Source organism: Agelaius phoeniceus, chromosome 10, assembly GCF_051311805.1.
Source record: "Agelaius phoeniceus isolate bAgePho1 chromosome 10, bAgePho1.hap1, whole genome shotgun sequence".
Lineage (NCBI taxonomy): Eukaryota > Metazoa > Chordata > Aves > Passeriformes > Icteridae > Agelaius > Agelaius phoeniceus.
The window spans coordinates 21144176-21374243 of record NC_135274.1 but is presented as its reverse complement, the minus strand read 5'-3'; the positions used below and the strand labels follow the sequence as shown (position 1 = coordinate 21374243).

The following is a 230068-nucleotide window of genomic DNA, read 5'->3' as shown; positions in this document are numbered from 1 at the left end:
TAATGTATGATGTACTGGTAGTTTGTTGTACTTTTGTCTTTTTTTTTCTTAGGTAGGTCTTTAATAGTTAACATCTAAGTATTCACAGCATGGTAATGGGGTTCAAGACAGATACAGAGAAATACAAGAAAAATGTGTATGTTGGTATGTGCTTTAAGAAATGAGCTGAAAAATCTCTTTATCATCGTGATATCCCTTCTATCATCCTGTGAATGTGCTGGCAAACCATGCAGATGGGCCTCAAAAATTTAATTTTTGTATCACAGAAGAATTTGATTTTAGAATGAGCAAAAGCCTACACAGATATGTAAATTCTTTGCTGTTACAGTGGGGAGATCCAGCCAGATTTATTTCTTCCCCAAACCTTCACCTTTAAGGAGATTTTTTGAGCCACAAGTGGGAGGGAGATGAGGAGATCAGCAGTCCTCCATGAGGAACATTGCTTTTCCTTCTGAAAATCTTTACACTGACGTTCACACATGACCAAGTGGAACCATTCCCTGCCTGGGTGCCAGACTGATTGCAAAATGAGCTGATGATAAACTCTTCATTAATTTACTGCAAGGTGAACTTCCTCCCATGCCAGAGTGGTGGGAATGTTTCAGTTCCTTTAATGCATGCTCCAAGCTGCATCTTAAATGAACATAAAAACTATCCATTTCCTTCCCACCTGTATACAAGCACATAAAGGAAAACAGTATTAAGCAGTTCATTAATGGCTTTTGCTCTTTGCTGTGTGCTGTGATAACCAACTGCTCCAGTGGCACAGGAGGAGGGACTTTGGGACATTTTCTACAGGGATATATAGAGGGGTTGAGAATTTTTGTAACAATTTTCAACAGAAATGCAATACTTTTTCATAAATATTGCACTGAAAATATTCTAGAAATAGCCTTGCATGACTACATTATTTTTTTTTAACTCAGGAAGGTGTTTAGGGCATAGGATGGGAAGAATTTTAATTTTTATTTGATATGTGTGATCCAAAGAGATTTCAATATCCTATTTGATCTGAGAACATTTTTCTTTCTTTTCAGTTGGTCACTACCAATGTCATAGTTGATTAATAAAACTGGAGCTGCAAAAATGGAAACAATTAGCACCAATAGTGCTGTGCACCTCAGCACATGGCAAACATACATTTTATCTTGCCTTTTACCCATTAAATGGTTCCTCTCTCAGATAAGCCCTGCTAATCTAATGACCTGCTAGATCACACAGTGAATCAGAGGGAGAGCTGTGGAAACAAGTTTAAGGGCATGGAGCTACAAATACTCTTGACTATGAGTAACTTTACTCTTGGGAGTATTTCAATTAACTGGAGGAGGGATTGTGTAGGGTAATAAGCTCTGAACTTCATGGAAAGTGTTCTCAGGACTGGTCCCCAAGCATATTCAATTGCAGTCTTCACATAAAATCACATAAATCTGTAGTCAGGGACTTTTAATAAACATATTTTATACCATAAATTACTTTCTGAGGAGGATTTTTAGAGGTATAATTTTACAGCATTGACCTCCAATAGACTCATAAAATTCTATCATGTTAAATGTATATTTAATGGCTTTAAACATTTTATATTAGTGAGCCAGTGGGCCTGGAGGACTCCAGTACTGCAACAACCTATTGCATCAGTGGATATTTAGAGAGATTTAAAAAATGCAGATTATTGACTTTATTATTGATGCAGAGGAGCCACTATATCTTATCAGGCAATTAAATGCCCTTTCATAAAGTGCTCATTGCATGGAGACTGAATTTATGGAAATGATGAAACTTAATGGCTCCAAAGGAGTCATTACATCCGGTCTGAAACCCTTTTTGGGATATTCATATTTATTTTAATATTCATGCTTGTAGTAATGAGAAATTAAGGAATTTTGTAGTAAATTACACATATAAGTAGGTAGATATAGAGGTTGCTGTATTAATTTGAGTAAATCCTAAAGAGAAATGTACTTGCAGCATTTCATCCTGCCATTAAAGGTACAGAGTTAAACCAGCCCAGTGAAAAGAGATGGCTGTATTTTGATAGCTTTTGTAAATCCAGGATGTGCCAGGTCAAAATTTACAATTTTAATTTTCATTTCTACATTTGATTTATGAACACTCACCCACACTTCATTCCTTTCTGCTAGGGCTGTAATTTTGCACAGATTATTCTGACATGTATTTTATAGCTAATGAAGGATTTTGGATGTATCCACATACAATATGGCATTGAACCTGGAAATTGCTCTGCTGTCTTCACTTGAGTCCCTTTATAAATTCAATCCTAAATTCAGCCTTCCAGTGAGGTCCCTCTGGCTGGCAGATTTTCAGTTCTAAGTGTGTGTATTATCCAGACATGTTCTCAGAGATTAAGTTTATTTTTTTCAAAGACCTGGATATTCAAAGTTATTTGATATTGAACACAAAGGAGTAGAAAATATGAGAAGTACACCACAGGAATGCAAGATTTTGTTTCCTACTTGGGGTAACACATCCCCCTTCTGGAAACAAACCTGTCCCTGTGTTGAAAATTGCCACATCATAAAAACCCTGTATTGGCACTCTCATGTGCTGAATCCACCCAGGGAGGGGTCTGTAGGTCATCTATTCTGAATTTTACTGTAGCTCCATTCAGGCTTGGCTCTCCCATCTCTTCCTACTAGGCAAGAGAGGAGAATTCAGGGAATATCATTTTACAATAGCCTGTGTAGCCCCGGGGGAGAGAAAATGTTCAAATTGACTACATAGATGTAGAATTTAAATAAAGACATTTCCTGATTTTCTTGGACTTCAAAACTGGCTTTTTCCTTTGTCTGAGACTGGCAAAATGCAAGCACAGGATTTCACTGTGCTTCCAACAGCACAGTTTTGCCCCTGTTTTCAGTAATTTTTTTCTTAAATATCCTCACTTTAGTAAAGCCTATGTTACAGGTTTACCTGTGTTACCAAGCTGCCCTGAGATTTTTGTGACCTTTTAGAATGTCCCAAGTCTGTTATGCCTAATGCTGAAGCATAGGTGCCTGTGTACATCCTGTTAGATTTGGAGAAAAGCCAGAAAAAAGTCACTAAATAGGGACAATGCTTCATTAGCCACTAATTTAAGGCAGTGCTTAAGATCAGAGTTAAATTTAGGAATCTCTTTAGTTTCTGTTCAAGTCAAAGATGAGACTTATTCTTAAACTGAAGAATCTTTTCTACTTACAGGCTTCTTTGAAGAAGGTCCTTTGTAGAATAATAACTAAACCACAAATTTTTAAGAAGTCTTTTTTCATCCTTGACTCACTTTCTTACTGCAGGGCTATTTATAAGATAATACTATCATTTAAAAGAGGTAGTTTCCCTGTTGTTGCTGTGAAGAAGCTTTACAGAGTAGTAAAATTATTTCAGGTCCTTGAAAGTTTGATTTTGACTCCTTCATTTTCATGTTTTTCATGGGTTTTTTTTTATTGTTGTTGTTGTTGGCTTTTTTGGTGGGTTATTTTTGTTTGTTTGGTTTGGTTTGTTTGGTTTTTTTTAATAGAAATTATTCCAATGCTATAAAATAAATTCTTTTGTAGAAGGAGATTATAGCAAAGCCCCTGAAGTGCTTCACTTTGAGGAGCTTTGTTCATCAAGGTAGAGGGCTTTCCAAGCCACAAGCATCATAATTACCTGCCTTTGCTCTCTTTGAAATCAGTGGCAAAGCTCTTGTAGGCTGCAGAGGCAGCAAGAGTGAAAGGAGCTGCTTCCCTTTGGTTTATTGTTCCATTTTCTGATTAACATCTTAAACTGCATTTTGATCATGCAGCTCCCACTGTCAGGGAATGCATGATGGTCTTTTGTTGATCTTCTGAGGGAACAACAGCTCATCCTGATGCTCAGCCAAGGCATCTTTCCTTTAGCTGTCCCTCTCAGTTACTGTGTGAGAGCACAGCCCTGGCTCAGAGTGTCCCCACTCCATCTGCTGACCTGTCAGAAGAGCTTTTAGACCTCTTTCCTTTCACCACCCAGCAATGAATTTTTTTCTGCACAAAATGGGTTTTTAACATTTCGTGCTGAATAAGTTTAACAGGTCAGATTCAAAGTAAGATTGCTATCACTGAAAAAGTTACTCTGCACCAGTTTGGCCACAGTGACTGTCCAGAAGAGGTATTAACCTGCAGAAAATGTTGTGTCATTTAACTGTCCCAGAGGTCAATGTCACAAAATAAAGCCTACATCATGTTACCTAGCATTTGTTGCAATGAGAACTATGAACAAGTTAACATATATCCATTTGACTATGGAACTGAGCCATTTTGGCATTTATTTCTTTTCATTTTCCTAAACAGATGGTTTTATTCCCACCATGCAATTTTTTCCACTGTTTTCTTCTCATCTAGCTTTCATTAGCTTTTGTTCTCCACGCATTATTCAGGCAAGTGTGCTGCACATAATCCAGGAATGAAATTAAACAGGAGTGGGAGCTGGGTAAGTGAATGGCAGATCTGTACTTAAGCTTCTGCCAGAGATAATGGTGGATAGGTGCAGGGGTCCACTCCTTCTGCTACATTCTGTGACTCTGTTATGTGTGGGTATTAAGCAGAGAGGACCAATATTTCTCTCTCTTTCCTTCCCCTCTCACTCCTGCCTAGTACCTGTGTCACACGACATCCATCAGTCTCACAGAGGCAGTGTCACATGCTTAGCTATTGCTGCCAGAAGTAATACAAAATCAGGCCTGGCTGACATGTAAAAAACAGAGCCTTCTTTATGGCAGGTCAATAAAAGTCAACAACAAAAAAATCTGTGGACTTTTAATGGAGAAAAAACACTGATGAATAGGCATTAATTGATAATTAGGGCATGAAAAACAGAAAAGAGGCAAGAGAAATCAATTGCTATACCTATAAGCCTGAGTTGACAATAAACCAACAGCACTAGCAGCAAGATGCACTGGACCAAAATAATCACAGGTGAAAACAGAGGGAAGTTCAGTGTGAATAAATTAGTTTAACAAAGGCCTACAAACACCAAACAATTCCACAACTGAACATGGGTGGAGTAACTGTACAAAAGAATTGGAAATACTATACAAAAGCAATTTAAGATTTATGTCCTGCCTCTGGTAGGAGATATGATGATTGACTGTGGGAGCATAAAGAAACAAAAACCATGGTGGCTCTTTCCTTGGGCATCATAGGGTCTGTGCCTGTGTTAATTTTATAATCTTCTGTAAAACCTGGGAGTCTCAGTTCCCTCTTGTGCTGAGCACAGATGGTGCACACTGCAGCCCCACGTTTAGCAGATGGACCCGTGGGCATGAAAGGTGATGCAGAGGAGAAAGGTTGATCCCAGTAACCTTGCTGTCAGGTGATTTCATTTGTGATGTGAGTGGGGAGGATTTACTGGGTAACTCTGTGCTTCAATTCTCCTCTTTGCAATGATAAATTATTTTCCCTTTGTGTTGAAAACCATATTCAGGAACTGTACTTCTGCATTCTCTTAAGTTCCTGAAAAACCCTAAATATTTTGTTGGCTCTTTCTGACAAATTAGAGGCAGGCACGGGGCAGCTCATGGCTGACCATGAAAGAGGATATTTAGGAAAGAGTTACAAGGTCATTTACAAAACCTATTCTGTTGTTCCATTTTCTGACATATTAAAACTGGTTATTATTACCCAGATAATGAACAACTTGTGCCATTTTTGCTCTAATCACTGCTGCTTTTTAAACCTGCACTGTCTGTGCCCAAGTGTGCATGCACCAGGACACCTTGGAGGGGAGGATGCTGTGCCTTTGTGATTGCTGCAGAGCAGCCAGAATTCCTTTCAGTTTGAAATTTTTCAACATGAAATTACAATCATATTCCTGCTCTCCACTGGCATCAAAAAAACCCATTAACTGTAATAACAGGCCTGATTTTGCTCTTATTAGGCATTTATTAAGAGCTAAGTATCTTGATAAAGCAGAATATGCTGCAACTTGACAGCAGAACTGAAGCATTCTGGAGAGGGCTCTTACCATCCATCCTCCTTCCCTGGTGGTGATGGATGTGCACCATGAAGAGATTAAATCATGTGCTTCACTCAAGTAATAAAATGCTCTGTGCACTTTCTCAGTAGTCAGATTGTTGATTCTGATCAAGTGGAGGACTTGGCTGATCTTGGGATTCAGCTGATAAGAAAGTGGAAATATTTGAAACTCAGAATTGACTGCCAACTACATCATTTCATACATTCATCTATAATGGTTAAAATATTGTGTGTTCTTAAATTTATTGCTGCTCTTTGCAATAAAGAGCAGTCCCTGAATTTAAATAGTTGGATTGATTTTATTTTTTTTTTTTTTTGCACTGCTGTGAAACCTCCAGATTCCAGCTGATGTATCAGGGCAGAATTAACAAATGGAAAAATCACAGATTCATAGTTCAGGTGCATATAAGCAAATATTTTTCTAGAATAGTTAATATGGTTTTTGTCTGATCTGAAGCTGTTTGATAATTCATGTTGAATCCTGTTTAATGAAAATCTATCTAATTATGCTGCTTGTTTTGTGGGATGAAATTTACACTCCCATTTCCCAGAATTCCCAAATTGCTAAATGAAGCTGCAATATCATATTCTAGGTACAGCTTTTTCTCTTTCAGAAGAACCTGTCCAACTTATTGTAATGGAGTGTGCTGGTGAATCAGAAACTAGGAATCTCATTTTCTACCTTGGTAGCAAGGAGTCTTTATAGCTATTCAGTCTTGCCTCCTCTTTGTGACTGTCATACTTAGTGGAATTTCTCTATAGGAAGAATTGAGCCTGACCCCAGTGTGTCTGCAGCAACTGAGATATGTAACAGCATAATGGTCAGGGGCATGCACCTACAGAAGAGGCCTTGTGAGTTTATGTCCTCTCAGGAAAAGGAATGCTCTCAACCACTGTTCTGGAATTTATTGTGCAGTTTAGCAAAAAAAAAAAAGAAAAAAAAAAGTAGCCCTAAAAGCCTCAGATATTATCAGGTAAAATACAGATATAAGCATTAACTGCTGCAATTATTACCTATTGTAATGCCCAGGTTTCAGGTTTCTCTTCCGTTTATTCTGGTTTTTTTGGTCTCAAGAATGTAGAAAGCAGCTGATTGCTGAAAGTAGAAGGGAATTAGACTTTGATTCAGTGTAATTTGCACACATGTGCTTCCATATAGAGCTGTTATTTTAGCATTTTACTCTTTTAGGTACTTGCTGTATTCTAAAATAAGCAAAGTCCAAAACTATATGGCATTGCACAGAAGGACTCAGATTAATCAATGTATGGATTAAACAACACTGTCAATTAATCTTTAAGTTTGGAATGACTTGGCAAAGGTTTTCAGTATCATTCAAGAAAGAATATGGGGCCCTGCAGTTTTCGTAAGGGAATTCTATACATTTCTAAATATACATGTAGCAGTTTGCTAATCCATGTCCTTGCTTTGCTGTAAATACCTAAAAACTGCATTTCTGGGATATGTTCAGGAGACCTGGGTATGATCAGACAGTGCCAAAGGTGCCAGGTCTGCAATCATTGGGGGTTAGGTAATTCAAGAGCATGCTTGACTCAATACATTTTAATTAGCTCTGGGAAACCAGTATACAGTATAGTGCACTGGTAGATGATAATGTAATACAAGTGCATTTTTCTATGATGAACAGAATGTTCTGCTTTATTCTGAGATCTATTCCATAGGGCAGTTGGTATGAACTTGGTTTAAAATGGCTATAAAAGCTCTGGAGGCTCCATTCTCCTTAAACCAGAGGAACTGGAGAGGAGGAATAGAACCTAATATGTCAGGAAAATAGCAGGCAGCACTTGTCTGCCTTAGCAAGGAGACAAGTTGCTGAGATTTACATGTGAGGATGAGAAACTCCTTTCAAAACTTTTCTTTAAAATACTGCAGTTTGGGAAATACATAACAATGAAAGCATGTTTACTTTGTGTGGAATTCATGTCATGATGAGGATAATAAGACCCTCCAAGGCAATAATTGCTTCACTGTAGGGTGCTTCTGCATCTAAAATTGCTCAGCATCTGGGTTTTAAATCATTTGTGTTCCTGGTGGGTAAAGCTGCCAGGCAGACAAGTAGCATTTTTAAACTTACACAGCACGACCATGGCATGTGTGCATTTAAGGCTGAGCTTATTATCATCAGGAACTGTTACTTACACCATAGAGACAGTCACCAAATAGATTCTGTATGATACAATCTTAATAAATTCTTTTCATTCACAAGGAAAGCATTCAGCTTATGTTAGAGATGTGGTTTGGGTATTTCAGCAGACTGTCCAGCAGGAAGGCTTTGTCTGCTGAGCTCAGAAAATGTGCAGTAAATTCCACAACTTATCTGTGCTGTGCTGAGCAGGCCACTAAATGCCATGCTGAAGATCATGTTATAAGCAGGAAGAGGCTTTGCTGTATTCCTGGAGAATTATGATATTAACATGTAAAGTAGACCTCAGCTTGGTTAGAGCCATTCTGCCTGCAGGAATCGCTGAAACTGAACCTGTGCTTCATTTTTACTGGGGGAGGGTTAGACTGGTGACAAATATTCTGCCTTTGATGTGTCCTTCTCCACTGCAGCTTCTAAATAATTGCATGCAGAGCATTCTTCCAATCCTAACCTAACTGGGTATGTCATGGTGCATATGGGGATCAGTGGTTGTGGTGCTGATTTTTGAAAATCCTGATTCTAAAAAGAGCACCCTGAGGTGGCTGTTTGGTGGTGGCTGCAAGTCCAACTTGAAACAGCTCATCTGCACCTCAGCTCTCTGAGTTTCTGAGGTGTGGGCAGCAGTGAGACTTGCACTGTCCATGCTCTGTCCATCTCAAGTTAAGGCTTACACCTTGTCTTCATGTGTTTATATCCCCAACTCCCAGTGTTGGTGTTTTGGGAAGGTTTTCAAATCCTGCTCTTGCCTACATCCATCATGGCCCTGGGACAGGCCAGCCTCGTGTGCTGCTGTCTGTGCAGGCTGTGGGTCTCAAATGCAATGCCAATCTACCTCTCCTGAAACTGTGGCTCTGGAGAGACCCTGGCAAAGCTGTGATGTGCCTGACATTTCTTTTTGGCTCCAGTGGCAGCTGTTTTGAGGGGTTTTTTGGGGATTTTTTTTAGGGGGGGAGGTTTTTTGGGTTTTGTTTGTTTGCCTTTTCTTCATTTTTTCTTTTCCCCCACCCCCAGGTTATTTTAAACTTGGATCAATTCCCTGATCAGATTCACTTCACAGTCACACAAATAGTTGTACTAGCACAACAGAGGGAGCAGCAAGAATTAGCAGAAGGAGCAGTGGCTGCATACAGCAGCTCTTGTACAGGAAGAAAAACACCTTAAAGTCCTTTCTACTGTGTCCATTTGAAGTGCCTTCATTCAGCGTCTGTTACAGGAGCTTTTTTTTGTTGTGGATTTTCTTCTCTTTGTTGCTACACAGGTTTTTTCCCCAGTACAAGGAGCTGTTTCAACTCTGCCAGTACCTATCTGCCACCTTGTTAGTTGTCTGCTGACTACTGAAGCTCTTAGGAGAGAAGCAAAAATCTCTGTAGACTTCTAAGCCACGTTAGCAGGCAACTGGAAATTAGCAGGAAGATAAACCTTGCTTGATCTTCAAAAGGCAAAAAGAGTAATCATTTTCTTGTTAACCACAAGATTCTTGCTTGATAACTTCTGGTGGCCACACATGCAGAGTGATTAGGGATACCCACTCCACGAGGGGATTTTCCCCTCTGCACTCAAAAGGGGTTTGCCAAGCCAGCCTATGCCAGTGCTTGGTGCTTTCATGCTTTTCTGCTTTCTACAAGGTGGTGAGAATTACTTGATGATCTTGAAGGTGTTAATTATGATTTTGGTCTGTGGTTTGGTTCTTTGCTCATGAGCTTCTTTTTTTTTTTTTTTTCCATGAAGGGAGATTGAATCACTTGGAAGGTGATTCTGCTCTCTAATGTCATACTTCTCCATGTCAGTAGTCAGTCATGGCAAAAACTTATTAATGTACCTGAAATCATCCTTTTATAATTCTTTTCCTCAGTTTTGGGAAAAGAGAGAAGTTAGTCATAAGAAATGAAAATTTTTTTACATTTATGTTTGCTTGATTTCAGAAAAAGGTTCACAGTTAGGTCCTGACCCTTCTTGAGCCAGTGGCACCTTCAGTCATCTCTTATACCACTACAAAGTGAACATCATCCTGCCTTTCTTCTTCTTTCATTTGAGAGTGATACAATGAAGTGGAAGATGTTCATGCACCTGAACTTATGACAAAATGGTCTCGTAAAATACAGATCTGCTGGAAACTTCAGCATTTCTATTGTTTTTTGTTGCCTTCTGCTTTGTAATATTTGGATTCTGGGCAGGGTGGGGGTTACCTGGTAGCTGTGAGATGAAAAAATAATAATTGTGCTAATGCTAATAGTAATGATATAATTTTAATGAAAAGAAAAGAGAGAAATAATACCTGACAGTTGCTCACCTCTCCCTGACCAACACCCAGCCAGTCCCAAGCAGCGGTCGATGGCTTCTGGCCATGAGCCCCTTGTTTATACACTTGTTGATGTTGGTGGTTTGGACTATCCCTTTGGCCAGTTCCAGCCAGCTGGCCTGGCCATGCTCCCTAAAGCCCTCTTGTCCCCCTGCTCACTGTCAGAACATGGGAAACTGGAAAGTCCATGACTTGGGGTAAGCGTGGCTCAGCAATAACTCCAACGTCAGTGCGTTATCAGCATCGTCCTCACCCTAAATTCAAAACATAGCCTGTACTTGCTGCTAAGAAGAGAATTTACTTTATTCCAGGCCAAACCAGGACACATCTGAACTGTGCTTAGAACTGCAATTGAATTGGGCTCTTGGAAATAGCTGTAAGGGTGAGGAAAGTGCTCAGATCCTTGCTCTGTGGCAGCCTAGAGCAGGGAAGCTTTTGTTTGTTTCAGGAGCATGGAGATGCCTTTCTGTTACTTCATGTCCATTAATATCTTCACCAGGAAACCTGAAATCAGAGCTGTAGGAAGTATTTTACTTACCCTTTGGCACAAAATGATAACTTTCAACAAAGGGGACTTTCATTCAGCCACATCCAGGAGATTACAGACGTGTACCTGAAGGCAGAAGAGATTGAGTTCTGTAAGGTATGTACTGCACAAAAGAGTGCTACAGTCTCCACCAGTTTAGGAAAGTGTCTAGAGACTTTATTCTGCTTTTACCCATATAGGTCTAAGGAAATTAATCAATAAGCAAGGACACAGGGTGAACACATATGGTCTTTGATATTTAATAAATGGATTAACAGAGTCCACCGCTTAATATTCAGCCTCTGCCTTAGGAGTATAAATTAATAAGCATTAGGTTCTCTTTAATGAGGAATTTTTCCTTTTAAAACCTGAATGAATTATCAAAAAGAGCTCTGGCAGAATTTCAAAGACATTTTCTGACCTTCTAGTATTCTGGCCTGCATGAATTTTTAACAAGATGCTATATATCTGGAAGGCCTATTAGAATTTGTCTGCAGGAAATCTATCTGCCCTGCAGCCCCTCACCCCCTTTTTTCCTTTTCTTTTCTTCTTTCTTTCATTCTTTTTTTCGGATAATCAGACAACTAAAGCAGAAAAAGGAAATATATCTGTAATAGCAAGGGAATGTTTAATTTATGGAAATAAAGTTATAAAAAAGAGTCCTTATTCAAGTTAATAAAATTCCACACATGGTTTTTAAATATTAATCATGGCTGGCAAAAATCCTTTATTTATAGTGCAACTTTCATTTATATTCGTTTTTGTATAGTATCAACAATATAAAGTGTTCCAAGATCTGTTTGAAAGTGCATATTCTAAAGTGCATAACATGCATAACTTGCAATTGAATGCATATGGCCATGCTTTTCTTTTTTGCTGGTTTCTATCCCAGAAAACCTTTAAGAACTCTTCCTGGCATCTGAGACTGTTCAGAAAATAAATATAACAGACCAAAGCAGATGTTTTAAGTATTTGTAGATCAATTTTCAGCATAATGAAGAAAGTTTATTGTCATTACTTTCTTTATTTTTTTAATATTTTAACGGGTTGCTCTGTGACATTTTGAAGAGGCAGAACAGTGTGTTTCATAAAAGGTTTTAGTTATCTATGCAATTTTTTACTGATGATGTTTTGAATTCTAAATACCACTTCAGAGAAAAAAAACTCTATCTGTTAGTGTAAATGGAACTGTTTCACTTCTTGGCATCACAGCATCAGCTGGTCCTACAGACAGGGCAGGCTGTGGGTGGGGGATTGCTCTGAGTTCCTGGAGCAGATTCCATGTAGCTCACTTCTGCTCAGTGCCACGAATTAGACCCTTCCTCCTGGAACCACCTGGAAGCTGAAGAATAGAAACCACCTGGGAGCAGCCCTTGCTCCCAGACATGGGTGATGTGCTCCATGATCCCCACGTGGATCAGTGCCCGTGTGAACCAGGGGAGAAACAACCACTAGGTTTTAGTAAACAGATTATTAGATATTGGTTCCCTTTATCTTGTAAATAATGGCAGGAACCACTAATAGGATTTCCATGTCACTATTTCTTTTATTCCACTAATTTCAGGGGAAAGTTCCAGTCTGAGTTAATCCTTTTGTGCAAAATACCTCCCCTGGATAAACCCACAGGAACTATTGCAGTTGGTGGAATTGTGCATCAGTTGGACCTGAGCCACTGACTGAACATAAAACTGGGAAATTCAGAGGCTGGTTCACACATTCAAATGCTAACCGGTCCCTTGGGTCTGGAGTTCACTGACATTCCCTGCCCTGGCTCTTGATTAGGGCCACACAAGAGTAGAAAATGATGCTGAAACACATGGCTTAATAAGAGCTGGTTAATTATTTGCCCATATTACTTTGTCAGGACAGCTTAGCCCTGGAACAACTCCACTGTGGCTGATTTTCAATAAGGCAGCATCGAGCTGACACAGAATTTTCTTTCTTTGATAGGACAAGGAGTAATGGTTTAAACTGAAGGTGGGTCCATTTAGGTTAAAGATAAGAAAGTTTTTTACAGTGAGGGTGGTGAAGCAATACCACAGGTTGCCCAAAGAGGTGGTAGATGCCCCATTCCTGGGAATGTTCAAGGTCAGGTTGGACAGGGCTCTGAGAAGTCCCTACTCCTTGCAGGGAGTTTGGATAAGAAAGCCTTTAAAAGGTCCCTTCCAGCTTGAACCATTCTGTCATTCCAGAATTTCTTTGCAGGGGGGGAAAGTTTTAGGGATGTGTTGATTTAATAAGGCCTGCAACAGCTCGTGGCAGTACTTTTCTGCCCATGTCAGACATCTGCAAGGACACAAGCAAAGCTGGATGTATCAGTGTTATTATCAGAGGGCAGTCAGGGACTGTATCCCTGTTGTACCTTTCACGCTGTTGCCATTGGTTCTCTGTCTCTTATTCATGTCCAATTCTGCACATGCAACAGGCAGCCTTTCTGAGCTCATGGCTCACAGGCAGGCAGCCTGACAGGTCCCTCCCAATTCCCTGGTGGAGGGATGACAGGGAAGTGGGATGTCACTCTCTTCAAAATGTTTTCCACTACAGTGACAGGTGATTCCTGGCATGCAAAAGTGACTCTCATGGGGGACATTTATGGTTTGGTTTTTTTTGTTGGGAACTCATGGGTCCAAAAAGAAAAAGGCAATTGGACTGACAGGTGAGAGCTGCACAATAACAGGGTAGGGAAACCAGAGAGGATAAGAAAAAAGTCTCAGGCAGGTGGGTGGCAGAAGCCCCAAGGGTGAGTAATGCAAAGGGAAGATCTCTGTCTTAGACTTCTTTAGCTAAACCTGTGGTTGTGTTTTTTAAAGATGTATCAGTTGCTGTTTCTTTGCTAAGAAGAAAAATAAGAAGGAAAATAAGTCGGAGACCTTATGAGAAAATAAGACAGAAGTGCTTTGGTGCAGCCTCCACATTCAACACCTAAAGGGTCCAGCAAGTTGAATAATGCTTGTACCCCAGTGTTTGTGTGCAGAGCTGTTGTACAGCCTAACACTGCCCAGAGAGACTGGCCAGCAAACCTTTGCAGAACTCATGCCAGAACTGGGGTAGGCTGTGGTCTGGAGGGGTCCTGTGTTCAGTGCAGACAAACAAGGGAACAGAGTTTGTTTGGACATCAAATCCCCCAAAACAGCACACCTTGGAGTGATGTTGTGCAATCAACGTGAACAATCAGTTCTAGTAATAAAGGTTCCCACAGGCCAACTTTTTTTGACCTTTTTATTTCATTTTCAAATGTCCTCATGCTGCAGAGTTAAAGGATGAGTGTGCATGAGGAGATGGACATGGTGACAGTAGAACTGAAGGCAGGATCAGCGTGTCCTGGTTTCATCTCAGTGAAGTCTGTTAGGGAAAATAATGATGAGATTTTGAAAGACACCTGGAGATGTTAATCACCCAAATGCCATCAACAGTGCTTGAAAATTACTTCTACATGCCTCAATTTAAATAAAGGGATTGTCAATATCTACTCAATTAAGCTGGGTCTCCCTGGTGGTGCTATTGACCACAAGGGAGGGGATTGTGCTATACTGATGATAAATGGTGAAATAATTAACAAACTGTTGTTCTTCAGACAAACTATTGTATTTCCCCAGAGAGAAAGAAGTATGGGACCTTTTTTAATGGAAGTACTTTCTGAGCATGGTATCAGTGGGTTAGAAATTGGAAACAAGAATAATTCTGTGAACCATCGTGCTTATCTTTAAGGACATTAAAATAAAAATATACTGTGCCTTACATCTGCAAGCTGCATAGGACTATATTTTCTTTTTTTTTTTTTTTCTGAATAAGCCACTGTACTTGCAAGGACTAATTTGCATTTAATGATTTAAATGAACAGGTATCTGCTCAGATGGCAGAGCATACACAAAAAGGAATTGGGGAGTAGAGAGCACTGACATTTGTATACAACATTTCTCAGAGGAAGCCAAGTCTATAGCTGAGCAGAAACAAAATCATGTTTTCAGGTGGCCAGTGCAGCTGGTACCCTTGAATTTGCCTCTGCCTTTGCCCTCTCTGCTGATTTCCTAGCATTTCTTTATATGGCACGACTTCTGATTTATGCCATGTGACCGAGAGCCCAAATGGTTTTTCTGAAGCTTAATGTGACTATTTGGTGGCACGTTTGAAAGAGTAAATAAGGCCAGGTGGAACAAAGAAAGCTGCCCTGCATCTCTTGTCTCAGCTGCTCTTTCTGCAGGGCTGTGGGAAGGAACTTTTCCTGAGAGCAACTTGAGGAGTCCAAGGTGGGGCAGCTTGGGCCGGGCCAAGGTGGGCAGCAGCACCCACCAGGGACTGGAGCTTCCTGGGAAAGCGAGACTTCAGTGAGCCTGGGTGCAAGAGAAGGAGTCAGTGCTGCATGGAAAAGACAGAGGAGGTTTGTTTAACCATAATTTTACTTGTCAGTGGTCTGAATCTCCTGTACTGAGAGCTGTCCTCTTGGGAGATAAAGGCGTAGCTTCAGCTGCTCCCTTGGGGGGTCACACAGCACTGCCCCAGAGCCACCTGAGGGAAGGAAGGGTCTGCCAGGTGCTCTGGGCAGTGCTCAGTGGCTCAACCTCCACCTCTGTGCCTCAAGTCACAGTTTGATCATCTGTGGTGAGAGGCTGATTGTCACATCCACCCCAGTGCTTTCCCACACACTTTCCTCAGGAGTTTGATAGTGGCAGAATGCAACTGGCATAGCTTGATCTTGTCCAGAACAGTGAGCCGATGGCCACAGGGGTAAATGCTGCTCTCTGAAACTCCCCAGACACTGAATTTCTAGAGTTCATCTGGGCTGTCAGATGAGTGCAGCCATCAGTTGATTTAGATTTCTAGACTAGGAAAATGAGATATTTCTGGAGGTCATATCAATGAGTATATATTAGAAGAATAAATAGTGACCAGAGGAAATGTTTTAGGTTTTAAATGCAGGCATTGAGTCCAGATGTGCTGTTCAGCCCTCCTGTTTCTCAATTTGTTCTGAAAATGCTGCAGGAGAACAGTGCAGAGAGGTTCTGCCTCCTGTACACAGAGCAGAAGGGTTCAGTAGGTTTTGTACCATGAAGAGCTCACTAAAGTGCATTCAAACACCTGTAATTACCAAAAAAGCCCTTATGGCACAAAGACTTGGATGTGTGTTCATGTAAAACATCCTAGGGAGTACAAGACAGATTTCTCTGTGTCCTAGTTTATTTCTGTGGCACGTCCTAGGCCATACCACAGTATCTGGAGATGTTTAAGGAAAGATTGGATGTAGCATTTGGTACCATGGTCTGGCTGACAAGGTGGTGTTTGGTCATAGTTGGACTCAAAGATCTCAGAGGTCTTTTCCAACCTCACTGATTTTTCTGTGATCTCTGCTCATTTATTGCTGCCTGGTGTGTTTCTCTGATGGGTTTTGTCTGATGCATCTGTCCAGGCAATCCTAAGCATCTGTAATGGAGTTATCTTGGTGGAAAAGAGAAAATGCCTATTTAAACGGTCACTGAGACATAATATTTGGGGGAAGGGTTAATTTTGTCTGGTAGGATGACTCTTATATCATCTGAGGATGCAATGCATTTTATAGATTTAAAATTAACCATGTATTCTATGAATGCTACAGGAAAATAGGTATACCTGAAGGGAGTTGGTTGCCCTGTATAAATAAGGTTGCATTAACTATGCATGAAAAACCAAAACAAATTAGCAATAATTGGATATCTGTGTTCTTCGTGCATGTAGTAAGAAGAAACAGCAATTTTGTGGTTGGAGAGAGACTGGGAATGAAAACTTACTTCTAATTGTGACTCAATATGTGTTAACTGTGAAGCCATTGAATGTCCCTCAGACAGTGCAAGTCACCATCCTCCCTGCTTTTTCCACCTCTCCATCTATAATTGAGTACTGTGATTTTTTGTTTGTTTTTTTTTTTTTAATCTCTCCACAAATAATGATTTGAATTTCAAAAGGTTTTGCTTTGAAACTGCTATCACCCTCTTTGTTTTTGCTTTTTTTGCATATGTTTCATGATTTTGCTGGCAGGGAAAGTCATAAGCAGCAAGTTTTAACTAATTCAAGACTATTAATAGAGGATGAATTTCAAATTCATATATATGGCATTTCACACTATCTATTCTAAGTCATATGCTCTCCTCTCATGAGCTAATAATGTACTGTGTAATTTATGAGGTATGTCAAATGGGCTACTTCACAGATTTTAAATATCAGCTCATAAATTGTGAATAATCATATTCACAAATATTATTTCTAGAAATTAATTAAAATTAATAATAGATCTGTATACTAATTGTTGACCTCTGGTGGCAAAGACTCTGTATATGGAAAAGGAAACCATTTTTCTCAATGATTTTCTGCACAATTGCTCTAATAGACAATCTGACTACAGACTAGAAGAGCAAGGCTTAAATTAGGTATTGAATATCAAGCACTGGCAAGGTAGGTAGGAAATGGAATTGTTTGTTATCCACTGTGATGACGAGAATCTCACTTCTGTAAATTTAGTTCCAGCAGTCAACTGCATTGAAGAAACACTAAATTTTCCATGGAAACATAACTGCTTCCTGGAGCACAGCAGCACAACAGCTCCATGCTACTTAGACAAATGCAGAAATTCACATATAAATAACTGCACATGGTCTTTCACCTAAGTAAATCAATATATGACTGTGTAAGTCCTTGAGATTTTTGAAAATTCTGGCCTTGACCAAAAAAACCACCCCAAGATTAAAAGTATGCTTGTATATGTTTTCCATCTGAAAACTTAGATATAATTTGAAGATTGGTCTTCTATATCAGAAAACAGCTTTCTTCAGGAAATTGGTTTGCCACTTTACTAAAAGAGTTTAGGCTGCCTTGCCAGGAGGAGCTCTGTTTTTCAGTTTTGTGCAAGGAGTGCCATTTGCATCAAGAGAAAGTATTCCCTTGGCTAAGAATTACCTTTGTGATATGAATCAATGGAGCAGGGCTTTATAGCTTTGTTTATATCAAGCACAGATGGGATTGAAAAACAGAACTAGACTCTTCTTGCCTAAGACTTTTTATCATCAAAGAGGTTAAATGTGTGGGTGACAGAAAGCATGTTTGCAGGCTCTTGGAGCTGACTTCAGTCTGTCCATGCTTTATTTCCCTTATCTCTAAAATGGGAGCAAAACAGATATTGTGCTGTTTCAAAAGAGTGGGAGCAATGGCTCTGAATTTGTGAGTTATGTGCAGATGCTTTGGTGACTGGAGGTTGAAAGTACAAAGTTCTGCAGAGTTGGTTTCTTGTTCCCTTCATGCCCAGGGGAAGGTGTCCAGGCTTGGGTCTGCTTCTCTGTTCATTTCTCTATTTCTCTTCCTTTGAGCTATCTTTGATAGCTTCCCCCCACTGTCTGTTCATTTTCTGACCCTAAAATATGTCTAGGCAGGTGGTTTTTGCACTCTGTGTGGTCTGTAAGCTTCACCTATGCTTGAACATCTTTCCTTATGAATTCTCTTTTGTCCAGTGTAAATCCACCCCTGATTGCCCTTGTGTCAGGGGTGGTTTTCCACTGGCTTAAGAATGTGTGTAAGTTTCCCTAACAATTTGCAGGGCAGCTTTCAGGAGACAGCAGTGGTTGATATAATCCTCAGAAAGAGATGAAAAAGGGTGAAAAAGGGTTCCTGTGTGCCTCCTGACACTCAGGCCCTGCTCCCCTGCAGCCCCTCTGCTAAATGGTGGCATGGGAAGATTAAAGGAGCTAAAACATTCCCATGAAACAGAACCAGATCCTGGTCTGAGCAGGAGGATTTTTGCATGGGGGAACTGGGATTGTGAGGAGGAAAAGATGGAATCTGAAGGCACACCATAGATGTTGTTATAACCTGGATACAGAGTTCCAAACAGAGAAAAAATATTAACCTGCACTGCTGTTTTAGTGTCTCTGAGCTGTAAGGAGAATTCATTGCTCCCCTGGAGCTCAAAGGAGTTCTGAGCACCCCAATTGAGTTGAATTGGTCTCTAATAATATTTATTGATCACAGATTTCCTTGGCAGTGGCCATTAACATCCTCCAGTGATAGAAAAAAATCTTTGGTATTTTTCAGAATTAACCAGAGGATGCACCTTGCCTATTATTATGGATATATGGATTGGCTACCCAGCTATTTGGCTTTAGGGTTTTTTTAAGGATTGTATAGGTCAGCTGGTAAATGCACTTTGTTAATTTTTGAAAATGAACACGTCGCTCAATATTTTTTCCTTTATGTGGTTGCAAAACAAACAGGGCTTTTTTTATTGTTTATTTTGTCTTTTGCCTTTATTTTCCTTCTTTTTTTTAACAGAAAAGCCCTGGGGACCCAGTGAACAAATAAATTATATATTTTTTCTAGTACTGCATGGTTTTATTATGTTTATAATTTGTTAGTCATTCTGTTTCTTACCAGAAGTAGCTGTTGTTTCAGGATTACACAAAATCTATTGGGGATAGAGAAATGAGATATTTACAGAAGCAGACATATTTCTTCAGTTTCTTTACTGGATTAAAGACGAAAAATGGTGGAATGCACAGGAAAATGAAAAGAAATGTTTATTTTTTCTTGAGATAATATGTTAACACTATTCAGTTATGTGTATTTATCTCCAATCTTTATGACTCAAAAGATTTGAATATAATAAAACTCTGGTGCACCAAAACCACGAGGTAATAAAAACCCCCATTGTTCTAATTTAATGTATTTGACAAATTACCTCAAAACCAAAAAGTTGCTTCTTTTATTGTTTTTTTCCTTTTTTCCAATGCAGAAAGAGCTCATAACCTTATCAGATTACAATTCCTCAGCATTGCATACTTTATGATTAAAATAGTCTGTGAATCACTTGGGTTTTTAGGTTCAGAGTACAATTCAGCCTGATTTCTGTTACACCAGGGCTAAACAGGGACAAAGGCTTCATTTTTCAAGACTTTCTAACTGAATTCAAATGAGACTTCATCTGATGTCCTGCCCATTTCTGTGGGTGCACTTAAGTGATTTTACTCTTTGGTGTAGGTTGTTCTGCAATATCTTAATTGGAAAATATCAGTGAAAACATTAGTCCCCTCATATCTAGTAAGAGTTTATTCACTCCCTAACAAATGATTCCTCAAGGTTAAGTTTAAAGAAATTAACATGGGCAGACTAAGAGAAAAGAGAAAAAAAAATAAAATCCCATAATAGTAATTGAAACTCTTTTTAGTTGGCTTTTAATGTGAAACCTACATTACCTGTAAAGAATCTGCATCAAGTTTGTCCTTGTCCTCCATTATTTGTTTGATTAAAAAGAAAAAAAACCAAACCAACAAACAAAGGAGAAGTTAACTTTTAAAACTGACACTCAAGCTTATAAATTATTTTTAAAATAGTTCAATTAAATTAAAAAACACTTGGGATAGAAAAAGACACACATAAGGTGTAATAAAAAATCTGCAGAACTTACATGGAACTGTGACAATGACACCAGTGTAGAAAATGCAGTCACCACTGAAATGGCTGAAATTTGGTGACTGCAGTTTGTGCACAGAGGATTAAAAAACAGCTGGAAAATTTCAGTATTCCAGATAGGCTTCTGCATTCTGACATGGGTTTGCAACAAACTTTGGCCTATATTAAATCTGACATATCAGATGCCTCAATGAATTAAGAAAACGGGTTTCTAACCTAAATAGAGATGTAAGAGCATCTAAAAATGTCCCTATTGAGTGAACTGTCGAACTTAAAATCAAGACCAGATGAAGTCAATCAGCAGGTTAGCTTTTTAATTAAAAAGCTTTCTTTAGTGGTTTCACATGTATCTTGCTAATTTGTAAGTTTTGATGTTTTTCTCCTGTGTGCTGGCTATTAGGCTGCACAAATTGAAAGACTCTTCTGCCTATGCAGGTCACATGCAGGGTTGTGGTCAAAATACATCTTTTGTCTGGTCCACTCTTTTGGGATGTTCAAAGTAACTATTCACACCAAGGTAATTGGCAGAACTATGTTTCTGCCCAGCCCTTAGATTTGTGCATGGCTTATCAATAAAAAGTAACTGGGTGAAAAAAATAATTCAAAATAACTACTTTGAACCAGGTTGAATAAAGTATCAGTTGCCTAAAATAGACATCTTCCTAGTGTGACCAGGGAAAAAACATAGTAATAATGAAAACCTCTGAAAATAGCTCTTATCTGAGCTGTTTAGACGTGGGCAGCACTCATGACATTGTTCACAGAGGATTTTGTGTGACTGCAGTCACTCCACATCTTAATATAATAGTCCTTGATCCTCTGTTTCTCCTGAAGTGTGTGACAGTCTACCTGGCAGTGCACTTGGTAGAGAGGAGGAAAGAAAAAGATAAACCAGGCACACCAGTGGATGCTTCCCATCTTTCTGGTGTGGTTGTAGCTGAACCTGTGACTCCAGAAGAAAGAGGATGAGAGGGGCAGTGTAGATGAGGAGTTCTGCAATGTACAATCATTTGACTTCATGTTTTTGTTCCCTGGGGTTGCCAAACGTCTCTTGAAGAGTTAGGTTTGAAGAAAATTGAAAGAACTGTCGTTTCTTTGTCCTACCCTGTTGCCTGTTGGATGACTTCTTAGTTTGGTTGAGTTCCTGAAAGCTAAAAGTCACTTAGAGAGACAATTTCTGTCAAGGACATGCTTAATCAGCTGCACTCAGGTAGGAGGTAACAGCAGCTCTCTCTTGGGCTTTGTAGTAACTCTTCGTGTAGGTAAGCAACATGGTCCACTGGCTGCTTAAAAGTGTCTCTTGTGTTTGAAGCAAACTCCATGGGCTGTGTTCAGAGTTACTTTGATAAATGCATATCTTAAATTTTCTCAGCCAGAGAAAAGTTTTTAAAACTGGCAGACCACCTTCCCCAAGCCAGTGAAAGTTTTGTGTCATTTGCCTCTCCTATTTCCATTTTTTTCCACATCCAAGGTAAAAGAATAAAGCCTATTATACTTCAAGAAATGTATTTTGATTCCTTTTATGTTGTCTTCTTTAAATATGATGTTCTATGACAGTATTACTGTAAATCTGAGAGTGATTCTCTTCCCTTTGAAGCTCAGACCTATTCTTCATTTTAATGTGTCTACCAGCTTCACGTGGCCCACTCTGCCAGGTTCCTGTGAAGATGCAGGGCATCTGCTTTTGTGAACTCTGTCATCTTCTTCTCAAATGTAGAGCTGAATACTTCCTGTTCTTGGACTCTTTAGAGTTCAGTTCACAAATTTGTGCTATTTTTTTTTCTTTTCATTTTGTTTCTTTTTTTTTTTTCTTTTTTTTTTTCTATGCTATGGGTGTCTAGAATTCCATAGTTATAACAAGTGTTAGAGAGTAAGTTTCACATGCAAATAATGGCCTTTTCAGTGGTAAGTGGTTCAATTGCCAGTGTAAAAATAGACACTTCCTCATACCTTTGTGCTGTTTATTGTTCTATATTAGCATCTGTGAAGTGCTGTTTAATGCTCTTCAGCGGTGTGCGTGGCTCAGGAGCACAATGAGCCAGCTCAGGCTGACAGACCTCGCTGTCCTTTCAGCTGAGAAGCCAAAGCTTGGTGCAATATCCCTGAAAGAAGCAATCAGTGGATTTACAGAACAACACAGCACGCTGACTTTTACTGCCTGTCCCCAAAACATAATATTAAATTATGTGTTAAAAAGGATATTAGGGGCATGGCTTTGGAAGAATCCAGCTTGTGTCCCGTCCGAATTAGCATATAGATGAGCTGGAGTCTCAGATGAAGCACAACCTAGATGAGTTTTCTAGCACTTTGCTTCTTTGCACATTATCTCTGTCGAAATAGAGCTTTGTGAGTACAGCCTTACACACACACACACATTTTCGGAGATGTTGCATAGGCAGCAAGGAAAGCAGCAGCAGCCACAAGGGACAGCATTCACCTCTGCTCCCGTGCCTCCTCTGCCTTGTCAAAACAGACCTGACACACGTGTATGCAGCCCTGCATCATCCAAAATGCTTTCCCACTAAGACAAATCTGTAAGGCTAAGTTCCTCCTGTTGTCCCCTGGAACAGCATTTAACCATTCCTAGCATAGAAACTGTGAAGTGCAAAATTTTGAAAACTTTGGTAGAATTTCAAGTGTCCCCAGTCACTTCTACACTTCTACTTCCCCACGACTTCTACAAGTTCAGCTAGGGCATTATTCTGTATACCAGTAACCTAGAGCCTGGGTATGACCTGGAAAATATTGGATAAACTCCTTCCAGTTAAACATGAGTAAAACCTAAAGAATTATTTATGAAAACAGTAATTTTGTGTTTGCAGAATAAAAATAAATAGCATGGTTCGGAATTAGGTCTTGCGTTACTGACAGAACCTAGAAATGGGGGTTTTGGGCAAAACAACAATTGTCCTTTAGAGAGCTTAAACCTGAACTGTACCTGGCAAAGCCTGTAAATAATGGCACATGGCCCCTCTTCTTTGTGGCAAGTTGCTGCCAGCCTTGATTGTGCATTTTAAGGAGTAAAGGAGAAATGTGTCCCCCTCTGTGAATTTTGGACATAATGCTAACACCAGTGGGGCAAAGATGGCTCTTCAGTGCAACTGGCATCCATAGAAAGAGCTCCTCCTTTAATGAAGCATTTGTTCCCCAATTTATTTTGTAGCTGAAAGAACAGAACATTTTGGACTCCAGTGGGATCATTATTCAATGGAAATTGAAAATAGGAAAGGGGCTTTTGCAGAAAGGCCTTCTCTTACCTGGCTGTTGAGTGTTCTCTTGCAGGCCAGGTAAAAGCAAAAATTCCTCCCCACATGGAACATTGAAGCCTGGGTGCTACCCAGAAAAGAGATATCAGAGAGGAGTAATTATTTTTCTGAGCACTGTTGGCAGGAAGGAAGCTTTTATTACTAGCTTCACATCGTCACAATAAGAGTTTAAAAAGAATTATTAAGTTACTGATGGCAGTGTAATGAATTATTAATACAAGCAGATTACAAAAATGAATGTTTACTTATATTTGAAGTTCTCCTCTTTGAGAACGTGGGTAAATAAAATACCTGTGTAGATTCAAGACTCAACCTGAGGGATCTGCTAAGATATTAGTGCAGACCACTAGGATTGTTTGCAAGAGTCTTACTGGAGTTGGAACTCAGACTGTGTTGGTAGAGGAAAATCTATTTTATTGCAATTACTTTACTTTGTTTACACCAGGGAGGTAAATTTAACTTTGTAGCCATCACTTGCCTGATAATATATATTGTCAGGTAAAGAAAGACCAGTGCTTTCTGCCTTTCTCTTTTAATTAAAAGTTACAAAAACAAAACAAAACAAAAACATAACACCAAGGAATGTAAAGATCCAGGTTGGGAGTTTTTTTGGGTTTTGTTTTGTTTTGTTTTGTTTGTTTGTTTTTGGGGTTTTTTTTGTTGGTTTTTTTTTTGCATTAAAAAAAATTATTTATGACATCTCTCATCAAGGATTTAAAAAGCAGCTGTGAGCAGATTCATGTCAATGAAGCTGTATTTTGCTGCCATGTATTTCTCCACAGAGATTCCAGTTGGCTCAAAAAAATGACTATGCCTCTTAACAGTTGTAGCAGCATAATATTCAAAATAGAATTAAAATCCTAAGACTTTTCTTATATCATACTGCAAGGCTTGTAAGGTGTGAAGTACCAGGGAGGTTCTCAAGAAAGTCTGTTTGAGATTCCTTATTGCTAATCACTTATTGCTAATTTTGACTGAGCAGGACTTGTCACCTTCCTGGCAGATATTTGAACATCCACCCAAGAAAGGCTGGGATATCTGTGTGGGAATTAGCACTGGATAGGAGTTACCATTTGCCTGAGAAACACATCAAATTCTCTAAATCACTGAGAATGTTGGTGGAATGAGAATAATGGACATTCTTACCCTGTGAGTTTTTGATTTTTTTTTTAATAGGCAGTTCAGTCCGTGATCCTTGAAGGTATTTAAGTGACTAACAAGTAGTTCAGAGCAATATATTTCACTCATTTGTAAACTTACTTTGATATGGTGAGGGGCAAGTAAAAGCAGACTGAAGGTGACAGAACAGGTGTTACCCATACAAATGTGGACAAGGAGCAAACCTGTCTTTTATGGCTCTCTAAAAAGATAAAATCTTGAAAGGATTTGAGTTATTGCTATTTTCAGCTGTCTTTTTTTTTTTTTCCAGAAGCACATAGCTGAATTCTGAGTATGTAGAAAATATGTCTCTGATTAGGTAAATGCTCTTAAAATATTGTGTGGTATGAGGACAAAAATAGGAGAAATTAGCAGAAATTTGTTTAAATTGAATTGAGGGTGAATTAGTGAGGTGCTGCTCTGACCAGTGTCTGCTACACTGACATGTTTTCTCTGAGTTTTATCAGGGAGCTTTTTGTGCACTTTTCCATATATAGTTTGCCCTGTAGGTATAAGAAGGTGTTTGTTCCACAAGAAACAATAACAACCAGAAGTGGAAATTACTGCCAGCTCATCAGATGCAATTGAATAATAATGAAAGCTAATGCAAGACAACATTCAAGGTTATTTTTAAATCTTTGTAAAGGTCAATGTATTCAATGGTATTCAATTCCAACTGCTGAAAGAGTTGCTGTGTTTAAATATGATGCCCTTGTTTAGGAAATAAAAGATCCTTACTAGGAAGGGTAAACAGGACAAAGCTCTATCTGTGTCTTATCACATAATTTAGGGAAACAATTTCAGAAGTATTATTTTGATGATTACTTTCAGTCTCAGAACCTGTGTACTTTTTCCTCCATCTCAAGTTGCAAAGTTCATTACTAAATAAAGAGCAAGGTGCCTCCTTTGTGGACCTTCTCTACTGAAAAAAGCAAAACCAGTCTCATGCCCCTGACTGGTGGAACCTCGGGAAGCTCTGGAGATGTCATTAGGCAGTCATTTGGCCACTGTAAAAATACCACCATGTAAATGTTGTAATGTTTACTGGTTTTTGGAGTCATGACTTCTGCCCTCCTTTTGCTATTGTGCTTATAGCAGGAGAAAAAGACCCCAGAGCTCAGAACTGGAGAACTAAGGAATAAAAGGAGAGGAAAAACAGAGAAACCAAAATACCACAGTGGTGGCATTGACTTTAGACAGCTAAAGGTGTCTGCAGCACCCCCTTGATGTTGCTAATTGTTGAAGAATATTAAAAGTTTGCTTCACAATATCACATCAAAATGCTGCCAGGGCAGTTTAGAGAGTGGAAATGCCAGCATGGAGCCTTGGGCAAATGCAGAGTCCCTTCCCTGTGTGCAGGAGCCCTGTGGCACTCAGCATCTGTATCGATGGCAGGAACTGTGGGACAGTAAAAAAATGAGATGTTTGCTGATCATACAGCCAAAACCCAGAGAGGGAGAAGGAAGGCACAGGAGTAGAGATATGGGAATCCATAGACTTTAATTTTAGAAATATTTATTCCCGAGTTAATGACATATTTTTATTTTTTTAATTAAGGTAATATTGGAGCTATGATGCCTATGATTTATGAGATAGAAGAATTATCCTGGAGGGAATATCAAACTTTTCTCCTATTCTGATGTTCATATTCTCTGTCAATACATGTTGGGCTACTCATGCAGCATTTCATGTTGTTTACTTGCAATTCCATTTGTTAAAGGCCAAGAAAAATCATGGCAAAGGTAACTTAAAAATGTTAAACTCAGGCCAGATAATTCACAAGTACTATAAGTTTAACAAAGCTCCTTTTCTATAGGAAAAATGTTTTTACATAAAGATTTAATATGTCTTTGCAAAGTAACACAGGCAAAGAAATGTAATAAATAATTCCTAGAGAAAGCTTTGCATAAATATTTGCCAGACCCTTTTTTTTCCCAATGATTGATAAGTACTGAAATGCTTTTGGAGTTGTGGACCTTAAGACTATCTAAGAAGCTCAATTCATACAAATGCTGCTCTCTAACATTCAAATAAACCATCTGGATAAAGGTTAAGGGCAAAGAGACACAATTCAAGGACAGGTAACAGCTGGATGGTGATGGCCATATCAGGACTGCCATTTTTTCCCCAGCCCTGTCAGGGGAATCGTTCAGAGCTCAGACTGAAGGAAAAGAGGAGCTAAAGGAAGAAGGTTCAGAAACTATCAGCAGAAACAAAAAGCATCCCAGAGGAGACCACTCAGGGGAGAGTTTCACTTCAGTGATGTTCTGCTAATGTGTGCGTTGGACTGTGCTGTGCTTTCCTTTAATTGTGTGGGTGTGGCAAAGAAAGCCTTTTTTGTTGTTTTTTAAAATTTACCACTGACAGCTGTTAGATTAATGTGGAGGTGTGCATTTTCAGCAGCAATGCACAGACACCCGAGCTGCATTTGCTTTAGGAGATTTAGAGTCACATTAGTGGCTGTCTCTGGGAACTCCTGCTGGAAGGGATGCTGAGTGTGCCACCTTCTGCCACGCAGAGCTGCAGTGGAGAGGAGAGTGCTAGAGACTGTTTGAAAGCTGATGTGATTTCATTGGTTTTAGTAATATTACTATCACCAATTAACTCAGGTCCAAAGAGAATTTGTACAGCATTTTTTATGTATTCCTCTGCAGGTTTCTTCCCATATCAAGTACAGCAGTTTGAAAGAACAGCATCATGTCCTTAGAACTTACCAGTAAAGAGAAAATGTTTACAACTTGTCTCTGAACAGCACTGCATGGATGATGGAACACTTCTGAAAGAATATCTGTGAAGGAAATAAACCCATTAATTGAACAGAATTACTGCTCGCCAAAGCTACATGTTTGAGAGGTCTCTACAGTATTCAAATAACTATTGAACCATTTGGCACATCCCTAATAAAAACCTTTATCCATTAGCCCCATTGGTGCATGCTTAGGCAAATTAACTCTTTTATATGTAGATCTAAAGAAAATGGTGTGTTATAATTAAATGATTCTTCTGGGGGCAGTAAACCTCTCTTCAAACAGCTTGAATATTAGTGCAGTCGTTTTTCTTTCAGCCCTACTAATCACAGCAAATTTAGCTTGCACAGCCAGAGTCAGGGTGCATGTTACAGGACATTCTGGCAATGGTGATGAACAGATCCCACAAGAGCTGGTGTTTGCCTTATAAGAGGATTCTATCTGAAGTTAATGTAAATGTATCTGGATCCTTGCTGTTCATGAAATCATGTGGCTGTTTAAGATGCCTGGAACTTGAGATATGTGTAGGTCACAGCCCACCCCATAACAGCCCATTGTATGTGACTTTGGGTTTGAATGGAAGATCTAGAGGACAAATGGCAACTGGAGCCATCACATTTAAAAACAGAATCCTCCCTCCTCCAAGTCACTCAAGCTGTTCACCCCAGTTTCTAAATGGTTTGAAACTTATTTGACTTAGGTGACATTTTGAACATTCCTTCTGATGGGTGGAAAGGGCACCAGATACTGAATCATAATGGAGCAGACCCATAGTTACCTTGATGAATATTTAGGCCAGGATTTCCTGCCATGGCTACCAATGGCTGGGCCCTGATATTTTGAACTGTACTTCATTTACTGCAAGTGCTGAATATCCGTTTTTCTGAAAACTGGGCTCCATGGACATGCCCTGTTCTGGTTTTTAGTTGTAAAGCTAAACACTCCATGTTTAAATGCTGTAATCTCCTGAGACAACACAAAGCTGCTTTCAAAAATACAAGTGTATGTGTTAGACTTTAGATTTTTGTCTAGGATATAGAAGGCAGTTTTTATATTATTACCAAATTTATTCTTGGATTTCCACATATCTACTGGATATCTACTGGAATTACCAGGATGAAAGATTTATTCATACCTCTTTTTATTTGCTGTTTTCTATATTTTCTACTGTCAGGCTTGTGAGTGTGCTCCTGCTGAGGGGGACAGGTGATTGCTTTCAAACAGTTTCAGTGCAGTTGGTTGGTGGCTGCCTCTAGCACAAGCCTCTGTTGTCAACTAGATCATTTTATTGGCAATGAGGATGTATTATTGGTTTGTGTTGTTTGTTGTCTTTTGGTTTCTTGGTTTGTTTTTGTTTTTTTGGGGGGGGTGTTTTGGTTTTTTGTTTGTTTGTTTGTTTAGGAAAAGAACTTACAGGGACTGCAAATTTTCTGGTTTACTTTAAGGTCCAGCTCTGCCTGCATCTTTCTGTTCTTCTGGGGATTTGTGGACTCCCATGCCAGCCACTTCATCACACAAATATCACTTTCCCCTGGGCTTTCTGAAGTACCTGGTGCCTTGGAGCATCCAGATACATTTGAAATACTTCATTATCTGATGCCTGAGGTCAATAAGTTTGGATGTTGTCAAAGTAGAATCATTAAAATAGGACTTCTATTAGTATGGAATTATAAGTAGGATTAGCCACAAGATGTGATTCAAATGTTATGGACACTGCAGTTTTCAATTGCAAGAAGCAAAGCACTTTTTTTTTTCTTTTTCCAGCTTATGTGCTGCAGGATATAAAAGGGCAAGCAGTTTATCTCACAGGAACATGAGCTGCCTTCAGTTTGCACATGCAGCTTACATTGGTGGGAGTCCCAGTGTATTCTGAGGACTCAGTCCAAACAAGTATCTTAAGGGGAAGTGTTCAAATATGAGCCATCGAATTTGTTTGCTGTTCTAAACTGAAAATTAGCACACTTAAAAAGGCTAAATTCAGCATGAATGTAGATCTCTCAGGCCTCACCACCCTCACAGGGAAGAATTTTACAAATCATCTAATCTAAACCTGCCCTCTGTCACTTTGAAGGCATTTCCCTTTGTCCTATCATTACATGTACTTGTCAAAAGCTCCTCTCTGGCTCTCTTGTCTCCTTTGGGTATTGAAAGGTGCTGAAAGCTTCTCCCAGAGCCTTCTCCTCTCCAGGTGAACAAATCCAGCTCTGTCTCCATTGCAGAGGTGTCCCAGCCTTCAGAGCAGCTGATGTTTGTGTGTTCATTTACATTTTGCCATCGTAGAACGTTTTTAGAATTTTATTCCCACCTGAGGAGGATGATGTTGCCTTTGCTCCTCATCAGGCACTGATTAACACTGTGCACTGGTTTTTTTCCAGTCTGACTGGGCTTTCCAAAGGTGCTAAGAGAGACATAATTTCCCAGAAAACATCACTCCTTTCTTCTTTCAAGAAAACAAGGTGAGTCCTTCATTCTCCCTCATTCCACTAGATGAAAATTTATCCGTTACAAATTTGGAGATGCACAGAAATGTCAGAAACATTATTATTTCTCCATAATAGTTTGTTTTAGTGCTCTGTGTTTGTGGGGGTCACCGGTTCACTCCCAGGGAAGCCCAGCTGTGGTTCAGAGCAGTTTCCTCAGCTCTCAGCACCGAGGCTGTTTAACCTTGAGGCTGCTGTGCTGTACCAGTGGCGATGCCTCATGTGCAAATGCGCTGCTTTGAAATGCAGAGCCTGCACCTCCCGTGTCCTACCTTGCAGACTGCACTCAGTTTTCTGGAAGGTGAAGCATTATTTTCCACATCTCTCCTGGGATGTATCGAGAGCCTACTGAATTCTGTAAAGACTTGGGATTTAGTTTGCTTACCAGTCTCTAGCTATTATCAGATACCAAAAGAAATACATAATGTAGCACACAGAAAAGAAATGATAGTTCAGCATTATGTAAAAATCACTGCTGTTCCACTTATTTGAGATGTTCTTTGAATGCAAAAAGGTCTTTTGGCATCTTAAAGTCTTATGTTTCCTGGTAGTGGGTGCTGTCAGGAATCACAGGTACCAAATTCTAGGGTCACAGGTGTGACTTGAGAATGAGCAATTTCAGACCCAAGGGAGGCTAGAAACTTTTGGGTTATACAGAAGCAGAAAATACTCTTTTTTTTCCCTTTTCTCATCTCACCAAAGAAACAGTGACCAAATTCTCATGGAAATTATCTCAGGCTCAGGCAGTGGCCAGAATTTATCACTTCACAGTTCACACTGCTCCAGCTGATGACCACGAGCCACAGCAGTTTTAATGTTCTTATAGTGACTTCTATCTGAAAAGCAAGAAACAGCTCTTGTTAATCTGGCTGGAAATTTTCTGAAGGCCTTTGCCTCTATTCAAAGAGAAGGTTCATTGAAACTGAAGCATGTGGAAAAAACCCACTGAACCTTTGACAAATTTCTCATGTTAGCTAGGCTTTAGGGTCCTTGAAGCTATTTCATTTCCTACCAGGTACTCCCCAGCTCTGTGGTTTCCTAGTGCCATTGATGCTTGCTGGGGGAATAATTGTTGCACTGGTGGGGAAAGAGGGATTGAACTCTTTAAAAAAATCTTTTCTGCAGTTCATAAAAGTAAAAAGTAGTTCATAACCTGCCTTCACCTTGACACCCCCAAAATTTTGCAACACATTTATTCTAAATATGAAATTTTCCATATGGGGGGGTTATTCTGGCTCAACTTTAACTTTCTGCACTAATTACAAAGCCGGTTTGTTGACTTCCTCTAGACTTTTTACTTATAAGCATTTTTCAGGGTAATTAAACTGTGTAAGTAATTCAGCTGGTCCTGTACATAGTCTTATTTACAATGTAATTAGGACCACTGCAAGAAGAGTGCAGGCAATTAGTGATTTAATCCTAGTGAAGAATGCTTTGAGTTTCGGGTTTGGCTTTTTTTCCTTTTAATTCTTCCACACCTCCCTCTCTAAGAATGATGGAAAAGGAACACACAACGTGTTTAAGATTATCTCAAGGAGAGAATTCCAGTTTGGGGAGCATAATTGCTTTGTATTTGCATGGGCTGCAAATGAAATATTTTTTTCCCTGCACTAAGCAGTGTCACCTTGTCTTTCAACAGGTACTTGTGATTCCTGGGTGCTTCTTCTGACTTAGACATTGATTCACTGTCTGGCCTTAGGTAATGTATTATCACACTTTCAATTTTATGTGCCTGTAGCTACATTCAGACACTAAAATAAGTGACTTAAGGACTGTCAAAAAGAAAGTAATTTATGGAGTTATGTAACAACAGAACGCAATCCCTGTTCTGCAAAAGTTAAGGATATTTAATTTTATACTGATTAGTGCTGTTCACTTAAACATTTGCATAACAGGTCATAGGTAGGGGGATTTGGTATCTAATTTAAAGCATCAGATTTTGAGTGTTATGTCACTTTGCCTTCATGTGAAAGATTTCCTTTTAAGCCATGTCTCTGATTCCACAATTATCTTTTTTCCATATTAGCCCAATAACCAGCAATTACAATGTCAGTTGAGTGTGTGTGAGTAGAGAAAAGCTGATTACTTAATGAAATGATGCTATGACAGCTGTTTGTAAGAAAAAGGAAACAAAGGCTTATGAAAGGTTCTTCAATGAAAAATGCACAAACATTTAGGTTGCACTTAATTCTCTTTAATTAATAACCTTTTGGGGAAAAAAGGACACCTCTAGTAAGTACCCTTCTCCACAGATCCCTTGCTTGGGCACTAACAAAAAGCAATAAGTGAGATGTCAAAAATTCCCTTGCTAAGAAAAAACCCCGTGCATGCATTTCTGACATTTCCACAGCAGGGAAGGAGAATTAGAATATGTATGCATTTATATATAGGTGGCTTGCAAGTGACTTTAGTTTTATCCTGAGGGTAAATAAGTGCTGGAGACCAACGGTGCTGGTGCAGACAGGCAGGATAAGTTTGAGAAGTCCTTCTGGGATGGAAATAATGATCATTCCTGTGTGAACAACTTCCAGCCATTCCACCTATGATGTACCCATTAGACTACAAGCACCCTGGACTGCAAATTACATATATGCCCTCCTGTACTTGACATCCCCTTTGCTCCCTTGGTTCATTTTCAAGAATAGCTCAGACTTTTCCCAGCTTCAGTCAAAAATTAATTTATACCTTAAAATTATTAGAAATTTTTTTCTTAAAAAATACATGACTGGATTTAATACTGTGTTTTGTGAAATAGGTTAAATGCAGTTCCTGGTTTCCTGCATATTTAAAATTATGAGCCTTTCTTTTAAATTGCTTATGATGTTTAATAAGCAAATCAAGACCTACTTCAACTCTAATTAAAGCTCAGTGGAAATGCAGAAGGGTAATGGACACAGGACAGGCAATCATCTGGAAATTAAAAAAGTGGTGCTTTGAAGAAAATGTTTAGGACAGATTTTTATTTTCAGAAGGCAGATGCAATTCTTTCTGCTTCATCGGTTATCAAGAATTTTAATAATTAGGTGCAGTATAATTAACCATTAAGTGAAGAAAGTTGTATTTTCATTCCTTGGTTTCAATATTTATTTACTGTAAGAAAGAGTTGTATATTTTAAATTACTGTAGTAGAGCTTATTTACATTCCTGAGCATGAGTGAATTTTGCAAACCTCAATATTATATTTTTGCTGTTTTGTGTGATCTTAATTCCAGCTCCTGTCATAGAAATCCTCTTAGGCTGGATTCAAACTTATGTTATGTCTTTGTGCATTTGGCCAGACCAGCCTGGCTGGAATCCACCTGGCTTCATTTGGCCTGTGCCATTCCCAATAGCTGGGTGTCAGGCCCCTCTAGCTGTTCATAATGTGCTTTTCTGGCAGTTCTGGATGGTTCTGAATCCTGGGCTTACTGCTTCTGGTGCCCTTGGATTATTACCTATGCATTTTCCCCTCTATTTCCTTCTTTTTCCCTCTTTTTTACCCCTTTTGTCCTAACTTTTTCACTGACTGGATGATTACAGTAAAAACATAATGAAACACTGTAGGATGGATTTGCTGCTGGTGTGGCTTCAAAAAGTTCTGTTATTTGTGAATTTGGCTTATGCAGAAACAAAGAAAACCAACAAAAACCTGACTTAGTGCCTGTATGTTACACGTAAAGTATTTTTTTTCTAAATTTAAATCATAGGAAGATACAAGTAAGATTTCAGATGCAGTTTAGTTTCTAAGGATCCTTCCCAGATAGGAGGTTTTCAAACAAATTAGGCCAAATTCTCTCTGTGCTGCTGGAGATTTCAGATGTTGGTGGTTTTGGTTTTGTTTTTTTTCTGTTTGGTTTGCTTGTTGTGTCGTGTTTTTTGTTGTTTGTTTTTTATTGTTTTGGGGGTGGTGTTTTTTTAAAATGGTGTTTTTTAAAAATGCTTTTTTCAATTCAGGCTACATAAAGTATATCATGCAGTGAATGACAGGAATATTTTTGCAAGGCATTTGTGTGACTACACATAAAACAAGAATCTTTTAGCACTCCCTTCTCATCAGTATGGTTTCGAAGAAAATGGTTATATTTTATTGGATAGTGGGACAAATAATGACAAAATCCACCCATTTGTTAAGGACATAAAGCAGGATATTCTTGGGGAAAAACATCCACAGCTCTTAAAAATTACATTATTAACAAGTAAAAAAAAGATTTGTTAATAAAATAAAATTTATAAGTTCAAGTTAATGCAAAGTTCCTTCTTGAAATAATTTGATAAGTCTTATTTAACCCAGTTTTAGTGACTGCTTTTCTTGTCAAGCCAGTCAAGGAGGATCTGACAGTTAATAATGTGAAAGTTGTGTTAAAACAAACAGGAGGAATTAATGTGAAGTGCATATGCAATTCTGATTGACTTCCTTTTGCTGAAGTTTGTTCGCTAAGAATTTTGCTGTAATTCAAGACTGACGCTTTCAGTTTGTCTTATGTTGCAGAAAAGTTGTATTCAGCAGATGGAAGGGCTCTGATGAATGCAGCACTTAGTTTTTCTGCCATCCAATAAAGCTGCAATGACACTGTGTGAATCTGGGAGCTCTCATAATCTGTGGGAAGTCAGGAGAAATTGTATTACAGTAATTGACTTCAGTAGGATCGAGACTTCCTCTAACAATTCCACGGGGCTTTCAGTAGTTTTGCAGTCTATTTTAAGGCATGTGCACACTGGTGGAAGTAGTGCTTCTAATCAAAATGAGCTATATTTTATTCAGACCTTGGAGACCAAGTAGGTAGAGCTAATTGGCTTATAACTGACCTGCTTAAAGGATGTCAAAATTGGCTGTTGGCTGTTCCTTTATAACATTAGTTTGATTGACTAAGAGTCTGGCAGCAAGATATGAAATATTATGAACCCAATTCATTAAAATTGTCCCCATTTTAGATCATTACATATTTTCAGAACAAATGGAACATACTTGCAGTATAAAAGAAATATGGATCTGTAAATTACCAACCCGTCAGCCACCTCCTTCTCCTTCTGTTCCCCTCCCCAGAATAACAAACTCCAGTTGATCACAGGAAAATAAGGGGAGAGCAGTGAGGCATACATTTTTCTCATGGTACTATGCAAAATAAGTGTCTCTTAAAAAAAAAAAGAGGGATATTCTGGGCTTGACTTGCTTCCAAGTTATTTGGTTGCTGTTATACAAGGACTCAGTTCCAGAGCAGTGTGCATGCAGAGCTATCATTACATCAGAATTCTGCCTCCCTCTCATTGGGGAGGATTTGGTCCTTTGGATAATAGTTTTATTTCACCTTTTTGAAGTCACATACTTTTACTCTGCTAGGTTCACAGCTGCTGTTCCTCAGGTGTTGGTAGGATCCAGTTCTGAATGTGGCATGACCAGGGGAGGGTGAGATGAAAGGTGCATGTGCTGTTTGCAGGCTGGAGAAACTGCACTCTAGCCTGTGGGAGGATGGGGAATTGGGAAGTTGCAGTGTCTTGCATGGACATTTTTGTACATTTGTATTTCACACCAGCTCTTAAACCCCTCTATCAGCATAAATGTGATTATTTTCGTTGTAAAGATTAGTGCTGAAACTTGGTGCTGGGGTGTTACCCCACCTTCTGACCCCTGGGGGTTGCACTCTTGCCAAGGGCTGTTCCTCTGAATGTGGGAGGAGGTGGAGTTCTGCTCATCATTCATTTGCAGGTGGTGATTTTATGCTGGAAATCATCTCATGGAAGTTTGCTTTGGGCCACATTCCAGCTGCTGCATTTTCCAATGTCCTTGGCTGTCTCCTCTCCTCAGGTGCTTGGCTCCATCCTCTCCAAGCTCTGTTGAAAAGCAGCCACAGCCCCTGTGTGCTCCTGGTTTGTTTGGGCACTGCTGTGTCACACCCTGTTTCATGAGGCTGTTTATTTTGTGTGTACACAGGTGATATCAATGCCTTTTACACTCACCAGCTCCCATGAAGGGTAATTTAAAGCACTCCTAGCCATGGGGCTGTCTAGCAAGTTGTGCAGAGCAGGCTGTGCTCTCTGCAAGGTGTTTCACACGTGCCTTCTGCCAGAGATCTCTGGCTACAGGGCCTGCAACCCCCCCAGCTGGGACAGAGACACTGCAGCAGAGGGGATGATCAGCTTTCCATTGGGAGAAACCTTCCATGGTGTGCCTGGGTGCCTTTCCAGACCCCGTGCAGGCACTGCCTGTGCTGAGGTTCCCAAAGCCCAAGGCCGTCTGTGCTCTCCCTGCATGTCCCCCTGCTCAGGGAAGCTGCAGCCATCAGCAGGGTGTGTGCTACAGTGCCTTCAGGAGGTGAAGGTGCAGCAGTCTGTCCTTCAGCCAAAGGCTTCTGGTTTTTTCCTGCAGAATTATGGTGCAGCCAGAGCTAAAATTGCATTAGGGCACGTCTGTTTGCTGCCTACATCTCTTGCACACAACACAAACAAATGATGGTGGTGCTGTTCCATGTGAATGTGAGTTATGCATCTTACCCAAGCCTTTGGAGTTGTTCATTAATATAGATTGTTGTTTGTTCATTTTGGCAAAGCTCAGAAAATCCTACAGGGGCCAAAAGCAACTGAAATCCTCATTACCTCTAACAGCAAATGATGCATTCATCATCTTTAAGCTGAAAAACACGGTCCCTTTTTCTTTCTTTATACACAAAATAGCTTTTTCAGGTTCTGAACTTGAGAACAGGAGGCTCAACATAATGAGAGCCAGTCTTCTGAAAGAGGCAACATGCTAGGGAGGATTTGCCTTTTATGCTTTTGCTTTACTGTCTTTTGCTAATGTTGCATTGCAATTCCAAACATCACAAGTTTCAGGGATGTTGCTTGATGTTCATCTCTGTGTTCCTTAGCAAACACTTTGAAAGTTGATTAATTGAGGATATCATTCTTTCTTTGCAACATGCCTCTTCCACAGCAGTTACTCCTGGCATGAGGTAAAATCTCAGTCATGTTCCATTCCCATCCTTCACATTTCAAATCTCTCTTGGTGCCTAGATGGCACAGGTAGAAGTCTGGCACCCACTGCAAGAGCTTTGTAAATATCATGAGGAAAAAATAACACAACTAAAATAGTGATGTCTCTTGACCTTACCTGTGGTAATGTCCAAAAACTTGTTGTTTGTGCTCCATTTTCTGAGTTGAAAGGTTTTCCTAATTCTTGTTTTCTATGGTGATTGGGTAAATTTTAAAAGAAAGCCACAGCAGCCAGCCTGAAGCAGTGCTTATTTTAAAGGAGAAATGATCTCCTGCTCTTCCTTACAGTACATCTGGGGCTTGCTTTTCCCTTGACTTTGGCTTGGAGGAAGCTTTGCCCTGAGCCTTGCAGCTCTGGGGGACAAGGGGAGAGGCTTTGATAGATGGTGATGAGCAGGCATTCCAGGCTGCACATCCTGGTGCCTAAATTAGCTGTAATTATGAAAGCAACATGGTTCACTAGAGCAACATATGATTGTAAGGATCTTCTCAGTTCTGTCTAGTACATTCTTTGACAAAGCTGAACCATACTGTCTGCCTGTATTTCATCCAGCCTTTCCAGTGCTTTGTTCTCCTGCTCAAAATTTAGATTCTTTTTGTCCTCTAGTCCAGTAAATGCTCCTTTTTTTACATTGTTAACAGGGGGCACTACTGGATACATGATAGAAAGGGCAGTGATTTGTCTCCAGTGTTCCTTCTGTCCATCTAAAGTACTGGTGTTCAACTGCTTCCCTCTGTGTCAAATTTATGTTGTATTCCATGATTCACACAGACTGAGGACAAAAAATCAGATAAATTCATCTGTTTCAATTTTATCGTTTCTTGAACCATTCTTACTGATTTGAAGCCTTGATACTAATTATTATTTCACAATATTTCTCTTGTCTAATCCCTGTCTACCTCTTTCCCTTTCAAATTTTGCTGAAAGCTAATTTAGTTTTTTCTTCCCACTTTTTCTCCAGCTCTCTGTACATCCTACCTTAACTGGACTGTCCTCTTTTCATCTGTCTCATGTATTTATGGTTGGAATATGTCCTTTGCTGCACATTAAATCCTTTGGTGCTCCCAAGCCAGCCTTGGCTGTGTGAATTTAGTGAGCGTTGTGTGGTGGTTGGTGTCATAAGTTATCTCGGCCTGATTTTTCAAGTGTCTGCTGTTGGACTGGTTTATCATTTTCCTGATGTGGTGGTGAATGAGGGTGCCCCAAAGGCTGCTCCTCAGAGCAGGGATTTCCTTCTCTGAAGGCTGTGGCTCACCTGGTGAGGGCTGCATTTGGGTGGCAGGGTGGGACATTTGTAGTGGGAGCCTTTGTCAGGGAAAGGTTTATGTCTCCTGAGCATCTCCAGGGGGCAGGGAGGAACAGGAATGAAACTAGAAACATATTTTAGAGCTGTGAGCAGTCCCTTTTACAGACTCAGGAGAGGTTATGAAGTGAGGATTGTGATCCTGATAGTCCCTGTACAGCTGCTCTCAGTACAGGGTGTGAGCAGCGTTGCTTTCCTACTCCTATGGAGGGATTGCCCCTCCTCAGGAGGAGCTGAGCTTCTTCTGCAGTCCTGGAATTTGTTCCTATTTGCAAAGTGTGGAGGAAGATCAGAACTGAAATTTGAAATTTTATTAATCATCAGGTAATCAAACCTAAATTGGAAAATCCAGAAGTGTAGTCAGGCGTGGCAAGAATCTAATTACACATCTTCTCACAGCTTAGAATAAAATCCCCACAGGATAATTGAACCTTTTTTTCTTACCTGTATGTGTTCTTAAATTCAACTAAACTGGCAACAACTCAAAACAGGTCCTTTCAGGTATTCTGCTCGAGTCCTTGAGTGTCCCTTGTAAAGCACACCACACTGCTGGGGCACCAGTAATTCCCAGTGTGCTCTGTGACTCCTCGTGCACATCTTGAAGGTAATTCAGGAGCCTCCTGTGTGATAATGAGGTTCAGTATCTCAGCTTCAGCCAGCCCATTGTCAGAATGATACCTGTTTTTAGTAACTGGTGGTAAGAGATGATGTGAGGCACTGCACAGCTTTCTTCTCGCTGTTCTCAGGTGTAAGAAATATCTACAGCGCCCAGATTTATAGGGCAGCTGTGATCAGATAATTTACAGCAAAAAGTGCTGTCCTTTCACATGTGTTTTCCTTCAATGTCCTCTAACAGTATCATGAGAGACTGCAGTCACAGTAATACAGTATTTTTAAGCTTTTAAAATGCTTTATTCTTAGCTGAGATAGGGGACACAGTACTGGTTTCTCACATTGCAATATTACTAGGCAGTTTAGGTCTGAATGTGGAGCTGATAAAATATTGGACAAAAACAGTTGTGCAATCTGGGTGATTCCAATGCAGATACTGAGCTAATGTGAAAAGCTGCTGGGTACTGTGTGCCTTTTTCTGGGGTGCAAATGATGGAATGAGACTTCAGGTTTTTGGGGAAACAACATTTTTTATCTGAGATACCATTCATAGATGTGCTATGATTGCATGAAGTGATTGCGGTTCAGTGGGAATTCCTGGTTGTCATCAGTTTTAGTGAAAAATGTGCAGGATGTCCAGGAAAGTGCTCTGGAGTGGGAGTCCAGGGTCTGTCCCTCACCCTGCCATGGACCTGCACTGTGGGCACACACAAAATGCTTCAGCTCACTGTGATGCAGGCTCACCCCTGCTCAGTAAAGAGCACCCTCCATCCCAGGAGAGTGTTTTGGGACCTCTCATGATTTCACAGATTGTCAAATGGTCACCAAAGATCTGATCTTTCAGACACCATTGAATTTTTCCTTAATCTCAGTTTCGGTGGTGTTTTAAAGCCTGCTTTCATTGTTTTTCAAACCATACTTTACACTGCTGTTCCTTTTTCATGTGTTCCCTTTTATCCTCTTACCTGACAGGAGGGATATGTGGGAGACAGTTTTATCTGGCACTCATGTCTGTTGAACTAAGCAACCAAGAGAGGCAATAAATAGGCATTTAAAGTGATTCTTGGAATTTTCTAAAGACAATATATTGGTCAGAGGTTAGTTTTATGATTTCTGGTTTTGTACAGTACATACGTTGGTCCTTCTGTGCCCACTCTCCCTTCCCACTCAGTCTCCTGCATGCTTCTCCTAAAAGCAAAGTTATTTTCAAAGCTGTTATGATAGCACAAGCTGTCCTTTGTGAATTCATGGTGCTGGTTATTCAGTCCCTACATGAAGAATTTGGGGTTTTTTCCCTCTGCTCTTCTGTGCCCTCATTTGGCTGAGATTTGAGTACTTAGGTCCTGCTACAGCCTATGGGGTGATATTTTGTTTGCCCAGGATTTTGTTGTTTGGTTGTGTTTTCCTTCTTGCTCCACTGCAAGTATTTTCTGGGAAAGTTGCCCTCACTTTAGTGAGCAATCCTGGCACCTGGGAGTGGCACTGCCATCTCTGCTGATCCCAGACCCACTGGGGAAATGCCAATGCTCAGTGCCTTCATCTCTGTCAGGCTGAAGGGCTGCTTCATTTAAGTGCAAATTTCTTCCTGAGCAACCTGACCTCAGCTTACCTGGAGCCATAATATGAACTTTGGCAAGTAAATGTGTATAACTTTTAATAAATCAAAGCACTTGTAAGCCAAAAAATCCCCAGGGATTCACAATTATTTTTCTTTTTCTTTTTTTTTTTTTTTTAAGAGAGCTTGTTCTTTTTACTCTCTACTGAAATTATCTGGAAAGTTTCAAGGTAATTACATTCAGCATGAAGAGGACACCTGTACAGCTTTTTCTGCTTTTCCTTTCAGGATGGGGACTTGTCTCTTCTCATGTCAGTGAGCCAAACTCTACTTTAGACAAAATGAAACCCCAAGGTCAACTGAATGTGAATTTTTGGTGTCAAACATCAGACACAACACTGCAAAGGCTGATTTCTAGAATCCATATGGCATTATGAGAATATTTCTCTGAAGTGTTCAGTCTGTGTGTTGTGGACACAGAGGTTTTGATACCCTCAAATGACAGATACCCTTCTAAAATAATCTGGGGTGACAACCTGCTCAGTGTGAGCCACTAGAATTTGATAAATTTTCCTTTTATCAACCAACATAATTTTTAATTGAGCTAGAAAAGAGGATTTTTTCAAGGCATCAAATGATGAAGCCCAATTGTATGCTCAATTTAATAGTCAATTATCCACCAAAAAAGTGTTCTTTACATCTAAACATAAAAGATGGATGTTTTTAAAATCTGAGTGTTGTTCTGCCTTTCTTTGCCTGAAGAACTCTTTAGAATCAGGAACCCACCCACCCACTCCTCACTTTTATTTTGTATATGAAACTACAGAAGAAATTTTCTTAATATTCCAACTTGTCAGAAAAATTTGTACAGCCCAGGTATGGTGCTACAGGAATAGTATCTGTGTCTTGAAGTATAGAATCTTTCTTTGTGTTTCTATTACTACACCATGCTTATATTTCCATTTTCATCTCTCAAGGACAATCCATTTCACAGGCACTCCAGCAGCTTGAAGTATTTTGAAGAAAAGAATGGTTATAAAATTTCTGGTGGAAAATTCTAATGCAGTTATAGTTCCTTCACTACTGAAGCCAAAATACCATTCTAGAGGGATTTGAAAAGAGTAGTATGTTATTTCACTGGCTAGATGTAGAACAGGGCTGTGGATAAATCATCATGCCTTGGCAAGACCAGGCCTTGGCACTCTGGGGTGCAGTAATTTTCTCAGGAGAAGGTGGCAAGGAGCAGAGCACCCACAAATCTGTCCTGACACAACAGAGGCAAAGGCAAAAAGCAGGCAGAGTTAGGGGACATCCTCTGGTTCCATTTGCCCTTTTTTAAGGATCTGTCCCACTAATTTCAGGGTCAGGCTGAGATGGATGTGTGAAATTGCTACAATGCAGTGTCTACAATAAGAATATTCAGCTTTTTTTTTTTTTTTTTCATTCTGTTAACCATTTATTGAGAATTCATCTCATTTGATAATTGCTGTGAGTTGAATACACCAATAGGGATATTCTATTCCAATGCAGGTGTTATCTCTGCTTAGCTTTGGCTCACCTTTAAAATATCTATAATTAGATTTGGAAAGAGAGTCTTTCATTCTTAAACTTACTGAAAAAAATGGCATTTTGTTGTACTTCATAGAATAGTAAGACCAATTAAATTCTTCAAGATAATGGTGTTCTGAACTTGCATCTATTTTTGGAACATTAATTATATTCTGCAATGCTTCCTGTGAAAAATCAGAGACAGATACAAGCATTAGTATGTGTTAATTAAATCTGAGTTAATATTTTTGGTCAGGGCTCTGCAGTACATACATAGATGTGTTTGCTGGTTAATATTTCTTGTATTTTTATCCTAGTTGTGTTTTCCTATTAATTAAATGGCACATATTGGTTTTTGTATGTACTAGAAAGGCTTGATTCAAACAGGTCAAAGTTCATTTCTGACCAGGTTATCCAAGACCAAACTCTGCTTCACAAAGAGCAGGAAAAATATGTAGTGGCAATAAAGACAGTCTCTTTTCCAGAAATGTTAAACTGAAGGTCTTGTTGGTTGTTTTTCTGCAATTTTTCATGAAGCTTTGCTGGTTTGTTTGGGTTTTGTTTTAAGCCAAATCTCTAAAACTCTCAGTTTTCATCCCAAACTAAATACACTGTTAGATTGCCCTTTTTTATCTTAAATGTTGCTGAAATTCTTCATCTTCATTTCTTTTTGTAAACGTAATTCATGAGTAGGTTTCCTTTCGCAGCACTTGCACCAAGTAAGTCAACGAGGTTTTATATTTGTGCTCTTCATTTCCATTTTTATAAGGACATCATGGAAACCATAGTGTCAGCTGGGAAGCTGAGCATGTAGATGAGACTGTGAGCATGAAATATTCATGCTACATCTCCCTGAAAGCCTTGCATTGATGTAGAAGGGCTTGTTTTCTTTCCCTTTCCCTCATCCCCCATTATTTTGCACTGAAAAATTGGCACCATCTCAAAAAAAAAACTGGGTCAGGAAGACGCAGGACATGTGAGTCTCTCTGTTCCTCTGCAGGGCATCGCTTGCAGCAGATTTGGGAGGAGAAACTCCTGAAAATCTGGTTTTTTTTAGTCTCATCCCCCTGCCCTGTGTTTCAGGAGGAGGCAGCTCAATGGTACTTGTTGCCCTTCACCTGCTCATTTAATCTCCTCTATGTTTTCAGACTGAAATCTTTTTAAAATTTGTCTTGATTTGTTGCAAAAAATTACAGTTCTGTGTGCTTCTGTGTTAGTGAGCCATTTCAGTCTGAAATTCTCATGAAAATTTTAACTTTTTGCAAACTGTTGTTCTAGGTAATATTATTTTTTTTTCCAGGGATAAATTTATTAATATTTAAAAAAGTAAATCAGCATTAAACCCAAGGATATTCCATTTAAAAATTATAAAAATGGAAATATGTGTCTTTCTTCATTCTCCTGATATTCTTTAAAAGTCATTGTTCTTGGTGATTAAATTGTGAATGTGTGCTAGAACATTTTTTTCCCACTGGAAATGAATTAGTCAATTTTTTTTAACGAGGTTTATTTATTTCTTTATGGATTCTCGTGAGCATTTTTCTGGAATTATAACCCTAGTGTGCTTATATTTGAGACAATGAATGGGAATATTTTGATTTCTAACATATAAATTCATTCATTTATATGTTAGAGATCAAAAAATCAATATATAGATTTCCATTATTTGTGAAAAATCTCACAATTTTCAGAGAATCCAAGTTATATGTTGCCTGAAAGACCTCTAGGTCTAGCTACTGTAGGCAACTAAATTTTTAAGCTATTTTTCCAAATAAGCAAACCAGGTTTTCTTTTACTAGTACTGTGCAGAGCAAAATTCATGAACAAATATAATTATACTAATATACACATATAATTATAATTATATGCACTAATATTATATATTATAATAATATATAATATATAATGATATTATGTTGTCTAATTAATAATTAATAATATTAATGATTAATATTTATTGATAATGTAATAGTCAATTTATATAATAGTTGACTCATTATTAGAATTATTAAAGATATAGAATTAAACATTAAAATTATATATACTAATTCTATAATATATATACTCTATATATACACTAATTATATATACTAATATGCAAATATAGTTATAATTATATATGTGTAATTGACAATAGAGAAGTAATTGGGTAAAAAGGAGGCTCCATTATAGGCATTTTTGGCAGAATTTGAAAATGAACTTGGGTTTTCTTTGACTCATTTGTCCTTTTTCCTCTTGTGTTTGTTAGATGCTGTCAGTCATTATTTATGAATATATGGAAGTGTGCCAGTGAGTTACACAACCTCTAAGTGGAATCAATCCAGAATTTTCCATTGTCTGTTCTTCACTGGACAGCTTGGGACTTAAAATTGGTTATGTCTGATTTCTAAGAAGCAAACTCACCTTAAGATTAAGAGGAGTAATTTTTTCATGTTTAGAAGCTGTTCCATGGGAGTTTCAGACAGAGTGCAGCTGCTTTCCTTGCCTTCCTGAGCTGGGGAACGTGCTCCATGCTGCATTTCTGTATTTACTGGATTAAAAGTGATCCCTCTGTCAGGGGCTGCCCAAACAGCCAGGGTGGTAAAGCAGGTGGCACAGGGAGTCCTGTAAAGATGAGAAGTGACATTGGTGCACCAAGATGTGGGCTGTACTGCTTTTCTGGTATTTGCTGATGGCTCAAGATTTATAAAAGAGGTAAAATTTATATAAGAGATCAGCTTTCTACAGTTTCTACCATAATATTCCTGTTCTGTTTATGCCTTTCTCACATTTGTCTGTTTGCAAGAAGAGAATATCTCTAAAACTGTTGGTTATTACTACTGATATTCATATTTTGAAAGTCTGCCCCTTACTCTTATAAGGAAAAACCTGTGTTAGTTTCCTCATGCTGTGGTCCTAAAGCTAATTTGGTAGAGCTTACAAGCTGTTTGAACCATATTGAGCCTTGCCTCGTTTTTTCACGGTCACATTTGAAATGATCTGTCAAATAATCAAATATTGCTCACATTAGACCTTAGAGGAGAATAATCTGCACAAACTGTGCAGTTACTGATTGCCATCCCCTCACCTCCAAATAATAAATAATTTACAGCCATCACGTGTTCCTTCTACAGTTGAGTATAGAGGCAAAAAAAGAAACCATCTTCATTTCATCATTAGCTTAATCAAGGCAATGTATCAGTAACCTGCAGGGAAACTGATTGCTGAGGAGCAGGGGGAGTTGATGGCTGAGTAACAAATGAGGTTTTGAACCTTAGGCCTTTTGAATTTTAGTCAATTTTAACTAAAGTTCCTGAATGCTCTTAAGTTCTTTTCTATTAGAAGTTATGGTATTTTGAAAAGACTACATGAGAAAACAGTTTCGAAAATACTCAAACACCAAAATTTCCTTGTTCCTTTTCCTTGTTTTTTCCAGTGTGAAATGTGATTTCTTGAGCCTTGCAGGACAGGGTAACCTTCAAATCCAGCTTCTTTGACTGGCAAGGGGCTGCAGACCCTCAAGCCCATTTCTTGGCTGCCCAGCATGGAGGCAGCAGTTCTAGAATGCTGCTTTTTGTAATAAAATCTCTGGGTCTGCAGCTTTTCACCATGAGGTTGAGAGCCAAAATTCAACATCTGAATAAAGCCAAGGCTTCTGGATGGAAGCTGAAGCAGAGGAGCAGGAGCCAGAGAACCCAGACCCAGAGAACCCAGACACCAAATCCACAGGGATGTGGAACTTGAGTCTCCCAGCCAGCCAGGTGATTGTGGCTGTTCTTGCAGAATTCAATGAACAAATTCACATCAACAAAATTTGAATGATCATGAAGGATTATATTTTTTTTTTTTGTTTGGGAGTTGTATGGCTATTTGTAGTTCAGAGGCACAAAAGATGGAATAGCAGAAACTCTTCATGGGTTATAAAAATGTATTCACTATCCAGGCAACTTCAGAGTCATGGTTTTTATGTGAATTTTGTCCTTAAATACTTTGCTTCTGGATGATGAAAATAGTAGGCAACTGCAGTCTTCTCTTGGAATTACCCCCTTTCTTCTATAATAATCTGTTTTTCCCACTTTCTTCCAGACACCCTATGGCCATTTTTGTTCTTCTGTCTATCTCCAGGCTTATTTTTTTAATATTTTTTTACTTTCTAGAGTTTTAAAGCCCTCAGGTTAAAAAAGATGAAGAAGGCAGATCTGAAATGCTCAAGAGAGTTCAGAGCCTATAAAAAGAGCAGTGAAAATCAAAATTGGGAAAAATTACTGAAAAGCACAATGCACAGGACCTAGAGGTTTAAAGAAGGCTTAAAAAGAGACTTTCAAAAACAAATTTTCCCTTTGAGAAATATTCCATCAAAATGTTTCAGCTTCTTTTATCTCCTGTGTCTTCTGTGAGTTATGTTTTAACACTGAAATAGTCCCTTGAGCATACATAAACTCAAAATGAACAGGGAACTAACTAGAGATGCAGGATTCTCTTTTGTTCTTTAGATGCTCTGGTTATTGGTTATTTTTTCTTCACTGGGATGGATATACTGGATTTTTCTAGTTTAGAGATAGAGGTAATTCTGGAGTAATGGGTGGCAGCTTTTATTTTCCATGACAGAGCTAATTCCTTGCAAATGTTTTGATTGAAAACATTTGAAAGGCTTTTCTCAGCATCAAGTCACAACCATTTGCCTCATGTTATTTAATGCCAATACTGTAAGAGATCCTCAACTCAAGATATAAACAGTATGAGAGTGTCAAAATACCTAAGGAATTTGGGGGACAAGCTGCTAGGAATGACAATGACAATCTCTAAAATTATGAAATCAAGTTACAGAAATATGAAATATATTGACTAAAGATAGGCATATTTTCAGTGGCATGAGAGATAGACCAGTCAGGAGTAGATTTTGGGCTGCTTTACTGTTCCTAAGATCCCATTAGGCCAGATTCTGACCTAGATTAGACAAATATCAAATCAGAGTAGAGCAGTAGAAATGAACCAGTTTGTAGCCATTGAAAGAGAGATAAGAATCAAAGATGTTGATGTCACTGTGGCTACAACTGAAACAACTCATTTCAGACTAAATAAAACATTAATACCTTCACACCCTTCTCTATTTCATGGAATGCTCCAATTAAGAGTTTGAGCATCCCCAGGTAGGTTTCAGTGCAGAAATTTGTTTGGAAAAGGGTCCACTGAGGATTCTGTGCTAAGTTATCTAACAAAGAATAAAGTGAGTCAGTGTCTCATATGGATTACTGCCTTGCTGAACCTGCTGCTGTATTTGGTGAGGTGTGAACAAAGACTGCCTTGATATAGATAATCTTGTTTAACAGTGTTAAAACACTGAGAGAGGATTGCAGCTGGTGGATAGGCTGAGGGAGGCTGCTGGTGTGAGGAGACATGGGGGCAATTTTAATTATAGCAGTAGGGAGGCCCTACCTGTGAGGGAAGGCTTTAGTGTGAAATTCAATCTGAGAGTTTCTGGCCTTTACAAATGTTCTCAGTACTTTTGTATTCACAGAAGAGATTTATGATTATTTTTATTGCTGGTTGGATTACAGATAATGTAAAGGCACTGTAGATACATAGAAGCTTAGAATCAGGGATTTATTGTTAGATGTCCAAATAATGTCTGGATGGACCTTGAATTCAGAGCTGGTCCTGCAAATAAGCCCAGGTAAGATTGTATTTATATATAAATTGAAAAAAAGGTGCCATTCTAAAACCACAAGAAAATATCTCTTATTTTCTCCTTTACTAAGGAAGACTGTAAAACACAAAGGCAGTGGTAAAATGCCATGGTTGAAAAAATGCTGAGGAGATGACTGAATGACCCTGATAAATCCCCTTTCCTAGGTGCTGGATAGAGGTTCCCTAAACACAATCTCATTTAATGGGGTAGGAAGCACTGGATCCCTCAGAGTGCAGGAAATGGGAAATCACAATTATTTATTGGGTCAAACACTTGATTTGCATTCAAATAGGGGTGAAAGAAACCCCATTGCTCTGTCTGCCTGACTTCTTGAAGGCTGGAGTTTTTATTTATGAAGGTTTTTAAAGCTCTCATCAATCTGAGCAGCCAGGTGAGGGCAGTTCTGGGCTCTCCTGCACCCTGCCCCTGCCAGGCTGGGTACCACACACCCCTCTGGCAGCACCTCTCACCACATCCATGCTCTCAGAGCGACCAGCAAGATATTCTGTATGAACAAGCAGAAATTCTGGGCAGAAAACAGAGAACAGGATCTCCACACGGATTTATTTTTTCTCTGAGAAGTAGCTCGCACTCTCATGTTGGGTTTGAATTCCTGCTAACAGTTTTCTCAGAGTTTCTTCACCAAAATGATGTCTGTGGACTTTAATATTTCCAAAAGGAGACATTAGTGCACAAGGCAGTCAGAGGAGATGGGAAGCAGATTTCCCTGGAGTGTAAATGAAAACTCAGAGCTGGGAGATGACTTTTGCTCTAGTGAGAGTTATTTTCCCACCCTTTAAGCACACCAGCCCTGGAGCTGACACAGCCTCAGTTCTGGCAGTGAAGATCAGCTCTGTAAATTGAGCAAAGAAGCCCTGAAAGTCACTAGCCAGACAATCCTCCCAATATTGCATTCAGGTGTGAAAGTGTAAAACCACCTTGCTCAGGAAGGTAGAATCGAAATGCTTTTCTGCAAAATTACATTGATTCTCCATGCTACATTCTGATGAACTTCAATAATTTTTTCCCCCTCCAGTGATCACTGATTAATCTAAAAAACTGTGAAATTAAGTTGTTTGAACCAGGAATTAAAAATTTCCAGCAATTAAAAACAAAGAAACAAACCAAAACAGCCACCAGCATTAGAAATTGATTAATCATGACAACAACTGAGATGCTGAAATTAGTTGTCCTTGTTCCAAAGGGTTTGTAACTAGTATGATGTTTTTGAAGCTATTAAATGATAGTTAGGCCATGTTATTATTTGTAAAGCAGCTACTTTTGTATCCTGAGCCCGCTGAGTAAATGTTTTGCACAGCAGGAGACTGTAACATAGCAAGCCTAATCATTGTCATTTTACTGTACAAGAGGTAATTTTAGAAAATGATTCTTTAAATTATAAGATTCAAACAAAGTCAAGGCTCTCCAGCTGGGAACTTTTTTATTTTCTGTCATTGGAAAGTTTCTTTCTTCTAAATACTGTGAATCTTGGGCAGATTCACTACTACTGGTCTAAATATAGTAAAGGAAATTTAAAATTTTGCATATTTAGTAATCTTTCTCTTAGTTAAAGTATAATGAGTTGTCCATAGAGAGGGCACTGGGCACACAATGGATTCGATTCCCTCCTGAGTGACTCTGGCTTGGCTCCAGAACATCTGTGCTGCAATTGATAGCACAGCACTGCTGTGTATTTAAATAATGTGAGAAAGACTCAGATGAGAGGAATCTAACATTTGGATTAAGGGTGTGCTAATACTTATATACTTCTAGCAGTCTGGACTTCAATCAGTACCCCCAGATGTGCAGATGAAATCTGTTCTACTTTTGCTACACAGCTTTTGGAGGGTTGCAGTGTAATACATACATTTCACAAGCTTTTAGAGTGTGACCTACCACAACCTCCTCATTTTCCTGTCCAGTGTTTTGCAGTGTGTGCTCTTATAAAAAAGATATTCCATTTTGGTGTAGTTTTCTGCAGTAAGATTACCTTATCTTTTTCCTAAATGAATTGCATAAACATTTCATTTAGCTCCTAGTTCATTCAGATGATTTAAAATATTTTTCCCCTTCTATATACTGACTTTAACTTTCACCCTGATCAAAATGTCACCTCTATTTAGTATCAGATTTTCTATCTGGTTGTATTTCCAGATAACAAAAAATTTGTTCAAAATACATGTCTCGTTCTGAGGTTCCAACATTTGCCCTTCTGTTGGCATTTTTCCCTCTCTGCAGTCGATGTCAATGCATTGCTAATTTTGATGTGATAGCATTTTACACTCGCATTTCCGATTGCAATGCAAAGTGCAAGGCAGCAAGAATTAGGCCTGAGATGCACTGGGAGTCTCATGTCAGTCAGCAGCTGATGAAATTTGAATTCCAGCCCATCTCCTCAATTCACTTTGCACAGGGTGTTCCTTCCAAATGCTGTTGGTGTGGGACAGGTCTGTCTTATTCCCCAGGGCAGCATCTCCAGCATCAGCTGGTGAACCTGACATGAAACCCAAGGAGTCACTGAGGAACACAGACAAATCATTTAGCCTGCTGTTAAACTGCAAGGTTTTATTTTTAGTTTTAGTTTTAGTTTTACTTTTTCCTTGCTGGCTTGCACTTGGTTACCAGAGCTGTCTGGAGGTGACCACTGCTCTGACCAGTAGGTGTGTGTGAATGTGCCTGTTGCCATCATCTCCCCAGTCCTGGATCACTGAGGATTGACATCCCTGGCAAGGAACAACTTTGGGAAAAGGCTGCATGCAGAACAATGCAGCTGTGCACAGGGAGCAGTGTGGCAGAGAGGCAGGAGGAATCAAACAACTGCTAGAGTTGCTAGAGGGGAGAGTTTAATGACAAGTTACTGTGACATTTATGACCAGATCGATTATGGAGACTGAAAAAATCTATGGTATATTTCCAGGGTATTACTGCAGAGCCATCTGATACAGGGGTTGCCATGGCAAGTACAGATTTTCTATTAACCAGGAAGGTGAATAGTCTCATAAAACCTATGGAAGTTGTTAGTGAATAAATTGCATATGGGAAGCACCTCTATTGATCCCTATGGAAATTTAATATTTTCAAACAAAGCTGTAAAGTCTTTTCCTTGGTTATTTTTAAAAAACAGTCTGGAGTACTGTCAAAAGCAAATGCACCATTTCTGGTATTCCCCATGTCTTGAATGACAGCCTAGACAGATTGGAAAATCAGCACTCAGCTAAAAATACTAGTGTGGAGGCAGCAGGGTAAGAAAGTAAGTTAGTGAATATTGTTAAATAGGTCTGTCTCTAAAGCTTTGATACTTGGTAAGGTTAAGATCTTCATCATCACAACCTGAGAACTAAAACAAATATACTTGCACTGTTTAATACTTGATTATATAATTTGTGACAAATATTTTAGGACACCAGTAAGAACAGGAAAAAGCATTATTGTTAATACAAATTGGATAAATGAGCAAAGGAAATTTCATCAAGGATCTATATTTCACTCCATTCCCCCAGTGCTGTATGCACACAGAAAAGAGTCCCCTTGCTTATGTATTTTAACTGCACAGAAACAATCCAAGGATAGAAGGAACAGGTTGTCCACAGAATTTTTGGCTGCCCCATCCCTGGGAGTGTCCATGGCCAGACTGGACAGGGCTTGGAGCAGCCTGGGACAGTGGAAGGTGTCCCTGGCCATGGCAGGGGAATGGAACAAGATAATCTTTTAAGGTCTTTAAGAATTCTGTAGTTCTGTACTTCTGTGCCTGGGTAAATTCTGAGGTGTCTTTCTCAGGCCCAGACATGCAGACACAAAACTTGCTGTGAGGTGCTGGTTGTAGCAGAATGGCAGGAACATTCCTGTGCTTTTGCCATCTTCTATATAACAAACACAGTGCTGTTTGCTTTTACAGCAATTTTGGTGTGCATCAGAACAAAACAGTTGTTACTAGCAGTAGAACAATGAACTTTTTACTAAATACTTTGCTTTCACTGTGTCTCATGGAGTATAAATGGATCAGTAATTGTTGAGCTTGGGAAAGTCTAGATGAATACAGAAGATTTATTGATATTTCACTGGGCAGCTCTCTTGTTTGGTGGCAAGCATTTGTGCAAAGGGTCGGGTCAGATGCTGCTAGTCCAGCAGGAAATGTGCTGCAGCTGTGGATGTATTCACTGATGTGATAGAGTATGTTCTTTACATAAAGGAAGGCAAAATCATCAGTTGTGTCCCACTGCTCCCATTTCTCATTCATGCCTGCTTAGAGCATGTCTGCTTTGACTTCTCTTCCCTGTCTGTGCTCCTGGCAGCTCTGCCACTCCATGTGAGCTTGCTCAGGCAGGATAACAGCTCAGAAACAAGGCTGGGTTTGGTGGCCATGCAGCCTTCAGTGGGCTCTGCCTGTCCAGCAGAATGAATCCAAGCACTTGGAGTCACAGCTTTCTCTTATCTGCACCAGGTAATTTCTTGCTCCCTATGCCAGCTGTATTTCTGTTAGCAATCATCTTCAGTCCTATACATCCCTATTAACAATTTATTTTGCCCATATGCTAAGTATCTGCTCTAATAATTAGCAATGTTGTGTATCCATTTAGCACCATATCTTTTTTAAATGCAGTATGTTCCTATTTCCTAGTCCACATATCTTCCCCCAAGCAATACCACAGGTGCTTCCTTTAGACCTCTGTTTTCCTTTGAACTACAGTGGTTCAGCTCATTAGCCTGTCTCACTTCTTATCAGTCACACTTGCTTCTCATTACTCTGGTTGCAGAGCTACCATAATTAGATTTTATATTTTTAGGCATTCATAACACTGCTTTAGTGTACACTGTGCTATCAGAAGCGTTTTAGAAAAACCATAAGACCAAACTAATTAAAATGTTCCACAGAGACTTTTTAAAGGAGAGTTGCTGCTGCTGCTGACTTGGTGAATTCAGGCACACGCAGCTGTGGGGGCAGAGGGGCTGACAGGGGAGGTCACTCAGCTCTCCTGCCTCACAGGACCCCACCCCACAGCTTTTGCCATTATCGCTGATGTCTCTCAGGACAAGATAAGCTACATTTGGCTCTAAAGACTTGGGGTTTTTTCCCCAAGCTTAGCTTTTCACTCCTGGAAAGGTTCTTCCCTCTTGCCAAAAGCAGTGCAGAGATCTTGAGCACCCAACTTTGTTCAGGTAACCCAAATACTTCTCAGAAACTGCAAACAAGCTGTCCCCACCCTATTCACAGATTGTGCTCATTGATTTCTCTCTCATTTTGCAATCTCCTGCAAGAGACTACAGAGGTAGAATCTCTGGGTTCATTTCCTTTCCTGAACAGCTGCATTCTCCTCCTCCTATGAGTTGCTGCTCTCTTGTTCTTCTGGAATGGCTTAGATGGGCTGAGACTGTTTCCTCTCTCACATAGGAGCATCTGTAGACAGATGGACATTGGTGACAGTAAGGGAAATGGGTCTGGAAGGCACCTGCAAGGCTCTGCATACCAGTAAGAATTCATGGAATTATTGCTGCTTCTGTTTCAAAATGGGGATTTTTGCAGGGGCATTTGCCACACACTCAGCAGTATCTCTGGAGATGTAACTTATTCCATAGTCTCTATATAGAATGGGATATTTTTAGATGGGAGCAATTTTGTACACAGGAAGCTTTAAGTTTACTTCCTTTACTGAAATATTTTCTGTATTGAAGAGAATCTGAGCTATTGAATTTCACTGGCTCCTAAAATAGCATGCACAGATGTATTTACATTTATTTTATAACTTAATTTGTATAACTATGCTGCAAATATTCCTTCTGAAACAAGAAAAATGACCTGGTGTTGTAGTAGGTTGCTCATTTCCCTGGAAACCCAGCTTCTAACATGAAGCTTACTTGGAAATTAGTTACAACAGGTGTAATCACTCTCCATCCTTCATCTCATTTATTCAGTCTCTGCTAGCAATAGAAATCTTTACTTTGGGGAGGCAGAAAACTGTATTCTACCAACATAATCACATTCTTCTGTCATTCAGACACTTATTTTAGAATTAGCCAAAAAAGTTAAAGGTCTATTTTACAATAATAAAAACTCAATTGCTGGAATCTCTAAAGGGAGTAAGTAGCAGTAAATATGAAACAAGTCTATTAGTATTTAAAAATAACTACTGCAGTGCAAATTTACATAAATAACAATTGTTCTTTCAGAATCCAAAGGAGTATATTTCCTTGCTTTTTCAATAGAGTGCTTGCTGCTGGGTTTTCATAACTACTTATTATTATTATTATTATTTTTGTTGTTGTTGTTGTTATATTGTTGTTCTTGCTGCTGTTGTTGTTTTATTAAATTTTGGAAAAGTGGAAAGTATTGTGGAAAGTATTGGCTTTTGAGAACCTTCTTGAAATTTCTTACATCTGTTTTATATCATGTTTTACACTAGAATTTTCAAGGCCATCTGTATGAGGGAGTTGGAGGCCACAGATTCACTAAGGGACACTGGATTTGTTCTGTTTAGCGGAACAGAAACTCCACACTCAAGGGCTTTGGGAGGTCACACCTTGATACATGTAAATATATACACAAACTACAGGGTTGTTTCCATCTGGTGAAGTACTCTGCATCCTTGAGCAGTATTTGTTTTTTGCTTCTTCAAGTGTGTTGTTCCAGTGGACTCTGACAATTCAGCCTGTTTGTCCTGTAAATTTGAACTGAGAGAAGCCCCAAGCCCTGCAGGGTTGGGCAGTGTCCCCATGGGGCTCACCTCTTCCTGGGCATCTGTCCTGGGCTCTCAGGCAAGTTGCATTTGCTCCTTTCTCTCATTGTCCTCTCTTCATATCAAGTGAAGGTCTCTTTTTTTTACAATCAGGTGGTTTGCTTTGTCTAGCAGAAGTAAGAGCTTGCATTGTTATTTCTGCCTTAATAGCTCAGCAGAGGTTTCAGTCTATTTAAAGATTCTTGTAATGATTTTAGTGGTTTTTATGTGTATACAGCAGGGATTTATTGATGTATGAAAGCCAATATTAAGTGTCAAAGACATGAAATAAGAAATGTGCCCATGTATGCAGGCTTTGTATATAAACCTACAACCCATAATCAGTTGTTAATGATGTTGATTTTTCTTTTTCTTTCGTGCCATAAGAAATGTTTCAGAGAGGCTTTGGAGCCTCTCTGGATCCAGCTGTGCCTTGTGCACTCATTGTTCATGGGCTGGTGCTGACAGCAGCTATCAATACAACACCACAAGAGTTTGGGTCAGGGTCTGTGTGCTGGTTCTGGCTCTTCAGCTGAATTCCCCTCAATTGTTTTCTGTGTTTTACAGTCTTTCTCCCTGTATAAGTTGTCAGTTCTTTGTTTATACTGAGACCATTGTCTTTTCTAAAGCACTTTTCTCTAAAAATATTCTGCTTCTTTAACTTCATAGTCCCAAGTCCTCACTGGGTGCCAGCTTCTGTCCTGCTGAGACAGGAGGGAGCAGGTGGCATTCATCCTAGAGGAGATGTGATCTACTACAAGCAGGAAAAATACAATAAAAAGGACAAATTAGGGTTGTATAAAAACGCAATGCAGTAATTATGGCAAACCTGATAGCTGGCATTATCAGCACAGGCTGATAGGCTGGAGTGTCTTTTGTGAGCCTTTTTGGTTATCTCTGGAGCACTGGTCCAGCAGTTTGCTGGAATATGGTGTGAGTTGCTTTGCCCACAGGAGAGGAGGAGGTGTTAAAACAACATGGCTTCTGCAAGGCTGTAATTTGGATATCAGAGCAGAAAATGGAGCTGCAGCTGGCATGTTCAGGATGTTCAGGACAATTAAGAAACATAGCTCTTCATTTACATCCTTGTTGCACTGTTAGACAGCCCCCAGGAAAAGCAATTCTGCATTTCTGTATCTGGATTTTGAAAGAGGAGATGGGAATGGAAGCTGTTATCCCTCTGAGAAGAACATTTCCTGTTTGGTAAAGTGCAGCCATCCTTTCTGATGCAAGGAAAATTCATTGGTGAATAGCAAATGAACCTTAACAAGAAATATCCATTGAAGGGTAAGAGGAAATAGAGAGCTCATGGGTTCTGGTATGAACACATACTTTTCAAACAGATTAAAATCACTGAAAGAACATTTCACTCTTCTACTGGCAAATGAACTGTTTAACCAATGAGCTGTTGTATTTATTTTTTTTCCTATGCAGGGAAAAAACAGTGGAAATTCTTATGGCCAGGTCTGGCCTCTGACTTAATATGAGATTCAGAGGACTCAACAGCTTATTCCATACCCAGTGGTCAGGAGAAATCCAGACCCTCTGTCATGCTGCCTCTGGTAGATGGATGGAGAACACTTTACAGTCCTTGCTCTGAGGTTGTTCAGAACTGAGACCTGCTCCTTTCAACACCTTCCTGGTTCACATCCAGAATGTATCCCCAAAAACAAGGCTCAGCTGAGGTTTATGCAGTGTGGGATCTTGCACTGAGTGCACGTTGGCTCTTCACCCCAGAGGTGCTTGCTCCCGGGCCAGCAGCTCACACCTGACTTTAGAGGGTATTCCTCTCATACAGCAGAATATTCCTATTGAAAATTCATGGGAAATAAACAAGAATTGAGAATAATTCAGCCTGCATCAACCCAGGATAACAAACAGTGCTATCAGAGCAGCAGTTCCCTTTCCCAAGGCAGGCAATGGCAGAGCAGTAAAGGGCAGCTCTGTCTCACTAATTGGCCTGTCACAGTTCTCTCTCAGCAGCTGGAATATACCAGTATATTATATATATGTTATATGTTATATATAATATAACAGTACCTGTGTGCTGTACATAAATTTCAGCAGCTGGAAAATGGTGCCCACGTACTGTATAGAAATGTAGGCACATGCATGAAACCATTTACCAGGACTCCGCTTGCAGAGTCTGGGGTTTTGTTTTCCTCATTTCTTGAAGACACTTTTTGGAGTGCAGCATCACACAGCAAATCTTTTCAAGATCTCCCTCAGTTCTAGGTCAGCAGTGCTACAGAAACCCTCCTTAGGCCTGAACCATTCATAATATATCAAATATGTGCAAGTTCTGTAGACAGAAAATACCTTATTTCCGTAGTATTTTCTGAAAACATACTGAAAAGTCACTTAAAGAATTGAGCCAGAACTCACATGCAAAAAAATGTGCTTCCTTCTCTGCATTACAAGAAAGCAATTAGTGAACACTGGAGGCAACAGCTTTTGCTAATCAAAAGAGCTGAGTCCAACTTCTGTCTGCTTAAACAATTCTGTTTTGAAAGAAATGGGAAAACCAGACATACTACTGGACTATCAATTAAAATGAAAACATGCAATGCAATTAATTCTTTTAAAAGCAAGAATTTTTCATTCATAGAGCAAATGTGTTAGGAAAGTGACATGGCTAATAGTCTTTGAACTCTGTTTTATATGAATGACTTTCAAGATTCAATCTTTCAAGTTCATGTCTGTTGGTAGTGAAATATTTTTTGCTTAAATGCTTCTAGAACAGCGACATCACATTTTCACCACCCTTTTGCATTTTTACTATTGATAGGGTGTTCCATCTTTGCTTTGCCATCACATGCTCTTCATGCTCCCTAAGAAGAATCTGGTAAACTTTAAACAGAGGCTTGAGGGAAAATAGGTCTTTTACAGTTACCACTGCATTTGGCTGGATAAATATTGTTCTTTTTTTCTTCCTCCCCTCTCTTTTCTTTCTTTTACTGTTGTGACTTTATAAGACATAAGGAAAATTCAAATTAACTTACTATTTTAAAACATAGTTAGTGTTTTTCATGTTGCAGACATCAGGCCCTACAGCTTGTCCTGACAGTTTTATTTCCAGCCATAATAGCTCTGATTTAATCTTTAAAGGAAACATCCCTACACAGGATTTGTTATTATTCATTACACATTAGCACTGAGGGAAAAAACCTCTCCTGGAATTTGGTGATATCCAAAGAAAATTCTTGACTTTGCCACAGATTTCTTGCTTGTTGAGTTTGTACACCTGAGATAAGTCCTTTGATGATATAAATGTTACACAGTTGTAATAGTTATTACTCTATTGTTGTTTCTATCAGAGCAGTCAAAACCCCAAAGAACTTAAATTTTTTATTTCCCTACAGTCTTTTGACAAAGCTTTTGTCTCCAGCTGAATACAGAGAGCTTGGTTATTTGACAGATGCATTTTAAGGGCAGGTGAATATTTTTCATGGCTGGTTCATCAGTATGAACCAACCATTATATTGGCAGGCTAATAAAAGTTGGCCTTTAATGATCATTTTAGTTTTGGGGTGAAGGGAAGAATTAATAGAATTCTTTCAGTCCTGTCCTATGCCTATCTCTGTGTAAAGTAACCTATCATAGACTCTGCCAGTGTTCAATGAAAGAGGGAGATGCAGCAGCCAAAAACCTTCAGGTTATTTTGCTGTAGTCTCCACAAGGATAGAGTTTAGAGAGAAAAGAATGTATAATCTAATGTTTTGCCTGAGATGTGATGTCTGCTTTCCAGATTATCAAAATGTCACTGGTATATTTTCCCATTCTGTTTTCTCTTTCTAATTAAGTTTCCTGTCTCCCTGTCATGCTCCCACCCCCCACTACCATTTTTGTTCATCTCCCTCTCAAAGGTACCAAAGGAACAGGCCAGTTTTGCTCCTGCTGTGAAGCTAAAAAACTCCAGATAGTGTTAAATTGACATGGGCTGTGCTGCTCTGCCAATCTCTGAAATGTCATTGCCTGGGCAGCCCGCTGGGCTCAGCTCAGCACCACGGTGCCAAGACTGCTAATAACAAAAGATAAAGGTTAATGAAGGAGGGAGAGGATGGAGGATGTGTTATTATCCAAAATCAAGTTGTCTGCTTTCTATCTGTAAGGTTTTCTTAAGGCCTGAGGTTTTGATTTTTAATTCTTTGTTTTTCCCCCTTAGCTGTGTTTTTATTTAGTTCATAGGGTAAATCACAGTGGGTTCACCGGACCCACTCCAGCATTTTGCTTTCAGCATGGTGTCCTTGACTTCTCCAGTAGTCCTTGAAGTTATGAGTGAGTTATCCTCAACTGGCCTTGTGTGATTGCAAGGCATAAATGAGGTCCTTTGTGGCTTTAGAGGTCCCTGTTTCTAGCAGCAAGAAGCTGAGCATGCCCAGGGCCCTGCTCTGTCAGTGGAGATGCCACTTGTCCCTCCCAGTGTAAATTGTTCCTGTGCCCTGGCTCTGCTTGCTGTGTGTTTGTGGTGTGAGGGTCTTGTCACAGCTGGGTCATTTCTCTGCTCATGTTGGGTGCTTGCTCAGGATTTTTGCCTGTTGAGCCCCATCCGAAGGCTGTGCTGCTGTGAGCAGCCTGTGTGCAGTGTAGGGGTGACTGGAAGAGACAGAAAAGCCAAAGGCCACTAGAGCCACGTTTTCTCTCCATCTACCAGTGCACAGTAGCTCCATTTCAGCTCTGACACACCAGGATGCTGCTCCCACCATCTGTTCCTGACCCTCTCCCTCCTGCCATGCCCTTGTGAGATGTCAGACCTGGTGTTTGTGCATTTGTTCCCACACCAGCCCTAACTCACACACAATTCCTTCATCCCAATACCCTCTGTGCTCTGTGATGCTCTGAGCTTGGACTGCAGCTGGTTCCTGCTTCTGCCTTGTTTCTCTGATATGACCTGACCTTTCTGCACACAGGAAGCAGATCTGCCCTTACTCTCCACCTTCTGCATCTGCTTTTGTCACTGCAGTCACAGCTGGCTTGTTGCTACAAAAAAAAAAAAACCCACATATTAGGATTTAGAATTTCTGTAGGTCTGTGAGTCTCAAGCCCATGAATTTGGTTTTTATGGTGAATTTGCAGTATTAGGATATTGCTGGTACACAACTCCATAACTTTGAACTGCAGCCGAGATGGAGGCAGTTAAGTGTCTGTCCCAGGGTGAATTTTTATTTTTAGAATTATGAAAAATAACTTACTGTACAAAGGTAAGGATGTGTCTTACCTCTCATTCCACCTTTCTTTAGTAACCCCCTGAAAAGCAGACAGGGAGGCTGACAGAAAAATTCTCCACAGCAGCAAATAACAGGTTGGAATCTGACAGCTAGAAACTAATGTTCTTAGCTCTAAGTCATACTTATGGTAGCAGAGAAGTCTGAAAAAGTCCACTTTTTTACTTGTTGAAAAGCTGGTCCCAACTTAGGTGATTGCTGCAGTTATTGGTTTTTTCCTTCTTACTGTAAACTGTTTTGCAAATATTATTTTACTGATTTTTAACAGATTAAAAATAATGTCATATCACAATGGAAACAGTTTAGATTTGTGTGAGACCAGGATAAAAATGTATAAATGTATGTGCATATAAATACATCAGTGCAGGTACTCACCCATCAGTGTATCCATACAGCTTTACCTATAGATATGCATTAGAGAGAGACCAAAAAGACCAGGTCTTGTTTGTCAAGCTTTATTAAACTGGAAGTCCCCAAAATTAAAAACGAGAGCTGTCACAACTGGAACAAACTAAATGGTTCTCAGAATTTGCAGCTCTAAGGATGTTCCCTTTGTTATTTGAAAAATGACAGAAATTTACAGTAGTTGCTCCCTGTTTATAAAATGAGTGGGAGGGCGGTGGGAGGAAAGGAGATTATTTTTTTAATCCTGCATTGCCACCAGTACATTAACAATGAGGAAAAGCATTTAAAGAAAAAGAAAACAATGCACCTTACCTGAAGACTAGAGGGATTTTGTTGTTTGTTTTTTTGATTTTGAGGTTTTTTATAAATGAAATACTTTAGACTTGGGCAAAATACCAAAACAAAGTCCAAATTCAGCAGTTACAGGCATTCTCCATCTCTCAGTTAAGGCAATGGAAATCCTCCCATTGACAATCCCTGTACATTGCACAGTGCTGGAGGCAGAATACACAATGGGAGGGAAAACCTAATCTAAGTATTATGAGTAGATACACCCAAGTGTTGCATAAAATGATTTTGTAGAGTATTATGCAATGTAGTAAAAATGTATGACAGTAAAATATGACTAGGGCTACTGTATAGAAACACCATAGAAATAAAATAGTTTAGAGCAGGATAAAAGAAATGGAACCAGATACTATTGACAAGAAAGTCGAATACTGTGGTAAGGAGGAAAAAAGCCATGATAAGCTGAGTTTCCTGTTGAAAATAATTTAATATACAGCTTTATATTTTCAGTTATAAAGGGCACTGTTTTTGAGCCTTCTTCAAAGAACACCACTATTGAGACTAACTCAAAGGAACTTTGAAACAGAAGAGCAAAACTCCCTTGAAGGCAGGGAGCAAGATCTCCCATTTGCTTTGGAGAAGCTGAAGGAATAAAATCCGTGCAGAGATCCCTCCCATTCCCTTAATTTTCATCGAGCTTTTTCCCAGGCTGCTCAGAACGTGACTCCCTGGGGCACATTTGGGCAGCCCCCGGTATCAGCTGGAGTGGGTCGAGCTCTGGCCCTGCTCAGGGATGGGGGATTTGTCAAGGAGGGAGCGTGGCTGCTCAGGCATGGGCTGATGAGTGTGCACACATCCCACATCCTGCGTGCCACACCAGGCATTAAACTGTTCTCATTGTGCTCCTAGAAACTCCTCACAGCCCGTTCAATAGCTGCTGCTCTCAGTTACATAAGCACTGGAATTTGCTTGTGCTGGTGCTGTGTCCCAATTGCGGCTTCTCAGCTGAAAAATTAAAGGCAGGAGGAAAGAAAATTCCCTTCTCCCTCTCAGAGGCCCATCCATGGGGACATCAGTTCCTACAGAGGCTGCTGTGTTTTGTCAGACCCTAAAAAGTCCATGTGCATGGCCCTGTGTCACCTGTACAGAGTACATGAGGCTCATGGCTCAGAGTCGTGTTTCATCTGATTTTCATTTTTTTGCTCTAACCCTTTTGAGGAAAATGGTGAGAGAGGGGATCAAGTCTCTCTGTTTTTTATCAGGGACAAGCTCAGTTTCAGGCATATTTGAAAAATGAAGATTCTGCTTCCTTTATTATATCTGTTTAGAATGGCAAAGAGAAATTATGTTCCACTGATGTTCGGTGTCTCTAATTGTAATTAAATGTCTGAGAGTGAACAAATGAATTTGTACTCGTAACTAAAGAAAAAAGTTTGCTAGTTCAGCTGCCTGTTTTTCATGAAGTTGACTGAATTGGCATTTAGAATAAGAGCCATCACAAGGAAAAGGCATCTCTTCTACTTATGGGAAATAGATCTTGATTTCTTTTAAATATTATTTAAATTAGACCCTTCTGGCCATATCCATCCCTGCTCTCATTCTAACCAGCATTTTCAAAAGCTGAGTGAATGACTATAGTCCCTTGTTTTTATGAGCTGCAGTTAAAAATCCATGAGTTTTCTTTATAGAAATGGTGTCTTTTGAAGCTGTTCATGAATTGCCTTTTTTCCCTAGGTTATAGGAACCACTGAATTAATCCAGAATCCACATCCATTTCTATCATCATTGCTGGGTTTGCTTAAGTTTAATACTTTCCTTGTCAGTTTCTTTTGTCTACTTTAATATGATTTTTATTTACTCTGTAGCAGCAAATACCCAGAACACCTATATTTGATTGAAACTTTACCATCTGTGATCTTCATATGTGTGGGACGTGTCTGGTAAATCCAAGTGTAACACTTTCCTGTTTTGCTGGTGCTGCAGATGGGAATTCCTTTTTGATGAGCAGTTGATTATCCCAAGGTGCTGTAGGATCATAGCACTGCAAGGTAGCCTTGGTGTCCTCCAAATGTGAGTCCTCAGTGTTCTCCAAATACATACCCCTGACTCAAGGCAGCTTTCCTTGAGTTTTTTTTCCCCCTACATTTTAAAGAGAACTGAACAGATCTTACGAAAAGTTTTGGTGGAAATTTCCTGACATTTATCCCAGTTACAGCCCAATACCTATTACTTAACTGGCAAAAAAATTAGATTCTTAGATTCCTAGAAAACCTGATGTGTCTTTTTTTTTTTTTTTTTTTTTTTTTTTTTTTTATGTGAGGCTAAAGATTAAGGGCAAACTGGCTTTTTTTTCCACATGACGTGTGTGTAGGGTGGGTGGATCTGGATGTGCAGAGTCTGGAACCAAAATGTGGGAAAATCCCATGCACAGGCACTGGGTCAGACTGCACGTGGGCCAGGTTGGGTACAGATACCAGCTCTTCACCCAGCATTTATCCCACACTGTTTCCACTCCTCTTGCACATCAGTGGGTGCAAACTACTACCCTTATGAGTGTTGTTACTGTATTAACTAAAAGCAGACCAGATCCTAGTGCCTGGTGGTAGAATTCTCTGTCTGGGATTGTCAACCTGAAGCTGGAGGTGGGAATTATGCTTTTTTTTAGACAGGATTGGGAATAGTTTTGGAGAATTTAGGTGAATCTTCACTTTGTTCTGCTTGTCAGGAGTATGGTTAATCTGATGAGTCAATGGAGGTGCATCCAACCCACCCTCTGCAGAGTTTTGCTTTATTGTCCTTGATAGTATTAAAACTGGATAATAATTTTGGTGAACTTTTTTACTATGTAGGTATCTATGTACTGAGTGCTATTGCCAAAACAAAAGTAAGGAAAATGTAAGGAATTTTGAAAGAATCAAAGGAAGCATTCAAAATACTCTCAAAATCTGTTAAAAAATATAATTAGGAAAGGGAGTATGTAGTTCTCTTCCTCCCAAAAAATACATTGCACTGCAGGAGATTTATGGCAGTCATTGGGTTCAAAAGCATAAGATGAATCCCTTCAGGTATCTGTAGATATCTGTAGGAAAAACCTTCCTCACCCTCCAGTGAGAGGAAGGTGATAGGACCAGGATGCTGAGATCACAGGCTGTTTAATCAGCATCTTCTTAATGAGAACCTTCACAGATCCTTTGATGATGCTATAGAATGAACATCTATCATACTGAATATACACATTCTTGGGGAGGGAAGGGAGCCTGAGAAGGTAAAAAGTACAAGTTTTAATTTAAAAACCACAAATTTTGCATTTTAAGAGCTCTAGTTGATTTTCAAGTGTTCTGTGGGATTTGACATATGGTTTTATTAGGTTAGCACAATTATCCTGGAACCACTTATGGACAGCTCTGACAAATGCAGCTCTTGGGAGTGTGATTATGAGAAGACACTCAATGTTTCTCAAGTGTTGTCTTTAGTAGTACTTGAGCAATTGACTTTGTAGAGTAATGAGACATCATCTCCAGACTATCAAGATTTAGCCAAGTAATTATTTCTTGAGCTCTAGTTCTGTACAAATATTTAGGGGCTTTTGCAGTGCAGTCACATTTGAATTGTAAGGGATGTTCCATGACTGTAGCTGCACAGGGATGCGTTTATTTACGTGGGATTTTTCAGGCAGATGTTGGAGCACTTCAGCAGGCAGATGTGATGTTTGCTTGGTTGAAGTGCCAAGCTGGCCAGGAGCCTTGTGGCTGCAGCAGAGCTGTTTTGAGCTCGGGATAATTCACTCTGCCTTTCCACAGGCTTTGGGAGCTCAGGCTCAGTGCCCTGCTAACAGGGCTCAGCTTTGGAGCTCCCTCGTGCCCAGCTGGCTGGGGCATGGGGAGTTTACACCAGACACCAAGTGGGCTTAGCCAGTATCTCCTTCTCTTCCCCATGGCCTGTCCAAATCCCAGTGGAGTGAAAAGGGATTCCCCATTTATTTCATTGGTCTTTCAATCAGAACCTGGTAGAAGAAGAAATTCACCAGGACCAGGGTGTCCAGGCATTCACAGGACTGAGCTCAGGATGTTTGTCCTTACTGTGTCACATTTCTCTGGTGTTTTCTTCCTTGATATAATATTTTATGTTTCCCATAATTACAGCAACTACAATTACCACTTCATTTCAAGTATTTTGCCCATGACTAGTTTTAATCTCTTTTAAGCTGCTTGCCTACCAATGGCTAATAAATTCTGAATGTGCAGCCAGTTTTTACCAAATCTAAAATGGCAGAAATTATCTCGGAGTCACTGAATTTCTAAAACTTGCATCATCATCATCATCATCATTATTATTATTATTAGTAGTAGTAGTAGTAGTAGTAGTAGTAGTAGTAGTAGTAGTAGCAGCCAAGGCAAAGGTAGGAAATAGAATATGTAAACTTAGTGATTAAACTCTGTGAAGGAACAGGGGCAATAGGATCTTATTTTCCTGTGACTGGAGAGTCAATATAAAATTCACATTAAAAAAATGAGAACTGATGAGGATTTATTTAACATGGAGTAAGCCAAAAGCAGAGACTCTTAATTTTGCTTTACACAAGTCCCTTAATTTTTGCATTATCAAGATTTGAGACTGACTTTTGCAGGACATTAATATGAAATAGGGTGCAACTTGGGATGTTTGCCTTACTTAATACATTTTCTGAAATATCTACATATTTCAGTACAAATTCTTCTGATAACTTTAGTAGCTATGTGGATAATGAAAAGTGTGTTAGGGCAGTGAGCAGTCAAAAAAAATTATGTCCAAACTTCTAGAAGGTTCACCTTGCATTGTTCTATCCATCTTGTTTAATGGCTTAGGCTCATGGGGCTAAACAACATGATCATTTTGCTTTAAGCATTTAGTTTTGAAAATTTTGTTGATAAAAAAGCAAGACATAATTGAAACCATAACAACCCAGATCAAGGAGCTCTGACCTGACACTCAGGCAGAGTTGGAGTTGGTGAAGTCCCCACCAGGGCGCCCTTGGTCCAGCAGCACGAGGCTGCAGCTCATCACACCAACCCATGGTGAGCTCCAGTGATCTCAGCCTAACTCAGAAAAGCCCTGGAAGGGATATCCCAGTGCTAACCACAGGAGTCAACCACTGCTCTGAATCAAGAGCAGTGTGACAAACTCTTGCCTGGAGTTAATGTTTATGGCTGGTTTTATAAGCTGCTGCAAAGCAGGACGTATTGCTACACCCTGAAATATAATGGTGCCTGTGACTGGTGCTATAATAAACTGCAGAGCCTCCTCCCAACCTTTTGGATTAAGTAATAAAAGAAAATGATTAAGAGTGAAATCCCATCATTTATCTTTTGTTGAATAAAACACTTTTTTTTTTTTTCCCATCCCAGCTCGCTAACAGCGACAGCCATGAAAATGAATGATTTGGCTTCACCCAAAATGATGGATAATCCTGCTGGAAGAGCATGACAATGATAGACAGACATCTTCTGAAGGAGGAGGTAATAGAAAAGACTGACACTTTGATAGGCACCATGATGAACAAGGCCTGGGGGGCAGTGAGTTAATCAGTTAATAGAAGTGTTCCGGCTCTCCCAGCCCCTTCTATCTCTGTGCTCCTTTTAGAGCTCCTTGGGCAGCACAATAACATTGGGAACACTGGGAGGAGAGATGCATTTTGTAATTCACCAATGTGCTTTTTTGTGTATTCATTCATGCTGGGGTGAAATTAGAATTAAACTGCTTCCTTAAGTGAGGCGTAGGGAAAGCCCACCCTGCCCAAACCTCATCAGAGCTTTGCTTTTACCTCTTCCAGCTCTCAGACTCTGCTTGCAGGTAATGCAGTGTCCTAAGGGTATTGCACATGTTGAATTTAGTCACCTGGGAAATAGATTGGTGGAGCCCTGCTGAAGTTGATGGTGGGCTGCATTCTGACATGAACTAAACCAGAATTTAGCCCAAGTAATTTTATTGATGTCAACAAAATATGTGCCTGGTTCCTTGGTCAGCTGCCAACAGAAATATTTGAATGTCAGGAAAATAAAGAAGTAAGATTTATTCAAATTATTTTTAATTTCTTATAGCTTTCTTATTTATTTCCATTTTATTATTTCATAAAAATGTAATTTTTTTTCTGATAACACAAAATAACATTAATCAATGTGTATTTCATTGCTTATTGTAATTTTCTTTTTCCTTATTAATGTCTGTTTAAAAAGGTTAGGAGTTTGCAAGCCCCACCATCTTGGCTAGCAATTAAGCTAACATATGCTTTACAAGCTTTTTATGTCTTTTGCATTATGGAATATTTTGGTTTGAGCTAAGAGTTTCTTACTCAGTTTTTGCAACCAACTACAAGAACAGGTCTTGACATGAATGGCTTGTACAGTTTTACAGTTAAATTATCAATATAAGTCAGACTAACATGAGAAGAGTAACATAAGTGAGTAATGAGGTAAATAAACAGAAGAAATATAGTGTCAATAAGCAAGCTTTACAACTAAAGGAATTTAAGCCAATATATTTCAGAGCAAAGGAATGTGATGCACAGTTGGCAAAGTCTCTCTGAGACTATAATGAAGAGTCATAATGAAATACTTGTCTCTGTTACTACTAAGAAATAATATATGGCTCACTCTGTGGGCTGGTGGAGGACAGATCAGCTCCCTGACATGCTGCATTAACTGGGACATACAAAATCCTTCTCTGTATTTATCTTTTCCCCTGCCTATTTATTTTTAATGCTCCCGGACATGGATTGTCAACATGTCTGCCTGCAGACGCCACACTTCTGTATAGCCTTAAAAGGATTCATGTAATCCAAATAAGCTTGGGGGGTGTATTTTGTAAGCACATGACAAATGCCTTTATTGATAGACTTATAGTCTGGCTTCAGGACACAGCTGATATAAAATATACAGTACATGTTGAAAATAACCTTTTAATTAGTATATCTAAACTTTTTATTTGACCGCAAATTTGTTTGCCTCATCTACCAGTTTTTTATTGACTTTCTTATTTAAGTGTTTTCATTAGGTGTATCCATTACTTTCTCTTCATGTACAGGAGCATTTCTGCTTCTGTAGGATGTGTTATGCTGTTCTTTAAAACAATGCAGAGTTACTACACCAAGTGTAAGCCCAGGTTTAGTGCAGCCCAAGCTGGTTTACATCACTCTCAGGTATTACTTGGCTTTCTGGTACACGACTGCAGGCTGCCAAGCAGGAGCACTGTGAGGCAATTTCATATGATGGAACAAGATCCTTCAGAATTACAAATCCCATTACCCTGCTGGCCTCTGGCCTGATCCCCCTACACCAAGCCACAGGTTATAGGAATGTTAAAACAAGGTCAAAACAATGTCAGAGCAGAATAATTCACAGCACAAAGTGTGTCCTGCTGCAGAGAGTGTGAGGGCACACTACAGACCAGGAAGGGTGGCTAAACTGATCTCTGTGCTTTTGAAAGTTATTCTGGTCCCAGACTGTGAGGATGAAGCACACAGCAGATTATGAGGTTCAATCTGTTTTATTCCTTCTCACAGGATATTGCATATTTTTTTACTCTGTGATTATTATGAATTAATCAGTAGTGCCTGTGGACGGTACCACAATTAAAAGCCTCTGCTCCAGGGAGTTTACACAAATAGAACAGAGGACACAAAAACAGTGTGTGCTTCATAAACAGAGCACACAACAAAGTGCCAGGCAGGTACAGTGATTACAAAAGAGGTGATCCAGAACAGAACCTCATGGGTATCATCCCTGAACCTCATGGGTATCATCCCTGAACCTCATGGGCATCGTTTTCTTTCTAGCAATGAGCTGGTTAATTCTATCTTTCACTTATAGAACTTAAATATGTTCATTTCAAGGGCCTATGCAAGCTTGTGTTATATTATATTAACTAATGGTCCATGGAAAAGACAAGACATCCATCTTTCTGGAGCAAGTCACTCCATGCTTTTGTACCTTGGCCTTCCCATCTGTAGAATCTAAAGAATGACTCTGAGTTTCTTTTGTAAAATGCCTGAAAGATGCAGATAAGGAGGAGGGTGCCACACTTCTGCAGTGTCAGCCTGGATGCCCTGGTATAAAACTCACTGCTGTGGTACACGGGAAATGAAAAATTTGATTTCAGCTCGTTGCCCTTTCAGCATGTGCAGGCAGTGACAGTCCTGGCAGGGCCATCACACTCCCTGTCTCACTGGCAAGGGATGGAAATGGAGGGGCTGAACCAGCTCTGGGATTTACTGCTGACAGAAATGTGGAGCTCAGATGCACTTCTGGCTTTATGCAGATCCTCAGGGCTGTGGTGCATTACATGGACACTTCAGTTGCAGACTGATTTAGAGCTTATGCTTTTTGTGCTATTTTTAGCCTAATAGGTTCATGACTGAGCCTTGTAACTATAAAGACAATTCAAGTAATAGTAGTAATGAGCTGTAGATATCTGTGTTTTAACAGCATACTGGCTGCACAACCTGCTGGTACTTGAAAACAGAAATGCTTTTGAAATAAAACCCACTACACCTTTAGTCCAGCACAATTCCCAGATCACAGATTGTCCATCTCTTTCATTTTTAGTATGCCCTCAATGTCAATTACCTTTTTAGTTTACTGTTTTTCCCCCAGAAAAACAGAGCTGACATTAAGCTGTGTTCTAAAAGAACAAGCTGATCTGAATGTTAAATTAATACATATCTATGCGTGCACATATATCTATTTTCACTGCAAGGCACATATTTCAAACGTATCAAAAGATTTTGTCATTTACGTATGAAAATTAATTCATAAATCTTTTTTGTATTTACAGCAGCCCTGGCAGAGTTTATCAAAAATGAGCTGCCTTACAGAACTATCAATGGATTAATAAAAAGAATCTGATCTAATATTCATGACACAGGAGACAAATGTAAACGGTCAGGCAACTTCATCTTTTTATTCTTGGAGAAATGTTGTTTTTTTCATAACTTTTCCTTGTAGGTTTTGTTTTCTCATTTCATAACTGCTTTAACAAAAGAACTGTGCCATCAATTTTGCTAGATTGCATTATTCATGTGGAGGTAATACACACCAAATTCAATGCACAAAGGAAAGAAATACAAAAGAACATTCTATATTATTATTCATATAAACCCAAGAAAACTTCCAAAACATGCTGTCCTATTATATTTATGACCCAATAATATTCTTCAGCTGTGTAGTTCTTAATGTCCAAACACGTCTTGCTGCCCTGTTGCTCAGAGGAAATCTTGGTATCTATTTGTTTATCCTGATTACCTTTACAACTTGATTTTGCTCTGAGAGCCAGGCAGCCAATAACTAATTTGGGGAAAGGATCCTTCTTACACTCAGGCCTGTGACCTGAGCTGCTGACTGTAATGGAAGCTATTAGCCTATTCCAGAGGAATGGGAAAATGAAATTTTTTGTTAGGATTGCACTCATGCTGGACTCTCCAGACCCTTTTTGAGAGCCATTTTTGTGCTGATGGTATTACCTTTGGGGTGGTCTTGGAATGAGGTTTCCTTAGGTTCTCCTAGAAGCAGGTCTGCCTGATGCAAAGGCTCTGCTCAGCTTCCTGCTCATATTTTCCTGTCAGCCTGCTCATTTCCTGCTGGACCTGGCCTAGGGGGAACCCAGCAGTGCTGGGTTAATGATTGGGCTCAATGATCCTGAAGGCCTTTCCCAACCTTCACCTTTCTTTTTCTGACCTTCCTTAATTATATTTCTGAGAAACCTCTCAGTCTCACCTAGCTGGGTGCTGGGGAATTTATCAAAATCTTTGTTTGACTACTGCATAATTCACAGGAAGGTGCTTAATAATTTCTAGGCCAGATTCTCTTCTGGTGGAAAAGGGAATGGATGTCAGGCAGGCAGCTGCACTGCAAAGGGTCTATGGCCCAGAGTGGCCATCTCAGAGTCACTGCTGCTCCTGGACTATGGGAGATGCAGCATTAAGCTTTTTGCTCTGCTCAGGTGGTGTTACCTTGCATTCAAAAGCAATTAGAGTCCTCAATACCATTTACTTGCTTTCTAATTTAGTACTATACTGAGGATAAATTACTTTCCAACAGAAAATGTCAATGGTTTCATAGCAACCAGAGGTACCTGAGAGCTTTCCTTTCATGTTAAATCCCATTATAAGAGCATCAAGCCTGGTGCTTTATGCCTCATGTTGGTGTGAGAGAGTGACTGCTGCACCCAAGCAGCAGAGCCAGCCTCTGGAATCTGCTCCTTGCATGTGCTGGAACCAAAATCTAAGAGGCCACCATCTTGTTCTGTCAGAAGTTGGGTGCTTTATTTTAATTAACTTCAACAATTGCTTCAACAGACAGAAGGTTGCTTTAAATGGGTTTCATCATCAGATCTTTTATTTTGTGGAATGGCTTGATTTTGTGCTCAGAAAGTGTGAAATGAGAAGTTACTGCAAAAAAATCAGTCAATATTAACAACCTTCCAGCTTCTTTCCTACTGAAACCAAATGGTGACCAAAGCTGCAGTCTGACCCAACACAGACTATTAGAGAGGCAAAAAATAATCTTATTTTTGTTTCTTATGGTTTTCAAATGTATTGTGCCCTGTAGACTGTTCTTGCCATGAACTGAGCAAAGACTATCTGCATGGGTTTTAAACTGGGATTCTCCTGGGGAAAAGCCAGCTCCTGCTTGAGCAGCCTTACCCTGGGGCTGTGCACTGGTGCAGAAGGCAGGGAAAGCAGAAAGAGATGGGAAACCATGGCACTGTGAGATGGTGACAGGTAATTCCTTTTGTCTCTACAGTACCTGGGATGCACAATGACACGAGGTTATATCTGCCTCAGCTATTGCCTCAAGATAAACATTAATTTTCAGTGATTTCTCCAGTTTCATAGTTCACTCTCCAATGCTGTGTGCAGGTTGCTTGGCCTCATTAGGCCCAGCACTATGTGAGTTTGTATTTTTCTCCCCAGAAAAAGGAGTGCATTTGGAGACTTGTCCCTGAGCAGGTGCAGAAGTTCATCTCAGCACCCAAATGCTCTGCAAATATGCAAGCAGCAAAAACATAGGAGCTTGCAAATGCTTTATATTGGTGGTATACAAACTTTTTTCTCAGCTCTTAATACAAATTGACTGTTTAGTTTGGGTTTTATTGACTGGCTGTTACAGTACTGAGGAAGTTTTGGGGTCAATTCAATGAAAAAAAAAAAAGGGACTGACTTCTGGCTTTGCTTCTTTGGTCAAAAATGAGTTATGGTCTCAATAAATCAGAACATAAAGTAAGAAATTTGTCTTTGTTGAGCTTTGTATGTGGAAAGAAATGAGCTTCAGCTGATGTGGGATTTGGTAAAATTAAATATGCCTGCTGGGAAAAGCTGTTACTGGATATTATAAGAAAAGATTGATTTCAAAAAGCTCAGACTGTTGTATGAACAATCACTGAAATCAGTATTTTTATACAGCAAAGGCATAAAAATTCCAATGAAACAATGAGTCACAGTTTCTTCATAGAAACAGGGTTCCAAAATACCTTGAGAAGAATGAGGCAGGTGCCCCAGGGTTGGCATAGTGATGAGCTTTCCTCTTGCTGTACACCTGAACAAATGAACAAACTAAATGTGCACATTGCTCAGCATGGCTACACCTTCTGCTGCCTTCTCTGCCATCTTTTCCAGTGCTTTTTTTGTGAACATGATTTTATTATCCTAAATGAAAAGCATATTTCATACCATATCTGGACTCTTCCTAAAACTTTAATTTCCTTACCTTCAGCTTCACACAGCTTATAAGAGATAATTGGGCTGCACTTGGGCAGACCCTGTGCACTTGGATGTGCAGAAAATCATTTTCCCCAAATAAAGGCCCTCACAGCAGACTGGCTGTGTTGTCATGTCGTTTGAACTTTGATTGTGTTCTGAATAATCCTGAAGTGATCCCTAATTTTTTTTTTTTTTTTGTTTAGTCTGAGTCAGATTTGGGGAGATGCTCATTTGCTTTCACTTAATTGTGTTGTTGGCCATGTAAGGGATAAAACCAAGCATTTAAGTCTTTTGACTGGCTAGAAGTGCAGTTATAGGTTATAAAAGTAGACTAAGGATCTTTTAAAAATGTTTTATGTGTCGTGTTTTTATGTCACACATCACTTCATTTTTTATAAGCTCGGAATTATACTTGTGGACTGTGACTCATAATCCATAAGAAATATATATAGATATTTAAGATTTCTAACAGAAATGAAGCATGACAGTTGCAGAACCAAAGCTGATTCTTGTAAGAATAATAAATCCATGGAAATCATAGAAACACAGATCATTGCACAGATAGAGACCAATATAACAAACCAATAAGCATAAGGATGCCCAAGGAGAAAAGTGATTATGAAAAATAACAAAGAACTTGTGCTGGTCCAAATCCATAAGAAAGAGAACAAAAGAAAGTAAGTATGAAAATCAACTTGAATATTGGTACTTTGGCAGGAACAATAACTCCCCCAGGCAGTATCCATCTGGTGCCCAGTTTGTGTCACACAAACCAAGGTCATCTTAACAAATGTGTGACATGTTCATGGCTAACAAGATTTGTAACCTGCATTGTTTCTTATATTTTTATAATGTTTATTTAATTGACTGTATTCCATTAAAATTAAGCTGTGAATTTCATAAGCTTCAGAATTTGTTCTGCTTCTACGAATTCCCCACCTTCCCTCCCAGTAATTTTGTATTTTAACTTTTTATGGCAGGAAAAGCTGAAGTGTTCATGTTGCTGAAGAGTCTTAGGAAATGGTAATTAATCATGTGACCTCCTTCAAAGTCTGCATTAGGCTGTTGGGGAGCAGGGTATTTATTTGGTCATCCTTTTAACTCTTGGGATATTAGGAAAATGCCATTATTAGCATAATATCAAATCCAAAACCAAGGCTCTATCATAGCCATGATATGCTCAACTGAGTTATCTTTCTCCTCCTCCCTTTCTAGATCACTCCAAGATATGATCTGTTGAAAGTGTTTGCACACTTTTCAGGTAAGGAGGCAATGCTTTTTTCCAGTACTATGGAAAAAAAATTGTAATGTGTGGGTTGCTTATACAGCTTGCTCTGCAGGTTGGTCTATTGGGCTCTAAATCTGACCTATTATTTTTGCTTCCTTCAGTACATTGGCTTGCATTTAATGCCTCATCTCTTTTCCCTCATGATTTCAATGGCAAAATTTGCTCAGTTTTCATTATGGTAAAAATTCCTTTAAGGTTATGGATAAAACCAGAATTTAAAGTAGTATGGTGATATTCAAGTCTCTAACCGTTACAGAGGAATAGCAAAATGGGGAATGTTCCTGCTATCTGTGCTGCAGGAAAAAAAAAATAAAAGAAATGGATATGTGCAAAGTAGAGGTACAAGAAGGTTTTGGAGGGCAGAGAAAATGCTTTCCAGTGGGAGATTTCTGTTGAGCTTATAAAAAAAGAAAGTTAAGCCTGTACAAACACCTTTCTGTGAAGAAAACATGAAATACTACAGGATTCTTTAATCTACCAAAGAAACATATAGCAAGAACCAGTAGCTGGGAGCTAAAGCAAAACAATTTCAAATTAGAAATAAAGCACTGCTGTTTTCTCTCTGTTTCAAAGAGATGGTAATTAAACTTTGGGGCAGGCTAAGTTGCAGTAGAAAATGGTAGGCATCATCTCTGGGGACTTTCCAACACAGTCTATATACTTTCTGAAACTTATTTTTGCCTGAACACAAGTAATGGGGGGCTCAATATCAGAGGTAATTGGATGGAATATAAGTATCTGAAACAAAAACTCAGTGTAGATGAACTAATCTCTTCTCCTGGCCTTAAATGTATGAAAATATAGATTACATTACTGCAATGGGTTTGTTTCCTACACCTAATTGGTTTTCTTTCAATGCTCAAAAATCTTTAGTGACTGCAGCTTGCATCACTAACCTTTAAGAATTCAAAACAATGCTCTTTACTGCCTGCTGAATTGTCACATACTGTATGTCTCTAAATCCATCTGAATGTGCAATTTCCAACTCCTGATTAGCACCAGGAGCCCAGTCAAGGATGACAGAACAGCATCCAGTTCTGTTGATCTCTACTGCAATTACAACAGTCAAAAGCTGCAGAAGGGCCATCCTACAGCTTAAGTCTTTTGAGAAAAAACTGCTTGAAAACCTGTTATATCACAGGGGTTATTGATGGGAATAGGGTGATTGACAGGAAATTTTAAAAAACCTTTCTAAGATGAATTACAGCACAAATACATAACCCACAGAGAATGGACTGACTTCAGTGTCAATTTCTGTGGATAAATTCCCCACAAGTCACTGGGTAGAAAGTGCCACCAGACACTTGCAATAGTTCCAATCCCAGAGCAAGATGCTCTCCTGTTTCCTAGGACACAGTGATTTAAATGTTCCCTATTCTCCCTGAGCAAGTCAGAACTTGCACGGAGTTGGATGTGTGACAGTGAGAGTGCTCAGGCAAATGGATGGGGTGGGGTTAAGCTATAAACTGTGCCCAAAATGCCCTATCAAGGAACTCAGAGGATTATTTTCTGAGGAGTGTCAGCTACTGTTGCAGTGCTGATTTAACACAAAAACGTGTGCACCTACTCTGCCCTAATCCCCATTCTTCCTTCTTATGCCTTGCTGCATTTTCCTCCAGCAGCTCTTCCTCCCAGAATGTGATTCCACTCTTTCAAACACTTTTTGGCTTGATTTACTTTGTCTCATAGAGTATTTATCTTCTTCCTATTTCTGATTGCCACTGATGTCCTTTCTCCTAGAAGATGTATTCATCTATTCATATATTCACTATTTTTTCAGATTTTATTTATATCAGGTCGGTAGAAAAATATAATAAATTGCTGTGACTCTGGAGTGCTCACAGGAATAAATTGTCCAAGACTTTTAATAAAATTATGCTGTCTTCTAAGCCAGGGTCTTTGTAAACAAAGGCATTACACCAGAATAAAGCTGTCTAAGCTCTGATGACAGGTCTTGAGGCTGCCATGCTTTTGCTTCTCCAAACTTGCACATGGACAGATCATTGGCAATTGGCTTTTCCCAAACCCTGTCTGTAAGGAGGTTCCCATGGTCAGGGCTGCTATCAGCCCTAACTCCATGCACTCCTGATCCAGATTTTGTCCCACTCAGGACAGAGTGAAGAGGGAGCTCCCACAGAAATGCCAGTGGTGCTTTACTTCCCCCAACACACTCCCCCTTGAAAAGTACAGCTGGAAAAAAAAAAATTAAAAAATCTATCAATCAATCCTTACTAATCTAAACCTTCAATCCCAAACCAATCCATTTTGTGGGTGTGACCTGGCATCTGGTGGCACTCCTGAAGTTCAGAGCAAGTGTCCCAGCTATTTTACATGTTTTAAGTAGGGAATAGATAGTTCACCTGAGAGTGCAGCTAATGCTAATTTTTTTAAACTCTTCATTAATTTGAATTCTAACTCACACATCTTGTTGTCAATTGAATGCATTATCTCCTTTTCCCACCACATGCTATTATATAGGTACTTCTTGGGTAAGAAATTGTCTCTATTAGCATTTCTGTCATGCAGAACAAGCATTCTGTCAGTGTTGGCAGCTCTTTTTTACTACAGGTCTCAAATGTGAATTGAATTTTATATAAATTTCATGCTGTGACTTAAATTATCTCCCTTGAAGAATGACTACCTGTAACACTCCTTTTAGTGGAGAGTCCTCAAAGAATCCCAACTATGGGACTTGGTACCGGAGTTAAAAATCAAGAAGTGGGGTTTAGGTGAAAGAACATTTTATCCAAAGCATTTGTCACAGTAATTTCAGCTGTTCCATCATAAGGAGGAGGGCTAGCTATGATTTTTTAGAGTTCCAGGTATTTCTGATGTTCTACATTACTAAATATCAGTTCCCAGGTGTGAAACTTGGCACTAAGTTGTTAAATCCTTCTGCTTTCGAAAGCTGCTTCAAAATATCCTTCAAATGTAAGGAAGGATAATTTTGGAAATCCAATCAGCAACACATATGGTGTGCTGACTGTATTTTTTATATCTCATATGCCTGCAGAGGACATGGGAGAAGCCCAGGAGAATCTTACATGGATTTTTAGTGCTGCCCAGGATTTCCCTCACAGAAAATTGGTGGCGTCACCCTTTAATAGTTTTGTTCCCTGAAATCCCTCTTTTGAAAATTAACAAAGGCCAATAACTTCTGTCCCTTCTTTCCTGTAGCAGAGGGAAACTGGAAAAACAGTTGCAGGTGAGTGCACTAGGAAATTATATGATAGGAGCACTTTGCAAAACGTTTTTTAAAAAGCTTTTATCATGTTAACTGGTACAGCACCCAGCACAGGGTTGCAATCATGTTCCCTGTTAAAGAGAATTGACTTAATTCATTTTCATGTTGTGACCTGCAACAGTTTAATTTACCTGAGAGCATTCTTCCTGTCAATACAGGCTGGATGGAAAGATGATAACTTCAGGTTATGTTAAGTGTCTGATTTGTGATGCAGTTTACCTCTGCAATGACTGCACTGTTCAAATTAATTAATACCAGATCATTATCTTTAGATGGCAGGCAGATGTTGAGGTTATGGTGTTTGTGAACCCTAAGCCTGTCTTTTTTTTCTGTACAGATAACCAGCAGTTGCTGTATAAATTGGAGAGCCAAGGTCTAGGCCTTCTGGCAGTCAATTGGTTTTGTAATTATCTTAGTAATAGTTCTCAATTATTATTCAGTAAAGGTCATCTTTTCTCTGCTAATGGGTCATGGCACCCCCTCGGGATCCAGAGATGGGCCAGTTCTCCTTTTTATCATGTAAATGACTTGCCATCTGTGTGCCACCCAGGTTCATCCAAGGCAGTTCTGAAAACACTGATTATTAATATCAAAGCTGCAGATTCTGCCAGGATTGTAAAATCGGTTTAAAATATTTTTAAAGATGGGCTGTGTTTCCTGAAATTTTCAAGACTCTATTAAATGCCATGGAGAGCTTAGTGGCAATTGTCTTCAAGTAATACAATGATTAAAAATGCAAACTTGTATTTTAACTAGTGGCATTTTTAGTTAACAAACCCTGATACCCTTTTTCCAGCCCATGCCTGCCTTCATTTGTGTCCCATTGTATTTACTTCTGCTATGTGATTGCCTGGGGGAAGTTAAATTACCAGCCATAGTTATTACACTTGCACAAAACTTCTTTATTCCCTTCTCTAGATCATGTTTACATTGCAGGCTGTGCTGAAAGTGAATAAAATGAAAAAGTCATCATTTGTTTCAACTCTATTGTAATAGCCATGCTGTAATTGGTGCTGTTTCATATAAAATTACCATATAAATTGTGCCATCCAAAGCTGCAACAGAAAGAGTAAGAGTATTTACAATAAATGGCAAATCCCTGTTAATTATTGATAGCCTAATAAACACACCATTATAATTCAGTCTTATTATTCATTATTAATAATAACTCTTATTTACTATTCATTGTGTAAGGATCAATTATGATTAACTGTTCTAAAAATGAATGGTCCACTTGCATGTTTCTATTTTCAGGGCCTTTTCCATTGAGGGAAAAGCTTTCTGTATTGACATGCTCTGTCCAACAGGACAAAATATGGCTGTGCCCAAACAGCTTTGCAGGCACCAGTGTCCTGATCCTGGTGCCTGTGAAAAGCTGCTGTGAGCTCTGTCAGAGGCAGTTAATGATTTTGTTTCTTTGGAGGTCATTACTTGGCCCAAAGGTGGTTGACTTTTGGCCTAGGGTGTTCTTGGCCATCTGGGCACACAGGAGTTTACCTTTAATAGTAAAGAAGCTTTGCTTCATTAAAGTAAAGAGGTAAAGCTTTGCTTTACTGCTTAGTAATGTCAGGGACCTCTTTTTAAAATAAACTCTGCCAAAAATTCATTGAGGCATCATCATAAATCTTGGTTTCAAAGCTTAATTTTGCTGGGGAAGGAGGCTGAATTCCAGGCACTAGAGTGACAATGTGTCCTTGTGTGGATCTGCAAAGTGACCATCAGCTGTTGTATGAATGAAGATTTCTCCAGAAATGATCCATTTATTGAGCCTTTGGCCTTATAATACTTTTTATGTAGATGCAACCAGCCCAGCCTTTCTAGACTGCATTGCCAGAGTCAAGACTTTCACCTTCTGGTGTTGGAAGTGTCACTGCTGGCTGTAGGAAGGACGGGACTAGAAGTATGGACAGCCAACACTGCTCCCTTTTCCTACCAGGCTTTTGATTTTCTGACATCTCTTCCAAGCATAACTCAACTGGTAATTGCCACTGAGGAATAGCACTAGAGAATGTTGATTTCTTACAATGCAGGCCAAATGCTTTCCTTCTTTGTTTCAGCTTTTATGCCTCAGACCTTACTTTGGCTGATATTTTGCTTTGTCCCTCATTTCAGGTTTTTGATGCACAGCTAACTCCACCATATCCCCTGTTAGGTGTTAAATGCTGCAAATTCCATCTGAGATGCACTGAGACAAGAAGTCCCTGCCCACCAGTGCTCCTGGGGTGTGCCACACGTGGAAGTGCCTTGAAGTTTTCACAGGACATGAATATGGGGCAGGAGGGTGATCACTGCATGCCAAGGTGAGGCTTTCCTTCAGATCTGACTGCATTTCACTCTGATTTGTCAGTGGGGTTTAAAGTGCACTGTCTGCAGGCAGCATTCTTGAGTTATCCAGAGTTTCCTGGCACAGAGGAGTTTCTGCATATGCAGTTTTTGTTTGACAAGGGTTCTCCACTGTCTTTCCCCAACTGCCCACTTCAGAATTCAGAATATCTGTAAAATGCTCTGTATTTTTCCATGATGTGCCAGTTCTCACCAGCTGTGATTTTCCAATAGAGTAATGCACTATAAGGCAGCCAACTGACTTGTAAAAGGATATGAGTTTGTGTGCCAAGGAGAGTTTAGCATAATGTTTCAAATGGAAATATAAAACACAGTTTCAAAGTAGGAAGACAAGAAATTCAAAACGTATATAAATATGATATGTATAAATATTTTTTTATTTTGTTTCAAAGTTTGTCTTACTCTGCTGTGTATATGGCATCTGAGACACACTGAACATTTTTAGCACATAAGAAATAATTCACCTAGTTTATGGACACAAAGCAGTGTATAAACCATGTAGCTCAATAAATGCTTTTGTTTCCAATTCTTATGTGCATGACATATCTGGAATTATTCCAGAAATCCATACCAAGGTAAGTCCTGCCAGCAGAATGAAGTTACAACAGAAGCCTTGGGTAACTCGTGGCACCTGTACCAGCAGTGCAGGAGGAGTGTGCTTTAACCCACGCCTGTGCCTCGTGCTCACCCCTCTCCCCAAGCTGTGCAAGGCCATTCCAAAGTGCCACTGCTGAACCACTGCTCCCATGGCCCAGGGGAGCTGTCTCACAGGCTGGGCTGCACAAGCCACACCTTCCTATTGAGGTGTTGACACATCTTAAATAAGAGCAGAATTTGCTCTCTCTTTAACTGGTCAGTGGCCCTTTGCACGGCGCTCTTGGGCAGCTCTCCCAGCTCCTCCTGAGGTAATTAAATATTGATCTTGCCCCTTTTCCAGATGAAAATGCTCATGCTGTGTTTCAAGAAAGGATCACTTTTTCATGGTGTCATGGTTCAACCCCAGCCAGCAATTCAGTTTCACAGATCTGCTGCTCCCCAGCGGGGCTGAGGAGAGAACCAGAAAAGTGACAGGCAGAAAACACATGGGTTGAGATAAAGACACTTCAGTAGGGAAAATTATAGCACACAGTGCAAAGCAAAGCATGGAATTCATTCCCCACTTCCCATGTCCAGGCAAGTGTGCAGCCATCCCCAAAAAAACCGGGTTCCATCACCCCTGAGGATGGCTTGGGGAGACAAACCATCCCTCTGTGCATGTGCCCCTTGCTGCTTCTCCCCAGCTGAGCATCATCCCCCATCAGGGATGGGACACCCTTGGGGCACCTGGGGTCTGCTGTCCCAGCTGTGTCCTCTCCCAAATCCCTGGGCCCCCAGCCCCCTTGCTGCTGGAGGGGATGAGGAGCAGAAAAGGCCCTGACAGAGTCAGTTCTGCTCAGCCATAGCTAAAACATCCCTGTGCTATCAACACTTTCCAAAACACAGCCCCACATTAGCTCTAGGAGGAAAATTATCTCTATCCCAGGCAAAAGCGGCACACAGTCTGTTACTCTAGTTGATATAATTTTCTAATTAAGGTATAATTAATATATAATGCAGTAGAAATACTAGGTAGGAGTGAAATTGTGACCATCTACTGTTATTGAAAATGTTCTATGAACCCCATTATGCCATTGTACAATTATTCTCTAAATGTCAGTGATGTGAGGAGCACAAACAAGAAGTGGCTGTTATTAGACATGCTTTTATTATGCAGCCTAACTGAGAGCAATATTGTGTTTAAGAATAAGCAGGGAAGTAAAATATGAGGGATTTTGATCACAGAGAAATCAGTTTTACCATGTGCTGTAAATATTACTGAGGCAGCAGCGTGCCTACTTTTCAGAAGCCAGAAAACGAACAAAAAGAAGGCAGGAATATAATGAATTTTAATTTGCTGCAAATGCAAACTATTCAATGTATTTAGTCTTTTGTTTTTAATTTTTTTTCTTTGTTTTGTTTTGTTTTTAAGTAAGGTAATATACATATTTTGATCACTTTGCTGGAACCTCAAAACATGGAAATACAGCACCAATGAGACTCGAAAGCTCCATCAAATGCCTGCTGAAAAGTGTCTGTTGCTGGCACAACTGCAAGAGCTTTTGCTATTTTTTCAACCAACATTTGCAGCATTTCCCACCTAGTGCAGAAAATGGTGGCTGCTTGCATAAACATATATTTAAGGCTTAAAAGAGCCAACTCTGAAGTTAGTCCAACTGTTGGTGTTTTCAGAGGAGTGAGTGTGTCGGGAGAGCAGCTGCCTGTTCATCAGCTCTCTGTGGCAAATCTGCCCTTGAATTCAGCAAAACAAGAGTTAAACTTTCCTTCCTCTTGCAGCTGAAGTACAGCTCTGGTGCAGTGCACTCCTGCACCATCCTCCACCTTGCCTTTTGTGTATGGTATAATTATCAGATTCATAATAATAACTCTTGCATATAAGTACTGTGCTTACCCGAGGGCAACCTGGGAGATTTTACATTTGCAAGCCCCATTTTGTTCTTCTGTAATAAAACTCTACACTGAACATAGGGTGGCACCAGGCAAACATCAAAATGTCTAATATTTAGTAGATAGGGGATGAAGACTATGATATACTCTTGCAGAGAAATGAAGACTGGTAGATTGAAGACAACTAAATTAATTAAGCCAAATACATAATTATTTGGCAATTTATTGACTAGATATTCAATGAATACATTCTTGTTTATCAGATTAAACAATAACTAAATTAGTCTTCATAACAGGGGAATGAGACAAAGGTTTTTCTTTAATTTTACATTCCCATTTAAGGTTTTCATTTAAGCAGATTTTGATAACCTGGGAATGCAGAACTGTACAATCTGTGGGAAAATAGCAGGACCAAGGAAGTTATATTTTAGTTTTATACAACAGAGGTATGTTCAATAACCAGGTCAGCTTTCCTAGGAGAAAAGAAAGCAAACAAACCCAGCCTCCCACCCAAACTTAATTTGATGCAGATGAATGAAACGTCAGCAGACTTTTGGCCCTAAGTGGAAAGGGGAACAATGAAAGGCAGTTCTTTTTGTTGGGAGATAATTTTTTGTTGTTTTACACTTCTGAGATTTGAAGCCTGCCTGAAAAAAATTGCAACTCAAATATAGGTCTTTGTTTTTAAAATTTTGTTTTTCATTTATATGAACACAGGAAGCTTGGGAATATCTCATTTTATTGCTTCTGTGATTATAGAAAAGAAAAATCTGTAACTTTATGTGCTGTATTCCTGTGCCATATACTAGATTAATAGCAGCAGAAGATCATTATCCAGGCTAAATTTTAACCCATTCTCAGTGCAGTCCTTTGGGCCTGTCTCACTGGGGACTCTCCTATAATGTATGGCATTCATTTGAGTCTAAACCTCTGGTTTTAATGGTGTTGTCTCCCTGAACCATGGGCTGTAGAGTGCTGAATACCAAACATTGTTCAGTACACCCTGATGTGAAGTATTTCCCTCTCTGGTAGCTGTGCCACATCATAAGTGTTCCAAAACCCACATGGATGAGGTGCTTAGCAAATGCTTCAGTGTTGGACCTGGCCCTTAAGGTTGATAACTGGTCTTGATGACCTCAGAGGTCTTTTCCAAGCTTAATGATTCAATGATCCTTATCTGGAACCTGCACATGCCCCTTCCCAGGAAACTGAGTACAAAACTTTTGCTTTTCCAGCCCTGGGTGCCTGTGTCTGTGCTTGTCCCTCTCTTCTCAGCTGAAGAGGCTTTCCCTGGGTGAGCTGCTGAGGCAGTGTGATCCCCAGTGCTGCTGCTGCCCTCTGCATGGCTGCTTTTCTCTCACCTCAGAGCAGGGACAGCCACCCCTGTGAGTCCCAGGTTTTGGGGAAACCAGGGAGGTCACAGAGAATGTGGAATTAGGGGCAGGTAAGAGCTGAGGAGAAGAACTGCAACAGCAAGGGCTGTGCTAGAGGGGGGCCAGGAGCTGGAGGGAGAGCAAAGGCTTAGAGGGGTTGTTTTATTCTGAAAGCCCAGTTACTGCATGTACAGAAGGTATCACAACCCTGGGATGTGCTTTGGTATATTTTCTAATCTCTGTAGTGGCAAGGAATCAAACCAATCCCCGTTCAGTGCTGGCAGTGTGGAAGTGCCTCCAGCAGCCAGTGCAAGGCACTGAGGATGGAAACAGCAAAAAGCCTTAAAATGCTTCTCTAACCCTGAAATGAGCTCTTCCACTGCCCCAAGCCTTTCTAGGAAGGCAGGTAGCCCCAGCATGGGCACGTTGGATGCCATGGCTGGCTGCACTCGCTGGGGGAGCTTCATAACACTGACAAATGGCCTGGGGGGTCCCTTAACCAAGAGCAAGAATGATAGCAGAGCTAATGCACACTCTCCAACACTCTGCACTGTATTTTGGGGTTTTTAGTGGTGTAGCCAAAGTGTAAAAATGGATGCAGGGCTTTAAAAGCTTCCCAATAAAGAGAAAACATTGTTTGAAGCCATGGAAGCTGCACATCCACTGGCACAGCACCTAATGGTTTGCTTTTCCAGTAGTGCCCTCAAGTACCTTTAGATATTCATATATAAAATGTAAGTACATAACCTGCTGTAAAAAGCTACAGCAGTGCCCTTGGCAAGCTTCCTTGGCCTGTGGAGGGTAATTAAATGTGGAACACAAACAGCTCCAAAATTGACCTCAGTAGATGTCCAGCTTTTTCTCATACAAATGCTGTGAAATCTATCCATGCTAATAAGAGTATTTGTTGTATCTTGATGGAGAATTTTGCCTTTGTAACCTAATCACAACTCACTAGGCAAAAAGGAAAAAAAGAAAAAAAAAAAAAAGATACTTTTCCCATCAATTTCAAGAAGGATTTAGATCCCTACAAAGCCCTGCCAGCCTCCAATTCCAGACTGCTGCTGGAGGTGAGCAAACCAGAAGGATCAGCTTGTTCTGGATGGAAATGTGTCTACAGCAAAGGCCAGCTTGGAAATACAGCTCTGTGTTTCAGCCAAAAATCAGACAGAAATGGTCACAGCTGAAGTGTTACATCAGGCCCTGGTTACAGCAAACCACACAACTGCTTAGGAAGGCATGACTTCAAACCTGTTCTTTTCTGGTAAAACTGTGAATGTTCCTGTGTCATCCTCATGAGTGCCATGCTTCCCACAAGTGCCATATATAACCAGGAAAAAAAGAGAAACATCTGCATTTTTAATATGCTTTCAAAATGTCTTAAGATAATTTTGTGATTGGAGGCTTTTAGGCATTTACCTATGCTTTTACTGCAATTATGAGATTTATGCTGGTAGATCACCTTCTTGGTGTGTCCATATCAAATGGCTAATGCTAAGCTAGTCAGAAGTGTTTATTAGAAATGGCTTGTGCTAGAATTATGAGTTCCCAATTTTTTTTCTGGAAATATAGAAGTTCTGATAAAAACTTTAAAGTAGCTAGATTGCTGCTGTCCAGGAGGACTTTACTAAGGAGTTTATAAGAGAAAATTATTGGGAGGAGGAAAAACAGATCCAACAAATAATCAACTCAGGTCTGGAGGAATGAGATTCAAGTAGCATTTCTGCAGACAGACTTTTGGCACATAGGCAGAGAAAGAAAATACAATTATAAATTACAAAAATTACTGGCTAAGAAAATGAGCAATTTGATACAGATTTACTGTTTAAAAATTGAGGTGCAATATTTGTAGTTAAACATTTATATAAATGAAAGCTGTGTGTATATTTCTGTACAAATGATGAAGGTGACCCTGATTTAGTTCATTAAAAAAAAAATGGAACATTTAAATATGTAAATCACAGATGAGCTAAGTTTAGGGAGGGTTATCATAAATGTCTGTTATCTTTGAACATGAACATATGCTCACTATGCTAATTCTGTAGGATCCTTAGATCAAATGCTGGCATATTTCAGTGTTTTGCATTGCTTTAAATTTTGACTTCAGATTTCATAATTTTCTTTATTTTAAGGTTATATTAAGGCTTTTTTTTTGTTCCAGTCACCAAATGACAAATGAAGAAGGACCATCTGAAGGAAGAAATTTTCCTGTGTTCCTCTGTTAGCCTTGAGAAATTGCATCTTGCTGGACACTGCACTGAAAACAGTCCAGAATATGAGACCAGAACCCGACCACTCCGTAATTCATAAGTACATTTAATGTCTTACAAAGGTTAAACTTTATTGAAATTTTCCTTAAAAATGCATGCCTTTGAAATTGCTAAGATCAGGATGCCAAATTGAGCCACCAGACTGGTGGCTCAAGGTTGCTGGTGTCTGTATGTACTTGAAGTTTTGTTTTAAGAGATGATATTTGTCACAAAAGAAAAACATGATTTCATGTATGGAAAGAAATTCCTCCATTCCTAATTGTCCAAGAAACATTCCTGTGGGTTTATTCCTGAAAACTTACAGAAAGAGATTTTTTGATACAATGAGGGGATGAAGTTTGACTGCTGTTTTATAAATCTCATTACCATTTTTAGGCTTTTCTTTAAGCTGAAGATGATAGCAGTTTATATTTTCATTTCAAACATGACCCACAAAACATTTTCCTATTAATTTAAGTTCTTGCATCTCTGTTTTGTGCCCCCACAAGAGCTTTTTTGTTAAGGTGTAAATATGTCCCTAAAATAATGAAAGTGCCATTATCACCCTTTTATTCATTTAGGTGCCCAGGAAAGGAACTGCAAATGCATTTATCTAAAAGCATCTTTTTAGTATAAAGAGATAACATTAACACAAGGATCTCTGCAGACCATTAGTCTGGTTCTTCTCTAATGTGCTCTCCCTTGAATTTTGTTTACCAGAGTACAGTGTGAGATAAACGGCAGGCACATCTGGAAAGTTTTCACTCATTGCTCACCTCTCTCTCATTGCTCACCATTGCAAACTGGAAGTTTTCACTTATTGCTCCCCTCTCTCTCATTGCTCACCATTGCAAACTGGAAGTTTTCACTCATGGCTCCCCTCTCTCTCATTGCTCACCATTGCAAACTGGAAGTTTTCACTCATTGCTCACCTCTCTCTCATTGCTCACCATTGCAAACTGGAAGTTTTCACTCATTGCTCCCCTCTCTCTCATTGCTCACCATTGCAAACTGGAAAGTTTTCACTCATGGCTCCCCTCTCTCTCTTGGCGCTGGGCTGATCCACAGAGTGAGTATTCATTAAATCCTTTTCTCCAAGCTGTCTTTGTCCTGTATGGCTGAATCCCAGCAGAGGAGAGCAGGTCACTTAGCATTAAGTGACATTGTAAAACTGCTGCCTTGTGTCTGAAGAATAAAAACCACAGGAGGTTCTACACGTTGTAGCATGAATCCTGAAATTCTTTATTTTTTACAGAGTAGACAGCTGGGTTTTTTTTTTTGCCTCATCCACACTCTGTTCCCACATGGCTCCTGGAATGTTCTACAATACCTCCAGTGATACATTGTGGGAACAGGTGTGGAACAATGGAACAAAACCTGGAACAATGTTGTGAAAAGATATCAAAATATTTCACCTAAGAAAAAATGTTCTGACTCTTTGTACTTTTTCAGATGATGGTATTTTGACCTTTTGGAAAAAAAGGTCTGAAATGTTTGCTCTTTGAATTATATGACAAATAAGGATTTTATGTGTGTAAGTGTCCATTGCTTTCCTGGGTAAACTGTCCTGCTGCCTGCCTATCTGTGATAAACTCCTTTGAATTTGAGTTTTTTAGCATTAGCTTCTAGCCATTGCGTGAAATTAAACAATATTCTACCCTTTATACCAACCATAAAAATGAACATTAGTCTGAAAATTTTACAAGAGGAGTCTGCAAAATCAGCCAGGCTACTGGTTATTGTATTAAAGCATTGACAATGATTTTTATATCAGAGACAATGGCTATCAGGAGTTATGGTGAAGTGTGGCCTTGTAGGGCAGTCTTGTCACCACCCGTGTGAAAACAAAAAAATCCAAATAAGCTTCAGCATCTGCAATTAAAAACCTCAACTCGGTGGTTTTGTTGTCCTCTAAAACAATTTGGCAAAGCCTCTCTAGCACAGGGTTGGGTTTTTTCAGTCAACTTAGAGCCAGCCACTGTTCTTGGACTCAGGTTGTGCTCCAGTCTTGGGTGCTTTAAGGATGTAAAGAGAGCAGAGGGAAATTTGAGGGAAATGACTTGGCATTTCTCAATTATTGCTAATAGGATTAGAAAAGTGATGAATTGTCACTGGAGGTTTTGATATCTGCTAATAAAGAAGACAATCTGCAAGCAATACTTGCAACCAGCTGTTGCTATTTCTGGTGCAATTCTGTTTGGCTGGCAGAGCTGTTTGATTTCCAGCACTCAGGACCTTCACTGCCTTTTTTCCAGGCTGAGCCATCCAGGTTTGCCATCCTGCCTGGACCCAGCAGCTGCAGGAGCCACAAAGTTGGGATGGATGTCCACTTTTAATAAGAAGGAAAAAACAAAGCAGGAAGGAGGATTTCAGGTTTTCAGTCACAGGTTTGTCTCAGGTTTTCAGTCTCAAATACTTTTTAAACTGATCAGGCTGTTTGGGTAGGTGACACCTGTCCAGGTGATTGTCCCCAAGCTGAGGGTCAGACCCTGAGGAGAGGGTTCAGTTGTGTTAATTTATTGTCTCTGCATGTACAATTTTGCCCCTGGTTTACTCATGATGTAACACTTATATAATTTACTACATAATGTGGCTGCATGTCCAAAATTTTTAAAGTTTCTCACAAAACCAGAATTGAATGAGATTTTAATGATTTTCATTGTCCTATTTTGTTCATTGATAAAAGATATGATGAGAAGGAGATTTTTACCTTTTCACTGTCTGTGAGAAAGAAGTAAACTAATGTACATATACTTGGACAAAACCTTTTGAAATATATCTTTCTTGGTTAAAATAGCAAAATCTAGCATATTAAATCCCTGAAATTTATGAAAATAGGCATAGTATATTGAATTTTCTTGACCCAATGCCACTCCAAATTTCCATTTCCAAATTAATCCATTTCCAAATTAATCTATTTCCAAATTAAGACACTCCAAATTTTATTTTAATTTTAAGCTAACTAGGTAATAGTGTTTGCAGAGAAAAGTATTCATATGAGCTAATTTTTTTTAGGTTTTTATAATAAAGATAGGTTCTTTCATATATTACTTCACAGCAGTGTGAGGCTGGGAAATTTCCTTCCATTTATTCCTTATTTTTAGAAAGTTATGTGAATGTGGTGATGTTAAAACAAGTCAGAGAATTAGTTCTAATAACAGAGTGTGTTATTATTCAGTGGAAGTGCCAAGAAAATAGGTTTTCTCACAAAAAACAAAACTAAAGGGTAAACAAAGGACATTTAAAAACATTTGTCTGTGGACAATCAGCTGGTTTTGGTGTTTAAACTGCACTGACAGTCCTTGTCCAAATAACAAAGGGTGAATGTTTAGACATCACCTAACCTATTGGAATAAATTGGAAATACCCTATAAAGAAAGAAGAGTTGACATTTTATGTTACTAACACTCCCTTAACACCAGGGAGTGTGTGCTGATATGAATCAATCCTTTGATAAAGACAGAACACAAAAAATTCAAAAAGCAACTGAGATTAACAGAATAATTTAAAGACATTTATAGCCCACTTTCACTGCCACATTGTGCCAGAAGAGCAAAGCAGCAGAAGTGATATATAGATCATTGATTTTTATCCCTTTCAGAGCAGCCCTTCTTAGTATTTTTAATGAAACATTAAATTATTGTAATGTAAACTGTAACAGAATGGCACAGTTTTATACTTTCTTAATTGGATGCTAATATCCATGTCAGTATTTGCATGAAAAATGGTGTACTAAGCCAAAATATCAAGGTTTTTAAAACTCATAATCATTCTTCTGCTGATACCATCTGTCAGCTTAATCTTCACCTCCAAGAATTCAACGAAGAGGGTGCCTTCAGGGGAAGGAAAAGAAAAAAAAAATTACAGTTATGAAAGTACAGTAAATTGAGTTTAAACCATGGGCCTGAAATCCCATTGGATTATATAGGAATTATTAGTTATTAATTGTCAAAGTTGGAAAATTATTAAGAATTGGGGTTGGGGCACTGTCAGTCGTCATGCTGGAGGATGGGATGGAGATGGGATTGAGATGGGATAGAGGGATGGAGAAGGAAGGGATGGAGAGGGGATAGAGATGGGTTCTGTGATTCCAGAATGACTTAGAGTGATCCTACTGAGCAAATTCCCCAGGATCAGAGTCCTCAGACTGACATTCTGGTAAGTTAATAGCAGAAGACTCTTTCAGAATACTTTAAAAAACGGATCCTTATTTTTCTTTTCTCTTTCTTCCTCCCCACCCTTTATTCAGAAGCAATTGCAGATAACCACAGGGAGGGAAGTGTCTCATATATTTCCCTGTAAGTTGTTTTAAACCTCAAGTAGTTTATCCTACTTCCATTTATTAATACAAGGCAGAGTCTAAAGTACACAGAGACACAACACATATTCATTTAGTAGTGACAGGTTAACCAGGCTTTCTAAAGAATATTAGAGTCTGTTCAGTCAGTGCCATTCTCAGGATCTTTCTTTGCTCCATTGTGGGGAATCTGAATGAGGCATTAAACTCCCCTATCAGATAATAATCAGTCATTCTGATGAGAGAGAATTTCCATAATTGATCTGCCAAGGTGAGTTTGCACACAGGGCAGAGGAGCAGCCAGAGGCAGGGAATTCACTTCACTGGCACGAGTCTATTGAAGCCTCAAACAACACAAAGGCTCCAGGTTGCTCCTTCCAAAGAGACTTTTTTACTGCAGGACATGGAATCACCTCCCTTCTGGAGAAGTTAATTGTGGTTACACCAAAGGCCAAATTAATTTCATCATCAGCTTACAAATCAAAGTTGGGTCAATAAGGACCTATGTACTACTTCAAATAATAAAATCCTTAGAAGGGGAGGAATTATTTGCCCTCCCTTTGAAGTATTTCTCTTGGGAAATGAAATGGAAGGGCAGAAAATGACACCACCATCTATTTTATAAATTCTAAGTATCTTTTCACATTCATAAGCCTTTAAGCCAGAGCTTCTTGGCTTTTCATGTTTTTTCAAAGGTGATTTGAAACTGTTTTTTGTTAGCGTGCTCATCTTACTTTTGGGTTTCACCTACACATTTCTCTAGAAGTCCACTTTAACTCAAAACCTGGCAAGTAATTTAGCACTTATTTATTGAAACATGTGCATGAACCTTAAAACCACCAGACAGTTGCAGCACAAACATCTGTCTTTTCAAAAGATAACACCCTGTCAAAATGCCCCAGAGCAAAATCCGTTGCCTTGGTTTGAAGTAGAAGCAGCAGCAGCAGCTACAGTAGTTAGAGAGCAAGTATTTTTGGAAAGATGACAGCTGGGTTGTCAGACATTAATGCTGAATTACACAATGCTTGTATGCTACAGCAGAGATGTAATAAGCAATTATTCTTACATTATCATATATGGGGCTGCCAAAGTACTGTCTGAGAGGCAAGATAAAGGGCTCAAGGTCTGCACTGGTTCCATGGATGCTGGGGGGTTTCCATCAAATGGAGTTAAGTCTATTTTCAGTCTTGTCATCTGAGGAAGTATCAGCTTAAACATCTGTCATGGCAAAGAGATATCAACAAATGGCATCTCCAAGGCAGAATTATCCCCAGCATGAGAGAAGCAGGCAGGCTAGTTACTGTAACTGCTGCTGATCAGAATTTAGCTTCTTCATCAGCAGATTTAGTACAGAGAGTAAAATCATATTTACTTAATCTTCAGCGTTGGAACTCTCGACAAATTTCATTGTATTTCACATATGTCATTTTTACACAGCACTGTTAAAAAGATCACTGCAGTCTTCAAAGAAAGTAAGAGGTCTCTGGGTAGTATTTATTTAGATCTTTTCTCATCTGGAAAGAGAAAATAAAAGAACTCTAGTCAGGGAGAAGGATGAGCAAACATATTGAATAGCTCCTTTGTCAAAGAAAACAGCCAAGCAAGCCTAGGGCTGGAAAACAAATGACTGGGGGTGATATGGCACAGGTCTGTGCAATTATAAATAAAGAAATTAAGAGAAAGGAATTGCTCACTGTTTCTCAAAATAGAAGAAAAAAAGGACAGCAAATGGGCTGTTTGGGTTACAGGATCCAAACAATCACAAAGTCATTTCCCAACACCCAGTTTAATGATCAGTTTAGTTAGACTAGTTAGTTAAACAACTAGTCAAATTCATGGCTATGAGCCAGAAATATATTTGAAGTTAAAACTCCAGCAGCAGAATTGATGGAAGGAAAAAACTCCATTGAGGACTTAGTAGATGTAATTTCTGCCTCAGCTGCAAATTCTTACCCTTGTAATTTCTCCCTTGGTATGCACTGCTGGAGAGAGGCTGATGGCCCAAACCAGACCTGACGTGGATCTTCTCATGCTCTAAATCACAAGGCTGGGAGTTTAACTCCTTCCAGTTGTCAGGAACCCACTGAAGTCAGGTGACCCATGCAGATTTATTCTGAGAGCCTCTATGTATTTGTAACTATCAGAAAAAAGGAAGGACCTCAGGAAAACAAAGAATATAACCAGAAAAGTTTCAAGAAAAGTTATTCAAAAGTCTTTTCATTACCTTAAAATTACAACTATCAGAAATTTTATTTGAAATAATTGTGTGGTTTTCCAAGAAGCATCATTCAACAGCTGCTCCATCTCAGCTCCTGGCAAAGCTGGTAAGGACAGTTCTCCAGACATGACTTTGCTAAACCAAGGCAGGGTGTTATTTTCAGTCAGGTTCCTCAAAAATGATTTTTAGCCTCATCTCACACTTCTGGTTTCTTAGATTTCAACTCAGATTAAGCAGTAACTAATTCAGAGAGGACATGAAAATAGTTGAATCCAACACAATGAAACAAATTCACAGCCAAGTCATGTTAAGAAAGCTCAGTGTGTTTCCCCTTCCCCTTGGGACCATGCAACACCCAACTGCCCAGTGGTTTTGGGAAGAATGACAGGCTTCAAGCACAATGGCAGCTAAGCAGAAGCATTACTTAGACTGTCACTGATATGTCAGCTGAAGGCAGTTTTATGTGGTGTAGATAGATCCAGTAAGCATGTCACTGAGACTCACTAAATATTGATTCTCATATTAAATAGGATCTGCTTCCCCTTTTCATTTTGGAGAGACTAAAACCTGTGAGATTCTGCTCCACATCCACTTTTCCAAGCTGAGAGAGAACTCTGTGCATGGGTGTCTGTGCAGCTGTGGAATTCTGGTTGTGAATAGAATACCTGACACCTCTGTTCCAGCACACCTGTGTTCCAGCTGGGCTCTGGCTTCATCCTGCCTCTGACTGACCCACAGCTGGGCTGGGAGCTGCCCAGGGACAGGCAGCAGTGCCAAATACACATTTAAGGGAGCCTCTAATGAATCCCCACTGAAATTCCATCAGCTGTGCAAAGTACATTGATTAAATGCTACTTGCCACACAGGTAAATGTTTTCTGGGGTGTGCATTTGTTGGTAAGAAAAATTGACTAGCAGGGTACTGAAATTCATTCACAGCATCTATTCATAGCACATAGACACATTCTGCAATTATAGTCACTATTAAGAAAAATCAACAAAAGGCTACAGCATTATCTGAGCTTCTCCAGCAATTTCCTCTCACAAATTAGGCATGCCTTACTTTTTCTTTTGTTGTCCAAGGAAGTATTATTTGTATAATGTTCCACTGTGCTTTAAATAGTTTTCCAGAGCATTTCTCAGATGAATTAAGAATAAAGTTACCTGCTATTGAGCTACTGTTATTCCTTTGTTGCCTCAGATTCTCAGTTTCAGATGTGCCAGGGTTAAAAAAAGTCCTCCCTAACTCTCACAAAGCCCTCCAGGGAGTCTCTGTCAAATTTAATCTTTCCCTGTCTCCCTGTTTCTCAGGGTGGCTTCTGAATAACAGCAGTTTTGTCTATTTTATTTGCTCTTTCTCTTACACACACCCAGTTGAAGAAAAGTAATTGAAACTATGGCATCTCACCTTGCAGTATCTGTGTAGTTTGATCCGAGGTGTGTCTAGAGATCAAATTTCTGCTTATCAAGTGCATAAATGTGATCCAAAGCCTGGAGACATCAGTGAACTCTGCAGGAGTTCACTTGCTGAGCAGGTGTTCGTGGCCCACCACAGGAAGAGGGATTTGGGGTAGAAATAGCTTTTCACCTCTACAAACTGAGTAGCTTTTTGCTGCAATTTGCACCTCTGGACCTCCCAGTGACACCCAGGTTGCTCTGAATGGGTCTGGCAGCCTGGGCTGAGCACACAGTGAGCACCAAACAGCTCAGTGTCTCCTGCCTGGCTTTGGCTGTGAAACACAAACTGGTGATGCTGCACTTGAGCCACAGTGGCTGCATCTCTTTCCATGCCATGGTACACACACTTCTGACTCACCATCAGAAAATTCTTCCCATTTTCTGTACAACTGACCATTTGCTTTCAGTTATGCAATTTATTTTTTTAAAGTAGAAGCTTGATGTTCTTTTTATGTTAACTTCTACAAATAAAACAATCACCAGTGTTAAGCAACCTCCTATAGGAATGAAGCAGAAAAGGGCCAGTCAGGCCTCATCAGACAAGACAATCTTCTGTTGAGATAAACCACCCTATTTCCCAGAAATTGAAGTCTCATGGAAATCATCCCTGCATCTGGAAACAGCTCTGAGCCAGGATTCACTAAGCATCAAGTCTGCCTTCCACAAAGGGGGAATCTTTGCACCAACAATTGTCTATTTTGATGTCTTTTTATAAAACTGCTCTGCTGGATGGAACAATTTTGGACCTTGAACATTGTCAAAGAATTCTATTCCCTAAACATCTCCAGTGCTGAGCTGCTCTTGTTTATAATTGTGTGTGCTCACATCCTCTCCTTGCTTTTCTATTGACAGAGACATTTAACACCTTAAAGCTAATTTTTTTAAATGAAATAATTGCATGTTAGGCTTCTGAAAGTCTCTTCTAGGGATTTATGCTTTAAATTCAATCTCAAAACCTTAGTCTTATTAAACTATAATGTTATTGGGATATTAAAACATTAATTCTGTGATGATTTTTACTACTCCCATTTTCTTTCAGAACCTCACAAATTATCATTTTGTTATTATGGTCTTGTGGAAACCTATTCTTGGTGTGAATGATAAGACAGGTGTTTGTCATTTTGAAGACTCTGGTAAAGGTATTTTAAGGCAGTACTTAGCAGCATAAATTAAGTGTTCTCTAATAATCTACGTGAAATGTTCAAGAATATTTTCCAGGCAATTATGAAAAAAGGCTAGGGAAATTATACACATTCTCAGGACTGGATTACATTTTTATATTTTATCACAGAGCAGTTATTTTCTGGCTATTTCTGGCAGGACCTAACCCCAGTTGCTGGCTGTTTCCAGAGGCAGGACTTTGGTACAAATGGCACAGACAGGTAAATTACAGAGGCATCAGTGTCCCAAGCAGCTCTTGGGATGTTTGTCCCAAGGCTTGGGATCACTTTGTGCTGGGAGGTTAGTGGCTCCAGAGGGGGAAACAAAAAGAATCACAGTGAAACAGCAGCCAGAAATGGGTACTTCAGGGATGGAAATACTCTCATGCTGCACCTCTGATTGCTGCTTAACATTTTCTTCTGCTTCTGCCCAGCTCATTTTGTATTTTACTGTATCCAGTGAAACAGGTCTGAGTGCTTCCCTCACAAAATCATCATGAAGCAGCCACACAACCTTGCATTTTGTACATTTTGTTAATTTTCCCTTCATTTGACCTCTCCTATTTACACAACGTTTCACAGTTCTTTGTATTCCTGTTCTAAGTATTTCCTCTGCAAACCCGGCCTTAAAATATCTGCTGGCTGCTTTCCCTGTTTTATGTTTTAGCCAGGCTGTATCTAAATTACCTTAAATTTCTTTTTTATCTGATGTAAACGCTTACAATTCTTTGGCTAGGTTTTCTGTGGGGTCTGTTAAGGCTGTGCTTTGCCACTCCTCTCCCCACCAGGGCCCTCTCTCCCATCAGCAATGGACTTGTGGCACTGAGACGTCCAAGGGCAGCTCTGGATCACACCCTGAGGATTCCTGCCGAGCTTCTCTTGTGGAAGAGCTGGCATAGACAGCAAGAAAAGCTGCTTTTAAGGTGTGCTAAGATAAAAGAGAGCAGCAGCAGCTCTGTGAGAAACTCCAGGGTTGCTCTTGCTGCCCTAGGATAGTTGACTGTACACATATTTTGTCCATTTTTATTTTAGGCATTCCTTAGAATGGGCCCCTTTTTATAAGAGATAATTTCTTGTTAAAGTTGGTCTTTGATCTCCAAGTGGAGGTTTGGGAACAAGAACAATTTAAAATATTTCTTAACAGCAGAAATTATAATAGTAGTTGTGTTGCCTTGTTTAAAGTAAGTTTTGTCTCTGCTAGTGAATATCTGCAATTTGTGCTATTGTTCCTCAGATGAAAGTGTGGGGTTTTTTTACAATGAAGAATTCTACTATCATAGAATTGGAGAGCTCTTTGGGTAAATAAACCTCCTTTAATCTCCTTAGCCTTTCACTTGGATCATTTATCCACTATAGACCTAATAATTGAGATGAAACCCATACAATATTTTATTCTTTAAACTGACAATGTGGGCAACATGACACAGCTGGCTTTTTTCCTTCTTTCACATTCATTTTGTGACAGTTGTGGTGGCCAAATGACACTGCCACAGCCCACTGTCCTGATGTCACTCAGGGCAATGAGGTAGTGACCTGGCTTTCTTTGTCCAGCTGTAAATTTTTAGAAGGTTTGGGAAGATTTATATTCTATGGGGGGCTATGAATTTTCATTTCCATTTAAAATTTATTCCAAAAAATGACCACAAGTCACTTTTAAACACAGAAATTTTTGGTTTGTTTTTTTTTTTAAGCTGCATAACTGCAGCTGTTTTCTGCCTGAGAACCTGGGTTAGCACGTGGTGTGAAATATTGCTACATGCATTTCAGAAAGTCAAAAGCCCAAATATTGTTGCTGTGCAGCAGAAGTGATGGGGTTCTTGAGAATATGAGTGGTGAGCAGTTACTCAGATTAATAACAGGATGTCTGCAGTCCACTAAAGAGCTTTGGCAATCACTCAGACACCTGAGCACTGCACAGGGAGGACATTCACAGCAGAAAATGGTCAGATATATTGCTGAAAATACATAACATTTCTGAATAAATGATGCTCAGAGTCCTGCTTGGTACACTCAGCATCTAACTAACAAAGAAGATTAAATGTGAGTGGGAGATGCATCACTTGAGATCTAATCAGTGGAAAGAAACATACACAACAAAGTGAAGGAGTAACTGGTGAAATGTGTGAAAAGAGGAATTGGGAAGTGGGTTTGATCTCTGAGCATGTTGCTGGGGTCCCTGTGTGCAGTGTGGCACTCACTGCTCTGCCTCAGCAAAGGGGGTGGTGGCAAACTCAGGACTGAAACCCTGTACCTGAGGGAGCCACTTTGGCCTTTGTAATCAGGGTTTGTTCCAGGGGCTGCAGAAGGAGGAAAGGGTCCAAACCCACATTCCTCAATCAGCCCAGGTGCAATTAAGGGGCCTTTCTGCATTTGCAGTTCCTTGTGTCTCAATAGATAGTAGTTAATAGTTTTAATTATCTGCAACCAGACAATGAAATCTGATGGGCATCTTGATAGGAACAACTTGCCATGGCACAAGGCTTCACAAAGTTGGCAGTGGCTCTCTAGGCAGCAACTGCTTTTGATGGGAGATCTCCAAATTGCTTAAGGTGTGTTTGAAATATTAAAATAGAAATGGTTGCTTTGTCTCCTGGCTGGCTCCAGCTTGAGCATTAGGTCACATCAAAGTCAAAGTGTATTTTTAATGGTAATTGCTAGCAGGGGTGCTGAGCCTTGAGGGATGATGTGGGAAAAGGGAGATCAGGACTAAATTGGCTTCTCTTGAGGATGCTGGGAAGAGAAAGGCAAGCAGGAACGACCAGGGAGTGGCAATGATGATGTTCCACGGTCACTTTCCAGTGCATCTCCATCAGAAACAGAAACAGAAACAAAATTCACTGACACTAAACAGATAACCCAGCCTCCATGCCTGGATATTTCTTATAACTATAAACAATAGTTATAATTCTTATATTTCTTATAACTATAAACAATAGTTATAAGAAATATAATAATAAAAATATATGTGTGTAAAAACTAAGATTATTCACAATGTCTGGTTGGACTTCCAATCATTATTGTATTGTATCCAAGTTTGAGGTTAATGTCCTTAACTGACCATGATTTCTTTCATCCAACAGCTTGGCAAATGACACAATGGCAAGTCTTGGATAATTAAATAAATATATATAATTTAATTCCCAGTATTTCTCCATTCCACTGTCCAAATGACCTTTAAAAAACACATTTTCAAGGGAATTATAACTTTCTTTGTATTATGAGTAATGCAATATTAAGCATATACCTCAGGTCTTGAATTATGGCTTTATCTTTGAGGTTAGTGATCAAATACCCATTGCCTTGATTATTCAAATAATTAGATATTTTATAATTTTCTTTAAAAGCTCAGAAGTAAAGAGCCAAACCCCTTGAAGGACTGTTCAATATTTATTTTACTGTCAGCAGAAGAATCATTGGGCAGGAGGATACTGCAACAGGGGGAAAAAAGTATTTGTTGCAGGAATTCTCCGATTTTCAAAGTGAGTGCTTTACAACCTTTGCTGTGGTGCTTCTTGGAAAAAAAAAAACAAAACACAAACAAAAAACCAACAAAAACCCAACAAAAACAAATCAAACAAAAAAACCAAAACCAAAAAACCAAAAACTGGAGTCCAGACCCACACCTGAGGATACCTATCACAACTGCAGGAGCATTAAAGGAAGCAGAGCCATCTCTTACCCAGCTCAAGGCTCTGCTCTAGCATCCATTCTGCTTTGACTTAAGTGGTGTTTAAAGACAATAACATGAGGAAAATCTGCATTTCACCCTTGCAGAAGAGGTGATGCAAAGCTTCTATTTTTATGCACGAAAATAGAATTAAAGATCATATATAATTAGAACTGGAGATGTAAATTCCTCAGGTTTTTTTTATGAACATCAAATAGTGACACCAATGAAATCCCAATGTTTTTAAGGTTATAATTTACCAGTGGCATGAAAAGAAAAAATAGTATTTAGATCTTTGTTATGCTTAATCATTTCAAGTTTTCTGACTGCTGTGAGGATGTCGGGGAACATTAGAATAAAATCAGCTCGATGCTCATGCATAATGTGCAAGAAGTTTTTTGTTTGCTATAATTTCTACTCTTTCATACTAATTGTCATCAGCAGAGGATGCAGGCTGTAGTCATCTTGCTAAATATAAATATAGCTACAGTATTTTTGTTCAATTTATTCATTTATCTCACCCTGGGTGTATACACCACATAAAATGTATTTCTCTAGAAAGATAAAGAGAGTATTTCAGTGTGTGTGCACTGTAGAAATGAGAGGTGTAGAATGTATGAGTGCTTTTTATTTTTATTGAGAAACAAAATGTGAGAGTGATTGCCATCCCTTTCTGCCACAGATTTTGGTTATGGCTCCATGCTCCAGATGCTTGGGGAAGAGTGCAGAAATATATTCTCCAAAAAAGTCAGACGTGGCTTGACTTAAATATTAATTCTTTTAAAATTTCAATCATTTTAAGTATTATCTGTTAAAAAAAGAGTTCACAAATGCTTCATAATAAAACCCTGTTATACCTATATATCACTGTAAGCAACACTTTATGTACATAAGTTCATAATGAGATTAAATGTTTGATTTCACCATCCTGAACTACCCCATTGCAATGAATAATATAAAGAGTTACAAACACAGTGTGGGTTTTTTTAACTTAAGTGTTTGAGGTGCTTTTATGAACATATGAACAGTTAAGTAATTTCTGAAGAAAAATATGTACTTATCCAAAATCAAGCACTTCATTTTCAAGAGGCTTTTCTTTTTCCTTCATACTGGCTCAGAAATAGAAAGATTGTAGTTGTTACAAAGTAGTCAAGGAGAAAAAGGATGACTGGGGGCATTAAAAGCAGGCAAGTGTCTTAATTTTCATTTTGGTTTGCTACCCTTCAAACTAAGACATGACTTCACTGTTTGCTTTCCTTCAAGAATGCAAGATTTTACAGAGAAGCCTGCAGTAGTGAATGTGAGCAAGAAACAGAGATGCAGAAATATTCTGCTTGAAACAGACAATTAAACATGTAACTGTTCAAACTGGGAGATGTGAGTTAGCAGAATCCTAAGCAGAAATTCTATATATTTTTTTGTATTACTTCACACAACAAGATGTAACCTTTATAGTTCTCCAAGTGTTTAGAAAGCTGGATGCATAGTTCTAGAACAGACCTTGTCCTAGAGAAACTGCTGAGAACAGCTTTTATATTGTTGTATTAATGCATTTTATTTACTGTGAAATGTTCACATTATTGAATCCTATTTTTCTCACAGCTGGTCATACTGTGGAAAGCAAACCATCCAGCTTAAATAAATAAAACAATACCATTGTACTGGTAAATCAGAAGATAGCAATTCTGTGTAATGGAAATGCAAATACAAATGCAATTTTTATTTCATGGATAAATGGAACTTGCAAAAAGGTGGTGCAATGTTTTTCCCCTCTTTTGTTCATCTCATCATTAGGCCACACACTAACCCATCCTTCATTCACCATATTCCATATGTTTTGGTGCACTTCAAAAGGGTTTATGAACATTTCTCTTCTGATCTAGTAGCTTGGTGAGCAGAGGTTGAGGGATTGAATTACCCAAGGTCTTCAGAAGTTATTTCACAGACACATCCTCTTCACTGAAGATTACTTGAGATAATAGCTGTTTGCCTGTGGGTCTCTTTTTCCTGTTGCAGAGTATTCTCAGCACAATGTCCTTTTAGGCAGCTCTCAGCACTCCAAACAATAAGCTACTTACTCTGTCCTCCCTCTATTTTTGCACTCATTAACTTAAGAACAAATGTAAAAAGAGTCTTAAATTGCCAATAAACATTCTTATTGACATATTCCTTTAGGTGGTCTAAAAGATGGTGAACATTTTTCTAATGTTGTTTCTTTTTTTTTTTTTTGTTGTTGGGTTTTTTCCCTACAAACACAATGAAGTTAAGAAAGGTCTGGGGTTATCAGAGTCAAGATTGCAAAGTTAAAGGTGGGTGGAGAACATTATTAGTGAGGGGCAGGAGCTGAAGGCTCTGCTGGGCAGATTCTCAGAACAGCAATGCAATGCAGAATGAGGAGGTGAAAGCCTGGGTTTATTGTTTTTCATATTAATCCTCCCTTAGTACTCTTAGTACTTCTAATATGTGCATTGTCCTTGAGGAGAGGGGGCTGTGCACAGAACATTCCCACCTTGTCTGCAGCTCTGAGACGTGGGAGACTCACTCAGAGAGCAGCTGCTTTTCTTGGGGCTTATCCAAAGCAACTGGAGCTGTGAAGCTTTTGAGGATCACCTTTCACATTAAATCTGTTTTCTTCAGGAAATAAATTCTCACTTCAGCGTGGCCTGTGCTATATAAGTATACAAATCAAGAGGTGTTTCTGATTGAAAGGGCACAAAGAGATTGCTCCAGGCTACTAATACCATCCTTGTGTGAAACAAAGAGAGATAACCAAGAGAGGGCTCAAAAGTGATAATACACACACAAAAATGTGCTATTTTTTCCAAAAAAGCACACCCTCATCAGCACTAGCTCAGATTCTTTATGTTTTGGCGACACTTACAAAAGTTCCTGCTAAAAGATGTAAAAGCAGGATTCAGTACCTGTGTTAAAGCTGCAGTATTGGAAAATAAGCTGATAAAGAGCTCAAAGATCTGGATGAGAATAGAAAAATATTTTTATTTCAATGCAAAATTAATGCTGCAATGTAAGAAAAAAATTCAAACTATCTTCTAACCAAGGACTTTTATGCTCCTCTCCTCAATATCTTTGAATCTGAACCTCATTTTATCTTCTAGCTAAGTCTGATTCAATTCCCCTCTAAAGGACAGAAAAACTTTCCATTTGTTTCAGTGTGGGCTAAGTGAGGTGTCATGGACAAGGTGAAACAGATAAATGAGCATTTACAGCATCAGATATGAGCATTCCTGAATCACAGAGGGATGATATGGTAATATATAGTACCCAATGGGAATGCTGAGCACCTGGAGAATGATTTTCATGAGGATGTGTCCTACCTTCCAGCTGGGACTGTCTCTTCTGAGGTCATAATTCAGTAAATGCAGCCACACCTGCCTTACACAAACTCCCCCTCAGCAAGACAGTGATGAAATAGCACCACAGAAAGTGGGGTACCCCAGTGTGTGCTGGCTTCTGCACTGCAGAATAAAGCCTGAACCATTTCCACATCCTCTTGACCCAGGAGAATATCTACATAGCTGAAAGATTATTTTAAAATTCAATTTGTCCTTTGTATTCTATAAAGGTATTTCTTTAATTCAGCATGGTAGAACCAACTATGTAATAAGGCACTTCTCCTTTCATACTTTTTAAATAATACTTTCCCAAGCTATAGGTAAAAAGGTCATGATCTGCAGGAGATAAGGCTAGCAGATTGTCCAGTAATATGGATCATTTTACTTGCCTGTCTGGAATTTTTATTGCAGTGCTAGATCCTCCACAGAGCAAAGAAAATGACAGGGAAAGCATCGACAGCATTCTCCAGTGCCTGCTGAGGTCCTTAGCCTTTAAATATTTCAGGCAGCATCTCTGATTCAGAATGAAAATGGACAAATGAAAACATGAACTGAGTTCTTCAGGATGGGAGTTGCGGGAAGAGCCAGAGATGAGATTTATCAGGGTATGGAATAGGTTTCTAGTGGAAAGTTATGGCAAATTAGCCTGAATATAGTACTCAGATATATGGCAGGAAGCAATTCCAGAGAGTTATGGCAATAAGCAAAGTAGCCTGCAGGTCTTTTTCATCTGGACAGTTTGGGAATGAGTCTGTGATTGGTTTCCCTCATGGCACAGTCTGCAGCTGGTAAGCAAGGAGAGGAAAAAAGTCAATATTATTTTTTTTAAAGTGTTCCCATTATTTTGCTCTTTGGCCAATACTCATTACTGTGTAAGTCAAGTTTCCCACTTACCCCACAGCACCTTGGAAACAATTTTGACTGTAGAAACAACCAATAGTCTCTTGGAGGTGGTGGCAGGAAAGTAGGGCAGAATCAGGAGGGAAAAAACCAAAACTGCTCATCTCATCACTACCCCCGTCCCTTTTATAAGAGCACTCAGCTCAAGAGGATCTTTTTTTTCAGGCCATGTTCAATCTGCTGCAGTTTCAAAAGCCTCAAGTGATAGGGAATATTTTCTCACCATTTCCTGGGAAGTTGGAGTGTGTCAGCTCCAACTAATAAATATCTGGTTTGACGGTGACATTTACAAGTCTCCTGCTCCACTGAGCTCAGTGCACAAGTTAAGAGCTCACATCCCAAAGTCAGTTCCTTAATTATCTTGTCCTTCCCCCAAAGATTTGTCAGGAATTCCTCTGATGATGCCCCAGACAGATGTAGTACACCAGTGAAGCAGGTTTTGCTTTCAGCAGGACTGTTCTGGGTTCCTGAGGACACTTGAGATGGCAGGAGGAGGTGACTCAGCTGTTTGTCAGTGCCTGTTCTCTGACCCCCCACAAGGTTTTCCTAAAAATGCATTTGCTTGACTGCTATTCAACTTTTTCATCACACATTCAACAGAGAGAAAGAAAGAAGCAAAATCTTCCCTTGAACAATGTTCTGTATTATTGAAGGCAGTTTGGGGAAAAGATCTTGTATCTAGGACAGGGTAGAATATAAATTAACATGGAAAGGACAAGAGGAAGTTTAACACAGTGTATGGAATCCAGGATTTTTTCATAATTTAATTCTTGCTTCTTAAAGAGACATGGATTCTTTCTCCTTCTTCACAGATTTTCCACTGAAAATTTTTTATTAGCAGTCACAAGACAGGGAAAGAAGAGACCAGAAGATCCTATGGCTCTTTAATTGTACTTATCCTCCTGTCTCCTTCATGAAATATTATAGGGAACAAATAAATAAAAATTTCACACTTGTGGAATGATACCTTCTTTATATGCAGAAATTAATTATAAATCCTTCCAAAGTAAATCCTTATGATCTCATCAAATTACTGTATTAAAAGTCATCATAAAAATATCCTTCCATGTGAGACTCTAAAATATATGAAATGTAAATTAATTCTCAGAAAAGCAGCCTGAATGAATGCATTAAGCCTATTCCGTGGGTGGTTATACAGACACTTTGAAAATTTTTTGTTCATATCTTCAATCACCTAAAGTGGCACAACAGTAAAACCCTCAAGCCCTCCATCTTATTTGCTGCAACCACAGCACAGAAATCAGACAGGAGACTTTAGAAGAAAAATACTCAGGGATTTGTAAAAAAAAAAAAAAAAAAAAAAAAATCCACAAAAGACTCAATATGTTGTTTGGCCAAATAACTGTTTAGAGGATAGATACAGAAGGGAGCACCTCTATTTACCCTGAGAATCCAGCATACATAAAATCAAGGTGAAAAAATACCTACTAACACTAATCCACAATAGTACCAAAGTGTCTGAAAATGCACTTTCCTAGAAGATTTAATACTTTATCTAAAAGTAGGCAGGTATTTCAGACAGAGGCCTGTCAGTGTTTTCATTAGCTTAAATGATGGAAGATGTACTCATGTAAAATTTACAGTGTACATTAAACCATCAAGGGTGACAACATTCTTGAAGCCAGAATTAAGATTCAAAATGATCTTGATAAATTGGAAAGATGGTCAAGATACAAGGAGATGACATTGGGCAAGTGGCAATGTCCTGCTCAGGATGACAAGAGAAGAACAGAGCTGAAGTGCTTGTGAACAGTGCAGGGCTGTGCAAATCTCATCTTGCTCCTTGGTAACACCACTGACACATATAAAACATGGGAGGTTATTATTCTTTGGTGCTTGGCACTGATAAAAGTCTCATCCAGAGGACATCACTCAGGACTAAAGTATCTTGAGAGAAAAACAAACTGAAAACCTAAACAAAAAAAACGTGGACAAATTGGCAGGAGTTGAGAAGCATCAAGAACAACAGGAGTTTTAACAAACATCTATGCATAAAGACAGAATAAGTTGCATCTTTTGTTTGTTTGTTTCCAAAAAAGAGAGAGAGAGAGAAGAAGAAGAGAGATGGGAATAATTACAATTTTGATTGTGAGAGTACATTTTTAATCTATACTCTATTAAATATCTAAAGATGCAACTGAGGACAAACAAACCCCAAAAGTCTGAAGACTGTGATCAGTTTATTTTGCTTAGGAAATATATAAAATAAGTTCAAAACCAAACAGCCACAAGTGCAAGATAAAAACTGTAACTCAGTCCTTGCTCGAGACATTGTTCTGTACTTTTTTTTTACTTCTGAGAAACACTATGGCACTTGTGCAGAGCAACAGGAAAGGAAAACAGTGGAACTGACATTAAACATACATTAGTCTCCACTTCAAATTTCCAAAACATTATCTACATTATTCACCAGGTTTGGCACTTGCCACAATAGTAAAACAAAGACTATTATTTCCTTTTTGTGACTCAACCTGCAAAACCTCTCTCATTACAGAGGACAAGACACCCTCAAACAGGCAGCTCCACAAAATTCTCTCCAGCTGTTCTTTCCCACACTTCTGGCACACAATGCAGGCTAAGAGCTTTTAGATGCTGAATCTCCCATAATGATGTTAACAGCAATAAGTATCTCTGCTGACATATTTTAAGGAATTTTCAGTTAATAGTTAATAAGGGCAAGCAGTAAGTATTAGATTTGAAAAAAATGCTTGAGCTAGCATTCCAAGGTGGGGGCTTTTTTTTCATTTTTCAAACGTGTCTGATTCATTTATTTAACAGTGGCATTGACTAAAGACTGGAGAACTTGTATCCTCAGTGGTGGAAATGTAAATGGTATTAATTTTTAGCTCTAAGTAAATTAAAGTGCATAATTCCTATGGACTCTCATAAGTAAGGGTCTGTGTGTTCCTTAATGTCTGATCCCAGTCCCTGGTGTAGCCTGGCCCATGCTGCTATCTCAGCTGCTGGGGGTCAGTGATGGCTTTTCTGCCAGTTTGGATGTGGATGAAAATTTTCTACAGATCAACACTGGAAATCCCTTAAAGAACTAGAAATGCCTCTTCTGAGCTTTCCTTGCCTACATTTATTCTCTTTCCTTCTCTTATTTCTATTCCTTTTGCTTTTCTGTTGTCTCTCACGGTCACAGAGCTGGATGATCTCCCATGGCAGGCACAGGCTCTGAGCAAAGCACGCTGAATATTGTGTGTGCCTCTATTGAAATGACTCCTAGTAACCAAAAAATACACCTAAAGAATGTCATTGAAGCATCTGTTGTTCCTCCCTGTAGAGTAGAGCTGACCATAATACTGGGCTCCTTCACAGGAATATTTGTGGGCAAAGCACAATTTAAAAAGAAAAGCCGATATTTTGAAATTAAAACACAATAAACATTAAAACAAGCAATCAAAGAAACAATAAACTCTTTTCTCACAAAAACAGTTTGGGGAACAAATTTCATGGAAGTCTCCCTGTGTTAGTCAAGTTTCTCCTGAAAGGAGGCTTTGAACAAGGTACAACAATTCTGCTTCATTTCAAAGTTTTCTGTATAGAAACTACATCACTTGGTCTTGTTAAAGGGTCTAATTCAGCAAGAAAGAAAGTGAGGTCAAGAAGAATGGTAAACAACTCCTTTCACATCAGGTACTGAAATAGAGAATAGATTCCACTCTTGAAATAGATTACAATTCCCCCTATGAGTTGTACCCAAATATTTTTCCTTGAACAAGAGACTACTGGAAGGAGAGCATTTGTGGAAGTAATTATAGAATATTGCAGTTACTCACTCTTCCAACTCCAGCTTCACCTGCTCCCTGCAGGTTTCCTGCTTGCCCAAGGCCTCTGAGGACTCAGATTACTCTTGTCAGCAGGAGTTAAAGACACTTAAGAAGAACAGAAAATCTCAACCTTTGCAAGCCAACCTCATCTGCCGCTCAACCAAGGCCCAGACCTTTTGGCCTCGTGCCAGAGAAATAGAAATCCTTCATATCAGCATCCTAGAAATCCTTACCCTTATTGAACCAGATTTCCTTAGAAGAGGAATCCTTTGTTCCCCAAATAGCCTACTCCATCTCAGATGGGAACTCAGAACATTTGGGAAGTGCAGCAGGCTGTTCTTTGGAAGGTTGTTATCCCACAAACTGTTGTTTTTCTTGAATCTTGCCTGCAAATCCCATGTCACCATTCAAGAATCTTTCTATGCAGCTGATCATGTTAAATTCTTCCTGTTTTCTTCCTCTTGCTCCTATTCTTTTGCTGTTCTTTGCTGTCTCTCTTGTTCCTGGCTTTGTGGAAACCATGACCAGTGACCTCTTGGGGTTTTCTTTGCCATGTATTTAATTTAATTCTGTCATTTAAATTTGTCATTTTATTTTGGCTTTTGAAGCACATACCTTAGATTTGATAAAAACTCAGAACAGCCAGTGTTTTGGGAGCAGAGCTCACTGGATAGAGTTTGGGTCTTCAAAGACCTGGGTTCCTCTCCTGCCTCCAGACCAGGCCCACTCAGCAGCTGAGGATAAGTTGTATCTTCACATATTTGGCATTAATTTTCAAACTTTTTTTAGATTAAGATCATTCATTCCCATGTGCTTGTAGAGAACCTGCTATTATGTGGCCCTGATTTCACTTGAGTTTGCTGATGTATGAAGGAATAACTACATTTCAGAGGGGAGATAAAGGCTGAAATCAGTAGAACAACTGGCAGTTCTCATTAGACAATGATAAAATTGAATCTCACATTATACACTTATTTCTTAGCTAGTTCTTTCTTTAAGACCTAGTCAAAAATTATCTCCTATTGTAGTCTAAAGAGGAAATCTAGCAAATAATCCCAGTTTTTTGGAACTAGAGGAAGCAGGAAGCATTAAAAAAGAAGTGATGTATGTTGAGACAAGGAACCAAGTTCATTTGCTTATTCTTGGAAGAGTGCATTGATGTTCTTCCAGTTTTAGAGATTATTTACTTTCTGAAATATGTTTTAGAGAGTGTATTATGGTCATATTCACAACTGGCCTTAGAGAGGGACACGTACTTGGAGCTTGTTCAGAGTAATTTAATCAATCTTATACAAAAAAGCAACAGCCAACCGTTATGGCCCAAGTCAATACTAAAATGATTTCCCAAAACTCATTTCAAAGTCACTTCCAGGAATCAACTGGTAGCTTCAAAACACTGAGGCTCAATGATAAATTTAATTTTCTCTAAAGTCTGTAATTGAGCTTTTTTTAAATAAAAATTATGGTTTGTTGCCATCTCCTTTAATAAAATACTGTGCTTTGGGTGGCATGTCATTGAATTCCTGGTAACTCCTCATTTTTTAACATAAATCTAAATGTTTGGTATCGTTGGTAGGTACCACTTCATGGTGACAAGAAATCCTAACAGAGCTCATTTTGTAGAGGGAAAACAAACACATGGCATATATTTAATCTGCCTGCCTGCCTACCAGATGGAGAAAAGAAGGGCCAAGACACTGATGGAGTAACTGTTTAATCACATCAGCTTGGTGGCTTATTTATAAACACAAACAAGTCCACTTGCACCTTTGGGAACTCACCATGTTTTCTCCCAGATTCTGAAGGTTCTTGGTGGTTAATATTCTATTTACAGATGAGACAGGTATGTGATATGATCATGACATAACAAGGAAATAACATCTTTGTGACTGCTGGCTCACCTGGATACCTGTATCATAACTACTTGAGAGCTAAACTGTTCCATTTCATGCACTGAGGACACCTCTGATTAATTTAAAAATTAAAAAAACAAAACCAAAATTTTTGTCTGTTTTCCTAATTTTCCTGGGGGTTCATTTAGACAAAAAGAAACAAAAAAGAAATAGAATCGTATGGAAATATCAATATAAATATGATACGAAAAATAAGCTGCAAAATTTAAAAAAACAATTACCTTTAAATCTACTTACCAAGCACCCCACGCGTTTTCTATTGCATAGCTGTTTAATAAGCTTGGTTTTTCAATAAAAATGGTAATTTAAGCAGAATTTGGGGGGCTGGTGGAGAGAGCATCAGGTGAAGTTCTGTGGGCTTTGCTTTGCAGGCAGTAGGACCAGACCATCATCATTGCTGCTTCTGGCCTAAAATCCAAGAGCCAATGAATCACAGTGATGGTGCTGCTGCCAAGTCAATTAGCAGCTCATAACCCAGGAGAAAGAATTAATTATCACAAATTCACCTTCTGCCTTGACATCTGTGAACTTTCTATTGGGTCATTTGCCTGTGCTGGACTCTTTGGGTGTGTCACCCAAATCACTTCATCTGGATTCAGAAATCTACTTAGATCTACTTAGAAACAAAGCCTTTGGCTCTCTTAAATTTCTAAACTTGGATACTTTGGCTGAAAACAGACTCGGGGTATGTAAGGATTTGACACCAAGTTTTCCCTTCCATAGCTATGGATTTGTGGGGCAAGAGGTTACTGGAGTCAAGTGAGCAGCTCCAGAATCTTGCTTGGACTTCTGAGACCTCTCAATTTCTTATTCCAACCTCCAGAAAGAAATTATCCAGTGCTCTAATCCTGTGATCTTGATAAAGACAAATGATAATGACTTTTACTATTCATAGAGCCACAACAATTTTTTCCCTTTAAAAAAAGCTTTTTTTTTCTTTTGTTTTTTATGCATTTTGCACAGAGCTCCCTATGGTGAGCTCAAGCAAAGTGAGGAGCAAGCAGGATATGCAAGGGTTCTGTCCCCTCTCAGATTCAATAAATGGATCTGTAACAGATGGCTAATCACAAAGATAACTGTTAACCAATCCTAGTAATGCTCAGCTCTTCCAGAGACATCACGGAGGGGTATCCTGGCACTCTGTGTTCCAGCACTGCCACTGAAGTGAGCCAAACATACTCTGCCCTAGGCTGGTGCAGAGATTGAAAAAACAGAATATCTGATGTCCTGGTGGCTTATTTTGATTCTCTCTGACTGCTACCCTTTGTCAGCCATGGAGCTTTATTCAGGAGCAGCAAGGGCTGATTAATTGGATTTTCTTGGCAGGTAACCTTTCTTACTCTGCCAATTAGTCCAGAAGAAAAAAAAGGGCTACTGATCTCCTGTGAGAAGAAACACCCAAGTGATCAAAGACTGGATTCCCTCTCCCAGCACTCCTGGCAGTGACTGTGTGTGATGCCTATGTGGACACACTGCTCATGCACCATAAATGGGCACATTATTGGGTTTTTCATTCATCTGGAAGTTCAATGTGAGTGATGGAGGTCCTGGATACTCATAAATATGAAACAGATGCTCAATATAATCAAATTTAGCCTGAAAAAATCTGGCTGAAGAAAGGAAACTTGTGTGGTAAAGGGATACAAAAATCTTAAAAGTGTGTGCTGTGATGGACAGGCCAGTGCTTTTCTCTGTGCTCTCTGGCCAATTAGTCTTAAATATTTTCAGCAGCTCCCTGTGCTCCATAAGATTGTTTCCCCTCTCCTTCCCCTTTTCCTGCTCCCACAGCTTCTGATCTATTTACAGAGAGTGAAGTACAGATGGGCACCCTCTTAGGCAGATAGGAATGCTGACTGTGAGCTGCACCTTCCTGGAGGAGCAGAGCAGCCCTTGGATGGCTGCACAGAAGGTCTGGTGCCCCACACTGTGTGTGGCAGGAGCTGAGGGCTGCTGGGGCTGGATCACATTCCCAGGAACATCCACATCTCCCCAGATGGTTCTGTTCTGGGTGGCTCACATCCCTCTTAGCCTTCTCACTAAATCCCCCCTTCAGTCAGTGACTTCTGCATCAGGAAGAGTTGAGGTTGTTTTGAGGGAGCCAAGGCACTTTTGAAGTAAAGGCAGAGATTCTTACTCTCCATGTTGCTGAGCTCTGGGACAGGGTCAGCCATAGGTGCCCCCCTTTCAGCCCTTCATGGCACAGCTGATAAATGGGATTCCTTCTCTCCACCAAGAGACAATGTTCATTTACCTGCTGCCTGCCCCAGGGAGCAAATCTGAGCCATCCACTTTGCCCACCTCGCTGCACAGGGAACCCTGTGCCCTAATACAGTTTTGTGCTCATTCCTGGCAGCTGGGCTCACAAAGGCAGGAGCTGCAGAGAATAAACCAGTGGCTGGCTCTGGCTGAGCCTGACAGCAAGAAGAGGAGCTGTGCTTTGGATTCTCCCTGGCTGATCTTCAGCTAATGTAAATCAACTTGATTCTGCTGGCATCAGTGGAAATGGGCTGATTCAGGCCATTTATAGTTTCTTCTTGTTTACTTACTGCATCCTAATGACTGCCAGGCACAAAAACACCTGACTGAGGACATTAGACACAAAGGCTTTATACCCTTAATGCTTTGTTCAGTTAAGACTAACAAAGACAAGGACTTTACCTTCTGATGAGAAAGCCAGGCCCCTGAACACTTAGCACTAATAAGGTGCTTTTCAGTTTCTAAGTGCTTTACAAACATTAATTAATTATTCCTTTCAACAACCCTTGGTTATTTTCAGTTACTAGAGTGCCTGTTTACCCAGTTAGCTCCATTGGTGCACAGCACATTGTTGGCAGCAGGCAGGAGCATAAATTGATCTATAACCACATGCTGTAATTTGCAGCAGATTTGCTTCACCAAACACCATCAGCGCAGCTCCAGAAGCAGCTTGGAGGAGTGACCACTCCTCCCCGTGTCCTATGGTGGGGATAACCTTTACCTTCCCTGCTACACTGAGCAGAAACAGAGAATCTGTTCGTTGCACAGTTTAACTAATTCCATGGAAACATATGTCAAACAGGAGCTTCACACAGCTGCAAGAAAGTAGCAACAAATGTTGTATGTGTCACAAAGAAATGCCCATTACACTACAGAAATGACACAGAGAATAGGCAGATTGCTGGTTAGTGAGGTTGCCAGGGTGAGGCAGCAGAATTTCCTGCCTGCAGCAGTTATTAAAGATACAAAATACTCCTCATCTCTATCAGAAAGCTGACAACAGCTAAAGAAAAAAAAATCTAACCAAAAATCATCCAACCAACCAACAACAACAAAAAAAGCATGACATACTACCCTACCCTAACCCTAACATGGCCAAGTTCCACTGGAAAGGAAGATGACCAGAAGGCAGGAGCTGGACTCTCAAATTCCTCACCTCAAAATGAAACAGTGCTACAGGTTGCCAGAGTTGTGGTGGTTGCCCCATTCCTAGAAAAATCAGCTTGGACAGGGCTCTGAGCAGCCTGATGTAGGGGAAGGTGCCCTGCTCATTACAGGGAGTTGAACTGGATGACATTGGAAGGTCCTTCCACCCCAAACCATTCTATGATTGCACAATTCTCTGAATCAATCATTCAGTGACCCCTGATCTGTTCAGGTCACACCAAAGATGTGACCCACATCTTGGCTTTCTAGAAGAGCAACCTTGGCAACATGAGGTCTCATTTATTTTCCTATCCCTGTTTCTCTCTCCCCTTTACACCTCATGCCAAAGGAAAGAAATGCTTTCTGCCAAAGTGCTGTCTAGACCAGTGTGTTTTCACTGGAAATGAGGATTTCAGTGGTCTGTGACAGATAATAGCAACTATTACCATGGGCAATACCTCTGCAATAGAAAACAAGGTCTTGGGAAGTGTTAAGAGATCACTTTTTGATTAGACACACCCATAATTTCTCCAGGGAACAGACTTCTGACATAAAATGCTGAAAATATCAAGCTGCTCATAACTATCAGCAGAAACCAGGCACAACCTTCTGCTGTGTCTCCTGCCCAGGTCCTGGTTAGTGAGGGGCTGGTGTCAGAGCAGCAAGTGCTGCATGCACCTAAATCTCATTTCATGGAGCATTCAGAGCACACTGCCTGCTGCCAGCACTAAGGTGGCTCCAGCTGTTTCCTTTGGCTTTCTTCAAACTCTCTCTGCTCTGGGCAATCAGGGACATGGCTTAGCATCATGTACACAACAGGAATTAAAACTGCAGAGTCAGGAAGTAAATCTCTCAGTATCAATAACCTGCACCCCAGGAGGGATAAGGAACACCAAACTGTAATGCTCTGAGACATAGAGCCTAATTAATTAGCCATCTTTCACCTTGTTCATGTTTGAAGTGTTTTGTCTGCAGGTGGAGCTGTGCTGGCACACACTGGAATGTACTGTAGGTCTCTAAACAGAAAGAAGATGTATTGGTAAATAGACTTTTTGCCTGTATACCTGTATCCATACCTGGGCTTTTGCAAACCCTGCTATTTTCTCACAGCTCTGCTCAGCAAATCTTGCAGCTGCATGAAAGGCCTGAGTCTGGTTACTGAGCATTATCTTCAACATGGGTGTTTACAGCTCTCAGCATCTCTCCTGAAAGAATCTCACTATAAGTAATACACAAGTATTTACTGGAACCAGGAAGAAAAAAATCAGTCCAGTCCATTTTCAGTCTGAGTTGCTTAAACTGGGCTCTGGGATTCTTTGATGCTTTGGTTGGGAAGAAAATAAAATCCCCTCCTGCTGATGTGTTCTAATTCACCTCCATCTATGCTGGGTACAAAGAAATGGTGAGGTAATCAGCCACACTTCTGTGTCTGCTCTGCAAATACACCCAGCCCTCATTTGAGAAAATGGCACATTGCACACTGATGCAAATAAAAGATTTGGGATGATATTCACTCATCCCAAAACAAATGCAAAAATAATTTCTTTCCTGAAGTGTTGAGAGACAAGAAAGTCATTTTAGTTAATGAAATACAAACATCTCTATCTATGGAAATACAATGTAATTTTAACCTTTAAAATGTTCTTCTTCTGATACATAATTATATTCCTACTTCTGACTTCAGGGAGTTGCACACAGTCCCAATTTTTCTTCATGTTAACACATAGTGCAGAAAACAAAATGTGTCATATTCTAAAGGATATCTTTTCATTGCTTATAGACACAAACATATCAAGATAATTTTGCATTGATCCTCTGTAAAATATTTATATCTTAAACGTACAATGATTACTGTAATACCACATGAGAGTAAGATAAGTAGCTTTTTGCAGCAAATATGTTGAGAATTACACAAAGGGCACCAACCAGTGTAGAAGCTGTATAAAATCCTTCCTCTACCCAGGGTAGTGGGTCATCTCTTCTAGTAACTATTCCCCATTGTTAGCCAGAACTAGAACTTCTAGAGCAAGGTGCCTAATCTCCATGATAAATGTGGATTTAGATGGGTACAGTCAAAATACCTTTCCAACATTCATCAGGAAAATATATGGCTCATGCTGTGAAATGAAACATGAGGGAGTTTTATTCTTTCTGAAATTAGGATTAACAGCCCCTGGTTCCAAACTCATTTTAAATACTTCACCTATGGATGTTCTCTTTATTCTAAATATCCCCAAGTTTCAGACTCTTGTTATGCTTTTGGTCCCTGCTACACTCCTGGCAACACGAAACACCAGCTAATTTAACACATATCAAAATTATTTTTCTCCACCTTTTGAGTTCACTGAGTATTACCTACCCCCACATGAGAAATGCAGCCAATTAATACAGTCTCCATAGCAATGACTTGTACAAAAGCATCCAAGCCCAACACCAATTTTCAACAATGTAAACTTGTGATTTCTTTATGCCATGGAAAATTTCTTTCACCTTTTTATTTCTATGTAGGAACCAAGAGATAACTTCCACTTGCCTCTTATGATTTTTGTAGGAAAACAGAGCAGGAAAGAGGAACATAAGAAACATGTTCACTCTTGCACTTCTCCAAATGTGGGTGTTGGATGTGTTTGTAACATAACTCGTTGCAGGCGATTGGCACCAAGCCCTGACACGCTCCCTGTCTAATAAAATGTGTTTCTCTTGATACCAAATTCTAATCAGGGCAACTTGCTTGATATATTCTAAATGTAAAATATGTTAAACATCCTAGACATTGGATATGTGAAAAGGACCATTATTCACAGGCTTCTAATCAAAGCTTTGTTTTGTGTCATTATCTGTTTGGTTTTACAAGATTCCTGCTTGCTTGAGTGAAAATGTCTGCTGTTGGAAATTGTCACATTCCTCTCAGAGAAGCAAAGCAAGGAGCAGTGCTGCATTCAGAAAAGCCCAGGCATAATGGCTTGCTTGTTTGTTTGTTTTTTCTTTTGGAAAACTCTGTGCTGTTTGTTAGGTTGTAAATTATTGATTTATTTGGTGATTTACTTTGCAGCAAATTGAAGTCATATGCAAGCTAAATACAGTTTTACTTAAGTTAATTATGATGATGGGGACAATAAAACTTCAGACATAGACAATTGCATTTACTTGACATGTGCACTATAAGCCAAAATATATCCCTCTTCCACTCCCACTATAGAGTAAATGTAACTTAAACTACATTTATTTCATTAATAGCTGCAACATCTGTGCCTGTAAAAGCTTTCAGGTGCTATGAAACAATGCCATGGAAATATTTTAGGCTCTCCTGGTTTCCCTGTAGAGAGAGATCACCCCCACAATGATGTGGCCACAGAGGGTCTAAACCAACAGGTGGGGATGGGGACACCATGACCTCCCCATCTTCTTTCACTGAAAGCCAAAGTACAATTAGTGCTTTCCATGTGAAACACTCACTGAATTACCTTTCTTTTTCTGTACTTGTTGGGGCCACAGGTGTTCCTCAGAAAAACAGATTTGGAAGGTATGAACATCTGGATGGAAGAACTGGAAGCTTGGCATGAGCTGGTAAGAGCGTGGGCTGCAGTGCACAGAGATCTCACCTGAATATCACTGGAGGCAGAGGCCAGTGCCTGGAGCTTCAGAGAGAAAGGAGTTTGACTTTTGGTATGGATTTTCTAGAAATAAAAATACACCACAGCAGAGATCTGCCTCAGGATCCAACACAAGTGACTGCACACGGAGCAGGATGCAGACAATCTGAAGGGAAGTCCAAGTTCTGTCCCAGAGGCACAACAGATTTTGGGGTGCTGGCTACCAACTGAGGAATGTTACAGCTCATGTTTAAGATGACCAGGCAGGAGATTTATGACAGCACAATTCTGAAAATCCCAATCCAGCTGTCTGTACTGTGAAATCCATGCTGTGTGGGTGTCCTGCCTGGTCAGATTCCAGGTGCAAACACCTGTACTGTGGAACAAATGATATTCCAAAGCTCTCATCAGGGCATGGAGAAGGACTGGGCTCCTATCAGTGAGAGCCAGAACCACACTGCACACAGCATCCCCTTCCCACACTCCAGACCAGCCTCACAAGAGAAGTCTGGGTGCCCTGAGATCTCTCTCCAGGATTCTGGACTCTCTCCTGTGAAACTGAGCACCTGAAAGCCCTGACTAATCTGAAAAGAGATCCTTCCCACCCAGAGCCCTTGCTTAAAGAAATCAGTATTCCAGTCAGCTCCATCACTAGAAAAAGCAGCTGCAGAATGCAGGGGAACACATTCTGTTTTCCCAGCTCCATGTGCTAGCATTTTGCAAATGAAATTTTCTCTGACTTTTAGGCTATATGAAATCTTGAAATTAAAATGAAATATAATTGTCAGTGAATGGAAAGTACTACTTTTTGGCCAGCTCTATTTGTACATATAAAACATCCTAGATGTCCCAAAGTGTCTTTCATGCCATCTTGAATTATATCCTTTTTTTTTTTTTAATGGAGATCTCCAAAGCCAGCTGCTTAGGGGTTTTCAATGCCCAAATTCCCACTCATTATTTCATTTGACACTCAGATCCCTTGAGCAGCACTGAAAAATTACTAAACCTTAATATCTGAGTGAGACTTCCAAACAACAGCTACAATGAAGAAACTGGTCTTGGCACTAAAAACCAATGAATATGTAAGACAAATTGTATCTGGAGAGAGCAAACACATTAAAACAGCCTACCAGTAGCATCTTTCAAAAGATATCTAATGTAAGCTGCATACTCTTCAATAGCTCAAGGGGCTTATAGTCAATAAATTTAACAGGTTGCAAAAAAAGAGTCAAAGCTAAAGTACAGTATGTAAATGGAAGCTGGAGTGCACTCTTCTTTTCAACCTTAGGACAGAGTTAATAGAGGGGAAATGACAAAATACATAAAAAGGAATACACAGGATTTGACAGAGTATGTTTTTTTCTTTTAACTTCAAGGCAAACTACCAGACTATTTTGGTTTACAGATAAATCAAACAAAGAACTTTTATCAGTTTGCATAAAAGTCTCATTTTCAGCATTGAAAAGATTAGGCTTCAGAGCCTTATTCTGTATGTGTATGAGGGGGATTACAAGGGAAGTGGTGAAAGTAATGACCTTGCCAGGGATTAGCTTCCACAATTGCATGGTAAAAGAGTTGTGTTTTCTATGCTTATGGATTAAGATATTCATTGACAGTTTCTGTAAACTAGTGAAATTCACAGATCTTTTCAGTACTAGGGTGGTGACAGTAGCAGTGTCTGACAGCCTGACATTACCCCTGGTGTTGTGATGCTCAGCCCAGGGAGCTGGACCCTCAGCCTTGCCAGATGTTTGCATGGCTCAGTGTTTGTGTTACAAAAAGGGTTTCCTTTGGGAATTCCCTTTATTTTACAGTTGTATGGTCATGCTAAATGCAAATGTATTGGACCCCTTTGGTCCTTTTTGCTTTTCAAGAGCTACACCTGACTCCTCCCAGCTGACCTAAGAGCACTTAGGGGTGGCCTTTTACTGAGTTACCCCACACACTGACAGCTGCACTGTCAGAAAACAGTGGGTTTCTGGTTAAGCTGTCAGAAAACTGATGTGGTTGGACCATCCCCACTGAGATTCTCTTTCTCCCATGTTTTTTATTTTGCTGTCTCTAAAAAGCTGTTGGGAAGAAGACAGGAACTACACATGTGGGGCAATCAAGACCCTTGTTTTGGCTATGAAAGCTCAGTCTCTGCTCTGACTAAATGATCACTCCTTGGATTGAAGGCTGCTGGTCTGAGGAAAGCAGAGCAGAAAATTCTGTGGAGGCTCTTGAAGCCCAAGCCAAAATCTTAATACAGAAAACAACAGGCAGAAAGCCCCTCTGAGTGGCTCAATGTTTCTGAAGACTCTCCAGCTAGCTTAATCTTCCCAAGGAAGTTGAAAATAAATTCACCAGAAATGGTCAGCTACTTGTCTCTGTGCCTGCAAAATGTAAAACATTTTCTGTTTGTCCTGATTCTATCATTTAACTTTGCAGATATAGGAACCTATTTATCAGGCAGGATAGTGAAGGAAGAGGTTCACTTTGTTTACTTGCTCAGAGTAATCTCTATGGTAAAATAACTGCATAGAGGAGTAAAGACAATTTTGTTCATGAGAGAAACATTCCCATGAGGGACAGCACAGCATAAACTTGCTAAGTTTGCCTCAAGCAGTCCCAGCTCACTGTGGCTGGGTTCTCCACACAAAGCAAAGCAGAGTCTTATGGCAAAGAAATGAAGCCTTATACCAGCCTATAAATATTTTCTTGCATTAGCAGAATTAGTTAATATATAATTATGTTCAGCAGAGAAAGATTTCAAAGTCATGGTCTCTTACTACCTGAATCATTTCTCCTACAAATGCAACATGTCAAGATTTTTCTTGGACAATATTGTCTGTCAAATCTATTAAGCTGTGTGAAATAGTGCCTGGGCTTCTGCTCTTATTTCATGACAATGGAAAATGAGATAAGCAGAGGGAAAAAAGAACTGGACCTGAGTGGAAGTTTTTTGGAATATAGCACAAAAATAGTTTTAGATAGGTCCATGTAAGGTAGACACCAAAACTGACGATTAAGTCTTCATAATCACAGTGATGGGTACTTGTAGTCCCAGTGTGCAATTTCTGGATTATCCCTGGACAGCAGAGTGTCCCTGCAATGCAACAGGGGTGTAGCCAAACTTTATGTAAAGCAGTCACACTGCCAATAGCAGCAGTCTGCCTTCAGAAGCTCAGAGCACACAGTTCAAGCTGTAAAATTCATTCAGAAAACTGGAAAAAGGAAGGAAGCTAACCTCTGCTGAACTCAGTGTTGCTTGAAATGGTTTAAAAACAAGGCTATGTTTGCCCAGAAGTTTTGTAGTGGTTGAGAGACAAAAACTCTGAGCTTCAGCTTGGACTGTGCATGCCAGTAACTGGCAAAAAATGAGCTGTCTACCCCTGGTCAAGGGAGAGGTTCTGGGACATGCACAGGGTATGAATGATGAGCTCTCAATGTGGAAAAGTTTTGGGAACTAATCAACCAGGGAACATCACAGGCTAATCAGAAAGTCCAATAGAAATAGACATCTTTCAATGGACATAAAACAATCCCTTTCATGCAGCTGAGCTGAGAAATCTTTATCTCATGTAGGTAATGAAAAATACACATCCACTGTGATAGATGTAGTTCTGCATATGGTTAGAAATTCACTTTTTCTTGTAATTACCTTTTCTCCCTGTTCATTCTTCATTTCTTTAACATAGTCACCCAGTGGACATTTTAATGAAGACAACCTTAAGAGCAGAGATCTCACTGTTTTCTGAAGAAAAGAGAAAACAAAAAGCTTCTAAGTGCTATATTTACCATACTAAATCCCCAGGTGGTTACACCCACCACCTAACTGCACCGGCTGATTTTAGCAGGCAAGAGCAAAAGGCAAAGATACTCTCTATATCCACAAACTGGGAAACAGATAGGAGATGCTGTGCTTCCAGAAGGCATTATAAAAGGGGGAAAGATTAAATGCTTTTTCTTTTCTTGACTGTTGTTTAAAAGACATAGAGGAAACACTTCTTTTTCTTTTAGTGAACTTTTACTTCCAAGGTTTTGGTTTTTCTTCCAAAAGTTTTGGACCCGTAAGAGCTGCTTTTAGAATCATGGTGACAATTTCATATTCTAGAAGGAATCTGAACATGTTGTCACATGTTCCAAAATATATCAACTTGCATACTACTTAACATCAAATAAAACCTGGCTCATTACACTTGTAAACCAAGAAACTTTAAAAACTCTGCATTTTTTATTATAAACTCTATTACTTGTCTAATCTATCTAATTCAGTTAAGAAAAACTGTTTAATATACGGTCATAATAGTCATAATAGTATCTTTGTGCCAAACCAATCCCAATTTCTAATTTTAGTTGGGCAAACAGCCTTTGAATTACATATGATCTGTCTTTGCTTTGTCTGACCTTTGCCTTTCAGTGACCTGAAAAAAATGTCAATTATTAAACCAAATTATTTAAAAGGTAGTATTCAGTTAGACAGAAAACTACCTCTCTGACAAATGGTATCATATATAGTAAGCAAGGTTAGATGGAGACAGGATATTTAAAATGAGGTAATAAGAATCATTTTAGAATCAATAAGGTCAGGAAAGACCTCCTAGATCATCAAGTTCATTGAGTTTTTATCTTTCTGAAGAAATATATAAATGTTAATTTGATGGTAGAAGTACAAACAAACTTGCCTTATCTTTTCTTACAAAGTGGATTCCAGCGACTGTAAACAGAAATTTGGAGCACACGCTCAATTCCGGTGGCCAGAATGGCAGCAATGATCAGCTACAGGAAGACAAAGCTGCCAATGTAGGGAGAGTCCCACTTTGGTGGGAAATACTGAGCAGTCTCTTGAGCTATTTATGCATCTGTCAAACTTGGAGGAAGGTACTGGAACAAACCTCCTGCCTCCCAGGCCCATCACCAACATGACAGCCTGGCCAGCCCCTGAGCGAGCGGCAATTGCTGGAAGGGCTGTAGCACACAGCTGCCCCCTCACTGAGGACCCAAGACAAGCATTTTTATCTCCTGGAGCCCAAAGGTGTTCAGCACAATGGCATGGAGATGGCTTTACAGGTGAGCACTATCTCACAAGTGACTGATCCAGACCTGTTCTCAGTGAGCTGCTCACAGGGCTGTAACTCTGCGCCACCCTCTCCTCCATCAAACCCCCACACACTGAGGAGGCCATAAAATCCACTCAGCCTAGGAGCCTTGTCTTATCAGCTCACAAGAATTGAAGCTCTGCAGGTCAAATCTTGATTCTAAATTGGTTTGAAGTACCTTTGAAAGTACAAAATTATGAGAGAGCTCAGCATCATCATTATCATTAGCAGCCACCCCTGAAAATGCTCCAGAAATGATGCCGAGTGTTCCTTGGAAGGAAGTCAGAGAGATATTGCAATTACCAACTATGTTATATCATTTAAGTATATATTTAGCTTAATTGTGGTAAAACTTGATAGTATTCTGTTGATTTCATAATTACCAGAAAAACTGCAAAATAAAACACATGTCTAGGGGGACTGGGAATTTGATGTGGTTTATAATCAACAACATTGTTCACAATGACAGATCTGAGTATACAGAAATTATTTCACATTGCAGCACTGGTGCTAACACTTGCTTTTCCACTTGCTTTTCATTACCATTGCAAAGTAGTTTTCCTAGACAGTGCTTATTTTAGTCATGGCAGAAACTAATGAATTTTTCAGACTTGTGTCTGGGTTTTATTATACTCCTATACAATCTTTTATTATACTCCTACAAAATCCGGTTTTTATGTATTGTACTATCAAAGAGTGGGCTGAGTATGCCCTTACTTCCCTTTGAATCTTTTTTACAACTTTATAATTCAGAAATTTAAACTTCTCTTGACCCATTATGAACCAGTCACCCCTGAGTCTGACCTTTCTTCTCCCTCTGTGTCACTGTGAAAATTATTGGAACTCCAGGGGCACCCAAAGCTTCTCTTCTTTGGCCCTGTTGTACTAAACAATGTAAAAACAAGGCTGTAAACAGTCCCACTCTCAAGAGCCTGCAGTCTGGCATGTTTACAGGACAGATTTTAGCAAAGTAAAGAACTGGTTGAGCTAATTCCTTTCAAGACAGCACTGGTATCTCTAGTCTGTACTAGAATGTAAGCACAATCTAGGTTGGTAAAACAAGGGAGCTAAATAAGTGATAGGAAAAGGGAAACTCATAATTCCTCCCTGCACACAGCTGACATGAGCATGGGTATTCACAGCAAGAGACCCAGCAGAAGAGAAAAGGGATTTTGTGTGAGCAGCTGTCAGTTTGAACATCATTTTACCCTTTCTCAAAATTTGTCCTTTGAAGAGGCATGAGTACCACTGGGGTGATTCCCAGCCCTGTTAGACCAGAGCTGCTGGAGAACTTCACCATAAGGTGAATCCTGTGGCTGCCCTGGTGCACAGGGAGGAATCCAGCACTGTATTGATTGGCTTTGTGCTGCTGTGCAGAGGAATCTAAAGACATACAGAAATGTGAGAGGGAAACAGAAAATTTGGTTGGTTGATACAGCCAGGCATCAACAGCCAAGAGACTCTAAACTCTGCTCCCTCCTTCTCCTGCTGCTTTCACTCAGTCAGTTCATTTTGATGTGAGAGGGAAACAGAAAATTTGGTTGGTTGATACAGCCAGGCACCAGCAGCCAAGAGACTCTAAACTCTGCTCCCTCCTTCTCCTGCTGCTTTCACTCAGTCAGTTCATTTTGCTCCAAGGATTGATTTCCTTATTGGAGAAAAGACTGACAAAGGTCCTTCCTACCTCTGTCTTCCTGTAGGGTCTGTGGAGGGAAAGATACTGTGGATGTGAAATGTGTGATTGCTTTTGTGGACACAGGGGTCACCTGTTACTGATTAGCTGGAGCCAGCTTTTCCCCTACATCATGAGCAGGCAGATCCCAACACAAAAGTTGCCTGATATGAAGCTGTGAAGAGGGCAGACTTAAGAGAAATACTTTCTGTATGCTCTAAATTTGCTTTTTCTCCCTTGTAGAGATAAGATTTGATTGAGCACCACTTAATGCAGAACAGAAGAAGGAAAGATATTGTAGAAAGGTAGACATGGTGGTGAAGAAGAACTCTAGAAAATTAAGTGTAATTGAAACAGTAAGAACAGTAGAAAATCAAGACTTTCACATAAGTAAAACAATGGGGTTTTTCCTTCTTATCATCTGTTGCCTCAGATAAGTACTCCTTACCTACTCCATGCTCCTCTCACAGTCTCACACATCTAAGGTCCTGGCTGGCTTTTTCAGTAACACTAAAATAGGAGCAGTGGAAAGGCAATAATGCTGGTATTTGATGTTGCAAACAGCAAATTCAGTTAAAGCATTTATTTGACTTGAGGGTGGATAGCCCTCCCAACTGAGAGCCCCACAGTGATTGTTTAAGACATGGTCTATGTATTTCAGAATACCAGAGGAAAAGCCAGCCACAGGAGTAGATCCCTGGTTAAAGGTGGTCACTGCTATAATTGGTCCAGATCTGCTTCAAAGCAGGTTTAGATATCCAGCAGTGCCCCTGGATCACTCCAAACAGACAGGGATGTAGCTGAGGAGAGCAGGGAGACTCACCTGCTGTAGCTTCAGGTTGAAATCTGCCAAATACCTCATAAACATGCACAAACCTACTGTTCAGCTTGTGCAGGCTCTGGGGAGAAGAGCAGAAATCATGTGGAGAAGGATATAAAGGAGCATCAAGCAATCCCATAAGAAGCCAAACTTTTACTTTCAGTGTTTATGGAAGTGATCTTCATGTGAAGATCAGTGCTGCACTAATTCACTAATTCATCATTCATAAAGAATGATGAGCACCTTACTACAGGCTAAGGTAATGTAACAATACAGACAACATTGCAGACCTCAGTTAATTTCAAATTATATAAAAATTTTGTCATCTGCATACTTTAAAATCATACTTCAAGCAGCTTAATAGAAAATTATAGCCTGCTTTTTAGAAGCATAACCTATAATTTATTTTTCATTAACTGCTCAAGTTCAATTTTGATACTGTAAAGCTAAATGCATTTTTTAAGCTTTTACTTTCATCAATCATTTTATTTTTTTTTCCTGACACGTGGCATATCTTATTCAATGGTATTGGCTGCTCTGTTTTTAAATAATATTCTGTTTTCTAGAATACCAGGAGGACTGTATTTAGACATCTTTAAAAAATGTAGTGACAGCAATTTCAATCAAAAAAATGAGAGGAAAAAAATACAATGAATAACAGCAACTGAAATAAGTTAGAAACAAGGAAGGAAAAAGCAGTTTTGGAATACTTTGGCTTCATTCATACTGAAGTTTGTGGTGTTGTGGAAGACTTACGAGAGCCTTGTATACAAGTTAATACTGCAGTAGATCGCCATTGCCATCTCCTGGTAAATAAACCATATAACTGTATTCTAGATATTTTTCTAAACAGACATATATTGTACAACTGTTGAGAGATTACACCATAAATAGGCAATAAAGGATTTAGGGTATTTATTGTGAGACTATCATTGCATTTTTATTCTTTGCTCATGTAAGACCTTTATAAAGAACTGCATTACAGTTGATAAATGGTGGTATTTGTTCCAATGCACTCTTTATGCTGAAAAGAAATACTGCTAGTTATGACTCTGTAAATTAAGGTGAGACAATGGGTTTTGTTGTGATTGAAACAAATAGCAGAGCTGCTCAAGGAAAAGTCCCCACAACCTAAACAAATCTCCACTCAGAGAGAAGGTGTTGGTCCCCAGTGTGCTGTGATGGGACTGTACCACAGCAGCTACCAAAAAAATGTTCACCAGCACCAAGCCATGGCACCCAGAGACAGTGGTGACAACAGCAAGCTATCATTTCACTTTCTGGTATTTCTAATCCTTTTATTTTCTTACCTCTGTCATCATCCTTCCTGCTGTCCTTTCCCATTGTGTCACTGTCATATTTTCTGAAAAATCCCTCTGCCAGGATTTCTTCTCCTGGGAAGCTGAGAAGCCTCAGAGAAAAATGAAGACAATAGTTATCTGATTCACTTTTCCTTTGTTTTGCTGCTATGGAATGTGGATTGGAGATTGTTTATCCAACAGGTGGTTGTTTGATTGTTTTCATGTGAATTGTTTTTACTTAATGACCAATTACATCCAGCTGTGTCAGGACTCTGGAGAGAGTCACGAGTTTTTCATTAGTATCTTGTTAAGCCCTCTGAAAGTATCCTTACTCTATTCTTTAGTATAGTCCTTGTATAGCATTCTTTAATGTAATACAATATCATAAAATAATAAATTAGCCTTCTAAGAACATGGAGTCAGATTCATCATTTCCTTCTGGCCATGGGGGATCCCAAAAATACCACACCATTGCACTCCCTCTCTGCCACAGCTGCTCCTTGCATGTCTCTGTGTTTGTCCTCCTGACACAGACACCCTGTCCTGCAGGAAGGGGGAGCAGCAGGAGCAGCCCCTCCCAGCAGAGCTGTCTGTGTCACACCAGAGCCAGCAGGCTCTCACCTTCTCCATCACGTGGGGAAGGAGAATGAGATGTGTGTACAACTCATTACCCTTCGGAGCAGAGAGCAGTGCTCAATGTGATGCTGAGCCTTGATAAATCATCCTTTCAATCAAATCAGTAAACAGAGGGAAATGCTGTCTAACTGGCAATAAATTTCAGGCAAGTTCAGCAAGGAGTGACAGATCAGTCAAAAGGCTGTGCCTGGCTCTGTTTGTGTATTGCTTTTGCATTGCTTCTTTCTGCATCAGGGAAAGTGAATTCCCTCCCTTGGAGCTGCGTTGGCTGCCAGCATTGCCAATTAATGTGACAGGGAACAACCCCTCCAACAAGTGTCTGCTTTTTGCCATGCAAGCAAAAGAAATGTTTGCAATATTCTGGAAGAAACTAGGGCTGAAGGCTTTCTGCTTACACCTTCTGAATTCAGAGCTGCATCACGAAAAGCATCTCCTTAAAAGCAGCCTTTGCAGTGGTGACAATTCAGTTTGAATCTTCCAGCTCAGCACCCACAGCCAGGACTGTGGTGATGGGGTCAGCCACAAACACTGGGAAAAAGGAGGATAAATGCAGGCAAGTGCAACGACATTCTAGAGCTGCCATAGTGTCAGAAGGAGTAAAGATTAACTGCAGCTCAGCAAGAGCTGTGAAAAGTTGCTGGCTGTGGATACTTGGAACAAAAGTGAGAACAGTGTCTTGAGGGACTTCTATTTCTCATCAAACCATTTCCCTCACGAGGGGACACAGAGCTGGTCTTGGACTCACAAAGGCATTTAGAAACCAGAGTCTATGGCAGGTTACACTTAATGATCATAATAGCTATTAAAGCCAAAAGGGACTGGAAAACACAAGCTTAATTATTTGACTATCCCAAGGGATCCAGAATCAACACACAATACTAATAGTATCTCCAGTCATTGTTATTAGATTATGCCTAGAAACTTTTCCCTGAAGCAACACTGTAATTATGTATTTATTAATTTATCTTTATTTGCTTTAGCTTCTCCAGTCTTTAGAAAAATGCATGCTTTCCACTGCAAAGAAATTCAAAACAAAGTCATCTCATTGAGGAAATGGGTAAAAACAACTGAACTCTAAAACAGAGGAGTAGAACTCAATAATTCATAGCTTTCCTTGGAATTTACAAGGAAAAAAACCCCACCTGCATTAGGGAAAAGTAGAAGACAGATGAAAATTAGAAGCTGAGATACATTTCCCTTTCTACAGAGAGTGCCAGTCAGATCTGCAGCAGAAATTAAATCAAGGAGCTGTTCATTCTAAGAGCTTGTGTCTGTTCAAGGAGATCTGGCCTTCAAACAAGAGAACAAAAATGAGACAGGAATGCCATTCCCATTGCTCTCTCCATACCAAGTACCAAGTTTCCATAAGAACATGGCAGATTGTGCTTCTGATGCCTCCCATGGCCCCGCAGGATCCAAAGATGAAAGTCAGAGTGCAGGATCTTCCCATTCATTCCTCAATCTACTCCTTCCTAAGAAAAAATATTTTGCAATATCCATCAGACATTAACAAACATCCCAGGCAGGGATAGCATGGGTTGGCAAACTTTGGACACAAACTATGAAGGTTCAGTGACTCCAAGGCTATCCAGGCATCAAGAAATGAGAGAAACTATGATCTTTTTGTAATAGTTTTAAGCTCTCAATATCAAGAGATGGAAAAAAATTTTATGCAAGTTTTTTGCACAACATAAGTGAAGGTTGCAACACTGAACTCTCCCTTTCTCTTGAGAGTGCATTTTCAATAAATGTGCTTAAAATATTTTCCTTCATGAAAAAGAGGGGGCAGTAAGAGGGGACAGGAACAAAACAATATTTCAAAGACTTGATGAAACACAGCTCATTGCTGACTGTCCATCTTATCTTCCTATGCCACATTTTTGAGGATTGTGAGTTTACAAATAGCACTGCATCTTTTCCTTAGCACACATGGGTGGGAAGACAAAGAGTCAAGCTTATACATTCCAAAAGAAGAACTATTTTTAGGATAGATAAGTCAGAGGTACATTCAAGAAATGCAGAAAAATTTGTCTTCCTAGAATTGAGTATACTATCTAACAGGACCTATATAGCAGGATTATACTCCATGGCTTACGAGAGTATTGATCTGTGTGTACTCCTCAGTGGTGTTACATTCATTTTAGCATTGATCTCTCTTTCATTACACCACTGCATCATGCACTCTCAGTGTCATCTCAGTGCTCCTCTAAAATCTGACTCTCTTCTGCTGCTGTCGAGATGTACATATGCATCGTGCAGCTTCCAATTCAAAATATCAATTTCAAAGTCTTATCACCCAGGCAATCCCCACCTTTTAAAATAATACTAAGGACCTACCATCCCTTAATCCTCCAAAACAAGTTAAACACAGAATAAAGAAGACATTGGCAAGTGCTTTTTCTTCAGAGATTTTTTTACTGTGTGCATTGTTTGTGTTACCTTTCAAAAAAGCTTGAAAATACCATTTCTTTTCCTCACAGCTCCTTTCTATTCCATTTGGAAAACATTGATTTTCCTTCCCCCTGTGATTCTTATGCAGCACAAGTAAACATGGCTCTGTTTAATATATGTCCAAGTCTGTGCAATGCCATCAAATTCACTGTAGCTCTGGGAGAGAAACCAGTCACTTTGTTGGCTTCTAGCTTTGCTACAATGCAAAACACCACAATTCTTGCACAATGTCCAGAGAGGTTATTGGTTTTGTTACTTTGCTTATGCATGCTTTATTCTTCAAAGCACGTGACTGGGCATCAGGAACTCATAAATTCTGACATCAGTTTTAAAATCATACAGTCGCAATTACAGAGAGACAAGGATACATGGATTAAAAGCTCATGGCACAAAATGTGCAAATACATGAGCAAAAAGCCTTTTTTCCTAATGGATTACCACAATAATATACATATCTTCAACTTATCACTTAAGCCTCTGCACCATGCTTTGATTACTGCACCCCTGGTATAAGTTAGAGATGAGTCTGTTGTCTTCAGGCTGGTAAAGATGAGGAGAAAAACCTTAAAAAACCTACTACAACTCCCTGCAGGACCTGTCTCCTTTGCTGCTGAGTGTGCCTTCAAGAGTATGTGCTGTTTTGCCAGCTCCCCCCATATTCTGTTATTCTGGGCAAAAATATCTTATCTTGCAGCTATCTAATTATGCCAGCCTGGGGATCAAGTGCATGGCATCTCAACATTGGTACCTTGGCTATTCCATAATAACAACCCTTGACTTCACTGTGTGATGTCTGTGTCCTTACCCTTCACACCTCTGAAACTGGTATCCTATTTACCTGTCTGAGTGAAGAAAAAACACTTTGTTCTTCCCTTGCATGTAGGTTGCAACAGATGAGAAAAAAGCTGGGAAAAACACCTATTAGTTTAATCTTCATGATTTCCCAGTTTTTCCTCTATAAAGACCCCTTTTCTGCCTTCACATGAATCTTGCTTTCTCTTGTCAGTACTTCACTGTCAAGCTATGCTCTTGTAGCCTTTTTCCTACATTAACAGTAATGCCATATTTTATTGCTGCAAGTATAACCCTCAGCACTTTAGCTCCTGCACCACAGACCCCAATCCAGTGTTTAAAGATGGGAATCCTTCCAAGAACATCCTTAGGCACTGGCACTGGATCAGACACTCTGTGCAAGGACGGATTTCTCATATCCCTAAGTTAACTTCTGAAAGAAATGGCTCTATCCAGCAGGAGAGTTACTTACCAATGTAATATTTTATGCATTGAGCTCCAGAGTGTTGCAAGATGACTTTAAGTATCACAGCAGACAGAGTAATTTCACATAATGAGCTAGTTCTTTAAACTGTTACCTCACTTAACACTGAACCAATTAATCAGGACAAGGAAAAAAAAAGGTACTGCTTGTGCACTGCTGTAGCAAATGCATTACTGCTCCCAGCTCAAAGTCCTTTTCTCACAAAGATTAGATCTCAAGAACCCAGAGCGCTTTTACTGGCTTGCACTGCCCTTTTCTAATTGCTCACAATAGGAGCTGACAGGCAAGCAGTCTGGGAGACATTGTTTCCACAGAAATTGCATATAAAAGATTCAGCAGCTGTGTAAATACATCATTTTTAGCAAGTGGACTTTCCTTTAGAAGTATGGAGATGTAATATTGTTCTGAAATTATAATATCAACTGCAAAAACACTGTTTCAGCTTCACCAGTCACTGCTGTGGTCATGGGCTGGCCAGAAGAAACATTGTCCTGAGCAAAAGAAAACAGGCTGGATCCAAAACCACTGCTTGTTAATACAACCAGTGGCATTTAAGGGATTCATTCAGTATTTTGTTATTTATTTTATATATATTTTGTTATGGTATTTGTTGAAAAACCATCCTGTGTAGGGACTAAGACTTGTTCTGGCTGGTGTAGTCAGCATTCAGATACCAGGGCTGTGAATGTCAACCTTATGTCAACCAAGTTATTCCTCTCTCTTGGAGAGGAAAGCATCCTTTTCTCCATGTTGTGTCATGAAGATGGTGTAATTGGGGAGGAGGAAAAGAAAGGGGATGTCATTTCACACATGATTCAGTTACAGTCATTCTTCTCTCCTCAATTATTTCACTGAATATCTGACAATCAAGAAAGGTGCAATTATCTAAAGTGAAGAAACTGCAATATTAACAGAAATGGCATTTTACTGCAGTGATTAAACATGGAATTTCAAGGGCTTATTTGTCAATGTGTTGCTTACATGTTACAGGTAATCTCTGAAAATCAGTCGAGTTGTACTACTGAGAATGACAGTGATTAATGAGATCCTGCCTCTGAGGGAGATATTGCAGGTGAAAAGCAACAAAAGTAGAACAGACAAGTGGCAAGGGCCAATGAGACAAACTCTTAAATGTAGCCACCATGAACTAATTGACAGGGGTGTTATAGGGCTGTGTGAGATGCAGAAAAATGTTTGGGGAATTTATGTCCTTTTGTTTTGGAGCAGAGAAAGGAAGTGGCCAGTTTACATGGTTGCCATAGTAATGTAAGCTGTTATTTTAAATACTTAAATATACTCAAAGTATTTCTAATGCTGGGATAAATTGCATAGCCAGGACTCTAAGCAGCAGTTTATTGTTCCAAGAGGTCCTTCCTTACTCACTGCCCTTTGAAATTTTTAGGAAGTTTGCTGAAGAAATGTAACCACCTCTTTTTCTTCAGCCCACAGCTTGTCTCTGTTTATGTCTCAACTTTTCTGCACTCCTTTCACTTTTTAGTCTTCCTTCATTTTACTTTTACTACCTCTTGTCCTCCAGCTTAATCCATGGATATTTTACTCCCTTGGCTCCACTATTCTCTTTCAGCTTCATGAAGTAAACTTTGCCTTTACTTTCACAGCCCCCTGCACTCTGACATCAGAATGACTTTCAAAAAGTAATTCATTAGCAGCTCTCATAATAATAACTCTCAGTCAAGAATGACTAATTGTAAAGGACTGCCTTGATGGACACAGCAACCCCCTGCACATCCAGAATCAGTGGCTGGTGCATGAAATCCCAACCCTGTGTTTAGATATGTGACACTCTAACAGATATTTAAATAACATCAATTTACTAATTTCCTAATCTTCCACTCCAGCATTCAGTCAGATAAGGTTCTGACAGAAGGTAGGCACATGCAGATGAAAGGATGAGGGAAATGGGGACAGTAAAGGCAGAATGAAATGTAAAGTAAACCTTTCATAAATTCCAAAGTGCCCTCCCTCAAAGGCACAATTGCTGCTGGCTGCTCTGCCCTCCACACTGTCCCAGGGAGTTAAACTTCACCCAGACATCACTATTGCAGCCCCAAAATTTTTAGTTGGCCAGAACTGTTTCAGATTGTGGGAGATTATCCTACATTCATTAGGTCTGAGATGATTATTCAATAGATGGAAGCTGAGAAATACTGAGATTACAAAAAAAATACAAACAGCACTGCAGAAATATGTGGAATAATCCAAAGGCTGCAAGCACCAGGAGCAAAAGGAAAGACCTTCCCTTTTCCAAAAAAACAGGAGTCTGATCTTTCCTTCCTCAGCTGGTTATATATGTGCAAATGAGAAGTCAAATTATCGGAATTTCCTAATTACATAACTAATTTTAAAAAGGAAGCATTCAATCCCATGATAAGTGCATCCCATCTCTTTTGTTTCTTGCCCACCCACTTGGAGTGGTGCAGCATAGCCCAAAATTCAGCTGTGTGCTGAGCCAGCACATCAGGGAGCAGGCACACACCCACACGGGGCATGGTCAGAGCCTTCACCTCCAGTGCTGCAGGGAGCAGGGCTGCTTGGAGAAGGGATTGGAACCAAAGCAAGGACAATGTCACAGTGCCCACTGCTCCTGATATTTTTAATGTGGTGCTGTCATTTTCATTATAAACTTATATTTCCTGCGTTTATAATTCAGTTGTTAAAAAAATTGCTGAGAGCTAAATATTAGCAAGCATCTCTGTTTACCAAAAAATGAAGAATTTCCAGAGTGCAGGGAGAGAGAAGGAGTCTCAGATTCTGCTTATTCCATTGAGAAAGCGATTCCAGCATGAGCAGGGCTCTACCAACACGGAGATTTTGCCAGAAACTCTGTATAATGTGGCACAAGGCTGTGGCCACACTCTAAAACTACAGGCACGTGGCAATTCAGGGGAATCCATGGGAGTAATTCAAAATTCCAGGCTTCTCCCCAGATGTCAGACAGGATCCTTGCTCTCTGCCTTAGATCTATTCTGAAGCACAAAAATAATTGTATATCTCATTGCTGCTACCTGAAATAGACCCCCAGTTGTTTGATGCTGCCATGTGGGCAGGCAGGAATATTCAGCTCTGGAATCCTGATGCTCTTTAGCAGCCCTGGAATATTCAGCTCTGGAATCCTGATGCTCTTTAGCAGCCCTGGAATATTCAGCTCTGGAATCCTGATGCTCTTTAGCAGTCCTGGCAGAGCCCAAAGCAGCAGCCAGGAAAATCAACAGGGCTCCAAGCTGTCATGTGTCAGCTCCCTGTGACACTCCCTACCTCCACCCAGAGCAGCTCTGGGACGGGGTGTTCCATGTGAACCAAGAGGTGAGGAATGAGCAGCAATAGCAAAGGGCTGAGTGCTCTCACATGAAAGTATCAAGCATTGTTAGAAAGTTGGAGACAGATGGAATGGCCTCCACTTTTTTTTCCCCCCACTTTTTTTTTTTTTAACTCTAAAAATCAGTTAGAAAATGTAGTCATATATATATACACATGTATATTTGTATATATATGTGTATATATGTACGGCAAGTATATATAAATATATATGTCATCCTTGTGACCTTCCTGTGACATCCACACTCTACTGCAATAAAAATGGTAACATGGAAAAGTAATGTGTAGGAAAATTAATAGAAAGACAGAATAAAGAGCATCAGCATCTCACACCTATAGTCTATCATCCCTTACAGCTCAGTGATCTCAGCTGCATGAACAGCTCTCATAAAGTTAACATTCTTAAAACAGAATTATTTTAGATGCTCTATTTTATATGCTGCTTTTAAATGCAAAAGTATTTGATAAAACAACAAAAGAGACATTTACTAAGAAAAATATTATTGTTAAAAATGCAGACTATAATTTCATTCCAGACTCTGCCTCTTTAAAGATCTAAGTGGTGTATACAAGTCTTTGTTGTGTGATGCAGTGGTTACCATGGTAATTTTTTTTTTTTAAAGTTTAGTGAAGATGGTGCAGTCAAAAACATAAATAGCCTGAGCCTCTGGCAGGGTAAATTGTACAATGGCATTCTAGAATAAAATTTACATGGGTTTTTTTTTTTTTATTTGTTTCTGAAAGCATATATTAGAGACTAATAATTCTAAAGAGTAAAGAAAAATACTTCACTTTTCTTAGGACTTCAATTATATTTGATTATAATCTATAACTGTACCTGCTCCAGGATGATACTAAATTGTATAGCCCTTCCTTCATGTGCCCATTATCTATGGTTCCTCAAAAACAGTGATCCAAGCTGGCTGATGTGGGAGAGTTTTCTAGAGTGCTACCTGGTTAGAAGGGTTTTAAGTTTTTCAGGAACACCACCAGAGAGATTTATATCACATCATCAGAGAGATTTATGTTTGCCAGCAAAATCAAAAATGTATCCTGGAATAACTAATTGAGCTGCAGACCTGTGGAAAGCTCATATATATATATATATATATATATATATATATATATATATGTATATATATATATATATATATGCCAGCCTGGAAGCCAGGAAATTTGTTTATACCTTGTTTAGGAAAAGAAAGGCAATATTTTTAAAACTAAAATTGTTGTTTGCCACAATTGTTTGGTAGCAATACTGTTGTAGAGGACCTGACCAAAACTACAGACAATGTAATATCTTTCCTCCAGCATGCAATCAGAAAAGACTCCAAGAGCAGGGCAGACTGATGAAATACATCACCTGTGTGCTCCCCCTCCTCCAGGCCTTTGCAGTTCACAGACATCCAGGGCCAGACACAGTTTCAGCAATTGCAGTGCATTCATTTTCCATGAATTTGTCCTTGAAGTCCAGTGACCTTTTGCTTTTCACAGCATCCTGGGGCAAAAAGTCAGAGTTAAGCTACCAGGCTGTTTTACCAACAGCAGACATCACTGTATTTTATAAATGTAATGCTGCTTTGATGCAAGGCTAAGTGTCTAATTTTGCTAATGATTCTGTGCCCAGAAGTAATCTGTGATATATGGTTGAAGATAGTTTTAAAATGCTTGAGCAAGATGAACAGAGGGAGTTAGTAAAAGGGCATTTTTAGTCCTGTGGTATTTGGAGCTGCTTCTCCAGGGTACCAGCTATGGCATCTCCCCAGCTCACTTCTGGAAGAATTTGGAAAGATACCTCTCAACAAAACTGGCAAGCTTGAACTGCTCCTTCTCCAGTGCTCCTGCTTTGTCATGGGCAGAAATTCCTATTTGGAATTCTGCAGTGAAAGAATATTGTGTCGTGTCCTGGTTTGCTTTCTACTGGGCAAACATATGGCTTTCCCACAATGATTTTAAACTCATTAGGAGGAATCTGGCAAAGCAACAGATGTTTAACTAGCCAACAAAAGTCATATTCCTGGAGGAATTTCTAATAATTATATCACATCAAGTCCTTCACATATCTTTTCACCCAGTACAAATTAGTGCAGCTCTGTTGATAAAAGGAAATGGCACCAGTTAGAACCATTTGAAAATCTAACCTTTCAAACTCACAATAGGGTATGTCTATTAAACAATTTGAAAGTAAGAGATCTTTTAATACTAAAAAGCTGAATTTCTATGCAAGCCATGTGAAATACTGGAGTACAGGATTTTTTTTTGTCTTCATAGAGTCTTTATCCCTCATGGGTATGAAAGAGAATGTTTTAGGAAATGGGCCAGCAAAGGAAAACTAACTACCCCCTATTTTATGAGAAGAATAACACATTCCTTCCAACTGTCCTTATTAATTTATAAACAGCTATGATCCTAGGTTGTTCTGGTCATTCAAATTTATGACCAAAATAAAATTACTCTCAATAGAGAGAAAAAAATACCTCTTCTCTAAAACTTTGTAATGAGTGATAAGCATTCACTGGACCATAATTACATCTTTCTATTTTTCCTATGCTGCTTCAGGTTTTAATTTTTTTTTTTAATATCACCATTTTAATTAAGCTTTAATCTTCACAGCACTAAACTAAATTAAAAGGATCTTTATAGTGTTGCTTTGGTAACTAACAGAAGGGGTAAAATTACCTTATCTGTTTGTTCACCATGTTGTTGCTGTAAACATCCCAGTTACGGTCTTTAATTTGCTCATTTTCACTAGGAAAAAAAAGAAAAGGACATGTGACACTGAAAACAGTTATCACTGCTGGAACAGTCCTCTAGCAGGATCTCACTGTGATTGTCATGGACAAACATGGAGTTGGGAACTCTTTGCTCCAGGAGATTAAATACAAACTAATTAGGCAAGACACAAAGCAGGCAGAGGAAAGTGAAAGCAGCAGAACCCTTTACAGAAATTCCCACCTCCTTGCCCTTCTGTCTGGTCCCCTTTATTTCCTTCAACAATCTGCAGCACATTAAAAGTTAAACATAAACTTCTGATTATTTTCCCATGGTTTCCTGCAGATAATTAGCGACAAATCTTCAGAACACACCTGCCATGTAGCTGCCATGTCATTGTCCCATTTTATATCTCTGTAAAATACCAAACAACAAATTGAGTTGTCCAAGACTATCAGCTAAACACAATCCTACATCACAGCACTCCAACAGAAACATGCTGAAGGTGTGAGAGCACACTCGACCTTGAACAGCCTGTACAGCTTGAGTTGTGGAATAGGTAAGAGAAAAGGGAAGAAAATGGTTAGACCTTTCTTTTAAAACTGAGATATCTCAGATCAAAACAAGAGCAAGTTCTTGTTATTACCTAATCTTGTTATTATGTAACAGAAGAAAGAATACTTTTTAAGATTACTTTTAAAAAAGAATACTTTAATATGATTTCAGAGTTCTACATGTCTGTTTCTCTTTTTGAATGTTTCTCTGTTGGATTGTTTCACCCCCAGCAAGAGACTGATGCTCATTTCCATTCAAACAGCCCCACAGACACTGGCTATAGTGGCCTGAAATGCTTTGGGAACCCTCTGGGCTGAGGGGGTGTGAAGCGCTTTCCCAAAAGGCAGAGCCCATGTGTGTATCAGCATCACCCAAAAACACAGCAGGACCTCTCACACCTGTGCAGAAGAGCCTTCCTGAGTCCAGGAAATAAACCAGCACCGATGCAAAGCCTTTTTAATTACAAATCATCCCTCCAATCACTCTTTTGCTATTAATTGTACTTCTCAACTTAGCAGGTTTTTAGGGGGACTCAGTTATTTACAAAGCAGCACAGGTGAGCCCCTGGCACAGGGTGCCCAGAGAAGCTGTGGCTGCCCCTGGATCCCTGGAAGTTTCCAAGGCCAGGCTGGACAGTGCTTGGAGCAGCCTGGGACAGAGGAAGGTTGGAACAGAATGATCCCTAAGGTCCCTTCTACCCCAAACCATTCCACAGTTCTATGAACATGGAAAACCCTTGTGCCTACACTGCTGATTCCCAGCAGTTTTGGAATCCCATAGACAGAATGACTCCAGAGCTATTTTCCCCTTCAATTTGGCTGTCCATGTGCACTTTCCAGGGTTCTCAGTAAAGCACTTATAGCCCCAAGTCCATCAGCAGCAGCAGCAGCAGTGAGGTCAAATGTTGAAAGTTTAGCTGGTTTGCTTTTTTTAAAAAAAGAAATTTTCATGTAGCAAAAAGGGTTTAACATGTGCAGCACTCCACAACAAAGCTGTTCTACAGCTCTGATTGAAACTTGGTTTGTATTTTCAACTCATTCTCAATTTTCAGCTAAATAAACACAAAACATGAAAGCCACTAAAACTAAGGCAGATAATAAAGTGCTGTCAAGCTGTGATAAAGTCAGTCTTCACCAAAGATCCATCTTCTCCTACTGAGAGATCCTAAATTTGAGGCTGAACTAAGAATGACAGAACAGACAGCACTGAAAAACAAAAGTTTTCACTTGGTAAGATTTCCTTGTTTTCTGATTTTGATGGACAACAAATTGTTGAAAGTTACAACTAATTTAGAAACATGAGAAAAATGACAAAAAAGAGAAGGTATCAAATAAAAAAAATGTAAGAACTGTCAAGAAGGACAAAAATGACATTTTATTTTGCATCACCTTTTCTGTGTCCTGGAAAAACCTTTTTCATCAAGTCATGTGTGTTAAACATCTTTGGTCTTTCTTTAGTAATCCGTAGAAAAACAGATTCCTAAAGTAAGCTTAAATGTAGGTCTCATAGCAATTAAATATGACTAATTATGAAATAGAAGTTCTATCATTTGATATTCACAGAGAGAACTTTTCCCCAGAGTATTTTACCCAACATATCCTCCTTAGAATCATATAAACAGATGAGCTGTATTGATCTCACTAAGAACAGCCTGAACCTTTTTCTTATATAATGCCTTTCCCCCCCCCGCCCAAGAATATTTGAATGTAGGGAATATTTAGGTACCACCTAAGCAAAATAAAATTGCTCTGTTCAACAAACAAAATATTTCAAAAAACTACCTGTGTCAGTAATCATGCCACTGGCTGTTTGCTGATTGCTAATTGTTGCCATCATGTTCATCACACAGAAAAAAAAATGCCCCTGTAAGAATCCTGTGAACACTAAGGCTGATCTCCATGCATCAGGGTAAAGCAGCTGCCAGAAATCAGTCAGATCAGTGCTGAGAGTGCAGTCAAGCTTCTTGTGTACACTTAGCAAATATAATTATTTAGAACCTAGGGGTGCTTTCTGCTTGCTGTTGCTTCTATTGTGCAAACAGAAAATGCAACCCTCCCTGAGCAGGGACCAGGCTACAGGCTGAGGGCAATATGTTAACATACCAGGAATGTGCTTTCCACAGGGAATCTAAGGAGCACCTCAGAGGTTTTACTACAATCCAAGAATTGTAAGAGCAACTGTGGCCACAGCTGGGTTCCACCTGTTTGCCTCTCTGACAGATGTTCAGGGCTCTCCAAGCCCTCAGTGTAACAGCAGCTGTACCTCAGTCAGGGAACAGCCCACGTTCACTGCCAGGCTGCAGGAGCTGCAGGAGCTGCCTGCCCTGCCTGCTGCAGCAATTTGAGATCCCCCTTCCCCAAATCAGTGCCATGCACACCCACTGGTGTCCAGCAGGGATTCCTCCATGGGGGCTGGCTCTCCCTGACTCGGGAGCAGAGAAACACATTTATCCACGCCAGGCACAGCCTGACACGTGTTCACTCTCTAGCAGAGCTCCATTACAGGCTCTGTGCTCATTAGGGGTCACCCCTCCCCATGTGCAGCACTCTCATCAGCAGGTCCGGGCAATGGATTGGATCAGGAATCAAATTTAGCTGAAAAATGACCAGAAGACAAATCCTCAGCATGCTGAATTTAAGCAGGATCCTCTCCTCACCTTGTTCACCATCTGAACAGAAGGGACAGCATGGGCAAAAAGCAGCTGAAAAGCCAAGCAACTAAATGTTTAAGTACTGCCTCAGCTAAAGTAGCTCTCCAAATATTTCTTCTTGTAGCACGCTCCCAATAATTAGAGTTGCCCAGAAAAGCCAGAAAACTGACACTGGCATAGGTCTTGTATGCAGAAGATTATCTCTTCTGTAATATACACTAGCATTCTGCAGAATTTACTTGGGACTTAAAAATAGAAATGTGTAGGAAAAAAATGAGATTTCATATTAATGTTTGACAGCTAGTCTGTACAGGGACAGGTCTAGTTTTTAATGAATGCCATTTTTATATATATTTATATATATTCCCCTAAAACTTGCAAAGCTGTATGTATTAAATACAATGAGCACTATTTATTGCTTTATCCCTAATGTTAATCCTGTATATCTGACTATTTCAATAATAACAGAAAATTACTTTGTCAATTATATTGCTTTTCCTAGGCTGAAATATTAGAGATTAAAAGGCAAATTCAAGAGAATCCTATTCCCAAAGACAGACTGCACACTGGTTTATAACAAGCACTTCTAGACCATGACCAGTAAAAACATTCTCTAAAAGAAAGAAGGTGGTAGTCTGGACACTTTTTGGCTATTTGAAATCTGTTCTGCTTTTGCTGCATATTCCTAATCACATCATTTGTGCTTCTGGGAGCTTAGCCCCCATTTTCTTCTTCTTCTTCTACTATTTCCTGTAAATTAGCATATATTAGTTTATTTTTAGCTTTGGTAGAGTCCCTCAACACCATGTTTTCACAATGTCTCTCCTTGCAGCTGCTGTATTGCTGGGGAGGCACTATTAGAAACTCATCCATGACAGCTCAGTCTCTCTCAGTCTCAGACAACTGCTCCATGGATGTGATACTTTGCTTAGAAAATTATAATGTGATTTTCTTGGGAAATAGATTTCTTCCTTGAGGTAATTGTCAGGAATGCAAGATGGTCAAAGAGCTCTCCCTTATATTTAAATAGGTTCCAGGCAGAATCACAGATTATTTTGTTGCTGCTGCAGTTATTGTTTTTGCAGTAAAGATGGAACCATCTGTTCCTTTGAAGTGGTGCCAAATCAGTTGAAAATAATTCATTCAGGTATTCAGTGAACCACAAGGGCTGATGGTTTAAGGATTCTGGAAGGTTTCAGCAGGGAGCACCAAATGCACTTTGCCCAGTTTGGACTAGATTTTATTTAAACAGTGGGCTCTGGGTAGTTCAGGAAAGCAGTAAGTGGACACAAGAGACTTTCCTCTCTTTCTATCTCCTTCCCATATTAAACCTGCTTTAATGAGACTCAATGGCTACATATTCTGTGAGCATGACCAGCTCACACTATCCCAAGGGTAATTATAAATTATGGCCACAACTTTGGTGTAGTTCTGCACATCAGAAATCAATCTGAATGGCCCAGACCTGTCTGGTTGATGGCTGGTTTTTGTCCCCAGTTTGTGCTCTTGTGGGACAGCTCTGCCCTGGTGGCCATGTCTGGTGTCAGTGTCACTTTTGGGTACTTGGGCAGGACATCATGAGCAAAGAAAGGGAGGGAAGGACTACCTAGAACCAATCTGTGAGTGTGGACAAAATGATGGCTTGCTTGACAAGCCTCTGATAGCACACACCACACCAGCAGCAAATGAAAATAAAATCATTCCAAGGACCTCCTGAGCCTTTAACCATCCTTATTTGCAATGGTTTTCTGATGAAACAAACACCTGGCAAGTTGATGTTAGCTGGTGTCTGAGAGAGGATCATTTCTGGAGCATTTTCTGCTATGGGTTTTATAATGATGAAGAATTGTCTGCATAAATTTATAACTGAGTGGGTTAATTAAACATTACCCCTGGGCATCTGAACATTGAAGAATGTGTCTCTATTCTGAAAGGAACACTTAATCCTCCTCAGCCTGATGCATTCCCTGTATTATTTACTAATAAATTTTAGTTTATTTATTGCACTGGGAAAAAAAACCCAGTAGCTTAATAAGGTTTAGTTTTCTCACTTTTCAAACTCATTGGGATGTTAAATTTTAAATAATGAAAACCTATGTTGGAGCCCTCCTTTTTCCTGTAAAATATTGGAAACAACTGAACACAAACATGACTGATACTAAACATTGTTTAAAGAAATTATGGATAAAAGAAGCAATATATTAAACCACTGTGTAACACCTTCCAAAGCTGTGACAATTGAACATTCATTACCATCTTGTTAAACAGCTATTCTACCAGTAGTTCTAGCATCACAATGCAGGACCTTAATTAGGTGATGTTTCTTTCATCCTTTATTTATTAGGTTTTCAAGCCAAAATAATAATAAAAAAAGATTTGCAACTCTAATGAAGTACCATCATTGCCATATTTCTTTCATATATTAGTAATTTGTTAGTTAATATGAACCTGCATTTTCTATATTTTGCTTATGATAGATGGGCCAAACACAACAGAGAGCAAATAAAAATATTTACAATATACTATAATTTCTTTTGCAACCTAATGTCATAACTAAGAAACAACTAAATTTATGAATCAGCTTTGCACATTTGCAAGTCATGTGGATATGTGACTGACAAATATGACAATGTTTTTAAGAGCTTTATCAGTCGCAGTGTTAAAATACTGTACTCCCCCTAGTAAAATTTCACATGTGTTTGCAATGCAACAAGGTTATTTTGAGGGTTCCTTTGTCTCATGACTTTTTAGAGACAAATGACTTTTTGTCCTGGATAGGAAACAGCTTTAAGTTTACACCAAACAACTAAATTCTCACTTCACACAGTGATTCATCAGATATTGAAGCTAAAGCCTGTCCCTGGTTGAGAACACACTGTTATTCTCTCTGCACTTTAAACAATTCCTTTTTAATTAAATAAAAAATCTCAAGCTGTCTCTAGATATATTTTTACTTTATCTGGTTATCTCTAAATAGACAGATTTGGGTTTGCATTGTGTGAAATAATCATGTCAGACACAGATTAGCAGGAAGGAGGCATCAGAAAGGCAGGATGGATTCCTGGGTCCCACTGTGCCGTGGGGAGGCACTGCCAAGAGCTGCCCATGGGGAGCTGCTTTAGCTTTAGCAAGGCTTTCCTCTCCCAGCCCATCTTGTGCTGTGCCTCATTCAGCTGGCCTGTCTGTGCTGAATACCCACTGTTGCCCTGATTTTTTAAGTTTTTCTCAGCCTTCTGATGTTTACATTCTTGTAACAAATTTTCTCACACGCTTTCTGTAAATAACTTATTGTTTTGCATTCTTTCATGGAGGAGGAGAAACTTGATGGACTTTTGGTTTGTCCAGTGTCATTGGAGAGGTGGCACTGTCACCCTCCAAACCACTGTCACTTTTAAAAATCTATAAATGTTGGAGTCAGAAATTTAAAAAATCTCTTTTTGCCTTGGAAGACGCATGTCTGCATCATGTTATTTCATGTCCTATAGTGAAACACCCACCTCTTCTCATTTTGTCACTGCTCTTCCTGTGGCAGGAGACCTCCTGTCCACCCAAGATACTTGTGAGAAACAGTAAAGAGATTTCCAGAAAGGTGTAAAAGCTGGCCTAGGAAACAGAAAGAACAGAGAGCTAGCTGCAGCTGGAAAGTCTGAAAGTAGCAGAAGTTACAATGGTATAGCAAGGATATTAAACAATAGCACTATTGGTGAGTTCAATGTGCTATTGGCTAGAAAATTTCTTAAGTGCTCTGTAACAAAGAAATCTTCGGCTGCTGCTGGCTGTACATGAGTGTTTGCCATCTTTCTATTGTTTCAACCCTGAAATGTGGCTGAGGCTGCAAATAAAGCTCAAGGAACTACCCCAGCAGTCCATCCTGTTTGTGAAAACAAACTCCAAACACAAAACCCATCACCCAGCACAAGACACAAAAGGGAAAAAGAGAAATGGTGCTTATCACACTAATCTTGAAACAAGTCACATGCCCACGTGCTGATAGCAAGGATGCTGCACACATCAGTGTGGGTGAGTGTCCTGCAGCTGTGAAATACAGCAAGGTAAATAACCTGGCCAGCACAAAAGCTCAGTACATGCTGAAAAGTGCCTGTACTAATGCAGATTTTGTCACTATTTAGGGCTGGTGGCTTTAGAAAGTGCTGGTTGGTTGGCAGCAAATTTCTGCAACTTTTCGATATTCTTGTGACAGGAAGCTATCTGCAAAAAATATATAATTTCCTGCATTCTCCAAAAAATATATCGTTTTCCAAAAGAATAAAGAAAATATGAGTGATGTATATTTTGTGTATAGTCTGCCCTCAAATATGGAGCTTCTCTCTGGCCTAAAGTCAGGGGAAGAATGGACAGGCATCATCCATTCAGATTATGATCCCTGAGCAACCCTCCAAAAGGACATACTTGAAGATTTTTATATAACCAGCCCCCACTGAACATTATTCAAATAACTGCTTTGATGGCATAGGACTCATCTGTAAACAGTCCAAGCCTTCTGCGTTGCAGCTATGACTGAGGGGTTATGGTGCTTTTACTTAAAATTCTGTAAGTCATTATGAGCCTCTTAATAGCAGATGGATTCCGTTCTGAACCACATCAAATTCCAGTTAAATAAGGTTGTCAGTATGATAATTTTCTAGCTGGATGTAGCATGCAATTGGCCAGAATCAGACTGGTAACAGGCATTTAGTTTCAGTTTAAATACCTAAAACAGCAAATGCTTTAATCAGGCAGCTCTCATTAATAAAAAACAGTGATCCCTTCTAAGCTGGAGTATTTATGCTGCATTCCTGTACTCTGGAAGCACTGAATGCCTACATCTTTATGTGTATTAATTGGACTTCTCTATTCATACTAATGCAATGAAAATATGCACACACCAGGCATGAGAGCTTTTTAACTGAATGGATAATTGTGCCACAGGGAAGGAGTTCATCTTCTAATTTGTGACAGTTGCACTTACACAAAACTCCAGCAGTTCTGGAGTTGCAACGAGACCAATCATAGCTGATAAAATAATTCTGCTTGTAGAGTGCAAGCAAATACTCAAAGCAGAAATCTAATCAGCCTTTCTTGGTGGATGCATTACCTTCACATGTCTTAAAACAAAGTCAATGAAAATCCATGCCCTTGGAGAAGGGGTTCACAGGAAAAACTTTTGAGCAAGGGAGAGCGCCCACAGCAAAGGTGCAGGCAGAGCCACAGTAGATGTCGTGCAGCAGAACACGAGGCAGAGCCGTGGCACAGACCCCACACGGGTTTGGGAGGATGTTCACTGCCATATGCCACACAAATGTGCCCAAAAGGCGCTCAGCCACCCCCAGCACAGAAGGGAGCGGGCGGCGGAGCAGCTTTTCTCCCACACATGCACGGAGGGAACAGCGCTGCACTTTCCAGAGAGCACTCAGGTTGATTAAGCCTTGTTGGAAACGCAGAGATAAAACAGAAGGAGGAAATAATCTTATGTGCTTTAATTTCTTACTATTTTCTCTTTTTGCCAGAAGCTGAATCAGTGTAATAGCAAGCTTTGCTTTTCTGTTTGTAGAACAAAACACTGACTGCCAAAACATAGGGGTTTAGCCTTTAGGAAGTAGCTGTCCTGCATCCCAAAACACTTCCAAACCCCTTTCTTTTGCTACCGGTTACCCGTTCTGAGTCCACCTCTATGTTTCACAATTGCAATTTAAAAAATATTATTTAATTAACGTCCTTCGTTTGTATTCGCAGTAACTCCCATTTGTATGCACACAATTCACTCACTCTGTGGTCTATAGCTGGCAAATAACACCACTTAACAGCTGTTAAATAGGGTAATCACCTGTTGTTATCCACAGGTAGCTTTAATTCAAATGCTAATTGCTCTCAGTGCTCTACTTACAAACCTGCCCCAATGTCAGCTGCTGTCTGTGCCTCACCAGATGGATGGGAGCCTCGCATGGATCGCGCTGTCCCTCTGCAGGAAAAAGGTCTGAGTTATAAAAAACCTCGCTACCCTACAGTGCCACGAACAAAAAATAAAACGGCACAAAAATTAAACAGGGATGGTTCTTCAGACAGCAGGAATAGCAACAAAAAAAAGTAATGAATAGGGAAGATGAAGAAAAGGAGTGCAAACTGGACATCAAATATTGTATGAGCTGGTGCTTCAGCCTGCTTACAGTCACAACCAGTTAGCATTCACCATTACCAAACTCAGTTTGATAAAATTCAGAAACAGCTGTTACAGATGCATGTCAGCCAAAAGTGATAGGAAATGAGAGCTAAACTGCTTGAACAGGTCAGGTGTTGGTAAAAATCCCACTGGAAAAATAAAATTTCTAGCCTGATACAGGTAAATCAGGTAAATTCCTTTTTCTTTTTTTTTCCCCATAGATGTAATTCTTCACTAGAGAGATTTTATGATTTTTCTGCCTTCGGTAGAAATGCCTCAAAACTACACTGCACAACTACTTACTCCTAACACCAAGAGGCTTCATATTATTTTTTTTTCTAAAATGTCTCAAATTCACCCAGGCTCTCTGGAGGCACAGTTTCATGTTGTGCCTAATTTCATCAAACTGTGCATTGCTGCCAAAAGTGATGGTTTAATTCTGTCTCCTTTCCCCTCTTAACTCCACTGACGTGTTCCTTACCCTTTCCTCACATTAGATTCAGTCATTCTCTCTGTTTCTGGGATATGACTCACTGATCCAAAGGGACAGCAATTTATTTGGAGAGGAGATCTACATGTGAGAGCCCCCAGCTGGACTGGGCCAAGGCTGCTGTGGGACAGTGCCCTGAGCTGTCCTGTGCTCCTTGCTGTGTGCTGAGCTCCTGCTGCACAGCTGCAGGTTTTATTTTAGCTCCCCCACTGGAAAAGGACCATTCACTCCCCAATGCTATCAGATTTTCACACTGCACTGGGTGATTTTCCTGCCCTGCTCTCCAAAGGGCTGCTGTTTTTAATATGTGAATAAAGCCATCCATCAGTGAGATGAGCAGATCCTCCTTGCTCAGTTTTTACCCTTTGATCTGCTCGACTCAGATAATTCTGCTGGGTTCCAAGAACACAACCCAAACAGCTCTGGATGGATACCTGCCTTTCCACAAAGTAGTGGCCTCAGAAATGTGGCCAAAGTGGTGGCCTCAGGAAATGTCTGCTAGCACAAGGCTACACTTTTTCCTGCCTCCTACAAATAGCAGGTAAACATCATCACAGGTGAAACCTGGCTCTGAGAAAGGAATCAAATCCTATAAAAGTCCCATATTAGATAGATCTGCAGCAAGCATTGGCACAGGTTTCAGTTGTGGTCTGTGCTCACTGTACTGATTGGAGCTCCGGCCTTGAAGAAAGGAGCTGCTCAAAATTCCCGAACACAATCTTTAAATTTAAAAAACTTGTATTAGACAGTTCTACATCTTGTGCTTATGATGAGCAGGGAGGGATGAAAACCTATTAAACTCAGGTCACTTTATCTCTTGGTGTCCTGCTTTAGGGACATAACTGAAATGAACATCCTGCAGCAACCACCACTTATGTGTGAATGTTCATTTCAGCAAAGTCAATTATTTCAATCATCAAAAGGAAAGAACTGCTTGTTTGACAGTTATGACTCATTAACATACATTTCATTTTGATGAGCATTTTTTAAATTTTGATTTGCATATTTTGCTTACAGGAAGGGAGTAAAATAAAATATTTGTAAAAGGATGCAGAACTCATGCTTTGATGAGCTCTTATAATCTCAATGAAAAGCTGTAGGTAGGCCTGCTTTGCCAGTTTGAAAGCTATATTTTGTTTGATTCTCTTTCAGACTGCGAATAGAAAAACAAAGCTGCCAAATATAGTTGTAAAGTTGAGAACAAAAAAGTTACATGCAAAATTCTATGTTTAGTATAAAAATACATTTTAATATTTATTCAATCTTGCATGAAAACAGAAAACAAATCCAAAAAGCCAAGTAAAAATTTGAACGCTGCTCTTTCCCTATTTAAGTCAGAATCCATCCACACTTTCATTTACTTTCAATTAGAAACTGAAAACCAGTTGGTCAAATTATTTCTTTCATTTAACACTGTATGAAGAAAAGAAATAATTCAAACAACTTAAAGAGGGCTTTTTTGTCACTTCTCAAGGAAAAAAAAAAACCCACATAAATTAACAAGTAACCTAATTTTCTTTTATCCCAGAGATCACAGGTCAAGGAATCATTAAGCAATTTTCATCCTGAAACAAGAGAATTGCAGTTTACTCTTTTGTCAGCTATACCAAGAGATTAAAGATGGCTTGGTGTGAGGATATGCAGCAATGGGAAAACTTAACCCTCTGGGACTGAGCCACAGCTTTCAGCTGGTTCCTGAAGTCATAACTCTTTTTATTATGAGTCACAAAAGGCCACTAATATCTCTTTGTATCACTGCTCAAATTAGGAGCCTTACTCATTTCCTTTTTCTCCCACACTATAAGTTCCATGACTGTTATATGGCCCACCATAATTCATTCAGGAAAGCAGCTTACCTGGAGAACCCAATCTATTTGAAAGTTTACTGATGCTCACTTTGATTTCAGTAACTTGTGTCGAGTACAGCTGACAATGACATGACAATTAAGCAACTGAAATAATTTTTGATACAACCAGACACATATTTTGTTCCCTTAGAAGTATATAAGGGAAAGGGCACTAAATTAACCAAAACTGAGAGAGGAAACACTAGAAATTGCAGTTTCAAATCTGGCTTCTCTCAGATCCTCTCTTTCATGCTACTGGTTTTGGAATGACAAATTTTCACCCACCAGGTTCAGTGTAATTCTGGAAATACCTGTGGAGTGTAGGGTGTGAAGCCACCTTTAAACACGGAGAGGACCCCGACCTTACCTCAGACAGGGCTGGTGTGGCAGGGATGTCATGGGCACAGGTTTTGGGTCAAGCTGTTATTTCTTTTCTGTTTATCTCTATATCTGCAGAGTGAATTTGAAAGATGAATTAGATACTTAAATAGGCCGGTTAAACTTTTGAAAGCTGTGTACTGATATTCCCTGACAGCAAGAGGGTGACGGAAAGTGTTTGGTACAAACCACTGTGAGGAGGAGGAAGACCTAAACCTCTAGATCTCCTGCTAACAGGCTAGAAACTGTCTCTGCTTTGGAAGGTCACTCTTCCTCAACTCTATTCTTCATAACTTTTGGTAAAAAACCACTGAGTTGCATAAATCCTGGGGAGAGATAAACAAAAGCCTAGCAATGGCTTTTCCTTGTATAACTGCTCCTGAATGGAGGCAAACCCCTCTTCCTCAAGCCAGTGATTTCACAAGTAGCCTTTAATTTGATGTTCACAGGTCATGATACTCCTTTAACAATCAATAATGGACTAAAACAACATCACAGATCTCCAGGTCTGTGCCACAAGGGCAGCAGGAATGTGCAGCATTTCGGGAATCACACCATTTCAGGATGGAGCAGTGGCTGTGCTCCCTCAGCCCACCAGTGACCCAGGACAGCAGCTGGTCACCCACCCTGCTGGTGGCCTGGGGGATGCCACAAAGCCCTTCCTGAACCAAGCACTCCCACCGTGTCCCTGCAGCCTTGCTCAAGTGGCAGCAGGTTTTCAACAGCAAGGCTGCTGCAGAGAGAAATCTCTCAGTGTAAAGTTTTGGGCCACTTTGGGGGCACTCAGAGCCACCTTGCTTCTCCTGCAGCTATGATCTGAATCACAACCAGGTGCTAAATTTGGGTTAAATTGTTTCAGTCATTGAACCTTCGCAGCAATTTCCAAAGCCCAGAGTTGCTAGTCTAAACACTCTTTGTAATTATGCTTTCAAATAAAACTTCAAAAATATCACACCATGGAGTGAATTATGTTTAGAGGCTGAAATAAACTGGGGAGGGGAGGAATTTTTACTTTAAATGACAGATTTTAACCTCAATTATTAATCTTCAAACATGAACAAACACTTCTAGTCCCTGAATCAATTGAGAATTTATTAACTGTCAGAGTATTAAAAGGCATACCTAATACATGTTACAGAGAGCAATTGCTGGTAAGTGCTCCCACAGTAAGGCATAAGGAGATGTGAATCTGGGCATGTCTGTCAAACTTCCTGGCAAATGACATATGAAGAAATCACATTTTTTTTACAGGCACAGGATCTTCAGGGTATAAAAATACAAAAACTTACAATTTTTTAAGACATTTAGTTTTAATATATTAATTACCATAGCTTCTTCAAAATTCTGGTGTGAATTTAAAGTCTGATCCATAGTAATTATGATACTTCAGTTAATTTTGCCATGAATTAATGTGTGGTACCTCCTGATTCATCAATAGTAAAACTTCATTTCCTTTAAGTAGCATTTCTTTCTATTCCTCAGGAAAAGTTCTGAACCTATTGAAGTTAAAATACTGATGGAAATTAAATTATCCTGTGAATAAAATCAATATTGCTTTTCTCTAAGGAGGAATAAGCTGCATATTTAACATTAATCACCTGATAAATTTATAAGAGATAAATAATGAAAAGTGAAAATCAAAAATGAGATCTTTTTTCCAGCAGTAGGGACTTGATTAAATAGGTCAAGAAGTCGTGAAAAATAATTACTGCTTCTTTATTTGTCATAACCACTTTTAAATGGGAATTTGTTGCCTGGTTTCCTTAAGTTAAAAAAAAGAAACACAATAATATTTGATTTTTTTTACACTGTCCAAAAGAAAAGCTCTGAACTAGAAGGCTGTTAATGATTTTGAAATAAAATCAATGAGCTATAGGTTCTCTTGTACTTTTCTTACAAGAGATAATTCTCATAAAAACTCATTGGAATAAAGCAGAAAGTGTTTGGGTTAGAAGTCAATGAAGAAAATATAACCCCAATATAAAGACTGTCATAAGAATATGGTACATTTGTGTCCATGCCTGTCTTCATTAAACTCTTTGCTACAGATATAAATTGTCAGAGAATTATGAAATATCATGTTCTTCCCTTTATAAAACAATCTGTTAATAGATTAAGATATTAACTTACTATAATAAACTATTTTAAGGATTCTTTTTCCTAGGTTCAGAGTGGCTTGTGTGGGAAAGACAAATCTCTTATGCCCCTGTCAGTCCTGCTCATTAGAATTTAGTCTAAGGGAAAGGGCTCAGGTTAGTTTCTTTTAAGTGAATGCATATTTGTGGAATAAAATTCCAAAGTCATATATTCCTCACGCTTGGAGATGCAGGAAGTGCCTACCTGCACTCACCCATTTCTATGCTTAAAATTGGAATATTCAGACACTTTAGGCTCCAGGCTTAAATGGAACCAGGGCTCATATCCTGTTGCTCTTCAGTCTCCAGTAAAGCAACTTGAAATGCTTTGTTTGAAAATCTTCTGCACAAAAAATATCTGTGAGCCACAGTGTAAATGATGTTCAATTTTTTCAATAAGAACATTTGAAATGAAAGCAATTTTTTCAAAATGCAAATTCAAAGTAGACACACTAGCTTTAAATAGCAGGTTAGCTCCCACTGAAGTTTTGTTCTGATATTACCAACAATTTTTTCCTATGTCTTTTTAATATTTAAAATCTTTTCTTTTGCATTCTAGGAAAACTAACTTCAAGATGTCAGCAACTCCTACAGTGGAAGCTAAAGAAAGTTGAAATCTTTCAATGTATTCTGCAGTGAAACCAGCAGAATTCCAGGTTATATTTTACAGACATCCAAAAAGCCCAGTCTCTGTAAAAACAAAACAAAACACATGAATGTGATGTACATGTGGTCAAAGGTAACAGGACAGCAGAAAACTGAATACAATTCCATGGAACACCTTCCAAAACCTCATGGAGCAGGACTTGAGGCTCATCTGCACAAATGTTAGTCTTTTTTTTAACCAGAAATGGACCTTACATTTAGGTCAGAATATCCATGTTCTAATTGAATTAAAGGCCACTTTATGTGGAGTCTTTCAAGACACTGAATGCTAACTGCCCCCACTCTCCAAGAACCCAAATATCTCCATTTTACCCTTCTCTAGGGGAGGCTTAAGGACAGGCAAGAGTGCAAAGAACAGGTAGTTACTGAACTTGATTGTGCTTTGAATTTAGTCCTCCTTAAATAGTTGAAATTCCACACTCAGCTGAAAAATGGTTCTCTGAAATGATCTTGCTGCACTAAAAATGACTAAACAGATATTTAGCTGGTGGAAATTTAAAAGAATTATGTCAGTTCACCACTGTAAAGTCCCATCACTATCATGGAAGCCCTTGACAGATTGCCCTCAGCAGTGTTTAACAAGGAAGCAGTCAGAAATCAATGATAGCACCAAAAAAAGTTGAGGCAATTTGTAACAATACTGAGAAATGCCATATAATGCATGTAAGGGCTATCAGTCATCATTCACTAAATGCAACAAAAGAGACATTGGGTTTTGCTTTTTTCACATACAGAAATCACACTGGAATAGAAGGAGCCATTTACACATGCTCAGAGTACAAAAGTTTAAGGTCACTAGCTTTTCCTTTGTAGCAATCTTCTGTTAAGTCTAAATGAGGATTTGTAATTGTAAGCTTGGATAACGTCAACATTTACCATTAAGATTACAGAGAGTTACTGCTGTATTTTGGATTAGGTTGTCATGCAAGCTATGTCAGAGCAGTTTTTTAAAACTATGATTATCACCTAGACTTATCTGGACTTATCACCCCTGCACAATTAAGATTTAAAAGCCAAATCACAAAAGCCAAGATGAAGGAGTCAAAAACAGCCCCGAAAGGTTTCTGATAGCTAATCCTTTGTATTGCTCTCACTCGAATGCCTGCTATCTCTTTATACCTTTCCACATCTGAATGCAGTGAGGGAATTTAACTCAATGCCATACACAGTGAGGATCTGCAGCACACAGAGCACAGCCTGCCTGAATATTGTTCCTTTTGTCCCATCCCTTTGTCTGAGGAGTCAGCTCCCTCAGCTGGTGTAAGAGCTCCAGAGAGCACAGCCCATTTCATGCAGAGAGAGGCCAGGAGGTCAGGGGGTTAACATCTGCTGTAAATACCACAGGGCTTCTTGGCCTGAATTGCAGAATGAGATTGCTTGATGCCTCTACACTGCACGGGCTGTGTCACCCTCTGCCTTACTGCATGACACAACTCGGAGCACAGGGGCAGGCAATAAAAGGAATAATGCACTCACATTTTCTCCCAGAAACGCACTGTGGAAGCCTGTACATACCAGTAACAAGTATTCCAAACCAGCAGAATCTTAAAGCACACTGACTTCCAATTCTTATTCAGCTCTTCAGGTCTGAATTGTACACAAAGAGATTTTATGAAGGTACATTTATATAGATAAGAATCTAAAGCAACAGACTGCAAAAAAGTGCACCAAAAGATCAATTTTTGATTTGGGTATTGAGGTCACAGCCTGCTCCTATTCCATTAAAGGATGTTTTTTTTACTGAGTTCAGTGGAGCAAGGGGAGGACAAACACTTCCTGCTAAATGGATGTTCTTGGGGCAGCCTTGGCAGCTCTTTGAACAGTTACTGGAGAGTGGGAGATCGCTGAAAGGCTCTGACCTCCCCCGCAAGCAGCTGTCAGCACAGCAACACTTGAAAGCTTTTCCATATGCTTTTCTCACATATTTGGTAAATGTGATAGAGGAAGCCCACTTAATGCTCCCCATACATGGGTTTTTATTCAGAGTGTTCCTCTAAACAGAAAAGCAGAGATGCTTACTGGAAATAGTTGAAGGCTGGTTTAAATTATTCTCATTAATCACTAGTTGCCTATCCATCAATTTTGAAAATAAAAGAGAAAAAAAAAGAGAAAGTTGCAACACTGACTTTGGAAGGACAAGGAGTAGTAAATACAACAGATAATGTTCAAGAACAGGCTGGATGGGGGCACAGGTGTCGCAGACATCTTTCATGAAAAATCCTTTCTTAGGATTTTTCCTTGTGAGAAGCTGCAGTTTCAGCAACCAAAGTAAACAATGGTTATCTGCTGCTGTGGAATGCAACAGGTAGACCTGTGATTGGTCTCCTGTAGATGTTTAGATTTACTGACCACTCATAGCAAAGCTAACTCTTGCTCTCTGTCTGACACAGATCTTTGTTATTCATTCTTTTCTATTCTTAGCTTAGCTAGCTTCTGAAGAAACCTTTTCCTTTCTATTTCTTTTTAGTATAGTCTTAATGTAACATATATCATAAAATAATAAATCAAGCCTTCTGATCATAGAGTCAACATTCTCGTCTCTTCTTCATCCTGAAAACCCTTGTGACCACGGTCACACACAGGCATTGGAATGAGATTATCTACAAGGTCCCTTCCAATTCAAGCCTATCTATGATTCTGTCATTCTGTGATTCTGTGGCAATCTTACTCCTGAAGAGGATACCAGAACCAGATAAGATCATCTAGAGCAGTGTGAAGATAGACTGTGTAATATCAGTTAACTTCAGGTCAGACTTTGGTCTCATATTGAGGTATTTTAGATAATCTCCGTTGCACGTTATAGCCTCAGAATTATGGTTATACAGAACTAGTGAGAAGCTGAAGATTTTCATTGCTAAAGGAGAAGTTAAATTGTACCTAACACTATTAATAACATATCACATATTCAGTGTCTACACTATTTTAGTTATAAGAGCATCCTCCTCCACCTAAGGCATTAACTTTTTGTGATATAATGCTGCTTCTTTCTTGTGGGCATGGTGAATTTTTAAAAAGATTGCATCTAATGGGTGAGCACAGAGTAAAGTGTACCATGAGCATGACAGATGCCAACCCTGTGTGCCACCCACCCATTCTGTGATCTCTCATCACACCTGCACAGTGCTTGCACTGTCCAAAAAATGAGACCTCCTTTTCAAAACATTTAAAGATACTTGGATATGAGGAGAGACAACATAGCAAGTTATATTGTTGTGTAGAATTAAATACAGGGACCATTTTGAAAGAGTCCACCAATGGACTCCATGGAATGTCCCCAAAAGGCAGTGAGAGGATAAATCACAAACAGCAACAGCCTTTAAAAATGCATCAGTCTTCCTTTTTGTACAAGCCTATATAAACACACAAATTTATACACCATAACAGGAGAATTTTCCAAGTCCATGAGAAGTAAATTATTTGTATATGCACCAATAACAGTGGCTGCTTTCTATAGCCAGACTCTTTTGTGACATGTTCATCCACTAAATCATTTTATACATTCCACAAAAGCAATTTCCCAATTATTCTAGGAAGCTTGTTAACTGTATCAGGTGTGAATGAATTCTAAATAAAGTCTAAGTCCTCACTTTGGAGCCTGATATTAAATAGTATTAAATGTCTCATTCCACATGCTGAAGGAGCAGAAAGGAAGGTTTGTAAGATAAGTATCTATCAAACTGATCTTTTAATTCTACTAGGAATTCATTGTATTACTATTGTTATGAAGAGCTATCCAGAGCTGTAGGTAGAATTCTTAAACCTTATGCAGAGAGAAATAAATTCTGAACTACCATGTTAGAACCAGCAAATGAAACATGGTCTGGCTGAATACCTAAAAGGAAGTTTCCCAACCCAGCTTTTCCCTCTTTGTGTCATCCAGCTTATTTTCATCACTTGTGCAGAAACAGGCATTAGAATTCCACAGATAAAATGGACCACTTTCTGTAATTCATCAAAGAGATGAAGGCTCTACTTTTAATGTTAAAACCCTTGGGAGATTGCAGTGAAAATCATTCCATCATAATTTCTAACAAAAAATTTCTTTGAAGTACAGTGAGTAAATATTTAGGCAGCTCAGTGGATAGGACTGTAGTTTCATTCTTTCATATTTCCTAACATGAGTCTTACCAATATAATTTTCAGTTCAAATTGACTGGCAGAATCTACAAATGCTTTATGTTATTTAACTTGTAAAAACGCTTTTTTCCTATTTGAGCACATAATAACTGTTATTGGATTAGAGCAATGTCACGAACTTAATTTGATATTTTTAGTGGGAAGGCAGACAACTTTATAAGGATTTCTGAAAAATGAAGATTCTGCTTTAATGGAGGACTGTCGAGTTTGATGTAGTATTTTAATAAAGACTAGTATTGTGGCAGCTAAGGGAGACAATTATCAAGCCATGACTCCGTTGGCATGCAGAACTTTTGTGTGAGAGTGAAAAAAAACCAACGACAACAAATAAAAACTACCCAGAGCAAACATTTCACTCTTTGGTTCCATTACTCTGCTGTAACAGGCTGTGGGTTGGGTTTGAGGTGGAAAACTCGTGTGTGTGATTCACACCCTGCTCTCCACTTGACTCTCCCAGTGCATTTTCCCACGACGCTGACTGCAATTACTCAACACTGCCATGACTGTCTTGGGATCTCACCTGCAAAATTGGGTGTGACAAAGAGCATCTATCTAATTTACTGCCTTGTAACCAATAGAAATATGAAGCTAAGACTCCTGTGGACCAGCAGCATGGGATACTATGATTTAGCCTAACTTTGCTTTCAATATTTTCACTTTTTACAGAATGTAATTACAGAAAAGAAGAAAGAATGAAAATAAATATTGATTAAGAAAATCATAGGAGAACACTTTTTTTCTAGGAAAGATCAAAGAAAAAGTAACAATATTTGCAGGTAATAAAAAAGTTGCAGATATAAATTAGAAGAAAATATCAACTTTCTTCATAGCTGCATATGAACAAGACCAAAAAAGCCCAGAAAAACTGAGTGACAGTTCAACTGCTATGAGATGCAATCCCATAGCTGAAAACAAAGTTTTAATTTTTTATGATTTTTACTTTTTAGTCACATTTAGTCATTTTGAATTAATGAAACTAGTAATGATCTTAAGCTACACAGGAAACTGAATATACTCAGTAAAATTAGAAGCAAGCTTAAAGCATCCTTTTTGCCTAAGGCAACAGAAATGATGGATGATAGTCTGAGGAATACTTTTTGCTTTCTGGACTACTAAATAAGTAATCTCATTAATCTTCTTGCAGCTTTTACCTTTTACTTCTGTAGCTGTAGCTACATAAAACCTGAGAATTTTTGGATTTTTTTTCCCTTGAATTTTTGGCATTGAATAACACCAGTTGGATGCAATGGGTGTTAAGACAATTGCAAAGGTCTTGTGCAATGTTAGTTTGCTACTTCAACAAACAGTTCTAGTGCACAGTAAGAGGATAACAACACAGTACTTAACACAAAAAAACCCTAAACTATAGAAAAAGCCTTTGAGATGTAACACTTCCAGTTCTGGGTTGAGCTTCACTAAAAATTCTGAAGTCAATGAACCAACCAAAAACATCTGGTGTGACAGAATAAAGCAGGAAATGGGACAGGGTGAATTCAGCTTTTATCCACATTTTGTGGAATCAACACTGGGCAGGCCAAGGCAACCATTACTTCTAGTGAGCACTTCTATTCTGAAATTTAGTATTTCTAGAAATCAGGAGAATTCAATCTTAAAGTCCACCAAAGAAAAATACTTTGTTCGACCATTCAAGCCATCAGCTGAATTCCAGTCCTGAAAGTCAGGTACAGCTTCCCAGCACAAATAAGCTCACAAGCCATGAATCTTCACAATAATTTATATTCCAAAACACAAAACAAATCTGATAGAACACAAGTAACTTCACCAAATGGGTTCAGCCAAGATATCAAACAGTTCCTTTTAATCAGGAAGGAGGGAAATGCCAACTACACCTTGAAGTACAGTAGAAACCTCACCATGAAGATAAATTATTGAGGGCTTTTGGCAGCAGCAGTGATGGGCTGCACAGAATCCACAGATTTTTACATCCACAGTCCCAGCTGCCTACCTGTACAGTAATCACAGCAGATGGATAATGTGCCACGTTCAGGGTTTTTAATAAACATGTCAAACATTCAATGTCCTGTTCACAGATGTACTATAATAAAATGCCTTTGCTGTGATTTGAAGTTATGCTGCCTCAAAAACCAGTTTTTGCATTAGAGAAAGAATTCTACTTTCTGCTACACACACACACACACACCTTAGCTATGACTTATTTTTCCACCTTTCCTATGTAACTCTAGAGGAAGAATGTCAGCCCCAAGACTTCAGCCATAGCACGATGATAAGTGCTGTGAGGTCCTGTGTGATTGAAGGCAGAATATCCATTTTGCCCATGCATTCATGGTCTTTAGACACCTCAAAGAACTTTTAGTAGATTCTTTATACTTCTAATCCTCTCACAGGAAACTGTGTTGGAATTCACTGAGCTTCAACAGTGTTTTTCACATTACACACACACACTGTGAGCAGCACTTCCAGCATGAGAAAACAAGAGCAGGGGGAAATATTCACAACAAATTAAGTGTGAGGAAAATGCTTGAGTCTGAGGCAAACATTGAGGCTGGTGAGGCACTGGAACAGGTTGCCCAGAGAAGTTGTGGGTGTCTCATCCCTGGAAGTGTGGTCTAGTGAAAGACATCCCTGCCCACAGCACAGGGGTCAGAATGAAAGGATCTTTAGGTTCCCTTTCAGTCCAGATCATTTTGCCATTCCATTATTTAATCTGGAGTTAAGTGGAAGGGTCAAATTAAATCCTAAAAACTTTTTTATCTCAAAATTCAACACGTCTTTTTACTCTTTCTTAACTTTACTCTTTGTTAACAACAGGTCTTTTTACTCTTTGTAAACAGATTTTGCACAAATCCAGTGAGGATGTGAGCTGTGGCCTTGGCCAACAAAAGAGCACAAACCCTCACAAGCATGAGGGCACCAGGGGTCCATGACACACACATATGTAAAGATTCTAAAGCAGCTATTTTGGGCTTCTGCTTCCCTTTTGGCAGCACTGACAGTGGAGAGACACTCTCTAAGCCAGCTGTTTCCAGCATATTTCATCAGAAACACAGGTTTCCTTAGCAACATGCCCCAAAACATCCAGGAGTCCTTCACTCTGTGTCCTTGGTAGAGCATCCTGGTAACATGGAAATACAGAGCCCATCAAACACCCATGTCCCTTCTATGTAACAGTACCTTAGGAGTTAGAGGTTTTGGGGTTGTTTCTTAAATACAAAATAATTGGATTACTAGCTAAATGAGCAATATATGCTCCAAAGAAACTCAGCACAAAATTTCTGTCATCTTTCTGGCAAAAAAGTGATTGCAGAGTGCAAGTTATGATCACAGATCTCAAAAATCTCTCAGCATTAATCACTGTTCAGAAAGCCCAAGTAATTCAGACCACCTGCATAATGAAGTAATAAATCCATGATTAAAAAATACCCAAGTTTAAAGAAAGGCACAGCCACAGCAGACTCTTTAAAGTCAGTGACTCATTGAATTTAACAGGCACTTTTGCCTCAGTGCTGTCTTTGATAAACAAATTTTCTTGCCTTTCCTGATGGCTGATACATGCCCAGGTTTGGGGTGAAATGTGCAATATGTATGTATGCACATAATTAAATAGAATGTAATACTTCTGCTGCTCATACTCCCAGGCATGTCAGCAATAATATATAATTTCAAAACTAAGTATGACAGGCTGAGGAATAGATACTTATTGGTCCAAATGGTAGAAATACCTGTGCAGAAAATTATTTGAGTCATGACTGACTGTTAGAACACAACAAAAATATCCCACAGATACCAATCCACATGCAAATTTTATATTTTTTCTTCAAACAGGGTTGTTGGACACAGTGATGACCAATCTTACTTGCTCTAATGGCTTACAGCTTCTCTTCAAGTGCAGGTGATTTCCCTGCACTTACATAGAAGACTGCTCTATTTCAGCAAGTACTAATGTCTTGTTTGAAAACACTACAGCATTTGGGAGGACAGCAGAGCACTTCTCAGACATGAAGAAATATGGAATTTTGAGAAAAATGATGGAATTTCCTATCCCCTCCTATTTTGCAAATCCATTGTGTGGATTTTTCAAATTACGTTTTAAGGGGAGCTGCTGCTGGTCTGTGGCAGATGAGCATCTGTGGTTAAACCCACAGCCCCCAGCACTGAAAGCACAGGCAGGTGAAGATCCAGAGTGTGTGTGTGCCTCACCAGAGAACCCAGCTAAGGACAGAAGGAAGACCACCCACAAGTCTCCCATTTCAGTTAGCCATGCACTCCACTCCTGAGGTTATTCGTATTTCTCATAATTGATTATGGCACTGTCTGATGGCAGGAGAAAGAGAATACAGGAAAGAAGTCTTTCCAGGAACATATATTTGTTTTGGGTGTTTTCCCACACAAGTATTTCATTCCTCCACAGGGTATGTGAGGAGAAAATCCCAAATTTACCTTGCATGCAAATCCCGTGTGAACTGATCCTCACCTGAAGCTAAAAAGGAGTTGATTTTGTGGGGTAAGAAAAGCTGCAAAGAGCTGAAATCTTAATCATCAGCTTATTAATACTACTATTTCTTTTAAGGGTTTATCTACTGAGTAGATTCACAATAGAGAATCTCAAATTCCATTAGAGAAAAAAGTATTTCTATATTCTGCAAAGGAGAGGGAAAGCTTGAAAATTACCTCACTGTAAATCAAAAACTTAGAACTCAGAAGGAATTTGGGAGATAAATGAAAATAACACAGATTTGAACACACACATAATCATTCTGAAAGCCAGCTGCATAATTGTATCACATGGAGAGCTGATAACAGAGAGGAAGTTCTTATAGCATTTGAGTAAAGCTCTGTTTGGCAAGAGTTCTGCAAATATAAATACTTTATCTGCTCCCCTTCTGATAGGAATATCAGCTTGTAGTTAGGCAACCCAGACAACATCAGCAGCTCATTCCCAGAGCTTTGTGTTTATGTATGGGTTAATTTTACACTCTGGTCAAGGCTCTCTCATAGATTTTCCTCCTATTTGACATCACTTTTTCCTGAGTTTACAAGAAAAACTGGTATGAAGACAATATGCTGCTTGTTCTTACATGGTTTTTGCCACTGAAGCAAGGTATAGACATAGAAAAATGCAATATTTTAGGGGGAAAATAGAGTGGAAACATCCTTAAATTCATATCTCAGTATAGCTTGACCTCATTCTAAAAGCAGAGATTTGTTACAATCTGGCTTTAGTTTCAGGTGAGTTCAATCTCACCCTGATTCACTTGGCATGTAAATGAAGTAGCCAATGTAGAGCTGCTGAAATTATTTTATCTAATTCCACATAGAAATATTTAAACAAAAAGAAAAGAAAGGAGAGGTGCTAGGAAGTATTTAAGGTTCACTCTTAAAGGTAAGAGCAGAAGGAAAATATGTGGTGATTAAAATGAGAATTCTCTGTTCACCTCTACTCTGCAAACCTCTTAACACCACATTATATTAATTAACAGTTTAGTTTCAAGCCAAGGACCAATAAAAGCTATACTTCAGTTGCTATTGTGATGTGCTGCTCATTGCTCACACAGAAATCCAGTTTATTTGGTTTCAAGAAACCATCTATTGATCATTTGTATCTTCATAGTCCATCTCAACAAGGCCTTTTGTTATGCTCTCTAGAAAATGCAATAGTGTCACACCAAATGACTTAATTTCACACCCACTAGATAGAATGGACTTAATTCTGCCTTCATTACCAGTAAGTCAAAGCTATTTTATTGCACAGTTGGAGCTCAGGCTTCATCCTGTAATACTTTCTGTCCCTGAAGAAAGAATGATAAAGTATTCCAGAGATCACTGGTTGTACTTCAGGTTAGATTAAGAAATAATGTGCAAATCACTGGGAGATTTATCTCTGTTTTTGCACTGGAGAACAGCCACTGGTGCTGTATTGTCATTGGAAGCTGCAGATCCAAATTAGTCCTGTTTGACTGGATCAAATTTTTGACTGAATGCAGGACAAGAAAATGCTTGGAATGCTTGGAAAAGCACATTTCTTGGTTTCAAAGCCCTTCTGCTGGATCTCAGACATCTCCTCTCATCTACCTGGCTTGCTTTCCATGCAGCTTTGCCATAGATGGTGCCTTACAGCTAGAATTTGGATAAACATCAAGGAAAACTGAGCTGTGTAATGGCAGGAAAGGCTACTCCTCAAACCACAGTTTTTCAGATCTGCACACAGCTGGAACTTCAGTGAATTGATTTTTTGGTTCTTCGGCACCAAGGCACCAAGAGTCAAGGTGCCAAACATCCTCATTCACTAGGGTTTTGTGCAAACACCAGCCTTAACATGCAGGGCTGGAAGAATGGCAAAGGAGGTGGATAAAAGAGGAAGGTTCTGGAGGAAACAGCTGCAGTCACTGCTTTTGAAGCAAATTAGAGGCAATGTATTGGCAAATGAGACTTAACAAGCTTGATTTTTCTTTATCAAACATGAAATGAACTCAGTGAGGAATTATGGTAAGGCAAGAGTACAGTTGTCAAAATGAACAGAATGAAAAGGAAGAAAATAAAAGACCAAAGCAAAAAGTGGAAAATTATGAGAGGAAGGAAAAACAGCTATGAAGAATGAGGTGCAGAAATCAGACAAGAAGGGGTAATATGTCAGGCACAGTGTGGGAAGGAGAAGATGGGAGAAGTGACAGAAAAGGAGAGAAGAGGTCTACTCACTGACCCAAAGCCAATTGTTTCAAAGCTGAAAAAGAGCATTTCATTTATATATATAGATATATATATATGTACATACACACATATATATGCCCTCCAGAAAAAAAAACAAGTGAGGTATCTAGACAAGGGCAGGAATACTGAGTTAAGAAAGTAAAGTGACATGAAGCCTGAAGTTCAAAATAGAAAAGAAAATTGGTATAACTTTTAAATTTTAAAATGCCAGGGTGTTATGAATGGCTAGAGGGGAAAATCTTGAAAAGAACAAAAAAAATTATTCCGATTAATGGAAGACAATCAGATTTATCAAGTTGCTGGTGCTGCCATTGGCTCAGGCAATCCTTAAAGCAGAATGGGCAGAAGCCAGAAGGTTACATCCTGGGAGAAGACTTCTCTATATTTATGTATTTATCTTAATAGCATATATTCTCTAAGCATTGTCTAATGCTCAGTAAGATACATAGCAATGTGCTCTCTCTACTGCTCTGTATCAGCAACCAACATGAAGTGCTTTTGAGTAACCAGAAACTCTCTACTAAAACAATCAGATGTGAGAATTTGGATTTTACTACTTCAGAGGCAGATTTGCCTCCAGTAATGTTTCTGGACTTTGGGTTGCTTTTTTTGTCTATGGTACATATTTCCTCTCCAGAAATTATAAGCATAAAAATCTTCAAGACACATGAAACTACTCCAAGACTCTTTACCTATAAATTCACATTGTAATCTCAGTTATTTCTATTCCAGGCTTTAACAAAATGGTATAACAGCACATTAAAATTTTGTAGTGGTTTAATTTGGAATCCAATCTTATAACTCATATATCAAACACACAGTAGACTTTATGGAGGATACTAATTAGTTCCTAATCATGCTCTCAAAATCTTTTTTAAATTTTGTGCTTTCACAATATAGCAAGACACATCTTCCTTTCCCTAATGTTCCTGCATACTAAAGGTCAGCATTAACATTATGGAATTTCAAGCACTGAGGAAATAAGTTTGAAATATATAGGTGGAAGTTCAGTTACTTGCATGGCCTCATGCTTCTTTATTACAAATTCTGCTCTATCTCCTCATTTGTAATTCCCACTGAAACTTCATCTGCTACTATCAAAGATACTGGCTGCCTGAGGTTTTCACTGCTGTTCTTCCTTTTTTTTTTTTTTTTTCTTTTCCCATGCTTATTAAGTTATCAGCACCCAAATGCACTCAGTTGGGCAAAACACAGAGGGGTCAGCACATTACAACCTCTTAGGAAATCAAAATGGGAGCAAGATAAGAGAGAACTAAGAACTGATAAACACAAGCACAGGCTGGGTGGAGAATGACTGAGAGCAGTCCAGAGGAGAGAATTTGGGGGTGTTGATTGACAAGAAGCTCAACATGACCCAGGAATGTGTGTTCACAACCCTGTCCTGGGATGCACCATAAGAAACATGACAAGCAGGTTGAGGAAAGTGATTCTCCCTCTCTACTTTGCTCTTGATAGGCCCCACCTGGAGTTCATTTCTGGGATCCCCAACATAAGAAGGACAAGGACCCATCAGTCCTTGAGGAGTCCAGAGGAGGCCATGGAGCTGCTCAGAGGGCTGGAGCACCTCAGCCATGGAGACAGGTTGGGAGAATTGGGGCTGCTCAGCCTGGAGAAGAGAAGGCTCTGGGGAGAGTTTTTATCACCTTCCAGTACTTAAAGGGGACCAAGAGACCTGGAGAGGAACTTTGGACAAGGGTATGGAATGATGGGACAAGAGGAGTAGCTTTAAACTGACAGAGGGCAGGGTGAGATGGGATATGAGGAAAAAATATTTTACTCTGTGTTGAGACACAGGGTGCCCAGAGAGGCTGTGGCTACCCCATCCCTGGATGTGTCCAAAGCCAGGTTGGGCTGAGCTTGGAGCAACCTGGAATAGAGGAAGTTATCCCTGCCCATGGCAGGGTGTTGGAACTACATGATCTTTAAGGCCCCTTTCGACCCAAACTATTCCATGAATCCATGATAAAGTAATGTAATAACTCTTATGAGGACATGTTGCACTGGGTTAGTTCTCTCTGTGCATTTTACAGAAGCAAAGAAACCCCCACAGACTGGTAACCATAAATTTTGAAAGATACTGAATTTTAAATAAAATTCATTTCAGGCAGGAACAATTTGTACCCATTAGGCAGATCAGCCAGTTTCTGCTGAAAGCATTACTTTCAGAAGAGATATGGAGAGCTCGGGGTGACTTTCACTTGTGGAAAATATTTGCATTTCCAACATTTTTCTTTTTGAGTCAGAATGGGCAATTTTTTGAGGTGAAGACATTCTTTCTCAATCCCAGGACAGGAAATGATCATAAGTCACTGTAAAATATGCAGACACAGACAACAATTATAATCAGCAAATGGGGATCCAGACAGGTTTATTTTTACTCACTTACACAGTTATGGAGCAGCACAAATTGTCACTGAAGCAGTAAGTTTTGTCAAGCAACACCAGGCCACCCCTTTGTGAATTGGTTTGTGTGTGAGTTCTAGATGTGGCAGGCACAAATTATGCAAAAGCGTTTGCCATGATAAGAGAAGGATTTGATTACTGATGTTTAAATAAGGATCCCCTGAGCTGTCTCTTTTGTGTAGGAATGGTGTTAAATATTTGGCAACAGGATGACATGTCCTGCATAATTTAAGCAGTTCCTTTTACTGGGCACACAGCACACACACGCCTGCAATTCATTAGTTCCCATCCACACTTTCCAGCAGCATTAAATATACATGTAAGATGAGCTACTGCAGTGTCCATCAATCCCTCCTCTCCTTATTACTCACTTTATGTCTTTATCTTTGACTTGTCTTTTACTCCAGGTAACACACCAGCAGTTTTGTTTTGTGCATTTGGGAAGCAAGAGGACTCAAAAGCTCACTATTTGATCTCTTCCTCTGCCTGACTGCCTTCAGTGCTGTCACATCACTGGGAAGCCCAGTTCATGACTCCAAAGACAGCTTCCATCCCTCTCTGCTGGCTGCAGCTTATCAGCTTTGTCTGGTCTGAGCTTGTTTTATTTATCGAGAGTCAGGAGGGAGCAGGAAGATGATGGGATGGAAAAGGAAAGGCAGTGAACAGAGAGGTTGTGGATCTATTTAATGAAGACATACAATGCCTCTGTGCAGCCAGACAGGCTCTCCTTGCCTAAAACAGGAGCAGGCAGCTAAAACTGAGAGAAACTTCAGCTGATTAAGTCGCTTTAGGCCTTTATGGAAGAGTGATGAATATTACTTTTGACAGGTGCTGAAGGGGGTTAGATATAACTCGATGTGTGGAATGCCAGATTCCAACATGTAAACAAGAGTCACTGTTACTGCTATCTGTCCTCCACAGCTATGATAATTTGTTTTCACTCTAACACCACTCAAAAAAATGATTAGGTAGCCACCACTGAATGACTTCAAGTTATCATCAGGAAAGTTTACATTTTTTCATGTCAGCCTTCCCAGTCTCAAAACATTTAAAGTTACATACATCTGATCATCCTAGTGAGCTATTTTTTATTTCAAAACCAAAAAGTTCAGTTAGCCAAGCTCTCCCTGACAAAAACCCCAAACCTAAACATTCCTGTAAAAGATGAGAATAAATGAGGAGTGAATGTATGGAAAATGTAAATTCCTGTCAAGCATAAAAGCCAAGATAAGTAAAAGCAGGAGGTAGGGAAAAGCAAGCTCTAAGGATGAGCATCACTGGAGATGGGGAAGTGTCATCAGTGGGAGTTGATATTTGTATCAGTCACTGTCTCTACAAGAGAGACAGTACAAGAGTCCTTTCCCACTGTTTGTTTGGCACTGACAAGCTGTCTGTAGGTTTGCCTCACAAACACATACAAAATATGCATTAATACCTGCTTTAAGAATAAAGAATGAATTTGCAAAGGCTTCTGTCCAAAGCACATTACACAACATTGTATATATATGGCAGCACATTCTCACAGAGCTCTTAATCCACCTCTGCATTCCTCAGTAAAAAAAAAAAAAAAAAAAAAAAAAAAAAAAAAAAAAAAAAAAAAAAAAAGCCAGAAAACAGAAATTATTCTGCAAGAATTAGAAATCAGAGCACAGAGAAAAGTAGCCCTACCTATATTTTTAATTAAAATTATTGGGAATATTGCCACCACTGGAGTAAAAAATCCAGTGAGAAAATGAGTGAAAACTGGTTACTACTGTAAAGACTAAAAGTAGTATTTGCCCCACCATGCTTGGGTGGTGGAAAGGCTTTGAGTTCAAGCCAACTATTAAAGCAGCAATACTCTGACAGGCCAGGGCCCAAAGAATCCTAGAGAATTGTAACAGTGTCATAGAAACAAAACATGAAGGATACCTAATTTCCTAACTGTGAGTTTGAGGATATCCCTTCTCTATATTTTATCAGCATCTCCAAAATAATTTAGCTTAAGGTAGTTGAGCTGGAAAGTTAGTTTCAGGACAAGATGCTGAAAAAAACAATCCCTAAAAGGAGTCAGGACATGTACAAGTAGATTTTATAGTGCAAGGAATTTCTGACAATCTTGTTAAGGCAAAAGCAAAAAGAGATTTTAAGATTTCCTTTATCCTTCCCCAGGAGTTGTTGTATGCAAAGCTCTCATGCATAAGAGCAGCATACTGGTGTCAAGAAACTAAAAACCAATGTAAAATTTTTATGCAATAAAGGGGATTTCTAACAATTAATAATTCTAATAAAAATAGTTAATAAATTCCAGACATGAGTAAATCATAATAAAATATTTGGATCTGCACTTTCCAAGATTAACTGTGTGGACTCAAACCTCCAGGGTGTGAGAGCAAGATCCTATGTGCATATGTGTGTGTGTGTTTCCAGGACAGGATCTAAGTTGTCTGAAGGTAGGGGTCCAGGGTGATTTTAGGAGCTGTGGAGCACCTGAGACACCTGCACATAGCCAGCAGTGATGTCTGCAGGCAGACCTCTGCCCTTCTGGATCAGCAGCAGCAGATCCTGAGATACAGTGAGATTTGAGATGCAGTGCAGCATAGGAAAAACCCACATGCTTACCTTCAAGTGACTAAATCACAAGTGAGTGTCACTATATTTAGCACTGAGAAAGCACTAGGGCAGTAAAAGTTCTGAGTATTACCATGGAGAAAATTGCAATCCCACACCTCCACAACCATCTGTTGTCCTGCTTTAGTTGAAACACAGCCATGCTCTGCCAAGGTGACGTGAAAATGAAATGTGCCAGGTAAGTGAACTCTGTGCTCGTGATGAACAGAAAGTACACAACATATTGCATTAAATGAGGCATAACAGAGTGAGTTCTCTTAGATATACCATATTGAATCAATTTGTAACCCACAGATCTATTTACTATTCTAAATTCATGCTGCTAATTGTATCAGGAGATGAACTCACACATAACTTCTGTTGATGAATACAATTAATAAAATGATGAAGGAATAATGTATAGTTGTCAGAATTTGTGTATTGCTATTTTTCACCCAGCAACTGACTAAAATAACATATTGTTGTCCTAGATTATTGCATGAAGCAATAAAATTACTACTTCACATAAGCACTTAACAAAATACTGTATCTAGACTCTAAAGATTTAGCCAAAGTTAAAGTGGTTATTATTTTAATTTTCTTGCAATTTCTTGCATTTATTTGCATGCACTGAATTTGTCTGGATGTTTTGTGGGGTGGCAAACATTTTGCAACAGTTTTATGCAGCACATACCAAAGACTAAAGAGAATTCTTGGAAATAAATGTCCAGTTCTGGGACAGTGGATCAGTGTCAGAGCTCAGCATAGAAAAAAGCAGAACAAAGACTCCTCAAAGAAGCACAAGTTCCTCCAAATTCTTTGGAAAAAGGTCTTTTAAGCACAATGCCCATTCAGGAAGTTGCATTAGAAAACTCAGCCAATGTGGATGCATTTTTTAATAGGCAGTAGAATGGGATCTGAATCTCTTGTATAAAATGTCCAAAGCAGCCTATGTCTGATATTAAGATGACTAATCAGAGTAATTTCCCACAAGGTTTTCTAAGGAATTCCTTGTTTTTAAAATGATACTTTCTAGAAGTTGCAAATAGATGTGTGAGAAACAGTTCTTACCTTTGTGGCAAAATCATTCTCATGCTGTCGTACTTTTGTCTTTTGGAAATATTTACACACAATTTACCAAACTTCAACACTTTGCAAATAACCATAGACAATCTGGAAAGAGAAAACTCTTAATTATGACTGAATACCTAGAAAAACAAGGTCATAGTCACAAAAACAGGAAAGTAAAAGGTCTTGTATAAATTATTCTCTATGTATCATTTCTACAAAGGATTCCATTCCCATCTGAACATCAAAGGTATTCAGTTCCCAAAGGTGTTTGATGATATTAGATGCCTAGAAAGATGTGGTGGGAGGAATTTGAACAGGGAACCCCCAAAGATGGGAGGTTGGTGAAGAACATTTGCTTCTTGCTTGAGACTAGCTGGTCTTCTGCTCTGAATTTCTCCTGCTCAGAGGTTACTCACTGCTACACCTCAGATGAAATCTGCCTCCACTGCATCCACACAGCTGCAATATGCAGGGTAAGACAAGTAGCTATTGATGCCTCACGTCATGGGCCTTCCAAAAGTCCTCATGTCCTGGGAAATGTAATATTTTGAAGAGTTGTGAACCTCTTCAAAGGTGAAGATGCTTGGAAGAGGGCAGAAGTCTGCACATGTGGAACTTTTAGCTTTGCTGCGAGGCAGCAATAAGACTGGAAAATAGAAGTACTGGGCACACCGTACTGTTTTTGACCTCAGGGAAAATATCAGATACTGATACATACTGAAAAGGAGAAAAATCTCCATTTAACTAGAGAAAGCACTACTAAACCCATACATGAAGCTATTGTGCAACTACAGAGAAAAATATCCTCGTGGTATTTCTCTTAACATATGAAAAGCTGAATGCTCCCCTGCAGAACTAAGCTGTCAGATTTGAAAATTAAATTTTAACACTACCTCTCCTTCAAGTGTGGACTTCTGCTTGCTAATTTTTCCTTAACCAGAAATATGTCCATCATACTTTTTGGTAGTATGATAATTGATGAAGGTGGGAGAAAAATGTAAGACCTTTTCCCAAATAATAAGGTATAACGTGAATTCTGCATCCTGTTCTAAGTCCTAAAATCTGTCAGCTCTGCAGTCACAGTGAGGATGCTGATAATAGCAGTAAGATTTCAGAAGCTGCACCAAATAAGTTGTTTTGTCCAGACTTGTCTATTGCATGTAATAAACTCAGTTCTATAAAAATCAAGTCATTACTGGAACTCCAGGAGTCAGAAGGACAGTGACAAACTGCTAATTAATTCTTCCTCTGAAAAATGCAGTAATAATTGGATCAGGGAGTGATATGTGCACTGAAAAGCAAATGTATCCCCATGAACCTGTTTGGCCTAAGAGGTTTTTTAATATATCCATATCAGGGGTTTGGGAGGAAAGGCAGAATAGTTCATGTGTTCATATCCATTTTTTAAACAAAATACAGGCTATTTTAAACAACTTGCTTTTTCCACTCTCTCATAAGAAAAAAATGTTTACATTTGAGGGCCTATCTGAACTGTATTGAAAACTGATATTCATGATTGTAAAAGCCATTTCTCTTGGAAAAACACACTACCACTCCTAGCCTCCAAATGAAGGCAACAGAAGGGTAAAAAATAAGTAAACTGTGGAGAGAAAAAAATGGAAAATGAAAAAGAAATCGACCAGAAGAGGCATCAGTAGTTGCTTTCTCTACAACAAATCCTGTTCAATTATTGGGCCTTCTTCAGAAGCAAACTGAAAAAACTTAAAGTACTATCTATTTGTTGGTTGTTACAAATTATACTGCAGGGTTTATTTGCACCATGATAGCACCACAAGTTTCAGTGAATACGAGGTCTCCTTCCTTAGATGTAATACATTTAATGAAAATCTAATAAAAACCTTTGGTCATTTTTCCTTCCTTTACCCAAGTTAAAAAAAAGGAAAAAAAAGGAAGTAGCAGGGAAATGAAGAAAATCCCACAGAACAAGTTTTCAACTGAAAGTGAAGTCCTGTTTTTCCCAAATATACCCTTACTCAATCAATTGTGCAAGAAGCCTTTAAGATAAACAGTGAGTACACCTTCAGGTCACTTTGTGGTGGAACAAGCCCTATATTGTTGATGACCACAATGGACCATGTCCATCTCCAGTTCCCTCCCACATTTCCTGTTCCTGTATTTCACTCAGCACCACCCTCCAAGCTCTCCCATGATGGCAGAGCTCTCCAAGGGTGCTGACATACCTTGAACAACCTATGCTAGATTTGGCAGCTCCAAGGCACCCAGCACACAGCAGTGTCAGTGAGCCAATGGTGCTGCAGAAGAGCTCTATTTTCATTTTATCTCCACTGCACACAGCTCAGTGCTGCTGTCTTGTGCTTTTGACCCAGCACAGCCTGGTACAGACTTAGCTCTAGGGAGCCCCCATATCTTTAAGCTGAGGTTCTCAATATCCAGTTTATTCTATCAACTACTTGATTGACAGGATTGGCTTCTCTAGTATAAAATCTATTTGAAATATATGCCCACTATAGCCTTAATCCTTAGCATACATTATAACTGTTATCAGGAGAGCACAGCTCACAAAAATTACAGGGAACTCCCATATTAGCCACCACTTCATGGCAGCAAATACAAAATAAAAAGGGGGAAAAAAAAATCTATCTCATGACTCGGCCCAAGTCACATCCAAACTTGGGACCATCTGATCCTTCATCCCAAACCAGACCACAGCTTCCAGGGCAGGATACAAAGCCAGGTCCTATTCAAGCTCCAAACAACTTGCACTATACTTTTGTAATGTTTCAATAATGCAGAGCACAGACCTTTCAGGGAAATTCTCTCTGATCAGCACAGCAGCTCTGAGCCCCACAGTTCTGTGCATTTGCCATGTGCAAAAATCCATTTGGTCTCCAAGGGCAGAAGAAAAGGAAGATCAAAGACAAGCCCCACTACACAGATCCCAGAGGAGAACTTGTCATAATCCCATGTTCCATCTTTTACCTTGAAGCATAGAGCAAATGAGAAAGGAAAGAAAATGATGTCTTAATACTGTATGCAATTAGCAGTCAGAGGGAACTCACCCAATATTTTTTTTTCAGATATTGTATAACTTTTTGGAAGATACATTTAACCCTCTCTGCTCCACTCTGTTCATTCCATTAAATAATATTTAATTACTTTTCAAAGCCTTGATGGCAATCCATTTTGACAGCTGTGCACTCAGGATTGTTCCCCAGAAGGAGAATTTCCCTCACATGCAACCATAAAGTCACCACACAGTCCTGAAAACTCTTGCAGGTAATGCAGAAGAGCAGAAGAAACATCTGAGGAGTAATGAGATCAGCATTTCTGATTCTCTCCTCTCCTTCCCAGATCTCTGCACTAGGTTCTGTTGAGTAAAGAGGGTTGTATTTACTCTTTATGTGTCTGAATTCCAGTCTGAGTGGAGAGCTGGCTGCAGCACAAGATCAATCACAATTATGATGCCCACACAGTCCAAGTTATGGTCTGAGCTTCAATGCCAATGAAGAATTGCTGACTTGCGTCGTGTTTCGAAAGAAAGAAAGGAAATTTAGAAAGGGGAGCACAGTACCTGAATTTGAAGAAGCCAGATAATTTGTGCATGCTTTATTCCTCTCAAACACCTCTGTCAATACTAGAAATCTTTGAAGAGCTGTATTTTCTGTCACAAATCTTTTCACCTGAAAAAGAAAGGCACACAGTACAAGATTTCCATTTAAAGGAGCAATGACAAAACTAGTGTGGAACAGTCAAATCACTGCATCTTCTGTGTGCAGGCATACCTGCAAAATCAAGCCACCTAAGAAAGCTGTTGAGGTAGCAAAGAATTATTTTTTTCTATTTACAATTGGTTAAGCTTCTAGTATGTTTGTACCTAGAAGGATGCTGAAAAGAGATATTAGAACCACATTCTGCAATTCAATTTTGGCTGTCTTTCCACCCAGGCAAAAGACTACTAGATTAAATTTATTAAAATGGCAGGTAAAAGGTACAGAAATTCTTTATCTTTCTGCAATTGGTAAACTTCAAAAGGGAAAAGATTTGAAAGCAGATTGTAATGACCAATTATCTGAGAGAAGCAATATTAGGGAGATGCTGGAATCAAGTTGCTCATTAAAATAAGGAAAGAATAAAAAGTTGCAAGTGTGACACCAAACATGTCTGTAATGGTCTGGGGTTAATTGGATTGAAGGGAGCAGCTTGGGCTCTCCAGTGAGCTGGAGTTGACAGAGACCACAGGCAGCAAAGAGCACGGCGAAAGGAGAGGCAGGACAAAAAGGTCTAACAATGTTTGGGCTGCTGGCAATTCTAAGACAAAAGAATTCAGAGAAAAAAAAGAATTGGCTCTGGAAATTTTGAGGCCAGAAGATACTTGCTATTTTAAGGCATGGCACTATATTCCTTTAGAAATAAGTTTATTTTGTGTGTGGATGCATCAGCCATTTGGATTTTCCTCAACAGACCTAATGAAAATTCCAAATTGGTAGATTTAAAATAAATTATAATAATTTCAGAATAAGATAACAATTATAAAAGTGAGAAAAATAGATAAATATATATTTACTGACTACATCTACATATTTGAACAAAAGTAATATATCTAATATTACAATTTAACTTCACATTTCCCTGCATCAAGCTCCAGTCAGAAATACTAGAAACCTTTCAATTATAACAAAACTGGCTGAAAGGTCACCCTTTCCCCAAACTATGGCTAAATAGATTTAATCTTCTCAGTCTAGTATTACAGCCAGAGCAAAGTGTTTATGATCAATTCAATTAAAATGGTAATTTCAGGGGGACTGGCAGCTCTCCTAGACTGTAAAGAGTTCTAGTTTACTTGAAATCCCATGGCACAAGGTAATAATATGGGATGTTTGCAGTTCTGTCACTGTGGTAATTTTCCATGATATTACACTGAAACACTTGCACAAATATAACTGCAGATAACACACACCAAAAAGGAGGTATAATATTTAATTTTAATGTAATTATCACATCCCACTGAAAATACACAACTAAGATCAAAAGATAATTACAATACAGACCAGTGAGAGCTCTGTTTTAATCAGAAGGAGCTGTGAATCAAAGTATTCTGCTTGCCAAAGTGAGTGCCTTGTTGGGTCAAATAAGCTCACACAGTCCCTCAGAAGAAGTCATTGGAATTACATCATTATTTTCAGCTCTTGCAGAGTTTGATAGTGTAGCAGACCCTGAAGCAAAGCTTTGCCTTAGGTTGCAATTATACAAACTTCACAGTTTTTACCACAGGTCCTCCTGAATAGTTTTGTGATAAGCCATAAGCATAAACCAGTAAGCAATTGTTGTTACAGAGATCTATTAATAGATATTTCTCTTAAAAAAAAAAAAAAGGTAATGCTAGTCACATTCAGCACTAATGCACAGAGCATTTTAAAGGGAAAACTGCCAACTTGAAATTTCATTTTCTTCTGATTACTTCAGACATGCCCAGAAGCTAACAAAAAGAGTGAAGATCTGTATTTTTTCAACATCCCCTCCTCTCCTCCTCTTTTTGGCAAAGTGTTCACAAATGTGACAATCTCTGCTCATTTCCCTGCTTTTTTGGTGGCAAACACGTTGCCATGGTGTGCTCTGAGGCTGGGCACTCGCATGACACTTGCCCTGGTTTGGCAGAAAGCAGCAGAGCAAGGCAGGAGTTCTAAGGGATTGCAGTGAAGGAACAGGCATACACTCAAGGGAAAATCAAGATGATAAATGTCATCTTGTTTATTATCATTGTTCTAGGATCACCAAAAAGAACCTTCAAAAGCAGTATTAGAAAATGAGTGGAAAAGGCCCCCAAAGGACAATGAGAATTTTTCAACAACATATTCTTGTAAGTAATGTGAGAGTTTAGAGGTTGTTGCATTTGGACTTCAGTGAACTAAGGAAGGAGCTGGTTGAGGACTTAATCCTGATGGTGATCAAATGAAAAAACTGCAGATTCACAAACATCATTTTGTAAATTGGAGCTCTGTCTTGCTTACACTGCAATTTCTGCTGAGACCAAAGCCTGGCTAGGTGTACCTGCCTCAGCCTTCAGCTGAATAGCTGAGAGCAGTATAGCTGCAGGGGAAAAAAAAAAAAAAAAAAAAACAAGCTCAGTCTGGACTGCAAAACCCTTCAGAAAATCAAATATTTAGGTTGCTGGCTGGCACTGAAATCAGCACTGCCATGGCTGAGAGTGCAAGCCAAGGTAATGTGCTTACACACTGCTCTTAGCAATACAGTGTTCACATTCTATTGGTCTTGATACACCTGCAAGCACAGTGACTGCAGAGCTCACTCAACTGGGACAGGGAGAAGGGAAGTAAAAATGTAAAGAAATCTGTGCCAATTTGCTGAGTGAATATGTATGCAGTCAGGATAGCATGGGAATCATAGAACCTTACCCCTTTAATGGCATCAAACAATGAGGTAGTAAAAAAGGACTTTTATTTTCTGTTAAAGCTCTTAGAAATCTAACCAAGCAGTTAGTGATATAAAAGAAAAAGGCCCCACACTAACCAAAATTATTATCTAAATCTTTTGTTAAATTTGGCAAAACTTAAAGTAGGTTCTTGAAAGCGACACATTTCACAAATCATTTATCTGCTTTTTTTAGGGATGACGTGTTTGAATGTTCAACAGTGACCTGAGATTTTGGGTGTGCTGCTAAGACAGATGGGACCCTGGGTGATACACAAAGTAGAACAAAGGGAAGAATTACTGTCCAGGTAATATACAAAGTCCCTAGTTTAGGACAGTGACTTCATGAATACAGCTCCTAAAAGCACTACTCAACTTTCAGCAGATATTTGGCTCCAAAGATCTCTGAAACACAGAGTGTAAGAAATCAAGCTTCTTTGGATTCCTAACATTGTCATTTGTTAAGATGCAGGTGCTGAAGGAACTGAAAGACACAATGTACACCAAAGAATGGCCAACTGCAAAATGAACATTGCAAGAGAAAAGCGTACAAAGGAAAAATGAACTTACAGTTTCTTCAGGAAGTCTGAAATGTTCTCAAAGAGAAGTGTAGGCACATTCATATTGAAACATACCCAAAGCAGCAGATCCACATTCAACATCCTGTCGAGCAGTGACAAGAATGTAGAAGTGGAGATGAAACCCTCTGGGGGACAGAAACATGAAGACAATGTTACTTCTGGCACAGAAATTTGGGATGTTACTTGGTTTAAGAAACTCATTTTGTTGATGTGAGATTTTATGGGCTGTGGTAGTTTTGTGGTGGTTGGTGTTGGCTGCCACTTTTATCTATCTGACTCTTAAAGCAGTTAAATGATCCCAAAAATATTTCTGCACCTCTGTGTTCCTTCATTACAAGAAGATCTGCTGCTATTTCCATTAATACAAATCCTGGATGCTGGTAAGAACACATGGCTTAGCTTCTAATCAGCTGAAAAATTACAGTGGGAAGCAAGATATTCTTAGGCAGATTATAAAATTAAAAAGCTCCTGCAGGAGATGCTTTTAAAGTATTTTTTTCTTCCAGAGGAAAAAGAAAATACCCTCTCTTCTGTTTAGCAGGAAGATACAGCTGTAGTTAAAAGCAGAAACTTAAGAAAATTTTAGGGTTCAGATTTTTTTTTGTATTCAAAGAGTTTTCTTTCCTTCTGACAGCAGATTTCTTTGTCCATTTCCTTCTTCTAGAGTTTATAATTCCCAAGGTTACCATGCTTTCAAGTGCTGTGCTGGGTATATGGATAATTACTACTGTTGCTATTTGGACTTAAATATTGATAAAGCTTTGGCTGTTTTGAAGTACCCTCCATTTCTTTTACTGATTTCTCCTCACAGACCTTTATGGAAGTGCAACTTTCTACACAGGAGTAGGGAGCTTGACAATGTAATTTCTGAGATTGTTCCATGTTTGAAAAATCACGTAAACACAATCATCCAGCCTGCCTTCAGTATTCACCCAGGATTTAGAAAGTTTGCCAGCTGGAAAACAGGAAAAGGCAGGAGTAGAAATGGATTGAAAAAAACAAACACTTCATAAGAAAGATTTGCCAGTATTACCCAGAGAGCACCCTCAAATCCCAGCGAAAATCCTAAAATCCAGGCAAAAATGTAATAAAAAAGTGGTTTGATGGAACCATGTGGACTTAGGGGATAAAACCCAACTAGTTAATTTGAATTCAAACCAGAATTCTTAGGGAAAAAAAAGTGTTATCATTGAGTTGAGGAGCAAACATCACAGTTTCTGCTGACAGATAAGCAGGAAATGAGAAGACCTTGAGGAATGAGAAGCAAAGGAAGAGAGAAAGAGGAATTACACTGCCAGCACCAAAACCTGTGGAAGGCAGCTGCCATTCAGCACAGCAGCATGGATCTGACCTTACAACACGAGCATCAAGAGACCAACAAGATGTTATCTGAATGTTTATGGTGTAGGTAAATTTCCACTTACCTAAAGTCATCCACAAAAATTTAGGAGTCAGTGCTTATCTTTTGTTAACAGCAGACTCAAAGCATCTGTGGGAAAAAATGTTTGAGTGAAGCAACAAAAGAAAAATTTCCGGAAGTACATTTCTGAACCACATATCATTTATAACCAGCCTGGCAACATTATTGTTTCAAGGCAGGCAACTTTAGAAAATATATGGCCAGATACCCAAAAGCTCCTCCACTTTTAGTTTGTGCATATGGCCTTTGAGCACTATAATTTATGTTACCAGGGCTCACTTGTCCAGATGGACTTTTACAATATCCTTCTCACAGCTCTCCAGGTGTTGCAAATAAATAAAACACTTTATTTCAGGGAGATGAGAATAGAGTAGGTACCAGTGAGAGTTGCCAATGCACATATTTTAGCAGCAGCCATTACAAAAAATGCATTGCAATATTATTATTATTAAGAATGCCAAGTGATTCTGTATATTATTCAAATGTCACACATGACAAGCAAACCACAAAAACTACTTTCAGTAAACTGCTGAAATCAAGTTGACTGCTCTTAATGATACTGTCACTGTGTCAAATTCAGTAAGAGAATTTAGGGAGTTTTAGCAATAGAATGATAATTGGCCCACCTTGCTCTGTGAGATACACCGTGCCACCAATATTAAAAACAGCCAAAAAGAAAAATGCGAAAGATTCAGTGGATTTCTACACGAGCAAATGTCCACCCCCTCACAGAGATTCAGGAAGCAGAAGAGTCTGAGTTTGTTGCATGAATAATTTGTTTCAAACCGTTTATGACCTCGCGTCTACAGCGTATTAAATATTCACACAACTGGTTCAGAATGAAAAAGGCTGGAGCATGTGAGAAGGGATTCTGAATCCTCAGCAGCCTCACACAAAGTGGGCTCTGCCTGCTATCACTACTTCTCCTGGATTACTGGCAGAATATTAAACATTTTTGGCTTATTATTTGAGACAGAACTCACGTTTAATATAGGGGCTATTGTAATTAATTGAATATCCTTCTTAAAACATACCCTGGTTTTGTCTATGAAGGCTCAGATCCAAGAAACTATTTCAGAGTTGTCCAAATCTCCTTGTACATATGCCCCAGCTGACTGAATGGGTTGGTGCTCTTCAAGTCTTCCAGTCCATACTGCAGTTAGTAAAACAAATCCAGGAGTATTATTGAAATTAAAAGTCCATACAAACAGTCAATTAGCATTTTTTAACTGAAAAGGCCTAGTGGTATACTAGCAGGCAGAAATGCAAATCAGAGAAGCAGCAAAACCATCAAATACTTCACATCAAGCCCACCACACATACAGAAATAGAACCATCTGTGGCCCTTCAGATCTGTAGATCTCAAATGACTGTAATCTTATCCTGAAAATTTAGTTTTCAATGAAAGTGTGTATTTGGACAGAAATTAATTTTGAAAGGTTTAGGTAAAATTAAGAACTTACATTGAACTAAAAACTTGATCAAAAAGTCAAATGTTCAAAAGAAACTCAGTGTGTTCAAAAGTATAGGAAGAAAGCCAAGAGATGAGATCTCAGCTCTAAAATAAATGATTTAACAAAATTTGCTAAAATTAATCTGACATATACATGAGTATCCTTTAGAGACCATAACCAATGTTAACTGCCTTTGAATTCTCTACCCCCATCCCTTTGAAAAGACAAAAACCTAAATCTAAAAATGAAACTAGGCATATTCTTTAGTAAACAGGCAGCTAAGTTTGGGACAGAGAAGGTCAGTCAAAGCTGTGAAATTAGGCATTCAAAAGAAAAAAACACAAATTAATCCAAGGTCACCCAAGAAGTGTTAATCCCATGCACTGTTGAGGCTGCTGTTTTTTCTCCTTGAGACTTTCACAGTCCTGGGGACAGCCTCAGACTCTTCTCCTGTGCTGTGTTTATTCAACACAGAGACAGTTGCAGCATTGTGTGACTTATCACAATGAACCCACAAGACTTGCATGTTAAATATTGACTACCAAATAATCACAACAAGCCATTCACTGAGAAAAGAGCAAAATAACTGGGGAAAAAAATAAAACAACACTCAAACAAACCAAGTGATAAGCTGTGTGAAAGCATTATCTCATCTCAAAGGACCATCCATAAACAGAAAGCTAAATTCATCATTTGTTCCCTGAATTAGTGGCTCAGCTCCAAGAGATAAATTAATCACATTATTCTAGAAAGAAATAAGGAGACTGATTTCAAATTTCAGACAAAGGATCAAGGGGCTCTTAGTTAAGGATTTCTCATCTTTACCTGGTTTCACAGTAATTTCCCAAGTTAAAACTCACTGATGACAAAGGAAATCCTCTCTCTTATTTAAATTAGCCTTGAGACATATTATAAACATATAATATCTAATCTTCTGACCAGTTAGCTTCTAATTTCCTTCATATCTTTGTACATCACTGGCACTGAGGGTATGAGAGTGGTCCAAAAAAGTGCTTGGTGGAGTGAGGCAGCTCTGGAGCTGTGATGGTCTTGGGGGCTCAGTTCTAACCCAGCCTCTGATGCTGAAGGGAGGACACACATCTGTTGATTAGGCCAAAAATTAATTTAATGACTCACTAGTGCTATCATATCCATCATAAATTTCAAGGTTTAAGTACATAGACAAAATGGAATGACAATTTTGCAAAAAGCTCAGTTTTTTAACTTTTTTTTATCAGAATGTAGCAAACTACAACCTCAAGGTTACTTGAGCTTGAAATAAAAACAAGGCAGCCCTTTTTCCAGAAAATATCCCCTGTTCCCACTAGTTGTGTTCAACTTCCACACATCCTGTGATGGGTTCTGCCTCCAGCTCCTGCCCACAGCCAGACCATAGCTGGGAAACAGTTTTAGAAAAAATTAGTGTTTGGTAGGGAGTTTCACATCTTAACCAGTCAGTCCAGTGCAGGTAAGGAAACTACAGAATGCATTCAAGAACGAGAAAGAAACTCAAATTATGCTGAGCAGAAATATCACTTTACAGTTATCCCATTTTTCCAGTGATACTCCAGCATATTTCCATGAACACAAGAAAGCATTCAGTTAAAAAACAAAGGAAGGAACTGATTCTCTTCATGTTGCTGTTCATGCAAATTCATTGATATAGTGGAGACAAAAAAATTTAAAACTTGACACCATTGTAGGAGAATTGGCTTGGAACCTGGCAAATGGAAGAAAACCCTGAATGTTTGGTCCATGTTGTAACAAATGCACAATTCCAAAAGAAAAGTGTGATTGTGTCAGATATGTGATTTGTAGTCAAAAAAGCACAAGTTTGGCCAGATGTTTTAGAGAAATTTGTGTTGTTACTATTAGAAGGGTTTAAAAAAATGAAAGTTATATAAAATACAAGTGTCCAAAACAAGCCCTACCAGATCTGAGCTGTTTCACACGCATGGTATGTGTCCCCACTGTTTCATGTAGACTTTTGAAGTTTCTCACTGCAGATTGACTGGGGAAATCAGGAATGTGAAATTCTCTAATCCATCCACTTTCCTGACCATTAAACTGACTTATTTTGATCTGTTAAGGAAAAACTTAATTAGTGTATAGCATGTGTGTTGAGTCACAGTGTAGAGCAGCTTTGTGTCCTGCTGTTTATCCTCTGTCCTGCTCCTGTCAGTGCCTTTGGAAGTCTTTTCCAATGAACCTCTGCTGAAGTAATCACTCTGCCAAATATCAGTTGTAGAAGAGCCTGGTTTTTAACAAAAGGTCAAACAAAATTGCAGTGAAGACCCATGGGATCCTTGCAAAAGGTCACTTCAGACAAAATGGATTCCCAGCTGAAGCACAGGTTTCACCACAGAGTATATCTTCTGTGGGCTACCTTTTCAGAGAAAAACTTCAATTCAGAGTCAAAATGAATGATTATAATTTTCTGTTCACAATCATCTGTAAATGAAGAGTCATTTGACACCCGGTAAATGAAACAATCACATCCAGCTGCATGACTGGCAGGCAGTTAGGCCTCCAAATAAAACACTCAATCCCATAGCTGTTTTACTGATGATGGCAAATAAAGTTACAATGTGGTGATATAGAACTGTACTGGTCTGTGGTATGAGGCTTTCTAAGACCTGGCCTCAAGAAATCTGTTTTCAGTTCTATGCTCGTTGAGCTGGATGAGCATTTCACAGTGAATAATTTACTGGATTAATTTAGGGCCATCCCTAGTTTACAGAATTTCTTTGTGCTGACTTCTTTGGCCACTTTGTTCATTATTTGAAGTTGCAGAACAGATGGTTTGCTCACATATATTTCTGCATAATGATTGCTCATGAACACTCTGTCCTGGATAGTGCTTTGAATATTTGCTATGCAGGCTCTGTGACTGGATTTTTAACTCACATAGCGCATGGGCTGGGTTCCCAACTCACTTTTCTTTTCATGTCAAATAACTAAATATTTTCCCAAACTACACAAAATCTTCCAAAAAGTGAGGGGAAAGTGTCTAGTTTAAGACAAAACTTCTTAAAGATATGTGCAACTTTCAATTTTTGAATAGCCTACCTGGAGCTATGAAAATTCACATATTCTTGTAGAGATATTAAGGATTTGATGGGAATGAATGGGAATGAAACCTGTATACTAAGGGATTGATGAAAATATATGCTAAGCAAAATAAGACTCAACAAAGCATTTAGCAAAAGCAAATAAATTGATTAAAAGGTACCCACAAAGCAGGCAAAAGCTGACATAGATTTTAATGTTGTTGTCAGGAGAGATTCAGAGCTGGTCCAAGAGATTGCCAGGCTTTTAACTGGAACAACAGCAGCCCTCCTAGATGATGATGATGAAGCCATCAAATGGATGTCATCTGTTTAAACCAGGTAAGAATTTGGGCAAATTAGCTGTTGTTGAACCAGATATAATATTGGTCTAAAAAGCCCCTAGCAAGTACAATTCCTCAATAAGTCCCTATAAGAGCAAACAACAGTGATCCAATCCTTTTACTGCTAATGATGTGTTTATAGATATTTACCTCTGCAGCAGTTTCAGCAGCTGTATCTGAATTGCCATTAATGCCTTTCTTCACTGATTAATAGAGTGAAGCTATTGAGATGTAGAAGTTCCACTCTTTTTTTTCCCAGTGTAACATTGCCATCTACAGGAAGCTTCCCTTACTCAGAGACTAATTTTACAATCACAGAATAGGAACCACTGAGGATGAAAATGTAAGTGTCCAAAATTAGCCCTGTTTGATCAGCCTGACAAACTGTTATTTTAAAAATTAGCCAGTAATAGTATGGCTCACCAACAAAAGCAGTATATTAACCTGCTCTCTGGCAAGTTATTAAGCTGAGGGATTGGCATTAATCGAGTTGAATAATACATGAGGACAAAAAGAAACACTTATTAAGGACAAGAGACTTCTGATTTAGTTATTCATCATTAGTTGATATGTAAGGTTCTTATAGTGCTGTACAAAAATTTTATATTTTTCTGTTCTTCAGATGATTCAGAGAAGTCTTTCTCAGCATCTACCTTTCTTCTCAGATTTGTAAAAGGATTTATGCAACACAAATAATTTTTCACCATGCTAGACACTGGATATCTCTTCACAAGTACTAAATATACTGCCCAGAGGACCAAAAAAGCACAAATGCAAGAGCTTAATTTTAGAAAGCTGCTTAATTTCAATCTCTGTCTTAAAGACAGAATATTTGTGATGTTCAATATGGCCTCGATTCATTTAGAGATATCAGTGTTCTAGAGCAAACTCCAAAGACAGTTTCACAACAATTAGCACCCTTGTAAAGAAAGAAAATGTGTTCAGGACTGAAATTCTGTGTCAGCTGACCAAGCACCCCAAGAAACTCCACAAGCAGGGTGATATTTTATGTAGGAATACTGAATTAGGGCTGACTCACCGAAATCTCTTAGTGAAACAGGGAAGAAAACCAGAATTAAATAGTGATCAATAAGTAGTGGGGAAAAACTGGGGAGGTCATAGGAGGCAACCTGAATGAAATAATCTGATTGAAAGTGTGATCTTTGATGTCAGAAAAAGTGGTTATTGACTTTAATTCAGGGAAGACAGAATGCTGCAAGACATTTTCATTTTTGAGAATCGAAGGAAGAAGTTAATCAGAGGCAAAAAGAACCAGCAGCAATAAAACAGACAGGATCTCAAATTTGAGATGGAGACTTCCTATGTATGCAGATGAGTTAAAGACTTGTACATTAGTTCACTGGTGGTGGAAACCACTAGATGAATTCCTTAATTTACCTAGGGAAAAACATGATAGCCAGTTTAAAAAAAAAACCTCAAACAAACAAATCACACTGACCCAAGCTGAACATTCTTTCATTTTTCAATTCACTAGCCAAACTAGAAAATCAATTACATTCCCAACTCTATCTTGACACTCTTAATCTAGGAGACACATTTCTGGAGCAGACCAGGGGAGAAGGGGTAATTTTGCTACATGCAGAGTCTGGTTTTATGTTTCTCTTCTGGAAACTTCACACTGGCCTAGTCCAGCTAAAGAGATGACAGGAAAAAGCTGATTTCTTGCTATTTCAAAAATATCAGTCTCCCATACCTAAGAATGGTTCCAGAGCTGTTAGCAGGGGGTGTCAGCAGTAGGATATTAAGATCATTTAGGGAGTTGATTGAGCTGAAGCTGGTTGACACTTGGATCTGTGAGCAGACAGCCTCTGTACCAAGGCTGCTGAGGACACAGATTTATGTTCACCTGCCACTTCGCTTGCTCCACTTGACTCTGCATTGTTGCAAGCAGCTGATACAACACTCCAGGTTTCAGAGAGAAGAAACTCTTTATCTCTGCCCTGGCCAGGAGTTGACAGACGGTTTGCAGAGCATCCCCAGAGTGTGGAGTCCTGGGAGATGCAGCAGGGATGAAATTTGTTACTGCAGCTGCTGTGACCAAGATAGTGACAGTAACCACCTGGCTGCTGACACAAAAAGAAGCCAGTAACTCTCTCTGGACATGACTCCTCAGACAACCATGGCAGTCACCCAGGTCATGATGTCTAGAGAGTGTGGTGGTGACAGTGTTCTTCTCCCTTGGTGAGGCCCTGCTGTTACTAAATTGAAAATAAATTTAAATAATAATAAATTAGTGTCTTGAGAATGCCCTTTGAGTATTTTCAGGACATTCTATTGTCCTGCACAACATATGAAACCTTTACTACTAGAAATGTTGATAGAACACAACATTTCTTTTCAGGTTTATTTTGATTAAAATATTTACAATTTACATGCTTCTTAGGAATCACCAGTTGCCTAAAAATTATTTTTGCATGAACTTTAACTTCAGAGTATATTTATTACACCTGATATAGCTCAGAATTTTGAAATTACTTGCAGAAGAAAATAACTTGTGGTCTTTAGAAAATTTTCCAATTTTTAAAACAACTCTACTAAAAGACTGCACATCCACACATTCTAGAAACAAAAATGCCCCACAGAAGTTATGGCGGTTATAAAATCAGCAATTATAATACAGGAGGGAGGGGAGGAAAATTAGAGCTATAAAAAAAAAAGGAGGCAACAAAGATATTACACCTTCATCTCCCTAAGGAAGCTCAGGAGGTGGAAATGCAGCCAGGGGTCACAGGCAGGGGTGGCATTATGTCAGAACCCAGGACATCCTGAGCAGCCAAGACCTCTGCTGGGGGCTCAGAGACCCTGGCACAGAGCCCAAGATGCCCCGGTGGTTTTGATTATGACGTGGAGCAAGTTACCAACCTTAGATGAAGATCCGCAGGCCACAACAGTTTAGGTAGAATAATAGTGAATTTATCATGGGGTGAAAAAGTCGATTTTGGGGTTTTTAGAATGGCGGTTCAGAGGGTAAGATGGAGGGAACTGGGTGTGTCCAGCCTTTCTCTTTCTTCTTCTTGGCCTCTATCTTCTGCTGTGATGTTGGCACTTTTAGATTGGTTTAGAGTAGAAGTTCACTGTCAAACATAGGTGATAGGTATTGGGAAGTTTTTGTAAATATTGTGCACGTAATTTTTAGTATAAAGACATAACACCGCCCCAGGGGCAGGTAGAGTGCCTGGATTGTCTTGCTGAATGGACCTCAGCTGAACAGGAGAAAATATTTTATAGATAAGGAACAATAAACAACCTTGAGACCGAGAACTGAAGAGCTCTGACTCCTTCTTCAAGCACCGGACTGGGAAAAGAGACTTTTAACATTTCTCAGGGTTACTCTGACCAGCAAGAGGCCCTGAGACAGCATTGGGGAGCTGAGGGGTCCCCCTGGGAAGTGGCAGATCTGTGAGGTTAGGGAGGGGTTTCTGGCATGAGGAGATCAGGGGAAGATGCAACATCTCAGGGCTGAGGCAGAGGCACAGAGCTGCTGCATGGAGTTCATGGCTGGCAGCAGGGAGGCAAGGTCAGCACCCTCGGAGGGGAGAAATGAGGCTGATCCTTGCACACATCACCAGACACCCAGCAGGGAACAGGGAGTGAATTTTTACCCAAATCATGGCCTGCAGAGACTGACAGCCAAGATTTAGTGCAGAGTGGATCTCGTAAAGTCCATGGAGCTCACACAGCTCTGGTGAGTTAGAGGCAGTGAGATGTCCTTGCCAATCTGTTGCTGCCTCTGCCCTGATCCCAATTCAACTGCTTGTAAGTCACAACAGGGAAGCAGAATAATGGCTTTGTGGCCACTGTCACCTTGGGCAGTTAGGCTGGGATGTGGGGAAATTACTGTAGTCAGGGCTGTGATAAATGCCTGTTCTTGAATAGGCAATGAATAACTCTGCATTAGAATTGTAAAACATATTATATTTTACAATTTATATTTAACATAAAATATGAACTTCTACTGGACCTGTGGGAAAACCTTGCAGAAGCTTGGTTGGTATTCACACTACTAATCCCAGAGATGAATTGGACACCATTAAATGGAACAAAAATGTTACTGAATAAATAGTTAAGGATAATGGCTTTCTATGTCAGAGAAGAAATAAATTATCCAACATGAGATGTTGTATAAGCCATAAAACAAAATTATTAAATAAAACAAGTGGCTCAAAAAACTGATCTAGGAAAATGATATGGTATCCAGTTGTATTTTTGAAAAGAGAAGGGCTAATTAAAGGGTGAGAACAATTTTTTTAAACTTGATTGCTCTTACTAGGATCAAAGACATCCTTACCTGGTGAGCGAAAGGGCAGTCCTAAGCAGAAACCCTAGGGAGCCTAAAAACAGTGAGCCAAAGGAAAATTTTATTTTAATGCCTGTGGGGACCAGAACCTGCTCTGTAACAGATGGTCCCTGTCTGCCTTCTGACATCTTTAGCAGCACTAATCTAAGGCACACTTGTGCTGAACTTTCCTTTATTCTCCGCCTGAGAACTACAGCACCACCACCACACATAAACAGCTCCGTCAGAGCAAAGTTCATCCACACACACCTCCAGGTACCCTTCTGTGGCAGCACACCAGAACCCCCCTGGCATGCTGAAAACATTTGATTTACACCCATTCAGAGATATCACCATTGGACAAAAGTTATGGCAAATAATTCTCATGCAGGCTTTTTTTGCATATTCACAGCTTCTACCTGGTCCTGCCTCCTCATGGATGAAGAAGATGAAGTTCTATCACAGACCAAAGCAGCAGCAGATGGGGCAGAGCAGTGTCACAGAATCACACAATGGTTTGGGTTGGAAGGAAACAAGACCATCTCACTCCATTCCTCTGCCATGTCACCTTCCACTGTCCCAGGGTGCTCCAAGCCCTGTCCAACCTGGCCTTGGACACCTTCAGGGGCAGCCACAGCTTCTCTGGGCACCCTGTGCCAGGGCCTCAGCACCCTCACAGGGAACAATTTCTTCCTAATATCCAATCTAACCCTGTCCTCTTTTAGCTGTATGACTATGGGTGGAAGGAAGAGGCTTCAGCAAGACCTCAGGTACTGCAGGTTAAAAGATTGCTCTGTCTTTGTTTCAGAAGATTTAGGTTTATCCATTTTCCTTTGATAGCAATGCATTGCACAACTGTGCAGTTTTCTGTCTAATCAATGTCAGTTCTCTAGAAATGTTAGTCCCCTCAGCAGCCTTCAAGGTGGGTGATTTCACAATTTTAAGTGTAGGAAGTGTGATTCCAGAGACAAAAAAGACCCATTCTTTCTCAGTGCCAGACAAGAAGAGCAATGTTCAGCCTTAGGCTGGTCTTGTAAGGAAAATTTCCAGAGTTCTCACTCTAATCCATCTCCTTCACCACACCGCAAAATCTACATTTACTGAACTAATCATCTGAGTGACTTGTCTGGGTACCTGGCACTGCAATTTGAATTCATCCTGTGGAAAAAATAGCCCAGAGTCACAGGTCCTATGCCAGATATGAGACCTCACCTGTATTCCCTTGCTCTGCTGCAAATTGCAATCAATTACAGATTATTCTGAGTTCATATTTCATATTTATAAGTTCCTGTCCTGCCTCTAAGGCAGTTAAGATGAAGTTGGTCCAACCAGCTCCCACCTCCCTCCTGCCTGGGGAGAGCTTCAAATCTCTGGCTCACAAAACCTCTTAATGCTGTTCCTGGTAACTCACACTCAGCAAGGGCTGGGCATACCAGAGACCTCAATTAAAAATGCTCATGTTTTAATCTCTGGAAACTAACAACCAACTCCCCTTTTGAATAAAAGGGACTCTAAAAACTGGGCTCTTGGAGAGCCTCATTAATCCCTGCTGTAACTTGATGCACTTCACACAATATCAGGAAATGCAGCTGACCTGCTGGGACATTCCCCAGCACCTCTGCAGCAGCAGCAGCATCATGACAGCCAATTATGTCACCCTGTGAAAAGCCCTCCAATTTCCACGTGTCATGATCACACAGGGACAATGTCAAGGCCTAAATTTCCAAGGAGCCAGAGCTCTGAGCTAACCAGTGCTGCAATGTAATATGCATGAAGGTCAGAAGCTGCTGTCGCCTCCAATGTGTTTTTTGAACGAAGTTATTTCTTGGCAGAGATATTCACTTGAGTATATTACTAAACTGAGGAAAATAACATGAGAAAATGGAAAGAGGCCATGTAAAAAATGAGACAATCAGGCTAGAACCCCCAGTTCATTTTGACTGCATCAGCATGCTCGATCCAACTTGTAAACCAGCCTTAACGGAGAAGCATTTTCCCTGTTTGAATTGCATTAAGAAGTTGAATTAGCTTTATAAATATAAATCAGTTAAATATAATGCAATATTTATAACATGGTATCTGATTTTTCTCCCTTTAGGATTCCATTTAAAAGGAAATAACAAGGAAACAGTGCTCTCAGAAAGACAGCGGGTTTACAATTTATGCTAATTAATTTTCATATTGACACTAAACTAAACCCTGCATTTTATTTGACTGCAGCAAGGAAAAAAAGAAAGGTAGATGGAACAAAATAGATTTTTTTTTCTCCTGCAACAGATAATTCTGTAGAAAATGCTCTGGTTTTTACCAAATCTGTTAATCCTCATTCCTTTTTCTTTTGCCCAGCATGCAGGTCACTACACCCAAACCAGTCCAAATCCCTCTCCCAAACCCCCAGACACAAGGGCAAAAGCATAAGCAAGAAAAATGGTTCAATTTATTTGAAGCCCTGAAAGGCTCCAATCAAGATTGAGAAGTCATTATTCTAGGAACTATATAAAAAGAGAAATAGCCCATCCCTGACCTGCAAGAGGTTCCAAATTTTCCATTAAATCAAATAACATCATTCAAAGTTGGAAGAAAAAAATTCTATTCCTTGTAAAGCTAGGGAGAAAAAATGCAACACCATTCTGTGGCTAGAAAGTCTGCTTGGGATTTGGAAAAAAAACTATCATTTGGCTACTTCCATATGTGTTCATGGCAGAGTCTGTGCCAAACTCATAATTGCTCTAAGTTGCTGAGTGTCATTGATGCTACATCAAAAAGAAACCCAGGCCACAGAGGTTCATTTTCTATTGGAATTATTAATCAAAGATCTGCAAAACCCTGACATGCAACTGTCTTCCAGCTTTGGCTGAGTCAAATTCTATTTGGTGTTCAAACAGATGCATTTTTCTCTTCTTCCTCCCCACATATATGCCCCATCTCATTTTGGCAAGAATGAAACCACTGAAAGGGGTAATATGCAGAATTATGTCTTTGATTAGAGAGGCCAAGGAAAGCTGAAAAGCAACAACTTCACCACACTGACCAACTCAGACTCTGTCAGGTTTGACCCTGTCCTCCAAATATTTACTCTACTTTGTTATTACTTTAATTATTCATTCAGGTTTTTTCTACTGTTAACAGAATTTTCCCATCATATTGATTAGTTTATTTAGTTCAGCTGAATTCAGAGTGTAAATAAGAATTTTTTTCCAATTTAATAACCCCACTGACTCCATTTTTTTTTCCTCCCCCTAATTTTAATAGAAGCAGCAGCACTAATTACCTGCCCTCATGTCAATGTTTCCTCAGCAGCATCCTCCAGCACTGAATTGCTGGTTCCTTATTGTTGCTGTCATTAGCACTGAAGTACTCTTATAAGGAACATTTCACTCAGCCAGCCTGAGCTTCCTGCAACAGAAAAAGAATAATTTCTTAGTTAGAATCAGGATGCTGGCTACCCTTAATGAGACAGCAGCATGATTAAAAATGGAGATGTTTTCCATTTCCCATCCACATTTATTTAAAACCACATTTCAGTGAAGCAAACACAGGCTTATCCTCTGATGCATGTTGTGCCTATTAAAAAAAAAAAAAGTGAATTCTTTATCTCAGGTTTGCAGCTTTCTCAAACATCATAAAATCCTAATTCACTTTTCCTTATTTTAATGGTTTTCCCAGTACAGTTTTTAAGCAGACATGGAAACTAGATTTATCAATGTCTGGCAATAACATGGTGCTATAGTCCTCACCTAAACAGGCAGGGTCTGAACTATGCAGCAAAGATATCTACAACATTAATAAAATGCCTCATATTAAAATCTATCTCTCACATCTTATCTCTCCATAAGAATAAACAGATTTTTTTTTATTATTATTTTGCCAGGATAGCTGTTTAAGAATTTTATTTGATTGAGACAGAAAGCAACTCTATTTGACTGCTTTTCTATTTTAAATATTTGCTTTACTCACTGTGCTGCCTTACATCTTCCTCATTAGTTAAGTCATCTTCAATATTTAGAGACAGTTGACTTTGCTAATCCTTGAACAATCTTGTTTTTAAAATAGCTGCCAAATGACTTGGGATGGGAATACTATGAAATATATTTGGCATCAATTTATTACTGAGAAGAACAATGTTAGAAATTTGAGGAGAAAAGAGAAAGTCTAAGTATTCCTCCAGGGAAAGGTGACATATTGAAAAAAGGTGGCAAAAAGGGAGGAGGCATGGAGGTGAGAGGGAAGGTGATCACACCTATTGGAGGAAGAGTATGACACATTTGAAGATATAAAGCAACACAGGAACTCTTTTTTCTCCTATTAAGAGGTGCTGCTGGGCACAGTGAGCTCAGGAGCATTAATCAGGAAAGACACCTTAAATGGCCAATTTGAGCTTTTGGGGGGAAGTGAAACCTAAATGAAACCCAATAAGATGTGTCCTAGGGTGAGAGCCAGTGAGTACTGCAGGGGTGACTTAGGCTGGGCTTGTGGGGCCCACAAAAATTGTATTTTTTCTGTAGCTTCTTCATAAAGCCCATCCTAGGGGCTCAGATTCATGCTCTTCCCTGGCCTACCAGGCAAAGTCTAGTATGGTTTGAATCTTAACACAGAGGTAGAGAGAGAAAAATTCCTCTGAAAACCTTTTCTGAATTCAAAATTAGTGCCAAAATTCTTCAGAATTCTCAATAACTGGCCTGTTACTAATCCAATACTAAAAGTTTCCATGGCACACTAGGTCTGTCAGCATGGGAGCAAAGGGGTTAATTTGAATGAATTTGCCAAGTGGTTTAGCTAAATTGAATTAGATATTTGTATTAAGAGTTGAAAATGCCTTGATTAAGTTTTCTTTACCATCCTAAGTAATTTCAGTTAAATCAAATGAAATTGAGGACATTTTATTTCTGACTATGAACGTGGGCACCGAATTTAACACAGTTTAACTAAATCTCCTTATTAGTGACTGAGGCAGGGAAGGAATCCTTGACAATTTCCACAGCTCCCAAAAGAAACCAAGACAACCCTCTCTAGCAACACTTCATTCCTTAAGATACTTGAAATCTGTCCTGAGCATTTAGGGAGGGATAGGAAGGAAGGGAAAATGTCTATGCCTCATGCTGCAACATTATATAATGCCATCCAATCCCAGAGACAGACACTGGCCTGCTTCCATCCCATATGGCAAGGCAAATGTTCTCCCAGTTTATTATTAATAGTGCTGTGACAGCACTGTGACTCGGCATCAGAAATCATTATTTTAAATATCTTCCACCAGAACTGACTTGGCACAAATCTTTTTGCCACAGAAGGTTGGTCCTGACTAAAACCTTCCACCCAGCCCTGAGATGAGCACAGAGATGCAACAACCTGGTGATCCACTTCCACATGGAAATCAAAGTGTGTCTAACCTTCAAGGAGTTGATATAGCATTCTGAATTATACATCAAGGAGAAAAATTTAGTGGGTAAATGTTAAAATCATTAAAGTAACTTTTCACTGCAAATAGAGAGTGAATGCCTCATCCCAAGACAGCTATGAGATGTATCAGTTTAAGTTTTTAATCCCTAAGTATGCATAAATCTCTCCAGTCTCATCTCTTGTCATCTTCTTGTCAAAAGAAATTTCATTTCACTTCCACCCATCACTGCTCCCCATGGTTTTTGAAAACATTCCACTTTAAAATTTTATCATGGGAAGGGGGAGGTATCTTCTATATTTCATGCAGGGCTAAACTATGAAATCCTCAGAAGAATTTATTAAAAAATAAAAATAAAATTTAAATAGAGGCTTAATACAGTTAGTAAAAATATAAAATCATAGAATGACTGATATTTTAGAACACCCTTGATACTTTTCCTCTCTCGGTCTACCTCCATTTTGCTTCCAAAGTCCAACAGAAACTGCAAAGATTGATGCACATTTTCCCTCATTAGTGTGTGTATGTGATGCTCTTAGAGGGGAAAATGGATGGATCAATCACCCAGGCTGACTCCCAAGGACTCCTTCCTTGTGACATCCCTTCTCCAGCCACAAACAGCTCATTAGTTCACAAAACCTACCAGTATCTAAAGGCTGTAAAAACCCCACCCACACCAGATGACATCCATTTGAAATTATTTGATCATTTCAGTTGCCTGTTACTTTTTATGTGTTTTTCCACCTAATTGTTTTGCATAGGGCAACACACCCATTTATTTCTGCAGGAAGCAGGTTGATGGGAGGTCAAGAGCTATTTGACAAAAGTCAAATAACTCTATATAAATAACTTTATAAATGCACAGAAGCAGGAGCTGGCAGCACACAAAAGATCTATGCTTATTAGAGCAGGCATGACACATGCATAAGACATAAATACAACCAAGAGCTTCTCTTCAGTACCTGTGGCTGTTAAATCCCAGTGAAAGATCATTTCCTACTGCAGATCCAGTTGTATGAGCTCCAGCAGATGGGATGTACTGTCCTCTCTGCTCCATCCACACATAAGGAGCCAGCTCAGTGTGTGACAGAGCAATGAATTAAGCATCTTCTACTTTGCTTCAATAGAAATCAAGTTTTAAGGAATGACACCTTAGATAAAATATTGCCTGTCACCTGACATTTTACAGAGTCCTAGAAAGAGGGGAAAAAATTACAAAGGTAAAACATAAAATAATAATATTGCTCATAATAGCATCCTAATATCCATATGAGGATGGACATTAATTTGGCATTCTATAACATCTGCAACTTCAATGGTCATCTATCACTGTTTACTAGGATTATTTATCTATTTTTAATTCTTTGGAAGTAACTCTCAAAAGAGGATGAGGGACAATACTTTTAGATTTCACAGATACTTGCAGAAAAAAGAAACAATGAACTTGGTTCCCTCGAGCTCCCTCAAAGGTTTGAAAGGACCCTTCTGTGCCTCACTTTTCATGTCTCTGCCTCTTCCTGGTCCCCAGGTCTTCTCTTTAGGATTTTAAAGCCTATTTCAAATGCCATGATCAAATAACAGTAATTCCCAAACTCACACACTATTTAGATCTATTCCTCCTCTCTCTCTTCACATCCCAACCACCATCCAGGATGTTACTCACTTTTTTCACCACATCCCCAACCCAATACCTTGTTTCCATCTTTGGCTCGGCCACTTCCAGCTTCCTCCTCCTGTACCCAAACTTTACCAGATCAATACCTGTTCTACTTTTGCCCCCTCCATGTCTCCCTTTTCCCCTTAATCTCTCATCTGATCCCAGTGCCACTCCAAAGAATTGGCTTCTCACTTGTCCCTTTCATTCCACTCTGGCCTCAGATCATGTCTGTAGCCACTCCTGCCCAGAGCTCCCTGATCTCCCTTCCTCTGCTCTTAACCCCTGCCCCATCCCTTTGAATTCAGTGTGATGACTGTGCTGTGGGATGCAGGGAGAGGAATCCCATTTGGATGGCATTTTGTCACTGGGTAAATGCAACCCAGGAGGTTTCATTGCTTTTCCCTTTCCCTTGAATCTTTGGTGACACTGATTTTGAGACAATTTTAGGAGTAAGTGTACTGTACATCATAAGCACACAACAGCTTCTGGCTGCAACCCAGCAGAAACCTCCTACATTTCACAGGTGGTTTGGGAGCTGCAGATGGAGAACTTCTGTGTGGGGGAAAGAAAAAAAAAACCTAAAAAAATAATCCATCCTTATTTGTCCTTTCATTACTATTGATTCTCACACTTCTCTGCCTTTCTGAGGGCTGCAGAATTGTGTTCAGCTTAAAGAAAGCTTTTAAAGAATAACAAACTCTCTTATTTTGCAACATTATTCTGACTGCTACCAAATTGTTTATTTCATTAATTTCCAGCTTTCCTATTCTCTTTTGTGCCATTGCAGAGAAATTTGGTCCTGGCTGGAAATAGCCAGGAAAATAGTGCCCCAAAGGGGCTTCTGCAGAGAGAAATGTGGTATGCCAAGGACAGAGCAGAAAAGGAAGGGGAAGGATATAGAATCACAGAATCTTTCAGGTTGGTAAAGAGCTCCAAGATCAAGTCCCACCTTTGACTGATCCCACCTTGTCAACATTGCACTGTTACATCATTTCTTGAGCACCTCCAGGGATGGTGACTCCACCACGTCCCAGACAGCTCATTGGAGTGCTGGACCACCCTTTCAGGGAAGAAATTCCTTCTGGTGACCATCCTGAATCTTCCCTGGTGCAGCTACAGGCTGTGCACTCTTGTCCTGCTGCTGGTGTCCTGGGAGAAGTGGCTGACACTCACCTGGCTACAACCTCCTTTCAGGTATGAATGAAGGAACAAACTTCAACAGCTTAATCAGACACTAACTCACCATATTTTAGAATATAAATTTGAAATTATTTTCCTGAGCCACTAAGCTGCCAGTTTTCCCTGCCCAGGCTGAATTTTCCCTGCTGAGGGTCTTCCTTAAGGAACACTTTGCTAACCAACAAGTCTTTTAGCAATACCAGTTTTAAGCTTTTGATCCTGCTGCCCAGCTCTGCCAGATTCTCTTTACTTCCAAATAGTGCAGTAAAGTAAGAGCTGCTGTAAAGCACAACATCTGTCATCTAGTGAACGCTGCTATCACAGCCTGTAACACCAAATAAATAAATAAAATCTACTCCACACTGCACTGGAGAAGAGCTTCACTGAGGTGTACAAAGTCATGGACACCATTTGACAAGGTGGAGAATCTTTACTCACCAAACTCCCACCAGCAGAATGAGAAACACACTGGCATGAGATACTCAGATAAAAGCAGGTCCTTTTTTATGTGGCTATAATTTGTTCACACAAGCTTATCAAAGCAGACAGTAACAGCAGGTTAAAAAATGGATTGGGGAAGTTCATAGGCAGTCTAAAAAAAACAAAACTGGTTTTCCAGCTAACCCATCTGCTAGTTACAGGCAAAATTATAGGTAAAAAGAAAAAGCCATTTATCTTTAAACTGACTTCAAATTTGCTTCTAATCACCTGGGAACTTTGTTTGTTGTATTTAAGAAAAAAAAAAAAAGCTAATTTAAAAGAAAAATAGAAATGTATTTCAAGTCCTATTGCTTTTGCTCATTTTCAGCAGACTCAAGTACTTAGACTCTCAAAAGAACATAAAACAGTGAAAATTGTACTCAGAGCAGATGAAGAATGCACCCACTGCAATTATTTTATAATTAAGCCCTGATGGTGTAGCATTTAGAGTCAACCTATCAGAACAATTCAAGTCTATAAACACAGAGCTGGACTTGCAAGTGCTCTGCTTGTTAATGTTACTGTTAATGAAGGAGAAATCAAACGAGACCAAGATGCAGAAATGTTATAAGACTGTACCTTGGACATTGCTCCTTGGTGTTATCATATTCTCCTCTCAGAGGAACAGCTCAGAGAGACAGATGTGCAACAAATGAAAGGCAACAGCACACAGGAGTTTGTTGCTCTGGTTTCAGGGTCCAGCTGTGTTCTAACACTGCCTGCCAGTGTTCCCTAATGCTATCCACTGGACTGGTGTTGTGTCCATATCATTCCATGCTGTCTGGATAACTAGTGAAGCACAGGGCATGCTCTGTGCATTCAGGAGAAATGAAAATAATAACAGGGGCACTTAACCCAACCTTTCCATGCAGCTGTAACCCCTCATTAGGCAGCAGCCTCAAGCAGGCTGGGTTTTGAATCATTGCAGTGTCCCTGCTATTTGAGAGGCTGTGAATTTGCTGACTGATCCCAGCACTCCTCACTATAAAAAACCAGAGAATTTTAACAAAAACAAGTCCAGCTCCCACCAAGGATAAAGCAAAAACAGCCCTGCAAAGACCTAGAAGATGTCAGCCATTGCTTAGAAGTAACACCAAACCAGTGTCAAAACAAAATACATGGTGAAGACACAGGTTGTGTTTTCAAACAAACTCTAGAGCTGGGGCTCTCAAATGGAGATGTTTAAAATACCCATTTTACAAATTTTGTATACATCAATTTGGAAAAATAAAACACCCATCAATGAGTAACAGTTTGGAATACTGACTTGATATTCTTTTTACTTACATTAGTGAAAAGTATATTTCAATCAAATAAAAGGAAATGTGAACTTTAGACTCACCAGGTTCTCTGCAACAAGGCCATGGATCTAAATTGGTGGTATAAAAATAGAACTGGTTTATTTTACATCCTATTCATACATTAAACAATTGATACAATGAGGACCTCAGCAAACTGACATGGTTTTGAGAAGTTCAGTTAACATTTCAGTTATGTGCAGAGCTCATCTGGGCCCTTTATGTGGGGGATATTTTCTAATAATGCACAAATGTGGCTAAAAATATTTTCAATCCAATTCTAATTTGTCTTGCCACACAAAAATAGCATGCAGCACAATTAATATGCATAAAACATAAACCCATTAATGGACTGCATTTAGGTGAGTTAAAGGAAGTGAACCAAGATCATCATAAATCTTCTTATGTGCTTTGGGTGATACACTGACAGGTAGGAATTAAACATGCAAGGAACTTTTATTGAACTGTCCAGATCCTGTTTATATTCAATCAAAGTTGCCCACTTTATCATGCTGCTCTTGACATTGCTGTGAAGTAGATAACAGCTAAATCAGAGACTGTCAAACTGAAGTAACTTTCAGGAATTAAATGGTAGTTCTGAATAAAAGCCATAATAGAAATGCACCAAAAAAAAGGGGAAAAAAAACCCTCTAAAACAATGGGAATTATTTTAAAACAGTGGGAAACTTTAGATGACATAGCAGACACCAAAAGTCCCTGATACAGGAATGGAATTGAGCAGATTGTTTGGGCAAAATGTCATTATTGGAGCTTTCTTGTGCCTTATTACACACAGACATCATCTGGGACTCTGCACAGTGCTGAATTACTATTTACAGCAGTTTGACCTTGAACATTAGAGTTGCATTAATACAGCCCATTCCATGGAACTGATAGATAGTTAAGAGGTCAGTGAAAATGTATAACAGATTTTTGTATTCAAATAGGAAAGAAAAAGAAAGAGAGACTTGTATAGATCCTAAAAGGAAGTATCTATTCATAAAACACCTGGACTAGCAAAGGGCAGCCTTTTCTACACAACAGTTAAGATGCAATACATTATTGATCAAGCATTGTAACAAGTTTAGCACCCTTTCAGAGCTCTCATGGTGCTCTAATTATGGGATGTAAATTGGAATCCCTAAAACGTGAATTTCCTGAAGATGAAATCTAGCCACCCTCAAGCATGCTCGATTAACTGAGTGACAAAGAATTGCAAGCAGGAGTTTAAAATTCAGTATTCATTCAAAAGAAACCAATTTGAGGATTTCAAATACTCCACTAACAGCAAGAGACTAGCAGTACATAGACTGATTATTTCACATCCTAAAGCTTTTCTCACCCCTACATTTATAGAGACATCTGCAAATGCTAATAGAGTTCTCTCTAGGATGGGGATCATTAAGTCAAAGTACTCAAGCACAATGGGCAATGAAAGATTGAATTGGTTAGTGCTCATAACAATTGACAATGATGCTAATATATATCAGTACTTCACTGAATTTGTGCAGTGTATTCAACATCTGGAGACTCTTCCCTGGATTTTATGCAATCACTATAAAACTTTAAATAAATACTAACATACACTTTCAAATATATATCTGTATCCTGGTTTTTTTTTTCATTAACTGGAAGTGCCCATAGAGAACTTGGGAAATGCATGGGAGAAGAGAATAACGAGCCCTTTTCATGCTGTGGGCAGCCAGAAATGTGCATTTCTGCAACTGCATGTGATACCACCACCATGTCCACTTGAGACTTGATTTGGCACCAGTGACAATCACTGGGAGATTGTCCCTGATTCCTAACGAGTTCAAGAGCTCCCTCCTCAAAGTGTTTTCAGTAGGGAGGTGGGAACCACTGAGGAGAAAACCCTCTCACTGTGGTGGTGCTTGGTCACACTCAAAAAGCACCAGGGGGTTTCAAGTGAAGAACAAGAGTGAAGGTCCCTGTCTCCCCTCAGGTCTGAGAGCAGCCTGCAGCAGGTGCTTGGGGAACAGGCAGGTCCAGGGCACCATTCCATCTGGTCAGGCTGGGAAATGGCACCCTGAGTTCATTGCATGGTAATTCATTTAACAAATGCAAAATTACACTGCAAAGAGATTGCCTAAAGCCTTCCTCTTCAAGCAAAGCTCCTCTACCCATCTTGAGATCTAAGGGCTCAGTTTTCCTCCACGTGAAGGGAAATATATCCTATAGATACAAATACTGTTATGGATCTCTCTCATACCTATTTGCCTTCAAAAGGCAGAACTAAAACCCAAAACAGATTGAACTGCAAAAATGTATGTCAAATTCTTGCTTGAGCCAGAGCTCATAGTTTGTTTATATATCTACACGCATTGAACTGATAACTTTCCTGCACAATAACATGATATTTGGTTTAAAATAAGAGCTTTTTCATGAATTTTCATCTGAATGCATTACTGACTGTGAACATATATTATCACTCATCTGCACATGAAACTTTGGGACATACAGTGTTATATATAAAGCTGAGTATAAAGACACCTCTTTATGTAGTTCTGTTTCTTTGCCACATCTCTTTGTATTTCTTGGGTAAGCACATGAGAACAAGGTAACATATTTACTGAAGAAAGGTACTGACCTACACCTGTCATAATAAAATTCTATTTGTTTACAATCTGAATATTATTTACACCAATTTAAATTATTGAAAACCTTCATTTAATCACTACATGACATAACATGACGTGAGGATGGATTTATGATTTACCCTTGTGAAAGACACTCATGGTTGTTTTTTCTCTTTAAATTATGGAATATAAAAGTAATTTTTTAAAAAAAATATTTCTTTTGTCAGCCTTTTATACCACCTCATATCATTTGTCAGTAAGAAACAACTGCAATAGGATTAGACACCTCAAAAGACATAGGACAGGTTTTATGGCATATTGCAACACACTCTAGTGTCTGTTAGGAATAAATAAAAGTATAATGTACTTCATCATGATTTTTCCCTGGTTGTGAAATTATGTATTTCTTTTCAATCCAACAAAAAAAAAAAAATTGGAACATTTCTGCTGCATATATTGTTGCCTCTCAAGATCAGCAGTTCTCTTTTTCACACTGTGATGGATGCTGCCCTGGATTATAGAACCCAACTATACCTGCTCTGCCACCTCCTCAATATTACATTCATTGTATTCCACAGCATGAACTCACAGTCAAGATCCTGAATATTGCTCCGTGATAAATATCACAGATGAAGAGATGGTTCAGTGCCAATGTTATTTTCGTGGTGCTGGCACATCTCCTGAGCAGTGTGGTTGGTAGTAAACACTATTTCAGTTGCAAAAAGTTCTCAGGCACTGCTGTAGCACTCAGAAAGAAAGTAATTTTTACAAGTATTTCAATATACTTCATGGAGTTTTTTCCTCCAGCAGCTCTTTCTACAAATCAATATTCCTCTCTCCTTCCTTGAAGGTCTGTTGGAGCAGGGGGTGATCCTGTCAATACTTACACCAGTGAGAAGTTCAGCTGCACTGCTGCCCTGTTTTATTCAGCAGCACTACACATACAGTGAAGTGCTGGCAAGACTCATAGCCTTGATATATCAACTCAGCTCTTCCCTGAAATACAACCAACTCTGGGATAAAGCCTGATAAATATTCAACAGCACAGGGAAACACTACACTGCAGATTTAAGACTCAATCTGGCAAATACTTACACAAGAGTATATTTTCTTCACACTGCTAAAGAAAAATACTTATACATATAAACGTGTTCATAGGCACAAGACTGCAGAGTACAGGACCCAAGAGAGGAAGGAGAGTGGAGGAGGAGGAGGAGAAAACCTTTCCAGTGCACCCCAGGGGCTTCATTGTGGGTTGAATCTCTTGCCAAAACACAGAGTGGATGTCAGCTGGCCGAGCTGGCAGCAGCTGGAAGCAAAACCATTCTGGAATGCTCTGCACCAGGGGTGGGGGTGTCAGCCCAGCACTGCCCAAGGTGCCGAGAACCCAGGAATGGGATGAGCACTGCTGACAGCAAACCAGGGTGTTTAAACATCTGGGCATGGAGGTGGAAGGGAACAGGCAGGAGTGGACACTCTTTGCAGGCATAAGTTGCAGGAACTATCTCAATCACGTGTCCCTCTCAGTTTCACCTCTGTCCCAAGATTTGGTAATTTTTTTTTAAAATAATCTACAGCATCAGAACGTCTTCAGAAAGCTCAGCTCACACACATTTTCACAGATGAGATAATATTTTGGGTGTATAATGGTTAGTCTTTGGACCTCTGATCAAGTACATTTCCTATTTTTTCATAGGAAACTAATTTCTTCACTGACCTTCCTTCATTTCAGCACTATAAAAAGAAGCCACTTTAAACACCTCTCTGGCACTGCTTCCTAGAGAAATGTTTCCCTGCTTCACTCTTCATAAAGGTCTGTAATAAAGAGATACCTGTAAGCCATCCTTTCTAAAACTGTATTTTCCATTTAATAACTCATACAGAACTAGAATTACAGGAAATGTGTTAATGGATTCCTTTTTTCATAGCCCAGGCTTAATTCAAGCTCTTCAGTGCACAGAAGTGGAGAATTTTTCATTCTCTCCTGTTTGGGTATGCAGCTCAGTGAAGTATAAGATGCTCCCTTCAATCTGCAGAAACTCTCTGTCAGGAAAAGACAGATCTATAATATTGGTGATCACATATTAGATATGCATTGCAAAACTTGCTCAGGCAGTTATTCAACAATAACAGGCTGGAGTCATCTGAACCAGTCTGAAGAGGCTGATTTTGTTTTATACTTATGATCAGTGATGCCCCTTACTATGGGCATTAATAAGTCTATTTAAAATCATAATGGCACAGCTGCAATATTGATTTATTTTTGGCAGGTTGGTTGGGTTTGTTTTCTTCTTCTTTTCTTTGTTTTTTGTTCACTTTTTTAATGTGCTAAATTGGGGTTCCTATTCCTGTCTTAAGACTGGACTTTATCCACAAAGGGACGTTTCACACAGCTGAAGCTCTAAAGAAAGTAAATGTCAATTCAATTTGTTCTTTCATCCCACACCAATTGAGGAACAGTAATATTTTTTGCTGATAAAAGTCTCTTGGCCCTCTGGCAAATTAATATTAAGAGACAACTGATATTTCCAAAGCTGCATGCAGAATTTGGGCACACAATTTCCATTTTGCTCTTGATGCACCTGAAGCTACAGAAACAAATAGGTAAAAAACCTACAGCAAACTGCAGCACAGCACATGCTTAGCTATCAGCTCACCTTGAAACACATTGATTTGTAAGAATTTTTAAGATCAAGCTAGCCCTGATTCATTCTGCTGTAAATACCTTGCTACCAGCATGGTGTTAAATTTTTTTGGGACTATGTCACATGCTTGGACCTTGAGAAATGCAAGGCTACTACTAAAGAAAAATATTTCTGTTCCTTGGAAGGGAAACGTATGGATGCTTTCTGTCCTTCATGTGCAGTTATACTCAAACTATCATCATATTTTGGTTGGAATTCAAAATGAAGCTACTATACCTATGCTCTCCTTTTGTGATTTTATTTAATTTCTCATGTCTAATGTTCTTCTCCTGACCATCAACTCCCTAATAATTCCACTTATCATTTATATTGGTAGAGAAGGTTTCTAGGGCATCTACCACCCCCATCTTCTTGGTTGTACAAGGAAAAAGAAGCAATGAAATTTCAAGAGAGCAAAGACTTTCAAAAGGGCAAGGGAAGAAGGAGGCCTCCAACCTTATACAAACTTTCCTTTCACAATCTAATATATCTGGACAAGCCCAAACTGAATTAAACTTCTGAACTTTTAGCCACTTATGCATTGAGTGCATTGAAGGTGTTCTTTCTATATTTTTAGGAAAAATATAAGCCACATTTACCATTTTGAAAATGAATGTTCACTTCAGTTTGGTTTTTATAACACTAAAAAGTTGGGTTGATGAGCATTTCCCCTAAAATTGCCTAAAATTGTTTCTTCTGCCAACAGTCTGCAGATATATTATAACCACCTATCATTGGAGTGACAATACTTGCATTATCCAGTAAAATAATGGGGATATAGGAAAATCTAGGTCCTGAAAATGTTTGAAGCTGGCTCAATAACTCAGATTTCTTGAGGCTCAGATTACATTTATTTCCATGAGTAATTACCTGAGATATTTGGGCCAATTTTTTGGGACTTCCTTTAAAAAAGAATGAATATTAAGAACTAATTGTGTCTCCTTAGGATTTAAATAGTCTTTTTTTGAATTAAAAGACATACCCCAAATTGTTTAAGATGTATGTTATATAGTGCAATCTGTTCAATAAAGACAGTATCATCTCCACTTCTCATCAGTTTTCACTGAGAAAAGACTTTGTTAGAAAAGTCCCTTGTCAACACACTTTCAAATGAACAGAAATTCAGACTGGTTTTTTGTACTTTTTGTCCCAGTCAATACAGTGGCTTCATGGGATTAAAATAAATGCAAACTTTGCAAAGGTCACAAGCTATTGGCCCAAGGTAGCCCAAATTAATCAATACAAAAAGATCTCAGATAGATACTTAAGAGATACCAAGAGATACCTAATATTCCTGAGCAGTTAAATTTCAGGGTAAGGGTATAAATTCTGCTGGGGTGTTAGAAATGCTGGAGATACATTTTCAGACAAACTACCTGGTGGCCTGGCATTCCCTTCAAAGCCTTCAGCAGAGCTATGGTGCCCCTGCAACTTCTTGAGATTTTCTGCTGAGAAAAAAGTTTGGGGACAGTTTTTGCATACAGCTAAGCCCCCAGCAAAAAAAAAGGAAAAAAACCCTTCTAACATCCATACACATTGAAAGATACAAGCCACTGAATGAATTGCTATAGCAAAATTTAAAGGGTAAAATGCCACAGATCATGTCAATACCTTCCACTCTGAGTGCAAATTCTAGACAACATTAATTGGCTCAGCAATTATCCTGTGTGGACCTTGTGCTTGGCCCTGCCTTTTCAAAAAGGTCACAGGGAGGTTGTGACCCTATTAAAGGCTGCTGGTGGACTGTGCCAGTGAGGCAGCACCCTCCCTTCTGCTCATGGAGACACAAGGAGAGCAGCCCAGCTGCAATTTCACAAATGTGCCTTGCTTTATCCACAGCTGGAAGGATAAGGTACAGCAGGTTATGTTCTATCTGTGTCAGGAGGACTTTTCTGGTTTGATATGCTCTCATATGTGCTTTTATGTAAAGTGTTTCTTTTTAGATCAGTTTTTTGTTGTTTCTTTTTTTTTTTTAAGGATAGCAGCAAAGAGTGAGGTGGTCTGAGGCAATTATGTCTCAAACTAACAATAGGTTTATCTTTGTATTTTCTGGGTGAATCATTTTCCTCACACTAGGAAGGAATGCCATCATCTGCCAGCAGCACACTTTTGAGAACAGGGCTACACTTAAACTTTTCATTTTTTTTTGTTTCACAATCCTTTATTTTTCAGAAACTGCATTTATATAGTCAAGATTGCACCCACAGGGTGAATATTTGTATGCTTCCAACTCACTTCAGGAACCTTTACCTCCTTCTACTGCTCTACATAAGAATTTAAACACCCACTGCTCTCACCTGGTACATTTTGTTAGCTGAAGAAGCAGAAAATATTCAGCTTATATAGGTTAAACTCCTACTCCTCAGATAAATCCATGTAAAGGATGGCCATATGGCACATACAGAAGAATACCTGTCCTGGTTTTGGCTGGGATAGTTAATTTTCTCCCTAGTAGCTGGTATGGGGCTGTGTTTCGGATTTGTTCTGGAAATGGTGTTAATAACTCAGGGATGTTTTACAGAGCCAAGGCCTTGTAAAATCTATGGGATTGATGAGTATACTTGCATCATTCCCACCCCCTGCTCCTATTTCTTCTCAAAAATTAATTTACACATTAAAAATTCTTTTCTTTGTGCTTTTGCCATTTCTGTGTCATGGTGTAATAGCCCGTTTCTTGTGCTGCTATTGATTACCCTTACAGAGTTAGGAGAGAAATTTGAAAGCCTCTGATAATGGGAATACTTGTCTAAAAACATGTTGATAGGAAGTCTACCATCTAAACACTAGATATTATCATTTTATAGTAAAATCTGGATTCATTCTTATTTTATAGTGAGAGCAAAAAGATCATGTGAAGGGGACTAGTAGTCTAATTAAATGAATATATTAAAAGTTTCTGGTTTTGACAGGTTAGAGGTAGCTGTCATTCTTTTCAGCACTTTGTGAATTACTTCTGTCCTTCATTATCCCAAAAGATTATTATTGCTCTGTTTCTTGTGAGTGTAGCGAGCTAGAACAGCAGAGATAATAGGTTAATATAGGAAAAATTGGCTTTGACATTTATATGATAAATTTGAAGTCAATTAGAGGGAAAATACTCCATTAGATAAAGTGAGTGTACCAATTACTGCAGTGAAGAGTTACTGCTAATGGCATAATTGAAATTTATAGAGTGGTGGTCCCAGCACTGTAGAATTAGATTGCATAAATGATGGCAATAGCAGGCATGTAAACATTTTTGTTCCTAGCCATTTACAGGCAGTGGATGGAGGGAGGGATTTTTTTAGGATTCCATCCTGATGTTAAAATCCAGAGTTGCCAGGATGTGAGACACTCACCATCTTCCTTAAGTTCCAGCAAAAAGAAATGAAATAGCACTTTTTGGTTAAAAGTTGTATGCATTTTCATGGGAATTAAATACATGTAAAAGGAATCATTAAGAGAAAGAAAAAGTAAAGCTTTCATGGTGAGAATTAAATACATAACTTAATATGAACACCAAGCTACAGGGGAAACAGAAAAATATTTGGTCAAATTTAGGTATAGAGGAGGAAAAAAGGGGAGGATTTTTGCCTTAGATATTGGATTGTAAAGTAACCTCATAAAGAAACTACATGAAATTCAATTTATAGCAGTTCAAAACTAGATGGAGAGATATGCTGGAAGATAAATATTAGAGAAAATCATTTCAGACTAGACCAAAAGGACAGATTAGCCAGGATTTGATTAAAAACTTGCCAGTCATGTTTTAAAAAAAAATCTGCATTTTCTAAAAGCCTTAAGGCAAGCACAAAATTTGGGAAAACATTACAAGTAGGGAATATGCTGAAACCCCTGCTATTTTTCTGTTTGCTTCCTCGTGTTCATACCCAACTGTTCCCTCCTGCCTCACCTCCTCTCACCCTGACAAGGACCCAGCACGAGGATGCAGCTCTGCCCCAGTACATCAAAGGCTGGTGTCCAAGGCAGTGCTGCACCAGATCTGTGCTGGACCCTGCTGCCTGACCCCACAGAATTCCAAACTCCTCCTGCCAACACAAAAGGCAGGTCTGGAGTTTCCAGCAGCACCCAGCAAACGCCTCAGTGTGAAGGGCAAAAGGAGCTCTGTGATCACCACCCGAAATTCTGCAGGTTCAGCTGTGGAGCAGAAGCTAAAAGAGGAGCCAGTGTCCATCCTGTGCAGTGCCATGGCAGGGCACAGCTGTGAGAAACACCAGCATGAGGCCTGAGAAGGGCACACAGCACTTATTTAAATGTCATTGTCACCATTCCAGCCTATCAGATGGGTGTTTCAATACAAAGAGGACCCACATCTCAAATATGCTGCCCATCTCCACTGACCTGGGGGGAATTAGGGCCTTGGTGAGGCCCTGGCACAGGTTGCACTTCCATCTCTGGAAGCATCCAAGGCCAGGTGGGACAGGGCTTAGAGCAAGCTGGGCTAGTGGGAGGTGTCCCTGCCCATGGCAGGGGGGTGGGATGAGATGGTCCTTAAGGTCCCTTCTAGCACAAACCAGTCTATGCTTCTATGATTCTATGAATTTGGACATCCACCTGCCAAAAAAAGTGAGTCGATTATGTGCTAAAATAGGAGTTAAGGCTTAAATTGAAGGTAACTCAAGCCCCTCAGCTTCAATCACTTTGGTTAGGGTGCACTAACTTGAAAACCCTTGGTGCACATGCAGAGTTGGATCTGTAACACTGTGCTGGGCTCTGGTCAGAGCTAAAGGATGCTGCTCTGCTTTCATCCATCCTGTAGGCAAAACAGACAGATTCAGTTTTACTCTGAGGTGCTATTCCTCAGATAAATAAGATGTTTCTCAAGGAGCAGAACCCATAAATCTGGTTCCCTACAGATTTGGATCTTTTCTCCTCTGAGCCCACACTCCCTGTCAGCAGCACCACTGTTCCCCCTCTCCTTCCCCTCACTCCCTATTTGCCCCAGGGCTGAACTCTGCAGGTGAGCAGCAATCTCTGCAGAAGCCAAGCTGGAGGCAAACACACTTCCCAGCAAACAAAAAAGCTCCACAGGACAAGTATGCAGTGCTGGAGTTCAGCCTGCCTGCTCCCTGGGGGCTTATCTGTGTCTCTCCTTCTCAATCAGATCACAATCTTCTTGCAAAGATAAGATACTGGGAACATAATTTACTTTCTATTCCGAATTTCCCAGCTGGTAACTGGAGAGAAAAAGGACCCAACAATCACATATCTATTGTTTCTTTTAGAAAGCAGGTGAAAAATACATTTGAGACACTATTTTTCACTAATGTAGCTAAAATAAAATAGCAGATATCTATTATGGGAGCAAAAATATGTGCTGCAGTTAAGGTTGTTTTGTTGTTTCCATTATGAACTCTGTTCCGGAGCTGCCATCACTTCTTCACTGAAATTTTGCTGCCTATTGGGTTTTCTGCAGTTGGAAATAAGGGAAGCAATAGTCCCTGTGCTACTTCTGCAGAGTAAGGAATGAGACAGGAGCCTAAACCATTTCTGGCTGGTCATTTCTGGCAATTTCTCCTTCACTTATCCCACTTATAGGACCCCATCTCACCTCTGCAGCTACTGCAGCCCAAATAGTAGCTTAGACTTCTTTGACATTTCTTTGCTTTCAAAAGCCAACTCTACACGCTTTCAGATACAAAATATTACCAGTTATTTAGCTGCACACACAAAACCCTTTCCTTCCAAAATCCTCTCTCCCAAATCCAGCAGTTACTCCTACTCAATCCAGTTTCTACTCAATTCAGCATATTTCCAATTTCTCTTCTGTAAGTTTCACTTCCCACTCCCATTCCACCAAGCACAATGAGAGATGTGCAGTGCTCCCCTCCATACCCTGCCAACCTAGGTGACAGATTCTCATATCCCTGAGGAAAACTCATCCCTTCCCACCTGCAATCCTTATCTCTGCACCCTGGCCCAGGGGCACAGCTGTAAGAGAACACAATCATGAACATCCATGAACATTTCCTTAACATCCCCAATGGCTGCCTACAAGGGATGGAGCCTTCCAAGGAGCAGCCCTGACATGACTGTGCTGTGTTACCTGGTGTTTCAGCTGGTTACTGAGGGATGTTTCTCCTGCCTGCTCCCTCCAGCAGAAGCCTGCAGCCATGCAGGCATTAGTGCAAAGCATGCACGTCTGCGTACGGAGCTGTGCTGCCCCCCCTGGGCTATGGTTAATGAATGAAGCGTGGCTGAAGTGCCCTGGGACTCAGCCTGTCCAAATTGCTGGTTCTGAGCATGCCAGCCTGAGCTTCAGTCTCTTCTGCTTAATGTTATACAAGGGACTACTTGCAGAAATAGAATGGAGATTGCCTCTAATTTTGACTTATTTTCCTTTCGTGTACAACACTGCCATTTGAGAATACCAGTGTGGTTTTCTCCTTCATTTCCCTACACTTAACTCACAACATTGCAACTAAAATTTCACCAGTTTAAAATGCTTTTCATTTAATAATGAATGGGGCTTTATTTTCCTTTTTGTTCTTTGTTTAGGAAGTGCTTTTTGATGAAATTCAACCTGTGAGCAGGAAGATGCACAAAGGATGGGCAGAGATTTAAAAGCTGCAAGGCTGGAGTTTTATTTATGCTAAATATTGCTGACTCCATTTGGTCTTTTAGCCAACTCTGATCTAGTTTAGCTCACTCTTCCTAGGCCTCCTGCCAAAGCAGAGCTTGCTTTTGTTTAGTATGCTTAGTGTATTTCTATTATCACGTCAGTGCTGTATCCTTTGCCCTACTGGGGAGCTTTATTGCAGTTCCAGTTTATTATTTCCTATGATCTGCTCAAAGTGGAATCCAGTTTTTTGGGGTTTTTTTGCTTAACCATCTAGAGTAGCAAAATGAAAGAACAATTTGCTATTTCACTGCTCCATAACACTTCCTACATCAGGTGAATAACTGGATTCGGGTTCAAAACAACTGTGAATTTGAGAATTTATTGACAAATGCTGTGGTGGACCAGCAAAGAGATTTTTTGGCTACAAGCCTACATTAGGAGTTGACTCAAACACTAAAGCCCCGATTCCCTTTGCTGTAAACCAAAACCAACAAAAGCAAAAGCAGCAGATCAGCATGGAAAATGACACCTGAATCAAGATCTATTTTCATCAGAGTAAAATGAGAATAAATCTATCTGCCCCATTTTATCTCTGTCCAAATGAACAGAGTTAAAATTTAACCAATTTTTTAAAAGCACATAAGTCTTCTAGACAGCATCCTCTCCATTTCTCTTTTTCTTCCCCAAATAGCAATTGTAAATAGCATTGCCAGGTAGATACATTGAATAAGAGACACAATTACCTTCTTTTCAGAGCTATTCCCTGTATGCAAGCACCCCAGACAGCTTTGGACTAAAATTATGAACCAGTATTGATGAAACAATTTACTTCAGCTTTTATGTTCACACTCAAGGATGTATCAAAACAAGCTCTAATGGTCAGATTTCAAAAGAAGCTGGTATGAGAGCTCCAGCTGGGAACAATGACAGCAGCTAAGCCTGCAGCCCTTTCAGAAGTGCAGCCTGATGGGATCCAGAATTGTGAATCATTCAGAATAGGATATTTTCTTCTTTTGCCTTCTTTAAAGCTACATAAGCTTATGTTTACTTGCTGCTTTACAGCTTCCTCTACCAACAGCCCTGTAATCATTAGATGAATTACCCAAGCATGGCAATTACTATAGAACAGATGCTCATAAAAGACCAAAAAAAAAACTCCCCAAAAAAAACCAAACAAAAAACCCAAACCTTCTCATTCCTACAATAATATAATACACTTTCTTTGTATATCTGATATTTTTGTTAATACTCCTAGAACAATAAATGTGCACTTGCAGTAATTCTTTTACTTTAAAAAAAAAAACTTTTTAAAAGGACATAGAAATCTATTTCTCTCATGGTTAATACCTAGTACAGAAGAGCTCAAAATCCTATGGAATATCCAGATTGTAAATAAAGAAAATATCAAGTGCAAAAACTCTTAAAGTGTTTGATTTAGGAGTTTATGGCCCCATTTTAATACACCCTCAGCTGGATGCCCACAGGCCTGATGAGCAACAGGAACCTACATCCTGCTGTTCCTCCATGAGTTGGACTTTCACTGTGGTTATTTTTTTACAATTTAAATTTTCACGCCAACTCCAGTTCACAATAATCATTGCTGATGAGAAAGCTTTGTTTAATTTCCTTTGAAGATGACAATGACAATAGTACTTGCATCTATAAAAAGGTTATTCTGGAACATTTACCAAGAAAAACAAGCACCTCCACAGTCATTTCCATTCCCTGCATCTCCTTTTGGTTGTTTTTGGGAAATGTTCCCACTTCCTGTTCCTGAAATGTTTTCTTCAAAGCATGTGGTGTTTAAAAATCAAGGGACTTTGTGTTTTCTCCCTGTTCTGCATGATCCATGTAAAGCAGCAATCACCAAAAGCAAAGAGATTAACCCCCCTCTTTTTTACTTCTTTTTCCACCTGTTCTCAATGGGTACACCATTTTAGAACATAAATTGGTGATATTAGCTGTTAAATCTTGCTGAAATTATTTCTGTGGCATGTAATCCACAGTCAGTGCTTTTAAAGTTTATGTCCTTGAATGAGCAAAATACTCACTGAAGCTCATGGGGGTTTACCCCAAAACCTTACCAGGATCTGGCTGCAAGTGGCTTCCAACCATTTTGTAATTTTGTTTCATTTTCACTTTTTGCAAGGTACTTTTGAAAAGTCACTTTAACAAGGAATTTCATTGTCTAATGGGCCGTGACTGCTCATGATAGGATTTCATTTTAAATTCAGTTCATTATGGTGTCATTATGGAAGATATGACTTGTCTTATTGCATCTTATCATTTACCACGATTTTTATGTCCATTATTAGTTTGGATTTCCAAAGTAAGATATTCACTCAGCACCTGATTAAATGCACAGTGGAAGTCAAAGTGGAAGATAAATTACCTTATGGCAAAAAAAAAGCAATGATCTGAATCTCAACAAATCTGGTCCTTTTCCAACTCAGCTCTGTTCTTACTCTGGGCAGGTTGAAAACAACACTTACCATTCTTTGTGGTAAAGCTCCTCATCAAATGCAAACACAAATACTGCACCAACCCCACCTGTCAGCCAACCACTGGAGATTGAAAACTCTCCAAGAAAAATCCTCTCATCCTGCCCACATGCCATGGGCAGCATGGATATGGATTGTGCAGCCTCGCTGAGCCTCTTGATGCTGTGCAAAGGCAAGAAAGGTCAGCTGCAATGACCAGGTGGGTGCTCCTCTACAGCCTCATTGTCTTTACTCTTCACCTGTTCTTTGCACTTAAGCACTACTTCTTCACTTTTATCAGAAAAGCTGAAATTTTAGCCTAATAAACTGCCTTTGCTTCCTCTGTCAGGCATCACTTTAGCCTCTGACCACTTTTTCCTACTGAAAGTACAACAGCACCAAGGTCAACGGCACCATTTTCAGCAAGCAAATCTCCTTTAAAACAACTGGCTGCTGTCACAGTGTCAGGGCAGCCAATGGTGTTTCAAAAATACATTGAGTCTCAAGAGACCTTACGGAGAAATTAAAGTTCTTTTTCCGTTGCACTATATTTAGAACAGAGCCACACACAACTAGATGCTGTTCACTTAGATTTACAGCTGTGCTCAAGCCACACACAAAAAAAGAACAAATAACATGAATGAACCATTTAGGAAAGAATTTTCACAAATCTTTAAGTATCATTTTGACAGGGATGCTCTCCTAAAGCTGACCAATGTTTATTGTGTTGGGGCTGGAAATGAAGCTTGAAGCTCATTCACTGGTTTTTGTTTAAGGTCTCAACAGCCACGAGACATTAAAGGCTCTATGATCCTTCTTTAACAGCACAGTAACAGCAGCCCCTGCCCTTCTCCCGCTGGCTCTGCACGAACTCTTCAAGGTAAAGGTGGGCAGACAATATCCTGATAAAAAGTGAATTCATCCCCAAATGGTTATTCAATGCTGCCAGTTAAAACTAATTGCAAAATTGTGTCAAAATGAAAAAAAATACAGTAAGAAAAGAGCGGATTTTTTTCAGAATACTTCAAAATCAGATTTTTCATTTTCAACTGGCATTTTCTTTTTTCAATGCCTTCTTTTTGCCCATGTTTAGATAAAGCCAAACCAATTCTCATGAAATTGAAGTATTTCAGTTTGCATTGAACAACTGGTTTCTGGTTAACAAAAATAAAGTTTTTGAAGTTTTTAAAGTCTGATCACTACCTCTCCATCCATTGCAAAACTGAAAACCATCAGTAACAGCCATCTTGCTTGGATTGCAATTCAGATTTTCCTCAGTTTACATTTTTGGCCAAAACACTGAAAATGCTTCACATTTGCCAAGCTCTATTCAAACACAAAAGATTATGGCTGAGTGCTCTGAAAATTCTTTAGAGCTCTGGGAGATGAGAAGTACTCCAGTACCTTTTCTTTTGTTTGTACAAGCTGTAATAGAGTTGGTGGACTCCACATTTCAGTACCCCATATTTGGGACACTCAAGGGATGTTCTCCAGGCAGTTTCTTAAGCTTGTTGTAGCTTTTATTGTATGGGAGCCTTTTTTTTTTTTTTTAAATCAGCTTTCATGTATTATGATCCAAGTATCAGAACTAGACAAGATGGAGATTTGTTCAGTGCTGAACTCTTTCAAAGATCTAATCCACATTTCTGAGATGAGAAGCTGAAGCAGCAGAAATATTCTGTATATTAGCGGCTTCAAATTCCATCTTGCAGAAGTGGCAGATCACATCAGTATGCACTTTTAGATCTATTACAGCAATATCAGCAGTCCTTGATTTCTCAAAAACAGTGTTATTTGTGAAGGTAGAGCAAGCTGTCACCATCTGACAGGTTTAGATTATTTCACTGGGGACAACCACTGCAAGGCACAGACAGCAATTGATTCATTTCTCATCACATGAGCTCAGCACCTACTGCAGAGCCAAGCTGGGTTAATGCAAAATCAAAAGTTACCAACTTTGTGCAATCTTTATTCACTAGCCATAAATGCAGAGCAAACCCCATTTATTGTTAGAGTTTGCATCTGAAGTGCCTTAATGCTTTACTGCTAATTAAAAAAAGAAAATCATTGAGCTTTAAAATCTAACAAATCCTGTGCTCCTTTATTCCAAAACAATCCTACATGTTGCAAAGATGCCACATGCTGAGCTGGCTCGTCAGGTGGAGAATCAGTGGTTCAAGGACAAGCACAACCAAGTACTGAATGCTGTTTTGCCCCTCAGTGATTAATTACCCCTTGTGCCTTTCCATTCCCATCTGGGAGAGCGATGCTCTGGGATTTTGTCTGCTAATAAAGATTTTAAAATTCCAGCACTACTTACTTCTTGCAATAGTTATTTTCACCCCACACTTTGCTGCATTTAGATATTGCTAAATCATCAGAGAAAAAAGAAATCAATAAAAAAAATCAATAATGGCAAATATATGTGCACATGTTCTGCCCCTGTGCATGTGCACAGCCCAATGCATACCTGGTTTACTAGACTTGCCCAGAACATCTATTATCATTTAAATCATGGGACATGGCTAAGTCACATCCAGGATTCTGCAAATTCAAAACTAATGGATCCCAGCCTCTTAAAACACCCTTTGAGAAACACAACCTAAAGATTTTCCTTAAGTGATTTTTCTATTGTTTAGAAAATGGTGGGTTTTTCAATTGCTGTGTTTGTCTCCTTCCCCATCTGCAAATGAAGTTTAATTGTTGCTGCACATCGGTAACTTGTGTCTCCCTATGGCTTTGGGGTCTGCTTTTCATTTTTAGTGTGACTGGTGACAGACAGCACAGAGGAATCAACAGGAAATCTCTGGGGAAACAGAAATAGGTTTATATGGAACAGCTTACCTTGATTAAATTTATGAAGAAAATTAACAGACTAATACTGCTAAAGGTGCTTTTACTCCAGCATATAATACAAAGAATAAACGTTATTTCCTTCATGCCATGAGGACAGAAATTCAGAAATGTTTTGTACCCACATTTACAAATCCATAAATTCAAAACCCAAAGCATTTGAAGATCAATAAAGAAAAAACCCATACTTCTTTAAAAACAACCCCCCAGATTAATAATTTCAAAGTTTAAGTAAATGTTACGTAACTTTTTGCCCACATGGAAAACCTGTGTTGTCTCTAACTGCTGGACATAATTGAGTGAGAAGGAGAACATCAGAAGGAAAAATTACTGTCTCAGAGCTCAGCCCTGAAGTGCCACCCCTGAGAATGGAAATCTGCTCCTCCTCTGACCCAGAACTCATTCACAATATTTGGCAAGTACTCCTCTCACATGGGAACACTCCTGGATTCCTGCTGCCTGGGCTTGGGCACTTGCAGTTGGATTGGCAGGACTTGCTGAATGTCATCAGCTGCAGCTGAGAACAATTATAGCTGTGCTTTAAATGCTAAGATGTCTTTTTAAAAAATAAAAAAATAAAAAGAAGAAAAACTCTTTACATTTTGGTGTAGAAACCCCAGACTGGGTGACATTTCCTGCAAGTTGAGAATTTTTGGCTTGACCTTTCTGGGCTCCCATTTCCCTGGTGTAAAGCTGGAATGTCACCTGCTACTCTGGAAACTGTTAGGGGAAGGTGAGTTCATCCATAATTACAAGAGCTTTGGAAAACACATTGAAAGCCCTAGAGAAATGCAATGAGTAAGTGAAGCTTTATTCAATGCAGCACTCGGATAGTTATTAAAAAGCAGTTTTCAAGGCCACACACAGTCTATGTGAAGAGTGGGAAAAATACTGTGTGAATCCCCCTAGGATGATACAAGAGCAAGTGGAGAAGGCAGGAAATCATAAATTATCAGTGACCAGAGAGAGCACAAGAAAGAAGTTGACCTGAAGGTTCATGTGTGTCCTTAATGCTGGGCTTTCTCATCTGGGTGTTGGACTTTTCATAAAATATTCTTTAAAATATTTGGGGTTTTTTTGTTTTGTTTGTTTGGGGTTTTTTTGCTTTTATTATTAAAAGGCTATTTCAGCCAAGCTGACTGAAACAGAACAACTTGAGAGTAAAAATACAACATTATGTGTGTCAAGGAAATGCAGTGAAGATGATTTATCACTAATTACTGTGGAGATGATGTGTCTGAAATTGAGGTCTCTCCATCAGGGAAAAAATGCTTGTGTCATTAGAAGCAATAAACAGAGGACCAAATTCATCAGCAGCCAGTTGGAGGCACTTCCAACAGCACACAGGAGTTTTAAACTTTGATGTCAACAGTTCAGCCTATAATGTTTGGTCAGAAAAGTTTTAGACCGATGTCAGGAATTATTTAACTGAGAATTAATGGAACTCTGCAGCTGATTCTTGGTTACATTAGCAGGCCAGGAAGGTGACAGTGACAGTGAAATACTGAATGTGCCCCACTCCTTCCTGCCTTTCACCCAAGTGAACACTCAGCACATCACAGTGAGATATGGCTTCCTCTGCAGGTCAGACTGCTTGCAGCCCAAGAACATGTTCAATTTCTGTGCTGAATAACAATTACAGCAGTGACTTTCAGCCACACCAATGGCAAGAACATACCCTAAAGCAGTAATTGGTGCTCTTCTTGCTTGCATGCTTTTAACATTGCACTTCTCCCAGCAAAAATTTATTGAAGATGTGCTCCAGCATGTTTGTAACACCCAAACTTTTATAAAGATCTTAGGGAGATCTCTCCTGATCTCCCACCTAATGTTATTGATACATCAGATATTGCCTTTTCTTTTAGTAGGACCATCTGGAAAAGAATGACAAACCCCACCAAACAAACACAAAATACAGCAGGAATATGGCTGCATTTCTACTGTGCCAGGATGGTGCTGCCCTGTCCCAGCAATGGCTGCACTTTTTCACTTCATCTCTGTGGCTCTCTGAAGCCAATGGAGCCTAACCTGAACACAAGTGGGCCACTGCATGCTGAGCACTGTGTGGGGAAAAGCAACCATTCTCTTACCATGTCCCAGTAGATCAAAATCTTCTCCCAGCTTTCAGAAATGGAGTTGCAGGTGAGGCAGTGAGGATAAAAACCTGAGGGCACTGGGAAGACAAAGTGGGTCTGAAAAAAGCAAAAACCATAGATGAGGTACAGATAAAACCCAAGATCAGTTGCTTTGCAGCCTAGATAAATTTAATCTCCCTATCACAAGATAGCACTAAATGCAGAATTGCATTGCACCTCATTTGTAGGCCCACTCTTCCTAATGCAAAAGCACTTCAAAAGCAACTCATGAAAGGCTGAAACTTGATGTCTTCATGGCAAGAAAAAGGTAGCTAAATGTCATATGATTTATTATTTTGGAGGAGTAGCTTTTGCCTGCCACACTCATCACATTAAATAATGCTCAGCATTGTTAATTCCAGTGAGTGTTTTCTCAGCACATGGGACCATTACATAATATCTGAGTAGGGATGGCAGCAGTGGGACTTGATTATTTCGGGAGCTGCACTGACTTACATCACTGCCTTGTGTTCAAACCAGAGCTTTGACTGAGGCTCCTCCTGACTGGACACAGGAGATTTCCTCCCCACCAGCCCACCTGGCCAATGCAAACTGGTGGGCACAGCTGAAGATTAAAGGTTAACCCCAACTTCTCCCTTGCTCCCCCAGCACCATGGCCTCTGTGCCCTGTGCAGGCCACCCCAAGTCTCCTCTGCCCAGTGGGAGAAGCAGCACAAAGCAGGATGGTTCCTACACCCACCTTGTGCAGGGCAGCCCTCACACTCTCTCTCACATGATGCATTTTTAAACAGCTTCTTCTGCCAAAACTCTCATTTAAGCCTTTGTTTTTTCCCCAGCAAAGTAGATTAGCACAGATAAACACAAACTTATCCTTCAAAGCTGTCTATTAGGTTACATTCTCTCAGTAAGGAACAAACACATGAGCAGCCCTGTGTCTTAAGGTGCTTGGTTTTGTCTCCTGGCTACTTCCTCCAGTGAAGCACAGATTCTGCTGGGCTTTCCAGCTCCACTTCAGCTGAGAAGTCAAGCTACTCAACCATGAACTGCAGAAAGTTTCAGCTATTGACCAGCACTCTATTGATCAAATCTCTTTGGCCAAGACAACACAGCAGGTTTGTGTGTGTTGTGCTTTCTTCTAAATCAATTCCTGTTCTTATCCTGGGGTCCAAGAATCCATTTTTACCCATTATTGAGGCAGAGCAATAGATGCTCCCAGACACCTCTCATGCAATAGATTTTAGGATATCATCCACTCCATCCATTCATTCTTCCAATGATCAAGGATGCCTGGTGTTCAAACCACAAGACATTAATTTCTCCCCTCTGATCCCGTTACATTCTGGTTCAAAACTGGGTCTTGTTCCTAAGTTACTGATTCTATCAATTATTTTTTTTTTAGTGAACATTTTCTCAATCTAAAATTTGTGCTGAGCTTTGGTCAAAGTTCCAGAGTGTTGGGATTTTATTTCATCTGGAAAAAAAATTAAGCCATTCCGGAGGATTATTTTCTTTATGTCATGGAATAATTTGCACCAGGAATTTGAAGAAGTGCAAGACTGGAAACAGACCAAAGTATGTGAAGAGCCTGGTCAAGGCAGTTGGCTTGTAAATACCAAGTCCTATTTCTCCAGAAAGCACACAAAGTGATCTGCAGCACTTTACTTCAGCTGAGTGTCCCTTGCATCCCCTGCTCTGACAACTATTTCAAGAGGAGCCTTGATGTGACAGTATCAGATTTTCTGTGTCACACCTCCCATACCCACATTTCAATTACCATGTTCCATGGGACAGCAGCAGCAAACAAATTTAAGCAGCTTTTTCCACAGAGCTCTGTGGGCCCACACAGGCACGAAGAGGGATGACATCTAATTCATTCCCACTATTGTGTGTGAGGAGAAACAAAGCTCAAGGGGACTCAAATGGGAATTGAACACTTTAATTGAGATCTGTAACTCTCCAAAAACCTGAAGGCTCTTAATGTAAAAATGGCTCTGACAGCAGAGCCATATTGCTATTATATTCAGTGTTAAAATCTTACTGCTACTGGCACATTATGGTATACTATTTAAATTCACTATGCTCAGAAACCTCTTCCTTTCTCATCTGTCTCACTTTTTCACTGAAATGCACTCCTTTCAATTGCCAAAATGCTTTTGGAACATATTCTTCTAAACAACAGGATGGGGAGACATCCAAACAGTGTCTAATACCAAGGGTCTTCCAGCAATAATTGCACTCCTATTAACTTGTTCTCATTTGCAAGGTATATCAATTTCTGATCCATCCTGAAGTCCTCAAATTAATGAAGTCTGACTTTTTAAATGACATCTTTTATCACAGAAAACTTTGGACATGGTACACTTAGTGTTCCCTTCACAATAAAAAGGAACATGATTGAAAAGCTGACAATCATTTTCCATTGCAACTCTTCTGGGTCACAGCCAAAAAGTTTGCATACAGAAATAAGCCTCCAGTGCCCACCTCCCCTTCTCTGAGCTAGATTTAATTTTCCTTCTTGCACCATGGTCACAGACTCTCAGATGTAAACTCACAGGATTGTTCAGTAGGAAAAGACAGTGATGAATCTTGGTCTACAGGGGTTCAGACTGAAATCCCAAAGCACCATCAGGGCCCTTGCAAGTAGCTCTTCTCAGATCCTGACCAGGAGCTTTTGGCTGAAAACTGCATTATTCAGTCCCAAGTCTTTCATTCTCAGTTTTAATTATTTTTACCAAAAGAGAAGCAGGTAATTATGAAGTCCCAACCAACACTAACCCTGTAAAGGATATGAAGTTATTTTGAAACGTGAGTTGTTGGGAAGATAAAAGACAAACACAGCTTAACCCACTTCTCATATAAGCACTGCCAGTGCTGCCCAGGCTCTGGCAACTCTATGAACTCCCCCATGTTACTGTATCACCTGAGTAATGAAGAGTTGTGTACAAGATCTTTACAATGTAATTCAGCCTCTATTTCACCTGGGAAAGCTCAATATTATTGAGGGAAGCAGCTGTGAGCTAAGGAGACCAAAATGGAATTTGTGATTTCTAAGGACTAATTTGAAATACACCCATATGCATTTGCAAACCCAAGTTATTGCCTTCCTTCAAATCCTTCCTGAAATCCCCATGCTACAACACACCCTGAACCTCCAACCAACCAGGAAACCACCCTGGGTCAGCAGCAGTGCACCTGCTACCCTCTTTATCCCTATTTGTCTTGGACCATGGGATCTTTATGCAAAGGGTCTTTTCTGTTTTGTATTTGTAGCATGACCAACACAATGACTGGAGTTTCTCTGCAGCACCAGGGGCCATCCATGTGAACATTCTTGATTCTTTTTTCCTTTCATTTTTTGTTTGATGCTTGTTAGATATAAAATGCTTAAATAACCCCCAAAATAATACTCCCTTATTTTCACAACTTCCTGTTTCCTTATTTAAATGGCTCAGTGCAGTTCTTCCGAGGAATAGCACTTTTTGTAAGAGAAAGGAGGAAGGTGAAATCCCACTTTAGACCCCCTTTCCAGAGGGATTCCATACTCCTTTACCAAGTGTTTATTCACATCCTCATCCCAGCCTCTCTGACAAACAAACTACTCGGCCTAAGAAGACAATGAAGTAACATGGGGCTGCTGTCATCATCATATGTGACCAATTCCTGTCACTTGCAGATCACTTATTGTCCTCTCTGCACTCAGCCCCTCCCCAGGAGCAGAGCCCCTGCAGGCAGTCAGGACCCCAGATGGGGAGCAGTGATGTGAACAACTCCTTCTTTCCAGCAGCCCCTCCCTGGAGCTGCATCCTGCAGCTTTGCTGCTGGCACCCTTTGGAGGTACCGGATTGATCACAAAGAACTGAATCAACAACGCCTTGAGGAGCAGGGCCTGTGTCCAAATCTATTTGTGATTTACAAGGGCACTGAAAGAACCATCCACCCTTTCCTACCTGCTGCATCCCTGCCAACAGTGAAAGGTGAGTCACCAATGACCTTCCCATTGTCCTCCCAGCCACAGAGACTGTGTCCCATTGCACATCGAGGGGAATTGGAGCTTTCTAGGTTCAGGTGTTAACTTCTCACAACATTCTCCAGTGTACTCCCAGTATGGGACCAGCTTCTGCCCATCCTTGTCCAATTTGCACAAGTTCTTAGACAAAGAACTAAGCTAAGAAAGATAAACTCACTGGAAAGTCTTCTCATAAAACAGAAATAAAAAATATGAGCAAGTCACAAGAAATAAAAAATGACAACTGTAAAAACTTGGAGCCATCAGCTCTGAGATGAGCAACCACTCTCCAATAAGCAAAGCAAACAATGTCTGATTACATTAACAAAAAGAATAGAATTTAAACCACGTGTAACTGGATTTTAAAAAATTGCATAGATTTCTAAGAAACTGTGTCAATCAGTTCAATGACGTTCCTGTGACTAATAAAAATAATAAAAGGAACAAGAGGTAGAGCACTCTGTCATAATTCCGTGGAGGTAAAAGAAAGGAAGTACTTAAGCAATTTAATAATGCAGTTGTAAAATATCTGTGTCTGGGTCTGCAGAGGGATTACCAGGCTCACAGTGACAGGAAAGCAAGATACCAGAACACTTGAAACAGGGAGGGAGCAACATCTTCCTTCCACAGCAGTGCTTTTTGGATCTGTGGGGTGCCACATTCTAAACTAAATTATTATTTGTGACACTCAGCAGGAAACATTTTGCATATAAACAATTTTGCTGAGTTAAATCTGCCAAAATGTGGTGCACTGATTGTATTTTTAGCTACAGCTAAAATGATGCCCTGGAAACCCAATACCAATTTAATATGTTTATATAAAGAACAAAAAAAAGCAGTTATTCTGAGGCTGTTGAACCATGCTACTTTTACATGATGCACATGTTTTAAGCCCATGTTTCACACTTGGCCTATTTGTTTCTCAGAGGAGGCAAACGGCAGAAAACTCACAAGAAACTATGAACTGCAAGGAGCTGGGGATGTGGGTTTTAATAAGTTACAGCAAACAGACACTCTCACCTGGGACCAGAGCAGCCATGCAAGCACAAAACAGAGCAACTCCATTCCCACTCTGCCAAGTGTCATCACACCTGCAGCTCAATGGCATGGAAAATATTTGGTCATGGACAAGACAAGACAAGACTTGCAACCCTTTCCTTCCCTTAAAGTCACCAAGCTTGTTGTCATTTATTAGAAAGCAAAACATGAAAAGGAGGATGTAGGTGCATGGTATTGTTAAAAACAAGGTCATCTGGGGAATAAAATTTCTGAGACACCCAGGGTAGATGCCATTAGTTCATGTAAGTCAAGACTTCATTCAGAACAACAGGCAGACACACAGAAGATTAAACCCCCAAAATGATGCACACTCTTTTCTTCCTTCCATTTTGCTGTTCAAAAGGATCATTTTATATTGCTTACTCAGAAAACAGTTGAGAAATTATGTGTAATAAATATTTCCTTAAATTGAGCTGGCAGAATCTATTTCTTCTTTTAAAATATATTGTTCCCAGCCTACTTATTACTCTGTGCTGGGACTTGCCTCTTAAAGAGAAATATGGCTTGAGGGACCACTCCTCATTTAAACAAATGCTATTAAGCTGGAGTGTGAAGATAGCACAGAAAGGACCGAAAGGCTTCCCTGGCTGCACTAAATCAAAGCTAATGGCTTGAGATAAAGTAAGTGGAGTTGTTCTTCTGTTCTTTGTCAGTATTAATATTTTAAGTTACAGCTCCTCACTAGACTGTCTCTGCTTCCCCATCCTCTTATTTTAGGCCTGGAATTCTAGAAGGCTCCTCTTATGCACAGCTCATGCTTTTTTTCCTGGTGTTTTGCTGCTGCTGCCTCCAGACTATCTCAACTGCCTGACATTTACTGAGCTTGGAGTAGTGCTCACATGACATTCAATTTTTCATCTGAATGCTTGTTAATCACAAACAAGCACCAGGCCAATTGCAAGCACGATTTACCTGGAATATGTGGTCTGGTAAACTAATTAGGGCAACATGGAGTGCTAATGCCCTGCTTCACAGAGGGTAATTACACCAGGAATTAAGAGCTTTCAGAAGCTTTTGCTCTTGAACTACAAATTGTTTCCTGACCTTTAAATATACTTTTCTGCCTTGCAACAAGCAGTTTTTCCATCCCTGTAGCTCAAATCTCTGTCTTGAATGCACCCCAGAGTTAAGTCTTCTCATGACTCTTTCCCACTCCCTTTAATTGAGAAAAGCTCTTCAAAGTATCTTTCCTGTAAGCATTAGATGGTCTTTTTGGCTGTTTCTGAATAAAAGATTTCTCAGAGACCACAGAAACTCTCCTCCATATATTATAATAATTTCCAATAATGCAATTAGATCTGGGTGAATTTTTTTTAAAAAAGCAGTAAAACCATTAGAGAGTGTGGTTTTAGAGACATCAAAATTCTCATAAATTCAATTTCAGTTTAGGGAACAGATTCTGCCAAAAGGCGAGCAAGGAGACATTTCTAGAAAAGCCCAAGCACTAACTTTTGTCATTTCTGGGCACTAGAGTCACCCAGTCTGGCAGCCAGCAGGAAGCAGTTGCCCATGACTCTTGGCTGGAGGGAAGGAGAAGAATGGTGAAGATAGACCAGGATAATGATCAGAAAATATCTGTGGTGTGACAGAAAAAATAGCAGCTTCACATAAATAAATAAGTGTGGGATGAGGACAACCTGGGAAAGTGTAAGAAAGGCTTGAAAAGAGAAGTATGTGAAGAGAGGGTGCTTTCTTTTTTCCCCTAGAAAAATTATTTTAAGTAGCTAATGTTATAGAGAATTTATAAAGAATGAGAAAGATATGTTTATTCACTAAAAAAGTGTGTGGACAAAATCAGAGAGATCAAGGCACACAGCTGTAAAAGATGTGAAGAATAAGGAATCACTCTCAAGTAACATCAGGAAGAGAAGGAACTCCAAAGAAAAAGAAAATGTCAACAATGAACACAGGAGAAGGATCTATAGAGGAGAGCCCTGCAAGATCAGTGGCCTTTCTGAATGAACCTTTATTTAAAACATTACTTTGCAAGTAAATGGTTGGTAATGAAATGAGCAAACTTTCAGACAGACAGAGCCTGACAAACACTATCAAGGCTGCCAAAAGAGCTGGTGGAAGCTATCAAAGAACTATTAGCATTCATCTTTGTGATCCTACAGAGGAGGGATAAGCTACTGAAAGACTGAAAAAAGATGAGCATAGTGCAGTTCTTTAAAGAGAGAAAAAAGGAGTAGCTGGGAGATTTATAAATCAATCGGATTAACTCCAGTTCCTGCAGAAACAAATCAAACCATTTGTCAGAATCAGGAAGATAACAAGGAGATGAGATGCAGCCAGCAGTAGATTTGTTAAGAGGAAAGCATGGCAAAGAAATGTGTTTTATTTCTACAGCAGGTAACAAACCTTCTGGAGGTAAAAACAGTAGCTGTCATCGATCTCAAAGCAGGACCTTCAGTGCTGTTCCACTCACCAGTCTCAGAAACAAACCAGGGAAAATCTCTTGCTAAACTTTTTCTCTGTTATGGGTAAAGCAGAGTGTGACAGGGTGGCTGTATCCAAAGACTGTTCCCCCACAGAACAATCACAATACATAAGGATCTACTCATGGATTCTGCAGGGCCTGTCCCAAATCTCACAGTGTTATCAAAATTTTCATTAATTATCAAGGTGATGGAATTGGGAGTATTAAATTTTCAGGTGAGGGGAAGTCTGGAAGCACTGTGGTCATAATGAATGACACATCCAGAATTCAAAATGCTTTTAAGAAATAGGGAAAAATAGCTCTGGTATTCAGCCATGGCAAGAACATTGCTGCTTACCTTCGATAGGATAATCCACTGCTGAAGTTCAGAAATCCTTTAAATAAATAAAGTTAAATGAGTCTGAGGGTGGTGGACTACCAGGGGAAGGTGGGCTGTGCAATAGTACCCTGTTGGGAGGGTTGAATTGGAGGACAGTTTCAAGCATCACCTTCCCCTGCTCTGTGTTGGCCTTATCTAAAAGACAGCAAAAATCCTAAAGAAACACCAAGACCTTGAGGTAAAAATTTGGTTTGTTGTTTTGCAGGGTTTTGGGGGTTTTTTTTGTAATATAAGTAGACCATTAAGCCAGCACTGATCAAACCATTCTCTCTCACTCTGTTCAAGTACCAATTGCACCTCAACATTTCTTACACCCAAGTCTCAATTAAGGCTTTTTATCTGTCTCTTGCAAGGAGTGAAAAATATCTAGACACGTTTTCATAGCAGCAGTTCCACCACACCTGTCTCAAATCCTGGTTTTCATGTGAGTGAGTGCTCCAGCACCAGCCCACATTTGAGTTCTGCTCTGCCAGCTGAGGCCCCTTCCCCAAGCTGCCATTCGCACCTATTGCTCACAGCCACAGGAAACTTAAAACTTCAATGCCTGTCTATTGAGACAGGAATACACAACAATCTAGCTGAGTGAAGCAGCTCTGTGTGTCTGTCCTAGCTTGGCACTGCCTGGCAGTAAGGACTTTATTTTTCCCAGACTCTTGTCTCTGTGAAGCTGTGCCACCAGGCTCATCTGTGCATCACAAACCATTGCTGCTTCAGAGGTTCTTCTTGATTTACTGTCAGAAGCTCAAGGATATGAAGCACAAAGCTTCAGCTGCTGCCACAGCAAAGCTCCAGACGTCAGGGAGCAAACAAAATGACCAACTGCAGCAAGATAACAGGATATTTATGATTTGCCAGGCAAAGCAGTGTATTCTAACCAAGCACAAGCACTCCTATTTTCCATTATGATCTAATCTATACATTCTTGTACCTGAACACCACATCAGAAAATAAAAGGTATTTGAAAACAATGACTGCATGTAGCTCCAGATGAAGAAATTTCTTATTTCTTTATTTTTTCCTTTTTTTCCCATATGACTTTTTTCCAGCTTGGGAATTTAGCTGTGAGAAAGAGCATTTAAGATACTGGAAGTGTTCAAGAGAAATGATTTCTCAAGACAATAAAGTTAATACTCAATTGTGATGCTTTCTGTGGCCAGCTGGAAGACCAGCTCAAAAGGCAGAAAATGTCACACTTCAGAAGGTGGTGAACTGGAAATGAATCCACATTTAGCTTATTCACATTTGTGGGAAGGCCTTCACACATATTTGAAAGTGTTCAAAAGAGAAATCCAGTGGGAAGAAACACAGGACTGTAAGCAACACTGAAAGTTGTCCTAAAGCTTTAAAAAAAAAAAAAATCATTGCCCCAAAACAATATCCTTCTTCCTAACAGGTTTAAGGGAAATGTTGTTATTTTATTAAAGTTATCCATCTAGTCCTTCAGGACTGGCTCTGTGGCAGTGCTCTGGATTCAAGAGGATGTTATGAGGTGCAGACTCCAATATAAACCTGAAGGAAAATATTCCACTGAAAATATTCCTTCAGAAGTCCCTGAGAGATGTGGTCAGACATTATCATAGAGGGGATAGTATCAGCTCTAATACCACTGTCCCAATTCTGTTGGAAGGGTTCATATCTGTGCAAACAAGACACAGCCAAGAAGAAATGTTTAAATTACATCAGAGAAGTTACAAAAAAGGCACCAAATACAATGCCTGACATGCTTTTGGCAGCTTCTCACCTGTTATAGTAAAGAAGTCTGTAAAATCAGATTTTTGGTTTAAGATAAACCCACCAATACCTTCTCTGGGCAGAAGAGAAATGGCATAGAATCAGCAGAATCTGGGCCACTTGTGAGACAAGTGATGCTCACACAGGAGATGGGCTCCTCACCAAACCCCTTCCAAAGCACAGAAAGGTGCCTGCCCTGACATGGCTGAGATAAAAATTGGCTACACTTCCCACAGCAATGCTTGCTAGACTCTGCACCATACCAGTGGGGTAAAATCCATTTAAAATTCAGTCTTCAAATCTTTCCATTCAATAAAACTGATTATTAGCACTATGACAAAATTCCTGTTTTGGTACAGAAATTCAAGCTTATGAGTCAAATTCATATACCCCTAAATTTAGGTCTGGTATTAATATTCTCTGAGAATCTGGCCTGGAGATGGGCATATGATCAGCCTCTGAAGAGAGCACCATATGTGGAATCAAGTATTTTTAAACCTCCTTTTCATAACCTTAAACTCTGTACTGAAATCAGAATTAAGGGAGGCACAAGTGAAGCAGCAGTACCTATACCTAAGAACCAGCAGGTTAAACAAGCATCTTCATTGGCCTCAGGAAGGATTGAACAGACAGCTCTTCCCTCCAGTTTGGCTTCTTACAAAAAACCAGACTAAGCCAGAGCTAAATAAAGCACACCTGTCAGCTGGAGCAGCCCTTCCCTTCTGCAGCACTAGAAAGCAGCATCAGGGAAGCTCAGTGAATTTAATGGCACCTTTCTATGCAAAATGCTGAGCTTGTGTGTGTGTTCCTGCTTCAGACACCTCCTTCTCCTCCACTGCACCTTTCCCAGAGGCCTCCCAGTGGCCCTCCCAAGTCTTCATATCAGCACAGCAGTTATCCTGTTATACCTGAAGGACAATGCTGTGCAACAGGGACTTTGCCTTGAAGGAAATGAAACATTGGTCTTATCTGTGCAAAAATCTTAGCTTTCTTGCTAAGATGAGCAATGCTCTTAGCATTATTAGTGAGCAACTATTTTAGAGGTTCCAGCAGCCTCATTTGTTCCCAAAAAACACAGTTCAGTTAAATGTCCAGTGCTAGACTTATATGTAAAAGCAGGATTTTCATCTCTCCCTTCCAGCCTGTTGTCAATTCTGAAAGCAAGCCCCATGACCTTCCTTAGGAGAAGTGCCCCTCCATGCTCCTTCCCACCAGGAAGTTTACAAAAGCCAAACACCAGCACTCTCCCTGGGGTACCACAACCAAGAATTAGTTACCCTCATTACCAAACTGGCCTCATTTAGAACAGAGTGATCCCCATTCTCCTCTCTATTTCATGTTTCCAGTTCTCTCTTTGTCACTGAAGTCTGTGCAGTTTCAGGCCGGTCACTTGTGAGTAAGAGCACATGTAAGACATCTGTAAAATAACAAGAGTAATACCCTTTTATATGGGATATTTACATTCCTAAGATAAATAGATTTTATTTAAAAAAATTATAAGCTGATCTAGAGAACCAGTAGAGATCCCAGCTTGACAGAATAGTATTATTTTTAACAGCCTCTTTAATAGGGTCAATTACTGTGACATGTTAAAGAGCAAGAACCAGCTTGTAGTTATCTCTGTGTCAATATTTGTATTATATACTATATTTGTTACATAGCAAATCAGTATCTTTCTTATTCCAATATGCAACTAGTTTCTGACAGTAAAATCACACCGGTGCACCTTCCTGCCTGTGCTCTGCTGTTCCCTTGCTCCTGGAACAGGGATGTCTATAAGCAGTCACTTCCTTGTGCAAGGTAAGAGCTGTTTTAGATGCTGAAGACTTCAGCTCACTTACAAACAAAGGTTTCTGCGCCACCACGAGCGAGTTTGCCAGACTGCTCAAATCCCCTATTCCCTTCTCATGAGACTCCTGTGTCTTTTATCATCTCAGAAGTGCCAATCTAATGCACCTAAAACTGGCAGGCACTTGCACTCCTGCCTGCTGGCATCCCCCTCCCACGGGAGCCAGGGGAAATGTCTGGTGGAAGGCAGGATTTGTGCGAACATCCACAGTGAATGGCAGAGTGCTGAGTGACATTTGGCCCTTGGACCTTCCTGCTGCAGACTGACACTTCAGCTTGATTTATTTTGTCATTCCTCCATTTCCCTCCTGGTCACAAAACCTCGTTTGGTTTCACCAGCAAATGAGTGTTTGGCCTTTGATTTTACTGGGGACCAGGAATTCAATCCATGCCCTGACTGCTCAGCTCTGTCACCAAGTATTCAGAGAATATTAACCTTTCCCAACTCTCCCACAAGCAAATCTTGCCCAGGATCTTGGCAGCAGAAAAGCAATGACTTGATTAATACGAAGCATGGGGTGGTTATGGAAGGAGCATTTCTTGTAAGGAAAATCAGCTCTTTCTTGTCAGTAAATGAAAGCTAATACTCTTTCCCTATTAAAGCAGGCTCTTGCTTTAAAACTTTTATACCTTCCATATATCATGTTTTTGGAAGAAAGTTTTGCTATTTAAATAGCTGCCAGAGTGTTACAGGCTTATATGATTGCAATTTACAGTACTCCATAAATCAGCAGACCTCAGATGCATTGGATAGACGAGAGCTTAAATTGACATCCTGCCTTTTTATTAACAATAAAAGGCTGGATCTCATGACATATTTACACAGAAATATCCCTGCTGCCTTGGCCAAATTGTTCCTAAAGTACTTTACATGAGGGGACATAATGACGACAACCTGAAGCTTTGTACATTAAATTACATAAGTATTACAGCTAGTCCAGAGGGGTTAGCTCAAGTCCAGGAGAGATCTCTGTGGTTCCTGCTGCTCCCACATAAAAATGGTGGAAATTTGTCCTTTAAATAAGAATCACATGCAGGAATCCCATGGACAATCTATCTTCACTTTCCTGCAGAAGGCTGGGGCATCCCACTGACAGGATCAACTTCCAAACCAGCACAGCTTGGCAAGGCACTGCTGCAGTCACCAGCAGGCACATCAAAAACAATGGCACGTCTGAGTCACGCCTCCCCCTCAGCTCCTGCAGCTGCACCACGCACATCTCATCCCTGCTGCATCCTGGGTGGGGTCTGCACTTGCCTGCAGCAGACACTCAGCACCCCAGCCTCCCTGAGGCACCAATCAGCTCCTGCACTGACACTCCTGATCCAGTCCTGATGCTGGTTTTTTACAGGCAAACTAGAAGTTGATGGTAATATTGCATAGAATGAATGTGAGTGAGGTCTTCTCAGGATTTTGCCTCACAGGCACTTTTTGGGGGTCAGCTGTCTTTGCATAACCAGAAACTCAGGCTTTACAGACTGGGATTGCCTCAGGAGTCGAACAGTTTTAGTCACTCAGCGGTCAATTCTTCTGCAAATTTATCTGATACATTTCAAGTAGAAATCACAGTTAAACATTTACATTCTATCACCTAACTAGACTGGTCCTCTTCTAATTACTACAGATCTCCCAGCAAAGCCAGAGCCAGCCATTTCAGAGCTTCTTTCCATTCAGAGGGCAAGAACCCACTTCTTCATGAAGATAAAGGAGTAAATAAGCCAGGAAAAAATCATCACATCATTGGAAACAACCCAGGAGATAGAAGACTGCCTTAAATGATGTAGATAATACTGGCTGTCTGTGATACCAAAGAAATTACTTGGTTTTTAAAAGAATTAAGCAAAAGAAACCACCCTCTGGACTTGGTTGCTGGTTTGAATCGAGTAAGCGTTTCTGCTCACTCCTTATCACTGACACACATGCTCTAAAAAGCTGTATGTCAGCTTTAGTCAACTTTAATAATAAACTTTAATTTTAAACTTTAATAATAAACAATCAACTTTAATAATAAACTCCCACTTGCTCATGGTAAATTTAATTCACTTTTTCAGTCATACTTCCCTATTTAAGAAGGTATTCTTTTAAAAATATCACATCCTCCCCCTTCCCTCATGCCAACAAAAGACATGGAAAATATTATGGCTATCATTGTTGTCCTTGGATGAGCCAACCTTCCTGAAGAGTTTCCCTTCCCTGCAGCAACAGAGCAGAATGGTCACAGCCAAGAGAGGAGCAAAGAGCAAGCCTTGCTGTTGGTTACAACATGTAAAACTCTGTCAGCAGCTGGGTCAGTCATTAACACCAACAGAATAATTGCTCCAAACCAGTTTGCCTCATGGTTGGGGTGCAGGTTCATTTTTCTAAGCACTGTGGAGGAAACAAGCCCTGCTCGCAGTCCCTTCCCTGGCTGTGATGTGCAGAAGTTGTGCAGGATCACAGAACGCCTCAAATCATGGCTGAATTATGGATGAGGGAATTCAGGTGCAGAGATGCTGAAAAAGACATTAAGTACTCAAATGTATGGTGAGGAGACTCCTAAACATGAATGGGTTTAGCTCCCCTGCTCTCCAGTCAGGCAGACACATCTGCATTCCTCCACTGCACAGGGAAATTACGCTGTAGGCAAAACAGTTCAATGCTTCAAAGGTAGTTTTGACACCTCAGTGTTGGTCTGCCCTGCCTGGTCTCAAGCACCTGATTTAGGCTATTCATTAGTGGCTATTTGGCAAATCAGCTCCCCTTTGTAGACATCCAAATCCCTCTGTGGACCACAACACTCCCAAGTGAAGTTACCGCTGTTGCTTATGACAATTTCGTCCCCCATTTCCCCAAATGCAGTCACATCCCAAAAACCCCAAGCTCAGTGAAGTAGCCACACCAGGAATGAATGCGAGCCAGGTCTGGTCCTCCTCCAGCCATCTGCCTGCTGCAGGGCTCTGCTCCTGCAAGAAATTCAGCCCAAACATCCCACCTGCCAAGGCAATGCACTTTGTGTGTCCCTCCTGCTCACTGCCATGGGGCAGCAGACTGTGCAGAACAAGGGCTCACATCATGTTTCACCCATTTGCGACTCAATAAATGTAATAAAATGCGTTACATGATAAGTAATCTCCAGGCAGGCATTAAATATTATAAATTCTGACACTTAAATATGGTCCCAGACATAGCAACATCATCACGCTCTTGCTCAGAAGTGACTTTTCCCAAAATTAAACTTTGTAGAGGCACAAAGGGACCTTTTTTCCCTATGAGTTCAATCAGCGAGTGTAAGAAAATATAATAAATTTTGTAACAAATAAACACCATAAGAAACTGTATAATCAATGCAAACTCAGTGGATATTTTGGAAAATCCAGTAGCACACAGGCAGCAAGTAGAAAAAAAAAAGCAGGAATAACAGTTCAGTTTGTCTTGATCCTGATATGGAAACCAAGGAAGGCAGTCAGTGCACATGCATTTTGTATTTAGCACTAATTAGCAAGTTTAATCCAATATCTATCTTGATCTTCCCAACTGCTGTGAAGCACCTTCATTGATTGTGTAACAGTTTACAAAGCTCTGCCAATTTTCAGTGATTAAAATCTTGGCAGCAGTTGCCCACCATCATGGTGCAGCCTTTAAAATAATTTTAAAAAACCCCACTCAATAAATACTGACAGCATTTAATAACAATTTGAGGATGAATGGTGCTTTTCTGGGTAGGACCTAACTCCTGATCTTTGAAATGCAGGGTCATGTTTGCTTAATGTTTTAAACTTTTCTCTGGCTCAGGAAGATGAAGCCTAACCTTTCCTTCCCTTCCCTTTTTAATGAAAGCTGAGATTTGCCTAAAATATTGTGACTATAGCAACCAGACTCGTTTTGATTATGGGGGTATTTTTAGCTGGCAGACCAGGTGACACGACTGCAGCAGAGCCACTTGGATGCCACCTGCCCAGTTTATTATCGTTGTGGCACAGCCAAAACCAGCCCTGTTCGTGCCTCATTGCTCTGAGGTGACCATAGGTACCATGGCTGGAGTCAGGTCCCTCTTCTGCTGCCCCCACACCCTGTGCAGGGTGAGTTTGTGTCCCATGGGGACACAGCAGCAAAATGCATTTCAGTGTTAATGCAATGTTCTGCCCAGCTTTTTGAGGATGCTGCCCCACAGCACAGTCCTGGAGAAGGTCAGGTGAGCTGTGTGATCATCACCATGAAAATATTCACACCGGGGAAGTGCACTCAAGAGCAAACTCTGAAGAGAATTTTCTGGACCTGTTTTCCTCTTCCTGCCCACACTCAATTTATGTCCTTCTGACAATCATAAAATACAGGCTTTTCCAGTGCAAACTTTGTGAAATTAAGTGGTTTACCTAGCCACAGCCAAAGGTTAAATACACATATTTTCCTGCTGACTTCACTGCATTTAACCTTTGAAGTTTAGTTGTGAAAATCCCTAGCCCATCCATGTAAAACAAATGGAAAAACTCAGAGAGCAGCACTATTTGGGATTACTCAGGGATGTTTGAGTAGGTATTACCTTGCCTCTCTCAAAGCACCGCAAAAAAATTATTTCCTCTAAAAACCCAAAGCATCCCTTTGCCCTGCACACACCTGCCCAGGGGCAGGGCAGAGGGGCAAAGTTACTTCCCACCCTCCCTATTTTGAAGATAACATTGACTCATTTGTCTACCAGCCTGTGTAACATGTGACAGCCACAACCATTTTCGTGCACCTGGAAATTACTCTGGGACAGAGATGGCTCCGAGCAGATCCAGGACAGGACTTGGAGGCACAAGCACAGCAAGACCTGTCCTACAGAGATCTGTGAGAGCAGAGCTACTCCAGGGATCTGCTGAGAACCCTGGGGGCACAGACCTGTCAGAGCTGCCTGGGGGAGGGATGCAAAGGCAGAGGGAGGGAAGTTTTGGGGTCTGTGCTCAACAGGGGGAAAAGTTGCTGTTTAATCAGGTCAGCTAAACAGGCAACAGCTTAAGTCTAGGCTATGGTTTTCATTCTGTTTGTGTGGCCAAACTCATGTTTGAGAGGGAGCAGAGCTTCACAGCTATCTCCAGGTTCTCCTGAAAGCCCTGCACTGCCTTATCCCTCCCCAGGGGTCTCCTCTCACGTCACTTCACCAACATGTTTGTGCTGGTAAGGACAAGGCTTCATGTGGCACATGAGATAAGCAACAGGCTGGGGCAGAACTCTACAGAAAAGGCCTTTTGAGGATTCTGCCTTGTAGGAGAGGGTGTTGGAGCAGGAGGAATTATTTTCCAAGAGTGTGATACATTTAATTACATTTGCTATTGTCCAGTGAGGGCTTCAATTCAGAACAACAAATACATTTTTTCCCAGTTTAGGTTCATCCAACTCCTTAATTTGTAGCATTCTCCATCAGCAGCATCAGAAACCAATAAAATCAAACCTACCTGAATTCTACAGAGCTCAGCAGCATCAGGAGCTGGAGGGAATGTCCCCACCTGGGTCTGTGGGAGTCCTGGTCCCACTCTGACACTTGTTGCAGAACACAAGCTGTTTATTGAGCTGAGACTGGCCAAGGGCACAAGTGTCACCGCCTCCTGCTCAGGAAACATCCTTGCTACAGAAAACATGGGCAGCAAACAATCAATTAGAGGAACAAATGAAGAGTTCAGAGCCGGGACCACAAACGCATCAGCATTTTTTTCTCTTGTGTCACCAGTGTCACCTTGTGCTTCCCAAGGGTCTGATCCTGCTTTCAATGCAAAAGCCTTGGTGAGAGCTGCATGAGCATGGCAAGGACAGACCCTGTGAGGAAAATCACTCACACTGCCAGAGCACAGCCCAGGCAGCTGAAAATGCTTTTGACATGGGGATAGATGCAGGAGCACACCTGTAGGTATGTAGCACACATGTCAGCATCAGCACTCACCATGTTTATG

General features: G+C 39.6%; 3 long non-coding RNA genes across 3 annotated transcripts; 1 reads left to right on the top strand and 2 right to left on the bottom strand.

Annotated features, from left to right (window-relative positions):
- The first annotated feature begins 35301 nt into the window (after window positions 1-35301).
- LOC143694862 (uncharacterized) lies at window positions 35302-85187 on the top strand. Its single transcript, XR_013183590.1, has 5 exons — window positions 35302-35393; window positions 65711-65821; window positions 73273-73318; window positions 78702-78889; window positions 84951-85187. It is a non-coding gene; the product is annotated as an uncharacterized LOC143694862 (long non-coding RNA).
- A 2914-nt stretch (window positions 85188-88101) lies between these two features.
- LOC143694898 (uncharacterized) lies at window positions 88102-173780 on the bottom strand. Its single transcript, XR_013183696.1, has 15 exons — window positions 173669-173780; window positions 172845-172980; window positions 169417-169525; window positions 168647-168824; window positions 165864-165965; window positions 146144-146226; window positions 143171-143241; window positions 140780-140885; window positions 134045-134113; window positions 132729-132863; window positions 123676-125592; window positions 122369-122444; window positions 118436-118528; window positions 91289-91472; window positions 88102-90849 (listed from the first exon to the last, which is right to left on the bottom strand). It is a non-coding gene; the product is annotated as an uncharacterized LOC143694898 (long non-coding RNA).
- A 497-nt stretch (window positions 173781-174277) lies between these two features.
- On the bottom strand, window positions 174278-190831 carry LOC143694860 (uncharacterized). Its single transcript, XR_013183587.1, has 4 exons — window positions 189778-190831; window positions 186689-186813; window positions 175310-175428; window positions 174278-174344 (listed from the first exon to the last, which is right to left on the bottom strand). It is a non-coding gene; the product is annotated as an uncharacterized LOC143694860 (long non-coding RNA).
- Between the last annotated feature and the right edge of the window lie 39237 nt (window positions 190832-230068).